General features: G+C 40.6%; 20 protein-coding genes and 1 long non-coding RNA gene across 26 annotated transcripts; 11 read left to right on the top strand and 10 right to left on the bottom strand.

Annotated features, from left to right (window-relative positions):
- The first annotated feature begins 7,806 nt into the window (after positions 1-7,806).
- On the top strand, positions 7,807-23,462 carry rabggta (Rab geranylgeranyltransferase alpha subunit). Of its 2 annotated transcripts, XM_023340037.1 has the most exons (18): positions 7,807-7,915; positions 8,233-8,277; positions 9,550-9,660; positions 11,394-11,518; positions 11,645-11,832; positions 12,738-13,001; positions 13,083-13,166; positions 14,910-14,992; positions 16,673-16,768; positions 19,693-19,798; positions 19,897-19,948; positions 20,034-20,122; positions 21,141-21,229; positions 21,324-21,440; positions 21,554-21,667; positions 21,823-21,910; positions 22,731-22,928; positions 23,012-23,462. In XM_023340037.1, exons 2-17 carry the CDS (start codon positions 8,275-8,277, stop codon positions 22,877-22,879), a joined length of 1,758 nt encoding a protein of 585 aa, XP_023195805.1. In that variant the 5' UTR covers positions 7,807-7,915; positions 8,233-8,274; the 3' UTR covers positions 22,880-22,928; positions 23,012-23,462. The 2 variants fall into 2 exon arrangements, with proteins under 2 accessions (XP_023195805.1, XP_023195804.1); XM_023340036.1 differs by having other exon boundaries at positions 22,731-23,462.
- Positions 23,463-28,317: 4,855 nt separating this feature from the next.
- Positions 28,318-57,392, top strand: LOC102216696 (protein-glutamine gamma-glutamyltransferase K-like). Its single transcript, XM_014473546.2, has 14 exons — positions 28,318-28,455; positions 40,938-41,233; positions 41,348-41,539; positions 49,732-49,983; positions 51,631-51,749; positions 52,031-52,138; positions 54,083-54,260; positions 54,342-54,480; positions 54,588-54,780; positions 54,884-55,037; positions 55,161-55,445; positions 56,193-56,353; positions 56,465-56,601; positions 56,716-57,392. Exons 2-14 carry the CDS (start codon positions 40,939-40,941, stop codon positions 56,873-56,875), a joined length of 2,373 nt encoding a protein of 790 aa, XP_014329032.1. The 5' UTR covers positions 28,318-28,455; position 40,938; the 3' UTR covers positions 56,876-57,392.
- A 30,342-nt stretch (positions 57,393-87,734) lies between these two features.
- LOC102218847 (histamine H3 receptor-like) lies at positions 87,735-98,662 on the bottom strand. Its single transcript, XM_014471240.2, has 3 exons — positions 97,944-98,662; positions 97,345-97,511; positions 87,735-94,835 (listed from the first exon to the last, which is right to left on the bottom strand). The coding sequence occupies exons 1-3, from the start codon at positions 98,179-98,181 to the stop codon at positions 93,975-93,977; spliced, it is 1,266 nt and encodes a 421-aa protein (XP_014326726.1). The 5' UTR covers positions 98,182-98,662; the 3' UTR covers positions 87,735-93,974.
- A 4,531-nt stretch (positions 98,663-103,193) lies between these two features.
- impact (impact RWD domain protein) lies at positions 103,194-130,013 on the bottom strand. The gene is made up of 11 exons (XM_005795539.3): positions 129,815-130,013; positions 126,829-126,957; positions 126,680-126,732; positions 126,485-126,547; positions 126,242-126,327; positions 121,863-121,988; positions 121,687-121,781; positions 117,738-117,811; positions 113,644-113,734; positions 108,521-108,655; positions 103,194-104,351 (listed from the first exon to the last, which is right to left on the bottom strand). The coding sequence occupies exons 1-11, from the start codon at positions 129,860-129,862 to the stop codon at positions 104,292-104,294; spliced, it is 960 nt and encodes a 319-aa protein (XP_005795596.1). The 5' UTR covers positions 129,863-130,013; the 3' UTR covers positions 103,194-104,291.
- Positions 130,014-130,189: 176 nt separating this feature from the next.
- Positions 130,190-165,507, top strand: LOC102219110 (oxysterol-binding protein-related protein 1-like). Of its 2 annotated transcripts, XM_023339129.1 has the most exons (29): positions 130,190-130,475; positions 133,594-133,723; positions 133,806-133,891; positions 133,979-134,053; positions 134,211-134,322; positions 134,472-134,557; positions 137,324-137,468; positions 138,027-138,094; positions 138,187-138,231; positions 142,276-142,349; positions 142,523-142,586; positions 142,692-142,793; positions 145,897-146,025; positions 146,176-146,257; positions 146,981-147,087; positions 151,939-152,101; positions 153,443-153,632; positions 154,327-154,402; positions 157,613-157,747; positions 157,897-157,994; positions 159,093-159,275; positions 159,350-159,457; positions 160,775-160,864; positions 162,272-162,398; positions 163,353-163,466; positions 163,564-163,687; positions 163,781-163,871; positions 164,115-164,135; positions 164,569-165,507. In XM_023339129.1, the coding sequence occupies exons 2-29, from the start codon at positions 133,600-133,602 to the stop codon at positions 164,669-164,671; spliced, it is 2,922 nt and encodes a 973-aa protein (XP_023194897.1). In that variant the 5' UTR covers positions 130,190-130,475; positions 133,594-133,599; the 3' UTR covers positions 164,672-165,507. The 2 variants fall into 2 exon arrangements, with proteins under 2 accessions (XP_023194897.1, XP_023194898.1); XM_023339130.1 differs by lacking the exon at positions 164,115-164,135.
- A 1,560-nt stretch (positions 165,508-167,067) lies between these two features.
- Positions 167,068-189,373, bottom strand: LOC111609763 (laminin subunit alpha-3-like). Its single transcript, XM_023340088.1, has 38 exons — positions 189,077-189,373; positions 188,493-188,603; positions 188,033-188,145; positions 186,518-186,601; positions 186,324-186,427; positions 185,117-185,161; positions 184,900-185,042; positions 184,660-184,770; positions 183,559-183,670; positions 183,295-183,465; positions 181,948-182,144; positions 181,738-181,854; positions 181,496-181,650; positions 180,446-180,545; positions 180,262-180,361; positions 180,047-180,163; positions 179,797-179,958; positions 179,548-179,699; positions 177,742-177,948; positions 177,492-177,640; positions 177,240-177,402; positions 176,106-176,233; positions 175,864-176,014; positions 174,985-175,089; positions 174,764-174,897; positions 174,572-174,689; positions 172,748-172,879; positions 172,525-172,667; positions 172,328-172,435; positions 172,155-172,236; positions 170,888-171,000; positions 170,593-170,773; positions 169,322-169,471; positions 168,988-169,147; positions 168,769-168,899; positions 168,581-168,674; positions 168,399-168,500; positions 167,068-168,324 (listed from the first exon to the last, which is right to left on the bottom strand). Exons 1-38 carry the CDS (start codon positions 189,266-189,268, stop codon positions 168,179-168,181), a joined length of 4,983 nt encoding a protein of 1,660 aa, XP_023195856.1. The 5' UTR covers positions 189,269-189,373; the 3' UTR covers positions 167,068-168,178.
- A 1,510-nt stretch (positions 189,374-190,883) lies between these two features.
- On the bottom strand, positions 190,884-195,738 carry LOC102230347 (cathepsin L1-like). The gene is made up of 8 exons (XM_005795540.2): positions 195,687-195,738; positions 194,798-194,943; positions 194,596-194,715; positions 194,028-194,192; positions 193,187-193,408; positions 192,941-193,109; positions 191,603-191,708; positions 190,884-191,198 (listed from the first exon to the last, which is right to left on the bottom strand). The coding sequence occupies exons 1-8, from the start codon at positions 195,715-195,717 to the stop codon at positions 191,099-191,101; spliced, it is 1,059 nt and encodes a 352-aa protein (XP_005795597.2). The 5' UTR covers positions 195,718-195,738; the 3' UTR covers positions 190,884-191,098.
- Positions 195,739-197,437: 1,699 nt separating this feature from the next.
- ankrd29 (ankyrin repeat domain 29) lies at positions 197,438-210,953 on the top strand. The gene is given in 11 exon segments (XM_023339771.1): positions 197,438-197,619; positions 197,622-197,638; positions 206,480-206,590; positions 207,575-207,673; positions 208,088-208,186; positions 208,324-208,422; positions 208,721-208,819; positions 209,203-209,301; positions 210,113-210,208; positions 210,314-210,412; positions 210,487-210,953. Coding segments are annotated over 11 exon segments (948 nt in total). The 5' UTR covers positions 197,438-197,573; the 3' UTR covers positions 210,571-210,953.
- Positions 210,954-212,527: 1,574 nt separating this feature from the next.
- LOC102227389 (vacuolar protein sorting-associated protein 4B-like) lies at positions 212,528-217,665 on the top strand. The gene is made up of 11 exons (XM_023340082.1): positions 212,528-212,732; positions 213,429-213,540; positions 213,631-213,775; positions 214,033-214,091; positions 214,171-214,290; positions 214,374-214,530; positions 214,634-214,782; positions 214,917-214,998; positions 215,120-215,339; positions 216,689-216,829; positions 216,920-217,665. Exons 1-11 carry the CDS (start codon positions 212,712-212,714, stop codon positions 217,019-217,021), a joined length of 1,308 nt encoding a protein of 435 aa, XP_023195850.1. The 5' UTR covers positions 212,528-212,711; the 3' UTR covers positions 217,022-217,665.
- plekhb2 (pleckstrin homology domain containing B2) lies at positions 217,663-221,732 on the bottom strand. The gene is made up of 8 exons (XM_005815594.3): positions 221,586-221,732; positions 220,916-220,966; positions 220,636-220,788; positions 220,420-220,522; positions 219,982-220,021; positions 219,416-219,499; positions 218,900-219,014; positions 217,663-218,803 (listed from the first exon to the last, which is right to left on the bottom strand). Exons 2-8 carry the CDS (start codon positions 220,950-220,952, stop codon positions 218,667-218,669), a joined length of 669 nt encoding a protein of 222 aa, XP_005815651.1. The 5' UTR covers positions 220,953-220,966; positions 221,586-221,732; the 3' UTR covers positions 217,663-218,666.
- A 931-nt stretch (positions 221,733-222,663) lies between these two features.
- ing5 (inhibitor of growth family member 5) lies at positions 222,664-226,551 on the top strand. Its single transcript, XM_005815595.3, has 8 exons — positions 222,664-222,766; positions 224,066-224,137; positions 224,275-224,441; positions 224,591-224,702; positions 224,811-224,907; positions 225,003-225,138; positions 225,245-225,306; positions 225,395-226,551. The coding sequence occupies exons 1-8, from the start codon at positions 222,730-222,732 to the stop codon at positions 225,432-225,434; spliced, it is 723 nt and encodes a 240-aa protein (XP_005815652.1). The 5' UTR covers positions 222,664-222,729; the 3' UTR covers positions 225,435-226,551.
- cep19 (centrosomal protein 19) lies at positions 226,503-227,883 on the bottom strand. Its single transcript, XM_005815596.3, has 2 exons — positions 227,593-227,883; positions 226,503-227,156 (listed from the first exon to the last, which is right to left on the bottom strand). The coding sequence occupies exons 1-2, from the start codon at positions 227,720-227,722 to the stop codon at positions 226,810-226,812; spliced, it is 477 nt and encodes a 158-aa protein (XP_005815653.1). The 5' UTR covers positions 227,723-227,883; the 3' UTR covers positions 226,503-226,809.
- Positions 227,884-228,131: 248 nt separating this feature from the next.
- pigx (phosphatidylinositol glycan anchor biosynthesis class X) lies at positions 228,132-232,220 on the top strand. The gene is made up of 6 exons (XM_005815600.3): positions 228,132-228,307; positions 228,596-228,680; positions 229,981-230,116; positions 230,210-230,423; positions 231,069-231,169; positions 231,281-232,220. Exons 1-6 carry the CDS (start codon positions 228,244-228,246, stop codon positions 231,416-231,418), a joined length of 738 nt encoding a protein of 245 aa, XP_005815657.1. The 5' UTR covers positions 228,132-228,243; the 3' UTR covers positions 231,419-232,220.
- On the top strand, positions 232,118-240,136 carry pak2 (p21 (RAC1) activated kinase 2). The gene is made up of 15 exons (XM_005815601.2): positions 232,118-232,341; positions 233,798-234,132; positions 234,243-234,346; positions 234,437-234,587; positions 234,835-234,866; positions 234,964-235,074; positions 235,197-235,329; positions 235,411-235,474; positions 237,004-237,052; positions 237,328-237,440; positions 237,535-237,652; positions 237,758-237,857; positions 237,950-238,146; positions 239,001-239,138; positions 239,224-240,136. The coding sequence occupies exons 2-15, from the start codon at positions 233,949-233,951 to the stop codon at positions 239,308-239,310; spliced, it is 1,581 nt and encodes a 526-aa protein (XP_005815658.1). The 5' UTR covers positions 232,118-232,341; positions 233,798-233,948; the 3' UTR covers positions 239,311-240,136.
- Positions 240,137-240,795: 659 nt separating this feature from the next.
- LOC102228671 (ribonuclease P protein subunit p21-like) lies at positions 240,796-242,770 on the top strand. Its single transcript, XM_005815598.3, has 5 exons — positions 240,796-240,943; positions 241,044-241,144; positions 241,971-242,053; positions 242,153-242,287; positions 242,415-242,770. Exons 1-5 carry the CDS (start codon positions 240,887-240,889, stop codon positions 242,510-242,512), a joined length of 474 nt encoding a protein of 157 aa, XP_005815655.1. The 5' UTR covers positions 240,796-240,886; the 3' UTR covers positions 242,513-242,770.
- Positions 242,686-244,985, bottom strand: LOC102228409 (aquaporin-12-like). Of its 2 annotated transcripts, XM_005815597.3 has the most exons (3): positions 243,648-244,981; positions 243,012-243,128; positions 242,686-242,921 (listed from the first exon to the last, which is right to left on the bottom strand). In XM_005815597.3, exons 1-3 carry the CDS (start codon positions 244,240-244,242, stop codon positions 242,794-242,796), a joined length of 840 nt encoding a protein of 279 aa, XP_005815654.1. In that variant the 5' UTR covers positions 244,243-244,981; the 3' UTR covers positions 242,686-242,793. The 2 variants fall into 2 exon arrangements, with proteins under 2 accessions (XP_005815654.1, XP_023194677.1); XM_023338909.1 differs by having other exon boundaries at positions 242,686-243,128; positions 243,648-244,985.
- Positions 244,986-246,089: 1,104 nt separating this feature from the next.
- On the top strand, positions 246,090-252,986 carry LOC102219713 (UDP-N-acetylglucosamine/UDP-glucose/GDP-mannose transporter). Its single transcript, XM_005817323.2, has 12 exons — positions 246,090-247,483; positions 247,756-247,789; positions 247,890-247,976; positions 248,098-248,165; positions 248,250-248,321; positions 248,459-248,527; positions 248,755-248,857; positions 249,419-249,511; positions 250,115-250,182; positions 250,361-250,439; positions 250,516-250,598; positions 250,818-252,986. The coding sequence occupies exons 1-12, from the start codon at positions 247,374-247,376 to the stop codon at positions 250,921-250,923; spliced, it is 972 nt and encodes a 323-aa protein (XP_005817380.2). The 5' UTR covers positions 246,090-247,373; the 3' UTR covers positions 250,924-252,986.
- On the bottom strand, positions 252,495-257,371 carry LOC102219372 (transmembrane protein 205-like). Its single transcript, XM_014471396.2, has 4 exons — positions 257,257-257,371; positions 256,431-256,561; positions 254,890-255,053; positions 252,495-254,734 (listed from the first exon to the last, which is right to left on the bottom strand). The coding sequence occupies exons 2-4, from the start codon at positions 256,528-256,530 to the stop codon at positions 254,432-254,434; spliced, it is 567 nt and encodes a 188-aa protein (XP_014326882.1). The 5' UTR covers positions 256,531-256,561; positions 257,257-257,371; the 3' UTR covers positions 252,495-254,431.
- Positions 257,372-257,826: 455 nt separating this feature from the next.
- Positions 257,827-269,056, bottom strand: dhcr24 (24-dehydrocholesterol reductase). The gene is made up of 9 exons (XM_005795541.2): positions 268,721-269,056; positions 267,535-267,690; positions 266,086-266,191; positions 265,446-265,564; positions 263,749-264,012; positions 263,528-263,671; positions 259,056-259,253; positions 258,744-258,925; positions 257,827-258,251 (listed from the first exon to the last, which is right to left on the bottom strand). Exons 1-9 carry the CDS (start codon positions 268,949-268,951, stop codon positions 258,098-258,100), a joined length of 1,554 nt encoding a protein of 517 aa, XP_005795598.1. The 5' UTR covers positions 268,952-269,056; the 3' UTR covers positions 257,827-258,097.
- LOC111609785 lies at positions 268,995-274,888 on the top strand. 2 transcript variants are annotated; one of them, XR_002753328.1, is made up of 2 exons: positions 268,995-269,070; positions 271,850-274,888. XR_002753328.1 is itself a non-coding variant. In XM_023340239.1 (2 exons), exons 1-2 carry the CDS (start codon positions 270,311-270,313, stop codon positions 272,085-272,087), a joined length of 621 nt encoding a protein of 206 aa, XP_023196007.1. In that variant the 5' UTR covers positions 270,026-270,310; the 3' UTR covers positions 272,088-274,888. The 2 variants fall into 2 exon arrangements, 1 of the variants encoding a protein (XP_023196007.1); XM_023340239.1 differs by lacking the exon at positions 268,995-269,070 and adding an exon at positions 270,026-270,693.
- A 1,901-nt stretch (positions 274,889-276,789) lies between these two features.
- On the bottom strand, positions 276,790-281,141 carry LOC111609776. Of its 2 annotated transcripts, XR_002753321.1 has the most exons (3): positions 280,238-281,141; positions 277,427-279,298; positions 276,790-277,345 (listed from the first exon to the last, which is right to left on the bottom strand). It is a non-coding gene; the product is annotated as an uncharacterized LOC111609776 (long non-coding RNA). The 2 variants fall into 2 exon arrangements; XR_002753320.1 differs by having other exon boundaries at positions 277,427-281,141.
- Between the last annotated feature and the right edge of the window lie 2,081 nt (positions 281,142-283,222).

Genomic DNA, 283,222 nt, shown 5'->3' with positions numbered 1-283,222 from the left:
ACTGACTGAACGTATCTTGTGGTCAACTAAAATTCCAGATTGCAGTTTTGTGATGTAATGCAGAAAAGCGTGATGTCACAAATTGATGTCACGGCGTCAGCAGAACAAATGGCAAACTCATCAATTTGAATGAAAACAATTTGTGTGTGCTTTTTTTTTTTTTTTTACTTTATTTCAAACGAATAACATGAGCATACTGTTAAGAAAAAGGATTAATTTTAGTGCTTAATACAGTTAATCTACGACATGTGTAACAGTTATATACAATACTCTTATTTGGAACAGGTCTCGTCTGAGATGCGGTAAGCAGACAAAGCAGGGCCCTTTTTTCCTTCCCCGCTGACAGACACAGCAATAAAATTTACATTCCGATAGGGGGGAAGAGACTCTTTGGCGCCTCTCCCCGTACCAGACAGAGATGAACACGAAGTGGTCCGCCCTTTTACTTAGACAAAAACCAGACACCTTTGCCATAATGAGGGGATTTTCCAAGTTTTTCTGAGTCCTTACGGAGTTTCTAATAGGGTAAAGAACGGAACGCCTTGACTGCATATATTAAATTCAAGAAACACCTACTCAGTATAAAAATTCCAGGTCAGCCCAGAGAGAGAGAGAGCGGCCGCTATTTTTGCCTTTTTTGTCTTTTTTGTCTTTGTTTTATGTTTGTCTGTCTTCCCCTTGTGTGTTTTTTATTTTTATGAGAAAATGCATATCTCTGTTCCTCTGCAGCTTTGTTGTCGATTGCTTTGTATGAGATTAAACTCTGTGATCTGTGACGTCAACACGCTTTGTTGTTGTTTCGTTTTAGCAGCACGCCGTCGCTGCACGTCGCCCACGGAGAACGTCACTCGCCGAGGACTCGGAAGATTAAAGAGGAAAGAGCCAAAACTTTTTGTCCAAAGCTAGCATTAAATGATCCTCTTTTTTAATAATACATACAGATGTTAACTCAAAGTCAAATATTAAAATATAATAAAAACAAATAAATAATAATTACAGATATTGAGGGTGTTGAGGTTAAAGTCTAAAAAGACAAAAGTTAAATCAACATATAAACATTGGTAAAATAAAATGATGTGTACTTTTTCAGTTAGGTTTTCATAACAAAATGTCAAAAATATATTCAAATACATATGAAGATTGTATATTATAGCAAAAAGAACAATAAGGGCAAAAAAAGAAAAAGAAACACTATGAGAAGTCAATTCTAGATTGAGTTGAAAAGCTTTTGTTACTCCAGGTGAATTGTATGTCAGTAGGATGACGATGTCTCCAAATATCTAATAAATAATAATAATAAATAAATATCTAATAAATTTAGCCGGTTAGAGAAGTCCAAAAGATGGTTCTGTTCATTTGTAAATCTAGAGGGTGTCCATCCAGTTGAGTGGAAAAGACCACATTAAAATCTCCCCCTAAAATAACCTTTGCTGATGGAAACGTGGTACCAAGAAGAAACATGGTGTCCCCCAGCTCTTTTAAGAAAATATTATTTAAAGAATCAGAATTATAACCATGAATATTGCCCAGCAAAAAGATGTAAGAAGGAAATTCAACCACTATTTGTGTTTTCGTTTTCAAATTGTGAAACCAGGAAAAACTGATATAATCAGAAAACATTTCTACCAGTTATCAATGAAAATATGAACTGCTTTTGAGCCAGTGGTATTTTCTGAATATTATACAAGTGACAGGTTCGCCAATTCATCCTGTCATAAACACTGCTGCGTTTATCACACAGACTCCAACAATTTAGATGGTGTTTACTGGAAATTGGTGGTCAATGTAGAAACAGTGCAATTAGCTCCTCTGCTGGTCTATAAATCACACAGCAGAGCGCCGGACAGACTGCAGCAGCAGCACCTGCTGTCTGTCCAGCTGGGGGACACCATGTTTTTTCTTGGTACTAAGTTTCCATCAGCAAAGGTTATTTTAGGGGGAGATTTTAAGGTGGTCTTTTCCACTCAACTGGATAGACACCCTCTAGATTTACAAATGAACAGAACCATCTTTTGGACTTCTCTAACCGGCTACATTTATTAGATATTTGGAGACATCGTCATCCCACTGACATACAATTCACCTGGAGTAACAAAAGCTTTTCAACTCAATCTAGAATTGACTTCTCATAGTGTTTCTTTTTCTTTTTTTGCCCTTATTGTTCTTTTTGCTATAATATACAATCTTCATATGTATTTGAATATATTTTTGACACGTTGTTATGAAAACCTAACTGAAAAAGTACACATCATTTTATTTTACCAATGTTTATATGTTGATTTAACTTTTGTCTTTCTAGACTTTAAACTCAACACCCTCAATATCTGTAATTATTATTTATTTGTTTTTATTATATTTTAATATTTGACTTTGAGTTAACATTTCTATGTATGCTCATGTTATTCGTTTGAAATAAAGTAAAAAAAAAAAAAAAGCACACACAAATTGTTTTCATTCAAATTGATGAGTTTGCCATTTGTTCTGCTGACGCCGTGACATCAATTTGTGACATCACGCTTCTCTGTATTACATCACAAAACTGCAATCTGGAATTTTAGTTGATCACAAGATACGTTCAGTCAGTGAAGAAGAGTTCAGTAAGTCAGACTACTGTTAAAAACGTACGGAGTACTACAAAAATGGTTCAAAACACTGAGTCATTTCCAGAGCTGGTGAGTTGCTCACATGAAAGTATGGATAAATTAAGATTAGTTTCTCAAGAAATTGATCCAAAACTAAAACAGGGCAGGAAACCCCATGACAATTTAATTAAAAAAATTGGAGTACTTAAGAAACAACTTGAATCTGCCAATATAAGTATAAAATCAAGACTTAGTGTAGTAATGGACACAGTGCAAGAACTGGAACAGATGGACAACAAGATGGAAGATTTAAAAACGGATTTGATGGAACTTAAGAAAGAGGCAGAAATGGAGGAACCACAGACTGAGAAACCAAAGGAGAGAAATTTCTTAAAATATATTGCAACATACTTTGCAACAGACTTTGCAAAAGGCGTAGGGTTAGGTCTGATGGTTGTGGGGGCAGCACATCTATGGCAAACTTATGCTTAATGGACCTTAATGGAGCCACCAGCTGAAGTGCATTATCCTGCACTATATCTGACCCAGAGAAAAGGCATTTTTAAACCCTGCCTTAACACCAACCAGGTGAGTTTGACTGTTCTTGTTTCCTAGCTATCAGTGGAAGCAGTGGTATGGATGTTGGTTCTCCAGAACCAGGGGGTCCAGCCAAGCTCCATGTGGGCTTTGGGTGCACTAAACCTGGCAGGTTTAGGGTAAGAGTTAGGTGGCAGAAGGTAAGTCGGTGGTCCCTGGACGAGATCCGCGATCTGGGAACCGTGTACCCAGAACGAAGGTCACTGGGGGTTGGCCAGCTGCAAGGGAGCCAGGCGTCTGGCACCGGGTTGGGCGTTTCCAGGGGATTCCCTGGTACGGGGCCCAACCCTGGGAGCCGTCACCTGGAGCCCCACGGCCGAGATCAGGTACCTCTGTACCCTGAGGTTGGTCAATGGGGCTCTGCACTGGTTGGTCCCAGCCCTGGTATGGGTCTGGTTCCAGAGATGGACCAACCCTGGTTCTGGGTCTGGTCCCAGTCGTGGTTCCAGCCCTGGGTCTGGTTCTGGTTCCAGCCCTGGTTCTGGGTCTGGTTCCAGAGATGGACCCAGCTCTGGTTTTGGGTCTGGTTCCAGCCCTGGTTCTGGGTCTGGTTCCAGAGATGGACCCAGCTCTGGTTTTGGGTCTGGTTCCAGCCATGGTTCTGGGTCTGGTCCCAGTCCTGGTTCCAGCCGTGGGTCTGGTTCTGGTTCCAGCCCTGGTTCTGGTTCTGGTCACAAGGCTTTGTGTCCGGGGCAGCGCAACACTCAGACAACCGGTTGGATAAGCTCAGCCTCTCATGTCTTTGTTTGGGATAAGGCAGCAGAGGGACTATATGTTCTTAAAGGCGCTGCGCCCTAAATGGATTTCTTCAACCCGTCAGGTTCTGGTTTCCCGCTGTGTAACGTGTCCTGTGTCGCCGGTAGGTTCCTGCTGTAAGGGACGGACGTGAAGTATGAGGAATCTGTGTTGTTGTTGGGCTCTCTCAACCTCCCGCCTCCTTCTTTCCTCCTCCAGGTTGCCAGAGCTGCTCCTTTGGAGAGCATCTTCCCTGCTTGGTGATAGATGTGAAAAATCACTTTTTTATTTTGTTTGTTTTTAGGTTTCTGGAGAACTTAGGGTCCAAACATAATCTTCTTAATTACAGGTTTGGTCACTCTAGTTTTATGGAACTTTTGCAACAATGAAGGAATGAAATATTAAGGCTTTTATTTGGAAGAGTATTTCTACGCCTTATTTTAAGAGAATTTGGACGACCTAATGCAGACATCCGCAGCATGGAGCTCTGGAGCCACAAGTGTCTCTTTAGTCTTTCCAAGGTTCAATAATAACAATAACTGTGACTAAAAATGTTACAGAACCAAATGATTTTTTTAAAAATTAATATGGAATAAATCCAGGTTTGAGAAGTTGATGTATATGTATGGAAATAATTGCTTTGTGTTTTTACAATAGAATGACATTAAAATAGTTTTTTTTCAGATATTCCCCAAATATCAAATCCCATGAAAGAAAAATGGATCAATCCTCATGTTTTCCGAAGTTTTTATGTATTTTAAAACCCAAATATAAATTAAACTGGGGTTCTTTAACATTTATTATTATTTAAATAGTTGATGTAAGATTTGCGTCTCTGAAGTTTTATTTAGATGGAGTGAGGGCTGAAATGGCTCTTTGGATGGTAAAGGTTGCCAACTCCTGATATGACTTGTAAGACCCTACCCCCTTTTTTAATTACGGTATCTGTAAGCTTTATTTTGAAAGGCCAGATTGGTCCAGTGTGAATCACTAATTTAGCCGCAGCAACAAATTGAAAGCCATTCTAGTAATAATCTAATATGTAATCAAAGTCTCCTATTTCGGGAACCTTACACAAATCACACAAAGTGCAAAGGGTCAAGCAAAATGGCCGCTGTTCAAATAGGTGGATTTGGAAAAAAAAAACTTCTCAAAGAGGAACAATAAAATAATTTTTTTGTCTGTTTTTCAGGGCAGGGCAGCCATGCATATCTTAAAGAATGGTTGTGGTGGGCTGGTTTACTATCAAGTAAGTGATAAGCTTTGTGTTTTTGTAATGTTATTGATCAATCTATATATACAGTATATATATATATATATATATATATATATATATATATATATATATACTGTATATATATATATATATATATATATATATATATATATATATATATATACTGTATATATATATACTGTATATATATATATATATATATATATATATATATATATATATATATATATATATATATATATATATATATATATATATATATATATATATATATATATATATATAGTTACAGATTTGGAAATGCGATCAAAAACATTACAAGAACACAAAGCTCAGCTCATCACTTACTTGATAGTAAACCAGCCCACCACAACTAAATATATAGATATACTGTATATACAGTACAGACCAAAGGCTTGGACACACTTTCTCATTGAATTCAATGAGAAGGGGTGTCCAAACTTTTGGTCTGTACTGTATCTATATCTATATATATATATAGATATACGGGATGGATGCTCTGTGAGGCTTAAGCTCAGAAGCTTGGAAGATGCAGCTTCGAGGAGGAGCTTCATCTTGAAAGCGGCGCTAGGTCCGACCAGGCGATTTGCACAGTTGAATGGTTGCCATGGAAAATTCAGACATGGTTGAAAGAATCAAAGCAACATCAGGTTTGCTTTTGATGCGAGAATAACATTACAACCTGATGTAAAGCTCAAAAAAGGCAGTTTTACAAAATACTGACCCTTTAATTAAACAAATGTGCAAAGTTTTTGGAATCTCAACACACAGCATCCAATCCTAAGCTGAATAACATTGATCTCTATGGCAAACTCATCACTCTAAAGCAAAATTTCAAACCAGAGTTAGTCAGGTTGGTGAACTCCAGTCACAGATGTTTCTCTGCTCCCTCAGAGCCCACAGCGTCCTTCAGATTCAGAAATCCACCTCACAGTCTGTCCTTCTGCAGAGTCCAACTCCCCTAGTTGTTGGAGCAGGTTTGGGGGGAACACACACTCACACTGCTCCAATCTCTGACCCCAGACACCTGGTCTTTGGTGACAGCCACTCCGTCGTGGCAGTAGCGACAGAGGATACATGCAGCTACCGGAGCAAAGCAGAGCAGAGGTGCTTCAGGTCACACTGAATGTGTAAGCCGAGCAGCAGCAGATATCAAACCTGCAGTGTGGCATCGGGTATCTCCTACTATCTCGACACAGAAAAACTGTATAGTACCAGCCTCCCCTCTCTGACCTTCCTCTATCATGACCCTGCTGGCTCCCAGAAGTAGGACGGCGATCCCGAGAGAACATTTCACTTTCCAATGCATCTTACTGTCTCCTCTTGTGTGAATTTTGAGGATTTTCACATTTCTCTTGTGAGTCTAAAGCAGATATGCCGCTGACCACTAGGTGGAGCTGCTGTTGCATATGAAAATGAGGGTTTGTGAAGGAGCTGAGGGACAGAGGAGTTTGGCTAATATTAGCAACTATGTTAAAGGGTCTGGGACAAATGTGAACATTTAGTGGAGCTGTGTTTTGTCTGGTAACTAACAGGAAAACGCTGCAATGTGATAAAAGAATATCTCACTGTCTTCAAACATGTATTTCAGGAAGAAAAGCAAGATCCAATTTATTCTCTAAAACAATATGATCCTCAAACACAAAGGATAAAAAGGTCAAACAACAGCATCATACCTCTAACATGCAGACAAGAAACCCAGTTTTTGGTTTAGTATTTCTGCAAAACTGAGTCGAAGACCATCTTGATTGAATTCCAACATCAACAGAAATTACAAAAAAATCATTAAACCTAACAAGCTAACAGATAACTTACACTTAATTCACTTATTAGACTGAGAAAATTAAACACAGCTTGCTCAGCTTACCTAGTGGTTTTAAAACCTGTGACTTCAAGGCTTTTAAACCCTCAATTGTATCATGTTGTTCCCTGCAGACATCCAGGAAAGAAGAGCAGCCAGAGATCTTATTATTTTGCTAATCAAAACTTCTGCAGTAGTAAAACAATTCCAGCCAAAAATAAAATAAAAATAAAAACATAATATAGTAGTAGTTGTAGTTTTACTTTGAACATTCACAAGTTAAACAAAAACACAAATAAATAATTGATTAATTATGTAAATCTGTCAAATTTAAATTCTGAAAAAAATGTACATTATTTCACAATTTCACTTAATTTGATTTTACTTGCTAGTAAGCTTTTCATTCAAGCAGCTGGCAACAAGATTTCTTGTTGCGGAAATTCTGAAATTGATTTGTAAAGACGCTCAAATCCCATCTTCAAATTAATGTACTCTAAAAGGGAAAGTTGGAAATCGTCCACCAACCTTGACTTCAGTATCCATATTGCTACTTGCACAAACAACGCAGTGGAGGTTGCTGATGTAAATGATAAGCTCTTTTGCTACCTTGTTATGGAGTCAAATTCAGGCCCAAACTCTCCTCTCCTGGTCAAACTTATGAACTGTGAAATTGTGGCTAGCCTTAATTGAATCTCAATACAAATATAATACATAATTATATATAATATAATAATTTATACTTAATAGAATATAAATATAATACACAAAACCAAATATCAAAATCTTGCCATTTGCTGTTCTCCACCAGAGGGCAACAAAGCGTCTCGAGTGACGTCATTTTCATGAGCCGGAAGTGGGGAAATTGTAGTCGTTCAGAAACCCTGACATGACAAATCAAATCGCACGGTGATTCAACATCTCATTCGCTTACAAAGCAAGCAGGTGAGTGTTTTTGTCGGATTAATACCGCGCTGTTCGTGGTGCGGTGTTGGAACTATATTCTCCTCCGCTCCGTTCCGCCAAAACGTGCTGTTTTCATTGAACAGTGAAGGAGCCCTGCCCCGTGGCGTTCACTGACATCTGGGCTCATTTACAACACGGGTCCAGTCTGCTCTGCACGTCTACAAATCTAACCAATCATACTGAAACTTTATAGCATGCCTGCTCGTTACTTCCTTGTTAGCTCGTCATACTCTCTGTGCTTCTTTTTTTGCTCATTGCTCAGGCCTTATCCTGTTTCTCTCTTCACATGTAAACAGATTTCTGGACGAGTTTCTTCCTACGTATCAGCAGCAGCAGCCATGGTAGGAAACGTTTTCGCTCTTTGTTTATTTCAAACTCTATAAATGCACACATTTGAGTGCATCAACTAATTTGAGATCTTTAGTTTTTTACTGTATCAGAAGGTCTGACTAGATATTTTGAGTCTGTTATCATTCTGTCCTCTTGGCTAAATGCCATCCATCTATTTCTGCTGTCATGTAACTGAGAACTTGGTAAATGCGTTGTAATCCTGCGTACAAGTCGCATTGAAACAGATTTGAATGTCATGTTATGAAAATGTGAATAACAAGTGGTTGAATTGAGCCTCTCACAATAAACAATAAATAAATGAATCACACGATAAATTAAAAGAAACTGAATATTTTTCATCTTCTTGATTTATCGTTTGTCTCTTTTCTTTCTCCTTTTACCAAAAACTGAATGATTAAAGTCATCACTTTGGCGCTTTGGTCTCAACTATCCCTGTTTTTGAAAGATAGTTTTGTTCACGGAGACTTCATAATTAATTTTATTTGTTGTTTCTGTTGTTTTCTTTCTTTATTTTGGACATTTAAAATGTCTTTCAGGTCCAGTGTTTAAATGTTATTATAACTTAAAGATTATTGATCCTTGAGAATGTGTTCTTTCATTATTATGCCATTATTACTATTATATTACTTGAAAATGGTCTCAAAACAACAATATTATCGCAGTAGGTTCTGGGACAATTTATCGTCCAGCAAGATTTGTTATCGTGACAGGCCCAGTCTGAATTATTGCAAATAAAGTGAAATAAATTCAGCTACCCAATACAATTTTACCATCAACAATGTGGAATGGTTGGTCCTCAAACTTAAACATCCTGGAAAAACAGGATATTCTTAGGTTCAGGTCAATTCATTCATAAAGCAGAATTTGCAACAAATTCCGTCCTAAAGCACTTTAGCAGATAAACCTTATGTGATTATAGAGAACCAGAATAGCTGGAGTTAAGCAACACCATCAGCCGGTTCTCGTTCTAGATGATCTGCTCACATCCAGATGTAGATATATTTCAACCGTACGGATGTTATAAATTAATAGGGTCACTTTTACGCTTAAATCTCTGAGAAAAGTCATTAAAAGTAATGTATAGGAAGAGTTCAGCGATGATTTACCCACTTTGGTGGTTTATGTTTTGTTATTGCAGGAATGTAAGCATTTAATGAGCTGAGCACAGGTGTACTTTGAGGTGCTTCTGAACAGGTTCTGGCTACGAAAGCAGCCCGGTCTTGTAAGGTAAATTTCATCGACTGTGTCTCGTCCTGCTTCAGCACGGCCGTGTGAAGGTCAAAACCACAGCCCAGCAGGAGGAGGAGAAAAAGAAAGAGCGGGAGAAGAAGCTGAAGGTCTACGTGGCTGCTCGGGACGCCTGCTTTTCCAAGGTGATGTCAGCAACACTTTTTTTTTTTAAATTATGCGTTTTTGCAACTTCATAACTCCGTAATAACTTAATTTGAAAAATTGGTGCTGCACTAACTGGAGAGAGATGGAGGTTTTCTCACTTTAACCATCTCCGTTGAGGCAACGTTTGGCTAAAACAGAACTTATTGGATGTGGGATCTTACCCTGGTTTGCAAACGTATTTAAGGTTCTTGAAATTTTTCTGCAGTGCACCTTTTGTAAGTGACAGGGGGATGCACAGTCTGATTTTTTTTTTTTTCATAATCAAAAATCTGAAAAGTGTGCAACCAGTTGCTCTCTGAAGTCTTCTAGGTTTTAATCAACCAGTGGTTGTATTAATTTCTGTGCAGCTAAAGCTTTTATGTGACGGCCACAAGTGTTTGTCAGAGAACATTAGTCAACAAACTGCACTAGCAGCGAGCAATATGGGTTTTTATCGCAATATTCCAACATTACTTCTCTTTTAGGTAACTGTACAGGATCTAGTGCCACAAGACACAAATATCCTTCTTGAAAATCGTTCCCACATTTTTGAACGCCTGGATTGAATCTGTGGATGATTAACGGCCTTCTGCAGTTCTTGATGGCTGCAGAAGAGATCGTGTGCCTCTCTGGAATAGAGGCGCATCTAAGCATATCAGTAAGCACATCATAATAAAAAAAAAGAAAAACAAGTGATTTAAAATTATTCAAAGCCCACCGGCAGCAGTCAGCCTTACACTTCCGTGTGCGCCACATGCTCTCCCGGACCAAACAACAGGCCCCGCCCGATTTTTAAAAACTCAGATCCCACAAAATCTCGCAGGATGTCATACTTAGGCCTAGAGTGGTGGGCAGGATAAAAAAAAATAAAAATACAAAAGGAGACATGGCCTCAATTATTAAAAAAGATCTAGTTTCCCCTAAAATAACCAAGATCACTATAGGCACGAAACAATGCAGTTATTTTTCAATAAACACATTTGAGATCAGAGTAATATTGCCAAACTTACCATAAAAGTGCTCAGAGCAGAATTGCTGTTTGGTTTCTCCCAACCAAACAGCCACTTTGCTGTTTGGTTGGGAGAAACCACTAGTGTAAAAAGGGGGAGGCGGACCATTCCACTCCTTGTAGTGACTTGTAGATGTTTTTGTGTCAAAATATTATGCACAGTCAGTAAAGCTAGCCTACTAAGCTAACCTGCATGTTTTCCATTCAGCAAAACCCTGTCAACCGGCCATCAATTAAAATCATGTGTGCTGAATTAGGAAATTATCTAAAACTTGCAGGGCAGTGTGCTTGGAGGACCAGTGTTGGGATAAACACTGGATTATACATTACATCAATATACATCAATAGAGTTCGACCAGAAAACAACATTGATTCAGTGACATATTTTCAACATTAGCTAATTGGCTAGAATTGGACGATTGTTTGAAGGTTTATCCACCATCAGTCATCAACCTTCGCCATAAATTCAACTTTTGGGATCATAATTCAACGTTGAATTACCATTGTCTGCTATCTGGGAAGTTTGTAGTTCTGTAGAAAGCAGTCGCTTTGGATAAGCTATGTAAGTGCAGTGTCGAAATAAGCAGCAGAATCCTGGTGCTGTGTGTGTTTTTGTTTGGAAATGTTTTGTTTTATTTTCGTTTTGGTATAAATTTATTTACAATGTAATAAATCCATGCTTGTACTCCTGTTTCTCCTCCTTCCCCGTCTCCACTGTGTCAGAGGAAGGATGGCGTTTTGGACGATGAAGCCCTGCAGCTGACTCAGCAGCTCCTCTCTGCAAACCCTGACTTTGCAACCCTCTGGAACTACCGACGAGAGATCCTGACGCACCTGGAAACCGTCAAGTTAGCAATTTTGTTTCTTTTTTTTTCTTCTTCCTGTTGTTGTTGTTGTGTCTGAAGGGGTAAACAAGCCAGCAGGAGAGACGCTGGAGCTAGAAGGATGACTCTGTTTCTCTGTGTCCGCCTCAGAGACGAGGATGAAGCGCAGAAGATTTACGAGGCCGAGTTGTCGTTTCTGGAATCTTGCCTGAAAGTGAATCCAAAGTCCTACGGCAGCTGGCACCACAGAGGGTGGGTCTCGGCCCGTCTGCCTCGACCCGACTGGGCCAGAGAGCTGAGCCTGTGTGATCGCTGCTTAAGCCTCGACGACCGCAACTGTGAGTCACGAGTGGAAGTTGAATGTTTTTCTAATTTTCACATAGAATTTTTTTTTTTCTTTTTCAAATGGAAAATTGTAAAATTAGGGCAGTATTTAGGGCTACAGCGATTAATCGGATTAAAACGATTAATCGGATTAAAACGATTAATCGGATTAAAACAATTATTCAGATTAAAACAATTATTCAGATTAAAGCGATTAATCAGACTAAACAATTAATTGGATTAAAATTATTGGTCGGTTTTAAACGATTAAAACTCAGATTAATCATTGTAAACCGATCATTGAAATAATTGTCAACTAATTTAGCAGTCGATTAATTGTTAACTGGACTATGCAAACAAAAAAAAAAGAAGATATTTTCTGAAAGAACCTCACCCTCATAGCAGCAGTTAAGCCAAAAAATATATATACATGTTACATTCAAGTAAAAAAAAACATATTTTTTTCCTGTTAAACACCTTTTAAAATAAGTTTATTGATCTGATAATCCAAAAATAATCACCAGATCATCTCTACATAGCAGAAAGGCCTGAGCTTTTCACATGATGTTGATAGAAGTGTCTTTGTAGCTGCAGATGCATCATTTGCTGTAAATGATCAAGCGTACCCTAAAGGAAAGCTGTGTTGTTGCACTTTAGGCAATAAAATGTTTATTTTCTTATTGTGAAAATAAATTGAGTTATTTGTTTATTTGCATCTTTGCATATATTTCAAATACTGCGTAAAAAAAAATCTTCAGTGAAAAATCTGCCAATTTTTTTTATCCGATTAATCGTCAGATAGATTAATCGATAACTAAAATAATCATTAGTTGCAGACCTAAACGTAGCTCTCGTCTACAGTACATCGGCGCCGCACCGTTCCCGTTCCCCTGACTTCATTTTCTCCCATCTCTCCCAGTCCACTGCTGGGATTACCGCCGGATGGTGGTGAAAATGTCCGGCGTGCCGGTGAAGCAGGAGCTGGAGTTCACCGACCGCCTCATAGGCTCCAACTTCTCCAACTACTCCAGCTGGCACTACCGCAGCACCCTGCTGCCGCTGCTCCACCCGGGCTCCCCGGAGCCGCCGCCCTCGCGCTGCGGCGGTGACCCTCCTCACTCCTGCTCGCCGCCCTCCCCTCAGGCCCACTTCCACCGAGTGTGTGAAGAGCAGCTGCTCAAAGGTAAGGCCGCAGCCGGCGATGCAGCGTGGCGGCAGACAGGGGGCAGCCTCGTCCTGACTGAAACGGCTCTTCACGTTTCAGAGTATGAGCTGGTTCAGAACGCTTTCTTCACCGACCCAAACGACCAGAGTGCTTGGTTCTATTACCGTTGGCTGCTCGGCAGAGGTATGAGTCTGTACCTTTAAATCTTTTTTTTTTTTTTTTTTTAAATAAAGGTGTTGGAGTTCCTCACTGTTAGTGCTGCTGGTGAGGCGAAGATTTAACTGATGTAACAAATATGAAACCTTTTTTTTTTTTTTTTTAAAGTTTAGAGACTTTCTTTACAAAATAAAAAAGAGGCTCTTTCTGTATTTTCTGCATGTGCAAAATACACATTTCAGTTTATTTTGTCAGGATTTTACGCTCTAAACCAAGAGGAATTTAGAGCATAATTATGACGTGGAAAGAAAAGAATGCATGGTTTAAAAAATTGTTTCATCAATAACAGTAAAATAGTTTTATACGTGCATAAAGTCCTTTGGAAGCTGTTTCCTTCTTACAGTTTTCTTCTGTTTTTCAAAACATTATTGTTGGTCCTTTAATCGTAGAAGAAAACTTCTAAGTCATAAACACAAAAATATAAGTACACATCACTATGTAGAAGACAGTTTTTTATTGTCTTGACCTAAAAATCGATGCATTTCTTAGAAAACGTTTTTTTGTCCTGCCGATTTTGAACCAGCCCTGTTCTTCTTGTTTTATTTCTGCCTTTTAAAATGATCAAAGGCTGAAAAACGGCTAAATATTTAACCGCGCAGCTTTTGAAACTTTGCTTGTCTCGTTTGGCTCAGGGCAGAATTCAGTCCTGGTGAAAATTTTAAGACATGACGAGTCTTCACGTTTTGTGACGGTGGATCATAACCAGGTTGCAAGTAGAATTTTGAAATACATAAAAAATAAAAGTTCCTCCAAAGGCCACGTCTCCTTCCCACTGAGAGGTTTGCATTAAAAAGCAGACTAATTTTTTCTTCAGTCATTTGTTGATTTCAATTTTTTGTTAGCTGATGAGTTTTACCAACTAATTAACGGCTTATTTGAGTTTGAATGCAGTTTTCAATAATTTGCCCACTCTGCATGGTTCTCTTGCCTTTGTTTTGTATTTTGGAGCTCGTCTTAAATTTGATGTAAAATCAACTTTTTTGAGATTTACATCATGTTATAATGTTAATCCCTCATCAAAAACACACCTGGAGTGTTGCTTTGATTCTTTCATGCATGTTTGATAAAGCCGTTAGTCTCCCGTGGCAACCGTTCAGCTGTGCACAACGCCTGGGTGGAGCTAGCTCCGCCTTTGGCTGCAGTTTCCAAGCCTCTGGACTTCAGCCTCACAGAGCATCCCTCCTCCTCTGCTACTCCCCCACTCAGCTCCTTCAGACTAGCCAGCAGCAATTAGCAAACACCTGCAGAGCTCATAATACGAGCTACTTCTCGGCGAAACGCTGGTGAAAACGTTGCTAAAGGGTTAATATAGGAGCCGTGTTGTGCTGACTTCCTGAAGGCGGAGTTTCAGACAGAGCAGGAGTTTCTTAAAGAGACAGAGGCCCAATTTCAAAGTCAAATTTATTTTTAAGTCATATTTGATATATGTATAGTACGTTTATAACAACTGAAGTTAACATAGTTACTTGATTGTGCTACAAAATGGAAAAACGCATAATGCTGCCCCTTTAATATGGCGGCCGGATTTAGGAATACTCGGAACTGTTTTTGTGATCTTCAGATTTTGATCAGGAGTGGATGGACTTTTGAGTCCGACTTGCATGCCAGTGTACATTCCGGTTCGTCTGGGCACGCAAGCAACGCTCGTTGGCATTTAGCGAGTTTGACTCATGTGTTTATTTATTATCATTTCTTTTGTCTTCCCCCCAGCGGAGCGTGAGGAGGTGATAAGCTGTGCGTACGTCAGTCGGGAGCAGGAGAGAGTCGCCGTCGCCTTCTCCAGGCCTGTCAATGTCGGTAGATTTCTCCTTCACAGTTCCTGTGTTTTTTTTTCAGTCGTTTTCTGCATCTGTTCTGCACGTCTCTGCTCTCAAACAAGTCTTGCTTATTTCGTCACAATCCTTAGTTTGAAGATTTAGATTATTATTATTTTTTTTCAGAATCTGGGGATGATATGTCCTCGTTAAAAAAATACCTCACGTTTGTTTGGAAACGACTGTCTTGAGGTTTTTGAGAGCCTGCTGTGAGATTTGATGAGTAGCAGCTACGTTTTAGGTGCCTGTCTGATAACGATAAATACAGTCTGAAGTGAAATAAGACCAAATATCTCTCGATTTTAGGTGGGTTAGAATGACCAAAATGATGTCTGTGCCTCAATAAGGAGAAATTACTCCAGTTATGCCAGAGATTTATTTATTAATGTCTTCAAAATCACAAGTCTAAACACTTTTCCTCAGTGTTTGGTAGGGTTGCCTTTGAACTGGGTCAAACCTTTTGGAATCGGTTCGTCCTGACAGAACCGGTAGAACAGAGTCATGTTCGCAGCTCGCTTTGCTCACAAGAGAGCTCTGTGATGATCACACTTTGTGTTGTTCTTTGTCCACTTTATAAAAACTTTGGCTGCATTCTTAGGGTGATTGTTCATTTCAAAACCTGTTTGAGCTCGAGCTTTTACTTCCTGGCTCATTTCTTTAGATGTTGCTTCATTAATTCCAGTATGTTGTTTCCTCATGATGCCATCTATTGTTTAAAGTGTGCCAGTTTCTCCTGAAGCAAAACCGCCCCACAACATGATGCTGCCACCACCATGTGTGACAGTTGGGAGGCTGTTTCCCCCTTTTTTTTTCTCCAAACGTAACAATGATCGTTATGGGGAAACGGTTCCACTTTAGTTTCATCAGGCCACGTGGCTCGTCTACAGAAATGAAGATCTTTGCATTTGAAAACTGCAGTCTGGCTTTTTTTAATGTTTCTTTTGAAGTAAAGGCTTCTTCCTTGCCAAGTGGCGTTTCAGCTCATGTCTGTACCGGAAATGTTTCACAGTGAATAATGACACTGCCTTACCATTTTCAGCATCTTTGCTAAGTTTTTATCTTTTATTCCGGGTCTGATTTACACGTTTTGGACCCAAATACGTTCATCTCTGGGACACAGAGCCCGTTTCCTTCTTGAGCGGTTTGATGGTCGGACATTCCCATCATGTCTGCACCTGCATATAATTGTTTGAACAGATGAACGCGGCATCTTCAAGCTTCGGTAAATTGTTCCCGAGGATCAACCGGACTTGTGTCTCTCTCTCTCTATCTCTCTTCCTGATTGGCTGATTTCTTTTGACCTTCCCGTCATGTCAAACAATACAGCGGTGTGTTCCAGGTTGTGGCCGTAACACTCACCCGCACAGACATGTTAAAATGAACTTGAACGTGACCGACGACCTGTCATTAGTCTCCAAAGCTGTGACATCATCACCATCATCCAGGCTTCGTCTCATTATTTAAAGAGACGGTAAACGTTCCGTGTGTAAACTTCTGAGACAAGAAAGAAATGATTATGTAATTCTAGCTGACAGTTGGTTTGAATTAACGTCAGACAGTGAGGATTATTTTTCTTTTTTAAAATCTGGTGAATGTGTGTATGTTTACTACGCCTTCATTTTGCCCCCGGTGTTTATTGGCCTTCTCCTCCCCACGCAGGCGCAGTCCGGCGGTCTGCTGCTGGTCCTCGACGGTCAGCCTCAGAGAGCGGAGTGGCGGAGCGTCCACCCACACTTCAAACACAGTCCAGTCTGGGTATCCTTTCACTTACAAACACTTCACTTTAGACGCTGCTTTAAAGTAAAATAAAAATAATAAACAAACACTTTTCACATTCCTCTTCATCTACGGCACAATATTCAGTTGCTGCACGTCTGTCGAGAAGAAGGGAAATGTTTAACATTTGTTGGCTGTCTTAACCCTAAACTACAAACACTCACTGCTTGTTTTATCCATTTACAATTCTTTACTTGAACAAAGCAGAAAATGGTTTTATGGTGATTTATTTAAATCAGGAAGTAAAAAAAAAAAAATCAAAAATACTTTTGTTCTTTGGCCGACCTGCACCTGCCGCCAAAATGAGACTTTTAAATCTTAAAAAAAAAAATGAGCTGAGAACAAACCTCACTGGACATTTAAAAAAAAAAAAAAGTTCTCAATTTATTCATGGGAAACTGTGCCGGCTCCGAGGTTCACTATGCAGCCCGGCCTCTCCGGATCCCCTTTTCAATTCTGTCAATAGTGTTTTTTTTTTTTTTTACAATTTTCCTCAGGCTACAATAAGACTGAGAGGCTCTCCCATTTCCACTCATTCATCGCAGGGATCATTTCTGTTGCGTCGCAGCGCTCCATCTCCGCTTCAGCACATTCCAAATCCTGAAGCTGAATTCGGTTGATCACAGGTCGGCACGTCCCGTCTCATCTCATCGATCATCGCTGGAACTCGTACGCCTGTGAAGTTTGCATAGCTTGAAGGGGGTTTTAGAAGCACCTTAAGGAGCTGCGTGAGAATGAATAATAATGCGCGAATTGGATTTAATGTCTTATTGAATATGGTAACCGGGCCATTATTTGTGTGTAAAGAATCCCCCTGAGCCGTGCATTTCATTGGCACCGATGGGGGAAAACATCCGAAATGACATTTTCAACAAATTTATATTTTGTTGCTTTTTCACACTGGGGGGGGAAAAAAAAGTAGAAAAGTCCAAACCTTAATTTTGAAAGTTATGGGGGATCACAGCGGGAACAAAGTTTATAACAAAATCTCCTGTAGAACAATTATTCATAACAATCTTTTTAAAGCAAATGTATAACTAAGGTGTGTTTTTTTTTTCTTTCTTTCTTTTAAATGTTTTCAGGAACTCCTAATTCGTAATCTAACTTTTTGTTTTATTGGGGTGTAAATTCGCTGTAACTCTTGAGCCCATTTTCTTCAGACTTTTGGCCAAAAGTCTGGTTGAAGACTCAGATTCATCTCGCCGCCACACGCAGAGAGGAGAACGGTGAAGGAGGCAATAAAAAACAAAAATAAAATCGCTAAAGCTCACTGTTTGAGACCAGCAGCGAAGAGCCACGTCTCCATGACAACCTTTAAGACGCCAGGATTGCCAATCGATTGTTTAAGGGTGATGATGTAACAAAAAAAAAAAAAAAAAAAAAGGACGTTTCTGTCCAGCTCCTCTGATCTTCACAACTGGACTTTGTGTGTTTTGCTCATAAAAGAACAAAGATGGAGCTTTCACTACAGCAACATGTTACGGGGGCATAAAACTGAAGAGGAATACCCGTAAAGATCTGTGATGCTGCGGGCCTTTTTGTTTTCCAAAAGCCATGTTGGAGTTCATGGCTTCGTGAACGATCTGAACTAACAGGATCCTTAAAATAAACAAAATAAACAATGGTAGGATTCGCCAGAAAACTGAAAAAGTAGCAGATTATTGATCTAAATTATCACAGAAATCTAGAAGCTCCTAACTCCTGTAGAAAAAAGGTGGAATGAGCTGAAGAAGAGAAAGCAGAGCCTTCTCTCTCTCTATGACCCGAACAATGTGAAATGTTACGGAAAACTAAGCATTGTTCCATTGGCAAAACGTGGTTATACGAGGTTTTGACAGCGGGGGGGGGGGGCGCCACTAAATGTTGCACCAGGGAATCGGATGGAATAGCTTCTTGGAATTCAATAAAATTAAAAAATGTGTTATTGTTCCCAAAGGGAATTTTAAATGTAGCTCATATTAATTCAAGGTTCTTCAAGAGTTCCTGTAGAGGCTGGTGGCCGTGGGCAGGATGGGTCTCCTGCAGCAGTGTGTGTTACAGCGAGTTGGAAGAAGCCTCTGGGTTTCCATTAGAAATGTGCGTGAAACTTTGCCGATATTCGTCAAAAAAACCTCAATTTTGTAATTGCGGTGTTTCCATTAAATAAGAAAGTGCAATTAAAATGTGAAGAAGTTTGTCGACGCAGTAAATCAGTGGAAAACATGCAGCGCCATCATCCTCCTACCACTTCCTGTCGTCGCCTTCGTCTTTTGCACCAGTACCAGTAGTAACATCCTGTTGTTGATCACAAATGGAAAAAAGCGTTTCTGTGGCATCATAGTTTCGATTCAGCTGAAAAATCCCATCATTCTAGTGCAAAAATGTTTTTTTTTTAAAACAAAAAAACATAAAAAGCTAATTTATTGTTGCAATTCCAGCTCCAGTCTCATAAAGAGTTGTCCATAGTTTTCTTGATTTATTTTTTTTTTTTTTTGTGAAATCCCTCTTTGCAGCATCATCTCCAGAGGCTCCACAGTCGATCCCAGAGCAGAACCAGCCTTCTTTATTGGGTTGTTTAGTGTCTTTAATGCTCAAAATCCAATTATTTTCCCCACAGTTTTCCAGTCATCACAAACATCATACTACTGCCACAACAAATGGATTACTTTGAGGCTTTCAGCAAGTCAAGAGTACCACTAGCTACAGCCAGTTGCAGGTTTTTTCTTTCACCGGGCCCTGCTCCTCTCCTGTTCACCTCTGGAAACGCGCCATCATTTGATTATGCTCTCTCACATTTTGATTCTAGACAGTTCAGAAATGACACATTTTCATCCAAATCAAATCTTTTTTTTTTTTTCTTTGTGTTCCCTTTGTGAATTGAATAATTCATGCTTCGACCTTACGTGACCTTAGCCCCTGCTCAGATCTGCGACCTCCCTCCAGGAACGATAAGCGACGTCGCCAACGAACACAACCTGACCGTTCACTGGACTGAAAAACACACCCACCGGGACTGCGCCCTCTACACAGGTGACGCATATCCTACAGTCTGGACTTTTTCCACGTTGTACGTTTATGTACATTTCCCGTCAAGCTTTTTTTCTCTTTTTTTTTTTTTACCTCCAAAGGCCGGAGCGAGAGCTGGTGTCGGGACACCGCTACAGACCTCGAGCTGTTCAGGTACGGCTTTTGCATATTTGCAGCAAGTTTCAGACGCGTTTTTTTTGCAAGATGGAAGAACAGATGGCGGTGTCTTGCTCTGTAGGAGTGAACTCTCGGTGGAGAAGACCTCGGTGTTGCAGTCGGAGCTGCAGTCCGTCAACCAGCTACAAGAACTGGAGCCTCTGAATAAATGTAGGTGGAGACGGCAAATTTACACCGCAGAGAGCCGCAACCATCTTGAAAATCAAGTTTATTTTGGGCTTTTGGTGATGCTTCTAAAGTTTTTTTCTCCCTGGGTTTAGCTGCGATGCAATGTGCAACTTTAAGTTAATTATTTTTTAAACAAATTAGCTGCATGATTTTAAATTTGATGCAGATTTTCTGTTAGCAGTTATGCTTTTCTTCAAGGTGTCAAAAGGTACAAAAAGTAGTGAAATATATATATATATACAGTATATCTGTATAAATACAGTACAGACCAAAAGTTTGGACACACCTTCTAATTAAAATGGGTTTTCTTTATTTTCATGACTATTTATAAGGCAAGAAATCCCACTTATTAACCTGACAGGGCAGGTTGACCTATGAAGTGAAAACCATTTCAGGTGACGACCTCTTGAAGCTCATCAAGAAAATGCAGAGTGTGTGCAAAGCAGTAATCACAGCAAAAGGTTGCTACTTTGAAGAAACTAGAATATAAGGGGTATTTTCAGTTGTTTTACACTTTTTTGTTTAGTGCATATTTCCACATGTGTTATTCATAGTTTTGATGCCTTCAGTGTGAATCTACAATGTCAATAGTCATGAAAATAAAGGAAACTCATTGGATTAAAAGGTGTGTCCAAACTTTTGGTCTGTACTGTATATATATATATATATATTATGGGCACAAATCTTTCAGTTTATCCCCACAGAAAACCAACCAGTTCAAAACAACAAATTGTTTGTCGTCTTTTCAACATGCTAAAAGAGATTCATGTATATTTTAGAGACAGTATTTGAGCCAGTGTGTATATTTTTAAGTAGGTGTGTTTTTCATTTCAAACTTGTGTACCCTGAAAAAAAAAAAACATTTCCAGTGCATCACTTAAAGTCCTACAGACTGCAGCTTTCCTCCCAGTAAGAAACTCTGACTGAGCTGTTAAAGTTTTCTGCTGCTGGCTTAGCGACCATCCTAGTAACCAGCTAACTAACCTTCCTGTCTCTGAAGGGTGCTTGCTGACCATTATCCTCCTGATGAGGGCACTAGACCCTCTTGGGTATGAGAAGGAGACCCTCGCTCACTTTCAGACACTCAAAGTGAGTACCACACACACACACACGCACACCATATGCTCACTAAGCGTATTTGCTCAGATGACTGACTGAGCGCTCTCCCCCGTCTCTCCTCCAGGAAGTGGACTCCGTGCGCTCCGCATATTACAGCGACCTGTGCAGCAAGTTCATGATTGAGAACACCATCCTGAAAATGGAGTACGCCGAAGTGCGAGTCTTCAGTATCTCTGACAGGGTCGGTCCTGAATTCCTGATGAGCAACATAAGGGAAAAAAAAAAAAAGGAAAAAAACAAACAAACACTTTCTGCCGAAAAGAGATGCTGAAAAGCAATTTGTGTGTCTTGCAGAACCTGACCACATTATGCCACCTGGACCAGCTGTTATTAGTGACTCACATCAATCTGTCGTCCAATCAGCTGCGGCGGCTGCCTCCTCAGTTTGCGATGTTGCAGTGCTTGGAGGTGAGAACGCCGCCAATTCCACTCTTAATTGCCTCTTCCTGCAGTGTCACTGTTTTGTTTTGTTTTTTTCCCCGGTGAGGGAGGGGACGGTAGGGGGAAACGCAATGTCGGCTTGCCCGTTTACTGCAATTAAACCACCTGGTCTCAACTCGCAGGTTGTGGAGGCCGATAACAACTCTATAGAGAACCTGGAGGGAGTTTATCACCTTCCCAAACTGGAGGAAGTCTCCTTGAAGAACAACAGTATCCTTAAACCTGCGGTTTAACATTCGGCGCCGTGCTCGCCGGAGACACGATCCGGCCGCCCATCTTTGTCTGCAGCCGAGCCGCGGGGATCGGATTTGTCCGCGCGCGCACGCCTCGTCTTCCTCCCATCCGAGCGGTTGTGGTGGCTCGAGAGGCGGGCGTGAATCAGCTCTGAGTGGCCTCAGCGCTACAAAGAAAAAAAAAAAAGTAAAATCTGGTCAGAGAGCGCGAGGTGCTGATGCGGGGTGACGCAGACGGAGAAGGAGTTCTGCTCGCAGCGGCCGGTGTTGACGGTGTTTGCCAAAAATAAAATAAAAACGCACTCGTGATTATTCTCCTCAGCTCGGCGCATGCATAATTTATGTCACGTGAAACTCCAAGTAATTAAATGCTGCGGGGGGTGTGTGTGTGTGTGTGTGTGTGAGGTGTGGTGAAAGGGGGGCAGACTGCTTCACATTAGGAAGAGAAGAGACACTTAGCGACACATTACTGCCACAAGGCCCATCCTCTCTCCGCGCTTCGCTTCCTTTTACACACAAGAGAGGAATTAATGAGGTTTGCAGGTCATGACACCCAAGCCGTTTAAAAAAAATTTTTTTTATTATTATTATTCTTTGCAGTGACAGCTCAGCTGTAGAGGGGAAAAGTTTATCCAACACCACAGCGTTGCATTTGACATGCAGATCTTGCTTTAACACCATTGTTGTCGCATCTCTTCTCACTCGCCATTCCTCACCAGCACAGGGCGAGCGGCGCTCCCTTTTTCTTTTTTTTCTGTGTGTGTTTTTTTTATTTTTCATTAACCCAAAACTCACAGAGATCTCCACGCTGGCAGACCTTCAGCCTCTGGCCTCCTGCCCCAAGCTGAGGCGCCTCGATCTCCGCGGCAACCCCGTCACTCAGACGGCCAACGTGGAGTCGGAGTTGGCCGAGCTGCTGCCCTCCGTCGCTGACCTCCTGCTCTGATCGCCGCGTCCCGTCGTTCACTCGTCTCTCCGTCTTCAGCTGTGTTTCGGTAGCAGGCAACCCGTGTCTCGTCTCTCTCTCTCCCGTCTCTGATTATTTTGTTTTGAAGTGTGTCGTGCCTCTTGTTTGTAGACGGACTGCCAGTCACAGCCAACCCTGAAGCTCTGACAGCCTGATGGTTCAGAGCGTACATCACCCACCTGTCCACCACTTGAACACAAAGTCTGCATTTACATGTGTGGGGGCGTGTGTGTGTGTGTGTGTGTGTGTGTGTGTGTGTACAGAGGTGAATGCACGATAAAACACGTCGCATTTCTTTGTTTGTGTGGATGGATGTCCGGTCCCCCTAATGCATGCAGAAACATGGAGGAAGGAAACAAAAAAGGTGTAAAGTGGATATGGATTGGCGTGCAGCAATGCTGGTTTATTGCTTCTCTGAGCTTTGTGCTCATACAGGTTGATAGCAGCATCTTGTAGTAATCATTATTTTTAAAAAGGTTATCTTAAGACATTAAATGACAATATACTGTTGCACAGTAGATTCAATAAAAACAGCACACATTGTGTCACTGCCTTCCAGCCAGCCTTTGTTTGTGTCCTTTCTATATTTGAATTATTTCTTTCTTTTTTTTTCTAGCCCAAAGACTAACAATATTTCTCAGAGACAGAATGTCTTGGGTAAATATTTACACTCCTTGACCTTTTTTATAGTATTTCACACTAAAAACAAAAATGTGATTGTGTTTTGCTGGGATTTTGCATGATTGACGAAGACAAGTAGGCGTGTAGCTGTGAAGTGGAGGACATTAGAGGTGTGTGATACCTCGTATTTTGGTATCTGTCCGATACTAAGTAAATACCGGGCTGGACTGATTGATACCGATACTTTTTATTCACGTTTGCTGCATCAACAAACCACCTGTGACTCAGGTGTTTTTGAACTTTTTCCTTAGTTCAAACTTAGGACAACATTTGGATACGGTCCATTTGTTGATACTTTAATAACACATTTGCATTTCCTGAATAAATAAAGTACCAAAACGTTACCATTTGAGAGGAAATTGAGTTAAGATACAATGCAAAAAGAAAACAATATTTCAAGAAGTAATCTGAAACTTTAGCCCAGCTGACGGATCAAACGATGCTCGGGGAGATGCTTCAGGTTCTGCTGTTTGTTCAGTAATGTTCCCTAAAAACCCTCTGAGTTCTTAAAGGAACAGTCAAAAAAAATAAAAATGTCAACCCTATACGCTCCTTCCACACTGTCGAAGTGTTTCCAGTTTACTCCTAAGATGATTTTGGAATAATTTCAAGCAGACGGTGTAATATTGGAAAAGGAACTTCAATGCATTCGCCATCAGATAAAACAGGCGCGCCTCAAGAGGGGTGTTTAGCGGTGTGTCATATAAGCCACCAATGATGCCAGAAATCTGTCATTGTTCCTTTATTTACCTTTTCACTGGCAGGGATTCAACATTGCAACACATCGAATCTCCTCTCTCTTTTTTTTACGGTCATGTCATAGCATTTTTTGGCAGTGGAGCTTTAGAGGAAAAACTCCTGTTTGGGAGCGTCCCATTCAAAACAACACGGCACACCTGTTGACTCAACGTAAAGTACATCGTTTTCTGACTGCAGACGGTGGAACAGGTTGGAAAATATTGCATCAACTTCAGGTTAAACAAGGATCATTCGTTTTTTATGTTGCTACTCATCTTTCGGATACTTTGATATGATTTCTAGGGACTGGGTTGGGTCTGTTCTCCTGTGATACGGTTTTCTGCGAAAACGTGAATGTCTTCTTATGAGATCAAATCATCCCACAAATCACAGACTAACCCTATTTCTAAGGATTTGGGACGCAAACAAACTGCAGCGAGAGCCGCAGAAACCTCGGAGCCGATACCAATGGCTGACCTAACATGATTGCTCCAAGGCGGCTTCAACGGGTCGTCCAGTAAGTCACAAAAAAGTCACGAAAAGGCTTTAGTAAAATATTCTGTGGACTGACGAGACAAAGTTGGGACTAATTGGTAAAAAACCTGTTGTTAAACCTAACAGCAGATTTCTTCCAGATAATCACGCTGCCAATCAAGCATGGTGGTGGTGGTGTGATCTTTGCTTCTTCAGCACCACCACGACTTGCATGAATTCTGCTGCCAACTATAAAGTTTTGTTGGAGAAGGTCTGGCCATCATTTTCAGGCTGTGCAGAAAGACGGTGATACAAAGCACAACAGCAACAAAAACAAAAAATAACACACATTTTAAAGACTCATCACCAGTAAACTGCTTGATGGGAGTTGTCACCAAGGCTTAAGTAAAACCAGAAATAATCCATAAGGGTGGCAATTTTTGTTCAGGCTTTTGTGATTGATGCCTCAGAACCTCTACAGATGAGAGATCCTCTGCGGCAATTGGCCAAAAGCTATTTATCATCCGTAGCTTTTTGATATTTACTTTTCTGCTTCTTTTTAAATTTCCAACTTGTTTAGCACCACTCAATTGGCTTTTCATTTGTTGTAGAGTGATTAAAAAAAACTCCTGGGAATCTTTCAAGTGTCTCCTGAGGCTAAGCAGCGACATTGGGCGAAAGTCCAAACATTGAATGTTTGTAATAAACCAAACCCTACAGAGCCTTTGATGGTGTGCTTTTGTTTTTAATCTAGATCATCTAGGGCTGTGGTGATATGTAGGCTATTCAGTAGCAATGTGAATAACCTCAACTCTTCACTACAGCACCAGGTTTACAATCCAGATTGATAAATTCAGACATAAACTCAGACTGACCTCTTATCTCCAGAGTTTCTCCTGAACATCTTGACTTGCCTTTCTTCCAGAGTTAGCTATGTAAGCATGTTGTGTTTTCCCTAGAGAAATAGATAAACTCACAGGTTTTCATATGACCAATACATTTCTCTTTATTTAACTCACAGTTTTAAATTACAGACATATTAGCAGCAGTTTGCATACGATGACTTTTAGGCCACGGCTAACTCCGCTAAGCTAGCATGCTGCTATTGAAGCTCCAAGCTAATACCCGCCATCAAACAGAAACAACAATAAATCTTTTAGTAAATATGTAAATGTGAGGGGGTTTTTTTCAACAAAAAAATAACACACTGAAAGCATGCTGTGTCTCTGTGTTATTAGAAAGACAATACAGCGTTGTAATTATGGCTTCTCAATTAGTTTGTTTTCAAATGATGTGACAGAATTAGTCTCTTAATTGCATTGTGCGTGTTAAAAAATTAATCTGCTAAGCCGTGAAGAAAAAATGTACTCGGTCAGTCACTGAGACACCATCCGGGTATTTCTTATCAAACTGAGAGGAAGACCGCTCCCTTTCAGAATTTGTCTGGAATTCTTGCGGACCCAGTTGGTTGTGTGTGACTAATGCGTGGGCTTTCTGCCACAGGTCTGAGTTTGGGTGTCACAGCAGGAGGGCGGTGATGAGAACAATTACCTTCGCAATGATTTCATTCCATTCAGCAGCTTCATCACTGTCAACTTTAATGTTACCTTAGCCCAGCAAAGGCCTGTTTATTAAATCCCTTTTTTTTTTTAAATAAAAGAACATGCTATTTCCCTCGTGAATGTATTAATAAATGAAAAATTACATCACGTACAATTACAGACGTTTGATTATAATCGTTTACAGAATCTGCCGTAGCTACGGGTCGGCGCACAGAAGCCAGGAGATTGTTTTGTGTTTTCATTGACTCACTAGGAGAAATGACAGCTGCTAGCAGACGTCTTCAGACACTTAACAAAAAAATGTAACTACTTTGGGTTTTTATTGGAGTCATTACACGAGGTGCGGCTTAAGGTCACTTTGAAAACAGGAAATGGGTCAACGTGTTTTATTTATTTACACCTTCCGATGACAGGTGAATAAATATATGTCAGCTTGATGCGTAAGTCCTGGACAGATATCGGACCATTCAGCCTGGCAGGATTGGTGGAGTTAATTTAGTTAGTTAGTTAGTTAGTTAATGTGGTCACTTTCACTTGTCTAAACATATTTGTGATTGTGACCGGAAACCTAAACCTTTGACTCATTTCTCTTGAGTAAATTTTTCTCGTCACACTTCATGGAGCAGGGTCTTCCTTCCTGATCGTCACATTCTCAGTCCTTTCTTCACGGTGGACAAGTGAAGAAACTGTTCCTACGGATCACAGTTTACAGAAAGCCTGAGTTTTGTTAGTTCTCAGGTTGCTTTTGAGCCTCTTGACTAATGGTCTGACAGCATTTCCAGGGGAAATGTGTGCAAAACTTCAATATTCTGCTAATGTTGGAAAAAAACACAAATTCACAATTGTGGCGTTTCCATTAAGAAACACAATTACAATCACACACGAGTAAGTTTGCTCACGCGATAAGTCACTAATAAAACATCCTCCTCCAACTACTTCCTGTTGTCTTCTTTGTGGTTTTCGCCAGTGGGAGCATTTGGTTGTTGATCATATGGCATTTTTTGATGGGACAAAAGCGTTTTCCATTGCAGTTTCACAAAATAAACTGCAATGGACATGGCCAATTTTTTTTAATTGGCGGGTTTTCCATTTAGCGAATTTATTCTTGAAATGCCAAAATGTGCAATTATATGGTCAAAGGAAATGCAGCTATAGTTCAGGCTTGTACAGGGTTGTGTGTTCGCATAGAACAATGATCCCAAACACACATCCAGACTGTCTTTGCTGACCTCAGTCTTATAGAAAACGTTTGGACTGTGTGAGAAACCCAATGAATCTTAAGTTTGCATGTCTGATCATAAAGGTGGTAGAAACACGACCGGAGCTATTTGACAGCTGGCAAACATGTGACTGAGGTGTCATCTGATAAAGTATTCAGACCAAGTATTAGTGGAGTGCTGTGTTTAGGCCTGTTCAGGGTGTTCACCTGCTAGACTGGCCTTTGATTAGGACAACATGAAGGAACCACATTCCTTGGTTTAAACCAGAAGAAGAAAAACTCGTTCAGAAAGAACGTGACTGTGGCTGCAAGGATAATACACAGTCATGACAGAGAACAGACATTTAACGTGGATACATTCAAAGTGAAAATATACACACATATATATACTGTATATATTTATAGATATACTGTATATATGTTTTTCAGTATAGATATTGAAAAGCATAACTTTATGGTGATAATTCAACATAAGTCGCAGAAAAACCTCAAACACTACGCTCCATTCTTTAAAACAAGACGTTTAAAGGAAACTTGACCTCTTCACAAATCTGCACAAGTGAACCAATGTTTTCTGCAAGTTAACACAGAATCGCGCTGATGTTCTTCTTTTACTGAAGATACCGACTGGCCTCCTGCTCTGTCATCAAAGAAAACCCGGAAACAAACAGGTTTCCTAAAAACAACAGCACTGTGTTTCTGTTCATGTGAACTGTGTAAGGGGCTCCTTGCAGCCGGTCCTGAGTGAAGGAGGGTGTGTATATATGGGTGTGTCCTCGCAGTGCAGCCAAGTATTTAAAGGAGTGAAAGGTTGGCTCGCTGCAAACAGCTTGTTTCTCCCTCCAGTCTGCATTGTTGCGTTTCTGCTCCGAATGAACTGAGTGAGTTTCTCCGTCTTTGTTCAGCCTCGCTGCTGAACTTTTAACACGCATTGTATTTGATCAGATATCTAATCTAGAGTTGGCTCAGACTTACTTACAGGCACTTTTGTGCTGAAAAGTGAATTTCATGGCCAACATGACTTTATTATTGCCTTTTTTTTTTAATGTAATGATGTATTGCTATAACTATGCATTACTTTGTTTGTACGCTGGTGTTTGCGCTTTTACGTCGCCGTTTGTGTTTGATTTGATGTGATTTCCTGAAATGAATTCCCATCCTTTATTCACATTTGTGCAAAGCGGCCACAGAGGATATTTAAAGTGAACTTTGCTTCACAGAGAAAGAAGTCTCAGCAGGCCCTGTCTAAATGCTCTTTATTCAGCAGGGGTCGCTACGTGGTTGGCATCAATGCTCCTCAAGGCAAACGGGTCACGAGTGCACGATGTTTGTGGGCAAATAATCTGACTTTTGTTAACAGCAGCACAGCAGCACATCTGCTGATGGTGGTGAGAGAACAAAAAAAAAAAAAATCTTTTTTTTAATTTTTTATCTCAGGATCAGTTCAAGATCACTTCATTTACTTCATTCATTTACAGTTTGAAGTTTTTTTTGAAAGAAAAGGAACAGAAGGACAGAAAAAATGAAATGCGATCTAACCCTTCACTTAAAAAGCCAATTTACTAAAATATAAGCAACTAGACGTCAATTAACCAAACATGGAGACGTCTATAAACAATTTAGTGACTTGTTAAGAGTCCCACTAACATCAGGTAGCTGCTGTTATGTGTTTTATCGTGAGGGTGATGGGATCAGGGGGACACGCGGGGCTCAGATGGGTTTATGAACATCTTGCTGCTTGTTCATAAAATCAAACAAGTTATTTTTGGATTGTCAGCCTCTCAGTTTTGGTGGACAGCCTAAGCGTTCAAGCTGCCAGGTTTGAGGCTATCTTGGTCTTCTAACGAAGAGGTGTGAAAAGTTTGACAGGATTATTGATGCTTTATAAACTAACTCCTGCTTTAAGCTTCTGCACCGCTTCCTCTCTGACCTGTGTGCTGTGTTGGTCTCAAGCAAACCTCCGATGCCTTCACAGAAATAATATTTGGAAAAAAAAGAAGAAAAGAAAAAAGCAAATATAAAAACATTCTTTTGACTTTTATGTCCTGTTTTGTGTGGGTCTGTCAAATAAAATCTCTCAATGGGTTAAAGCTTGTGATGTGACCAAATGCGAATGCTTAAAAAAAAAGAGTGGGTGAATGATTTTGCAAGGCAACGCTACATTTATTTACACGGTGGTGTCTGCGTAGCCTGGTAAAATCAAATAGTTTTTTCTACGCTGTCTTTCGGACCGATGGTCTGGACCTTTGCTATTCAGATACGTGAAATCTGTTTAAAGTTTTAAATTTTACCCAGGCGTTGCCAACGCTGACATGAACGACTTAATCCTCTTCTCCCGCTGCTATCGCTGAAACTACCAGCAGGATACAAACCTAAAACAGAGCAAAAGCTCAACATCGTCCTCCTGTTCCTGTTGAAATTCAGCTTGCGAAATCGATTTCAATGGGAGAAATCAGATGGAGCACTGAACGGAGATGAGAATCCAGCTGAAAAGGAAGGCAGTGTTTGAATTCCTTTTTTTATCTTCTAATATCGATTCAAGGATCCTTCAGAAACAATGTCAACATGAAACGTGGCGTTCATGGAGATCAGCGTTTTTCCCTGGACCTTCCCTGCAGCTGGGTCATTTATGTTATTTGGGACTTTCCATCAATCTGTCTTTTTAGAAAGTTTAGTGAATGCAGCTTGATTAGACTGAGAGCAGGTGACTCATTCGCTGCAGAAAGGTACATTTTACTTTCTTTCTTTATTATCCTTATTATTATTTCAGCTTAAAAACGGTGCCGCTGTCCTTGTGCTGCAAGGTCCACTCACTGGCTGCCTTTGACTAGATTTCAAAGCATACCATCACCTCTTACATCGAGCATTCAGCCAGCTGCTCCGGTACGCTGTCAAACCATCAGCGGACAGACCGGGGCGGGGTTATTCTGAGCCGTATGCACCACTGCCGTCAAGCTGGCCTTCATATGGTCTTGATTAAGGTTTTTTCCCCTTTAGTTTACGGTCCAGCTTGTATTTTCTGTCCAACACTAACTGTCCTTATGAAAATCTAATGCCTCCTCATGATTGTGATTTTTTACACACAGATCCACAACCTCCACTCCGACAGATGCACGAATGATTTGTATGACAATTCCTGCAAAAACTTAAAAAAAAAATCTGTTTTCTATAAAGGAAGGAGGAGTGAGTGAGAATATGCTCAGGCAACTCATACGCACAATCTTTAATCGATTTAAGCTTGGTGTGGTTCAGTAGAAGCAGGGAGGGGGGAAAAGTTGGAAAGTGTAACTTTTCTTGATTACGTATCTGTTAAATAATTTCTGGATGCTACAAATATCTGTACCAGTAGGGTGCAGGAATAGAAGCTCGGGGGGCTTTTGGAGCACCTTGAAAGGGAGTTTATTAAGGGAACAAGTGTTTGGAGATTATTTTGTTTTTCTGGCACCAGATGATAGTTGTCTCTTGCGTCACTCTGAGCACAGAAAGCCCTCCTCAGACCGATGTATCACGCTCCGTCGATACATCTGTCTGTCTCTGTTGATCGTCTCCACGCGAGGCATTAGGACCTAATAGACAGGCTGCGTGCTGCAGATAAGGCAGAGGATGCTGTTATTTGTTGCTCACCCCGATGTCGCCTCTTTGCCTTGCAATACAAGTTAAGCAAATTTTAAAATCCACACGGCGACACAAACAACTGATTGCATCCGGTGCAGTTTTCATTCATGCCTCAGTCGTCAATAGGCACAAAAGGTAAGGATGGATAGGCAATGAGGAATGTCTCGCTAACGCCAGGTTGAACACCATTTTTCCTTCACAGCCGCTTTTGAGAACATGGATTCAACAAGGTTTAACTAGGTTTTTGGGCCATAATACCAAATGGAATCATCTATTGCGCCGTATCCCAAATGTCCGCTATTGGTTTGACTGTGGAGGACATTGGAGTTGAGTAACATCGTTTCCACGTCCAAGAACCAATCTGAGATCGTTTAAACTGGAGGCAGCCATCAGAGGACGGGTCCATCCAACCTCCACACTGAACAGGATGAATCTACGTTTTCATGTTGGTCACACCAGACTCTGAGCAGCAGCATCTTAGTGTTGAAGCTGAACTAAGTGCTTTTCTGATCTGTTTTTGTCCATTCTAATGAGCCTTTAAGAAGCGTAACCCATTTCAAGCTCTTGAATAACAACGGTACCACCGGTTCCTCTGCTGCTGCAGCCCGTCTGCTCACAGTTTTACTTTACTGCGCTCAGAGTATCTATGACAACCTCACAGCTGTCATCATGTGCTCATAGCTCTATATCAGAGGAGTAGAGATGATTTTCCACTGGATGACATCATCAGTCATCTTACAAGGACTGCTGATCAACCTCTTTTGCTTTTGCCACTGCGCTTTAAATTTCTGTCTGGCTGTAAGTTTAGAAAAACACTGACGTCGGGAATGTGATGGACTTTCAAAGCAGCCTTTTGCATCGAAAGTCTCAACTTTGCATTAAAGTGTCATTATTTACAAAGTAACACAAAGTTGGCACTTTTAATTGACTTTAAAGTCAATTTTGCATTAAAAGTGTCATTATTTACCAAATGATACTTCATAACAACAGTAATAAACATTCATAAAGACTCCTTCATGTTCATGACAGGTGTTATGTCATGTCTATGACAGTGACATGTCAGTCTTATGCACGCCCGTCAAATAAAGAATTACCAAAAAAACAAAAATGCACCTTGTTGCCACGGTTCTGTATCGTCTCAACTGTTTGAAAGTAAAAAGTGAGCAGAAACTCTTCCAGCTGCATAACATCCCAAACCGGAGGGATTGATAATATTGTCTGTAAGTCCAAAGACAGTTGTGCAAAAGAGATCAGTAGATATATTTAGACCAGCCCTGTCTGGTACCAGCAGCCATGCCAAGTTCAAAGTGTCTTCAATCCTCTTACTTCCACATTGTGATGCTCAATGCGAACGTCAGTAAGTCGTCCTCAGCACGCCTGGACGCACCGAGTTGCAGCCATGTGGCCGTCTGGTTCGCCGTTTACGTTAACAACCAGTTGAACAGATGTACCTCATAACAGAGCGACTGGAACATACTGTATATATGAGATGAATAGTGATGAGCAGTGTTGGCGAACAAACAAAACCAAGAGAGAATGAATATTCTGAAAGGAACGGTAGCATAAAGTTTCACAAGGGAACTTTCAAAGTGTTTAGTGTTTTATTTAAAAATGTTCACGCTTCAGAAACTAAGTTAAAGTGATCCCCTGAATGAAATGATTCAACACTTGTATTTCAGTGTGTATTAATGTGAAGTTGTTGTGGGATTTTCTTTTTTCTACATTTTACAGCCACTGGGTTGACATGTTATCTTAGAGTAAAACATATTCTGTATTACAGCTCTTAAGTGGTGCAGTAGTTTTACCAACACGGCAGGCCGCAGGGTTATTTTGACATGCAATTTGCATTTAAAGCAGAACAAGGTCGAAGTTGTTTTGTTTTTTAATTATGTTTTCTTTCAGTGTAAGACAGGTGAAAGGTGTGAGATTAGGTGAAATGAACCCACCTTGTTGTCAATGAAACAGAGCTGAATAGATTTGAGGAGCCGTGGATGTTTAAAGCTCGAGACTCATGAACACAAAACTCCAGGTTATCTCAGGGAGTGTTGTGTCCACAAGTGTTTCTACTTCACTTAAAGACCAAAGGTACCAAAGCAGATACATTTAAATTCCTCTCATTCATTGTGGAGCATCTTAATTTCACATTCAGTCAAAATGTGCCTCTTCTTTCCTATTGTCAGTGAAGGTGCACAACATCATTGTCATACGGACCGTGTGTGTTCCAGTAAAATGGTGTTTAAATAGAAAAGCCCCACAAATTCACTGTTCAAAATGCCACTGGATTTCAGGCTTATTTAATGCTGGTATGAACATGTTCATGATAACATATTGAGCTCGAGGCTTAACCTGACCAAAATCTGGAAATGTGAGCTTGGTTTGTGAAGTTAGAGGCGTGAAGCTGCGCAGGGTCTGCCTGCTTAACTAATGAAGAAGCGACGAACCAATTCGCCTCGCACATGTCAGTGAAGGGTATGTTATAAAACTATCAATCTATTGTTTTCCACTTGACATCGTATTCCCATCAAACAATTCAGCCTAACTGTTCCAACCACTTCAGCTGTATAGAAACCAGTGCAGAACTCAACGTGAGCCCAAAGCACAAACAGAATCTTGTTTAACCCTTTACTGAATATGCCATGATGTAGATTTTTTTTTTTTTTTTACCAATAAATTTGGCATGGCAAGCAGCTGCTCAGTGATACAGATACAGGCTCGTGCGCCGCATTCCCCTGGGAGCCATAGAAACGGTGCCCTACTTAGTTGGCCTGTAAACACAGCAGATGACAGACTCTCATCTCCGGTCACACACACCGTATCGGGCAAACAGTCCAGCATTCACCGGTCAGATTATTCGAGGTGCAGTTGAGGAGTTTTGTTTTTGTTTTAGATATAAGGTGCCCAGTGAGCAGACTAATCGCAGCCTGTGGATACAGCTTCATTCCACGCTGAATTTCTCATCAAACTCACACGCCTGGCACCGAGGCGAGCGCTGCGCAGAGGATCCACCCCGCCGACTTCATTTAACTCTAAAGGCCAGGCGATGTTTAGTCAAACAATTTTTCAGCATGGACAGCTCTCCGTACGGCAAACACGGTCAACTGATAAGAAAAAACGTTCTAACAAATGCTGCACAGATGGAGGAAAGAAATCATAGGAATAAGTCAGCTGTTATCTTTAAAAGCTGTGCCTCAGATCACAGAGGCGGAAAAACAAAAAGAGCTCTCATTTTATACTTAACCGTTCTGTATGCTTTCAGAGTCCAACGGGAAGAGATAAACATTCAATAGGGGATCAATCTTTGCCCCGACGACTGAACGTCTTCTCTCAAAAAGCAGCCTTTCTTGTAGAACAAGCTCTCAGGACGAGCGCACGGCTAAAATAAATCCTTCGTCAGGTCGAGAGAAGCGGTAGTTGATCATTTTGATAAAAGAAAAAGGGAGATTCCTTACGGTTAATAACGTGTCGTCCATAAACCTCCACATCAGTGCCGCGGGAATCAGGCAGAGAAGCCATCAGAGAAATACTAATCACACTTGAAGATAAATGGCTTAGAGACAGAAAATGAGTCAGATCACAGAATCAAAGAGCCATCAGACGGGTGCGGCGTGAGATCCGACCATCAAACAGTGTCTGGATCCAGAACCGGTAAACAGCAGCTTTAAGAAATCCCTCGTGAAAACAAACAAACAAAAACAAGACATGTTTCATCAGGATTATAAAGCTAAAAAAAATAGCTGGCAAATTGTAGAGCAAAAATAGAGTAAATACTACCAACAGTATTAGGAAAACCTAGCTGATGAGAAAATCCTGGAGTAGGTCCAAGATAAGTTTCTAGCAAATTTCTTGAGTTTTGTATGAATACATGAATATAATTTATGTAATAAATGACTAAAACACTAAAACATATTTTGTCACATTATGTGATTACAATTATATTGATATTTAACAAAAAACCAGGTCATTCGATTCAGAAATGTTAAAATATGTCAACAATTAGGTGCATATTTAAATACATATAAACATTGTACAGTTATCTCTGCATGTAATTAACTATTTATCTCTGTGTTGTGTACACTAAACCAACTTAAACTAATTCCACATCTGCATTAAAAAAAATACCCTGACATCTGATGGGCTAACTTGGCCCCGACAAGCCAACAAAAGAACAATTATACTGACTAAATAGACTAAGTGTTAACTGCATTTAGTTTTCAAACTGTGGCTGTTTCTTAAAATCCCCATTAAATAATAAAACAATCTAGCAAACCGACAAAAATGACGACAGAGACTCCAGCACCAAAGAATTAGAAAATGTAAACCCAGTTTTTGTTCAGCCACCTGTAACAGATCATCACACCTGGTCTGTGTAGAAACAGCCCCATCTAGGTTAACTGCACATTTCAACTTAAACTTTTATCTGAATTAGGCTTTAGGAAGCCGATCTGTTGGATAACAGTGCTGTGGATCGTATTTAAATCCATTTTCCCGTCTGGATCAATTCACTCTCCACACATGCGCTCACATGACCGATGCAGAGTATCGGTGCCCCGCTTTCTCCAATGTTATCTGAACATTTCATAGAACCTTTTGCAGATCGATAAATAATCACTGCACTCTTCCATTCAACTAATCCCACGGCTTTCGGGATTTATAAGTCAGGCCACTGAGACTGTCTTTGAAGGAGGGCTGATGTTTTGATCAGTGAACCCAGACGAGCTTCTCTATCCATCTTTTTCTGTCACAGTTTTAGCTGTTTTAAAGGCTATTATGTATTTTCCAGGCACAGAGTTCCATTTTATAGCACAATCAAGCATCTATGTTACTTTCAGTTGTTATAAAAATGCTGTATTAAACGTTACCTAAAGGAAATTTGAAGTCCTAATTCGACGCCCTGAAATTGGGCATCTGTCTCTTTAAGAAGCTCCTGCTCTTTCAGACACCCTGCCTTTAACACCAACGTGTTACGTTGCTTAGAACCGTTCTTAGGAACATTGGACTGACAAAACGTTCATATAATGAGCCCAGCAGATGCGCAGCTCGACCAGGTGTTTGCTGACTCCTGCTGCCGCTAGTCTGGAGGAGCTGAGTGGAGGAGGCACATAGGGAGGCCTGCTCTGTGGAGCGGAAATCAGCTTGGAGACCGCAGCTCCAAGGAGGAGCTTTGGGTAAATGGGCGGAGCTTTGTGGGAGCAAGCGTTTAGTCATGCCTGAATGGAGATTCAAGGATCCCTCAAACATTTGTGAAAATTTAAGCGTATTTTTGTTCAGAGAATAACATTAGAACACTCCTTTAAACCTTTGATTATTGCACTTACTATATTGTTGTTTTTATTAGGAGTTATATTTCATTGCAGCAATTTCCTGACTTATTTCAATATGTTCTCTTGTCTTGGCTAAATTAGCCTCTACTTAAAAAAAATAGATATGCACCTTATTTCTAGTCTTGTGACAGATAGAGTGAAACCTGTGAGCAACTACCAGTCCTACATGTTTACATGCAAACAGCGTCTGACCAACACATGCAAGTGGCCTCAGTTTTTGCATCTTTAAAACTGAGGCCACTCCGTAGTTGGTTTCCAACCCGAAACCAGCCACTCCGGTGCCGCTGCTGGAAGTCGACGACGTCCTGCAGTACAAGCAGGAATAAGGTGGATAGTGTGAGACGAGTGTGACTGCAGTGAAAGGAAAAAAATCATTTAGAGCTTTTTTACACACCTTCACCAGGGGTGTCAACATATCTGCAGGGCATTGTGAGTAAACCAAGCAGTGCACTAAATCAAATTCAATAGAGCTACTGTTCACGGCAGCTAAAACCAGCTTTAAGATGTTGGGGGACAAGATTCTCCTTTTAAACACTTTGCTGCCTCTTCACTGACTTGGCTGTGTCAAAACCAAACAGGAACTAAGAGCTTTAACTGGCGACTGGGTACCAGATGAGCAAATTGGAGCCTATTTTACATTTTCAGCGTATAGGATTACTTTTCATTTATGACTCCTGAAGGAAAAACAACACTTTAATCAACAGTGTCAGTCCTGTTCACTCTCGTCTGCTTCATAAGCCGCCTGACGTTGTCGGGTTGGAAGATCGCTGTTTAGTCAGGTTCGTTCTCGGCTCGTCTGTCAGCAGAACGCCACAATCCTGAGCTGGGAGGGAGGACTTCCTCCTCCTCCCAGCTGCACGACCGCTGATCCTCCCGCCTGCCACGGGTTTGTTGGTATGTGAATAAGCCGTGGACTCACCGTCACTTCGTCTCAACCTGGTTGGCTGTCACATTCCCCGAGAGGAACGTTCTCCCCGCGTGCGGGAAACGCTTTCGGTCGGTTCGAGGCTCGGTCAAGACACGGGAAGACAAAATGCTTTGGTGCTCATGTAAAGGCAGCTTGTGTTTAACTTCCCCTCTGTACGGGTCAGTCCCCAGAAAGAATTAGGCCTACTATTACTTTTGACTTTTAGTAGTATTACTAAAATGCTGCATGGTTTTGTTGTGTTTGATGTCAACCATCTATGTTATCCGAAGCCCTTTGACATACAAATGTCATATGGAGTAAATGACACTGCTCTGTTTGTTGTCCCATATTGCTATCTTTGGTGAACGATGTTTTGGAGATGGTTAAACTGACACTGTTACAGTAATTATGTCACTGGATCATAAAGTTGAATAAATGTTGTCACTGTGAACTTAAGACTTTGTGATTATTGTGATTGGTAGATTTTATAAAAGCCATATATTGCTAAAATTTAGCATTATATGGTATATGTGTAAAAGAAAACTGGAGAAAGGAAAAAAAAAACACAATAAAGTGTATATTTTTAAGTAAATTTAGTGTAAAATTAACTCCATAAAAATAACATTATTACTCTGAAGAGTGTAAACAAACAATAGTGTTAAATAATTTGACTCATTGACTTGTTGATTTTGACACTAAAATGAGTAAAATTAACTCTGAAAATTTGAGTACATTTTACACTATTTTCGAGTGGGACCAAATATTATCTGAAACAGAGTTAAATTCAAATGACACTTCGTTTTTTACTGTTGCACTCTTCCACCTCCAGCTACGGTTGGACGCCACAGATGCTTTCGCAGCCCGACGTGTTGCACAAGTTTGTGACGCTTCAACTTCATGCGCCGGCTGCGATTTTATCGCTTTTCCTCTACAGACGGGACAAAAGTCATGCATTTATTTAATCACATATTCTTCAAAGAATGTTTTACTTCCCCTCTGAAGAGGAAGATATTAAAGAACAAATGACTGAGTAAAAAATATGAAATAACATAAATATTATTGGCAAACTCATGTAAAAACAGGGCAACGCCCCCCCTGGACCACAGCTGCTCATTCAGCTCCACTGCCTTCTTTCTGTTGCAGTGAAATTGGTTCATGAGTGTCTCACTGAAGCTTACCCACGATGCATACGCGACATTCTCAGTAAAATAAATTGTGTTTTTATGCATCATATCTAAATATCTCTAAAGATAATGACAAATATGAACACTTCTATGTTTTTATTCTTTTCAATTTATTCTCTAAAGTTATTTATTCAGACCCTGTTGGTAATCACACAAACTTGCTTGCTTACATAGGAACTTAAAAATTGTGGATTTGTGTGAGCATGGAAACCATTTCATTCGCATTTCCAAATAGCACACTTTGGAAAAACAAATGATTCTGAAGATGTTTTAAAGGTTTGACCCCCACAGTTCATAAGATTTGCAAGGTGGAATCAATGAGAAGTAAATTACATGAAAAGTCTTAGTACAGCCCCGGATTTACACGCTGGTGTAATAAATTAGCCTTTATAGTATATAGTATAGCCTTCAGAATCGAGCCCAATTAATTCAATGTTATCTTGCATTTCTTTTTGATATCCAAGCATTTAGAGGCGTTTATCTACACCAAACACTTAAAATGTTCAGCTCCTTGATATTTTAAATAGTTAAAGATTTTTATCCAATCGACTGTGCAGTGATTACATTTGTATTCTGTGGAATAGGATTTTATTTAGTTCAATTTAATACTACACTGGCTTTCAGTCTCATGAAATTGCAGTAGGTACGGTTTATAAATATATGTACGCTACATATATTTATTTCTTAAAACTTTCTCTGTGTCCCGACAGCATAATATGAGACAGATGATCTCTGAAAATAAAATCAAACTCCTCTTTCTCCTCGCCGTGGTCCTACTGCCATCTGCAGAAAAACGCCGCTCGGTCGGAAACAATCAGTCAGAACCGGGAAGATGGTCTCACCAATGTCACAAGGCCGCATTTCCATTACAAATGTGTGCAAGACTGTTTTCGATATTACCGTAATGTCAGAAAAACACAATTTCGCAACTGCGGTGTCTCCACTAAATAAGAAATGAAAATAAAATCACTCTTGAAAGCGTCTGTGCGGGTAAAAAGTCATTAAAAATGATGGCGGCGACGGATTTAAACACACATATTTATATTTCAGGCTAGCGCTCGTCGTCAGCCACTGGATGAAAAGTTGCCTTTCTGCCTCATTTACGGGCAGGTCTACATGATTTCTGCATGCGCTAACAGAAATGCTGAGCACGGTAAAAAAGTAAAAGTAGGGCACTATAACACAACCCTGTCTCCCACTACATGCTAAACTGCTGCTCCATCTGCACTGATGAAGATTAACTCGCCTCAGCATGCTAATTTCCTAAAGTGGGCCCAACAAGAGGGCAGACTGATCTGTTTTCTGCTTTACATGGCTCATTTTTAATATATATATATATATATATATATAATTATATAATTATTTTTACCACTTATATTAGAGCTAAGACTCTTTATAAACTTTAGTCCCAGAAAATGTAGGTGAGAATTTGGACAAGTGTGTCTCAGTGGGTAGAACAATCATCCTGCAGAGGGAAAAAAAGCTGTTTGTTTTTACACTCTGCATCCCGAATCACACACAACATTCAGGACAGGCACAGATCAGAACCGAGGCTCCAGAGATGCGGCAGGAGTCGATCTCCCACAAATTCTCCACTTTCGGACGTGTGGCAAGGTAAACGAAAACGAAACAAAAGGAAACCGTGTGACAGCAGCTCAGGAAAGAGGCGAAAGTGGACCACATCGTTCGTCCACACAGAGGACGAAAACAAGCTCTGGACAAACAGAGGACAAGAAGTCGATAGGAGAATCTGAGGCTTTCTGTGAAAAAGCGATTGGAGAGACGGTCAGGGCTTGTTTTCAGAGCCTACGACGTTCCCTTCCCCACTTTCAAATAAACTGATGCTTCACATGGATTTAAAAAAAATGACTGGCCAAGACACACAAAGCATAACCAGGCAGAATTTAAATAAGAAGTGGCTATTTTGTTTATTCATATTTCACTTTTAGTTTATGTGTAGCTACAGGTGACAGAGATTAAACAAACAAAAAAAAACAAACACAATTGCATCTAATCAGAATTTCTTCCGTTCAGAGAAAACATTTTGCGTGGGAGTCTTCTGTAATGAAGCTGTCAGTCCACATCAGAGGATAATGTGTCGATTCAAAGAATTAAAAATGAAGCGAAGGAAAGCCAATTTCCTCTCTGCAGAAATTAATTGGGCAACAAATTAGAATAGTTAGCTGCTGCAGTTTAATTAGATGTGATGATTTTTTTATTTTATTTTATTTGAGCATCAGCTGTGGCTGGAACCGCAAGGAGAAATATGCTGTGCAGTATCCATTCAGAAAAATGTAACTGTTCAGAGTTTTTCTTCTTCTTCTTCTTCTTCTCAGGATGCCACCAGTGATTCACTCAGTCAGAGACAGCTCTGCCGTCGGTCGGTTCCCAACTGTCACTTTGCCGTTTGTGGAGGACGTGGAGGCGGACAAAGAGGAACCGGCAGAGAATGACGTTAACGAGGAGAGCGCCTGCCGACGGTGGCTGCGCAAGGCGTGTCCGTGCTGTTATAAACGGCCAGGCGGCGACGACGACGACGTTGCGGAGACCGTGGTCACCGGGGTGGATGATCCAGATAAAGAGGAGGGGGCAAATGGAGAGAAGCCAACCGCTGAGGAAGGCAATCTAAATGGTAATACGAGAACACACGTCTCAAGTTAAAATAATAAAAAATCATATATATATTCATATATATACACAGCCACAAGTTTAACTTTCAAAGTTTTTTTTTTTGTGCTTTTCACAGAACTTCTTCTGAACGTCCGATCGATAGATCTGATGAAAAGCAAAACGGGAGAGAACCTGGTGGAGCATCACACCAACCTCTACCAGAGCGACAAGTTCGTCATCCGCAGAGGGCAGAGCTTCCAGATGTGGATAACCTTATCTCGACCTTTTGACCCCCACACAGACAAGCTTCATCTGGAGCTGAAAACAGGTGAGTGAAGTAAATCCAAACCCTAAATTCAAAACCACGTCACGGATCCCGAAGGGAACGTGGAATTTTGCAGCGACTAGTCTAAAGTATTTACGTCACTCTGGGCTTTTTCTAAAAGATGTTCTTGGCACTATTGGCCCTTATTAAACGGTAAAGTGACAAGAAAGAGGGCAGGGAGGAGGGGAGAGACGTGCAGCAAATGGCTTGAGACCGGGAGTCAAACCAAGGACAACCGTGTCCAACTCTCTGCACCTGGTGCCTGCATTCCACCAACTGAGCCACTTGGGCTTTTTTTTGTTTGTTTACGACATTGTAGCAGCAAAGCTGTAGCAGACTGAATTTTATGTGCTAATGTTCAACCCTTCTTTACTCTGACACTCCGAAGTTAAATCTAATACAACCAATTGCTTCACCTATTTAGTAAGTAATGCACGATTGCATGATGGAAGAAAAAGGAAAATATGGTTTTGAATTTTCCACCAATAAAAATCTGAGAAGTGTGTCGCTCATATCCTGAGACAGAACTTTCCAAAGCTCCTTTTCGTGTCTCCAAAAACTATAGAATGAAATTATTTCCCCTTTTTTTTGACAAAATAATTTGGCGCAACTGGAAGTTGAACCGTTTTGCTAGTCTATGTTCAACCGTATATATGTGTTTTTATTTTTTATTTTTATTATTATGTAGATTTCTACTGTCTAGATAGACTCCGTTCTCCAGTTTGGTAACTTCTGCAAAGGATTTGATTGGACAAGATGGGTTCTCTAAAAGGAGTTGCTTAAAAAAAAAAAAAAAAACAATGCACCACACACTTTTCATATATCAATTTGTAAGGAAAACATCTAAACCCATACATCCTAATATCCTCACCTTCCACTTATTTGTTAGTCTTTCTGCTTGTCAATCGCATGAAATACATTTGAAGAGAAACAACTCAAGGTTCATAAATACTCTCCATATGTGATCATACCAGCAAAACGATTTCGCAAAAGGAAAACTGTCTACAAAATGGCATCCCAGTTAGAAACATCCCCCCCCTCGCTAATTAGCCACGTTCTCCACCCTTAAACTTGATTCCTCAAAAGCCATATGTGAAACTTGGCTGGAGCCGCACAGCAACACACGACTGCTGAGGTTTCTGCTGACAGCAGGCAGGGGAAGGTCAGATTAGAAAGAAGCTCAAGTATCATTTGCAAAAAAAAAAAAGTCAGGCTTTTAAAGCGGAGATATTTACATAAATGGAAGAATCTCATGACTGCTTAATAACCTGGGTGGCGTGAAAGCAGGCCGCAGCACGTAAAAGTGTTTTCACTATTCGAATAAAGAGGATTCTGTCAAACTTTTCATGTGGACGGGTCCTCCGGGTTGGATGCTACTTCTCAACGCGACGACTGCTGGAACAAAGCTGAGCCTGCATCAGGTTTTATCAGAGGACAAAGTAAAGTATGGAGCAAAAGCAATTTCTATATTGGTCAAATTAAATGTTGACAAGATTCGGTGATTGTGTAAGAAATGCCATCTCTCCAACGTGAATCGGAAAAATGTTCTTGTCATCCCAATAAAAAACATGAAAGATGTTTGCCTGATCGCTCTCTCAGCGGCAGGAAGTGAATTAATTTGCAGGGGAAGCGCAAATGCACTTGAGCGCTTTGTGTTTTATCCGAGACAAAGAGAAACATGAAACATTAACAGATTTTTTTTTTTTTTTTTTTTTTTTTACAAAGACAGGCTAATAATTGGATGGATGTATCTGTCTTTACATTCCAGCCACGTTTCAGACTTAAGTGCTTAACGTTAATTAGTATCACAGGCACCGTCGAGCTTTCCGTCAGTCATTCAGGACATTTAAAAGGAACAAGCGTCCTGCTGGGTCATCTGGCATCGTGGCGCGCGTCGCACTGAACACGAACCAGAGCAAAGGCAGACGAGAGCTGCTTAAGGAGCTCAGAAGGGAGATTACGGATCGTTATCTCGGACAGATAAATGCGGAACGGTTGGTTACAAAGGGTTCATTTCAACCCCGGGTTAATTAAACAAACCCCATCCTTTGGAGGAGAAGAAGGAAACAATCCAAATCCTTTAACGCCGAGCGCCACGTTTAAGGGACGCCGGTAATGATCCGATCATCGGCCTCATTTTGAGCCGTGTAGGTTGCAGGGATGAAAAGCCAAAACGCCTTCAGAGGGCCGGCTACCGTCCACCCAAACGGATGTCGACAAGTCCAAACGTTTCTGGGAAAATCCGAGACGAGATCTTAATCTGACAGAACGACGTCGAAAAGCGTTCAATACCGCCGCAGCCTGACCTGTGTGATCAGGCAGATTTAGATACTTCAGAGATTTATGGCAGGATATGGCTCCCATATAAAGTAAAATAAGCGTTTTGTTTCTGACGAGGTCGTAAATAAACCATCAAAGGAAAAGTTTGATTTGTGTTAAATATGGAATAAGGAACAACTTTAAAAAATGGCGGCAAATAAGTATTATTTTATTTGCAGTTATATTTATCGATAACGACTAACTGGTAAATCTGCATATTTGTCATTAATCCATTTTTTTAATACAATTTTAGGAATGCATTAAAAGAGGCAAATAAACAAATAATTCCACTCCTTTTAAGGAAAAAACTAAACTATTGCCTAAAACAGCACAGCAGCATCCTTTAGCTTGGTCGTTTACAGCAGAGCATGAATCTGCAGCTAAAAACAAAACATGCAACATCAACATGTGAAAAGTTCAGCACTTTCTGCTCGACTTAGCATCAACACAGTCCAATACAATCCAAAAAATGTTGACTATTTTTTGGATTAATGTATTTATGATTGGATACCAGAAAATAGATTTTTATTTTATTTTTTTTTTTACTGTAATTTGAACCAGATGAAGCTCAGACTGCCACCAGACGAGTTCTGGTTATAACATATTTATAGACAAAGGGATTTTTTTAAAAATGATCTTAAATGCAAAATTTATATATTTTGTACAGTTTTGGCTTAATTACAAATCAGTCATGTTGTTTTTGGCCTTTCTTGAGCCTCTGTGTACTCCTGTTAACGATTAGTCTATTCCTATGTCAGCAGACGATCATGTCAATAATCGATCCACGACGATTAATCGTCCCAAACCACAAAGTTTTAATCAACTTGCTTGCAGTTGTGACGTTACCAACAAACATGGCTGCGTAACACACGCCGCATCACGACTTACAAGGCTTTTCCCAGACCGGCGCGAGAATTAAACGCTTGTCGCCGCGATTCCCTGCGGCACATCGAACGTTTTCAGCACAAAGGGAGACAGACCTACACTCTGCCACATACAGTAGATGTACATAAAAGGGGAAGAGGCAGAGGAAGGAAGGGGGACTTTTGGTTACCATTGGTAACGGCTCTGTTGCTATGCTCCTGCGTTTTAAAGATACAGTTGTTCGGTGTGTTGCAGACCCAAGAGTCCCCCTTTTCCCAGCATGTGTGCTGGAAATGCTCCCAGTAGCAGGTGTTGCGGACTGAGCTGCTCGTGTTTTTTTTTTTTTTTACCCCCTCTCTGCCTTATGTTGACAGCTGGAGGAGGCAGACAGATATAGAGCCCTCAATTACAGCCAGGACGCTGGACGGGAGTAATTACACCATGTCTTCTACCGTAAGGAAGGATCGGTCCAAAGACTGCAACATTCTCTGCTTTGTTTAGTTTTTCATTAAAAAAAAAGAAGAAATGTATTGAAATTATTCAGTTAAATTTTTAATTTGCCCTTTTATACATAAATGATGACAATGTCACTCAGAAAGTGTCTTCTTTCCTGGTCAGGCAGAAAGAAGAAGAAAAAAAAAAGTACCTTTATATTTAGATTTGTAAACATCATTTTGACAAACTAATGTAAAGACTAATAATAACTAAATAAATAACGCGGCCACAAATTTTCCTGTTTGCCACTTTTGCTTTGCATACAAAAATAAAAACAAAAAGTCCTTGTCGGTGAGTTCCCAGTCTCGCCCGTCCCTCATTCAGCTCTGCGTTGCTCATTCCTCGGATGCCTCCTGCTTCCCCCGTTGAATTCTTTATTTATAGGAAATGACATTTTTGTTTGTGGATTTTGCACTGGAGGAAAAAATGTCAATGAATCCGCGGATAAACAAACCTCTGGTAAAAACTGCTGATAAAGCTATTTTTTGTGCATTACTTTGAAAAATGAATCCCCCCCCAAAAGCACCTCACACAATTAGCTGATCTGTACAGACAGTCAGATTCAGTTTAGTGAAGTTGTTTCTTCCTGCATGTTGTCTATCTAGTCCTCTGCCTCTCACTTCTTTTTCCCGTCTGGAGCTTTCCTCTTCCTCTTCCTCTCTCTCTCTCATCTTCCCCTCCTTCAGATTCCATCTATTTTTGTTCCCATCCGGTGAACTCACCTACGACCAATTTTATGGCGCTTATGCTTTTTTTTTTTTACCTGTATAATGTGTTTTAAAAATTAAGCTCCTACGTATTTGGGAAGCCGGGTTTAACCAGTTGACTCATGCGAGTGTGTGTGTGGCCATCACTTGCTTTGAAAAGGCTAAAATAAAACATTATCCTAATTTCTGCGTCTGGAGCCGACATGCCTGTTCTGCTCATCTCTGTGGGTTGAGTTTCAACAAACAAGCGACGCTGGTTTTGTTCTCAATCCCGACCGGCGTTCGGGTATTCGTGGAAAACTTCTTTCTTGGTGTGTAAGCAAAACTACGAGACAAAGAAAACATGAGTAAATACAAAGAGATGTTTTTAAATGATGGATTATCAAGAAGAAGAAGTGAAATGAGCTAAATAAAGTTGTCCACACCCAACAGAGTGTCATAAGGTTCTGCAGAGTTCTGGAAACAAGCCATTCGTCCCTTCTGGTGTGCATGACTGTAAGTAATTACGAAGTTTATCATAGTAAACTAAAAGTCTCGCTTGTCAAGTTTTAAAGTATCTGAAAATATTAAAAAAGTATTTGAGAGTGACAACTTTTAACCAGGAGTCAGACATACTTTACTCATCAAGCCCACATTTCTGTTTTTAGAAATTGGTTTGATGTAATATTCTAATTTAAATTGTAACGTTTTTATTGCAGAAAATCATCATAATTAACAGGAACAAAGGCCTTCAAACATTCATCAGCGTGTAATCAATCTACATAATGTGATAGACTTCCTGACTTTCCCATAACATTTTAATTCATTGACTGGGTTTGTGTTTATTACTGCAGAAACAGCTGTGCTGTTCAATTTAGTGGACAGATCACGCATCGCATTTTGCCCTCCGACATGATTACACAATTATTTTAGCCCTTAGTTCTTATTTACCATCACCAATGTTTCTTTAAACAACGGGCTGCTATTTTTATTAAAGCATCATACTGTATGATGATGCTTCATATGAAGTGTGAGATAACAGAAAAAAGCTAAACACTAAGGTTTAAAACAATATATATACTAAGTCGATCTGAAAATGGTTCCTACAGTACAACTTTAGAAAAGTATTGGATATATGTGTGTGCGTGTGCGTGTGCGTGTGTGTGTGTGGTAGATTTTTTAAAGTGTGCGTTGGAAATATATTTTTAAAAAGCTATTCCTTCAACCAGATTTTTGTTTAACCAGAACTCTGCTCCCTGCTGTAACCCGCTGCTCTGGACCGGATTCACTCCAAGCACTTTCTGCTCTGAAAAACAAGCCGCCCTGCAGGAAAGCAGACCGCAGGCCGAGTCGAAAACAAACAGTGATTTGTAAAAACCCAGGTGAAAGCCACTGACAGCTCAATGTTCTGCCTGGTTCTGTGCTGCTTTCAGAGGCCCGAAAGCGCCCCACTAACAGCTCAGAGTGGCTCTAAATTTCACTTAATATCTGACGTGGTTTAAGCGAGAGAGAGAGACAGAGAGAGAGAGAGAGAGAGAGAGAGAGAGAGATAGAGAGCGCGCTGCGATTGCACCCTTACAGAGTCTTAAACAAATTGCCATGGACAAAATGGGCCAGCCAGCCCTGGGGAAGAAAAACGCAGCTCTGAATCTTTCGATGGTGGCGTCAGTGGATTATGAGACGGGAAGAGAAGATATGAGGTATAGCTGTATGCAAAGCTGGCATTTGGGCTTTAGAGATGTGTGTGTGTGTGTGTGTGGGTGTGTGTGTGTGTGAAGAAAGCTTACTGGCTGTAGTTTATTTACAGTTTGGCTAGGTAGATGGGATAAGTAATCGTCTGCAGCCTTCAGCTGCCATCGAGGAAGCACTGCTGAATGTCAGGAGGAATGGTCCGACTCCACATCTCCCGTCAACACTTTGAGGATTTAACATGCAGCACCCGGTTTACAGAGAAGCCACTGTGGTATTTTAACCCTCTGTTTTTAAATTTGAACAATTAAAACCTGTACAAATATATATAAACGCATTGGAGAAAAAAACATTAGTGACAAAAATTTCCAGCAACATATTTTGTAAAACAAAACCAAAGGCGATCGAAGAGGCTTCTCAACTACAAATTCAACACATACATAATAACACATAAATGCACATCTACATATACATATATCTATGTAAACGTACATCAATGTACCAACAGATCTGCTGTATCATCTACAGATCAGAGCTTAACGTTGCAGTAACTTTTATGAAAATATTTCTTTACATTTTTGTCGAAACTCTCACTATGTCGTGACAGTATAATGTGAGACAGGTAAGTTGTTAAAAATGTGAACACCTCTGCCTTCTCTCAGTGCCAGCTAGAAACAAACAATCGGGGCCAAGAGGAGGGTCTTAGCGCTGTCAATCAACACCCACCCTGCCTCCCTCTCATTCATTTTTACACACATTTGTATACTTGTTATATTTTTTCTTTAAATGGGCAATATTCTTACTTTCCATTCATTTCATCATCTAAACCATTCCACAAAGTCATTCCACAAACTGATGTGCACAGACTTTAAATCACATTTTCCTCTCACCTTCGAAAAATTTAGAATTTTTTTTTTTACACGCACACTTTTTCTGGCCTTAAACAACACCTTGTACATTTTTAACCGTCTTGACATTTTTATTTTTTTGCAAATAAAATCGAATCAACCCATGATAACATATAAAAATAAATAAATAGAGATGACACGTGTTTGTCAATAACTTATCATAACACATAATTATTGTGAAGCAGAAGAAAATAGCTTTCTTTCTACTTTTTTTGTGTGTGTGTGTGTGTTTTTTTTTTTACCAAGAAAAATTTTAATTCAAATACAGACAGGGAAATATTTTGTGCGGTTCAGATGTCATGCAAAAGTTTAAGGGGTGTGCAATTTTTTTATTTTTTTTACTGGGGCCCTGAATGCATTTGGATTTCAGAGCCCTGTTCAGATGCTGCAGGGAAACTCTGACCTTTTCCCCCCGTGCGTACTCAGACCACGCTGACTGAGCTGTCGCATCGACCTGCTTGCTTCTCTACAGTATCCGCCGTCCCGTTTTAAAGATTTTCCCACCAGAAAGCCCATCGGTGCACAGCCAGCTGCCGCTTCGATGCGAGTCGGCAACTCGATGTGTTTTCAGACACAGTGGATGCTCCCTTTGTTTTGTTTTTTTTATTCGTGTTACTGCGAGCAATTTCCCGATTTCTTAAGTCCGACGTCTCACGACCGGAGCCGAGGAAACGCAGCGTTTCCTGACCGGACCGGCAAACCGGCTCGGTTTTGGCATTTGAGAACAGCAAATTAAGACAAGGCCACACCGCTCAGAGGGGAAACAGGAGGGAAATCACAGAAAGCTGCAGCTTTTTCACACCCTGCAGCAGCAACCTGTGAGGGGGTTTGTTAGAGAAAACGTAGAAACGCTACGTTTCTATCAGCTGTCAATGCAGCGTTACAGAATTTAATGTCAGAGAAGGAGAAGAGGAATAAGCTTTAACAGATCAATAATATCCAATGACACTAACGTGGAGAAAACTAATGTCTTCTGTGCAAACACTTTAGCAGAGCAGTTCTGAGGTAAAACTTTCTTATTAGGTGTGTGTGTGTGTGTGTGTATCTATTCCAGATTGTGCCTTCAGTTTCCTGCCTGTTTGGTTTCTGTTTATTCAAACCCAGCAGGCATTCAGGCGTGGCTTCAAAAGCAAAAGCAGCCTTCCTGAGCCAAACGAAAGCTCAAATTCTGTTCCAACATGTCACTCGGCCCCTCATGCCTGTTCACATACGTGTGCATGCGTTTTCCGCTCAGGTCCCCTCCCTGCGTTGTCGAACGGAACCCATGTCATCGTCCCTCTGGTGGAGGACCTGGAGGACGGTCGCTGGGAGGCCGCGGTCGTCAAGCGGGACGACAGGAGGTTAAAGCTGTCTGTGAATTCGCCTCCCACGGCTGTCATAGGCAGGTACCAGCTCACCGTGGAAACAAGCTGCGCCAACGGCCAGGCCACCTCCAGACACGACCCTGCCGATGACATCTACATGCTGTTCAACCCCTGGTGTGAAGGTAATCTAAGACAGACAGGCTCGGTGGATGAAGCGACCCCAAGCCTCCATGTTCAGTCCATGCATCACTGATTTCTGGAGACTCTTCGTAATAAACCAACTATATCAGCTTTCAGAACATTTTACAAACATATTTTGAAAACTCTTTTGTAAACATTCTCCTTAACTGCGACCGTTGTAAATGAAATCTAGTGGATCTGACTGCTTCAGGGAGTCGCCTAGAAGTCGTGGTGTCAGCATGGCAGCATCATGCTTACTTTAGTTCAGCATAAACAAGGACATCAATGGATTAAAACATTTAATCTGACTAATCACACTCCAGGGCTGTGGATTAATCACAATTAATCGCTGTGCAGTAACTTTTTAAGCTTTTTGCTTAAAATGTAAACATGCACATTTTCAAAAAATGGTCAAGAAAACATTCCATAGTCAAGACTTTCATATTAAAGAAGTTTTTAAAAGAAGTCATTTTGTTTTAAACGTCAATTTTGAAATGTCGGCCATAAACTGTGCTTTCTTTCAGGATAATTCATAATTGCAATGCGAGGCTACATGCTACCTGGGTTTTATGCAAATTTCCACCGCTGTGTTTTTTTAAAGTGAAATTTGCTGCTCGGCTCACCAGTTTGACTCTCATCCGTTCACTCGTGGGTTTGACCGCAGCACAAGGCCGTGACTGTGACCTAGGCAACCCTCAGCAGGAGAGAGGCTTTTAGCTCAAGATATGTAATGCGATTAATCTTTGAAATGTCACATTAATGCGTTAAATGCGTTGTTGAAAAAGCAGCTGTTCTTTGACTTATCCGGTAGTTAGTCACTGTTCAGCATTATGCCAAAAACTACTGTAGAGAAAAATTCAGGACTGTGGCTTAACATGAACACAATATGAAACATGGTGGTGGCAGCATCAGGCAGCCGGGAGGCTTTTCTTCCTACGAAAATAATCAACGTAGATGAAAACAGAAAAAATTGAGTTAAATACATGCTGACATTTGAGAGAACATTTTAGCTCACCTTCCAGCTGGACGAAAAACCTTTAACATTTAGCCAGAGGTAAAATCAAATGGATAAGATTAATACACATCTGTGTGTTTTGAGTGGCCCAGTCAAAGTCTAGACCTAAATCCACTTGAGAACCATGAATCCTCTTCCTTCCCCTTTACAAGTTCAAAGAACTTATTGTTGGTCTACTACATAAAATCCCAATAAAACTCATTTGTTGGTCAGAAATGTACAACATTTCTCAGTAAATAAAAAAACGTAGGCAAGAATAACATCCGTTTTGTGCCTGGCGTCTCAAAAGCTTTTCATGTCGTCTCAGCCACAGCTCCACATCCTGAACAAACATGTAGGAGGCGATGTTGTTTTATTTATTTATTTATTTATTTTTTAATGTATGTATGATTAGGACATCTGCTCGGCAATAATGCAAACAAAAGCTCCCAGCCGAACTGGAGCGTAAAATGCGGCGCAATTCAGATTGAACACGAAAAACCTTTTAATCTGCCCGGACTCAAGGCAACGTGGTTGAAAGGAGTTATTGCCATATTTCCTACTTCCTGGCCAAAGAAAACCTAAAATGGCTTCTTGGTCATTTTTGTTTAATGTCGTCTCTTTTTGAACGACCGTCCTCACTTGCTCCTCCCAGGCGACTCTGTTTTCCTGGACTCCGAGGAGGAGCGGCAGGAGTTCGTCCTCAATGATGTTGGTCGGATCTACTACGGCACACACCTCCAGATCGGAGACAGGACGTGGGACTACGGCCAGGTGAGGAAGAGGATGCAGCGTCCGTGTTTAAGATAAGATAAGAAAAGATAAATCTTTATTGCCATTGTCACAAGGACAACGAAATTTAAAAGGTGCCATCAGTCAGTGCATATGCTTGAAAACAAGAAATAACTGTCTCACAATTCACACACAATGTAAGAATTAACAAATAACTGGTAAAAAAAAACAAACAAAAAAACAACAACTAATAAATAAGAACAGCCACATTCTCACATTCTCAGGATCCATCAACACTAACGTCTACTTTGTGCTTCTCCCAGTTTAACAACGGGACCCTCGCCGCTTGCCTCTTCGTGTTGGATCGGAGTCAAACCCCAAACTCCGGTTGGGGCGACCCAGTCAATGTGACGCGGATCATCTCAGCCATGGTGAGGAAGGAGCTAATCACCTGCACCCTCCTTTATCTTCCAACCAAACCAACAACTATTACTATTTTATGCAAAAATAAATCTGCCGCTTTAAAGTGGAAGATTCTTTCTAAATATGCATTTACTTGCTTTGGTTCATTGTGTCAAGACCCAAACTGAAGAATTGGGTGAAGAATTACAAAATCTTCCCTTCACTGCACAGAGAGGAGGCCGTTCAACATCAGAACGTCTTCCGACATGAATCAAAAACCATATAGAAACAGTGTATATGTGAGGGGTGTTGTGTTTTGAGCCAGTTTTTGTTCTTTGCAGGGCAGAGATTTAACATGCGGTAGAAAATAACAGTGAGATCTACTCCCCCGGGTTTCTAGAAGCGTTTCTGAGCCTGAGGAGTGATTTCCACTTCAGAATCCTGTCTCCTTTTAAAGCGACGTTGCCCGAGGGCTAGAAGATCCAAGCCTGGAATAGTTTTTTTTTTTTTCCCTTGCAGCCTTGTCTCCCGTGTAGAGACGTTTCTCCCGATGATCTGAATACTTTAATGTTAAATGTGCTACTTTACACTTCTCTGCAATTTAGCTTTTGACTATAGGATGATAAAAGTCCCTCTTCAGCCCCTCCACAAGGGACTGATATGCTCAGTTTCTGTGCATTTTCTTAATTTGCTATGCTTCAGATTTACGTTTCAGGGTTTAAAATAACGTTGTTGTTCCAGTTTGAACTAAGTTTTACGCCAAGTCCACGTTTCAACTTTTTTAAAACACATTTTCATGTGAAAACTCTTACTTTTATGAAATACATATTAATTTTCAGAATGCTTACTTCCATCAACAAGCTCAGCCTGTTAGTGTGCAACATCATATTCATGTAAAAAGTGTAGACAGGTGCCAAACGTCCTCCTGTTAGCTTGTGAACAAGTTTGCACATCAAAGCGCCGCTTCCAGCAGTTCATATTGATTAAGCAGGCGACGGCAAACAATCATGTAATTCTGGTAAATAAGCTTTTACCCTTCATGTGCATCATAGCTATTTTAATAATGAATTACAACATTGCCTTTTGGGTGTTTCTGAATCTCAAATAATTGATTTTTTTTTTTTTGACAGTAAACAACGTTGCTACTGTTCTTCATGCTAACAATCAAAACTTTTTTTTCTTCATTCACTCTGACAGCAAAACATGACATTAGTTACAGTAATTGTGTCGCTGCGCTGCTTTGTTTAGATATCAACACTTACATTGTATGCAGTTGAGTTTTCTTCATTTTGTTCTTCTTTAACATTTCTGGAAAATGTCACCATAGTCTCCGTACTTCCACTTTCTGCTCATTGCGCCAACTCTGCGTTTGTGCTGGTCAGCAGTCTTAAATTGCTGACAACATCCGAGCCGTTATTTTAGTTGCTAAGCTAATGTTTCGTTCAGACTGCAGAGTCGTCTGAACGAAACATTAGAAGTGAACAAATGCATTTAGTTGCAGCTTTATCAATCTGCCTCTTTGTTGGAGTAGAAAAATCACCTAAAAACAACAAAAGTCTCCATTCAATCTTTTGGTTTTGAGTACCTGAAACTGGGATTTCAGTTTATATTACATTTAAAGCAAATTACATATCACATTCATGTTTACAGGCATTATCAATAATGGATCCCCACAAAGACTTCCTTTGTGTACGTAAAAGTGAAACAGCAGTCAGCCAGTTCTCACCTTTATTTTTTTCCATCAAATAATATCAAAGGTTTACTTCTGAAAAAAAAAACCTTGTGTACATCTTTCTTTCACTCCCAAAATGGCGCGCTTTTAAAGACAACAATAGGGAGCTGCACTCACTTCAGGTTTCTCCTGTAAAGAAAAACGGCACCGTTTAGATAAAGTTCTCAAAGGAGCATTCATCATCGTTTGTGCGCAACCCACAGCGCATCATAATAAATTGTAATTATGTCTTGATTTCTAGATAAACTCTCCCGACGACCTCGGTGTTTTGGAAGGAAACTGGTCAGGAGACTATTCACGGGGAACTCCCCCCACCGTGTGGAGTGGAAGTGTGGAAATCCTGCAGCAATACTACGAAAGCAGGGGAACGCCCGTTAGGTACGGCCAGTGCTGGGTCTTTGCTGGCGTCTTCACTACAGGTCAGCTGATGCATCTTTGGTTTGATGTACCAACAAGACCGTCTTGAATACATGCTAACCACTGGTGATGCGCTGTTTCAGTGTTGCGTTGTCTAGGCATTCCTGCTCGAACGGTGACCAACTTTAGCTCGGCGCACGATACCGACGTTTCCTTGACGACTGACATCTACCTGGACGAGGAAATGGAGCCGATAGAATACCTTAATGCAGACTCTATCTGGTGCGTCACAGTACCAGAGTTCATGACATACACGGGTTCCGCAAAACAACAACAAAAACCTCTAAGTTTTAACCATTTCCCATTTCTTTGTTTTTCTTTTTCGGTAGGAACTTCCACGTGTGGACCGACTGCTGGATGTCTCGTCCAGACTTGCCTCCTGGCAACGGAGGCTGGCAAACCGTCGACGCCACGCCGCAGGAAACCAGTCAGGGCATGTTTCGCTGTGGCCCGGCTTCCCTCAGCGCGATCCGTAATGGTCAGGTCTACCTCAAACACGACTGCGCCTTTGTGTTTGCCGAGGTTTGTCGGATTCTCAGTCAGCAGAGGAGTTTTGTCTCGTAATACTTTAGGAATGACTGAAAGGCGTTTATCAAAAACTGACCTGGTCCCACGCCTCTTCCAGGTGAATAGTGATAAAATATACTGGCAGAAGAACAAAGATGGCACCTTCAGTCAGTTCTGCAGTGAGAAGAACACTGTGGGTCTCTCCATCAGCACCAAGGCCGTGGGCTCAGACGAACGGGAGGATATCACACACCTTTACAAACACCCAGAAGGCAAAACCAAAAAATTATGACACAATCTTATGCAATAACTCATGCAACTTCCGAAGCCGTCATGGCATATAATCAGTTTATTTTGAATTTGCTCAAAATGGTTGTGTTTCATTTTTTCATCAGGCTCAGAGGAGGAACGTATTGCCGTGGAAACTGCCTGTAGCTACGGCTCCAAAGCGGCCGCCTACTCGTCTCCGACGGCGGAAGACGTCTCTTTGGAAGTGATCATGGAGGGCGACGGTCCCAGAATGGGGGAGGATGCAGAGCTGACCATCAGGCTGAGGAACGTCAGCTCGGAGCCGCGCACCATTACGTTGCACAGCCAGTTAGCCGTCATGTACTACACCGGAGTCCACAAAGACACGGTGAAAAAGGACAAAGTAGACGAGGAAATTCTGCCCAACGAGGGTGAGCAGCTGGGCCTCCTCACAAACGGCCTTACAAAAGTATACTTTGAACTTTTCCATATTTTTGCTCATTGCAACCAAAAATTTTAATTTATTTAATTTCATTTGTTTATATATATATATATACATATATATATATAATATCCCAACACAAGTAGAAATGGAAGAAAGGCCAAAATATGTTATATCGTAAAATAAGAATCTGAAAAGTGTAATCAGCATTTGTATTCGGCATCCTGATATCCTCTAAATAGAATTCAAAGTAAAAAATTGTCTTCATAAATCTACCATTGCAATTTAATCAAAGTACACAACCGAGTGTAAAAAACATAATTTTTTATTTAAAAAAATATACTACAGCTCTAAGACAAACGTGGAATTGAAGCAAAAGCGTTTCTGCATACTATGAGTCAAAGAGGCTGAATATGCACTCCACACTTTCCCAATTATTTTTTATAAAATATATGTAAAAAAACAAAACCAAACAAGAACTCTAGTTAGTGTTGGTTTACAATGAGATATGATGCAAAAAATGTTTAAGATGTTTGAATATCTCTGCAAGGTAGCGAAAAGTTTAAACCTCTGTCTGTCGTCTCGCTTGCTCTGCACAAACAGGATTGATGGAATAAATCGTTGAAACTTCCTCGTCCAACAACAACTAATTCCACCATCTTGAGACGCCTAAGCCTGCCAACCTAAACATTCTCTAATATCTGCCCTATTTTTATTTTTATTTTTTTGCTTACAGTGAACGATTTGACTTGGGAATTGAAGTACGACATGTACAAGAACCAGCTGATAGATCATTCAGCCCTGATGCTAACGCTTTCCGCCAGGGTCAGAGAAACGCAGCAAGTCCTGGCGACCCAGTTCAGCTTCCGACTCAGGACGCCAGACCTCGTTATAAAGGTAAAAAACAGCAACAACAAAAACACAGAAAGCCAGGAAATCGTAACAAGGCAGTGGGAGATCGAGTCCCAGCTCTGATTTTGTCGCCTTTTCCATTTTACCGTCACACAGCCGGTGGGGAAGGCTGTGGTGGGGCAGAAGATGAAAGTGGAGATTTCTTTCACAAACCCTCTACCGCTGGTGCTGAAAGCAGTGATATTTCACCTGGAAGGAACAGGCCTCCTACCTGGGAAAAAGATCCACTATGGGTGAGTCAGGAGAAACATAAACTTAATATCGGTCCTGAGGTTTTTTTTTTAAAATGACCTGGCGTCTCTTCCCCCTTTTGTGACTGCTACTGTCATTTCCTGTTCTCCCTGCAGAGATATCGGCGGACATGCCTCCGTCTCCTTCGTGGAGGACTTCGTCCCCACCCTTCCCGGACCGAGGAAATTACTGGCTTCTCTGGACTGCAGGCAGCTCACACAGGTCCACGGCGTGAGCGACATCGCCGTGGAGGACAAAAGCAGCGTGGCTTCGTAGGGACCCGCCACGTTTTGACAGTCAATTACCCGGCGTACCGTGGGCTGATTCTTATCGCGGACCCGTGAACTCCTTTCTCCGTCTTATTTATATACGAAGCCAGTATTCAGATCTCGCAATGTGTCCCACTTCGGCGCTGATTAAATTTGCACAAGAATTGCAAACCGGTGGCAAATTTAAGGATTTCTGGCGGAAATCTGATACGTGTCCACAAAGAGCGGACGCTTTTAATATCAGACGAAGCCCACCGTGCAGCTTGCACCACTCCTTAGATGGGCGACGCAACCGTGTGCAGAAACATAATAAATGCAGATCAAGTGAGCAGCGGAGGTTGGACCGGTTAAGTAACTTTAATGAAGGAAATGTGCTTTAGCTAAAACAGGATTTGTATTTATGTCTTGTTTTATGATTCATTTATGCAATCTATTTATTTAGTTCATTTACCATCCCTTAAAAACATCATCTACAGCACTCCCTGTTTCAGATTTGTTTGTATCAATAAAAGAGCAACAGCTTACAGACTTGCTTTTGGAGCTTTAACTATAGATTTTCGTGTCTTTGAAGGCAACTATGAGCAAAAACGTTCTGTACCTTCATCCACGAAGGGACTTGGGTCACAAGATGTCCTACATGCAAAGACTTGCTTAACTCAAAGACTAAAATGCCCGCCCCCCCCCCATGGAGTTGTCAGTGTTACCCCCTTTTACTGAAATAACTTCAGTGAGAAGCTACATGTAGCCATCTGTCGGCCTCTGACAGCAGTCTGAAGAAAGCTCGCCCCACTCTGAGGGGATTTACAGCCTGTTTCAAGTCACCCGTTAGCATCTCAGTGGCACCAGGACCTGAAGCTCATTTCTTTGATTACATTTGCTTAGAGAACCAGATCCAGGCAGTTGTTCTGAACATTTTCCACCTGTAGAAAATCTTCCATACATCTGATATACACATTTGGGTCTCCGCATGGTGTCGACTCTCTTCAACAGTCAGGAGCATCAGATTAAATGTCTCAGGTTGAAAGGCAGCAATCACGTCACTTCCTGGACGTCTGCACTCCATTTGTTGTTGTTTTTCTGAATAGTTTCTACTGTATTAAAATGATTTAACACAGTAAATGTGTAAAGGATCACAAATATTGTGTTAAATAATATTAATACAAAAACTAATGAACTTTTAGCACAGTAAATTCGTGCCCTCCTTACATGGACACGTTATTGCTGGGTTTCAGATGACGTAGCACCGACGTCACCCAATGCAAATGGAAGGCAAGATGTAAATCCAGCTTTAAAAAAAAAGAAGTAAATCCAGCTTCAAAATGCCTAAGGTCTGTGTCCTGTACTGTTGTTCCAACCATTATAAAAGAGAGAAAGATAAACGTTATTTTGGGGCATTAGCTACTCGTCGTGCTCCATTTTGCTCTGTTCTGGGAAATCCACTTCCGGACCCCCATCTGAATTTCGCGCCACATTCAGCAATTGTGTTGGTTTTTGACACAACTGTTGATATCAACGAATGTTTTAAGACTGTACAGTACAAGTGATTATTTCTGTAAAAAAAACAACCATATTGTAAACATTCAAAATCAAAAGGGTTTAAAAAAAAAAAAAGCACTTATTATGTCACGTCTCTATAAATACTAACTGGAATGCTCAAAATGTGAGGGGAGGCTAGTTTTATGTAGGTTAAAAATGATTTCACCTCGCAGCTGAAGCAATTTCCCAACCTTCAATAAAACCCTTTGCTCCTACATAAAGCACGCGACACTTTCTCTTCCTGTGTGATTTCTTTATGACAGCCCACGGCTTCCGCCTTCGCCTCATTGACAGAAAGAGGCCAAGTCTTCAGCAAAAGCTTCGTGTCGCCTTGTCTTTCAAATGTCGACTCAGACGCTCTGGCACAACCGCGAAGCGACGGATCGTTATTTCAAAGCGTTGGATGTTGGTTTAAGACTTCCTGATCTGTAAAACCTGATACCCCCTTGTCAGTGGCGGCTGATGGTGATATTTGGGCTATTCTAGCTATCTATCGATCGATCGATATACAGTACAGACCAAAAGTTTGGACACACCTTTTAATTCAATGAGTTTCCTTTATTTTCATGACTATTGACATTGTAGATTCACACTGAAGGCATCAAAACTATGAATAACATGTGGAAATATGCACTAAACAAAAAAGTGTAAAACAACTGAAAATGCCCCTTATATTCTAGTTTCTTCAAAGTAGCAACCTTTTGCTGTGATTACTGCTTTGCACACACTCTGCATTTTCTTGATGAGCTTCAAGAGGTCGTCACCTGAAATGGTTTTCACTTCATAGGTCAACCTGCCCTGTCAGGTTAATAAGTGGGATTTCTTGCCTTATAAATAGTCATGAAAATAAAGAAAACCCATTTTAATTAGAAGGTGTGTCCAAACTTTTGGTCTGTACTGTATTTATACAGATATACTGTATATATATATATATTTCACTACTTTTTGTACCTTTTGACACCTTGAAGAAAAGCATAACTGCTAACAGAAAATCTGCATCAAATTTAAAATCATGCAGCTAATTTGTTTAAAAAATAATTAACTTAAAGTTGCACATTGCATCGCAGCTAAACCCAGGGAGAAAAAAACTTTAGAAGCATCACCAAAAGCCAAAAATAAACTTGATTTTCAAGATGGTTGCGGCTCTCTGCGGTGTAAATTTGCCGTCTCCACCTACATTTATTCAGAGGCTCCAGTTCTTGTAGCTGGTTGACGGACTGCAGCTCCGATTTCATTCCATTTTCTTGATGAGCTTCAAGAGGTCGTCACCTGAAATGGTTTTACATTCATAGGTCAACCTGCCCTGTCAGGTTAATAAGTGGGATTTCTTGCCTTATAAATAGTCATGAAAATAAAGAAAACCCATTTAATTAGAAAGGTGTGTCCAAACTTTTGGTCTGTACTGTAGATAGATATAGATGTTTGAGGATGTTGCAAACAAGATGCTCATCTATTCTCACGTTAAAGCACAAGTTAAGCTCCTTGTCACGTCGATTTAATAACATGAAAAGTTGTCTCCCTTGAGAGACAACATGTTTTAGGCTTACACCCTGATGGGACTTTTTTAATGAGTGACGCCACCTTGCCATGTCGAGAGAGCTCCTTGATCAAAAATTCATTACTGATGAACGGAGGTACGTCTGACAAAGTTACTCTTGTGGCCAATAGCGTGAGCGGCGACGCCTGTAAAAACAAGCCGTTGACAGAAATGACAGAAATGCCAAACTCCAGTAAGTGAGCAGTGGGTGACACCGGTGATCTCTGCCGCAGCGTTCATGGTCTTTGGTAAAAAAAAAAAAAATGCCGCTCGACACAACAGGCCATGCAAGCCTCAACATCATCATGGGTTTCTCAGGGAATAGTGTCAAGGTTCAGACTGTGGCGCTCCATCTCCATTGGAATTTTGCAGTGCTTTGCAAAAGGATTAACTTTTTTTTTTTTTTACATTATATCACCCTACAGTCACAAGATATAAGGGATTTTATTTATCAGACTGACCATAGCTAAACGTGTGTGTAGATAGTGCACAGTGACGTTGATAACAAAATCCACGGTTTTTATCACTTAAGATTTTAAAAGAAAAGTGCATTTCTATTTAGCCCTATTTTCTCTGATACCCCTAAATAAAATGAAGTAGGCTATAACAAATTGCCTTCACGTGTCATCTAATTGATACAGTTTAATCTGCGTCTAATTTAATCTGAGTACAAAAACAGCTGTTTCTTAAAGGTTGCAGAAGATTGTTGGAGGTGTCTAATTTGACTGAGAAAACACAATAAAATTTGGAAAAATTCACTATGTTTAGATACGTAAAGCCGACGGAGACCCCAAAACTTCCAGCTGTCATTTCCGCAAACTGCGGTTTTTACAAAGCGTAGCCCCGCAGCCGCTGAGTACAAATCCACAACGTATTTCAGAATTTTATTCGTGAGATTAAAAAGAAAATGGTGTTGGTTTATAACATTAAATTCCAAAGAAATACATTGAAATTTGCGGTTCTGACATGACAAAAAAAAAAAAAAAAAGCCAAAGTGGGATTGTGTCTGGAATTTAAATTCATTCTCCTCCTATTGGCGCAGAGGATGCTCCTCTAGAACCATGATCTGCTTGTCAGACAGCCTCTATTCAGGTCTCGACAAAGGTGACTGCTTCTCTACTCTAACCATAGTTGCAGGAATGGTACACAAAGTCAGAGGTTCAGTCAAATTGATGTTGTCCTGCATTCCTTTCCTTATATTAGAAGAACTTGTGCAGCAGCAGCAGCACCGGAGCCGAGCGGAGAGAAGGTAGGATTTGTCAGGATTTGTCCATCAGTTGAAAACAACACGTTTTGTGACTCTTTTTGAGATGATTCTTTCCAAAATGGCAAATTAAACAGTCAAGAGGAGGGATGAGTTGAACCAAGATACTTAAATATGTATACAATTGAGCAACCGGAGGAAATCCACATACACAAATAAAGCTCTTTTAGCAATCTGAGTATGGTGTTGTCTGTGGTAATAACTCCTTTTAGTGTCAACCGTGGGCTTTGTAATCCTGCGGGGTATTTGTATGCACTGTGGGCATAATACACCCAGATGGAAACAGAAACGTCTGCCAAAAGTCATTTCGCACTGGTCCACACTTGTATGCATGAAAAGGCTTGTATTTTTATTTTTTTTTATTTTTTTCCCCCCCATCATCGAAGTCTGCTACTACAACTCAACATGTGGGTGTGTTTGTTGCTCTACCTGCCAAAAGTGATGGGCAGAAAAAAATAACAGGTTCAAGCCTCTGTTAAGCTTCCATCTGCCTCTGACATTTTTTTATGTTTCTTTTCTTTTTTTTTTTTTTTTTCTTTTTTTTTTTACCCTCCCTCCTCTCCTTCACAGAGGGAGGAGGTCGTTGCAAAAACTCTGGCAGCAAATGGGTAAATATTTCCGTGACGTGAAGACATATTTACCCCAAATCGGAATCCGGTTGAAATTTTCTTTAAAAATAAAAAATGAAAAAACCTGTTCATGCTCTGAAACTCTGCGCTGTGGCTGAAATAAGGCGTCTCTGCACAGATTCTTCCACAGAGATGTAAAAAGACTCGTCGTCAGTTCTCACAAATCCGTAATTGCGGCTGTTTGAAGGGTGACAGAAGCAGCTATTAGGTTTAGAGGGAAATTACCTCGACACACAGGGCAGGGTTGGTTAGAGCAGCTTGTTTCCCCTAAGAACTGAGATCATTTTAAAGCCGCTTACTATGTTTTCTTACGTTATGTCTTTCTGGTGTAAAAATGTGTGTGATTATGTTCGTTATGTTTTTACGTCTCCCTCCTTCAGAACTGCTCTCATCTCTCTTTACATCATGTTTTGCATGCTGGGAGAAATGAGGCTGATGGCAGGTGTGGTCCGTCTTAAAAGACAAAACAGAAAACTGGGAAGGATAGATGTCGGCTTGGAAGAGAAGCACAACGAAACGACCTCCATAACGACGTCCTTGAGTTTTTAGCGGTGCAGAAAGTCGGCTGCTGCAAGAACAGAAGCCGATGTACAATTTGTGTACTGCTCAAGCAGCGCTGCGTTGGCTCGCGTTGCGTCACACGCCTGCTTCTTTGCGATATAAAATGAAGGACACGCTACAAAGTCCAATTCCTAGTGGGAAGCATGGCGTCACCTTCCAGCCAGGATGTTCCTTCAACTTGTCCCAACACAAAGAAAGTACAACAGAAATGAGGAAAGCATTTGTCTCATTTCCCTTTCATCTCCTCTCGCCTTGCGGTTTCTTATGGGTGAACTTTACAGCTAAATAACAGAGCAGATCAATTTTGCAAGAATGATAGTCTTGCCATGGAGGGTCACTCCATGTTTTCTTGTCATTTCTAGCAGAACATTTCGGGACCACCAACTGTCTGTGACACTGAGCTTGTGGGCCTAACCTGAAGAAAGGCTTTGATGCTGTTTGATCTGAGGCAAGACACATTCGTACAGAAAAAAAAAGGCAATCTTCACAACAAAAACAAAAGGAAACGTTGTTTTCATTGATTGGAGGAAAAGAGTGTCAAAAAATTTGAATGTGTATTTACTGCGGGAGGCATGACTGTTAGCCCATTATTGGCATGATTTATTGTCCGATCTGAATTTTGACATTGGGGAATAGAAAGGAATAGTCATTATCTGATTTGTTATTACCCAATTATTTTAGAATATAAGATGAATGTACAGGCTTGGAAAGGTGGTGACTTTAAAGTGCTCAGATGTACAGTCTGCAGGAGGTTGCAATATCCTCTACTGGTTTATATTGACAACAGAAAGTTTGCCACGTGTCTCTGTAGGTTATGTTATAATAAGTAACACATTGCTTACCATGTAATAAAAGAAATGTAACATGTTCTAACAACAGAACATTTTACCATAGATGCTTGCATATTGTACATAGTCCTGGTGTAGATGTCTGACTGATGTAAGAGTTGGCTGACAATCAGGAAATGAAATGTCAGTACTCAAAGACTTCTCCCAAATAACATCAAAAATGTTAGACAAATTAAAGTGATAGTAGATCAGATTCAGCCATTCCGCATGTTCAAGTGAGCGAACCTTCATTAGTACAGACAGAGAATCTGCATAGCATGGAATGAGGTCAAGCAATGTTAGTACTTAGACTTAGACTTAGACTGACTTTATTGTCATTTTGCATGCACAGGGTGTATACAGAACGAAATTTCTTTGCATACGGCTCAGGACAATGTTTTGAGGTTCCAATGTTGTGAGGTTACTCCAGAATAAAATAAAATACAGTATAAAATATGAATATAAATATGAATATAAAATATAAAGTGCAGGACTGACAGTAAAATAGAAGTTATTTAGCTCTGTACATGTGCAAGGTATGAAGTGGAGACCAGATTTTGAGTGCAGTCCAGTTAAGAGTTCAGCAGTCTGATGGCAAGTGGGAAAAAGCTGTTTCGGAACCTGGTGGACCTGCACCGGATGCTGCGGAACCTCTTTCCAGAGGGCAGCAGGGAGAACAGTCCATGGTGGGGGTGTGAGGGGTCACTGACGATGTTTTGGCCTCAGGACATGCAGCGCTGGGATGAAATGTCCTGAATGGAGGGAAGGGGGGCCCCGATGATCCTCTCTGCTGTCCGCACCACTCTCCTCACGTTCTTCCAGTCGGAGGCACTGCAGCCTCCACACCACACAGAGAGGCAGCTGGTCAGAATGCTTTCTATGGTGCTTCTGTAGAACGTCTTGAGGATGGGCGGGGGCAGGTGTGCTCTTCTCATCCTCCGCAGGAAGTACAAGCGTTTCTGTGCCCTCTTGGCCAGAGACGTGGTGTTCACAGTCCAGGTGAGGTCGTTATTGATGTGCACCCCCAGGAATTTGGTGCTGCTGACCACCTCCACAGCCGAGCTGTTGATGAGCAGTGGAGCGTGGCTGGGCCGGTTCTTCCTGAAGTCGACGATCATCTCCTTCGTCTTGTCAACGTTCAGGATCAGGCTGTTGTCTCTGCACCAGTCCACCAGGTGCTCCACCTCCTCTCTGTAGTCCAGGTCATTGTCGTCTCTGATGAGGCCCACCACCGTTGTGTCGTCCGCAAACTTCACGATGTGGTTGGTGGCGAACCCTGCGGACGCAGTCGTGTGTCATCAGAGTGAACAGCAGAGGGCTCAGGACGCAGCCCTGAGGGGAGCCTGTGCTGAGGGTGATGACATCGGAGGTGTGTTGTCCGATCCGGACTGACTGAGGTCTGTCAGTGAGGAAGTCTAGCAGCCAGTTGCGCAGGGGGGTGCTGAAGCCCAGGTGTCCCAGTTTTCCTGCCAGATGCTGTGGGATGATTGTGTTGAACCCAAAACGTAGTCCTGGGTCAGACCTGCAACATTCAAATCTCAGGGCTGTTAAAAAATACAGTTGCCACTGAATTATTTTCAGGGAAGAAAATTTGTGAAACTATGTCAAATTCAAAGGAAGGCAATGGTGTATTTTTATTTTTATATTTTTCTTAAGGTTCAACTTCTTCCTACTCCATTGAAACAACAGGTAAATAATACAATTACACAATGAGGGTATTAAGATATACTGGACACTCAGCATCTCATGCCTTGGGAAAAGGTTTAGGGTCACTGAAAAAAACCCAATAAAGAATCCTGACTTTTGATCTCAGAAGATTAAAGTAAAAACTAGAAAATTCCTGAAGAAATTTAACCGGGGCCTGCCAAAGTGTGCCTGTTGGTTTGGACCCAGCGTTCTGAGGCTAAAAATTAGCATCAATGCTAAGCTTAGCTCAAAAATTACAAAGTAGCATGTGGAGAATCACCAGAATGTTGACTAACATGGACTTGCAACATTCAGTATGTTAAAATTAATGCATAAGCTAAAATTAGCCAAAATGCTAATGTTAGCATGAATGCTGTGAGTAGCATGTGGGGCATCACTAGCATGTTGTCTTACATTCACTTCCTACATTCAGTATACTAAACATAGCTAATACATAAGAAATGGCTGAAATGCTTATTTTAGGGAAAAGGCTATTGCCTATGGCGGTGCACTAACCTGAGAGGAATATTGAGGCTTTTATTTTTAAATTTTCAGTAAGCTTCATTTTAAATGTCAAACTAATCCAATGTGTTACAGTCAATTATATAAGGCCCCAATTTGAGGAAAAAAAGTCAAAATTCTGAGAAGAAAGTCCAAATTCTTTGTTTGTTTTTCAGCGGTCTAATTAGCCCTAATCCTCTTCCGTACATGCTTTACCTGAAGTGCAGCTTAGATAAAACCACAACAGTTCCTCTAACATCAGTCAGATTCCTGAATGTTTCACTCATTCTCATTTGAATCCTTTGTCTGGTCGTAGGTAATCTCACTGAATTCACGTTATTCTTTTTCAGGCATAAAAGGTCACAGAGCTACATTGTTATAAAGGACAGATATTTGTGTCACAGTTTTCTGAATGAACATCCTCTAGAAGTTTTAAAAGCCCGTTGTGTTATCGTCTACATAAAATGGAGGCAACAGCCCGGACGATGTGCAGACACACTTATTAATCTTGACAGCAGCGGTGTTGTACGAATGAGATGGAGAGAGTTGAAGGCCTGGCTGTCAAGATGTATATCATCAGTAAGTAAAAAACAAACCTCTCTTTAAATTTGTCTGAAATCAAACTGGATTTATTAATGTGGGTCAGGAATATGCTGGCGCTGACAGCCAGACGGTCTGTGGGCAACACAACCTTACAAGCGCTTCAAAGAGAAAAGCAATCTGCATATCATCAGGCTAAAAGCATGGCTGCCGTCTGGAGGCTGCCGAGATTTAAAAGTGAGATGTTTAGAACATAGATGAGCGTAGAACAACTGCGTAAGAGCTATTAAGAACCAACAGTGCTGTGCCACCCACTGATCGGATGAATAAACATTGCAGGATTACTCAGAAAATAATCTGTCTGAATGAGTCTTAATTAATGTGGCGGCGGCTGAATGCGTCCGTATTGTTTGCCGTGTAACCGGGCTATAATTTGGACGTTGCAGAAATGAGAAACCGTTTTAGTGAGTTCAGATGTAAATCAAATTTGGTTTAAAAAAAAAAAGAAGGGGTGTGCTGTGGTGGCGCAGGGGTTAAGCTCAACCCATATATGGAGGCCTTAGTCCTTGATGCTGCCGTTGCAGGTTCGATTCCTGGCCTGGCGACCTTTCCCGCATGTCTTTTCCTTCTCTCATTACCCACTTTCCTGTCAATTAACTATCAAATAAAGGCCACTAGAGCCAACAAAACCTAAAAAAAAAAAAAAAAAAGAAGAAAAGTTAACTCCCAGTGCTTTAAGATAACACATGGGGGCGCTATCAACGCCACAGTCTGTGAGCTTTGACTCTGGCCTTTTCTCTAATCGTCCTGAAGTGTCAGTGAAGTCTGAGGAGGAGCTCTTGAGTCGGGCTTTTCATCCTGAGCTCTCCGGCCTGACATACAAACAGCCGTCCCGCGTGTCTGTGCTGATGGGCCGTGCGCTGATTATTTGTGAGTGGCTTTTCCTGCGGTGATGTGCGATCCAGTTTGGCGTTTAACATAATGAAGCACGATTTTTAGAACTTTGCTACTGACATTTAATGCAGCCTACATTTTGGCCTGCTGACAAGAGTCGTCTCATTTTGTTGCTCTCGTAATTAGGCTTCACGTTGCGTTTCACATCAAATCCCCGGCTTTCTTCAAAAGCAGTGAAATAAAAATACTTAAAAACTTTTAAAAGCTGTTTTTTTTTACTGTCTTTGGGGCTTTGTGTTCATAATGGTGTCTTGGCTTGTAGCTGATGAGCATTATACCTACATCCATGCCAAGCTAATAAAAAAATGTTAAAAAAAATAATCAAAGTTTGCATTAGGGCAGGTGGGAATGCAAAGTTTGCAAAAGAGTGAAACGATAAACTTGGACATCAGTGCATAACGCAATGATCAAGACAAGAATGGTGATAGCAAAGTCCACAGGTTGAATGTGAGCACAAGAGAGTTGGACAAATGTGATACGAGAAGCTATAAATTGGAGACCTTTCTATCCGGCACTGGGTTCAGGAATTTTAAAGCTCGCTCTAATTAAACTGACTTGCCTTTAAATCATAATTCATTCTGTGATGCACACAACCATCAACAATCCACGTAAAGTTTCTGGTTAATGAAGGTGAATGGAAGCAGCTGAAAATCTCTTTAGTCCAAGATTTACTTGTGTTTGGTGTTAGAACGGGATTTAGAGGAAATGTTTTTCCATCTGTTCTCTTATGTGTTATTTTTGCCTTAGAGAGTCATTTTGATCTAATAGGAAGTCAATAAATGGATATGATGATATCTAATCTGCTTTTTGATTGGCCTCTGATACGACAAGTAGTTGATGGAGCTAATTATCATGGGTTTCTGTATGGGGGAGATATTTGGAGAGCGTGCCTGGAGTCCGGTGTGTAGAGCAGTTGTCTTGCAAACACAAAGTTAAAAAAAATTGATTCCAGCTGATTTAGGTGAAATCTGTCCGCTTTACGATCACAAATCTTACCTATTTTTCTTCCACTCATCTTCTGAAACATTAAATGTAGTCACTGTGATCTTTTCTGTGCTGCCATTAAGAAGCTACTCTTGAAAATCTCATTGTTTTCTGTTTACAGAAAAAAGGTCGTAACCCTCTGCTATTTATCCACCCATATATAGTGGGGCCTTTTAGAGACGTGTGGCTTTAGGGGCTCCTTTAGTGTCAGAAAAGCGGTTGATTGTCCGCTTCGTAAAACAACGGAAAGGCGGATGTTGAGTTTTAAATTCTCGAGCTCATGATGATATTTCTACAATTTTACATGTTTTTAGATGATAAATAATTCACATAACGAATTCCTCGATGCGTTTCGGGTGCAGCGGTTCACGAAGACGACTCCGGTTCCGTCGTTGCGTCACAAGGCAAATAAACCACCTTTTTTTTTTTTTTCTTCCAAGTGTTGCTGGATCTTAATTGCTCCTGCACTCCTTTCAGGCAGTAATCTTCCAGGACAAGTTGTCAAAAGCAAGAGCTAATAAGGGTAAGAATAATGTCACAACACTGACGGTGAGTCAAGCTGGGATAAATTGATTCTGCCACTCCCCTCGTAGGGAAACGTTCCCTGATTCTGTGTTTGCTCAGCAGGGTGTCACGACTGTTTTAAGTCGACTTTGTGCGTTACAAATCGTTGCCTGCGATAACGGGAGCGCTCGTCCGCTGTGAAAATGATCTGAGCCTTTTCCTCCCAAGGTTTTTGTTTTTGTAATATCTCACTGTGTCCAGATGAGCATACTCTGGAAGAATCCCTCACGACACACAGGCATGATTTGGACCTTTGCTTGGTCTTGGCTGCAGCCTGCTGATGTATTAATCTGTTTGTGTGCTGAAAGCTTGCGTGTTGATCTGATGGGAGAGGTTGTCGACTGCAGACTGCAGCCAGATATGAAGAGAGAGATGATTGCACTTTGATCAAGGCTTTTACTTATATAATTTTACACAACAAAGCAAATCTTTATGTCTGACGTTTCTCTGCTGTAATAAACCAATTACATTTTGACATACTTGTTTGTTTTTCTGGAACAGAGTCACTTTTGCACATCTACTTTATCATGATTTGGGAGGATTTGGGTTTTCATATTGGCACTGACAGTCCTGACCTTTTTTATTATTATTATTATCTGTGTTGCTTACCAAACCAGTTGTAGATAAAAGATTGTCTTGGAGCTTTTGCAGAACCAGTGGGGTGCTGTTAATGAGCTGCCGGCTGGTTCTCTCTCTCTGTGGCTACACATGCAGCCTCCCCGGAAAGGTCAGCTTGTTTGTATTTCTGTGATTTAAACCGAGCCATGCTATTTCAGAGTTAGTCGTTCAACTTTTCCTGCACAGACAGATGGTGTATTTGGTTCTTGGTGCTTATTGGAAATGGCTAAAATGTTTGGACGTGTTACACGGCGACATCAACTCGTGGAAGAACATCTAAGCCAAAGGGGGGAAAAAACGGCTGCAGTTTTGGAATAAAATCTCAGTAATGTATAAGTTTATCCTTGTTTAACTTCTCTCAGAGTCACTACCAATGCTCTACATGTGGATTTATGCCGGGTTTTCCACAGCTTTTATTCTTGTAACCTGCTTACTACCTGATTCACAAAGCAAATAGCAAAAATCTCACTGTGGTGTACAACCACGCAGCTGTGCTTCTCTCATTTTGCATCTGGCTAAGATCCAGAATCAGAGCATCTAAACAGGAAGTTCAGAATCTAAACAGGAAGTTCAGAATCTAAACAGGAAGTTCAGAATTTAACCCTTTATGTCCTAAATTTAAAATCTCCGCCTGGACATTATTGCTTATTTTAATTGTACGCAGTTCTTTAAATGTCCTGTGAGTAAATATATTTGCCCATTTATTTATAACAACTGGAACTTTCAATATCTAGCAAGTTATTTTCGCAATTTACAGCCTATTAAAAGAGTGGCCTCTCAGATTAATTTCACTTCTTGCTACAGCGGGATAATAACCCGATATTGGCTGGAAAGAGCAGCCTTTCAGAAACCGCTGGAATCTTTCAGACGGTGCAAAGTGTGGTGGAATTACGGTACAGCAAATTTGGCTGGATCGCCGACGCTAAGAAAGTCAAACGGGATTGAGCCGTCAACCTGGCAGCTGCAGATTTTTACAGTTCAGAATCTAAACAGGAACATTTGCCACAAATGGTAGAGAAAGAGATACATGTAGATCATCTTCCCTTTCAATTTTATGCAGATGATCTTCAGATCTACCTGTCTCAAACACCTGCTAATAGTAACATTGAACACTTCCTTTCTGTAGCTGTATGGTGGAACAGTACAGATGCAACCAATTTGTCTTGTATCTGATTAAACAAAAGACTAGGCACATCTTGTTTGGTGAGGATGCCACCATCGACATCAGTTCTCAAATCAAGCTGTTGTTACATTTGTCTTTCAGGTAAGGTTAAGCCTTTTTTACGATACACACACTTTCACCAGCTATAGAACTGATTACTGCATCGCTCTCTATGTTGGTGGTAGTTTTATCCTCCCTCCACTGGCTGCCAAGACTGAGAACTGAACTGAAGTTCTGCTAATCTTGTCTGGATAAATAATTTTCTGCCATGTGAGGCTATTCTGATGCAAATCAGTGATGGCAGAACACTATTATTCTTCTGAAAGCAATCGCTGCTGACACAAGACACCGATTTGAGGCGAAACCTCCGTTCATCTAGCATCCATAGCCTGCTAATTAGATTTATAGCTTTTATGGTCTGCCAATTAGGCTAACAGTCTGATTTCAATTGAACTCTGTCAGGCATTTACAGATGCTGATGATATAAATATCCCGAGGTGAAGATTGCGTACAACTCAGTGTCGGGGCGAAAAGACGGTGGATCTATTTTTTCAAAGAAAAAGAAACATAAAAAAATTAAGCAAGCATAAATGTTTTCGCAATTAGTTTGTAAACATCTAATCACGCCGCATATTAATGTGACGACGACTGAAAATGTCAAAACTGAAGATTAAGCCACAATATTTGTGTCTGTGCCAAAACGTTTTGGTCATGACTTTCGTAATCACTTCCCTTCAGTTTCTCTGAAGCGCCGGCGGAGGATTCAGCCGTCAGCCTGGCAGCTGCGGATTCTTCCAGATTGTTACGTTCAATGAAATTGCTGTCGAATCTTGTTAAATTTAAAAGCCACAACTGTGAACAATATAACGGTAGCAATTACCAAAGCCGTCATTAGTTATTCCAGCAGGTTGTTCACTCCTCCACGTCCTCGACTCGGATCAAGCAGCCGCCTCGTTTTACATAGGGAGGCCCTCCTGCTGGCACAAACAAACCTGAAGTAGAAGAAAAGCTACGAGTTTGAAAAATACATTCAAATGGTCCAGGAGGAACGTTTTCTTTAAGCTAGCCTTCTTCCTTTTTATAGGCTTTTTCTTTTCTTTTTTTTTTTTTACAAACATTTTGTTTATGCTACTTTTTTTTTCAGCTCAGAATGATAAAGATCTCTGGGTATATAACTTACAGTGTTCTGCTAGGGGATGCCTCTGGCTAATGCATGCTGCTTTTAAAGCTTTATTTGGCAGCTTGGCAGACTGAAAAGGGGGCAGAAAAAGAAATGGATGATATGCACTAATGGCCCAGGCAGAGAGTCAAATCCAGGTGAGCTGCATTGAGAAATATCACTCTGTGTTCATCGGAGGGACTGCCGTACCCACAATGCACCCTGAAATCTGAAACAGAACAGCAAATGTAAATGTTAATGGAAGAAAATCAAGTCCAAATGTAGAAACTTTACCACTTCGTCTAGTCACGTATATCGGCATAAGACATTTCAGCAACGAGGCAGTCCAATGTGCTCTATACCATAAAAAACATTATACAGCAATAAACATCACATTTTGTCAAATGTCATCAGCAAAATCATCAACCAAATTTACAGATCAATGTTTCAGTTGCTAGAAATGAAAAGCAACTCCAAACAGATGGGATTTTATTCTTAGCTTAAAGGAACTCAGTGTTTCGGCGGTTTTGGGGTTTTCTGGAAGTTTCCCTGGAGGGTTGCCATGTGGGCTGGGCGTCATGTCAGTGCCCAGCTTATAACCTGAAAACCCTGCAATTAAAACCTTCTCACAAAAAGGTTTTTAGAAGTAAAACTAACAAAAAGGTCACAAAACAAAACAGACGTCTGATTTGCAGATCGTGGTTCTGTCGATTTTTACAGACAATAAACATCCATCCTGTGCTGTATTGATATAATGTTTTCACAGCCAAACAGCATCATTCGTGTTTCAACAAGTTCAACAATCGATACAGAGATGCTAGCTCTCCTCTCCACAGCTCTATGAATGCTCGCTTTCTATTCCACCTTTCCTTTTCTCCCCCTCAGGATTACCTGTATCATGAGCTCCACTCTCTACCTCGAGACGGATGTTTTTAATCGACAAAAAAAAGCTCCACATCTTTCAGCCGATTGCCTCGTCTCGGGGAAACATCCTCTTCGAACGCAGTGTGCTTGCTCCATCAGTTCACGACAAGAAACAAAAGGTGACTCGACGGGAGGGTTTGTATTCAAGATGCCGCACACCTTCCTGACCCCCGGGCGGTTTTCCTGCAGAGGTTCTCCTGCAAGCACACAGGGATTTGTTTGATCAGCTCAGCGAACACAGTTGGAGCAGAGAGCAGCCAAGAGCCACTTGTTGTGGTGCCTTACTGAATTCTTATCAGACAGGAGGCCCACAGTTGACGTCGTCTTCGGTGTGTTCAGACTTGTGGGGAAGCGCAGGAGGAGCTGGCGCAAACAGCGCTGGAATGTCGAACAAGATGGCGGGCAGCCTGAGTGGGGAAGGAGTGGAGTAAGTAGAGGAACGACCTGCTTGAGAAAGTAAGGTCAGGAGGAGAGTCGGTGATGTCCTTTAAATTCGTTCTTAAGTTATATGCTGATTGAAGACTGAGTGGCCAGCTGCTCTGTCTGTCTGTCTGTCTGTGCGGCACTTTTATCCACTTGCCCTTCTTTCCACAAGTAGAAAAGTCGTCCCAGATATCGACTAGACTTTTAAAGCCTCAAAGCGGCAGAGAGGACGCCTTTTTAGTTCCAACTCGTTTCCGAAAGAAGCGGAGGAACTTTATAGAGGAATTGCAAATGTGGGTCAGCTTAACCTGTCTTTGCTGCATAGCTAAGAATAATGAGAGAATCGCGAATCACTTTGAAAATAAGAACTTAGAGGGCAGTATTATGTATAAAGTGCCTTTTTACAGCTTCATATTCCAGAATCAAATGCTTTGATTCCTTCCTCCAAGTTTGACAAATCATAATTAACCTGTTGTGAACTGTTATGATGACTTGCTAAAGGTGGAGTGTTGGAAAGAGTAGGAGCTTCTTAAAGAGACAGAGGCCAATTTCATGGAGTCTAATTGGGAAATCATATTTCTTTCAAGTCATGTTTGATATATACAGCAACTTAAGGCAGCATAGTTACATGATTGTGTTATAAAATGGCCCCATGTGCCTGGTGAATTCATAATGCCGTCACTTTAAATGTTAAAACTGACGAAAAAGTTAAATTGCCACCATAAAACAGCATTCATACTGAAAACAGAGCTATTTTCTTGCAGAACTCCTTCCCATTCTTCATTATTATCTGGTTGTGTGAGATCGAGCCAAAGATCAGCTGCAGGAGTGAAACCCCACACTGTTCTGGGGTCTGGTAGAAAAACCCCCTGAAAGGCAGAGATCCAGAAACATCTCAGCTTGTTCCTTTCAACAGTGAGACTGAAGCATCCACACGCACACACACACATACCCCCACCCCCGCCACACAAGCACACACACCAAACTCTGGGTTAGATGAGATCTAGCAATCAGACAGGAAACAGTCAGGAGAGAGTATAGGGGAAGACATGGAGCAAAAGGTCCCAAGGTTAGGAATCAGACTGCGGATGGTCGCAGCGGGAACCAGCAGCCTCTGCACACAGGGTAGCAGCGCCATGCGAGGCCCCCTGTTGAAGTTATGACAAAAACAAAAGAAAAAGTCACTGTTTTATTTAAAGTTGTTTTTAAAAGGGAATGAAGCTTCTCTGAGAAGATAATAAAACACGTCAAATTGGGAATTTAGTATGAAAAGACAGAATTATTTGTTTCTATTTCCATAGCGTTTTGCACATCCCAATATCCAATTAAAAAACGGTTTGCATTGCAGCCATCAAACCCGCCCAGTAACTGCAGAGCAGAAAGTTTTGCCATGTTTTCTCCCATTTTTACAGGTTTTTTTTTTGGTCATATTTCCATCCCTCTGAGGCTGGAAGGACTCCTTACCATCACCCTAATCTTTTGCTCCTTTCACAGATTGACATGTTGAAGTTGGAAATTTCACTTCTAATACCACTTTTGCTCCAATGAAACATGTTAGCAGAAATAAAAGATAACTTTAAACCTAAATCTTCCAGTCAGCACTAATGTGCCGTTTTTTGGTTTATTTATGAGTCTGAAATGCATTTTGTTTATCTCTCGTTCCCACTTTTGGACGGATCAAACGTGATTGTGCACCAAGCAACAATTTGTCAAAACAGAGTTTGGGATTTAAGAAACCCTCATGCTTTCTGTTTATATTAGATAAGCATAAATATCAGAGTCTATATGGACTTGTCAGACCTGAACTCAAACTGTAGAGATGAGAGAAACTGGATTTATTCAAACCTCACTCTCTTTGTGAAAACAAAAACTGTGGACTTTTATTTGTCTTTTCCTGTCTCCTTCTCTGTCAGGTACTGAATTTTTCTGTTTAAATCTTTTTTTAAAACTGACACAGTATAAGGGTGCCCTTCAAAACACTTCTAAGGAGACATTAAAACATTTCACGGCCCAGATGAGTTGGGAATCCGTCATTGTTACTTGTAAGACGGTCTGTATCTTTCCATTTTCAGTAAGGACCCTCAGCCTGACCCCGGCGGTGTTTGTGGAAAGATTGTGTTTATTAGTGGCAGACGCTCGTCACACAGCAGTCAATAAGACCAAAGCCCAGTTTCTCAGCTTGTAATGATTCAGAAGCCTTCAGACAGGAAGCCTCAGTTGGCTGTAGGATGTATCATACAACACGTTCGCGATGTGAATATGCTGACTCCCTCCGCTTTCAGTCCTTCCAGTTTTTACGGGGCTTTGGCTCCCAAATTTGATTGATTGATTCACTCGCTGCTCGCTACACGGTAGCCTTCCTGAATCCCCCCCTCCACCCGCTCACCCTGATCGATTTGCACATGAACTAACATCCACCTCTTCTTCAGCTGAAGGAAAGTTATCGGTTTATTCTCGCCACAAAGGCTCGGCGGGACCGAGATGAGCTGTGGGAAGGCGAGCTGTCAGAGGAATCAATCGCTCTAACAGCAGCAACTGAGGCCATCATTGTTGATATCAGATAGAAATCAATTTTATTTTTTCCAGATTTTGAATTTTTGAACCAGTGCAACACGACTGTCGCTGTTTGAAATCGGCTAACTTTGGTTGACAGCAGCAGTCGTGTTTTGGGTATTGTGCGACGCTTGCTGCTTTGAGAAACGTTAAAGCCAGTCCAGTTGCTTCACAACATCAGCACACCGACACACTGAAACTGCACATTTGGTAGAAAAGAGTCAGAATAGATGATGAGGATACATATAGAAAAGCAGACGCAATATAGAGTAGAAGTCATTTTTTAATCTGTTTACGTTGTTTGACAGCAGTCTATTATTTATCCTTCTGGCTTCATGGCGATTTATGAGCTGAACATTCACACTGCCTGCCTGGGTCACTAGTGAACGTAAAGCTGGGTGAGCAATCAAGAATAGCAGGCGGCTAATTGGTCACACATATTACAAAAGAAAATTACAGGTTGTCAACCCACTGTGACATACTGCAGGAATAAAAAAAAAAACCCCTGAAAATCGATCACATGGAGATTGTTTCGAGGTTTGAATGAAGAAATGTACATAAGGGGGAAAATTTGAGCTCACACAATATTCTTGTATTCATATCCCAGTGGTTCTGAGACGCTTCAAAGCGTCACGTCTGAGCACTGGCTTCACCGGCTCTCGTTTCAAATTACCTACTTGAAATTGTCCGGTGGCTGAGAAAAATCTATTCCAGCGAAGTGAAAAATTCTCGTTGCTGCAACCCGGAGGAAAATGGTGCGGGTGGGAAAGGTTGATTTCATTGGACCCGAGCGGTAATAAAACACTAAATGTTAGAATCTGATGACTTGAGGTGGAATGTATTACAGTGTAGGGCCTTTTATTGCCCTACACTTGTTTGTTTTGCTATGTCCTTCATTGCTCTGATTGTATTCTGCTTCAGGTTCTATTAGAGTCCCTAAGGTGATCTTTTCTGGTCACATTCTTCGGCTTTTCATTGCCACTCACCATTCATTTGGCACTGAAAGCATGAAGTTCAATAGCACATCTAATAAAGTGACTTTTAACTCTGTGTGAAACCATCCTTCCATCTGTTGGTCTGGTCTGGCTAGTAGCTATACATTTAGTTCAGGACTAAAAAAAAACAAACTAGTCATTTAGATCAACATTACCAATCATAAAAACAAACAACAAAAGATCAAAACAACAGAAGATGTAGGTATAACTCCAACGCTGGCGTTCTTTGAACTACAAGACACTGCACACGTATGGGATAAACACAGGCAACTTCTTTCTAAAATACAAGAGTTTAACTTTAAAAAACAATCGTACTTTATTCAATAAACTTACTCAGCCATAAAAGGTCATCATGGGTGAAGCGGACTGTTCAGAGTTCTTTATCCACGCATATCGACACAAAATTGAGTGGAAGGAAGAAAGAAGTGTGGTAGGACAAGGTTCACCAGCAACAAGGAGAACCTGCAGCCTTGACAGGATTGTCAATCCCAGAAGAACACAGATGAATACTAAATGTCGCATTTGTGAACCGGAGACACAATGCGCGATGGTCCAGAGTCGTCTTTTCAGGCTCTGACGTTTGACATCTGTGTCCACGAGAGTCGCTAACTGAAAGACACGTTCTGTCTGAGCGTCTACACAGAGAATAAAGAGTCAGGATTTATGGGACTATTTTCTAACAAAGTGGCTAAGCTTCAGCTCACTGATAAACTGATTGTAGGTCGCCATCTTTGTTGTAGCCAGCTGAGCGTAACGCTGACCAACCAGTAGATAGAAGTTGGTATACTTCTATCTAGACGCCGCCCCTCCTCATTTGCAAAATAGCCGGAAATGCATATGGTGAAGTAAAAAGAGTAGATAAGAAAATGGAAAAACAACAATGCAATTATAAGGAAAAGGAAAAACAAAATACATACACTTCTTGATGGCAACGCATGTAGAACGAAAACAAAAAGTACACATTTTTGGATGAAAGCGCATGAATAAGAAAAAGGAAAAACAAAATATACATATTTCTGCTTTTATTTCTAATTATGTCGGTTTTGAACCTCCATAGAAAACACAAACGAACAATCCAGAGTCCTGACATAGTGTAGAGTTACTCCCTCATTCACAAAAGGCATTACTGTTGTTGGACAAGCATTGATTTGGTTTAGGGGTTTCAATTTTTTGACCTTGTAATTGTTTTTTCTTTCAACTTTTTCCTCACTATTTCAAACCGCTTTTCTCTTTCCAAAACCTGAAAACAAGAAGTTTATGATTTCTCTCATCTACACCGTATTTTTCTTAGAGAACAAATGCCATGACGCAAGACGTTGCAAATATTTGAAAGTAATGACTTATTCCCTTAGAATCAGCCAGGTGCATCGGCTCCCGTTAAAAAAAGAAAAAAACACAACCCATCATTTTGAGCAACGCAGATGTTGTTCTGGATACCCAACACAGAAAGAGGAGCGACACTTTTAAAATAAAAAGTGCCAAGTAAACACAACCTTTCACCGCATTGCATCGTTTGACGTATGTAATGTGCTTAAGCGACATGCTGTTAGCATCCTTTTCTGACAGACTGATAGGTGAATAAAGTGCACGAACACTAAAAGCGCATCCATCTGACTGTGTAATCTAAATGTCATGGCGTGCGTTTTAGCTATTGCTGTCTCTTTTGGAGAGCTGAGCTGTGGAAATTCTTGAGAAATGCATCTCTGATGGTGGGCGGAGGGCGCAGGAGGTTTTGTCAAAGTGGTGTGGAGAGGCACCGTCGAACACAGCAACAGCTTCCTCCGTAGATACAGGACGCACAGGTGTGCTTTCGTGATACTCATTGTTTCGTGATGATGGTATACTTTGGTAGGAAAGCTGCTGATTTGTGGTAATGAGCTGGTATATTTATTGGAAAAAAAAAAAAAACAACAACCTGGAAATGTAACAAAATATTTACTTTGCCTTTCAAAAGTATTCACATCCTGTTTTTCCACAATTCCATCAAATTTTAGCCAGAATCTTTAGTGAACTTCCTATTAATTTTACAGCATAAACGTACTTGCACAATTTTAAAAGGGAAGGAAAATTATCTGTATCGATGCTCATAAATGAAACCCAATGAGAACAACTGCCTAATTGGTGGAGTCCATCTGTGTGTAATTGAATAAATACGGCTGTCCTGTGAAGGGTTTCGAGGTTTCTTAAAGAACGTTAATGAACAGATTTTCTAGCGGGCCAATCAGCAAGCAGAAGGAGAAGTTGTGAAGGATGATGTGGATTTTCTGCAGAAAAGTTTGGAACCGAAAAAAAAAAATCTAATCTGAAAAGTGGCTTAAATATCTTTTTTTACAGTTTCAAATCTTCCTTCTCAGTTTTTTTTTTGTTTCAAATCCTTTCTTTTTTCCAATTAATTTTTTTTTCTCTTGAACAAAGTTTATGGGCCCAGTTTAGCTGCATATTAATCCTGCACTCCACAAATCTGGTCTTCATAAACAGAAAGCCATTTTTTAAAAGAAAGTAAAAAGAAGTACTATCTCCGTTTGCCATAAGCAATGTAGCAGCAGACATAACGATGAAGTCGCTTTTCTTAGTGAAACACAATAGTGCAATATCATTTTTTGAGAATGGCAGCATGTTAACGTGGATTTGTGTTAGAAACTGCTAAAGACTGGACAACAACCCTAAACACATAGGAAAATCCAGAACGGCGCGGTTCAGATCAAAGTATTCTGAAGTGTTGGAACGGTCCAGTCAAAGTCCAGAGATTAATCCAACTGAAAATCTATGACAGAGCTTGAAAACCAACGGTCACAGATGCTCTCCATCCAATCTGACTGGATTTGAGCGAACGCAAAGAAAAACAAAAGAAAAGAAAACCACACACATTTCAGTTTCTAGATCTACAAAACATAAAAAGACACAACCCACTGTAGAGCTTGAACTCTAATTGCAGCAAAGCAGACTGCTACTAAAACATATTTTCTCAAAGGGACTGGATCCAGTGGTTTTAGCATGAAAAAAAGTCCGGAAGTTCAAAAGGTTTTGATATTTATGAAACGCAGCTTTTCAGACAGAACAGTTGTATTCATTTTCGTCTTTTTAATTCACCAAAACAGATGGTGGTGGTGTTTCGATGCATGTGTGCAAAAAAGAAGCTGCATTTCAAGTCAACTGTTGTTCTTAAAATAATTTAAAAACTTTTCTTTTTTTTTACACCAGGTATAAGACAATCCACCCAGTCTATTGTGACTTAGCAACTTTTGCCCTGTAATTATTTAGGAGGAGATAATGATCCGGATTTCTCTCTTATCTAAAATTCTGTTTTGCTCCGCTGCATCATGCACCAGCTCGGTATGAATAAAACTGAACTGAAGTGAATATATTAAGGCAAGGTAGATAAAAAATAAATCAAGCCCCAGGTTTGGGTTTTTTATAATATTGGACTGCAGCAAAGCCAAGAGGAAGGTGAGAGAGGGTCACTCGAAGCCCATCATCCGACTCGCAGCTCGATCGCTGGCAACAGACCTTCCAGAGCGCCAAACAGAAACACCAGGCTTAAGAGCTGCAGGAGCACAAAATGTCACTGTGAGCCATTAGTGACTGAGGATAATCATGCTGTATTCCATAATTAATTTGACAAAAAGAAGAAAAAAAAAAGCAAAGAAAAGATAATAGACGAGCAGCAGTAATGGCAGGGCAGTCGGTTCAGGGATGAACTGTGATGTAATCTGCTGCAGACGGAGAACAAAATGTGAGACAGCCCGAGGAAATTTGTTCATGCGTCTCGTATTTAAAGAATAAACATTGATTTTGACCTTGGCGGCTTATCGCTGGTATTCGGAGATTTCATTCAAAAGTCCTGATAGGGACGGCGGAGTGGGGAGGGGGGCTGAGTTGGTAGAGCAGGGGGCACCGTGTGTTGAGGCTGCAGTCCTCAATGAGGTTGTCCTGGTTGGTCCTCTTTCCTGTCTTTACTGTCAATAAGGGCCACCAGGACAGGAACTGCTGAAAATAATCCGGTACAGCTGGGGGGTCTCATCTAGTTCCCACAGGTCTATCCATCAAGACTCTGGGTTTTGTGTTCTTCTGTGTTTTGCCAGTTCCCCTTTTTATTTATCAGCTGTTTTTTAGTTCACTTTTTGTTTTAATCTTCTTGATTATTTGTTGTTGCTGGATTTTTGTCAGATCTTTTTCATTCTTGTGTTTCTAGTTGTCTTTTCTATTTTTTTTTTACTCCTGGTTTATTTATTCTTTTATGTCTGAATCTACATCTGTTCTTGTGATTCTAGTAATGTTTATTGTTTCTAGTTATTTTCTGTTCTAGTTCATCATGTTTCTTTCTTCAGGTTCTTAGTATTATTTCTGTATTCTCTCCTGTGTCACTTTCTCTTCCCTCCTCATCAGCCTGGCTCCAGCTCCAACTACTCACACATGAAATTAGTTAGCTCATTAGTCCAGGTTCATTGTTTCCATGCTCTCCCAGTATTTAAGCTCCTCTTTCTCACACCTTGTCAGTTTGTCTTCTTACTCTTGCCACTTCTCCTCGTTACGTTCCTCGTCTCTACCTAGTTTCCTTATGATCTCCCCGTGTCTCCAGCTTGACTTTGTTTTTGGGATTTCTCTCTTCCCCTGGACTTTCACATTTTGTAAGTTTTTGTTCTTCATTTTTAGCATTAAATTTTCAACACCATCTGGAGTCCTAACCCTGCTGCATGTGGATCCACCATCCAACCACACAGCGTGACACTATCTGCATTTCTTTCCTGCCTTGACAGCTGGCTGAGAATGGAGTTGAGCTCAAAAGTGGTTAAAAAATTCTAATTTATATTTTGTATTTCTAAACTTTCTCTTTCTGACTTCTTTTTCTTTTTTTGACTATTTGTGCTGCAGTTTGATCTGTAATTCAAATTCATGTAGAAAAGAGAAAACATTCATTGTTTGGTTTCCACCGACTATGTAATTGTGCAAATTGGAACTATGAAAATAAATTTGCTGAATAGCGAAACATCAATTTTGGGGGGAAAAAAACCCTCAAGTCTTTTGATAACTTTTTGCGCTAGCATGAGGTGGTTTTCCGGCTGTCTCAAGATTAGTGTATTTTGGAAAACTGCTATGGAAAAACGTGAGGTGTTTTTTGCATCAAGCAAGTCACATGATCAACTACTGGATGTTACTACTTTAGGAAACGACAAAGAAAACAGGAAGTGGAGGGAGGATGATGACGCGGCATGCTTTTTAATGACATACAGCATAGACAAACTTCTTTGCGTGTGATTTTCTTTGCGTTTCCTATTTTATGGAAATTGCAAAATTTTGTTTTTTCAACATTAGCGGAACATTGAAAAATGAATTAATGAGCTGCCTCAACCAGCTTCTGAGGCATTGTGACGGAAGCTGGTTGGAGGTTGGAAAAGAGTTCACAGATGAATTTGCTCAATTTTAAAAGAACACACACACACACACAAAGAAAATCAGCCTCTATACAGTATGTGAACCTGGCATGATGGACCTGCAACCCCAAAAGACTTGGAGCTGATTGCAGCAAAAGGTGGTTTTAAATCAATGACTCAGCAGGTGCGTGCAAATACGATTGCAAGCTGCCCTTCGGCCCGCGTTTTGGTGTGTCGCATGAAATCCCAGTAAAATACGTTGCGGTGTGTCGGTGCATCACTGCAAATATATTGATTTAAAAAAGAGTAATGGACGTGAATACTTTTGAAACATAGAGGTTCTAATGAGAACTGACTGGGTAAACTCTGTGGGATGTCGACACAAGTCAGACCTTTTTCCCAGTGTAGTCTGGCAGATTTTGACAACACAGGAACTTAACTGGTTCTGGTTCGGTACGAGAACCAGATGAAACCACGTCATGAACAAGAAACTGTGGCTTTAAAATCTTACCAGCTCTGGAAAAAAAAAAAAAATTCACTGAAGAACCACGTGACGTCTCTAACTGTTGATTCGTGTGGAGTTGCAAAGGGGGGTTTCAGAAACTATCGCGTTTCCACTGGGAGGAAGCCGGAGCACCCAGAGAAACAAGTAGGATCAATTGAAGTTATATAAGACTGAATCAAAGTTATTTTTTAGGAAAGCGCATTGAGACGACATTTGTTGTGAAGTGACTTAACTGAATTGAATAGAGAACCCAATCATTCATAGGAAGTACATGTAAACTCCATGGAGACTCACCGTGACCAGTCCTACCAGTTGGGTTAAGTTGCAACCCAACTTCACAACCAGAGCCCAGGGGTTCATAAGGTCAGAGGGCATTTTGTAGCATATTGTGCTTTATTTTGCTTTTGATCCTGGCAGGTTGCATGTGCATCATTTTGTGCCACTCCAGTGTTTTCTATTTTCATTTCTGTTCTTTCAACAGATCTCTTCTGTGGGATGGAAGGGTTTGGTTTTGTTTTATGTACAAATAAATAATAAACCAACATTGATTAGGGAGCCAATTTTCATATAATGCAACCACAAAGGCTACTGACAACTAAATATAGGAACATAAAAGTTTGATTTATCCTGAAAACATCAGAGCAGGAAATAAAATCAATCAGTCCACAAAAAAGTCGACTCTTATTTATTTATTTTTTTGCCATTAACTGGCTCTGACTCGATCTGAAAGCAACATTGATACAAGTAATAAAAACACATAGCTGAAACTATGCAAAAATGATAACTTTATTTGCAACAGCGGATTGGTTGAAGGTTTAGAAAATGGTTTAATAACGGGTTGTTGATGTGGAAATAAGTCAAATATGATTGGCCTCTTACGGTGAGGGTACTCTGGAGTTTCTATTTTTCCCCTCCAACTAAATTAACTCGAGGACAGCGTGAGAGTTAATTTAGGGTCTTCGTCAGGATGATCAGGTTGGGTCTTTTTTTTTCTACACCGAGTCGGAGCTCTCGCTTTTATCTCCACCCACACCGCATTAATAGTTATCCCGAATGAGTCCCGGAGAGGTTCACAGCGTTCATCAGCAGCCGCAGCTTTAAATGGAAAACTCTCTTCCTTACAGACCTATTGTTCAATCAGCCTCCTGTCCATTCACGGAATATGTACTCCCAGTCTAGGTCTCCAGAATAGGAGCTTGTATTGTCCACAGAGGAACAGTGGTTGGGACATAATGCTGCAAAAATGAAACATGTCCTCTCCCTTAGTATTCTCCAAATGACTTGCTTGTACATGCAGCTCATCATCTTGGAAACACGTGCGGTTCTGTCTGCTGAGAGGCAGCTACAGTTTGGGCTCCCTGAGTGAACATCCCTCTCATGCAATCATGTTCTCAAAAAATCAAAAAATGTAAAAATGGTAGAGAAAAAGCAGCCAGAGGTCTCTGTGTTCACTTTGCAGCCTTCAAGGCTGTTAATGTTCTGGGTCTGCTGCTGGATCTTTTGTTTTATTAACAAATCTAAATCACAGAACTATCAAAAGTACCAGGCGCAAGGATCCCGAACTGTTTTCTAATTTTCCTGTTTTGGTTTTTGAAAGCCTGTGAATATTGGGTCCCACTGCTCGCGGGAACAATGTCAACACTTTTTGCTGAGCAATTTGTTTTCTATTTGCAAGTCCACCTGTGTCTCTGCGCGGGCCGCCGGCGCCTCGTCCTCCGCTGACTTTTGACGGAAACGTCCTAACCGACTTTGTCACTGGTGTTTCTGTCTGGCTCGGCTCGGCTCGGCTCCAGGCTCCTCTCCTGGTCGATTTCCTCCCCGCCACGTTGATAAATTTTCCAAAGGAAACGCCGACGGCCCCGTCTCCAGTGTCCACCGGCTTTTTTGGGAGGCTTTGAGTCGCGAAAGCATTTTTCACTTTTCAGCTGAGGATTTTTTTTTTCACGAGCCCAGAATTGTGAATCCAGGCACTGCGAGCCTCTGCATTCAAATTACTGTTATTAAATGGGGTCAGCGGGAGAACAGCACCGCCACCATCTACTTATCCTCGAGAGCTGTTGTCACAGAGGACAGCTAGAACTGTTTTTTAAAAACCTCTGCATCCTGGTGTGTATAAAGGAAAAAAACTAAACAGAATTCAACAAAACAGCATTTTGGGCTTTTTTAATCATTAATTAATTTAAAGATGAGAGTTTGAAGATGGAATCTATTCCATAGGTAAACACAGGCAGCGATTTTCAACTTGACAAATAACACTCAGTTGTAGTACACACTTGCAATCTAAACAATTTACCCACACTGCATTTCTCGCTGTATATACAGTGCTGTGAAAAGAGTTTTTCTGCCTTACAGATTTCATCGGTGTCTTGCTCTCTTCAGGCAAATGTCAGTTTCAGAAAACAAAGATCCCCACTAACTTCATGAATTGTCTAACCTGATTGCTGTGGAGGAATCTTTGCTCAAGGAAATGGACAAAGATTTGTAACATTTGTAATGGAAACACAACTGCGTTTGTGTTGATCTAGACATTTTTAAATCAACACGACATGAATAAAAAGGATCCCATTCAACATGCAAACGTCATGGTGGGACGGCCTGTAATGGAGTAAGTCATTCCTAAAGTAAACCAATTAAATCTTTTTTTCTATAAAATCTTGATGGATAATGTCCTGCCATCAGATCATCACTTTAATCTCAAACCAGGACAGCGACTCACTTCTGAATGGCTGGGAGAAAAAAAACCAAAAACTAAGTCAAATGTGGCATGACCTTGAAAAGCCATTCATGATCACAAACCCACCAGCGTGGCTGAATCAGGATAATAATGAAACAGAGAGAGGGTCGAAATCTCGCCGCTGCTTGAACGCATTCGTTTCCTCAAAAGGTGGCACAGTCAGGGTTTTCACCTAGTGCCAGACAGTTTCGGATATCTGTGATTCCCTTGCTTCATAAAATTACCATTTGAACACTACCTTTAGTGTTTACCAAGTTTTTGATAGTAAAATTTGTTTGATGATATAAAACATTCAGATGTGGCATAAAGCAGAGAGAAGGGATCCGGAAGGAGGACAAATACCAACCCACACCACTCGCACTACAGCTGACGTTCAAAACATTATGTTGAACTTATGTTGGACAGGAAAACACATCAGGCAGCAACAAAATCTTTCTTTCCTCCCACCCCCAACACCGTGTGCTGTACCTGTCCCAGGGCTCAACAATCCCTCAAGATTTTTTCCTCGCCAGGGAAATATCCCACTTACTTCCCACAGGGACGATGACACCTGATCCCCCCCCCCAGTGATTTCAAGTCTGGCTTTCGTTAGCTATCTCGATTCTGCCACTCTGTGCTGGAAATCTGTAATAAAGGTCAAAGCCCCAAGAGTTCTGTCACGTCGGAGATCTCTCGGTAGTGATATCAGATGAAAGTTTCACAGCATGCTTCGGAACAAAAAAATAAAACTTCTCTGAGTTGGGGCTTGTGAGGATGTGCTTTCTCTGGAACATTTTTGTCGTTGTTGCTTTTTATGAAATTTCCTTTTGAGGCGAAGGCCTGCCTGCTGGATAGGTTTTTGTTTTCTATTGTTGCAGGAACAGGACGGTCTGTAAACCTGTGAGCAGAGGGATTAGGGGATGTGTTTTCTCTTGCTCAGAATGAAATGAAAGGACGGCTGAAAATGTGCTTTTAATTACCGAGCCGCCAGTTGAATTAGTTCGACATTGTGAGAAACAATGAGTGAAGCAGGCGAGCTGTTCATTATAAAAAGTATGTTAGCAAGACACACACTCATTTACTACAAGTCGGAAAAATATTGTTTACAACAGATCCTGATTTTTCCTTTAAATGTGAAATAATAAAGTACTCCTCTTGTAAAATAATCAAACTTTATTTATATAGCATTTTACAAGAGTGGCCGCTGAACCATGTTTTTCATTAGAGCAGCGATAAAAATAGAGAATAGAATGAAAAGTAAGCAAGCAAAGTGGCAACATTGGTAGAAACATAAAAGTGTCGCAGTGCTACAATGTGCTAAAGGCAGTTAGCTTAGCTGTAAACAAAACTATGGACCGGCCAGAGCAAATGCACGAACACGCCGGCTGTTTGGAGAGAATCCTACAAATCTGATAAATCATGAACTGAAGTGAAGTGTCAGTCAATAGAGATGCTTTAAAGGCAAAAACAAAACAAAAAATCATCCAGTTTTATGTGGATTTTTGTGTCATACACACAGACGCATGTGCAGGTTGGCGTGATCGTGTCTTTCCTACCTCCTTTCATTGCCGACAGGTGTGTCCTCCAACTGGAGCTCATCAAGGCCAATCAGGAGGAGCTTGAGGTTTGCTGACTCTCACCTCCGCCGTTTCTCCTCCACACAAACTTCCACTATTGTTCCCGTCAATAACTCACTTGTCCTTCCCCACTCCGACCTGGAAATAGGGCTCAGAGACAATCACCAACTCCTGACAATCTTCACTAATATGTATTTTTTTTCCCCCATCTAATTCCAAAATCAATCTGAATCATCTCAGATCTCAGACGCCTTTACCTCTCCCTCCTAATGCTGTCCTGCGCTGCAGCCGTCGACCTGTAAGAATCATCTCACTGCATTTACCAATTAACCTGTCAAGCTGTCTCTTGGTGTCCATGATTGTTGCCTGTGCTGGAGTCTCACTGTGTCGCAATCATGACAGCCTGAAGATTTGAGTCTCCATGTTTGATGTAATGTGGTTTCACTTTCTTCAAAAGGGAGGGGAAGCATTATGTAAAGAAAAGTTTTACATATCATGTTCTGATGTTGTTCCCTCGTCAAAAACCTGAAGAGTCGGTTTGATGCTTTCACGCACGTCTAAGGAATCCTTGAGTCTCCATTCAGCTGCAGAAAACGCTTGCTCCCACTGAGCGCCACCCATTTCCACAGAGCTCCTCCTTGGAGCGTCCGCCTCACAGAGCTCCCACCGCCCCCCCCATTCAGCTCCTCCAGACTAGCGGCAGCAGCAATTAGCAAACACCTGGAGGACCTGCGCCTCTGCTGAGCTACTCGCATAAACTACTTGTCAGTCCAACGCTCCTACAAATGGTTGTTGACAGCTTAATGAGAAGAACTGTTGTGATGGCGTGATGAAGGTGGAGCCTCGGAAAGCGTAGGAGCTTCTTAAAGAGACAGAAGCCAAATTCAAAGGGTCAAATTTCCCTTAAATTATTTTTGATATACACACAATTTATATAACAACTTAAGGTAACATAGTTACTTGATTGTGCTATTAAATGACACTATGAGCCTGGACAATACATGATAACACCCCTTTAATCTGCAGACCCAAACAAACTAACTAAAGACAGATATGAAGTAAGGTTTAGATACGCTGTAAAGCAGGGGTGCCCAAAGTTGGTCCTCGAGGGCCGGCATCCTGCATGTTTTAGTTCTCTCCCTGCTGGTAGTAACAACCTTCTCAGCATGTCAATGTTCTTCTTGGGCCTCTAATAAGCCATCATTTGATCCAGGTGCTTTAACCAGGGAGAGAACTTAAACACGCAGGATGCCGGCCCTCGAGGACCGACTTTGGGCACCCCTGCTGTAAAGTCTTTACATTTTTCTTTCTCGGCATGTTTCGGCAGCAGTGAAGATGCAACACAAATATTTGCCTTTCACCGATTTGTCTTTGAGTAAGATAAGGCGAGTAAATCTACGTCTTATCTAATCTTTCTATTTTTTTTTTTTTATTTTCGTCTACATGAACAAATTATATTCACCCTCTTTTTGTTTGTCCTTTTCAAGTAACCGAGCTCTCTCTGTTGTTTTGTAGAGAAAGTAACCAAGGCAGCATGAATATTCATGCTTCGTGACAACCCATGCTGAGTTTCCTGGCGTTTTAAGTGCCCTCCTGACATCGTTATATCCGATTTTGTAATCTGTCTCAATATTTCAAGAGCATTTCAAAATACTTCCTTCACCGCACGCTGGGCTCCAAATCTAGCCAGTATCAGTGCAAATGTTTGGTTTTTTTTCCAGCCTATCTCTACAGATGCAACTCCTAAATCCAAATTCAGATCAGTATTTTTTTGGTGCTACAAACACGGAGAAACTTGGATGCCTTTCTGGCCACGCACATAATATTTAGTTGCTCTCCCATAAACAGTCGAGACTCGTTAAGGTATGGACAGAAAACATGCGGGGCGTCCTGGAGTGTCTGGCACTGCAACATGAACGTTATTTCCTCTGGTCTCTGGGGGTTTTAGGTCAGGGATTTTTTTTTTGTTGTTTTGGGAACTGGGCCTTCATCACACGACTGGCATCTGACCCCATCGAGATCCTATCTGTGGGGTTTAGGTGCCGAATGTTCCTTCAGCCACTTCTCACCAATTTGTGTGATTTTTCACTGCTGTCCTGCTGGGTGGTTGGGAGTCGCCGCTGTCACGTCGCCGTGTGGGGATGTGCTTGCCCCTCAAATATTTTTAGGAAATAAATGTGAAAGCGAAAAATGTGTTGCTTTTTTTAAATGCCATGGAAAACATTGAGCTCTATGAAGATCAGCAGCATGACGTTTTGACTGGTTTGGTGTGTGTGTGTCAGATGTGGATGTGTGTATCTCTGCCAAATGTGGGTAGAAATTTCTTTCTTAAAGTGACAGGCTGTCAAAGAAATGCATTTCAAAAATAGGAAATCAGAATGAGAAAATAAAATGGACGTCATATTGCATGAGAGACGACTTTATTCGCTGGAACTCGTTTGACTTGTTTATCTTCTTGTTAGAGAACCAAATTTACTTCTGAACTTGAGCATCATACCTAAACGAAATTAAAATTAAAATTCAGCTTTAAAGATCCAGCGCAGCTTTTGAACAAAAATATAAAACATGTGGCTTCAAATCTTTCCTGTAAACTGGTTCTTTTAACATTTCGGCTTGACTGAGTTGGTATGGATATGAAGAATTTCAACCCCGACATTGTTGCATAATAAATAAAAAGTCCAGAGAAGAGAAGCAACTCAATCGGCAGGTCCGATAAAGGCCGAAGACAGACAGTACGTTTTAAATACAAGTTATCTAAAATATGAAGCCTTTTGAACAAATGGTGGTGCATCAAATTTGAGCCAGATGGTCTTTAGTGAATTGGACATTCAGGGTCAAAATTCTCCATTCACTCCTCTATAATATGAATGTTTCACATTAATTTTGCTCTCTCAAGGATGCATAAAGCATTTTCATTTCCAGAATGAAATGATTACCCACCAAACAGCTTCGGTGATATTTATAAACAGGAACAGACATGGCACATGGTGAAGACTAAAATCTCTACGCTGTCATAAACTGAGAAAAACTGTATAAATACAGGTTTAATTATTTAACTTAAGCACAAAGGGTGAGGGAATTTTAATTTGGTTGATTATTTCTCTATTGAAACAACACAGATTTGGGAATAGAGCTTGAAAATCGGAAATGGTGTTACAGATTTGTAAGAGAATGCCTTTTTATGTTGAGCAGCAGAGTCGATTGTGTCCAAATCCTCTCTTCCGAAGCCAAACAGCTGCTGGTGGAGGCAGCGGTGCGACGGTGTGGGTGAAAAACAAGGTTTGTTATCACTGGAGGAAATCGCAGTCAAAACCGCATCGAGATGAGACTCAGGAACTATTGGCAGACATCGTCTTACCAACGGAGCAAACGCTGTCTTCTAAAATAGTGTTAGTAACAGAATAATCTGTTTGGCATAAGCAGACAGGATTGGATTGTTCTTTCACTCAGCCCACAAATGCATTTTCATTGAAGCGTGCCACCATCCAAATAAAAAAAAAAAAAAAAGACTTTCTAACAGGATAGCATTTGTTCCCAATAGGTATTACCACAGCAAAGAACAATCAATAAATAGCATATTTTCTTAAGTTTCTTGCAAAATTTAGCATGGAAATAATCTGGATTAGTAGTCAATTTCAACTGGTTGTTTTTACAATAGAGTATGTGATATTAAAAAGGCCCATTCAAAAGCTAAATGTCAGCCCACTTTAACTGTTGTAAAACCCGATTGTTTGTTTGGGATTATCGGTATGTTGGAAGACCTAAATGTGATCAGGTTTTAACAAATATTGTACAAAATGTCACCGTCAGATAAAATAAATGGTAAAAAAATAAAATAATAAAATAAATTATCCAGAAAATGGGGAGCACCACAAAAGCTCAAGTTTGTCATAATCTGCAAACAGAGGAAAGGCAGCAGAAGTGTAACAACCTTTATGTTGCCATGGAGTGAGAGAATATGCTGACCAGACAATAAACCCCTGCTCCAAAGAGGGTTGATAGAACTGAGCTTCTAGAGAAAAGTTTTATGACTAGACAAAGACTGAGGATGAGCTACTAGGCCTCCAGGGAGAGGGGGAAAGTGAATATCTGCAAAACTCAATGCAATTCTTTCAAATTGAAGAATACGGTACCGTCATGCACAATGCCGGCCTCATGCTGTGGGACTGTTTTGCCCACAGTGGTTACAGAAAGTGGCTGGACTAAGGAGAAAGACAAAAAAGATTTCATCTTTATCTTTAAATCCTGTTTGACATCAAGACGAGACAGTAGAAACGTTGACTCAGTCTGGTTGTTTTAGTAGGACAATGATCCCAAACCTACGTCAAAATGAGTTTAGGAATGGCTAAAACAGGAAACATCAAGCCCTGACCTCAGCTTTGTTAGAAATCTGAAGGAAATAAAAGCCAGGCATGGCAAAACTTGTAAAAACTCTATTAATACTGCTTGAAACGGCACTCAAATATCCAGCTAGAGCCATAAACAGTTTGTCGATGGAAACCAAAAGGCATGTGGATGCTAAGGGATATTTGATCAAATAGTACCAAGAGTGAATGTGAATACCCTTGGACATGCTCGATAAAAAATATATATATTTTTTTTCATTCAAGATGTCTGTTATGGGGAATGACAGACATTTCTAAAAACACAAAACGATATTAGAAAATCCAATTTTATTGCGTAATTTAAAAATGTGATGTGAAAATTTTAGTTGACAGCTGCCGGGCAGCTTTACGGATGTTTCTGTTGGTAATTTGACCATTTATCTTTGGTGATGAGCTGCAAGTCTCTGAGGTTGAAAGACCTCCTTGCCATCACCCTAATCTGTAGCGTCGTCTACAGATTCTCTAGTTGATTCGAGTTGGGACTCTGCCCATACATTGACATGAAGGAGTGCCCTAATGGCCTGCAGGATGCTTCAAAACCTTGGTACTGCTTCAAATGAAACATGTTGGCATTTTTATAAAGATTACCTAGACCCTCAATCTGGCTGGAGTCAAAACAAACACAGACTCATCTGTGTGGATTAAATACCACTTGTTCTCAAGAAATGTTTGAAGTTGTGTCTTCATTCCAACCTTAAAGCAAAAACTGTTCATATCAATCACTAAAACCTCAAAACGAAGATGATATTTACAACCATGATGATTGTCTGTTAACTTCTGACCAGATTTAGAGAAAAACCAACAGATCACACACAAAGGATTCCTTATTATTCAGCAAAACAGACAAAACTTCAAGATGAGTCACCGTCTATTGGGTCCAGAGAGCCACACGCTCTATATCAGAGCAAAACATCCCACAGTCCCCAGACACGAGTCTCCACGATATTAGCAGTATCTGACATTTAGGTCTCACTCTATGCGACGAGGCAAAGGTTTGTCTCGAACAGGTCTGAGTGAACAAAGGGTTTAATCTTGTTTTTCCATTTCATTGTGACATTGTTGACATCAACAACAGCTTCATTTAAATATAAACGTAGTGTAGGCAACGCAAGACGAGCGATAGAAAAGACGGCCAGCAGTCGGTTCCTCTTGTGCTTTGATGTTTGAGGACTTGAGCATTAGTAATTCTATTGCTGCACGATGAAAAGCTTGAATTGGCTTTTTGAAGGCATATGCTAGAGATTTCTCGTCTATGGATTCGAGAAGGTAAAGGAAAAAGGACGGCGTGTGCAGCCAGAGTTGTAAATCATTAAAAAACCCTTATGTCCTTATTTCTTATTAGCCTGACACAAATGACAGGTTTTCCGTCTTAAAAGAAAAAAAAAAGACGACGTCTACGTCTTTCTGGTTGCTTCTATTCAGACAGACACCAATTTATCATTTTTATGTGCTGTACAGGAGGCCTAATGTAATAACCTGGACTAAATGATGGTAATCACCGACTACCTGGCTACATAAATCATCACCTCACAGCTTTTTAGCACATTTTAGCCCAAACCACATTAATCCATCTCGATCTGGTTACACTGAAGGTTTACATACATTTTGAAACCAACGTTTTGCAGCACTTAAATAAAAGATGTGACACTGGCTCTGGAGGGCACTCTCATCAAGAGAAATTATACCTACTGATGCAGATTCAGTGGGACTCCACTCCACTACTCCGGCGTTATCAACATGTTCCAGACTGTTCTGCATCGTCGTATTGCTGTCAAATGTGTCCTGGCAATTCTCGCTTAAAGGGATAGCTTGGGTGCCTTGAAATGCAGCGAGGTTGTTGTTCACAGCAGTTTCTTTCCCTATTAAACAAAGATTTATCATAAAAAGTTTGAGGCAGTTCGGGAAGGAAAGACAAAAATAATAGCAATAAAGCAGTCGTGCTTTACTAACTAATAACCTTCCTTTGCGATGAAGAATCCGGTTCTCGACCAAGTTGTTGCAATTTGACATTTTTCTATCACAGGAAAGGAAACTGTTACAAATAACAACACGGCTCAGTTGGTTCTGGATGAGTTAAAAGAGCTCAAACTAAAATCAACTCTTGTCCGTGGGATACAGTACAGTACTAGCCGATATCAACCTTAGGTTCGGTGCTGTTTTCCTACCTATAGGCAATGTTGTTGTTACTCCGGACACTTATATAAATTTGAAACTGTTGTGATATACAGTAGTTGCACAAAACAGCCAGACAGATAATCCAAAACGTTACTTTCCCCTCGACAGAGAAAAAAGCAAACGGACAGTAGCCTACGCGGCTGGTGAGAAGGGAAACAACCAGCAGTTTATGCTAACGTAGCTTTAGCATAATTACACAGAAGATGTTCAGCTAATTAAACAGCAACCAACGGTCTCCTGAAAAAATATACACATGCAATATCCACTAATCTCATGCTGTATCCTGTAGAAATGTTATTTTTGGTTTGAGTTGTTTTAAATTGGTAACTACGGCTGAAATAACAAGCGGGTCAGATTAGCTGTTAGCTGTTCATTACTTTTAGGATTTCTTCACAATATGACAAGAGGTGTGCATCTAGCGCATCGTTTGTCTTTCACCGTGATAAATTATTTATAAGCATTTTGATTTGTCGTCGTGACAAATTCCAATTAATGATGCTTAAGAAAAAAACCCAAGCTGTCTCTATTGTCAGATTGTTAATTTCACTATTTTCTATACTGTTTGTCTGATGAGAGAGTGTCAATAAATGTGAAAAAATTAAGCAGTTGTGTGAAGTTTAGCGACTGGTATCCTAAAGAAGAGCATTAAATATGGTTTTTCAAAAGCAGCGTTTGCATTGTGGAAATAAAATTGATGTGTCATGCAGTCACAGCTACGCAGTGCCCTGTAATACCTTGCATCATTATCGCAATAGTATCACAAAATATCGTGATAAAATTTTAAGTCCATGTCACCCGCCAGTAGATCCGACACCTGCCTATTCAAGGGTAAGAGCCAAACTATCCCTTTAAATGCAGTTTGAAACCTTTTTTTCGTGGAAGAATATTGTATGAGTTTTTACAGCGTATGACCATCAAACACTAACTGCATTCTTCAAATATGGCTGTGCAGCTGAGTTCATCTAGCAAGATTGAACCTCGATTTGAGGCTGCACCGACTGCCTCTTAGGGCACAGTATCTTTGAGAAAGCTCTTCGGAAGCTGCTGTGGCACAAAGGGTACAGGAACGGATTGATGGCCGAGTTCAGCCACAGGAGCCAGAATGTGATCTCATACCAGTAGTGTGCCACACATTCGCCGCCACAGGCGGCGCGGATGATCATGAGCAGAGTGTACGGAGCCCAGCATATCCCAAAAATACAGACGATGATAGCCAGCGACTTGGCGATCTTTTTGTCTCGGGAAAGGCGGGATCCAGGAGCTCTCCGGCCCGGCGCCATGCAGGAAGCCGTGTGCTGAAACAGCCTGGAGTTTTTCCGGTGAGGAGAGAACTTCTCCCTCTGCACAAAAATCTGACTGGTGTCAGGGCAGCCGCTGGAGGAGGGCGACAGAATGTCATCGTCCTCTATGACCGCCGAGATAGCAGCAGGCTCGCTGGAGGTCACCTTCCGAGTCTTGACGAAAAACACGGACCAGGCCCCCGCGCCGTCTCTGTGCTTCTTGGGCTTCCTCTGCGGCTTGGCCTCGTCCTCGGCACCGCCGTTCCCGCTCTTGTTCCTCCGGTGGATGTTAAGGTAGATGCTGAGGTTGAAGAAGGCCACCGACACGAACGGTGTGAAGAACTCGAAGGTCGAAGCGCTGAGCAGGAAGTACCAAGTGAAATAAAACTCTGCGTAGCACTCGTGGGCCGGGACTACGCTCTGGCCCACGATGGCCTCCCAGAAGATGATCGCGGGGCCGTATAGGAGGAACGCCAGCAGCCAGACCGCCACCATCTTCAGCACCGCCTGGCGGGTGATGTTCCTCTGCGCTCTGTATTTAACCTGCACGGAGAGGAGAGGCACAGAGTGTGATTTACCAGTGATGCCCTCACAACACAAACTCTGCTCCATAATACATGTGTTTCTGTGACTAACAATCAGGCACAGCTGCTTCGGCGGCAACAGCGACAAAACAACAAAAAACGCTGGTTTCTTCTTCAGGATGAAGCCCTTAATGTTGCTCCGGTAGCGCAAAGGAGAGATGCTGTAAATAAAACCCACTCATGACGCACTTACTCCACGGTGTGTCACTGAAGCCAAACAGAGCAGGGGAATGTTGGGCTGAGAGCCACATTCATTGATGCAACATGGCTGTGAAAGAGACATCTGGTTTCCCCTCGCTCTTCCTCTCTCATTTAGCTTCACCTCCTCACCATCATTCAGAAGGGTTCCTCTATTCACTATTCTTCAAGTCTTTTTGTTCTCCTGTTCTTTCTTTCTTTATTATTTGTTTCAAATCAGACTGCTTCAGTACATTGCAACAGCTGGGGATGTTGCTGCTGCTGTTGACGTGGCTCAAGACCAAGTTGAGGAGAAAAGAAAAACTGATAACGACATGGCGCCTCTTCGAGATCGGCCCCTAATTGGAGCTGGCCTGGATCTTGAGCTGTTCACTACAAAAGCAGAGACACTTTAGCGGTAAATGAAGAGAGACAACGCTCCCCGCGGATTCGAAGTGAACACTGAGGAGATGAGATTTCATCACGGCCTTTTGAGAGCCGCCAGTCAACACGAGATCGAAACGGCTAACACGAGACGCTGCGTCGCGAAATTAAATGATTTGTCTGCGAGCACAGTGGATAGTTTGGTCGAACGGAAAAGAAAAGATTGTGAGACAGTAAATTTATTATAGTAGCTCCAAATACATGGGGAAAAAAATCAAAAAGACCTCTCAGTTCATTGATAGCAATTCAACTGACCTTACCAAGACTCAGGGTTTTTTGGTTTTTTTTGGAGGAAATTGCTAAAAATTGCTAAGCAGGAAGAACAAGCCCTCAATGTGGGTTTTCATGGTTTTATTCCCAGATGAATCGTGTTTCCACCATCCATGAAACTGACTTCCACAAGCCCTCCCTGCTGCTTCCTCTCCAACCTGATTCTACACCCACTGTACGATCACCGAAATACTTCCTGACTCCTTCATTACATAACTGTGACATCACCTCAGGAACCAAACTCTGCCCGTGATCCACCAGCAGCGAACCAGCGGCTCTGAAATCACAGCGACGTCTCAGAAACGTGAGCCGTGTCGTTTCATAGTCAGCAGGTTTCAATACATCGACAGCTGCCTGAGTTTAACCCCAGAGTCGAGGCTCCAGGAAAGGGAATTTAGCTTTCTGTGGTTTTTGTTTTTCACTTTGCCTCTTTGATCAGTTACTAGAGCTTTAAAAAATTATTTACCACTTAAAGGGGCTGATTTAAGAGATTTATATATATATATATATATATATATATATATATATATATATATATATATATATATATATATATATATATATATATATATATATATATATAGGCTGTCTGTTAAATTATTGAGGAGCATTTAATAATCCCACCCTGGATGAATAACTCTCTTGGTGTCTTATAATGTGAATTGTCTTTAAATAACTCTAATATATATATATAGAAATCAGAGTGGTTTAAGCAAACTTGATTTAGATGAGCCTTTAAGCCCTTATCATCTTTGCATTGGCTGATTATTTAAAGGGAAATTGATGATAGTTTACACATGCAGCAGAGGCTGGAGGCGGTGTGTCACTAATGACCTTCCTGGTTAAACTCGTACTGAGAGCAGAAGGTTCCTGGTTTTATTAGATTAAAAAATGAAAAGCAGAGCAAAAAGCTACAAATATTAAGTCTTTTAAACCAGCAGATCTTTGTGGAATCTTACATGCTTTAGTTTCTATTCAGCTGTTATTCTGACCGGAAACAACATTTTCCATTTTCAGGATGTGTTTCCCACAGGAAGATCATTAATGGCCCACATTATCCTATTATAATTCATAACTTTGGGCTTCGCTGAGCTGCAGTCGATACAAATGTGATGATGGTTTAATTGCCAAAATCCATGTGGTCATGCTTGTTTTCTATTCAAAAAGACATTGAATCTAGTAACTGGAATCATGGGAAATATTGCAGTTTTGAAACTACAGTACAACCGTCTTCACTGCAGGCAGAAATGACTTTGTTGCTAAAACTCAACTGGAAGCCAAATGATTTGCTGGAGTAATCATTGATCGGAATAATCAAAAGACAGATACATTTTTTAATTACAGAGCCAACGTGTGGAGACATGAACTCATATAGGAAATAAAGAATATAAAAAACTTTGAGGGAAACCGGAGAAGTCAGTGACATCTTGCACCAAAATCTGCCTTTGGGAGGGAAATGACACCTTCTTTGAACTGAATGTGACTCTGATGTGTGTGTGTGTGTGTGCGTGTGCGTGCGTGTGTGTGTGCGGGCGTGCAAGTGTGTAGTAATGAGCATCTTCACAGGCTGTACTTACTGCCCTGGTGACTGACAGGAAGCGGTCATAACTAATGAGGACAATGTTGAAGACAGAGGCGGAGCAGAGCAGGTAGTCCATGACCAGCCAGACTTTGCAGAGCCCCTTCCCCAGCATCCACCTGCCAGTCAGGTTGTAGGGGATGTACACTGGGATGCAGAAAGCACCTGGAAAACACACACACACACACACACACATACAAAAGATATACCGCATGATGATTCAACGCCTCCAAATCATTAACATTCCCACCTCTGCACAGTCTGGATGCCAGCTGTTTTTACATGTGGCAGTTTAAAAAGATTAGGTGTAGATTTCGGACAGTTTCTCCCCAGCAAATTTGTTAATGACCCTCAGCTGAAGTAGTGACCTATAGAAAGGAACGTGAGCGACCAACTACTGTAATAAAAAAAATAATACAATTATGCTCCTCGGTGCGTAAAAATGCCCGTGAATAATGACAAAGGACACATTTAGAAGAGAAAACACTCCAATTTATGTGTAAGAGTACGTGTCGGATCGTGCGTAATAAGCACTCGCGAGGAGAAAATATGAGCACATTAGAAAATAGCGACAGGCTCCCAAGAGTGCCAACTTACCCACGAGAAAATCGGAGATGGCGAGGTTCAGAAAGAAGTAGTTGCTCTGATTCCTCAGGGTTTTATCCACGATAAAAGCCATGATGACCAGCGCGTTCCCGGCCACCACCACGATCACCAGAGTCACCATGAGGACCGAGAAGATCACCACCAGGTAGCCCGGCAGCACGATCCCAGCCTCGGACACCGCGGGCGTCAGGTTGGCGCTGGAGTTGGACTCCAGGATGTGCGCGCCCATAGTTAGAGCCGCGCTGCTATCATTGTGGGGTTGATGCTTCGCGGAGCGCGCCGAGGCGCAGCAGAGGTCCGGCAGCGCGCCCGAGAGTTCCGCTCCACTTTAATGTGGAGATGACTGGAGACCGGAGACTGGATGAATTCCCCAAATGTCCCATTTTTCCCCCCTCTGTGGAATACAAAACTCCCCCTTTCCCCTGGAAGATTTTCTTCTTTTTCCTTTTCCAGTTGCGTTATGATTATAACGCCTTGGTGTTCTCTCTCCCTCGTCGACTCCCAGTTATCAACGGGATGTGCTGCTGGATGTGCGGGTACCACGGCGCGCACAGCTGATTTTGTCACGAGTGTCAAGTCCATCGTCTAGTGAAACCAGTATCCGCTCATAGCGTCTGAATAAAGCTCTCACTGTACTACCAGTGTTAAACAGACGTCCAAAGATACCATATTCAAGTGGAAAGCTTTTTAATTTCCCTCACACAGGACTATTGTTTTATTTTATTTATTTAAAAAAAAAAACAAAAAAAAACGACCGAGATACTTTCATTTGGATAGAAATGGTGTGAGAAATGTCGCGCTTTTATTTTGAAGACGAAGCAATTTCCGGTGTTTTTCACCTTACCTTAATGAACAGCTCTCCAAGCAATTAAAGTACACTTGTTCTTTCAGGTTTCCCTGAACCACATCAAATAAACATTCAAGCATTCTGATACAATTGGTAATTCATAGACAAATAAACTGTATGGTTTTTAAAGATAATCAATTTTAAACTTTTTAACTGCAGAATCCTTTATTAAAATCTTAACTCACTGTAGATAAGTCAGCCTTTAATATCTCTGTATTTAGTTACTGAACTGAAAAATCCTTAACAAAACTATTTAGTAGCTCAAATTTATATCACTCTTTTTAGAAATCAAAGGGAGTTCAGCTCAGGGTGAAGGTTTATTCTCCCAGAGGTAAAACAACATGAAGCATAAAGCCAGAGATGCAGTCGAATGGATCAGATCAAGGCACATGCATGTGTCAGAATGGCCTAGCTAAACTCCAGGTCTTAATCTCAGAATCTATGGAAAGTCTTTGAACGTCGGTGTCTTCTGGTTCTTTTAATCAGCCCCGACTGGTTCCTGCTAACGTTAGTCGAGACGTACTTGAAAAGACTTGCCGCCGTGTGCGGTTCTGCACAGCACTAGCGTCAAAAGCACGCCGCACTTTTCAGATTCTGATTAAAACGTTTCACCAAACAAACGCGACATCGTCACGGTTGTGCGCAGCTTTGTTTTTATTGTCGCATAAAACCAGCTCAAGGGTCACGGACACTTACGCGAAACAGGAAGTACATCTGTAGACGTGGATCACAAAATACAAAACCTGGATATGTAATCTATGTGATGAAACGAAACACCCACAGGAGGTTCGCAAACTTTATGGAGCTGCAGCAACCGTCAACTTTGGATTGGATTCTCTCTAAAAAGGCGCGAAACATTTATTTAGCTAAAGGCATTCGAAGAAAAATAATTATTAAAAGGCCGTCCACACGCAACCAGAGGAATGTTTTATGTGCTCCCAAACGCCACAGGTGGATCCAGGCATCCCATGTTATCTGAACTCTGTGTTACATCGTGCAGAAAGCAATCTGTGAATGAAGAAAATCACAAATTTACCAATTACTCACAAGGAGGCAAAGACGACAAAAAGAGAAGAAAAAAAACCAACCACCTCCCCTCAGAATGTCAGACAGCAGAAGCATTGTGGCTCAGCGATGACAAAGTGGCTGTGTCTGACGCAAAGTGCTCGACAGGCAGGTGGCAACTGTCACAGCACATGACAAAGTGAAATGAAAGGGAGCGAGAAGATCCTCCAGAGGAAAACACTCCAAATGGTCAAACGTTGACAGAAAGTTTGTTTTTCGTAAACTGTGTTAGACTTATTTATTTATCTTTCTTCTGTGGTTACTGGAGCTCAGTAATATATGTTTTAGAAATAATAATAATAATTTGAAAAAATCCCCTATTTACAAAGTGACATCGAGTTCGTGTGAAGCATTAATATTCACATTTTGGACTTTAGTAGTTAGCCTTGGTACATCATGTTGATATCAGCTTCTGGGCCAAATTCTGACGGATGGAGATTGTTGAGTCAACGCTTTGATGAAATCACGATGATTGGATTGTTAATCTGACAGCTTTCTTTTCAGAGGGGCAGTATCGTGTTTTCCATGCACAATCAAGTAACTATGTTACCTTCAGATGTTACAAAAATGCTACATGTTATCAAATATGACTTACAATAAATTTTACTTTATAATTTAATGCCTCTCTATAAAAACTCCTGCGCTTTCTCAAACTCCGCCTTCAGGAAGTCACCACAGCATGGCTCCTATATAAACCTTCTACCAATGTTTTTACCAGCGTTGCACTGAGAAGCAGCTCATGTAATGAGCTCAGCAGCTCCATCAGGCGCTTCCTAATTGCTGCTGCCGCTAGTCTGAAGGAGCTGAGTAAAGGAACTCGCAGGGGAAGAGCTGCTCTGTGAGGCAGAAGCACAGAAGCTCGGAAAGTCGAAGGCGGGGCTAGGCCCACCCAGGCGTTTTGCACAGCTGGAAGGTTGCCATGGGAGATTTAAGGGTTTCTCTAATATCCAAGTATGTTTTTGATGAGGGAATAACATTATAACGCGATGCAAACATCAAAACAGTCAATTTTCCTTAATGCTGCCCCACCGGTTCTCAGTAGAATCAGGTTGTGGGGAGTTCACCAGGAATGTTAGTGTTGTAATCCTTACTGGCTCGCTTTGTGTCCCATCATGTTCATCTCTAAACGACTCCTCAATCAACAGACAAAGTTGCTGAGGATTTACAATTACAAGGTTTTTACAGCGTTTTTAGGCAGCAACCCAAAGCAAACCCACACGAATGGTCTCTGAATTCTTCTCCGTTGCCATAACAGTGGAATCAGCGTAGCATCCGGTCTGGTTTTGTTTTGTTTTTTTCTGGACTAATCCCTGTACTTCCTGCCAAATGGCAGCCTATCCATTTATGCTTTTCTTGGAAATGTGTGGCTTGTTTGCCACTTCTTCACATCAGGTGGAGGTCCGAAAGGTTTCAAGTCTAAGCAAACTTTGTTCTGGTGTCTGGACCTGCAATCAAACGTCTATCAGGTGGAAATCTTTGAACTTTCTAGTGTTTCTTTCTTTCTTTCTTTTTCTTGATTGCATCATCTTCACCTGTCAAACCCAATTAGAGTAAAGAAGTGATGACTGCAGGCGTTTTCTCTTCTGATTCAAACGGAAGAACAGAGTGAAATCCGCTGCCCTGTCATCTGTAACGCTCTGACCTAATCATAAGATCATGGAACTAATGCGGCATGTTCATTTTCATACTGATTGAGTACAAACCTCTACGTCCTGAGCCACCATGGCCCAGGCTGTATATATTTACATGCCACCAAAATCATGACACGTCGTCTCAAGACACTCTACAAGAAAAAGTCAACTCAGCCCAGTCATGAAGACAATCCTATCCTAGTGAAGCAATGCAGAAAAACTGTAACGGGAAGAAAGAAGGAGGGTCAGTACATCACATGACCTTCTTCCATCGCTCCAGATGGATTAAAAATGTCTATTCTTTATACCCTTCATATTCCACATCCACATTCATGTGGAAATACTCTCACTTTCTCTATTAAAACACAGCCACTGTTGTTTAACTTCGATTTTACTTCACGACATGTTTCAAGTCGTCGCCAGCCAAGACCAATCGCGATTTTGCTCTGATCGCGTTTCCTCCCTTGCAGATGGTGATATTCTCCTCTTTCCTTGTAGTTTTTAATGAGTCGGTCAGTTCTTAGCTCAGTTTTAGTACTTTCTCCTTAGACGTTTCCCCTGCCTGATGGGAGCCGAAGATTTGACCCTTCGTTAAAAACCAAATCATTAAAACCATTCATTTTGCTTAGTTGAATCCAGGTGGTGACTTTGTTGTTGTTTTTTTGTGGACCAGGCAGTGCATTTATTGGTTTTTCCAACACTTTTGTAAACATTGGGTGCTTTGAGCTTCCATACTTGTGATTTCTTTTAACTGGAAACATGCGTGTATTGTACATATCTACAGTACATACACATTAGAGCACAAAAAAAAATCTCCAATCTGTCTTCCAAGATGTCACAGTTCTTCCAATAAGCGTCACCTCAATCAGCAGCAGGAAGTGTACGGGTGAAATGTGTAACCCTAAGACAGCTAATTATTCTCCTCAGCCTTCAATATGAATATGAGATCACTACAAGTTCCCCCCCCAAAAAAGAACAAAATGATTATGGGTTGAGATGATTGGGTTCAGCGTGATGACAGCTTGTCAGAGATATAGAAATCTCCGCTAAGTGAATTAGTTGTGATTACTCCTAATCGCTGAAATGTGCAGAAATCCAGCATGTCTCGTGTGTGTCTGTGTGTTATCATTTAAATGAAATGTCAGTCTGCAACGCGTGCCTCTTTTATCTCCCCGGGTTTCAGAACTTATATCATACAACGGCGAATGTTTCCGTGGCGACAGCTGACGGGGAGCCTATCCGCCGAACTCCTGAGGTGACTTCGGGAGAAGTCGCCTTAACATGCAAGGCGGTGACCTGGAGTGTCACCAACATGGAGAGCTGAGGAGGCTGAGGAGAAACCCCCAGAGGAGTCGGAGCGAAGTAAACGCTCCGAGAGGACGGGGAGCTGGGAAAAGTTGAATATTTAACAGGCTTCATGCGGATGTCAGATGCGGATGGGGAAATTGGGCATATGAATAATGTGAGTGTGTGTGTGAGTGAGAGAGAGTGAGGGAGTGAGAGGGCATCTGTGGGGGTGATGCTTCATTTTGTTGAGCACTGATGTGTATCGGCACATTTCTGTGAAATTCTGGACAAACTGCGCGTGAAATTTTAGTTCGGCTTCCGATTTGGATGGAAGACGAACTCTGAAGTTGAACTTTTGGAGAAAAGGTCTTTCTTCTTTTTTTTTCTCTCAACAAAAAAAAACGCAGTCTGTTGATGTCATGGTTTCTTTTTAATTAAATAAGTCCAGCTGTAAACACCTCATCGAAGACTTCTTATAGGTCAACAAACGCATATTTCAGACTCGGAGGATTCAGCAACGTAGAGAAGTGGGATTTGTTTTTGTCACATGTTAAAACCAGAAACTTCAGGGTTCTTTTTTTTTGTAGGGGCATTGAAAAAACCAAAATGAAGTAGTGCATAACTGTCATGTGTGGGGTTGAAAATCTGAAAAGTGTGGAGTGAGTTTGTATTAATCATCTTTTACCCCAAAGCCCTTAAATAATGTGTAAAATTACCGAATTTAGTCTCAGCAAAAATCAGAACCATATAAAGAACCAACATAAGCTTGTTCTTGATAGAATATGTTTCCTTTGAGGTTTCCAAAAAATATCAGTATAAATACATACGGTACAGTAAGACAGAACTTAAGAAGAGTCTCCTCTGGTGAAAATATAAAAGAACCTTTTGTTGCCCGATATGCACTGGCCTGAGTTGGTACAGGACAAAGCAAAATCAAGAAGGTGGCAGAAAATACCCTAGGTCCCTCTTAACAACCGGTGAAACACGGTGTTGGCAGTATCATGCTGTTTGGATGCTTTTCTGCTAAAAGCAGACGAGAGGCGCTAAGGGGACCATGCACCACATTGTGTCGGACTGAAATATAAATCTCCAGTCAAAATCACTGAAGTTTGTGGTTTTAATGGGAACAATTCGGACGTATTTAAAGTGTAACTTTTCCCCGCCGTGAAAGCACAACCGTGGCAAGTTATGACAAAATTCCACAAAAGTGGGCGGAGCCAATAGAAACGGCCAGATCTGGAGAAGGAGGAGGAAGTAAGTGGGCAAAGAAACAAGAAGATGGAACCCTAAATTGCAAATTTAGACACTTCCTCAGCAAAAATAAAAGTTAATCTGGAGGTTGGTTACGCTTTAAATATTTTTCGCTAAGCACTTTTAGTAAATTATTTAGAAAGAAGAAATGACAGTTAAAGAGATAAGTAACCGAATTCAACTTCCTGACAAAGTCACCCAAACGGGAGGCTTCTCGTTTATTTAAGAAGCAAAGCGAATCCGTGTTTCCTCTGAATTTCACTTCGTCTTCTTGCTTTTCGGTCTCTTGGTCTTTGCTCCCGACTTGCAGGCCTCATCCTGTGAAACAAAGAGGACGGAATTAGAGAACGAGCCGACTAATGATTATTTTTGCCTTGGTGCTCCATTTAATTGTGCCAGAGCTTTTTCCTCTCGCAAAATATTTGAGTGCCGCTTTGTGGCTCGTGACAGACTCTCTAGCCCAAACTCCCGCTGCGTGTGCAAATGTGCAAATTACAATGAGGTGATTGACGTGCACCACACTGCTCTAATGTATTCTAATAATTGCATCAAACTAAACATTGCATTCCTAAGTACTCTTATCAAACATCCCCCGCCTTGCCCGCGACGCCTCCCAGGTCGTAGGCCGCCACGGCTCCGTCGCATGCGGCAGGGAGACGAATGTTTCCCAAAAAATGTCAAATTCCTGAACAGTCATGCATACAAAGGTGATTTGGCGATTTAACGCAGGTTTTCCTCTGAGTTTTGTCTAACCGTTTATAAAGTGACTCATATCCTGCAACATAACTGGCAGAAATCTTTTGCTCTTCAGGTGTAAAAATGGCCGTCCAGCTTGTTTTCTCTAAGGATTTATTTTTTTTATTTTTTTTTACTTCCTAGTTCCCAGTTCAGGTGCCAGGAGATTTCATCCAATTTCGGCATCAACTTTGGCAGAGCTCTTCGACAAGAGGGGGAGTAAAAAAAGATGCTGTTAATAAGGTTTCAATCAGTAGCATCGCCTTGGAAATGAAAACGGCTGCAGCGTCAGGGTTAATTATGTGTTCTGTTTCTTTTCTTGAATAAAGTCATTGCCAAGATTCTTGGCTAGCCAATTTCTTAAATAATTTTTATCAGTTTCACCCTGTTCCTAATTGGATCTCTGCGACAACGCTGGCCCACAGTGAAAAATCCCCTCACTCTGGGGACGTCGGGCTCGCCATTGGGTCAAAAACAAACAAAAAGAAAACAACACATGTTTGTATTCTGACAGGAGCATTAGCTGCCTTGTGTTTCGCTATTTCACGCCTCCTCTTTGTGTGGGCAAGCCGTTTGAATCGCAAGCGTATCAAAAATGTCCGCAGATTAAAAATAACACGAATTATCCCCAGAGAAGAGGCTTCGCCGTCGCAATCTGCGCAGCCATTAGGAAGGGGAGCCGCGGCTCTCCACACCGACCGAAAACACTGGAATGAAACTCGTTCGAGACAATCACATTTCCCTCATGATAATTTGCGACCACTTAAATAATCAAGAGAACATTTCCCCCCCTTTTGCCACCGTCGAATTGTGATGCGTCGTTAATTAATGACCAGGCGCGCGAAAAGTGAGCAAAATACATCCAAACGGACCTCAAGCTGGATACCACGATGTCGCGCCTTTGTCATTATAGTGAGATTCATCATCTCGGCAATAAAAATATCACATTTTCCCCCCTTTTTGTCAACGTACAGCCACATGAAGCAGCTCAGAATGGAATTAAAACCCTTCATCGTTTGTAAAAAATGCATTGCAAATAAAACCTTGAAAGGTGTTTTGTGCTTGGTATCCCTCGCAACAATTGTTTCCAGAAGGTACGTAATCAGCTATTATTTAACTGTGTGTAATTTAGTCTCTGCATAAATCCAGCTGTTTTACAAAGGCCTCAGAGGTTTGTTACAGAACAAACGACCTTATAAAGCCGAGGAACATATTTTTGATTACTAGTTAGTCGGCCATTTTATGAATGAAAACATTCACCAGAAAAGATCTACTCAGCGAAGCATCAGGCAGGGAAGTTGTAACTAGTGCTGGAGCTATTATTAATCTGTTGTAGCTCGCGTTGTGTTCTGAAATGTTAACAGCGAAAAGAGAGAAAAAAGTCTCCGTCTCATTGGGCCCTCATTAACTCTGCCATTGTTACACAGCTGAAGCTGTCTTTTGTCGAGATATGCACCAGGATAGTTGAGCTGCCCCTCTGACCTCCTCAAAATCTTCAGACTTTTGATGGGCCGGTAGGAGTTTCACTTAGGAAGAACAATTAGTTTAAATCTCCTGTGAGTTTAAATCTCCCTGCAGAGCCAGCCAGCGTGAAAAATTGTCACAGAGTCTGGGCCCGAAGTCCGACGGGGACGAAACGTTTGGCTGAAACCAAGCACTCGTTTGTAAAAGGAGCTAATGAGGTTCTCGAGAAAGAGGATTTCAGAGCAGCTGTGTGGAACTTGCTATGGTCCGACTCGCAGCTGCCGCTCAACCCTGTAATGTTGAGGTAAAATGGCGTAAGAAGCAGAGAGAAAACTCAACACTGCTTTTGAACAAATTGACATGATTTGATAGCATCTGACTAGTTGCCCTCTACTGTTCACACCAGCCCAGTTTGGCCCTGTTCGTTTGGGGAGCTGTGAACGCGCAATCAAACTCTGATGCGGAACAAAAAAAGCAAACTCTGGTCCACTTCAGTTCGACTGAAGTGGACTTAAAATCTAGAATCCTTAAATTTGAAGATCTGGTGGAATTTAAAATTGCTCAAGTTAAATAAACTGTTACCTGAGCTCATACAGAGCATGTTTTTAGAAAAGGAGGATATAATATGGGTGAGAGTTAGCACTAATGCGTACATGTAAATTGAGTCTAATACATATGAGTGTGTGGGTATGGATGTATGGATGTATAGATTTAGACATATGTAAACCCAGATAAAATGGAAAATTAATTAAACTATGTTTATTATTATTATGATTATTTGATTTAATAACGAGGGTCCATCTGAAAACATTGTATTAGTTTATGGGGTTGGAGTTCATAAGTTTCTCACTTCTTCCTACTCTTTTTTTCAGCATGTTAGGATTATTGTGGTACAAAAAATGTGTCTTTTGAAATTCCTTGTTCATTTGTGTGTTATTTTATACTTCTATCATTCAAAATTCAAAATAAAAAAAAAAAAAAGTAAACTCTGGTGCGGTTCGAATGCAGAGAACGCTCCAACAGCAGGAAGTGAACTAAAGCGCAGGGCATTGTGGGTAAATACAACCAAAACAAACATGTGAGTCTCAGACCAGAGGGAGAAATGGCTTTTGGTCTTTAACCAAAGACAAAAGAGAAATCTTACAACCACTAAAATGTGTCCACATTGCAATTCTTTTGAAAACGTGTAATAATTAATTTATGTATTTTATTCAAAAGGGGAAGAGTAACCTAGCAACTATTAGCCACTTCCTGACTTATGAAGATCATCAAACTTCTTCCCTTTGTTGAAGGGCTTTTTCTCATTTGTTTAAGGTCATTCTATATGCTGTGGAATTGGAAAGTGTAAAAAATATATTTACCTATTTATGAAAATAAGAATCCCTTATAAAGCTATATAAAGTACAAATTACTCAATAAGTTCTTAGATGTGGCAATAAATTATATTTATATATATAGATATATCTATATATATAGAAATCTATATAGATATAGATATCTATATATATATATAGATATATCTATATATATAGAAATCTATATAGATATAGATATCTATAGATATAGATATAGATATCTATATATATATAGATATCTATATAGATATCTATATATATAGATATCTATATAGATATCTATATATATAGATATCTATATAGATATTCATAAATATCTATATAGATATCTATGTATATAGATATCTATATAGATATCTATATCTATAGATATCTATAGATATCTATATCTATATATAGATATCTATATCTATAGATTTCTATATCTATAGATATCTATATATATATATAAGCACTTAAAGATTAGATTTGAATCAAATATTCAATGTGTCATGATGGGTAACACTTTATTTGAAGCGGTGTGTATAACACTGACGTGACACTGTCAAAGCATGACCTAACACCTGTTATGAACATGAAAGAGTATTTATGAATGTTTATGACTGATGTCATGAAGTGTTATTCGGTAAATAATGACACTTTCATTTCAAAGCTGTACAAAAACTTGCATTAAAAGCCCATTAAAATGGCCAACTTTGAATTTTTCGGCAAATAACGACACTTTCAATGCAACGCTGCACTAAAACGTTCTTTTAAAGTTCACTAAAAGTGTCAACTTTGCATTAAAAGTGTCATTATTTACCGAATAACACTTCACGACAACAATCATCAACATTCATGAAGACTCCTGCATGTTCATTACGGTTGTTGTAAATTAAATCCAACAAAATTAGCAATAAAGACGCTGACAAAAATCCCCCTCCAGTGTCTCACCGCGGAGGCGACATATCCCTCGTCCATCAGGATGTTTCTGGCGCAGTTGTTGATGTGCTTGAAGCGGTCGGGCCCTAACAGGATGCCTCCGTACCACCGAGACACGACCACCACGACATCCCGCACGTCCAGAATCTGCAGCGAGACAAACACAAGAGGCGAAGTGACTGCAAATTCCAGATAAACCGTCATGTCACCTCTCCCTGGCAGCTGAATATTTCACACCAGATGTGTTATAGTGGATAGATTGGAATGAAATGTTTCAGTCGCAGCTGCCAATCTAAAGCTGGGGGTCTGACAGTCAGGACTGACGGGATTGAAAATGTTAAATATTGTCATGATTCTGAGTTCTGCTTAAGGTCCGAGGAGAACTGATCACCGAGTCAGAATTATGGAAACCAAAAATGTTACCAACCTCACCGGGGGGCATCAAAATGGTTGGGAATCAGAACTCAAGTTGGTGTCTGGCTTATGTAATTATTAATAATTTTAACCAATAATTCATTGTCAACTAAATTATTAATACAACGGTTGGAGAAACAGAGGAAAGTACCCGTCTTGTCGAGCAATGAAGAGACAGGAAGTCTCTGTAGACGCATCAGGAGACTTCTCGCGTCTCCATGGGAACGCAGAAACTCAGCGTACGCAAAACGCTTTTCTAGACGTTCTCCAGTGAACACTTTGACAGTTTTGAAATAAATCTTTTTCCTGTCCAGCAAGTTAGAAGGAAATTGCTCAGAGCAGAAGCAATTTCTGCTCAGAGCAGAAATTCGCCTTTTGTCGTTGGACTTTATAGCTGTGGGATTCGGGTCTTGCTCTGGTAGTGGAGAGCAGTTCTTTTCTCATCAGCTCTGAGTTTAATTGTGGCACAAGGAACGTCTGGCGATGCAGTTCAGGTAATCCTTGAGCAAAAATTAAATACAACAATAGCTGGTTTGAAACGAAAAGCTCACAGTTTTCATTGTATTCTTCCTGTTGCTCTTGTAGTTGATCTGATCCGCCGTTATCTTCAGCAACCAATTGACTCAGAACATCTTGTTTTTTAATCAGTACCACGTTTTATACCACTGTAAGACGATGCCGCCATCAGGGAACACTGCGGACAAAATGGTTCGCAACCATTTCTCTTCTCAGGGACAAAAAGGTAAATTTTCCAAAACAGAAAAATGGGGGGAACATTTCTCTCTGAGCTGCAACGCAAACAAAAAGTACAATCTGCGACTCGAGGGGGATCCATTCACATCTGGCTGCAAGCACGCCCGCCTGAATCAGATCCATCTTTATTCATCGCCGAACACGTCCACATTCACTTGGCACGAATCTAAAGGAGGAAACGGGTGGCGGCGCTCGAAGGGGAGCGATGAGGTTGGAGAAAACAAGCCCGAAAGAAGAGAGCTCTTCCAGTAAATGCCTCAGCACCTCGAGAGTGCCACAAGTAGAACATTACCCAGCGTGTCGTGAAAGACGGGCTGGAAGACCTGATACTATCAGGCCGTTACAGCAGAAAGGTCAGACGCTGATATGGATGAGATAAGTCCCTGTTATTTCCTGGTTTTATTTGTGCTAGTGTTAGAAGAAAAAAAGCTGTGGAGTGTAAAGAAATGATAAAAAAAAAAGAAAAAAGAAGAGCAGATATGTCAGGCACTGATTTGGAAGTGGCTGTTTTGTAATGAATTAATTCCCCTAGCGGTAGCTTTTCTCCCTTTTATTCACCAAGGAACCAGAAACGACCACATTTGGGCAAAAAAGCCAATCTTTGTAATGTTGCAACAATAACTGCACATTGAGCGCAAAAGTGATCAGCATATTAATCACTGAGACTCTAAAGACAAATGAGGAGAATGAAATGAATTTACATTTTAATGACAGAAAAGATGCTGCTTGAACGCACGTCCATTTTGTTGATAGTTAACGTATGCTTCTGAATATTTACATTTCTCTCTTAAAGGGGCGGTATTATATATTTTCCATTTTATAGCGCAATCAGTGGTTATAAAAACACTCTATATACCAAATGAGACTTGGTCAGAAATTTGACTTTGCAATTTGACGCCTTGAAATTGGGCTTCTGTCTCTTTAAGAAGCTCCTGCTCTATCAGACACTTTGTCTCTCGTACGTCATCACATCGATGTTCGCCCAATAAGCCGTTCCCAACGATTCTCAGATGTGTTGGACTGGGAAGTGGTTCAGAAAATGAGCTCAGCCGACGCGTAGCTCCACCATGAAGGCGTTTGCTAATTGCTGCCGCTAGTCTGGAGGAACTGAGTGGAGGAGTCTCTCATTTAAGCCATTAGAGACTGAGCTTCTACACTTTGTATAGTTATGTATTCATTTATTTTTAGCTGATTTAAATGCATGTCTCTTTTTGGGTGTATCACTTTGGAAATATCACAACAGAATAATAAAACTTCCCGTACCCTGATATGACTTCAGGTTTTGGTTTCTCAACCCAATATGTGTCAGTGGCCACCACCAGGCCACCGCTTTAAAACTTTATGAAGACAGATTTTGCGATTCTGAAAAAGCAAAACATGAAGTCTAACATGAAGCGTACACCATGAACTCCCTCCCAAACATCCGCATTCCTCTCTGGCCTAATGCCTTCATTTTGCTCGGCCTCCTCTCCCTGCCGACCTCTAATTTCTGCTCTTTAGCTGCGAAAATGCTCCACCGTGTTTATCGCCTAACCGCTAACTCTACCTGTCGTTTATTGAGTTTTTGGCAGGAGACAGAGTACAGCTGGTTTTCAGAGCTCATGTATGATAATGAGGCACATGAGAGAGCAGCGAACGTGAGCTGAAAGGGCGCGCGAAGAATAAAAAAAATAAAAACGGCCGCGCTGCTGCTCCTCCGCCAACCTGCAGACTTTGATCATTCATTCCCTGCGTTTTCCAGGATTACGTACGAGCTGCGGAGGAAGACAATGAGAACGGATCGTGCAAACAAGAGTGACATCACGTTCAGTTCATCCTTTCATGACAGTTCTCCGAGCTCACTTCAGAGTGCTGGATCTGCTCTAAAACGTGTCTCGGTGTTTGGGAGGCGAACAGCTTGACTCATCTGAATTCAGTGCAGCAAATTGCAGACTTTGCAACGAGACGCCGACCCATTCATTCACAGGGATTTCTATCTGCAGCAGGATGCAGCCCCCCCCCCCGCCCCCCCCGTCACCTCCCGAATGAGTCTGAACTCTGACGAGAGTCACGGGCCTCATCTGGAAGAGCTCTGACACCACGCAGCACCTGCTGGTAATGAGAATGACAGAACCCATTCCGAGTCACGGCTGAGCCTTCATTACGGCGAAAACTTCTTTTTCTTTTTTTTCTTGTTTTGTCACAAACCTCACACTGGCTTTCATTCAGCTTTACAGGGAAACAAAAAGTGTGAGGACAATTGGACGTTTTTAGTGCGATGTGGGAGTGCGTGTTTGTGTGCGCGTGTGAATCACGGTGCCATCTGACAGCACAGCCAAGGGACAAACGCCGGTTTGATATCAGAAATAAAGAGATTAATAACGGAGACCAAACTGGAGCGAACAAAGTTCCTAGCCAGAGAAATTTTGCGTAATGCCTCTGTGTTGGTGTTTGAATTTGCATTCATTCAATTTCTCTGGAAGGACGAGCACAAAAGCTGACCTGAGGGCAAAATCACTTGTAATTTGCAACAAACAAAAAAAAGTCTGCGACTGTCCCTTGCTAATAGGAAAGACGTTTAATGTTACATTTATGAGATATTATAAAAACATGAGTGTTTGACTTTATTGGGCTTCACTTGACTTCTGAATGTAGAAGCAGGGTTTCTATTCTCACACATCTCCTGAATCCACCTCGTCAAACATGCTCCTGTCGCTCTTTGTATATTAAAACTTCCTTTGGACATAAGCAATAATAAATGTAAACATAAATGCAACAGCGGGACTAAATCCCCCAACGTGGAAATCAATAAAACCGGACAGTCTTAAGCAACATGCGGGACTTATCAAATTTCAAAACTTGAACTTGTACCCACTTTTCCTTCTCCTCTCAAAGTTTTCAGCCCTATTTCACAAACCCTGGGATGGAGGGAGCAACGACACCAGACAAGGTGAGAAAAGCCACGCCTGGTGAAACTTGTCAAAAATAATAAGATATTATGGCAACACAGACTTTAGGGTGAACTTCAAGGTGTTGATGGGGAGAAAAGAACATGTCAGTGAGGCTGAGTTTTTCAGAAGTGAGGACAAGGAGGGATTCTTTGCTCTGTCAACGCTGCACAGGCAGGGAGAAGTTCAATAGATCCAGGGCAATATTTGATCATATCTTTAAAAAAAGAGCTTAGTACTTATAGTAGAAACTATAAACAACCGATATGATAAACTCTAGGAGTGTTCAGTTTTTTCCCCCTTCTTCTCCCCCTCCCCCTCATAAGGCCAAGACATGTTCCACTTGGAGTGCAACTGGAAGTAGTGCTGCTAAATAATGAAAAACTAAATCTAATTCTGTCATTACAATTATTATTCCCACTGTACCTTTCCAGCTGTAGCAGTAATAAATGGGCCTACCGTACTTTTGTTAGAATTAATTTATGTTGGAAGTAGCTGTCCTTTCACTAGGATAGATAAGATTCTCGTACCAGAGTACAATAAGAAGAAAAAAAGTCCAGTCGCTGTGTTAAAATCCATACCCATCCTTAACTGTTTAAGATCTCATTCATGCTTCATTCATCAATGTTTCTTGAGAGGCCCATAACCCAAGATGAATTAAACAACCAGAAGAGCTCAGCTTTATGTTGCAGCGCTCTCTGGAGAGCTGCTTACCGATAACAAACCCTGAGTAAAAGTCGCAGCAGACGCCAAATTATGCAGGCTGTGAAAATTACCAGGCCAGCTCAGAACAGACACCAATTAAACATGCAAAAGCCACAAGAAGCTGAAAGCGGCCGGCAGATTTAACAATGGGAATGTGATATCAATACCGAGCGACGAGAAAAAAACGTAAAAAGAAAAAAAAGAGTAAATACAAAAGCTTTGTGTGTCCTGCACTGGAAATAATTTCGGCGACTCTTTTGGGAGCCTCGCAGCACACAATGGCGGCCGCCTGGCGTGTGGCTGAACGACAGGCGCGGACCGGACGAGAGTGATAACCTGCAGCAAGTGAAGCAATCTCCCCCCCGCGGCGGTCTCGCCGTCATCCTCGCAGTCCTGCAGGAAGCTGTGCTTGTCCTCGCAGTAAATCCTGCAACAGAGAGCAAGAGAGAGAGAGAGAAAGATACCAACGGCTTAGCATTAGGTTGGCGGACGCTCAGGTCAGAGGGTGACGCCGTGACAACCGACGGCAACCTCTTCACAGGAGAAACTTCGTTTAGCAGTCTAAATGTCAACATCTCTTTTTCCCAGTGAGTAATGGCCGCCCAGGCAGTCCGACGCTGACCTCATTAGGCCGTGTTACCAACAAAAAAAAAAAAGAGAGAGCGCACGGACACATGCGTCAGGAGACACAAACACACACAGCGTGCAGCAGCCACAGTTTGGCAGGATGTGTGAAGGGGGGCCTCTCATTTGCTCCAGAACTGTTTGACGTTTTAATGCAGTAGCGGTCCCTTCTGAGGAGTAGATTATCACCTTTTCCTCTTCTCCACTAATAACTGTAACACTAACTCCAGGATGAAGGGCAAATTTAAATATTAAGCTCACCAAAAATGTTCTGCGCAGAGTACACTTCGGTTCAGGAGTTAATTTGGATCTCCTCGCGTGAGGACGAGGCTCTGTGGATTCAGCGTTGCCATGGGGAGGGATGTCTGCATGCAAAAAGCTGCAGCAGCACAAAAAACCCTAAACTTAAATAAATTATGATTGATAACATCAGACAGACTGTACACAAACTATAACGAGCCCTGACGCGAGCTGACAGGTCTGTGCACCGAGTTTTGGCGTCGTGGCACACAATCAAAAGCCTCTCTGTCAGCGGCTCGGGCGCCGCCGTTACAGAAGTTACTTTTATGAAGGATGAACACGAACAGAACAGTGAAAATGGTTTTCGCCCCTTCATAGATTTGGTTTCTTTTTGCTTTTTTGTGACGATATGTCTTTTTTAACATAAAAAACTTTACACGAACGCAATTTTCATATTTATAAAAGCTGCAATATGAAAGTTTTTTTTTTTTTAATTATGTGTTTTTTTAATATATTTGTTAAAACTATCACCATGTCGTGACGGCATAATATGACTGTTAATGTGTGAAAAAATGTAAAGGTGGAAAGGAGAGGCTCTTCTCCTTTCCACCTATGATCCTGCTGCCATCTGAACAAATAGACAGCTCTGTCAGAAACAACCAATCCGTTTTAGCGCTGTCAATAACCCTCATGTATGTGTCGCTCACATCCTCCCCCGACAGCTAGCCATGAATTCTCAGACTAGTTAGTATAGCTACAGATGGTGAAGATGATGATGATGACAGCTTTCCTGTAGCGGTAAGTTGTTTCTGTGCTATTGAGCGCATTTAGAAGCACATACACGAGGATGACCGACAGCATTAAAGCCTCCTCTTGGCTCTGATTGGCTGATTTTGACAGGGAGCGGTGCTTTTCTTCAAGCAAAAGTGACTCAGGAAGGAGGTGGAGGACCTGAATTTTTTCAAACATTATTTGTCTCAAGTTATAGCGTCATGACAGTTTTAACAAATATGTAAAAAAAAAAATAATAAAAATAATAATTAATTTAAAAAAACACATTTTTGTAAAAGTTACAAAGTTACAGTTACTGCAGCTTTAAAGAAGGTCCCAATATTATGAGCTCACTGGCAATTGAAGGGTTTTGGGGCATCAATGGCTTTTAAGGTTTAAGTCCAGACTATTTGCTTTTTTTTTTCTCCCAAACCTTTAAGAGGTAGACTTGCTTTTTATCCTGCTGCACAAACCAAGTAATAACAAACTAATAACAAGACATTTTCCTTCACGATTTTCTGCTGCAGACCAGAACTCTTAACTCCGTCGACAAAGGCAAGTCTTCTGGGAACAAAAGAAACTAAAGAGTGCGACACTTGCAGTCTAAATACTTTCGAGGCCTCCTCGATGAATTGTCTAAGTACAAACCCTCACTGAGGTTTGCCAGCTTCCAAAAGTCTTGAGACTTTTTCTTTTTTGCAATCTACTCTGTTTCTTGAGATGGGGGCATGATGTTTTGCCTTTTAGCTTGCTTCATGTCAGATTCAATTTAAGTGACCTATCGATTGTGCAGGTGCAGCAAAAAGGCCCGGCTGCTGCTGGTGAGATTGAGCCGAAGAACGCTGCGGTCACACTGGAATTTCAACACAGCCTGCAAACAATCATTTGAGATAAAAAAAAAAAAGGTGTGAAATATATTTCTGCAGAGGGTCAGATCGGCTTAGAACGCTTCGTCGTTTACTAAATGAGGTGCATTTTGTGTTGACTCAGCTTACATTCGCCTTTGTCTGATATTAAAATTTGCTTGACGATGTGAACGACTTGCATGTGGAAAAAGCAAACAGGAGTAATCTGTGGGCAAACAAGCAGTAATATTTTACTGCACTGTTTTGTTAAACAGGATATCAGGAGAGTGAATCATAAAGCTGCTTGGATGCTGCAGCCTTCCATCTATGTTGGCGCGTCTAAAACTGCGAAGAGATCAGCGTGTTGCTCGTGACAAGGCCAATTTTGTGCATATTTGGATAAAAGCGCAACATTTTACAGAAAGCTGTGGTGTCCGGATGTCAATTTTAGCTTCATTGAACTGAATGATTTTTTTCTTTGTTTGTTTGTTTCTTCCATATTTGATGACCAAACAACCGGCAGCTTCCCATGAAGCTTTAAGACCCAACTGTAGTGGAGAGGTTCAACTACTGTAGTCACAATAAACAATAAATAAATGAATCACAAGATAAATGAAAAGAAACTCAATAATTTTTATTTGCTTGATTCATCGGTTTTCTCTTTTCTCTCACTTTTTACCAAAAGCTGAATGATAAAAGTCATCAGTCTGGCGTTTTGGTCTCAACTATCCCTTTTTTTGAAAGATAATTTTGTTTACACAGAGTTCATAATTCATTTTATTTGTTGTTTCTGTTGTTTTCTTTATTTATTTTGGATATTTAAAATGTCTTCCAGTTCCAGTGTTCAAATGTGCATTGTAATTTAATGTTTATTGATCCTTAAGAATGTGTTCTTGCATTTTTATGCCATTATTACTATTATGTTACTTGAAAATGGTCTCAAAACAGCAATATTATAATTTATCGCAATAAGTTCTGGGACAATTTATTGTCTCGCAAAATTTTTTCGGAATAACGCATCTTCACATATCTGCATAGCTCAAACCATAGATGGATTAAAAGTATGTTTAAAAACTCTTACTTTCTTCAACTAATTATTCACTGGGTTTTTTAATTTTGTCAGATTTTCAGCATTATTTCGTTTATTAGTCATATGATCATATTTTTGGTTTAACTGACCATTTTAGGAGGAAAGTTCAGCGTTCTAAACACATGAGAGCAACTAAGTGAATAAATAGTTCAAGGCTGAAGTCTTCAATCATCATATCTTATCAGCCACCTTAAGCATTCAGAATGCTGAGGTCAGTGACTCCACATCAGTGCAGACAGAGCCTCTGCATAGCGCAGCATGAGCTAAATCATGTTATTATTGATTAATTCCCATAACATTTGAGTAGCACTCAGGCAGATTTTGTAATTAATCAACAAATCTTTAGCAGCCTGGCTTAGCATCATGTATGCATAGAAGAGCAGCGATGCTGGCGCGTCATACACCTGAAGCCGTGTATGTACACCATAAAAATGTAAGGCAGAAAAGTGCTAGGGTAGGTGCAAACGTAATATTTACCTTTATGACACAACATTTACTGCCAGTACATTTTAATCGGCGTCATGCAAAACACACAAATTGGCCTACAGAGTAGCTTTATGCAAACAAGCCCACATTATCAAGTAAAAACCATAAATCAATAAACTTTAGGGACGTTTGGTATTGGTATGAAATGGACCAACTGGAAGGTTTCAATGCTTTACTGAGTCTAGCTCAGACACTGTGTTTTACGATGCAGCTTTCTTCGTTCACTCATAAACCAGGTTGCTATGTATTGCAAATTTTTGCTCCGGTCCCTCTTGAAAATGAGATCTAGATCTCAACGGGGGTTTACCTGACTAAATAAAGGAATATGAAAATAAAATTGTGTTTTCCACCAGGTTTGTGTAGACACTACCAACCTGTAGGCATAAATATTATGAGTGGCACTGGCAATCTTCTTGTTTTCATAAAGTTTCTCCAGGACCATCTTCACCTGAAACACATGAGGGAAGAAAAACAAAACACAGTCATGAGCGACGGCTGCTGGCATTCGGCTTTGTCCTCTGTTAGCTCATTGTTGAGTTTATAAAGCGCTGTGCTAAAGCCAGGAGTGTTGGAGGAGTTCTACCTGCAACACTTTGCGTTATGAATAACCCATAAGTTCAGTCTGCCGCTGCTGACTGATGCAGATTAGTCAGCTATTTGCCAGGCGCTGAACTTTTGGGTAAAAGCTAGTAAAACAAAACCTGTTGCCCATTTTTAATGCCGTCTAATGGTTACACAGCATCACATGTTCTGAATGAATCTACAAAAAAAATAACACAACGCTGAGCAAGCATTTCCTGAAATTACATCACTACAGTCATGTGAGTTTTCAAGAACTACAATGATCAGCTATAAATACAGTAAATAAAAAAGACACGTTGTGAATTGAAATGTTTCATTATTCCTCTTTCTTTTGCTAATCTGGGTGATTTATTTACTTCTATGTTTTTATTCCAGACTCTTTCCTGTAGCTGCAGTGTCAACCGGCACTTCAACATGCGCCTCCTTTTGTACATTTCAACCTGAAATAAAATGAAGCGGAACATCTCTTTAAGCCCAGACCAACTAGAACGTTTTAAAAATCAGTAAAATTACTAGCAAAAAGGCTGAGTTATCCGTGGAAAGAAAAACATGAAAACTCAAAGACAGAACAAGAGGGCCAAGGATTGTCGCCATATCATGCATATTTTCAGTACAGAACAAAACGGACGCTGGGAGGAAAGTTTGCAGAAAATCTGGACTGCTTGGACAGAAGGGAACAGATGGGGAGAATAATCTTGACACACCTCTGTGTAGAGCGGCTTCACTCGTATTTTAGCTGAAGGGCAGAGACTAGAACTGAGCTTCCACAAAGGGGTCGTGTGTCACCGCCTCCAAAAATATACAACAGCTAAGAGTCCAGAAAGACAACCAAAATGACATTTTTGAAAAGACTATTCCTTTTTTTTTCTTAAAGAAAGAGCCATTTCCATTTGGACATGAGGGGAGGGAAAAAAAGTCCATTTGCACGATATCTGTGGACATGGTGTCAGAGTTTGAGATACTTTCAGCAGCTTCTGCCTGAAAAAAAACCAAAAATATACTGCAGCTCCAAGTGTGGTGCTGACAGATGCTACAATGTTTGGAAATACAAAATACTGCAAAATCTAATCATGTTTGAAACATGTCATGCAAATGAGAACCGGTTGAGCAACTTTTACTCGCAATATAATTTAGGGTTTGTAGTTTCCCAAGTGACAAAGAAGTCCCAAGTCAAGTCCAAGTCCTAAACTTTTTATTTTGAGTAAAAAGGCTAAAAACTAATGAATAATTCTTAGCTCTGATACAATCAAGTATGTTCTCCTTATAAACTTCAGAAAGTTGGTGCTTTCTACAGTACATAAGTAAAAACAAATTAGAAAAAAGCAAGGAGACGTTTCCTCGCAGATTGTAAACTGAGTAAATAATTAGTTTAGTTTATTTAACAAGGATAATGTTGAATAAACTGCAAAAAACATTAACAAGGGATGCTTTGCACCAGATTTAGCTTAAGATGGTTTCCATTTACAGTCCCTGAGCAGGAGAGAAAATAATAGTCTAGAATCATAAAACATAATATTGAAAAGCCATAATATTGCTCAATACACAATCACTGTGCAAAAATAAAACACAAACAGCATTAAATGCCAAACTTTTGTTCTGTGATCACTAATGGCAAGAATGCAGATTTTATTTTTCATTGATGAAGAGAAAACAGTAACATAGTAACATAGAATAGAATAGAATAGAATAGAATAGAATATCCATGTTAATCAACTGCAAGAGTGCAAACCTGCTTTCACATAATATCGGATCATTAAAAAGAACAAATGGAAATATTCATTCAACTGTATAAAAACTTTGTGATCAAGTGGATGTTTTTTGGACAGAGTCATGCTGCTTTTATCTGCTTTTATGTCAAAGCACTGCCATATTTTTTGGCATTTTCGCCTTTTTGGATTTACAAAACAAACTTAGTTGCAAGGATAAAATTAACCAACCCTACAACCTCCCATTTATCAGTTTGTGAGAGTTTGAACGTCAAAAAGAAGTTAAGATTATTTCGCTTTTCTACTGTAGTTTCCAGCACATAAGTTTCACATACACACATTTATCAATATTAAACATGACTTGCAGGGAGCTCTCCATCTTACAGCATTTTGTGTTGGATGGTTCACGCAACACAGTGCCCAAACATTTGTGGCAGCTCTGGCATCCCGTACATCGTGTTGTATACAGCTTTACCGCCTCCAGGCTTGCAATCGACGATCAGTCCTGAGGTACGTTCTTCTGTCTGCATTTAAAATATTACTGAAAGAGCCTAAATGCTGCTGAGGCCCAGGATGACGCCATGCACTCCTCCCTGACGGCGCCGGGTGACAGAATAAATCATAAACCGTCGGTGTGAAAGTCCCAACTCATGCCCTAAGACTTCTGTTATTAACTAACATCACAATCACCCATCAGAGACTTTAAGCCAGAGCTGCACCAACAGCTCAGCTATTCTGCAGAGCTCATAAGCACCAAATCTAACAGAGAAATTTACAGCAATCTTGGGGCATCTGTTCAGCAGGAAGCTAAGACAAACAACAGCGTTTGTGTAGCTAAGCCGTCTCCCTGTACAAAAAAACTCTGAGTAAATGGGAGGAGTGGGATCAAACATTGATTTGGTGAGACGTTTGTGCAATCTGTGCAAAACAAAACTGATTCTTGTGTCACCAGCCGCGGTGACGCGCAGCTGCTGTCCCTCTGGTGAAGCTTTGAACGGAAGTCAAAATCTGTCTATTTAATTGGGACTGGTAAGCCGGCCCCAAGAAAAATCAGAAAAAGAAAAAACATGCGAGTAGAGATTTTAATGTAATATTAAATCTTCAGAAAAGTAATTCATAATGCAGAGTTTTGCCAGTTACATGAATACACATGTATTAAATACACAGACATGCAATAATTAAGTAACAAACTGGTTTTCTGACAAGTAAGAAATGGGAGAAGGAAGGCGCAAAATCAGGGTACAAATTAGCTACAGGATGAATTGAGGCAGAGCTGCCAGTAGCATGCAGCATTTCTTTTACAGTACGTGACTTTTTACAGAATTAATAATGTAATAATATTTTTAAATGCATAATGTTTTGGTTATATTTTGTTCTTTTTGCAACCAAGTCAGATTTCACTCAAAAGTGTGTTTAAAACAAATGAAGGCTCCTAAAATCCTTGTGTGTGAACAAACTTTGTTCCAGCAGAACCGTTGGCTGGAAGAAAAACTTGGCTGAAACTGAAGCCCATTGGCTCCATTTACTGTTTACAGCATATAAACACCTTACTGCTTTAATTAAGGAAGGTGACATATATATATGGCACCCATATATATACATATATATATGTTGTTGTTTTTTTTCCTTTCAAAATTACTTTAGCAGTAGTAGCACTTAGCGCTTCAAGAACATTACGGGCCTCCATCATCTCGGTTCGTGGCGTCCCGGCAGGACAGCTGCATCTGCTAATATTTTTGACCAATTAGCACTTTGCAGCAGGTGGGAGCTTTTAAGACGAGCCAAAGAGTAAGATTAATATGCAGGAAGTGGAAAACAGATCTTTTTTACTTCAGTCAGCGGCATAAATCAGAAGATTTAGACAAACCCAATCTACAGAAAGTTCATAAGTTCCCTCTAGGCGTCATATACCGTTCTGGCTAGCTTTTATCCACTTTAACTAAACAACAGTTTTTTTTTGTTTAGTTTTTTTTTTGTCTAAATTACGACATTTTTTTCTTGATTGTCATAAACGTTATGTGTGCATGTGTTGTACCTGTCCTGGCGTGACCACAGGTGCCAAATGGGGCTGGAAGGTGCTGCGTCGGTCCGTGATGAGGCTTCCATGTTTAATCGGCGGTATCTCTTCATCTGTAAGTGGGCAGCGTCGCACGTGATTATAAAATCTTTTTTATCGGAAATGGAGCAGGTGCCGATTTAAGTGAGCTATACCGTTTGCCTGATCCAGGAAGAAGTGGGTTTTCCCTGCGTTTTCCCCGAGAACGCGCAAATCAGGTACGTCTTCATCGTCTTCCACGTCCTCCTCGGCAGTTACGTTCACTTTTTCTTCTTGAATGACTGAAGAGGGATAAAATAAACGCGACGTATTAATATGAGCAAGAAAGGGGGGGGGAGGGGAGAAATCACATTATAATTATCATAGTGATTGCTAATGCTAAGGCAATGAAAATAAATAAATGTGTGGTTAAAGTCAGCTGACAACCTATTCCAGGATTATTTATGCAAAAACATAGTGCGATCCAAAAGTATTCACACCGCTAAAACAAATTAGTTTGTCACGATCCGGCTGGACACTTTAAAGTGTTCTGTTTGCGTTTGGTGTGATATACCGACGCAAGGTAGACCTCAACTGAGGTGGAGAGAGATCCATTGTTTAGTTTCATGCAATTAAAATTTGAAAATATTTGGCATGTTTTTAAAATTTTATTTTACCTGCAACACTCTGATAAAAACGTACAAAACACTGCACTCAGGCGCTGTCAATCACGCTCGTCTAAGCGCTGCAGCTGTGCCAATGGCGGAGAAACACTACAGGAAAAGTGTCATCGTTGGCCATGCTAACTAGCATTAGCATCCACACCAGGCTCTGGTGTGGCAAAGAAACTGCAGCATAGCAGAGGGAAAAGGGGAGGGTCTGAGCAGAGTGTACACGGGCTTGATTGACGGTGCTAAAAAAAAAAACCCACTCCTACTGGCTCCGATTGGTTGTTTCTGACCAAGTGGTGCATTTCCCCAGATGGCCGTAGTCTGGTTGTTTTCACAGATCATCTCTCTCGTGTTATACCGTGAACTTGCATGCAGGCCGCACTTTTCAGATCTGTATTTATAACATACCGCCGTACTTTGCGTAGCTTCATGCTGCAAGGATGAAGCAGTACTTCTGCCGGCGGCCTTGTGCAGTTCGGATCTAACCGCACAACCACAAAGACTTCAGCAACGCAAGCATGAACAGCGTGATTCTCCAAAGCTGCTGACAGCTAATATCACACTGATTATCCTCATTGTCTCCGTGGGGTTTTCACAACGAAACGTCGAGATGTTGGAAAATAAGTCCATTTATGAGATATGTGTTAGTTATTCTCAACATACCCCATGAAAACATGAAAAGTGAATTAGCCCGACCTCCTGCTGCTCTTCCCCCGCCCCAAACTTATTTGAAGCTTTAGGCCGCAGATGTGCTTCTCGTTTCTGAAGGTGTAAATGGCACACTGCGATCAAGTAATGCTACTTGAAAAAAGCAACTACCTGGCACTGATTTAAAGTGTGGATTAACACACATTTGCAGCGCAGTGCGAACGTGTGACTCGCCAACATGCTATTGACACGTTTTTGGAAGACAGTCAAGGGCGCAGGAGGGGAGATGCAAACGAAACATTATCATAAAAAAACATGTAGCTTTCAGGAGGAGAAAAACCTCCCAAAACAGAGGTCAGAAAAACAAGGCTGCACGCGGCCTGGCATGCATAATAGGATGCATTAAAGCACGACTATTAGAACTCAAGGATTAAGAACACGCAGACATGAGCATTAATGTCATTCATCGGCCCCTTTTAAAGTAAACGCTGTTAAAACTTACACGGCCGCCAGGAAAACAGGAAAAGACAAATGTGCACTGCAGATCTTCCCATGTTTACTCTCATAATGAAAAGCTCAGTATTTCTTACAGTGTATTCAACACACACACACACACACACACACCAGACAGGGAGAGAGGGAGAGCTCAACAGAAACACACACACAGCCAAAATCCATTAAAGGTAAGTGGGTTTCATGTACAGTTGAACAAATATTTGTTCTCCAATGTGTTTTTTTTTTCTTCCTTCTCCTGCTCATTGTTTTTGCTTCAGTGTGGTCTGATTCATCCAAAACTTCATCATCAAAGCCTTTCTATCCCTCCTCACTTTTCATGTGCCCTGTCATCCCTTCTGCTTTTTTTCATTTCCTTTATTTTTCTGTCAAGTGTGCAGCTTCGGCCTTATCGCCTCTCTCTCTCCCACCATGTGGCTGTCATTTGAATGAATAAGCCGACGGTCCCACTCCTGGGCTGAGGGGCTGCGACCAGTTACACTTATTACCACATGAATCACCGAAAAGACGACTTGGGACACGCCACAACGGGGAGGCGGGTTCGTGTTTTCTTTTTTTTTTTTTGTCTGGCTTGTTGCTAAAAAGGTATAATGTTCGGTAGGAGCACGGTGTCAGATAAGTGAGACAGAGGGAGGAGAGACTGACACCCAGAAACGCACCTCGTTTAGAACTGAGGAGCATTTTGGCGTTTTACGCCAGGGGAACGGCTCCACCGAAGCAACAGGGTGCATTATGAAGATACGGATCTTAATTCAGTGAAGTCACTCAAAGCGTGGAGCCTTTTTTTTTTTTTTTTTTTTTTTACGAGGGCTTTGTGTTCACCTTATCGCACTTTTAGATCCTCACCGGAAAGATACGCCGGTAAGGAAGGGAGCCGAACGAAGGAGGGAGGAGAATCTAGATGAGGCTTCACCTGCTGGTCGGAGATTTTGGCTGGATCGAAAGTGATTATTTAACGTGTAACGTGTTTCAAATGTGCGTTTTATGTGGCTAAACGGTGAAACCAGGAGTTTAAAGTGACATAAAGATTTCTCATCGTGTGACATGAACTCAGATTGAACTTTTAGGTCACTTGGACCATTGAAATGATGCATTTCTTTGTAAAATGGTGAGAATATTTTTAGGTTTTCTTCAAATTGAAAGGTTTGCACAAACTATGATGGCTGTGATTCTTATCGGGTTTGGGAGAGTTCAACTGATGATGTCATCGCTTTGTAAGGTTCTGATAGGTGAATGTCTGACATTTAAGTTAAATGGAGGCACACCTCAAACGATCACAACATGTTGCGAAGGAGTTTTTGTTAAGTTTCTAATGAGAATTTCTTCGTACACTTGAAATAAAACAAAACTAATTTAGAAGCAACTTTTTAGCGAGATATAGGAGTCTGTCTTAAGTCAGTAATTATTGAATACTTACAATATATGAAGTCTTTGTTTAAATGGCAGATGTTTCATGCATGATGTAACATTTTTCCCATCTTAAATGTTTTTTAAAAACCTGCCAACAGAACTGGTGCTTTTTTTGTTTTTTTTTTATCACTATTTGGGTATTATTGACTTAAAACAAACTATTGTATATTGCTAAGAAGTTACTTGTAAGTTAGTGATGTCTTTATTTCAGCTGTACCGAGATATTTGCACTGGACATTAGTCAAAAATATGTGGTAAGATTTTGTGCAACATGACAGAAATCAAATCAAAACAAATTAGCCGAGACATCATGAGGAGAAATGTGGACTTTGTCCAGTAAGTGGTTGAACTTCCTGTCATTTGTAGAACAAAAACACAGAGAAAAGCAAACTTTATTCGTCAACTCCACCTTTATGAACTACCAATTGTTGTGCACAATATGACATAAACTCCCATCAAAACACACTAAAGTCTGTGGTTATTATGTAGGTATATGACCTGAGAGAAGTTGCCCCCCCACCTTCTTCAAATCAGACAAAATTGGTGTCAAGCCAATTTTTTATCTGTGCCGCTTTGGCTTTGAAGATATTAATAAAAGGTTAAAGGTCAAAAGATCAACCAACCACGCCACTTTTACAGGGGGTAGGAAGGATGGCTGCAACAAATTTTTTGCTGCACAAACGCCACAAACGCAGCACAAACAACATTTGACAGCAATTTTATTTGATTTCATAAAAGTGGGGGGAGGCTGGTGGACCTTTTGACCTTTAACCTTTCATTAATATCGTCAAAGCCAAAGCAGCACAAACAAACAAACAAAAATTTTGCAGCACAAACGGAGTCGAGTTGATTGATACCCATTTCGTCTGATTTGAAGAAGGTTGCGGGGCTGGTTGACCTTTCGTGACCTCTAGGATCATTTCTTCATATTTTTAAAATGATAGCGGCACAAATATTTTTGCTGCACAAACCTGCACGTTTGACAGCAATTTTGTCTGATTTGATGAAGGTGGGGCGGTGGGGGGGGAGCAACTTCACTCAGGTGACAAAATGTGAAAAAGTTTTATATATACTGAATCTGTTCACTGTAAGTTGCAATTTTCCGGCATCCTTCCGTTCAAGAACCCTCCATGTTTTCCAACTGTCGGCTCAGCAAACAGTCAGCTGGCTGCTACTAACAGATGAAGCCACCAGGTGAGCGCTCAGAGTAGCATGAAGCTACGCAGGTGGACATCAAGCCACTCGGGGTCGTTCTAAAGCGCTCACCGACCTGCGGGGCTCACAGCACGGAACTCATTTCTCACACTCCTCACCTGGTCCAAAGCTGTGGGATCTCTCCACTAGGAAGTCCCTGATTCTTTCCACCCACAGGTAGAGGATGCTCTCCCCCGCATGCTCCCTGTTGAAAATTAAATAGTCGCATGTGAGGGCGGAAGCTCGAAATCACACACAGAGACGGGCGCCCTGCGAGAAAGGATAATGAAAGCTTTTGTTGTGACTAATATCGCCGCGCAGCATCTCCTTGTGAAGTCAGAAATTACGAGAAAAGCACTCACACGTAGATGTCTTCCAGGCTGTTTGCCAATTTGGCCCTCTCGGAGCCTCGCAACCACGCGGCACTAGAAAAGCCGAGAACAAACACAGGGTTATTGAGTGGGACGCGGAGTGGGCTTTTGAGTGGGACGTTGTTCTTTCAAATCAGCAGCATCTCCTTCATATTAAATGAAAAAGAAAAAGGCAAATGGACTTACTTGATCTGATAGATGGGTGGGGCTGCGCTCGGATAATCGGGTGGAAGGATTATCTGATCACAGTGAGACGAAAATAATAGTTTTAGAACAAGCTGAAATGCTTGAGATTTATATGCAGGGATTTTTTTCTTTCTCCTCCCGTTTTCCACCTGCAAGCATGCCGTCAGTTTCTGCTCCTCGGCGTCGCTGGATATTTTGATGCAGAATATCCTGGACGCTTCATCTATCACACACCACTCGTCTCCGTAAATAGAAGACAAAGCTTCGACCTCTTCGATCTGAATGAGAAAAATCCAATTAGAAAGCAAAATAAATTTTTTAAAAACCCAACTAGTCTAAGAGTCTTCAAAGTTTAATCCCTGGTTAATCCACACTGTGATTACAGAATTTCAACAAGTGGAGGGCTTTAAAATTCTCACAGTACAGCTGATGGCGCTGTAGAGATCTGTATAGATCTGTGGGTTATATATATATATATACTGTATATATATATATATATATATATACAGTATATACACTGCTCAAAAAAATAAAGGGAACACTTAAACAGGTGTTTCACACTTTAAGTGTTCCCTTTATTTTTTTGAGCAGTATATATACAGTACAGACCAAAAGTTTGGACACACCTTTCTAATTCAATGGGTTTTCTTTATTTTCATGACTATTTATAAGGCAATAAATCCCACTTATTAACCTGACAGGGCAGGTTGACCTATGAAGTGAAAACCATTTCAGGTGACGACCTCTTGAAGCTCATCAAGAAAATGCAGAGTGTGTGCAAAGCAGTAATCACAGCAAAAGGTTGCTACTTTGAAGAAACTAGAATATAAGGGGTATTTTCAGTTGTTTTACACTTTTTTGTTTAGTGCATATTTCCACATGTGTTATTCATAGTTTTGATGCCTTCAGTGTGAATCTACAATGTCAATAGTCATGAAAATAAAGGAAACTCGTTGAATTAAAAGGTGTGTCCAAACTTTTGGTCTGTACTGTATATATATATATATGGTTTTGCAATAATTAGGGCAAAACCAAGAATCAGACTAAGTCCTTAAAGAAACAGACGCTAAAACAAACTGTTTCTAGCAAAAGGGCTAAAAAGGAGTGATGCCCAATTCCTCACAATGCAGAGCTGGACAGAATCACAAGAGAAACAGGTAACTTTCAGACTGAGCCATTTTATTCCTATCTACTTTAAATTTATATTTGTAAAACAAAAACATTTAAGGCCGAAACATTTTATCAGATTAATCGTGATTAATTTATTGTTGAACTATTCAACTAATGTAGGAATCGATTACTCGTTAACTCGAGGACACAGATTCAAAAAAAAACGGCTATTTGCTAAAAGAGCGACATCCTCAGAGCAATACTTAAGCCAAAACTGTACAAAAATAAAAAACAGATTTTTCACTTTAGATGAAAAAAAAAACATTAATCAAGTGGCAGAGATCAGTTTTAGCTTCACTTGATTCAAATTCTGTAAAAAAACAACAACAGAAGCAATGCTTAAGAACCTTGTCCTATTCAATTATTAATCAAATAGTAGAAAAAATAAAAGGATTGCCTCTACACTTTATTGATCTTAAGTCAAACAGAGAGAGCTGAGCTTTTCACATGTTGATATTAAAAGTATTTTTTGCTGCAGATGCATCCTAAAAGTGTTCACTAAATAAATGCTATGCTGTTGCATTTTAGGCAATAAAATGCTTATCTTTTTATTTAAAAAGGGATTGAATTATGTATTTACATCTTGTAATGCATTTCCAAAACTACAAGAAAGGCTTTTAAAAAATCAACAGGATGTGCCAATTATCTTATCTGATTAATTGATTCATTGTCAGAATAATCAACAGGTTAATCGATAATTAAGATAATTGCTTTCATTACAAACACACATCCCTAAACCGTGACATACCAGTTAATAGGAATCACTAAGAGTTCCCCAATAACTCAGAGTTATTAGGGAACTAAGACTCACTCCTCAGTGAGGGAGTGGTGGAAGCTCACAGCTAGTCAGACATTTGTTGCATCAATCCACGTCATCAGCTGACTGGGCAGATCAGCAGATTGTGAGTCCGCTGGGATAACATTCAGACAACCACAAGACCAGGAGAGCACAGTGAGGTGTGCCATTTGTACAACTGACCAAAAAAAAAATTTAAAAATGGAAAGCTTCACCCCGTTCCTGGTAGAGTCACACCAAACCGAGGATTGCAGCTTATCAGGAGGATTCATACAGTGACGTGAAAAAGTGTTTGTCCCCTTCCTGATTTCCTTTTTTTTCCCTTTTGCATCTTTGTCACACCCTGGTGTTTCAGAACATCAAATCAACTTAATACAACACAAAATGCAGTTTTTAAATGGTGGAGTTCATTATTAAGGGGGAAAAATAAACCTGAAACCTGCGTAGGCCTGTGTGGAAAAAGTGACTGATCGGCTGCAGAACCCAGGTTGGTTTCAGTTGGAGGTCAGAAGTGTGATCAGTCTAGTAAATCATTTCTACGAGAACGCAAATTGAATAAATTCAATTTGCAATAGTATGCATACTTGTAAACATACAGGTATACATACTTGCATGAATATGAGTATGTACAATTATAAGCATACAAAGATGAATCTTATGAAAAGCCTGGTAAAGTGGAAGAAAAACAAGCAAAATACAACAGCTGATCGGTCACCTTGTGTGATGTCACCACAGGTATCTGGAAGCTTTTTTTTTTTTTTGAGAAGGTATGCTTTTATTTTGTTGATTAAATTGTCATATTTACAACAAACAAATAGCAACCTGTACGTCAAGTTGACCGTGATATTTTGTACTGTATAAGTGATGAACTTTCAGTAAATGAGTTTAATAGATTTTACAGATAATCTGGTTTGGGGCTTTAAATGTTCCTGGCATGATTTCAAGAAAAAGTTGCACTGAGTCGCTCTGCCTCTTTTATCAATATGATTATCACTTCCACCCTCTTTTATCAATATGATTATCACTTCCACCCTCTTTTATCAATATGATGATCACTTCCACCCTCTTTTATCAATATGATTATCACTTCCACGCTCCATGCAGCCAATCTACAACAGTTACTGTAAAACTCTGTTTTCTTCACTCTGTCCTGCAGGATTTAATCTTACTTGAGCCTGCAGATCTTCCTCATTCTCTGGATTTATAATATCCGCCATGACACCATCGTAATAAACCTCGCCCGCTGGGGAAACGCAAGGCACATGACAACACGAAGAATCCCCACTCTGAATGAGATTAGAAGAACTGCTTCCAGGGTAAAGTGGCTCCACAGGCTGCTGGCATTCTCACTTCCGGTCTCTACTATCACCTTGTGGGTATAAAGAAAACAATAAAATGAGGCACAATATACTAAAAGTTTGTCTTCTATTATGTCGCCCAAAAAAAATATTCCCATTTCTCACCGTAAATGATGTTTTGTTACGGGCTTCCCTTTTATTTTGAAAGGCCCGGTCGGCTGACTTCCGATCAGCTGATCAGCGGATCAGCTGATCTCAGTGTCAACAGTCAGCAGTGACAGAGGTTTGTGTGTACAGGAAGCGTCACAGTGATACACATTTTGTCGGCGTGCTCCGTCGGGGCTGCCAGAGGACCATAAATGAGAAGTTGGTGTCTGACAGCGGGATGTGCTGGAGGCTCTCCGCCGCGTTGTGTGCGCTGAAGTAGGGCGGCAGGAAGCTCACCGGAGGGGCTCTAAACATCACATGCAGCTCCACGGTGGGCCCCTGTTGGAGAAAGCAGCTGGATTTTAACTCACGGGACGTGGAAACTGTAAGTCTGACTTTTTCTGTGCACTTAGTTGGATCACAAATGCGTGTTTGAATCACATTGACGCTAAAACTATCGCTGCTTGTGGTAAGCTGTAGTGCATTTAAATAGATTTTTATGTCCTTTAAATTCCTCTTGAAAGTAAATTGTTTGAAGTTTTAGCACCTAAGTGTCCTGTTTTTTTTTTTCTTCTTCTTCTTTTGTTTATTATTGAATAAACACAGTAGGTATGTTTTTTTTTTTTTTTTTTTTTTTACTGCTTTAAGACTGGGCACTTCTTGAAGATTCGCAATAATTTAACTTGAGCTTTTCTGGTTTCATTCCAGATTCTATTGTCTTACAGCACAACATGATGATAAATGTCATCTTGAGGCATTTCACAAGTGTAATTTACATCCAGTTTACAAACGCATAATTAAATCAATCCAATAATGTATAGCCAGATTCAAATTCAGCAACATACTTATAATCCTAAGTTGTAAAGCAATGTAATCAAATTCAGTTTAAAATGTAAATAGGTGAAACTTTCTTAATATGCCGAACGCCACTGTCTTTGCAGCAATCCATCCTCCACTCCAGCAAGCATGACACGACAGCAGCCAGGAACAACTCAGTCTTAACCAGGAAAACAATAATAATAAAAAAATAAACTCCATCTGAGCCTGGAACTGAGAGAGCAGAGCAGAAAACACAATGCAGATTTTTGTTGAAAATAAAGTCTACAGAACACAAGGTGTGTTGAAGACACTGGAACAAATTTCTGTTGCGTTGTCTTTTTAATGAGATGGAAGAGAGAGTGGCCGAGTGATTTTTGGCGTTGAGTTTTTACTATATGTGTTAACACGCTGACACCGTGTTATTGTTTTTACTCAGGTTGTCGTGTTGTGAGAATGTCACACCGGTCCATGTCCGCTTCAAATATTTCCAGCATGAATGTCCATCACCATTTAAAATGTCTTATTCATTTTGGCAATAAAGGTCTCAGTACCAAGATACTTGTTTATTCACAGTCCCATATTTCAGAGCCGGTGGTCCTAAAAGAGAAACGGTAAACACTTTCAACATTTTCAGCTGGCATCGTTTTTGAAGTGCCATTGAGTAAGAGTGAGGAGGAACATTAACCTTAAATCCTACAAAAACCTCGAGAAAATGTGTTTTCTTTCTTACTGTACCCAGGTGCATTTAGGTGCCTTTTGAATTATTCATAAGTTTACCATTTTGAGGCAAAATGAAGCCTTCTTCTTCTGAGAACACAGACTAACACTAAGAATATAAAGTATGGTAACATATTGGTAATCAAGTAGATTGTTTTTTAATCGATTTACTAATAGAACATTTTATTAATTAGCAGAATAAAGGCTGGGGGGACAATTTAATTATTGCTATTTATTAAGTAGTATAAATAAAAATGCATTTTTTTTATACAGCACACCTTTTCTTTTGTAAATCCATTAATAGCAGGGGATTTTACAGGGTTTTTACTTACATTGATACACTTTAAAGATAGAGAGTCAGACAATCATCTAGTCACCTGCTTTTCAAGCCCAGCTAAACCTGTTTCTGAGCCGCACGTCGGTTTCCTGCAGAAGTCAAGCTGCAGCATCTTAGTAGTCTTTTGTTGACTACGTGATTTATTGATCCGTCCGCAGAGCCACATGACATACCGTGACATCGCCTTGTGAGCACTTTCCATTTTTCTTTAGTCTTTCAACAGCAATCATTTGATGCCAGCTATAGGGGTGTCATGTGCACATGTTTCTTTAATAAAGTCTGGATATGGAGGAAAGGAAAGATCTGCCTCTTTCCTGTAAGGCTTGGCTAGAGAGACGGCCTCCTTTTGAAAAAAAAAAAAAATCCACGTTCACTTCTCCTTGCTTTCTTCATTTCCTAGAAAACAAAAGCCCTTGTGACTTGTTGTCACATGACCCCACACCGACTGACTGGCTAAGTAATGTAAACAATAAGGGAGGCTGTGCAGCAATTTAAAATGCCCAGTCTGATGGTTGTAAAGCATACATTTCACTTTATTTCTGTGAAAATGTGTTGCAAATTGTGCCTCATAAAGTCACTTGATGATCTGCGGGGATATTTGTATGGAGAGAAAATAGTCTCAGGATACCTGTACTATTTTCTATCTATTTATTTCATTTTCTGCTAGAGAGGCAAAAATCAATCGACCAGATATGAGCAAGTCAAATACTGCTAAACTCTTTCATACTCATTGAATCTATCGCAACTACGAATCCCCACCACTTCAGTCAATCAATGCGTCAACCAGCGATTGCTTCTTTAAAGCACTTTCATACACTTTTTAGTGTAAGTAGAAGCAATTTGAACAAATGGTGATATCTTTCTAGAACATTCAGCACATTTCTTTTCTGCTTTTATGCTTTAGAAAAACCACTAGAATAAGTTACAAATCTCAAGTATCAGAAACTGAACGTTCGTATTGGGCAGGAAATGTGAGGATTGGTGCACCTTTAGTTTTGTTTCATTTTGTTTAAGGGGCTTCCGCGCCCTTCAAACACACACAGGCTGTTGGAAGGCATCCATGTTTACCTGCATATTTGAACACACAACATGACCACTTTATTCCCTTTGCCAGGCACGGTAGTTGTGGTTTGGCTTTGTTTTTGACATTACTCAACCTGTATCCATTGAGAATTACCATTGTGCTTCAAAGTCTAGCATTTTTTATAGCAGCTAAAGCCTTTCCAAAATTGGGTCATGTAACATGACTTTGATCCTCAAGCGCAACAGCTGAACAAGGTAGGTGGCAACGTGTAGCGGTCTTAGATTAAAGCCAGGCTGGCTGAAATGCTGGGGCAGCATGTTTAAAGAGCAGAACAGAAACAAACCCCAGCAGATTTGAGCAAACTATGACTACTTTTTTGATAAAGAGTGATTAAGATCCACCTCAAAAAGACGTGACGGACTGATACGTTTGTGCAGATACTGTCAAATCATGGCGTCGGACAGTTTCCACTTCTCTTTTGTTGTTGTTAAATAGCTTTACATGCTCCATTACGGTCAGAGCCAGAGAGTCTTTTAAAATCTCCCACTCAGTCCTATTTATCATGTAGCTACAGCTAATTCCCATCCTTTCTGTTTTTCCCCGCAGGGCTCCATGGAGGATCTGGAGCCAGAGGAGCAGTTCCTGCAGTGCGCCCGGAACGGCGATCTGCCTGGGGTTCAGGAACTCCTCAGGTCCAACGCAGCGGCGGAGAGGCGGATTAATGTCAACTGTAAAGGTGTGTGACTAACACATGGGTGTAGTTTCAGTTACAGTGTGCTGTTGAACTCAATTCAAGTACGTCCTGTTTTTCATTTCAGGTCAAAGCAAGTCTAACTTGGGATGGACGCCTCTTCACTTGGCTTGTTACTTTGGTCACAAAGATGTAGTGGAGGAGCTCCTCAAGGTGGCATTTCTCTCTTTTTTTATTATTTTAAAGATGAAATGTTAAACGACTGCGCAGATAACACGTATTTTCGCTCACATCCTGCAGGCGGGAGCAAATGTCAACCTGCCCAACAACATCGGAGACACAGCCCTGCACAAAGCTGCGTTCACGGGGAGAAAGGTGCGTTGTAAAAATATTCCACCTCTATAGATTTTTTTTTTTTCAAAATTAAAATCTCTCTGCACCACTTTGTTAAATGTAAGATTGTTTTTTTTTTCTGCATGCGTTCGTTCGTTCATTCATTTCCTATCAAATCAATCCATCGCATAATGATCAGGAGGTTGTCATGCTGCTGCTGCACTATGATGCATGTGCTGCTGTCATCAACGGCTCGGCTCAAATTCCCAAAGACGTCACTCAAAACGCAGAGATCCGAAGCATGCTGGAAGGTGAGAGATGCATCTTGTCAGTTACCATGGAGACTTGCCTTCAGTCTTTTTTTTTCCTTTTTTTTTCCACGCCGGCTTGTTTATCGTCCATTCACACAATCTGTGCCGCTTATATCCTGCATTTTCTCCCGTCACGTGGCGGATGCCAGCTGCCGCAAGAACAGAAGAGAGGAAACTGGAGGAGAAACTTCTGGAGGCTGCGAGGGAAGGAGACCTATCGACTCTCAGTCAGCTGGTTGGTAAAAGTTGAGGCCCGAGTCCTGCATGTTTTCGTACGACTTTAAGGCGACATTAAAGCTGCTGCACTGTTAGAGGTGCGGATGAACACAGAAAGCGTCTGATTAGTCATCTGAGAACAGCAGGAAATCAATCAACACAATTTAGTATTTTATTTTGAAGGAAAAGAAAATGTTCTCTAATCTGAAAAAAACAAACATCTTTTGTTCTTATTATAATCTGGGGCACGTGTCCAACTCAAGGTCCACGGGCCTAATCCGGCCCGCCACAAGTTTGTACATGGCACCGCTAGACTCTAGAAATAGAAACTTTGAGTTAAAGGTGTGCTTAAATATTATTTTATCAATACTAGTGGTTTTATCTGGAAAGTACCAAATTACACCAAGTGTGTTTAATATTATTTAATTTGAAGAGGTTCTCAGAGGTGGCTATTTATTCTCATTTTAATCGTTTTCTTTTTATTTTTATCATTGGTTTCTGCCACAACTGGCCATTCGGACATTCCTGATCTTGCTGTGGCTCAAAATGAAAATGAGTTTGACAGCCCTGACTTAGGATGTGAAGTTATTTTACTTTATGTCTGATGGAATGCTAAAACATCTTCACGTCTTTTAACATGTATGTTTAGGTGCTGTATGTTTGATTAAGTAGTTGGAAATGTCAGCTTTTGACACTCCAAGTACTTGTGTTTAATTATTGCAGCCTGTGATGTCGTTATGTATTATAGCATGTATAGTTATTTAATAAAATTATTAAATTAGCTCTCACTGCATCCAGACTGAAACACCACCCTACACAGGAATTGGCTCCCCTTGTAAAAACGTGTTAAAATAAGTCAAACTTTCATAGTGGCATAATCTCGATTTGAAAATTTTAGGAGAAACCCAACCTTCAGTTTGAGTACATCAAAGCCGTGGGGGAAGAAAATGAGATAAGAGATGTATTTTTACACTAAACCAAAATTATGCGATTGTGCCAACAGGACATGACTTCGTTTTCTCATATTCAATTTTACAAGCTCTGCATACAGAGAGAGGGATCTTTAATCATTCCTCTTTGCATAATCTCTCTATGCCATCCAGAGTCCTGAGCTCTCCTCTCTTCAGCTCACCCTATGGGTCCTTTAGAGGATTTAGATCTGTGAACTGAGATTTCCTTGGGAGAAAAAAGAAGAGACAGATTTTGCGTCTGGTGGGCTTTTTCTGTATTGATTTGTCCTTTTGAATTGGGTCACTATCTTGCTGAAAGGCTCAAAATTACCCATTTTCTGTTTTCTGGTGGAGACACACAGATTTATATCTAAAACATCCTGGAATTTCAAAGAATTTGAGACGCTACGCGCTACAAGAAGGTCGCCAGGGCTTTTGAAACAGAAACAGACCCACAGCATCACAGGTCTTCTGCCAGAGCTTTTTCTTTCCTCAAATTCTTCTTGGAGAGTTTGTTGCTGAAAAGTGCAATTTTAATATTTTGTGGATAAAGATCTCAGTTAAAGTCCTAGTAGAGCTCAGCAAACTCCACGTTTGGATCTGTGTTCGTTGGATCTCCTACTAAACAGCTTCCTTTCATGTAGGTATTGTCTGATACCTGCTGTGGAAACGGAGCCAGACTCAGGAGCCACTTTTTGCCAACAAACATTGGAAATCTCTTTCCTTTCTCCACGGCCAACTTTGGATCCTCATGAGACTCTTCATCAGTGGCGGCGCTTCGGTTGGCCATAAAATCATGCAAATTGTTATTGCGAAAAAAACTTTGCTTAATGGGAAGCCCGGCAATTTCGTACAAACCCTCGTTTGTTTTGATAAAAAATTTTCTGCTCTAGGATTAAGTGGTTTTTTTCGGCCGTGTCGAAATTACAGCATTTCGCAAAACTGCAATGGAAACACTTTTTTTTTTTTTCGCATCGCTCGAGTCATGTGATCAGCAAACCGGATGTTCCTACAGGCAGAAAAGACGACGCAAAGAACAGGAAGCAGTGGGAGGAGGATGCTGTGGCACGTTTTTTAATGGCTTACTGCGCGAACAAATTCATTCAGATGTGATTTTTATGGTGTGTCTTATTTAGTGGAAAAGCCGCTATTGCAAAATTTTGTTTTTCCAATATTAGCAGAACATTGACAAAGTTTTGCGCACGTTTATAATGTGCTTACGATCCTGACTGCAGAAATGAGCACTTGCTTGTCGCTTATGAAGATCAACCCACATCTACCTCACCTACATATTTAATATCCCTTTGTGATTAGTAAAGTATTTTTGAATTTGAACAGTATGTTCTCCTGTCTTTCCCTCATTGAAGAGTCACTAAATGAAATGCCTCTATGTCACACTGTATGCATATGCCAGTGAGACGGAAAATTATCTCGTTATTTGTTAGCATTTTTAAAAAATGTACTCAGATTTAAGGGTGAATCTGCCTGAATTATTTTGTTAATATATTTTCAGGTTTTTACACATCTGGACCGGAGTGCCACGGATTACGCAGCCGGTCGATTTGAAACATCTCACACATTTCCATGTATCACTTTTCACAATGCAGACAAGTTGACAACAACTTTTAGACACAATAGTTCACCCACACACACACACACGCACACACACACAGAAACACCTTTTAAGGCGAAAGCTTCTTAAAAGCATAAATCTGCCTTTGGAGTTTGTGCCAAAGAGTCTGCAGACTGAAAAGCAGCAGAAAGACGCATGGCAGTTCTGAGTCGGTGTGTGACAAATGACAGAGTTTGTTCCTGTCCTGCGTGTTTTGCTGCAGCTCAGCAGGAAGAAGCCTCCAGATATCAACTGCACAGATCTGCTGGGCAACACTCCTCTGCACTGTGCCGCCTATCGAGGCCAGAGGCTGTGCGCCCTGAAGCTGCTGAGGAGCGGCGCCGACGCCAGTGCGCAGAACAAAAACGGTGAAGTGCAAAAGCCAGAGAGCTGGCAGCAATGAAAGACTGCTGATTTTTCTTTTGTTTTTCACTTAGAAGAAGGACATGAAAAGGATCAAAACCAGCAATAAACCAAAGCTTTTATGTGCCTTTTATGAAATGTTACTCCTTTGAAATGACTTGGAAATAAAAGAAAAGCTAGTCTTTATTTATTTTCTTTGTCGAGCTTTGATGCTGCTGTCTTTTTTTTTTTTAACTTTTGAAAATATTTCCTGAGGTGCTTGGTTTCACCAGCCCCTCTCTCTATTTTTACACCCAGAGAAAAGTAGCATCCATGCTGGCACGGAGTTAGCAAGTCTTCATTTTCCGTCCCGAAATTTGGTCTGTTTTCATCTCCCCAAAAATAATCGTCAGGGAAACAACAAACATAACAGCTGAGGGTGTACGAGTGTCGGATAATACCTTGACATTTATGACTGCTGGCAGCGCCATTTAACCGCTGTTCAGGCTGACGGTATTTTTTTTCCTCCCCTCTCTCTACTCGTGTTCTGTTTTGATAAAACTCTTCAATTCCCTAACTCGCAGGGCAGACGGTGTTTGACCTGGCCAGCGATGCGGCAATGAAGCAGTGTCTTGAAGGCAGCGTTCATCGAGTGAGTGCTCATGCGGACGGTCGGCTTCCTAACGTCTCGGTTGATTTGCTCTGAGATTTGTTTCCTGCTCTTTTTATGTTTCTCATCCGCAGGGTTTGACCCGTCATGTCAAAAAGTACGAAGGACTCCTCTGGAAGGTAAAGTCTGGAAATTACGTTTTTGGTTGTTTTTTGTTTTTTTTCTTCTAGTGAGTTAGAGAGGCCGCTCATTTTACAGGTTACTTACTGTCTGTAGGCATGTTGCTAATGTGCAAACACTGCATTATGTTTCTTTATTTGTTCTTTTTTAAGGCTGCAGTTCCAACTGATAACATGCTGCATTAGAGGTGACTCATTATGCTTCCTTGAACAGGCGAGGATAGGAACTTGTTCATTACATTTTTCGCACAAAATCATTGATTCTCACTGATTGGTTTTATTCTGCTCAGTTCTGCCTATTGTGAGCTCCCTTCAGAATGAGCTGTTTTAGGGCCTCTTGTCACCTTAGATCACAATAAGCTGTCAATGCTTATACTTGCACGTGAAAAAGGCTGCAAACAGATGCGTAATTATACCTTATACTTCTTTGAAAAGCAGAAGTAGAGCGTCCTGCACAATCACGGATGGTAAGTCAACAACAAAACTTACCACTGCAGCCATTTGGCAGCAGTAAAACCAGCTGATCAAACATCCTGGAGCTACTGCAACTCAGCCATCGGGATGTGTTTGAAATGGCTAGTCTTCCAGACACCAAAAAACGTAAAATTACTGTCAGAGATGGCTGGATGTTTTGGGGGTTTTTTATAAGCGCGTAGATTGTTTTTAGAAGCAGTTAAGACTTTTGCACAATACCGTGCAAAATGTTCATTTGAAAACAAAGAAAAGTAAAATATCTTTGTTTTTCCTGTGAGCCTGTGCTTGACTCCCTGCTTGCTGAATGAGAGCTCTTACACAAGAAACAATTGCAGAAACATCTGAACATGCTTGGAAGCATAACAGAAGATAACAGTATAATATATGTTACATGTTATTTTATTAACTAATTGTTGCACCTCAGTACAGTGGCTAGCATGGTGACCTCACAGCCAGAAGATTCAAATCCTGGCCAGATCCTTTTTTTTCTTTTTAAATGTCAATGTTCAGGGTTTGGTCTATAAAAACACATGTTTTTTTAATTGGGCACTCTAAATCCCTCAGTGTGTGCATGCATAGTCATCAGCCCTGTGTGTTTCTGAGATGGACCCGGTCTAGAGTCTTGCCCACTGACCTTTTCTACAATATGCTGCTCGAAACAAAAACAGTCTAGCTTCTCCTGCTGTAAATATGAACCGTTCTTGACTGCTGTCTGTATATAGTTCCTGGTTAATTAACCTGCCACTCCAGTGCTAATGTCAGTATTTATTGTAGAGCTCTAACAGCAGCAATTTGAAACAAGAAGAAAAAAAAAAAACCCACTCATCTCTAAATTTTAATCCAGTGAACAACAGGACCCGTAAATTACAGCAAGTCATATTGTTAAAGTGTGAAAATGCAATATTCAGACCGAGTCCATTCGGGCTTTTTTTTTTTCTTCTATTTTTATTTTTATCCACTGCTGCTTTATTGTATTTGGGCCTGTTCGCACACCTGCAGGATTCTGATCAGTTCATTCAATAATCCGAGCAACTCTGTGTTGCCAGGTAAACTGGAGATGTTTGCGAGACTAGGACAGTTTCAAACAAGAAGCCGCTTTGATTCACAGCCCAGCTATTTTCAGCCCATTTAGGATGCGCCTCATCATTAGTCGAGCTAAAGCAAGACCGGCCGACAGAACCTGACGGGTTGAGCCGCGATGTACTCCGTCGGTTTCAGACACCGCTGTCTCTCCGGGCCCGACTTGACTCCAGGGTTAAAGTTGTAAAGATGGATAGGAAAAGGTTATTTTGCAGGTGTTGCTGACAGGTGAGCTACCCGCCTCGCCTCCGCTGTGGTTGTGAGAAGGATCTCTGAGTCACATGTGCGGTGCATGATGAAAGCTGCGGCAGTAATACGGTCAGAATGAGGACAAATTGCCCTGCGCTGCTCCTGGCGGCTCCAAGCAGACAATCAAATTGCATAAAGGACTTTTTGAGCTGCCGACTTCTGCTTTGAAAGCCACCTTTTTCTTTTTTTTTTTTATCTCTGTTTCCAGTGTCGGGTTCAGACATTTACACACAAACTCATCGTGGATATAAATGTCAGAATAATTTAGGAAATTATTTGATGAATTAAGTTCTCACATTTGAATTTATTGTTTACGCTCTTAAATCAGGGTCCAGATTATTCATACTGGTTCAGATATATGCGTTCATCCTCACTTTATTAGCCATTGAAGAGGTCGGCGCACAGTCATTGTAAGTGTTGGATGACCCCGTCCGTACGTGACTAGGTAACCAAAGAGTGAGTGAGTTAGTTGATGCCACCGACATTTCTTAGCTAGCCATAAGAGGTGAAGCAGCTCAAGTCTTTCCTCTGCCTACATCTCCCAGAATGCTGTGTGGTTCTGGGTCGGAGTTCAGTGAAATTATCAAAATTCTATCGAGCATATTTTTTATTGACACTGATCACATGTCTATTGTGATAGATATTGTTATTGTTTTATCTCTCATCCAGCTGCACTAACCAGCTTCCTCTCATCTTAGGGTGACATTCTGATCAAACTTTGTACCATTTGGATGTTCCAGAAGGCCAGTAATCCCACAAATACATCTAAACCGGTTTTGGATTGGACATTAAATTTCTAAGCCCTGATAAAAAAAATAAAAAACCTTAGGGCTATGCAAAGGAAAAGCAGCCATTTTTGATTTGAAGAATGGTCAGATCATCATTTTCATTGGCAATAAAAAACAAATGGAATCTCTGCAACTTGGTATGAGATATTTGCCAAAATATTCATAGAGGTGCATGTACAGCTCTGGAAAAAAAGAGTCCCCTTAAAATGATCCGTTTCTCTGATTTAACTTTTTATAGGTATATGTTTGAGTAAAATTAACATTGTTCTTTTGTTCTATGAACGACTGACAACATGTCTCTGAAATTCCAAGCAAAAATTTAGTATTTATTTCCAGAAAATGAGAAATAGTCAAAATAACAAAAAATAGATGCAGTGCTTTCAGACCTCAAATAATGCAAAGAAAACAATTTGATATTCATTTAGAAGCAGCAATACTAATGTTTTAACTCAGGAACAGTTCAGAAGTCAGTATTTGGTGGGATCACCAGGAGGTTTTCAATGGGGTCCAGTGAAGTCGTCTCTTCATTTTTTCCAGAGCGAAGTACGTATATGTTTCGGTTTGTATGTGTAATTACGACACAATAAGAAATAGAGAAAAGTCCCAATAAATTCAAACTTGTAGCTCTTGAAATTCACCAACGTTTTTGGTCGTCCCTGGTAAAAAGAAGTATTTAAATCCATCAATAAAAGGCCAGAATTAATAGAACAATGATTCCAAATATCCAAACCATGTATCCACTGTGGTAAGCTATGTCCAAGGTTACATTACCACCAGATGCCTTCAACATAGTTTTCTGCAAAAACAAACAAAGACAAACTAAAATGAAGGATCAGACTGACATCTTTTGATATCCGATAAACAAACCCAGTGGAGCTGCAGCTGTCAGGTGACCCTACAGTCAGCCTCCCTGCACACACACACACACACACACACACACACACACACACACACACACACACACACACACACACACACACACACACACACACACAGGTACTCGTAGCATCCAGAAATAAAAATAATTATAGCACTTTAAGAGATCAACAGGAAATGTATTCTGCTAACAAGATAAAAGCCAAAAATGAGCAGGCGACATCCGACCCATGTTGCTTCGCTGGATGACATGCCTTCATTACTGTCAACACAGGCCTGTTGTTTTCTTTCAGTCATTCCCATGTATGCATACCAGATGTCAGCTAAAAATAAGCCCAGTTTTAATTACCTCTTAGATGTTCATGCGAGGGGCTTTTTAGCATTCAGAAACCAACAGACTTCTGTTACCGCGGTATTGGAAACCCTCTGAAATGACTTTATCCTCATTATACCTTCTGAGTTAATTAGTCAGGAAAGCTAAGTGTTTCCCAAGTGCTTCAATATGTTTTTTTTTTTTTTTTTAAATAACTACCGAAAATACGAAATGCTTGATCTGTTCTCATTTTTCAACCCACAGAGCTCCCGGTTTTTTGGCTGGCGCTCCTACTGGGTCGTTGTGCTGGACGGGGTTATATCCTGGTACCCAAAACAGTAAGTTCGGCTCTAACCTCGGCTGTGAAAAGGAAATGGAAAAAACAAACCTTTCTTCAGATAAATGTGTGAAAATCCTACCTGCCTGGCTTCTCCAATAAAATAGAAGAGTAAAACCGTATTTTTTCCCGTCGGGATTTCTGAGACTTCACTTCTCCCTCTGTCGAACGTAGGTCCGATGCGGCCGCAAATGTCAGAAGGCAGGGCTGCAAGTCACTCACAAACGCTCACTGCTTGGTAAGCCAGCTTTAAAGTATTTGGCTTTCATTTTTGACCTTTTGTTCAATCTGCATTTGCGCTGCTTTCGGTTAAAGCAAATATTTATGCTCCTGCCCTCTCCAGATACGAGCCAAAGATAACTGCTTTTTTACCCTCAAGTGCTTCGATGACAGCGTGCATCACTTCAAGGTTTGCCCGAAAAGTGAACCAGAGGCGACTAGAAAAGTAAGTTTATATCGCCTCCGCTTTCTGTGGTCGGGAATAGAAAAACATAATTAATCACAGACGGAAAGAAAGGTAAATTATGCGACGTTTCTAAAGGTCCCTGTGAAGGGAGGAAAGTGTTTGACAGAGAATCACTTCCAGGAATCGCATGGATTCTTCGAAGTGAACCAGTCGTTGGCCCTTGATAGCTTTTGTAGCCTTGATGTTGGAAAAATTATCATATACTTTAAAAATAAATTCTTCTTAACACTAATCAAGAATCACGTTTTTTCTGCTGCACAAGGTCATCAGTATTAACAGAGCTCTTATCTTGCCCCTACAAACCTTCATAGTCTCATTCTGTCAGTCTACATATAATGGTTAGATCAGTTGATAGATTTTTGGAGTTATGCAGGAATCATGTTTCTGTCTTCCAGCCAGAGGATGAATCCGACCTGCCTTGAATTTGTTGCGTTATGTTCTAGCACATTAGCTCAATTTAGCTGCTGATGTTTGTTTTCTTTCTAGTTACAAAAAGTTACTTTCAGGAGGAGGAATCTGAATTATTTAGATTCATTTCACAAAATCAACCTAATTCTTCATACAATTTGCAAGTATAAGAAGAAGACAGTTTGCCATCAACCATCTGCCGCCATTACAGCTGGGGCTTGTTCCAGTGGCTTGTCTCATCGTCTCCTAGCCTTCTTTCCAGCAATTATTTAACTTTCTTTTTTTCTTTTTTCTTTTTTTTTTCGCATTTTGTTGCCGTTTAGCTACAAACTTCCATGTATTTTATTGAGATTTCATGTGAGGCACCAACACAAATCAAATCAAATCAAATATATTTACGTAGTGCAGTTAAGAACCGCTGTTGGCCAAAGTGCTGCACACAAAAACAAAACAACAAATAACAGTAATTCCAGCACAAAAGAAATTACAAACATAATATAAGAGAGAAAGAAAAACGTAAAAATGTCCAACAAATGAACCTCTCACCCTGCATTAAAAGCCAGTGAGTACAAATCTGTTTTTTTAAAAAAACAGCCTGCCTTAATATGAAGGGGCGCAGAGTACTAGATTGTTGTGAAGTGAAAGAAATTTTGTTCATATTAACAAAAGTAAAACTATATCGGAGCAGCTCGGGCTTTTACTGCTCTGAATATTTAGCTTCTGCTAGTTGATCTGTAAAACTAAAACCATGTCACTGACCCCTGACCCTCTGAGTCTTCACATCAGAATGAAATGAGCTGCTAAGGTGCAGAAAGAAGAGAATATGAATATTTTTATATATTTTTTTACCATGACGGATGTGAAACAAAAACAGAAATTTGGCAATGAGCACAGAAATGCTCTTTCTGTCATGTTTGAGCTTATGTAACATCCCTTCTCAGTTCTGATTGTTATCTCTGGCTGTCAGAAGATAACAACTTCCTGTGCGTTGTCGCAGCGACCAAAACTTTATCCTTTTATGCGTGTCTGAAACTCTGCAACCCAACTCGTCCAACTTTGACAATAAATAAATAAACCTGTTAGAGGTGATAAATTGCTACAATTAATTTAGCATCAACACGGCAAAGAGGTGAAGGTTTTTCTGCTTGCATGATTTATTTTTCCCCAGATGAATAAAATGTGCCTGTTTTTGATCTTTTTATACATTTTTAATCTTTCAGAACGAGGTGAGACGCCACCGCCAGCTATTCGTCATTGTGCAAGCTGTACTTCCCTGCGAATTGATTTTTAACTCCTGAATATTTTCATGATTTATTCCATTATAACCACAAACCTTCGTGTTATTTATTGGGCCAAGAAGGGAAGGCAACATACAAATGTACGGCCAGTAAACGTCTGAGTCCTTCCTGGATTTGCTGTCAGGTGACCTCAAAAGACAACTATTTGTCCTAGATCTTTTTTATTTTTATCAGGTTGGAGGAGGTCTGTGGTTAAGTGCAAATACATGACACACAGTTAGTTTTTTTTATTTTTAAAACAAATTGAATGCCTCTTTAATCAGGTTCTACTATGTGTGATTGGATCCCAGTGGAGTGCTTTAAAGTTTGAGGCAGGAAAGTGAGAAAAAGGACGTTTAAGGAGTGCTAGTAACTCTTTCATAATGGTTTTCATCCGCAGCATTTTTTTTATCCCCCTCATTCAAATGAATGCAAACAACAACTATGATTATAAATGTCTAAAGTTTACATCGATGAATAAAAAGGCGAGAAAAATGTTGGAGCCACTCAGTTTATTAGTTGTGTTGCATAAATCTACATTTTTATATAAGTACGTGTACGTTTGTGTATTAAAAGATCTACGTTTACCTTCATCACATCTCTGGACTAACGTTTCATGTGCAGATAAGACTAAAATTATTTATTGCTTAATAACATTTCCTGTCATTACAACCACCTGATGGTAGTTTATACCACCATGAGTGAAAAGCTAAGGGGGGGGAAAAAAGGAAGAAAGAAGAATGAGAAAATGTGTTTCATCTGACTTGACATATTAATATGGTGGAGTGACCCAATTACAGTTTACATTTCCTGTAGCAAAACAATTTGAAATAATATCATTTCAATTATATTATTATTAATTATTATGAATATTTATTTTCAGCTTAAATGTAGATGTAAAAAAATATTTTTTCTTTGAAATTAATATATTAATGCCTTAAATCAGTTTATGATTTGAGGCATTAATATCTGCCTTCAGTCAGATAATCATACCTTAATATCTGACTATGACTATTGCCTTAAGTCAATTTATGGACCAAAGAAAAGGAAAACAAAAATTTTTAGTAAATCTGGCAGTAAGTCTGATTTGAAATTAGACTAAAGGTGAAAAATACAACAAGATGATTAAATCCTGACTAAAACTAAATTATAATCAAAGGACGGACTAAAAATCAATTAATATTTGCTACTAAAAGTAACTTTGGCATACCTTTAGGTACATTTACGTAGCGCTGTAACAACCCATTTCCCTTCCTTCCATTTTCTCCGACTTTCATGTAAAAATGTCTCTAATTTTAGTTTAAGCCTTTGCATTTCCACTTTTCGTAGCTAAATCGGCCGCTTGTCACAACGGTTGAAAGAAGACAAAAAAATCTCTGTTTTTATTTTCCCTCCAGGCATGGCTGGATGCGCTGGAGGAGCACTCCGCCTACAGCACACACTACTGCTCCCAGGAGCAGGGCAGCGAGGAGGAGGAGGAGGAAGAGCAAGGCATGTCGCTAGGGGAACTGACGGACTCGCTACAGGTGGTTGTAAACAAAGACGTACATAACGAGCGTGTTGGCACAGCGGTCCGGAGCGTTTTCTGTGAACGAGGCGCGCCGCGCCGCTTCATCCCGACACGCGCCGCCTCCCTCACTCATCTGCATCTTTCTCACGTCTCTCTGACTCACCAGGCGGCGGAGGTCAGCCAGAAGAAGCTGGAACAGGAGGTGGCGGCGTTCCTGTCCATGCTGAAAAATGACGGGCTGTCAGAACGTAAAAATCTATTATTTCACCATCACTCCTGTTTCGTTTAGTTGTTTTTTTTCCTCCCAACCCCTTTGCTGTGTCATCAGCACATAGGTGGCAAATTAAAGAAAAACCAATGCAGTGAGAGAGAACCGCTTTACAGTCACTTTGCTTATCTCTGAAGCTCTTCTATTGCAATTATGTTTTCATTTATCTTTAGTAGTGATACATTTTTTTATGTCTTATTGGCCCAGAGCCATAAGAAATGGGTTAAAAGAGTTGACTTCAAAAGCAGAAGGATATAATTTGCATCCTCTCCGGTAAACCGTTCATTGATGGGGTCAATCGATGGTGATGCATCTTTGCTTGCATCACGAAACTGCGTGCATCTCCGTCAAAAGCGACGCCGTGTTTCTCTGTTCATTTCTTCTGCTTTGTTCCTCAATTTAGCACCCATCCACGTGTAAGAAGAAAGAAAGTTCAAGAGCTTTCAATAGTTTAAGAGCAGAAATGAAAGGCTCATGATTAAAACTGAAAGCATCATCAAACAGATTATATGGCGCGATTAAAAAAACGTCTGAATTGCTGCTAATTAAGAAGATGACGTCTGTTTTGGTTGTTAGGGATTTCAGCCATTTGCTTGCTTTTTGAAGTTCTTTTGAAAGTTTCCAAAAGAAGCTTTAAGGCATTTTTATTTATTTATTTTTAAATTTTTTTTTAATTATCTGGTTTTCTGTTTCATCCTGGCAGGATTTCCTTCGGCTGCGCTGCAAAAGATGCAGGAGATCTGCGACTTGTCCAGCAAGACGGCCTCCAGTCTCAGTGCCTGCCTCAGCCTCTTCTCCAGACAGGAGGGGGTGAGTGTCCGAGAATTTAGACAACTAAATCTCCTCCCGCTAAACTCTTTGAGGGTTTTCAGAAAATTGTTTAGCAAAAATCAGTAGTGGATTTCCTAAGGTACTGTGGAAAAAAAGTAGTTGCCCTCTTTCCTTTTTTTTTTTTTACGTTCCTTTTGTTTTGCCACATTTAGTGCAAAATTCATATCACAAATTTTAATGTCAGGCATAAATAATGAGAGTGACAACAAAAAGACCATCTTCGTTCTCATTTTATTTATCAAAGTGGAGCTTATTTAGGATTTTTGGGGCCCGAGCCTAAACCGTGCAGGCTCAGGCCGGTCGAGTGTTTCTTTGTTTTTTGTGCGAATCTTCTCTATAAACCCTCTGAATGCTGCAATCAGCAGGATTCTTCTAGTTCCTGACCCTCGGTTCTCGGTTCTGCTTTGGTATTTTCCTTCCGATTAAAATTTCAAAATCAAGATGTGCTTTGTGAGAACTTCCTGTGGAATTAGCTAGTCGGGAGTGATGTGATTATAAACGGAGGGACAAGTTTTTCCTCTAAGGATTCTGCAGGCTTTGACATATCATATCCTACTTGCATGTGGTTCGCAACTGCTGCCACTGCAGCATTGCTTGTTTTTTGAACAATAAGAATATTTGTAGTTGTATAAAATTAGATTTAAAGCATAGCGATGGTGATGATTTACATAAGTCAGTTTTGTGGTAGCCTTTTTGTGCTGCGTGCAATAAGTGTGTTTTCATAGCTTCTGCACATCTTGCTGCATTTTATGCTAAGCTAAAGGCTTTTTGTTGTGAGCCTTCAGAGCACTGACACGTGTATTTTTGAGGCGCCTGAATATGGACACTCCGGATTATAATGCTGGGTTTATTGTGTCTTGCAAAAGGTCTTCAAACTCCATCGCATCACAGCCACAAAGAGATTTTTAGCCAAAACAGAAATAGTTAATACATGTAAAATGGGAGGAAAATAAATAACGCGTGGCTTTATAATTGTCTAAGCAATAAACATCTGGAAGGTGTGACATTAAATGTACATTTCTTGTGTCTAAGCAGATACGCAGTATTTCAAAAGATCTTGTTTTATAAGCAATAATTAATTTGGTGTTGGACGTTTATTTTCTGGTAACAAACTGCCACAAAGTATAAATCAGATTTTTACTTTTGGGTTGACAGTCTGTTTTATAATATATTTACCATTAATGACACACACACAAAAAAAACATTTTCACTTTTCTGCCAAGTTCTCCAACTGCACAATTCTTGCTAAGTAGTATAAAATAAGTATTATTTCAAAAGAGCAGAAGAAATCTTATGTTTTTGAACATTAACAATATTAGTTGTTGTTAGCTGTTGGTAAGAGATGAGCGGGTTTCCTGGTAACCAAGTGCCACGAAGTAAACATCTGATTTTTACTTTTGCAAAATTTACTAACTGCAAATTTCTTGTATTTAAGCAGATAAGCATGATTTCAAAAGAGCTTCTGTTTCATAAATAATAATATTATTTGTTGTTAATTTGGTGTTAAGAGATGAGCGTTTTTTTTCTGGTAACAAACTGCCTCAAAGTATAAATCAGATTTTTTACTTTTGTGTTGAAATTCAACACCAATGACAAAAAAAAACAAAAAAACATTTTCACTTTTCTGAAAAATTCACCAACTGCACAATTCTTTTTAAAAAGAGCTCTTTTGTTATTAAAGAGTTTATGTTTTATACACAATAATTAATTTGGTGTTAAGAGATGAGCGCGTTTTCTGGTAACCAAGTGCCACGAAGTAAATATCTGATTTTTACTTTTACAAAAGTGCCTTAACATTAGCACAAACATTGCTAATGTGGCTATGGCCCACATTAGCAGTAGCCTTTTGCCTAAAATAAGCTTTTTAGCTTCTTTTTTTTTTATTTATTAGCCATGTTTAGCACACTGAATGGAGGAAGTCAATGTAGTTAGCATTTTGGCTAATTTTAGCTTATACACTAATTTTAACATACTGAATGGAGTAGATCCATGTTACTCAACATGCTTGTGACCAGGGGCGCTGCCAGGAATCTTGGGCCCCATGACAAAACATTTAATTGGGCCCCCCCCTTCCCAGCTGCTGTTATAATTTTTTGAGTCTATCTGACCCATCAAAAGCATCACAATTTTAAAGGCTTGCAGCGGCCTTGCTTTCTTTGGTCCAATACTGATAACTAGCACAATATTTACTGCTCATGAATTTTACATGCAACAGTTCACATACAGTGTGCAAGTAGGTTGCTTACATTTTCTCTACTGGTTTTAGATTACTGAATATTCTTTGTTTTCATCATCAAGCCTGGTAATGAAGAGACTGCGCTGGCAAGACTGGATTCAGTTGCCGTTTGTGCAGAGAGATTATTGGCTAAGGACTGAAATATGTTTGTTGGGGCTGAGGCAAAATGAATAGACAGAATAATTAAAAGAAACAAAGACTGTCTACTCTCTCTTTATTATAACTTAAGGGTTCATTAGTTCTGTAATGGTGGCTGTAACGTTTTAATTAGTAGATTTATGACTTTCTTTTTGTAGTTGCTGACAGTTTCTTATCCTGAACCCGATTTAAATCTGAACGTGACGCTAGAATGAGAATTAGTCACCGCTGGCACAGCTCTGCTTATTAAAACCGGTGCGTTGTGTAGTCGTGCCGCCGGTTTCGATGGACTGCTGAGTAAAGGCACTCATGAACTGCTGGGTATGTAAATCCAGGCGAGTTCGCCTTTACATGATAATGCACAGATTCAGTTCCGTTTTGCATAATTCTTTTTTTTTTTTTAAAGGGAAAACGGACAAAGGCACGAACAAAGTGACAGAATACAAAAGCCTAAATTATGAGCAACACTAGAAGTGAGGAAGGAAAAAATAAATAAATAACCATCAGTGGTTGTGTGAGTGAAGGGTTTTACTCTTTCTCATTCAACAGAGGCAGAATTCCCGAGAGATCTTTAGTGTAGACGGCGCTGCTGCCAGAAAGTGGTTAACTCTTCCTGCTTCAGAAACCGGGCGGCCGCAGAGTTCAATGTTTACACCGACACTAGGCCTTGATCGCTCAGCTGTGCCGTCTTTTGAGCTGCGGCCTCCAGCTGCAGAGCGCTCAATGACGGGCTGATACAATCCTAGAGCTCGCCTTTCAATAGACCTGCACTGAATGGCACAGTTTGCACATGACATGTTCGAAGTGTGAATGACCCGGCAAGACTCGCACACGATGGAAAAGCTGAATCACTTCCAGCTCCCACAGTCCTGCAAAAGTAGCGCCACTGGAGAGGTTGACTGCCAGAATCTCCCTGAAGTTCGGGTCATTGTACTGTATACAGCATTGCAGCTTGTTTTCTTTTGTTGTATGTAGTCAGATATTTTTTTTGTCTCTGTGCCTGTGGAGTCAGTGATCTCCAACTGGATTAATAAAATGCCAGCCCATCACTGGCGGCAGTAAAAATGGATTTCCGTAAAGGTGCAGCTGAAATTTAATGCCTTCTTTTTGTCAACACGTATCACATCGTACATGTCTAATAATATAATAATAACGGCCCTAAATAAAAGCCACAGGTCACTTAATTTGCAACGCTTATGTCATTTAAGCATTTTGCACGTTTTTGTACTTCCATTTGGGTCTCTACTGCCTCTAAAACCACCCAGGTGTTTAAAAAAAACACACCCAGCTGTTTTCTGGCAGTAAGTTTTTGTTTTCTGGTATCTGGAAAATGAGCCGTTTCAAAAAACCTCCCAATTGTTAAATCACAATCAACGGACACTGCATTGTTACCTAGCAACCACAGCAAAGCCCAGCCTGTCACCCAGTAACCCAAACTGAGCTGCAGCACGTTTGATCAGCTGGTTTTACCGCTGCATGCACTGTACAATGGCTGCTGGAAAGGACAAGTGTTTCGTTGTTGACTGACCATCCAAAAACCAACTGCTGCATTCCTGTTGATTGTGCAGGAGGTTCTACTTTTGCTTTTCCAAGATGTACGGTTGTATAATTGTTAAAATGTTAATGTTAAAATGGTCCAGTCAAAGTCCAAACCCAAATCCAATTGCGAGCCTGACGACACCTAAAATTGCTGTTCTCACTCACTCTCCATGCGATTTGAAGTTTGATCTATTCTCCAAAGACTGGACAACCCCTCCAATGCAACAGACTTGCATCTTTAATTGCAACGCAAAAATGATTCCACACAATCATATTTTTCAAGGTTTTATGTGTTTGAAAATTATGCACCATTTTCCCTCCACTTCTCTCACTTCATCGCTACTCTCCGTCGGCCTGTCGCAAACAATCCCATGGAAATACGCTGAAGTTTTGTAGTTGTGCGTTGACAGAATTGTGGAACAAAATCAGGGGATACGAATACTTCTGCACTTTGTGTTAAGGTAGAGTTTTAACTAATGGTTTATTCAGCATCCAGCAGCTGTCATTTGATCGGTCTCGCCTGCACAGGAATCATGTTCTCCAGCTGGCCATTTGAGACGGCGACATCAAGGCAGCCGTCCTCTGTTACAGAGAAGCTCTGTCTTTCTGTGGCTCTGATAAAAGAGAGGATGATCAATCCGTTGACATGCTGATTATTGCGAGACCAACTGCCATCACAGCCTGTCTGGAGACCTTGAGTGTTTGCCTCCTGTTTTCCTTGAGAATTGACTTTTGGTCGCCATGAGAGAAGCAGACTGTCAATCAGTAGTTGCTAAAAGTGCAAAACTGAATCCCCCTCCACCCTTTTCTTTTTTTAATTTTTGTCTTTCAGTCAGTGATTAATCTGTCCTTCTTTTGTCTGCGTGTGTGTGTGTGTGTTTTGGCTATGGGTGTGTGTGTGTGCGTGGCGAGCTCAGGTGCGCAGTGTGAAATTGGAGCAGGAGGTGGAGAAGAACAAAATCCTCTCCGAGGCGCTGCAGACTCTCGCCACGGAGCATCACGAACTTGAGCAATCCGTCGTCAAGGGATCGTCACCGCGCAGCGCCCTCAGCGAGGATGAGTTCCACGACGCCGTGTCTGGTGAGTTGACAAGTTATCGAGCGCTCTCGGGACTCGGAGGGGGATTCTGTGACAGGCCGGCGTTCCCGTTCACGCTCGCTGCACTCTCGTTCACCTGCAGGACACCGGGATACTTTTTTTTTGTTGTTGTTGTTGCTGCTGCCGGTGAATTCCTTCGGTATGTGTGAGACTCAAGTTTGCCGGGTTTTTATTGCTTTTATGTCTGACTGATGTTTGATGACTTTTGGTCAACTTGTAGTCGTCATTAAAGCATTTTAAGCATTTTATCTTATTGTGTGTAGTTATGATACCTACTGTAGATAGTCATGTCACAGCTGAGTGATCAGTAGTGGACATTTTCATTTAATTACAGGAATTTTTGGTATATTCTAACAATGTTGAAGCTTTGGCGAAAATTAAGTTAATCTTGCCTTCTTGATTTAGGCTTTTCCATGATTAGCCTAATATTACAACAACAAAAATAGCTTGATTGTCATTATTCAATAAACTATTCCTGCTGTGCACGTATGAAAAAGCAGGATGAAATTCAAATATTCCCCCGTTTATGATGCTGGTTTTTGGTTTGCACCATTTCTGATGTTTTCGTCATAATCACTCCGGCCTGTTTCTGACCTTCAGGTTTTGATTTTTGAATTTTGATTTTGATTTTAAAGCAGAGCACAAAGTACAGCTCAGGTGTAGGTACTTTTAACTTTAGGTCAAACAAACACAGAGTCCTGTAAATTAAACAGGTTTATCACTGGACAAAACTCTGGACATTTCGTGAAGTGTTTACCAGCATGATTTTCTTTTCTTTTTCTTTTTTTTTTTTTTTAAACAAACACATGAGAATAACAACAGCAGTATGTTATATTAACATTAACAGTAATGTTTTCTTAGCTACCCTTTATGTAACTGGACACAATAGAAAACATATTTTGGTGGAACTGACAGATCTCTTTTTCTTTTTTTGAAGTACTTTTGCCTAGACGAACATCTTTGGGGACATGATATGGTTTAAATAATCAACAACTGAATAACTAATGAAAGGCGTGAGGAATTACTTGTTATTATCTGTAAATTTGCCATAAATACGCTCTTTTAAAAAACGAGCATAGTGTTGCAGTCATTGCCTGCAACATGAAAACAGTTTCTAAAAGTTTTCCCATTTATAAGCCTCTCTGTTTGCACTTACTAGTCAATCAGATTTAAAGAAGCATCTCCCCCACCCCTCCACATCTATTAATTAAAGAAGCTTTATACTCTTCAGCAGCCCGTGTTATCAGCCTTTGTACCCCCCCCCCCCCCCCCCCCCCAACTCTCCTCTGAGCACTCATCACCATGTCTCCTCGTCTCCATCAGAGTCGGGCTCTGAGCTCTCCCTGAGCGGCTTTGAGACGGTGGCCAGCAATTCCTTTGAAGAGGACGAGGAGGAGGACGAAGGCTCTGTCATGCTAAGCAGCCCGTGCAGCAGCCCCGCCACCAGCATGTTGCAGGAGGATCACCATGGAGACAGGGACGAGACTCAGTCCAACGGGATAACAAAGCACAGGTCAGAAGTGCAATATGCCCCCACGGTTTACCAAATTGGCCACACTCCCCCTGCGCCTTTCATCTCTGGCTTAAAGATGAACAAACTCAGCAAAGGGGCCATTTTTCTCTTTTAAGTCTCTTATTGTTGCAGATACTCTTACCTGCTCTGAGAGGTTGGCTGGTTCTTTCCCCCCTGGTCTTTTTTTTTTCTCCTCTCCTCTTCTTTATCCTCCCTCGGGTCTTTCCACTTCGTAGTGTGAATAATTTAGAGCGAGATTCTGTCTGGTAAAGCCACGGGAAAGGGTTGTATTGAGCGGGCCTAGCTCCGTGTCACTTTGTTAAATATTGATAAGGTCAATCCGGTAGGAGTGTGATCCCGTGTTTGCTGATCCCTCGGTGTCTCACACGATTCGGGCGTCCTTCAAATCGCCGCCATTTCACCTGCGAACCGAAGAAACCCGGACGATTCCAACGCGTCTCGTTGATCATTTGTGTGTCTCGTCTGGAGTTTCCTTCTTAACTGCGCACTTTTATAGCACCTACTTTCCTCTACTTTGAATTCATCTTCTTGAATTGACGCCTGCAACTGTTATTCGTCTCGATGCCTCGGCTCTCTTAAAGCGATGCCAGCTTCTGTACCGCTACTTGCTCAACGCAAATAAATCACACATGAATTATGGAGGACATGTAATTATGCGTGCACATTTTTTCAGGGCCAGCTTACCTGCGCCGATGTTCTCGAGAAATGACTTCAGCATCTGGAGCATTCTGAGGAACTGCATTGGAATGGTGAGCACGACGTTCAGGTGTTGGTTCGATTGACGCCAGGCATACAGGTGGCAGCTACACTGCTGCTCGGGTGCAAATTTTAAGTTTTTTATTTTATTTTGTTTTAATTTTTGTGGTTGTAAACGGACCAACAGGATTAAGCTTATCATTACTGTGACTCTGTTACTTACCTTGCATAGAAGAGAAGAAAATAGAGTAGAGTACTTTCTGTCAGACTGAAGTGCTTTTCTCCACAGTAAGACATAAAATCACAAAGAGGCTGTAAAATACAGAAATAAATAGCTTCCAGTAAAATGAGAATCTATTTACACTAAAAGAAAGACGGCATCCACATATTTTGACAACTACCTTTTGCACAACGTCTGCAAGATAAATAAATAAATGAGAGAGAGGTCATACGACAGTTATTTAGTGCAACAACTCCCTTTTGGTAAAACCTGTATTTAAACTTGTTAAGTCGTCTGAAACAGATCATGTGATATATCAAGTCCTAAGTTTTCTATTAAGTAGCTATGTAGTGTGTATTGTGATAAAGAATGTTGCGTTTTCTGTGTGCTACGACATCACTAAGCTTCTTTCAATGTGGGGCTTTTTTTTCCGACATATTTAATGATCGCCTGACCATCTTGGGATGGAGCTCATTTTTTTTGTGTGGTCTTTTATGTCCTTGGGGGGCTCCCAAGTGGTTGCACAATTACAATCTTATTTAAAAAGTAGGCCAGGCTGACCTGCCGTTGGACCCGCTAGAAGAAACTCTGGGGGCCGTAGAGAGAACCAGGAAGTACAAATCAGGTCTAACACGTGTGTAAATGTAACAAAAGAGGATAAAATACACCTCTTACATGTCATTACATTTTTTTTTTTTGCGAAAGGTAGCACGTTATTTCTGCTGCTACAGCAACATGTCTTCATGACCAATTGAAACAAGCGAATAGGACTTCCAGCTAGCAAAGAGCCAAATATTGCTTTCTGCAGAGTTGTGGAAAGGAAAGAAGAAGAAGAAAAAAAAAGGGAACAGAAAACGTTGGAGCCTAAGCATCACACACAAAGACAGAAAAGTTATTCTCTCTCCCAGGACTGTAGGACCTAAATGGCATCAGTCTGTACAAGTGCTTGCACCTTGTTCTTGATGCGAATTCTGGCTGAAAAACTTTTTTCTCGTGTGATGTCTGAGGAATATGTAGTGGGAGAGACCTGTGAATATTGCCTGGGAGATCTGGGCTATAGTTCTTGTGAAATATAAAATGGCCTTGCCAGCAAGAACTTTGTTTTTTATTTTTTTATTTTTATTTATTTTTATTTTTTTAGCCTCAAGTAAAGTAACTTATCTCTCTCTTCTTGCTGTGTGTGTGCACTCGGATCTGTAAAGTTGCCTCTTGTACGATGTTCATGATGTAACAACATCAAACGCATGCTAACAACTCTGATGCAGCCTCAACACTTTGAAAATAAATTATGATGCTAAATGTCAGCTCTGGGTTCATTAATTAAATCTTATTCCTAAGGTAAATTTAAATGTGGATAAAAAGCTGCTTAGCTTGTTGGCGTTTTTATATGCTAACCATGCTAGAATTGTCCTTAAGCTTAGCCTATTAGTTAGCATTAGTTAAAACTTTTTTGTTTAAATTTTACACGGTGAAAACAAACTGCTATCTCATAGATTGTGTTGTAATAAATTACAAATATAGAAAGTGGGGGAAAAAACTAGTAAACACTCAATTTTTTTAGTTTGTCTTTGAAGTTTTTTACACATCTAGAAAACACACTAGACATTGTTCAAAAACATTTCAGCCTTCATCCAGACAATATCACTGTTTGTAAATGTAACCAGGAACTATGGCAATTAACACACCAAGAAGAAAGTCACACGATCTCGTGCAGCTGCATGACTACTCTGAGTTGTTGTTTTCACCAGGGGAGGTCGGCTCCAGCTGCTTGTGGTGGCAGTTTAGCTCTAAAGCTACAAGGAGACGTCTTCTAGATAAAAGATATTGCCAGAAAAATGTACAGGAGACAAAGAGCATCTGACAAATCATGTATATTAACAAGAAATAAAAGTGGTCTTAGTATGTATCCCTGAAGGACTCCGCATCCTGTAGCCTCTTTCCTCTAGTATCCACCTGAAAATTTGGCTATGATCTTCTGGAGAATATTTTTTAAAAGCGTCGGAAGGGCAAAGGTAGGACGCTCCTATGGTATATTTACAATCTACAGATTTACAAAATTAGATTTCTTGGAGCTGTTTTAAGATCATCAGACAGTTGTGTCTTAGAAAATCTAAAAATCATCAAAGTACCAAATCTTCTATTTAAACGTAACCACCACTATTTATTTTACCACACTGACCAGCAAGAAAAACGTTAAATTATGAAAGATATCATTAATATCTTTCACCGAGTTGCAGTGAGGAGGTTAGCAGACACAGAAAATTAGAAATAATCTGCAGAGTCTAAACTTTGTAATAGTGATTGTAAAAAAAAAAAAAAAAAAGAAAAATGAAAATGACTTAAAGCACAATAGCAATATCAGTCGGTTCTGAGTGTTCTCCAGTTTCATCATAAAACTTTGGTGGAAAAGTATCTCCTCCTCTTTTCCTGAAGCTGCTTAATAACCTTCCAATAAGTTTTCATATCATCTTTAAAGATATTGGTAAAGTGCTGCATTTTGCCAGTGTAATGAGATAATTATATCTGGGGAAATGGAATCATGAAAGATTTCTCTTGCAGAGTTATGAAAAATCAGGATTAAAGAAGAATTTTTAAAACTGTTACTTGAATTTATTCTAATTGAGGTAAAATATGATTTGTTTATCATAATTACATACGTGCCCATAAAGTGTGGGAATCTACCTTGTTGACATGGCAACAGATTCCTGTTTATTAGCATTTTTATTTATGTTTATAGCTATAATTCCATATTAAATACAATTGTCTCAATTGAGGCATGGGATATTAAAAAAATCCCATAATTCCTGCTAATCTCTAGCTTCAAGGTTGGGCTTTCTGAAGCCTAGTCTTTGTGTCCCGCAATGTGACATTGTTGTTGAACTTTCTTTATCCATAACAGCATGCTTATTACTGCCATGTTTTGCTCAGATACGTCTCAAGTCTTTAGAAAAAGAAAAAATTCATTCCCAGAGGATCGGCGTGTGAAGGAACTCTGAGTTCCTCTCTGTGATGAAACCTTGTCTCTCCTCCCCGTCTCTTTCAGGAGCTTTCCAAGATCACAATGCCGGTCATTTTCAACGAGCCGCTCAGCTTCTTGCAGCGTCTAACGGAGTACATGGAGCACACGTACCTCATCCATCAGGCCAATTCGTCTTCCGAATCTATCGAGAGGATGAAGGTGGAGCAATTTTCTTTAACACCCTCGAGTTGGAGTGAGCAAGCTGCTTTCCGCTCCGTCATTATGTTCCCTTTAGACGAGCCAAAGTTTTCTTACGTCGTAGGTTAATGTGTTTGATCCGGAGTGTTTTGTGCGTTTGTCCGCCGCAGTGCGTGGCGGCGTTCGCCGTGTCCGCTGTGGCCTCCCAGTGGGAGCGGACAGGTAAACCCTTCAACCCCCTGCTGGGAGAAACCTACGAGCTGGTCAGGTGGGTGGAGCAGCAGGAGAGCGTTCAGACTTTAAAAGGTTTTTCAAAGACGTTTTTGTTTCCATGCTCCAAAAGCTAATGCCATAATCACAGTTCTGCTATTTATGGGATTTGAATGATGCGTTTGAACCGTTTTTGAATTGAATTCACTTCATTTAAAAACGTTTAAGCGATTTATGTACATCTTTTTTTAATCCACAGAAGTTCAAACTTATGCATTTTGAATATTTGGAAGTCCCCTTGAAGAAAAACCAGGTGGTTTTATTAGCCATCAGCGAGCTTCTGTCATATATCCAGCTACATGTTCAACTACTCCAGAAACGATAGTTAATTTACGTTTATTGATTTCAAAACCCGGTGACGCAGCTTTTACATATATTCAGGGGCCAATCCTTTTCATTCACTGATACTGGTGCATCATACAAAATGAACTAATGAGGATGAGGAAGACTACATCCCAAATCTAGTGACTGCAATATTTGCCCATTCTTCTATATTTTATTTGTAAAAAATTATTTGAATCTTGTATAATTCTCTTTCCACTTCACGGTTGCGTACCACTTTGTGTTGGTCGTTCACTTTCAATTCTAATGCAACATGTTTATGTTTATGGCTGCAATGTGACAAAATATGGAAAAGTTCACAAGAATTAATACTTTTGCAAGCCACAGCAAGTTTTCCAGAAGAGCAATGTTCCCAAACACATCAAACCTGGTTCATAAAACTAATGAAGTGTCTGGAATGATCGCATGAATGCTGAAGATCTGGTAACTGTGCCTCAAAAAGGTGGTCTGCGTGAGGAAAGCAACGCATTTAACTTCTATTGGTTTAAAAAAAGTGGTCTTAAATCAAAGTTTTTCCGTCTTTTACCCAGAATCGTAATAAGATGCAGATGGATAAATTTGAGCCTGTATGTATAATTTTGAACTTGCATGGATTAAAAAAAAAGAGAAAAAGGAAATGAAAGACATTTATATCGATGATGAATGCATTCAAATGCCTTTCCTATCACCTCGCTTCTCAGTACTTGTGTGGTTTTGAGCGAAATGCGACGTGCAGCTCGACCTTTGTGACCTTTTCGTACCGTACGTTCCCCAGAGACGACCTGGGCTTCAGGCTCATATCGGAGCAGGTGAGCCACCACCCTCCCGTCAGCGCCTTCCACGCCGAAGGTCTGAAGCAGGACTTTGTGTTTCATGGATCCATCTACCCCAAGCTGAAGTTCTGGGGCAAGAGTGTGGAGGCCGAGCCGAAAGGCATCATCACGCTGGAGCTGCCCAAGTAAGAACAAAGCAAAACCTGTACAGCCATGTTTTTTTTTTTAAGTTTGAGACATTTTTTTTTCTTTCTTTCAGGCACAGTGAAGCCTACACATGGACAAACCCCACCTGTTGTGTTCACAACATCATCGTAGGCCAGCTGTGGATTGAGCAGTATGGGAATGTGGAGGTGATCAACCACAGGTCAGATTCAGATCCATTGTGAAAATGTGTTAAATGTTATAAAATGCTCCCCGCGTTTTATTATACCCAGATCAGCCATAATATAACGACTACAAAATCCCGTAGCATCATCTTATTTCTGGAAACGCGTTCCTCTTGGCATTTCCGTGGAGTTTGCTTTGACTCTTGCTTCCCAACGGAGAATTTTCGCTTGCAAGTGGAGGACTTTCTTTTGAAAAGCAGCTGCAGGAATACAGGCGTGTTCAGTGAAACCCCTTGGAAAAGCGTCTGAGGAGTTTATCCTGCTTCCAAACTCCAACAAATGTCCATCCGATGTGGCCTGATATGAGGAGACGAGCCCCCTGCTGGCTCCTCCTCCTGGTTGGAGTTTGTTTTTGGGAACAAAAGAGACACCGACTCAATATTAGTCATTATGGCTGATTGGTGGATATGTATTCGCAGCGCCACAGCTAAATGGAAAAACAGCTTCTTTCTCTTAAGAACTAAATTGTTTCTTATTGTGCTACATCACTTTGAAATTTAAATGCCAAACAACAAAGCGAGGAGGTGTGCTGCATACATCACCACACACACACACACACACACACACACACACACACACACACACACACACACACACACACACACACACACACACACAGGGTTTCCAACAATAATGACGAATCTCAGTGAGTCTTTTTCAAAGGAAGTCGCACAAGGACTTTGTCTTTTCAGGGTTAAATCCCTAATTGGTTTTTGAAGTTTAAAATAGTTTCCAGATTCTGCTGGGAGTTTTGCATGAAACAACTTGTGAAGTGGTTGATTTTCTTTTTCTTTTTTTTTTTTTTTACAGCACTGGTTCACAACTAATGTCATGAAAAGGCAATTCACAATACAAGCGGTTCCAAGTCATACTGCAATTACACAGAATCCAATTTGAATCAATTTGCTTTATTCCAGTGCAATCCAATTATTTATTAATTAAAAAGATTAAAAAGAACCCCATTCACCTCAGATTATAGAGCAATACAGTCAAAATCAGCTGATCATGTGGCGTGCTTTCTGCAGGAACGAAAAAATGTTGAGTAGGAAGCTATCAAAGAGAGAGAGCTCAGAAAGAAAACCCACCAGAACAGAAGAGCTTTATATTTAAGGCAAATACAAAGAGAGTTCATGTACTGTAGAAAGGGTCGGCAACATTTCTGTCATTCGGTTAACTCGATTTGACTTTGATAAAAAATGTCTTGTGTGATTCAGCAGTGAGTGAAAATAATTGCGAAGCATTGCTGTTGTAATTGTTGGTGACTACGACACTTTATTCCTTTGTTTTCTCCCCAGGACTGGTGAAAAGTGCTGTCTCAATTTCAAACCATGTGGACTTTTTGGGAAGGAGCTGCACAAAGTTGAAGGTTACATTCTTGATAAAAGGTACAGTGAGCACAGCAATCAGAGGAAGTTTTAAATTGGCTTCCTTAAAGCTGTGGTCTGTCATTTTTCTAAAAATTTTTTTTTTTTTTCACGTATTTGTTAAAACTGTCACCATGTTGTGACAGTTTAACATGAGACAGATGGTCTGTGAAAATGTGTTGCTCCTTTGTCTCCTCCCTACTGTCCCATTGCCATCTGAAGAAATGCACCGCTTCCGGTCAGAAACAACCAATCAGAGCCAGGAGGAGGGTCTTGCTGCTGTCAATCAAGCTTGTGTGTGAGCCGCGGCAGTGCTAATGGTGAAGAAACAAAATAATGTTACAGGAACACTACTGATCCACTCTCATTGGTATAGAAGCTAACTAGCATGACAGGGTGATTGACAGCACTAAGGCCCTCCTCCTGGCTCTGATTGGTTGTTTCCGATCAAGTGATTTCTTTCTGCAGACGGCAGTAGAGACACTGGAAGGAGGCAGAGGAGCTTGATTTTATTATGAATTTTTTTCACAGGTTATCTGTCTCATGTTCTTCTGTTACAACATTGTGACAGTTTCAACAAATATGTAAAAAAAAAAAAACATATTTGTTTATCAAAATTACTTACTGCAGCTTTAAACATTATTTTAGTTTAAAATTAGTCTTTTATTCCTTAAAAAAAAAATCAACGTGGAAATCACAACATACTCTGAACGCTTGGTTTTAATTCCAGCTTACTCTTGAGCGTTTGGAAAATCTTTGTTTCTCTCTCTATTATAAGAACTGTATTGATTTTTTTTTCCATTGCTACCTGATAGTTTACATTCCTCCATTTGGCAAAATATTGCAGCGCAGATCAGATTTATTCGGACGCGTAGAGTAACCGTCAGCTCTGCTTTCCCATCAGGCACCAAATATCACTTAGAGCTCAAATGAGGTCTAATGTAATGAGTCTCAAATTCAAACATGCGACACAGATTGTACTCTTACCCGTTCGCCACCGTTTCATAAAATCCCTAGTAGTTTTGTTTGTTTGTTTAGCTTATTGAACAGGCACCATATAAGGAAGCATTAATCCCAAAGGTAATACGCTTTACAGAGCTGATGTTCAAAACGAAAACTGCTGTTTACACACTGATCAGTGCTCAGAATACCCACAGCTGGAGCGCTTTGACCTGTAACGATTTTAGTCATTTTGACAAAAAAAAAACTTAACAGATGTGGCAGAAAAGCAACACAAAAGTCCAAACTTTTAGCTGAAATTTCCTGGAAACTCTCGGCTCACGAAGGCGCCTGTATTGGATTTTTGGAGCATCGTCTCCCTGGAGGTTTTTTTCCTCCTTTGCCGCTCGACACCGACTGAAGTCATCGGCGGTGCGCTTGTGCCTGAGGACGTGTGCATGTCTGCCTGTGTATCTGTGTGGTTCACAGCAAAAAGAAGCTGTGCGCGCTGTACGGGAAGTGGACCGAGTGCCTCTACGTCGTCGACCCGGCCGCCTTTGAAGCTCACAAGAAAAACGACAAAAAAGGAGCCGAGGAGAAGAAAGCCGGCAAAGCGGTATGAATTACTCAGCGGGGGTCGGCAACAACATGAAGTTAATTGCAAAGTTGAAAACAACAAAAAAAAAAGTGAACCTGTTGCTTCTATCCTTTCGGGGGGGGGGGAAGGAAAATGAGCCATTGTTCCGAGTTTCGACTGAGATGAAAACGGTCGATGTGGGCAACTCTGCTCATGGCTTCGTGCGTAACTCGTCTGCAGATCTAAACCGCTAAGTGAGCGAGGCGTTTCAGCACACAGTCGAGAAAAGCCGTCTGAACTCTTTTCATTGGTCGTCACTTCAAACACTCAAATATATACTGCTGAAATATACGCTGCTTTGATGGTAGAACCTTAGAGAGATGTAGGCGACTGCTTGGACCGGCTTGAACTCCTAAACCTTTCATATTTCGTTACATCACAACCAAAAGCTTCAATGTGTTGAAGTTTTTTTGTTTTGTTTTATAAGACAGACCAGCACAACGTGTCGCTTAATTGTGAAGTTGAAGAAAAGTGATGAATAGCTTTAAACATATTTTAAGTATTTTTTTTTTTTAAATCTGATTTTGTTTTCACCCGTGCAGCCTGACGCCCCAAAATAAAATCCAGTGCAACTTGGGGTGCATTCACACCAGCCTTGTGTAGTCGGCTTTTTACCGAACTCTAGTTTGTTTGTCGAGAAAGTAGCAATGTAACAAATGTAGCAGTTTTTCATCCCAATCTACGGAAGAGGATCAGGGCCGCTGAAAAAAAAACAAAACTTTTATCTCAGAAGATTAAAGACGGCATTTGTAAACATGCAGCTAGACCTACATTGGAATAGCTTAGATCAACGCATATTTATCTCTTATCTCTTAAAAAGATTTGTGTTTACACTGCTTTGGTGTTGTTCTCTCACTTGAAATCACACTTAAGGGCATTGCAGTTCACCCTCCATGTCACACTGAGAGCTGCTGTGTGTTTCTGTTCTACCAGGGTAAGAGTGGGGATCAGGAGGGCGTACCCTCGCCTGCTTCAGACACTGTGGAGGTGATTCCTGGCAGCCAGCTGCTGTGGAGGATTGCCCCCAGACCAGCAAACTCTACCCAGGTCTCACCGACTCCTGCATTACCTACCATACCATCTTCAAAAAAGTATGATGCTTAAACTTGAAATTATGATTTTTTTATTTTTTTTTTTAAAACAGATGTACAGCTTCACGTCCTTCGCGATGCAGCTGAACGAGCTGCACAAGGACATGCAGGGGGTCATCCCGCAGACCGACTGCCGGCTCAGACCGGACATAAGGGCCATGGAGAACGGCGACATCGGTAACGCCTTTTTGTTTGTTTTTTTTTTTTAAAAGAAAATAAACTTTTAGCCCAATCCTCTTCGCCGTAACCTAAGAACTCGACTTCAAACAGACCTGGCGAGCGAGGAAAAGAAGAGGCTGGAGGAGAAGCAGAGAGCCGCCCGTAAAAACCGCACTAAATCTGACGAGGAGTCCAAGCCCAGGTCGGGGTTATTCTCTTTTTATTTATTCTGTCATTAAATCTCTCACCAGGCTGTTTATCCACAAAGGAACCAGATGATTTTAAATGCACATCAAAATCATCTGATCTTTCCTTTTTCTCCCCCCCCCCAACCAGAAACATCTTTGTGTTGTGTTCCTCTGAATTGCTCCAGATTAACTCTGTTTTGTTTTTTTTATCTCCGTTTTTCACATTTGGTCGGCTGCGTCTTGGCTTTGATGCCAAGGAGTCCTCCCCTCGGCCCGAGGTTAGAGCGGCTCGCCGTTTGACTGACGCGCTCTGACGTCTTCTGTGTGCTCATGTGACCCTCTGTGTTTTCCCAAAAAAAACCATCCTAATCTCTGAGTGAATGTTATCTGAACGACAGAGAGACTCGCAGTGTGAAGATATTTAATCCCCTCCTCTTCTTCCCTTCGCTAAAGCTTCACTCACCGCCACTAGAAGCAGTTACTCAAACACTACAGGCATCCTCCCTCCATATCCCTTATTAAAAAAAAACAAAACAAACAAAACTAGAGTTGATGTTGGCTGAAACCAAACAGCCTGATCTCCTCACATCTAAATAATGAATAATGAAATTCGAAGATAAAGCACGCCTGCTCTTCGTTCCTCTCCTCTCTATGATTTGCTCGAGTGTGGCTTGGCGCGGCGCTTCCTAAACGCCTTCTCTCTCGTCTCAGGTGGTTTCAGCAGGGGCCGAACCCCCACACCCGCTCCCAGGACTGGCTGTTCTCCGGCGGATACTGGGACAGGAGCTACAGCCAGCTGCCGGATATATATTAATCCCATTTTGTGCTCGGAAGAAAGAAAAATAAAAAAGAAAGAAATCGCACTTATTCGTTAAATATCACTAATAACCGTTTAATTCTCTTTCATTTCTTTTTTTATTAATAACTACACTAATTAAAGGCACTTTGGGAAGTTTGCACCTGAGCATTGTGGCCTTACTCTAAGTTATTATGGGAGGGACAAAAAGTCACTAATTAAATGTAGTTTGATGATGCTTTGAGACGCATTATTTGTATTTACCGTACACTGAAATGGTTTTTTTTTTTCTTGACTTTTAGCACAGTGGACTGGGAGTCTATAGGTTTTGTTTGTTTTTTTTAGCATTTATTTTCTTTTAAATGTTCATAGTTGTAAATCTGTGTATATACTCTCCACATCTCCAGCCATCATTAGACCTCGGCGTTATATTCTCCATCTCTCTGGACCTTTGTCTGTTTTGCCTTGTACAGTTACAGGATTCTTTTAAACCCGTCTTACATTTGACGCTGTGTGTTCCCTCTCTCATTAACTCCCACTTTAAGCATAAGCATAGCCGAATTTTTAAAGAACAATCATCCTGTCTTTGTGCTCTGTTTTTATTGAAGCGCGCGTAAAAATTGAGCGCTGTGAAGAGCTGAAGTTGGATCTGATTTCTGCTGTAAATTTGAACGTTGTACAAACTGAGCGATTTTTGCTGGAAATCATTTGTACAAAATGGAGAAAAACTATGATTTGAGTCCTCATAAGAATTTAATTTCACCATTTCAAGTACTTTTTTTTTTTCCTCCCTGCTTTCATATTGAGCTTTGAAATTGTACATTTCTTATCTAAATAAAACATTTCAGTCCATTCCTGTGTGTTGTCACTGTTGCTGTTAATAACTTGACATCAAGCAACGCTGAGGCAACAATGTCTCAAAAGTAGGAAACAGCGCCACCTTCAGGTGGGGGAAAACAGCCACATAAACCTGGGAGGTTTTTGACCATTTCTTTTGGAGAATTTGCAATAAACTCACAAATTCGCATTAGCGCATGGTTCTGTTGAGTTTCCGTGAATTTCTGCAGTGAAACCGACTACAAATATATATAAAAAATCTCAAATCAAACTGTTCTCAACTAGCAAGACACACTCAATGAAGGAGTGGTTTTGCAGGTGAGGACCACAGACCACTTCTCAGTTTCTATGCTTTCTGTCTGATGTTTTGGTCACTTTTGAATATTGGTGGCGCTTTCACACTCGTGGTAGCCTGAGACGGACCCTACAACCCACACAAGTGGCTCAGCTCGTGCAGCTCATCCAGGATGGCACAACAATGTCAATTCAACAATTGTGTGTGAATTGTGAGACAGTTATTTTTTGTTTTCAAGCATATGCACTGACTGATGGCCCTTTTTAAATTTCGTTGTTCTTGTGACAATGACAATAAAGATTTATCTTATCTTATCAGCTGTGGCAAGAAGGTTTGCTGTGTCTGTCAGCGTAGTGTCCAGAGGCTGGAGGCACTACCAGGAGACCTGGAGGAGGCCGTAGCAGGGCAACAACCCAGCAGCAGGACCGCTACCTCTGCCTTTGTGCAAGGAGGACCAGGAGGAGCACTGCCAGAGTCTGCTCGCCAAAGCCAGCATGACTGACCTTAAGTACCGAGATGAGATCCTCAGACCCCTTGTGAGCGGTTGGCCCTGGGTTCCTCCTAATGCACAACAATGCTAGACCTCATGTGGCTGGAGTGTGTCAGGAGTTCCTGCAAGATGAAGCCGTTGAAGCTATGCACTGGCCCTCCCGTTCCCCAACTGAGCATCTGGGACATCATGTGTGGTCGCACCAGACTGACTACTTTTATCATTCAGTTTTTGGTTTTAAAGAAAAGAGAAAAACACTAAATCAAGAAATTTTTTTACATTTATTTACTACCTATTGTGACAGGCCTAGATTGAGCTATCCATAGAGACCCTGATTTTAAAGTTACGGCTACTTACTATTTATTTAATCTGTCAGCCATCCACTGCTTTTATACATACTGCATTTTACCACTCCTTTAAATGAATCTATTTTCATTAATAAAGACACACAAATACTAAATTTCACCCGTCTTTCCCATTTTGCATTTCTAACGGCAGCTCCAGAGCAGACAGCTGGGACTCCAGATGAGCCTTAAAGGCTAAATCTGGTGTTATTGTCATTATGGACCCAAAATTTGTTGTGAGCCTCCTGCTCTCATGTTGAGATCAGACGGAGGCGAACTGGCCGCGGTCTGTAAAGTGAAGCACTCCATCTGATGGCCAAATGTAGAGCAGCAGGCTGAAACGAGACGAGCCGATCTGGCTTCTGTCAACTGGCTGCGAACCAGAGCTCTACAGGCGAGTTTGTAGATGTTTTGCATTCATAGCACAAAACAGAACCACTCGTATGGCTGGTTTAAAAAAAAAAATTAACTGTTTATTTAAGTTTTACCAAAAGAAGGCAAGAGTCACTTCACCATGATCTTCACCATGCCGTATTAAAGCTCTAAAATTAGTTTTGAATACATTAGCAGGGGACTGAATTTAATAAACATTCATTTTCCTAACAGGCTGTGCTTGGGTAGCTCATGCAGCCTTTTCAGCAGGTTTCTCTTGGTGCAGTTTTGGCTCTTCATTGTTTGTTCTGCATAACTGTCATGTTAAAGTCAGTCTCTGCATAAAGCTTGAGGAGCTTACAAGTGTGTGATAGTTTTGTTCATGAGTGGTGGCAGGATGGACGGACGGGAGTGTTGGAGCGTCGTCTGCAGGGGAGCCGAGAAAAAAGAAAAAAAAACAAGGCTCTCACTTTACTAGTTCGTCTAGTGCAGAATAGGACTTTAGCCCTTTACTGTACATGTTTTTTAATTTTCCTCGGTACGTGAACACATGAGTTTTCCTTTGAGAAAACTTCACAAAGAACCTAAATTGAGTAAAATAATAAAGTGAAAATGGGTGACCGTACACGCCGACGTTTATGGACTATAGAACTGAAATGTAAATATCGGTCAATTTTATGGTTTCTTGTACCGAAGGACACTCACTGGCAAGAAACGATGCTGGTTATAGGGGTTTATTGTATCATTTATTGTTTATCGTGATAAATTTGTTCTGATAAGAATTTTGTTTATTGTTGTAAACCGCCTGTATTGTCCAGATTGTTAGTTTTACTATTTTCCCCACTGTTTGTTGGAGAAAGAAAGTATTTATTGAGACGGTGAGAGTATTAATACCAATAAATTTAAAAATATGACTGAATGCAGTTATTGTGTGCAGCTTAGTGACACCAGTCACACGTCTTTGTGTGACTGGTGTCCTAAAGAAGCATATTAATAACTAATGTTTTTCAAAAGCTGGATTTGTGTTTGTGGGGTAATGTTTTCCGCGTCATGCAGTCACTGTAATCCTTATCACAATAGTACCACAAAATGTTGTGACTTTAAGTCCATATCACCCCCTCATAGTTGGTAAGACTCGTTGGGACTTGGTTCTGCTGACTTTCAGACAGCTGTGTGTGTAGACGCCATCAGTCTGCTGGGCATCTGTTCATGCTCACAACCCCAACCACCTCAGATTCAGTCTCAAGTCCAAGAGGCTTCCCGTTGACTTTCAGGAGTCGCAAGCAGCCCACAAACGGGGACGACACCGGGACGCCGTGTCGATGTGTTGTGCCTGGCACAAGAGGAGAAAAATACCTTTAGTAAAGGTCATTTAGCTAAAGCTCATTTTGTTTTCGAGAGACGCACCTCCGATGTAGAGCGTTGCGTACGGGCCGGACGTGGAAGAGTGCGTTTTCTGCTTGGACTCGGAGTCCACCACTAGTTCGATGACAGACCGCTGTTTGGACACTGAGAGAAAACGACTGAGGAATGAACAACATCTGGCCAGTTTGTGTGTGGATTTTAACGCAACACAACGGTAGGCCTACCTGTAACCGCATGAAACTTTCCGTCACAGAGGCTTTCACGAGGCGCCACCGTCACACTGACGGGACCTGTAGCGTCATTCAGCCCAACACCCACCTGGTTCGACATTACGTGTTCATCATCTTGTAACAGTGTTTCTTTATGAGCAATTACATATGCAAATTAGCCAACGAGAGCAAGAAATTATTACCCCATTTTCCATTAAGTACACATTAAGGCTGCTTGTGCTGTCGCTTCGAAAATGGAAGAGGAGACCTGTACGGTGCTGAGGGCGCATCTCAAAGGACAGCACAAACTGAGAACCATCAGTGAAGAAGTTATCTAGAGAGAGAAAAAAAAGATGTGTGTGAGAATAAGTTGCTATGGAAGCAAAGCAGCAGAACGGGACCAGTAAAATACGAGGACAGACCTAGGAGGACGTGACCGCCGCCAAAGAAGGTCCCCGTTTCTGTGAGGCCGCCCAGGCAGGGCAGGATTTCACGGCTGGAATCAGGCGCGGGAGCAGCAACGTTATTCATTTTGAAATCCCGTAAACAGCCGATGACGCTGTCTGCGGGAATGTCGTGTCCCTGAGGAGCCAAAGAGAAAAGGCCGAGGTCATCTTTTTATACGCTCTCGGAAACATTTGACCTTTCATATAAACATGCTTGGTTTTTTTTTTTTTTTTGTAGTTTTGTTGCAGTGGTCAGTAGGAAAATAGAAATCAATAGAGAATGGTAGCTTTGGTCAAGTTTGATATGAACTTTAGTTGTCTTCTTTTTCGGATGCCCTCCCAGGTACACAGGGTTGCGCAGCCGTAAGGACGATCCCTCGTTGCCGGGCAGCTGTCCGTCGGGGACGCGCACTCCGTCGACCAGCAGGTGAAAAGTGCTGTTCTCCACGCTGAACTCAACCTGCGCACACACAAACGGTCTGAATAAGGTCACATCTTTGCATGGACTTTGACTAGGACAGTCCAAGATACACCAAAAACCCTTCATTTTGGTGTACCACTCACATTTGGAAGCACACGAAGACAATACCCATCAGAATTTTCAGGTGAAAAGGAGAATCACCACCATCATGTTTTAGTATGTTGTTTATATTTTTCTTTTAAAGACTGTAGTAGTTTTACAGAAGATGTAACATCAAACTTGTGTCTCGTCGGTGAGCAGAATGTCTCCCCAGAGGTTCAGGGGATCATCAAGACCGATTTTGAAACGCTGCGTTGTGGTACTTTAGAAATTGCTCTGTGTGTGTTTTCCTTGATAAGCTGTTGTTTCGCCTTTGGAGTAATTTAATAGTAGGGGGCCAAGTCCTGGGAAGGTCCCCTGTTCTTTCAGTTTATAGATAATGTCTGCAGTCTCAAAGCCTACAGAAAGGCTTCCTAACTTTCCTTGATCCCCATCTGTTCCTAAAATGTCTTTAGATCACTTCATGATATGTTATTTTTTCTATTTAAGTGATTTTAGTCATTTTGCTTGAAGTAACAGTGTTAGTTAATCACAGCTAGCTCATGTTCAGACAGATAGATAGAGAAGACAGCAAACCAGTGACACATTAAAAAGCACTCTATGGCAAAAAGGGCAGAGGTGGACTACACTTGGCACGTTGGACTTTCTCGTCTTGCTCAGCTTGATCCTGCACTCAAACGAGTCGTCACCTGGATTCATGAATTAGGTTTGCTTCGATTGCTCCTTAATGCCCTTTGACACCGACTCGTTTCCTCTCTGGAACAGAAGGACTCGGTTGTTCACCTCACCGTTCACACGAGTTTAACCGCAGCTGCATTAAAGCCATTTTGAAGAAGGTGTCTCCATCTTGGCCTGCTCTCTTGCTCTCTTACCCTTTGCTTTTTCATGGAGGTGAAGAGCTTTTTTTTTTTTTAAAGGTTTTAATGCTGACTTTTACACGAAATTTGTCATCTCAGCTCCCTTTGTCACGTTGATGTCGCATCGATTACACTGTAATTAATTAGTCATGCCAGTACACTTTCCATCTCTTTTGTAGTCAGGCTTTAGCCTCTCATCATTACCATGTGCCAGCCCCCGTCGTTGCTCTTCTTCTTGTGCTGGATGACTCTGTTTTGTCCGAGCGACAGCCTGATCTTTCCGTTAGCCATGTAGAGAGCCAGGCGGGGGACGACCCCTCTTCCTGCTACATGAAGGATCAGCCCTTTAGATGAATTAGTTTTTATGTGAAGAGAGAAGTGAGGCCTGAGATACACAAAGACGATGCATTAGTGGGATCCCTTCGTGTCTGTGTAGATGGATGAATCGGGGTATAGACGGTTGGCTGTTATACATACAAAACGATGCGTTGCATTATACCTGTAGTTAAGTTCTTCTTCAGGGAATGTGTAGCTGAGCCAGCTAGCTTCAGAGAACTGGTGTTCATACTGAGCTTGTTGACGTCTGCAGTGGGCGCCAGCCAAACTCTGAAACTAACACAGAAGACAAGCAGAAGATGTAATAAAATGGCTAAAATTAAAGTATCAAGAGATGCAGAGAAAAGAAGTTGACGTGTATCTCAATTAGCTCTAAAATCCAAACATGTGATACAGGAACTCCGACTTGCATCATTTATGTAAAGGGGACATGATGTAAAATGGCCCACTTGTTAGTTTTATATCACATCATAATGTTATTCCCTCATTAAAAACATAACTAAAGTGTTCCCGTGATTTGCTCATCGACGTTTGAGAAATTCCTGAATCTCCCATGACAACCGTTCAGGGGTGCCTAAACGCTTGCTCCCACAGAGCTCCGCCTTGGAGCTGCAGTCTCCGCCTGAGCTTCCTCACTATGTAGCAGCCCTCCCCCGCAACTCAACCACTCAGCTCCTCCAGACTAGCGGCAGCAGCAACTAGCAAACAGCTGGTGGTACTGCACATCTACTGAGCTCATTATACGAACTACTTCGCAACCCAACTCTCCTAAACCAGTAAACAGAATCATGAAGTAGCATTGATTGAAATTACATGCTGAAGGCGGAGTCTCGGAAAGAGCTTATTAAAGAGACAGAACCCCAATTTCAAGGTGTCACATCACAAAGTCAAATTTATTTTATGTCATGCTTGATATGTTAAGCAGCTTTATAGCAAATTAAGGTAACATACTTGATTGTGCTATAAAATGACACAATTTGCCTGGAAAATACTTAATACCACTCTATTAAAGGTGCATTATATAAGTTTAATTTAAAAATATTTTTTTACATATTTATTGAAACAGTCTATCTTGTGACAGTATAGTATGAGGTTGATAGTCTGTGAAAAACAAATCAAGCTCCTTTTCCTTCTCCAAGTTCTCCCATGTGCTAATACTAGAAACAACCAATCAGAGCCAGGAGGAGGGTCTTAGTGCTGTCAATCATGCCTGTGTGCACACAGTTTCACCACCCTCGCGTGTGTAATCAGGGTAACCTTAGAAAAAAAAAAAGTGCAACCTCCCTAACAGGCTTATGTCTGGGGCAGATGATTTTTTAAAAATCTCTAGTTTGGCTTTATTTACTGGAGTTGAAACAATGGAGGGGTGGAGGAACGGGCATTTTAAAAAGCTCTGTTTATTCTTTAAGATTTCTGCAACCAAAACACACCTTTAAACTGCACCAACCAGGGAAAACGTCTTCTGCGTGCGACAGTGAACTGAGATCAGCGGGGATAAATTTAGAGTCATTCCTGCAAAATATTACACAACCTTTAAATACCATTATGAGTCTTTTGCATAAAGCATGTCGAATAAATCACTTTATTTATGACATTTTCCAACCTTCTTGTATAAAGGTTAGCAACACAGCCTTTAAATTTCTCTTCTTGCCGTGTGATAGGAGGCGCTTGTTTCTGAATCACATTCACATTATCAATGGTGAGACCCAGCCTAAGAAAAAATAAAATAAATAAATAAAGTGTAAAAGTAACATTTCATTTGCACTAAGCCTAACATAATAAGAGGATGACATCGCCTACCCTGTTGGCCTCCCCTCTGCAGAAAGGTAATGCCAGGCTCCATCATTGTACCTTTTCCCAGATGTTAAGGTGTAATTATACCCCCTGAATATTATAAAGCCATCAGCGAGGGAGAGCTGGAGGTCACGACCGGAGGTGAAGCTCTGCGGAGAGAATATTACAAACATCCTGATTTTTTTTTTATCCTTTTTGTCGTGGTTGAAAAGATGAGCGGGGTGTTTACCTGTGAGCCGCAATTAAGCAGAACAGCATGCCTGGATGTGCTGCTGAAGCCCAGAGACACTCTGGACCGTCCGCTGCAGACAAACAAGGAATCGGCAGGAAGAGCCGAATACACTGTGGCCGCACGAACGCCCTGCACAAGCCAGACACAAGCTGATGCTAGAGTCCGGGGCGACAGGTTCCCCGTCTGCCCACAAACAAATTAGGTGATGTGGAAAGGGAAATAAAAAAGACAAAGCCAATTTTAAGCTTTAAAAATTGAGGCTAGGATGAATGGCAGGGTTGTTGATGAATCTGTCAAATCACAAATTTCATGTCTCTGATGAAGTAAAGTCATAGCGGAGGGTCTTTTGAAAGTTGATAGGTGGCGCTGTTGAGCTGGGGCTTTTTGTGCAATTTTTGCGACAACCTTAAAAATTTCACACAGGCTGTATGCATCCGCCACGTTTGGTGAGTTTTTGAATATAATAAAGCCCACAAAAAGCCATGGGCTGATAAGGCGCACCTAAAAACCTTCAATTTTCTCAAAAGGTGACAGTGCGCCTTATATATGGACCAATATTGAGCCACAACAGGTCTCGCAACTACGCAATGTTCTTATACCTCAACGAGTCTTTGTATACTGTTTGTTTAATAAATAATAATAATTTTAAAAAAAAGGTCTCGCAACTACGGTAAGCAGCCTCCGACTTCATTTTCCCCCGTAGAAGAAGAAGCGCGCGGTGCACGCTGGGTTTTGTGTAAAGACCCCAAAATGGCTCCTATTAAGAGACACGCTTACGACGCAGAGTTTAAGCTCAAGGCGATCAGTCACGCAGTAGAACATGGGAATAGAGCAGCAGCCAGAGAATTTAACATGAACCAATCAATGGTGCGGAAGTGAAGGAAGCAACAGCTGTTTATTCATTTTGGGAATGAACGGAGTTGTCAGAACGCTGGTTTGTAATCTATTAATAGTTTGACTGACCTATCTGACTATTTTGTTGACATTCCCTTTAGTGCAGGTCCATCTAATGGATGCATAATGTAACCCCAGCCTCTACGGTAGCGTCTATTCTATGCGCCTTATAATGCGGTGCGCCTTATATATGAAAAAAGTTTTAAAATAGGCCATTCATTGAAGGTGCGCCTTATAGTGCGGAAAATACGGTAATGAAAACAATAGGCCTTCGCAGCGCGTTGCTGCTCGGGCCTAAACAAATATTTACGATAAAGCTTTCAGTTGATCATCATTAGCTGAAACTTATCGAGACGACAGTAAATGTCAATTATGCACAATAAATGCCCAACCCTATTTGAACTGAGTTGAACTGTGTCTACGTGGCACACTATCACTACCTTTAAAACAATAATAATTTCTCAGGTTAATGAGGGGCTTTTTTGCTTGATTTAAACCAAGACGTGTAGAAAAAAATCTGAACATTCCCATCATGTTATCATATGTCTGCCTTGCATTGATGTCTGAAAATACGATATGTGATGTAAATACTGCTCCAGTATCACCATGGTACGAATCAGAAATTTTCTCAGATCTTATCATGATAATGTCGCTGGTGTTGTTACGTTGAACTTTTATAACTGAGACAAAAATACATGTTACATGTAACTGTTTCATGTAAAATAGGTTTTTAGAAATGCTAACACATGCGGCAAGATAAACACAGTGACAGCAACTTAAGTTCCAGGTTTTGGCTGTGCTAATGCACCCAGGAGGAAACTGTCGATCTTAAAAATTTATTTCAGAAAACCCGTGTTGCTCTTGGAATTACTGCACAATGAAATGCTGTTGACCACACCGGTCGCTGTTTAAGCACGTTTGGTTTACCAGTAAGGAAACCGGGCATCCACAACCGACACCAACTGTCTTGTTGTACTCGACGAACTCTGCGTCTGCCGTCACGTGATCCACACATCCTCTCAGTGGGGCTGCTGTGATGTTGTGTCTGATGATAAGAGGAACAAAACCAGCTGAGGAAGCCAGACTAACGAGACGATGCTGTGATATCTGCTGCCTTACCTCCGTCTGAGCCAGGCTGGCAAGCCTCCCATGTACCACCACGTGTAATTAGTCTGAAAATGATCTGTGTGGATCTGCTCTGATCCGTAGCGCACGACAAATCTGTCGGCAATCATGACCGCAAACGTCTGCTCCTAAGATCGACGAGGAATACAAAATGAGGCACAGCGTGCGATGTTGTTGCGTTTCGGATCCACAATCCAAATCTAAAAAAATCTTACAAACAGAGAAACTTGAGCTGAACTCTGGTTTCTGAGCTGCCGGCCGCCTTGTTGACCTTCAAGCACCAGGAAGCCTCTTTCTACACAGACACAGAAAAAGGACTCCTGGAAATAAAACAAAAAAAAACCAAATGTGTAACTTGCAGAAGTATTCATTTCCCTTGGACTTTTTCCACATTTTTCATCTTTAAACCACAAACCTTAAAGTCTTTTATAAAGATTTTATGTAATAGACCAACACAATGTGACACATTAACATGAGGTGGAAGAAAGATGATCCGTCTATCCATCTATCCATCCATCCAGTGGCGACCCCAGAGGAAGGGTCAGAGGGGCCATGGGCCCACCATAGAAAATGCTGGCCACCCCATTGGCCTCCCAGAGAATATCCATACAAAGGCATACGGAGTCATCTTTAATCAAGACATAAATGTAACCCCCCCTCCAAAAAAACATATACAGTATGTAGCTATTTCTTTAGCTATGCCACCCCAAAATTTTCCATCTATCCATAATCTCCAGCAGTCATTGGGCAAAATTGTCACCAGTCCATCACAAGGCAACACAGACACACACCAGACAAACAACCATTCTGTATTTTTCAGATTTTAACAACATAATCAAGAGTCCTTGCATCCATTCACACCTCCACCAGTTCAAGCAACCATTAAACCCTACATGTGTATTTTTGGACGGTGGGTGGAAGCTGCAGACCCCTTGCAGTCATTAGGGGGACACGCAAACTCATTCAGACAGAGTTAAGTTTGTGGTATAAATACGACAATCTGTGCAAAATTAGTATGAAAACTTTTGCAAGGTACTACAGAGCTCTAACTAATCGATATTTGTCTTCAGTTTATGTTAGTAACAAACACATACTTCATTTCCGATGCAGAATAAAAGGGCGTTTGTCTCTCGGCTGCTCGTGTTGAATCTGAACAGCCGTCGTTTCTTCTTCTGCGGCTCCTTTAAGAAGGCCATGCGGTAACCTGTCCCGTCATAATAATCACATAACTCTGTCTGAGGGATTCTGAACAGATAAAAATAATATCTTAATCATTTTCTTTGTTTTTATTCTCCTTTTCTTCAGACAGCCACGGCTATTTATAAACCAGTCTTACTTTGCAGTGCTCTGCTTTGTCTGCATGTTGACAGCACGTCTGTAGTTGAAGAGGTTGACAGGAATGTCGTTGATGTAGGAAAGTTTCATCGCTCCTCTGAGCTTAGGGTACCGCAGCTCCTCTGGAGGCTGAAGAAGAGGGAGAATTTAGAAAAATGCCTTGAAACACCATAAACAGGCCTCAAATGATGGGGCTGAAGACTTGTCTGGCCTCTCCAACTCAAAATCGCTGTGCTCACAGGAATTTCTTTCCATTAACCTTTTAGCCCGAGGCATCTGAAACTACACTGCGCTCATTCCTGTCACGAGAAAACAACTGTCAGCCTATAATTGTTCCATTTCAGCCCAAAGCAATGACCGTCATAGTATGTCAGATAAATGCTCCCTGCCGGGGAGAAGGAATATAGCGATGGCAGAAGAGAGGAAATAATGGAAGACATAATGCAGAGAGTTAATCTTTAGTAATCTTAGTAAGCATACTTTAGGAGAAAGAGCTCTATATCAATTCAAATGCATTAGACTTTCTTTTCCTTGATGTAAATACCCTTAGGCTTTGGAAATTTTCCTTCCCAAATTAAAATCCTAAATAAAAAATTAGCAACTGATTAGGGCCCCCTGCTGGCCTGGAGACCTCAAGAGACCTTACATTCACACAGAACAAGCTACTTAGTGCACATCCTGTAAGACGCTTATGACCTACAGTATGTTAACTGACTCGTAATTTCAAGCAGTTTTTGCAAATTCCTGTAAATAGATTGTTTATGGAGCACAAAAATCTTCAACATGACACTGTTGTCATTTGGGCCGTAGTGTCAGATGCAAAGGGTGGAACTAATACAGGGGGGAAGCATTAAAAAATTATAACTGATCTATCGGATACAAACATGTTTTCACTTTCCCCTCTACAGGTTTGTTTCATTTTAGTTTCGTTACTAATACGTAGACACCGATCAGCATCAGATCTGATATTTTATGATCCTTTAAAGAGCCTAAAGTTATTATACTCTGCATCTTAACGTGAATCAGTACGTATGAAGGGCACGTTTTGTCTCATAGGAAGTCATTTCCTGTGAATACTGTTGTGAAAAGTAAAAATATTGAAAAACAGAATACGAAAATAAAAAAAACTTCTTACGTCGAACTCCTCGGGATGGCCTCCCACGTAGAAAACGGCACGCTGCGAGTCAAGGCTCATCATGCTGCTCGTCGTGTTGGGTAGATTCTGTTTGGGAGGGAGGCTGACGGGTTTCTGTGATGTGACGTTTTTTGTGATGCCAACTGTAGCATCTTGGTAAACTCTGGAAAATAAAACCAGCATGGCGGTTTCACCACCAATCGATCCACATTCGCTTTAAGTGTATAAGAAGCTTCTGTCTTGTGCATTTACCTTTGGAAGACGATCCTGTCAAAATAAGAGGAGTTTATTTTGCCCGTTGATATTTGACTGGTTTCTATCTCATGAACAACTCCGCCCAACTTATAAAGACAAATCAACGTTGTGTTTCTGATGACCATCGCAAAGTAGTCTCCAAAGGTCTGGACATCAACAGAAGCATAAATCAGTATGCATGTATTGATAACGTCTGCAGAACTTATTTGTTAGAGGATTTTTTTGTGCTGGAAGAGTGAGAGCTCACATCTCTGTTACCCAGATAGAGAACAAAGTGGCTGTTTTCATCTCTGTGTTTGTGCTGCCGCCGCCTTCGCCGCCTTACTGCGGTCGGCTCTCCGTGGTGGAGATTGAGCAGCAGATCAACGGCTGTAAATGCTTTTATGTCCTCCAGGTTTCTCGGAGGGTGGAGCTCAATGTGGCTCTTTCCATTAAAGGTGGTGGCAAGAGACAGCTGTGAAAAGATCCAAACAATGTTCCAAGTCTTGACTGAAAGCACTTCACACAGGGCTGTGCGACTACAATTCTCGAGTATAATCATCAAAATGAGGACTGGGTTCGGGAAACTAACCCTGCTTTGAGGATTTGTGAGGGGAAAAAAAGGTTAACGTTGAAATTAAAAGGAAAAAAATATATATTTTTGGCAACAGTTAACAAAACTTACATATTTTAAGCTTTAGTGTATCTATTAACTTTGGTATCTTTTCACTGGTTAATCTATTCCCCCTCATTTAGTCTAGATCCAGATTAGGTGATCCAGATTAAAACTTCTTCCGTCTTAAAACTACAGTATAAAAAATAAAAGCCTTGTGGTGGTTCTTGGAAAGGCAATTTCATGAACCTTTAAAATGTCATCACATTAGCTGTAGATGGTGTGGCGGGTAAGGAGGCAATCACCAGTGATCTTGTGTGAAATACTCAGAAGTAAACATCAGAAACGTAAGACTGCTGGTTTCTGATTGGAAATGCTTTAAATGTTTTGCTTTCATTCACAGAGGAAGAATATTAACGATGCACCGCCTCCAGTCTCCATATCATGTGTAAATAATTATGTGCTACTGAGTAAAAAAAGAATGTGCAGTTTAAAAGTTCAAAAAACAGAATTTGCACAAACTGCGACGCCATATTTGAGAAGTCGGTTCAGCCTCTGGAACCCACTAATCTGTATTTAAGACAAAATATTGATATCATGAGTTATGCTCTGCTGTTAAAAGCATTACCTCTTTATAACCTTTTAAAAGATTCCCACTTTAAAACTCCTGGATCATCTCCTTAAAGTCTTGGTTTAGACCGGTGTTTGTAATGATAAGGGACATTTGAAACCAATTAGAGATTGTTAGCACACCTAGCAAACCATGAGACTACCCTTTGTTTTATTGGAAGATATATATTTGTCAGTTCACTTAAATCTTATGTACATTAAATGATTACTTTCAAACTCTTTCAAATGTGCAAACATGTAGCTGCTTTTGCAATCTGCTCTCTTGGGTTAATCACCAGAGTGCTTGGGGGCCCCCTGCTGGCCTGGAGGCCATCGGCAGTGGCTGAATTTTCTGATTCCTTGTGCCAACATTGCTAATACAGGTTCTACTATGCATTTGATTTAAGGAGAAACTGACATTTGTCATTGTTAATTTTTGAGAAAGGCTATTACTGCAAGCTGTCATTGCTTTTTAGACATAGTGAATGAATTATGTTATAACTTTCCCAACTGGATGCCCCCTCTTTGAGTCCATGATAGTTGAATTTTCATGATGTGAAGATCAAAATATCTGAGTAGAAATTGGACAACAAAATGAAAAAATAAAACGTAATCAGGCTGTAATAAGCCAGTAAATAAAAATATGTAATTTGTTTTATCTTTCTGTATGAAATCTAAAATGAAATATAAGAGCGTAAAGTCTTCAGAGAAGCTTTTGAACATTTTTGATTCTCAGTAAGTCCCAATATAAACGTTTACCAAGAGTAACAACATTTCTATCACAAACATCTATTCTTTTCAGGAGCTTAAATAAAAGCCCTCCGATAAGAAAGAGAAAACAACAACACTTACCCTGTTAACAAAGCTTCTTGTCTCATCTATGATGTCCTTGATCCTCTGTATGCTCTCTGTTACGTTGGCAGACGGAGACGTGTTTTCACCCAGAGCCTTAATTTGTTCAAGCTTGTCTTCCAAACCAGGCAGTGCTCCGTTCAACCTTTTCACTAAAAAACAACAACATTTAAATCAAATTGTTGGACTACAAACATATTTATTCCAGCTATTAATCAAACATCTAAATTGTTGTCCTGTCATGCGTACCAGCCCGGTTTGCATCAGTCAGAAAGTTTCCACTAAAGCTATCTGAGGGGATTCGCCTCACTTCGAGGCTGATGTTACCGAGGCGCTCCTTTACTTTGCTGACTTTAGCGTTTACAGCAGAGGTTGTTATTTTCACAAACTCTAGAAGGCCATTGGTATCATCTGAAAGGAAGAAAAAAAAGAGACGGTGCTGTAATCCTATATAATCCATAAAATATATGTACTCTTACGTTTTGTAGGCTCCACAGACCTCTTTCAATCTGTTTGATGCTGCCACCAACGTCTAAGACGCTCGCTTTCAACACTTCTGCCTTTTTCTCCTGCTTTTTCACGCTGTCCCTCTGAGCGTTCAGCGCACGTGAAACCGCTGTGCAGAAGAAACGGAAGAGATTGGAGTATCTGCACATTCAAACAGAGACGATAAACTCCACATGCGGCGGATGAGGCTTTTTTTTTTCCAGAGACTTTTGAGGCGCCGCCGAGTGTCGTCGGCTTCTGCGTGTAAATCAGCTGAAACGTCCTCCATCTCCTCAGCGCTGATGAGCAGACCTCCCTCCTTCACGTCCTAATTTATCATTTCAGGATGGCATTAATGCTGCTGATGAACGTTCAGACACTCATCAAGGGTTACTGATGGTGCTTCGGTTACCCTTAAAGCCTGATTTGCCGCCTGCGAGAGCCGGGCGACGCTGTCGTGAGCTCCAAAAATCCTGAGCAGCTCTCTGCTCTTGGCCACATTTTGAAGCACTCTGCAAGAATATTAAAGATATAATGTTGTTCAGTGTATTCTAAAAGTATCCATAGCCCCCCTTTCCACACATCTTACCACCTTACAGCCATAAATTCAATGTATTTTAATGGGATTTTATGTAATAAACCAACAGAAAGTAGCGCATATTTGGGAAGTAGGGATGCACTGATACCGATATCGATATTTATATTGCTTTTATGGCCAATAACCAATATTGTGTACATATTATACAGCTCTGGGTAAAAAAATAGACCACTGCACTAAATCCCATTGAAAACCTCCTGGTTACTCCACCAAATATTGATTTCTGAACTCTTCCTGAGTTAAAACATTAGTGTTGTTGCTTCTAAATGAATATTAACCTGTTTCCTTTGCATTATTTGAGGTCTGAAAGTGCAGCATCTTTTTTGTTATTTTGACCATTTCTCATTTTCTGCAAATAAATACTAAATTTATGCTTGGAATTTCAGAGACATGTTGTCAGTAGTTCATAGAATAAAATAATAATGTTCATTTTACTCAAACATATAGCTATAAAGAGTAAAGTCAGAGAATGATCATTTTAAGTGGGCTCTTTTTTTTCTTCTTCCAGAGCTGCATATGCAAACATTTAAATGGCAACAAGATGGAAATAAATATTGACTGTTGACATCGGTCCAGTTTTTTCATCGGACCGATACCGATATGTTAGGAATGACTAATATCAGCCGATACCAATGTCAGTGCTGATATATTGTACGTCCCTACAGGAAAGTAAGTGAAAATAGAACTTTCCAAAACTCATTGCAACTAAAAGTCAAAAAACTGAGGTTTGAATCGTTAGGGAAACGGTTTCCCACTATTTCACTTTGTCACTTTCCCCCTTTCTGTTAAATACATTGTGTTAAAAACTCTCGGGTATCTTGACATTTAATTTGTGTCTTCCAATCCCACATGTTGCCCACATACTGCTGTAACTGAGATGCTGCAGCTCTCAGCTCCTCAGCGTGCTCCTCAGCCCGGGTCACGGCGTCCGTCTGGGTCACACACTTCCGGGTCGCATTTAGCTTTGCAAAAAGCTCCATTTTACCTCCGTCTACCTGAGCAGCAAGACTCTCCTCTTCCTGCGACGTGCACAACACGAGCTAAGTTTCACCGAAATCTGAAAATATGCGTTTTCAGTTGTGCCCCGTGAAAGGGAGTGTGCTTACATTTTTAATTTTCTGAGACATTAAAAGGGCGTCTTTAGTTTTCTTCATCGTATCGTAAAGCCGTTCCATCGCAGGAGGCGCCGTGGTTCGTTCTCTCCGCAGCTCAGCCAGAGCAGTCTGTAAAATAAGAGTGCAGAAAATTGCAACTCTTCAGACAGTAAATCTACAAGACTGCGTGTCAGGGGTATGCAACCCCTACCTGTCGATTACCTGCAGATTTTCGAGACCGGAGGCGCCTTTAAGGTTAAGCCTCTGTGTTTTCTCAACCGTCTCCTGAACAGATAACAGCTGCTCTGCCACTGCTGTCACAGAAACGTTTGAGGCCATCAGTACGTCTGCAGTCCGCTTCAGAACATCCTGGACGGTTTGTGAGAGGTCGCTCGTGTCGGCTCTGATGTTCTCCAGCACTGACAAGACGACAGAAAATATTACATCGACTTACTCTTACTTACTTTCAATGTAGCAACATATAACAGGTGGCTATAAACAAGCAGAGTTAGCAAAATATCCAATAAAACACCCTAATATTTAGAGTCAAAGTGAAGTCCGTCTGGCAAAGAGTCTTTCTGCTGCTGTCGGTATCACTTTAACCTGGCGACATGAGCGTGAGATTATGTAATATGAAGGTGTGTGTATGAAGCATAAACCTTGTATCTGTAATCACCATTATTTTTTAAGTGAGACAGGAAACAGTTATTAAGTTACTCTGTTGTTTTGACTTAGTCAAAAAAGATTTTTTTATTCGGTTGGAAAACAAAATTTTGCTACAAAATCATTTAAGAGGTAATCATCAGTTGTAAATGATTTATCTGGAAGCATTTTAGGTTAATGTGAAAAAGTAAAAGCTGTTAAATGCAAATAAGATACAAAGGATTAGTAAGCACGGTGAAAATAGCAGCTGCAAACGGCGCCAGGTGCTTCACAGCTACGACTGTTTGTTTCTTTAATTAATCTGGGTTGCACTCAATTTTCTTTAAAATATTTCAACTGATCAAACCTAAACTGGACAAATTTACCAACAGAGATTCTTTAAAACACTTTTTTAATCATTTACGATTTAACACAAACGGGACGACCCTCGATATTATTTTGGCTTTGGGATCAACAAACAGAGGAGCCATGTTGTACGCACTAGTCAAATGTGGACTGAATTATTCTACAATGTTTGTTATGCCATGCGTCGTCTCATCTTATAGGCTGGATGTGTTGTTTCACCCCTACCGACTGGACAGAGTTGGTAAATAACTAACTTTAGCTCTGACTTTTCTTCTGAATGCAGAAACCTCTTGAATATTTTTTTGCCAATTATTATTTACCACACACTTGCGTTACTGTTCAGCACAAGCCTTAGTTTGATTATAAGATTTTGCTTTCAACATTGGGAATGCTAATGGCTCCTGGGTAGATTGAATAATCTTGTTTGCATCCAGCCTGCACAGCAATAATCTGACGCGGCGCAGGGGCACGCGCACGGAGACCAGCGAAGACACAAACCGAGCTCCTGTCTTCCTGTCCCGGCCTGAAAAAGCAACCAATAAGCAGATAACGATCTCTCACACATGTGGGCCCCCTCCTGCTCGCCGTCTGCTCCAGCCCCCTGAATGGTGCACCGTCTGTCTTTAATTTCCGCCATGATTTGCTCAGCGTCCTCCATCATCTGACTTTTCTGACCGTCAGAAAGAGAACTAGAGACGTCAGGTTTCGGTGAAGTTTGCTGCTCTGCCAAACCTGCCAAAGTAAATATTGGGACAATGTTCACCTTGACTAAACTTGATTTTGTTTTGTTTTTTATCTTAATCAAACACTACAAGGAGTTTTAACCATTTGCTGCTTGGATGAGAGCCACTGCCTTGAAGAGAAGGTCTTGCACCTGGATTATGGTTCTGTTGACGTTCTTTAAGGCCTTCTCAAGATCCAAGATTATGTCAGGCATCTGCAACATTTTAGAAAAACAGTTTGAACAATACTGATCCCCCCCCCATTTCACACTAATGTAAAATGTTCAAAGGTTCTGATAAATCGCCTATGACATATGCAACAAGTGATCAGAGGCCAACAGTGTTTTTAATGACACCTTGCTGAAACACCTACTTTATTTAACATTAGAATCACGGATCAGGAAAGTGGGGATCAAATATTGCTGGCAAAGAAGATTTAGGGGAAAAAAAAGAAAATTGTTAAAATGTATTGATGACCTGGACCAAGTTTAGATGTTCAAAAATAAACTATTGGGTGTTGCTAGCAAATATTACAGAAGTGTTTCACTCTCTTGGAAATAAGCATTAGACGTTATGAAAGTATGCAACAAGTGACGAAGGTGTCACATGTTACCTTTGTTCTCCAAAAAACGCAAACTTTCACCAAATAATTTTGGCCTAGTCTCTCATACAAATATCGTAGTACGCTTTAACTTCTTTTCAACAAGATACAGCAGCTTGTTTTAAGTCAATAACTCTTTAATATTGATTTTTAAAAATTTGCAGTTCCATTGGTAGATACATTCACTTGTAATAAGACATTTTCCCATCTTAGAAGTGAAATAATGTGCCAGTGATACTAGAATTTTTTCCAGATTAAGGAGTTATTGACTTAAACTCCTATGTCTTTCTGAAATGTTACTTGTAAGTTAGTTTATCTTACTTCAAGCGTGCCATATTTTCACTAGAAACTAGGCCAAAATTACTTGGTAAGATTTTGTGTGTTTTGCAGGGTACAAATACAAATATATGCAAGTATTCCACTCTCCAGTACACATTAAACATATCTTTGCCAGCACAAGAGCATTAGCAAAACCCCCAACAATACCTGGTTGTATACTTTACGTCCTCCACTACGATAGACCTCGGGTGGGTTAATGTCAAATAAAATCCACTGCATTTGGAACATGTTCAGGTTCTGACTGCCGAATTTCTCCACTGGTACCTCGTTATTTTGGTAAGTCAGGTCATTTCCGACCAGAACGATGTCTGCCTCGAGCTGCTCCACGTTTGGTTCCAGCCACCTCACAGCACCGCTGCATCCATCGACCCGAAGCTGGTAATGATGGAGATGAAAGCGCCCAGTTTTCATGGAGAACATTGCAGCGCGATGGGGGGGAAAAATGGATGAGGTATAAACTCCTGTAGAAAATGTTTTCAAAGGGAGAACCGAATGAGCCCGTACCTTCGTTTGCGAGGTGTCAGCCTCCAGTAGGCTCAGCCGGCGGAGGCCATCGGTAATGTTCGGCACCAGCTGACGGAGCAGAGCCAGTCCGCCGTCCTCTTTCTGCAAGTCCACCAGCAGAGCGCGAGCACAGGCGTCACATTCTGTCACAAAACGAGGGCTTTAATATCGACTCGTCATGTCAAAACTGTAAAATGAACTTTCAGTGATAATTTACTGTGCCAGGGATCACCACCGCTGCTGTCAGCCCCAGTGGCGCACTCTGTGAGAGGGATGAGACGTTACAGTGGCTTGTACCACATCAGGGCAACTTAATCTGACACTAAAAGCACCACTGAGCCTGAAAGGACTGTTGAATAAAGTCCTTGGTGGCGCCGCAAACACCTGACGATGTAATCTCCATCGATAAAGTTAGAAATGGTTTATATGTAAAGTATTACAACAGCCCCATGTCATCTCTTTATTCATTTTATTAATCGATTTTTATTTAAATTCTCCCTGGTGTTTCAGCAGCGGTCATAAGGCCATGTTGTTAACACAGAGACACGCCTGAACCTGTCAGGACTCCGGCCCTTGAACACCAGTGAGTTAAGGTCTGTCCATGTCAGTTCATTCCTTTTTCACCCTCTCCTCTACGTTTAAGCTCCTGGATTTTCATTATTTGCTACTCACTCCTTCTGCTGCCTCGTTCTGTTTACGTCAATAGTCCGTCAGCCGCCTGTGTTCCTGTAAGTTGCTTATTTCTTTAATTTTTTTTACTAAATTGCTTGATTTCGACCTACGTCTGTGTCCTTTCCAGCTGCAATCATGACTCAAAACAGGGTTCAGAAGAAGGGGGCACGGTCCAAATAACCAGTTAGCTTGTAGATAGGTAGCATCCACTGGTTGCTATGGAGACTCGATGACGACAATATTTAACTTTTTGCTGTAGTTTTCCCAACAGTGATCCTCTGAGATTTCTTTTTACCTCCCTGTCTTTCTGGTGATCAGATAAATATGGCTCCTCATCCAGCCTTGTGGCCACAGCTGAAAGAGACGGGGCCTCTATATGTTGTGTCACACTTAGACAAAAAGAAATGAATGATGAACTGTGAATCGGACACTCTGAAGAACTTCAAAATGTTGAAGTTTAGATTTCAAGAATACCTTAGTTGCATTTCTGCGACAGAAATTGCCAATAATCGTAGCAATTTTGCAAAAACAATTGTCTCTTAAAAGTGTTTTCCACTCCCAACTAATGAAAAGTGCTCAAACTAAAATACTGACTTTTTATAGTGAAACAAAAAAAAAAAGTATTAAAGGGATGTTTACACAATTTTTCTAGGGGTGACAATGTGTAAAAGGTGCTGGCTCTGGTTACATCTTTAGATTTTACGTTGTTACATCAAATCTGATTTTCATAGCCAAAATTTTCCCCCACTCACCTCCAGTCAGAGAGTCACAGACGCTCAAGCTGCTGTCTGTGCAGCTGCAGGGTTTGCAGATGTCTCCATGCACCATGGGACTACCATAGTAGCCAGATGCACACCTTCAATGCGAGGATGTTTGCATGTAGTGTAAGATAATAAAGTTCAGACGATTATTGTTTATATGTAAATACTGAGTTTGAGTGCCTCACCGCTCGCAGCGAGCTCCACTGTAGCCTCTTTTACACAAACATTCAACAACTCCTGGGCTGATGTCGAGGCAGGCTACTGCAAAACTGCAGGGGAAAAAAAACCAAACATATTCAAAACATACGTACATGTTAAAAAAAATATGTAAAACTAGAACCTCTAACAGATCATTAGAAACTGTTGCCATTGGTACTGTGAGATAGATAATTTCCAATGCAACTACTCTTGTATTCACACTCTTAAAAAGCTTTTGATTCATTTTCAGGGTCTGTCGGCATCACACGGTTTGACCTGACAAACATTTTCCAGCGATTCCTTGGGAAAGTTGTCTGCATCTGTCAGATTCTGAGGGCATTCCTTCCTCAGAATGAATGCCCTCAGAATCTGTGGGGTCGCCCTCTTCAGGCCCACAGATTTTCTGTTAGACTGACATCTGAACCCCAGTCAGGGATTCATAAAACGTTCATTTTCCTTTCATGATATCTTTGTTTTGTTGATTTTTTTTTTTTTTTTACCCCTCCAGGGGGCCTTTTGTGGGCTCTAGTGTCCCTTATATGACAGTAGGCTGACAGGAAACGGGGAAGGAGAGGGGGGGAAGACATGCGGCAAATGTCGTCGGGTCCGGGAGTCGAACCCGCGACGGCCGCGTCGAGGACTCAAGGCCTCCAAATATGGGTCGCGCTAACCACTACGCCACCACGGCACGCCCTGTTTTGTTGATTTTTGAGAAATGTCTGGACAGAAAATCACCTTCAGCTTTCACAGCAGACACCTGACTTGTGCCTCTATCTTAAGTAAAGCAACCACAGAGAATGATGCTGCCACCACCCTGCTTCAGTGTGGTGGAGATCAGAGCTTTTTGTCGAAAATACCTTTGGAAAATGAACCGAAAATGTATATACAATTTCATTGGACATCTCAAAAGCTTTTGGGAGATTATCTTCAGTGTCCCCGCACCTTCCCTCTTGTATTCTCATTACACTAGAGATCAATTCATTTTTCATACTGTCATTGTTCTCCCATATGTCCTCTAGCTACCAAAGGATTTATATTAACACAAAGGAATATTTAGAAAAATTCTCCTAACTCTTGAATTCCACGATGAGATTATTGTTGATCCTTTGAGCTCTTGGCAAACCGTGACTTTACTTAAAAAAAAAAAAAATGCATCTGAGAAAATGGAGGAAAAATCCTACTATAACATCTGAACTTTATTTCATTTTGATCTGATTAACTATGAACGCTGAATCAAAAGTTGCCTTGTTAAGGGTGTCACTATAGCGTTTTGTTGTTGTTGCTTTGTCTGCCGTAGTTTTCTTTCTTACACATTTGTTTGAGTTGAATAACTCAGTAACGTCAACGGTGCAAAGTGTGCTTTGCGATTGTCTCATTTATCATGTCACAAACTTTAAATGTTAACAGGTGTGTCGGCGTGTGTGGGTGTGTGTGTGTGTGTGTGTGTGTGTGTTCACTTTGTAGAGCCACTGTAACTGTAACGTAGGTTATTAGATGCTGACTTGTTGTGTGTGGAGGGACAGGGACAGGCTCGGCAGGTCCTGTTGGCTGCGTGTCCGTAGAAGCCCTCCCTGCACCGCTCACATCGATCCCCCGCGGCGTTAAACCGGCAGTTCTGGAGGTCACAAAGACAAAACATACTTTTCCCACAAAAGTGGAAAAAAAAAAACAAAAAAAAAAACTTGGAAGCATTTTGCACCTTGCTTGTGAGCGTACGGTTGAAACCAGATATCTACGTACAACAGATAAAAACGACTCTTTTTTTTTTTTCTCACTGTCTTAAGCTACATCAGACCAAACGTTTTTTTGTTGTTGTTTAGTTGCTTAGTTAAAATTACATAAAATTACTTCCATTTGCTAAATTTAAGACATTTTTTTTTAGAGATATTATCATAGATAACAGTTTGGGGTTTTTTAACTGTATATATCTGGTTTCAGCTGGATGTGTGTTGAAGCACCAACCATGCAGTTCCCTGTTTGTGCATCACACAAATCAGAGAGTCCGTTGCAGCGGCACGGCACACACCGTCCCTTACTTGGTCCTGTCGGTTCTCTGTAGAAGCCAGGGGTGCACTTTCATGCAAAAGAAAACAAAGCTGCATGACCTGGTAAAGAAAGCTATAAGAAGTGCTCGATTTTTCCATTATTCTTAGGCGATTCTGACGTTACACCGTTCCATAAAATGTGAATAGACGGGTAATATATGGTTTGTTCTTGCGTTGTTTTGTCTTCCTTTGAGACATATCTGCCTTATGTCCTACCAGAGACAGTCTCTCAATTAAAAATAAACCATTTTAAATCTAAATATGCCATGGGTGGGGATTTTTTTTTTTTTTTTTTTTTTTTTTTTTGTGGTGTAACTGTATGTACTGAAGTATTGAAGCTACAGGATTGTGTTCATTTCACTGTCTGGCACAAAATATAGCTGCAGTCCCTAAAAATGCAACGCAAATCACGTCTTTTCATGTCAGATTACGAAACTAAAATCCCAATGACCTCAGCCAGCATCACGCTTCCAGACAAAACCTCCAAATTTGCCGATTTACCTCGGGGACAGCACCTGCTCTCTGGTCGCTGACGGAGGGATCACAGAACTTTTTCGTGCCACTTTTATTCCCAAGCCTCTGAGCGTCTCTGTCGTGCCAGCCTTTTGAATTGCTCTGAGCAGAAAGGCAAATTGGAGCAAAAGAGAAAAACAACCACACTGCAAGCCAAAGCAAAGGCGCTTTCTGCTTCATTATGCGTCTTCCAGCTTCGCCTCGTTAGGCGAGCTGTGGAGAAATCCTTCCTCTTAAGAGCAATGTGTCTCTGTACTGCAGGCTGCACGCTGCGGGAGGTGAACCTTGGAGCTATGCGGGGTGAAAATAAGCTTGGGTTCAAAGTTCACCGAGGTGTGGTCACACTTGCAGGCACGAATTTGTTCAAGAAAGCAGCGGATGATGAAGGAATTGTGTGAAGTGTGATGAAAGCAGGAGAGACGCTGAGATGAGAGCCGATTCTTTGGCAGACGGTCGGCAGGTGGGAAAATATTCAATATAAATTAGTTTAAAAAATAACCTGGAAACGTTTTTTAAAAAAAATAAAAAGCTACAGGTGTGAAGTTAAAACATTAAGCAATTTTAGCCTTTTATTTTATGTGCCAGTCTTGAACTGAGTTTTAGTCATTAAACGTGGTCATAATAAAATGGCGTTACCCCTCAAATTAGCCATGCTTGCGGACCAAAAATGAGTCAGATTTGTAAACATTGGCTAAGATATCTCTGTAAAATATCTTCTTCAACATGAAAAGACATTTATAAAAATGTATTATTTTTATTAAAGCAAATTTAAACCAAGCTGGAAAAGAAAACGTAGCCAGTGAGCTAACATGCTAATTTGAGTAAAGGTAGCTGTTTCTTGTTGTTGGAGAAAATGTTTTTACATGCTAAATATTTTGTACTTGCTCTGTTATCACAACACAAATGCCAGAAGGCAATTTGTCCCACTATTTTGGGTTGACTGGTTAGTTTAATTGTTTTTATCAAAGCAAATGTAATTCAAGCTGGGGGGGAAAAAGAACTTCTGTTGCTAGCGAACTAACATGCTAATTAAATTGCACACTAATATGTTGTTTGCATGCTAAATTTTTAGTACTTGCTCTGCCAGAATACTTTATTTTTTTGGATTGGCTAGTTGTTCTTCTTTAACCCAAAGCAATGTTTTTATTTGTACATTTTTAGCCCCAAGTAAACTACATGAAAGTCATTTGAGGAACAAAATTTGAATCACATGTAAACAAAACTTCAGTTTTCATCTTGACAGCTTTTTATCTTTTAGTCTCCATTCTCATCTTGTTCATTAAACAAACTGTCACCATTTCTATGTTTGAGCATTTTTTTTTCTTCTTATTTTTCATTTAATCTTAACTCCACCGCATTTTGATTAGTGGTTAGTTTGGATGTTCGTAAATGTTTCCAGGGCTTTATAGAAGTTAAAATTGACAACTATGTTCAATATCTATTACATCTCTGAAAAAGTTTGATGCTTTTTCAGGGATTCTTCAGATGTTAACGCTCATATTCAAACAGCTTGTGGATGAGGGAGAAGAGGATACTTTGTTGTTTAGGTTTAGAGAAACTACAGAGGAAAAACAAGCATCTGCTGGATTCATAGCTCACCTCAAAATGTGCCAAAAATCAGTTTGTCCACCAAGGTTGTCGCTGCATTCGTCAGACCCGATAATTAATGATGGTTGGACATTTTCCCGTTGAAAACAAGAGACAGATGTTAGGGGCTGATGTTTCCCCCATGTGCATAAAACGACTTTAATGAACATTCTCAAGTCTGTCCAAGGTTAAATGTCCAAATTTTATTTAAATTTTCAGTTTGAATTTTTTTTTAACAAGTTGTACAAACAGAAATGTCTGAATAGTTGAGAATCTACACTCTTCTACATCCCTGAGAGAGGTAATGTATTGCCTATGAGAGCCTGATGTCCGACAGGTTCACAAGCTATGCAGCTTAAGAATACAAAAAAATGAAACGTGTTCCTTATAGTTTAGAACGATCTGTTTCTAGGGTTCTTGTAATCATAAAATTGGGTACAAAGCATAGCTTGCGATGCCACAAGTGTTGCCGCCGTTCCGGGCCATCCGCATGTATCCGCCCTCACCCCAGCTGGTTCCCCAACTAGGAAAAAAAAAAGAAGAAAAATCAGTAATACATCAAGGCGTACCTTTTTTGTTTTAAAGTGACACCAACGTTTCCCCCAGAAAACTTGCTAAGCCCGGTGGTTGGGCACTAGGGTAGTCATTCATCCTGCGGCCTGTCTTATTTTTGAGTTAATTTTTAAAGTTGACAGGAAATTTGAAAATATCACTTGATAATAATGTGTTATTGAAAGATTGGAAGATTAATACCTGGACACCAACTATAAAGTCTTAAAAAATGCAAACATTTTAAAAAGGCTTAAATAAATAAGCGATGCTAAGCCTGGTGGGGGCACAAGTAAAGCCTGGTGACCCGCCAGGCTTATAATACACGAGGGGAAACCCTGGACACATTTTGATTTACATAGAAAGTGTCATAAATACCTGTTTTTGACGATCCAGTAGTCTTGTCCTTCCTCAGAGCCGTAGCCGACCAGCAGAACTGCGTGGCTCAGGTGGTTGGGGTTACAGCTGGGCTCGTTGTAAATTCCTGTAGAGAAATTCAAAGGTAGGACTTTATGTAAAAACTTCCTGCCTTCTCTGCTTTGCACTTAGAGTTTTGAATCATCATGAATGATTAGATTTACATCTTACAAAACACGTCATTAGTAGTAAATAGTAAAGGGATTACAATTGCAAAGTTATTTCATCACTAACATGTGGAGTTTTATCAAATAAGAATATCATCCAAACTTCAGTATTTCAGAAATTCTATTCCAAAAGTCAAATCCATACAGAACAATATATAGATTCATTACACACAGTAATATATTGCATGCATTTATCTCGGATCATTTTTATGAAGGCTTTCAGCTAAAATGAAACCAAACTTTTGTTCACACTTTTTCCTTCCACTTAACTTTCCATTAATATGCTGAAATACAGGACTTAGCTTTTTCTTAACAATGGCCTTTTTTATTCTTCCTCCTTATAACAGGTGTAAGTGACTGCCATAATGTTTCTACATCCCGGCGTATTTTGCTCTTGGTCTTAGGTTATGTTTTAATAGCTTGATAAACTGAATTTTAAATTTTCATAATCATAATTAACAGAAACAAACACAATATATTGCCCCGCGTGCTATCAATCCATACATGCTTTGGTTATTGCAACTGAATTACTGAAATAAAATTACTTTTGATGGTGTTCTAATTTATTTATAAATGTGTCTGTTCATTGTTCTCTCACAATTTCTAGCCTGGAATGTGACACTAGATTTTAGCAACCAAAACAAACCTGAATGTTTGCTATTTCTTAAAAACACTGCTCTCTAAATGCGCAAAGATTTTCATAAATAAACACAGCTTTACATGCAAACAAAAAAAAACAAAACTGGTAAAACAAACATTTACGTGTTGATTTTGGACTGAAATCTCTTCATTTCTAAATCAAGCTCAAATTGCTTGCAATCAGTTGCTTGTTTAAAAATCACACAAATAAGAAGCAGCACAAAAAAGTAATTTTGCTGTTTGAAATAAATCTTGCTCTTAACTGACAGAGGAGGAAAAATCTGTATTATATTCTGCTGCTGCTGGTGTGAGACAGGTGCAATGCCCATCGGGGCTTATAGAAGTTGGTCTATCTGGCAACTGCTGTAGCTGGAAACTGATGCAAGAAGGATAGTTATGCTGCTTAAAATTCCAGGACAAGACACGCGTTTGATCAAATCAAGTAACAAATTTCATAACGACTAATTCATATGTGAACAGAGCGGACAATAACCTGAGCTGTAGAAGAGGAAGCTTGCATGATCAGCATCCACAGCTACTGTAATTGGCCCGACGGTTGCCACGGCGTCAGCCAGCGCCTGCTCGTCTCCTTTGGGAATGAACCTGTAGTCTCTGATATGAGCCACTGCAAGCCTGCTGTCGTAGAAACAGGGCTGTGAGTCCTGTGGAGAGAAACGAATGGCCCTGGATGACGAACCGTTCTCCGTTTGAGCCTACAGATCTTCAGACTGGGCCTCACCACGGAGGTGTACGGATAGGTGTCTGTCGTCTGCAGACCGTTGCTGATCACGTAGTCGTAGGCGTTGGCCATCCAGGCGCCACTGCACCCGTAGGTGCCGAAAGATTTGGAGCAGTCCACCAGGTTCTGCTCGCTCAAAGACACCAGCTGACCCGATTTCTTGTACAGTTGTCCTTCTATCGCCCCTGTTGTGCTGAAAGCCCAGCACGAGCCGCAATAGCCCTGAGAAGACAAACCACAGATTGTGACTCTCGTCGTAAAAAACGTCAGACTATCAGATGTTTCCTCACCTGATAGTCCGGTAGACTCGGTTTGACTGGGGACCAAAATTTCAACATTTGTTACATTTTCAGCTGGTGTGGTTCACTTTCACACTGCACTGTGTCAAACAATGCAAACTATTTGAAAAACCTGTTCACCTCCTCGCCTGTGGGGGCGCTGCATCAAGAACTACTGAAGGAAACAACACAAAAACCTTTGCAAAGTGTAAATATAAATGGAGTACTATCAGATTTTAGTGGTCGTAGGATTTCTCTTTTGTCTTTGGTAAAAGACCACCAGCCATTTTTCCTGCTAGCACTTACCCAGAATGCCTTGCGCTTTAGCTCACTTCCTGCTCTTGGAGCGGTCCACATCCACATATGCATTTGAACCGCGCCAGAGTTCAATTGAACCAAGATCTAGGTTTTTAGGTGAACCAGAATTCGCTTTTTTGGTTCACATCAGAGTTCGATTGCGCATTCACGCCTCCCCAAATGAACTGGACTTTATAGACAAGGGTGTGAATGCACCCTTAGTCTGGATAGGACATGCTGAACTGACTGCACAAGTGTGGTCTTACCTGGTCTTTCACCTCAGTGACATAGCCCATGCTCCTGTAGTCAACAACCGCAGCTTCTAGTTTCTTAGCGTTGTAGCGCAGTCTTTGAGCTGAATCCTCCTTTCCTCTCGGCACAAACTGGGCGTTGATCTTGGCTCCCTGCAGATTTTGGTATTCCTGCCTTGTCTACAAGTTGAAAAAAAAGACACAATTCAGGTTCTGTCAAGTTATTTTCAGCAGTTAGCTCAGCTACCTGTAGCTAACAGATGTCATATTGCAGTGAGTTTGTCGACAAGTGAAGAAATTAAGTTTGGTTTCTCAGCTAAGCAAAGTTTGTGTACATGATGTTGCTTGATGCAGTTGTTTGGCTGAGAAAGCAGCAATAGACTTAACAGTGGGTGGTCTATTGCTGAACTGAAGATGTTTAAGGTCAGCTTAAAAAAGCATTTTATCTCCGTTAGATAAACTAAAGCAAGGTCAGTCTTGTGCGAGGAGACAGACTACAAACTTCTACATAGGGTTTTATTTTGTAGTTATTTCTTGGTGTTTCTGTCAAAAACAAACGTGAGAGTAAAGCAGCACTTCTTACAAGGTCTCCATATTTATTCATGGCCATAGCAAAGGACATCCTCCCCAGGAGAAAGCCTTGGTTGTGGTCTTCAATCTTGCGCTTGTTGTCCTCCCAGATGGCCCTCCGCTGCATGTCCTCCTGAATAACAAATCAAAGAATAAAAAAAAAAACTCGTACTCTTGATTGTGTCGATGTGTTTTAGCCGTCTGTTCGCTCTCACTGATTCGTCGTAGCTTATGCCATTGCTGCTTTTCCAGATCTCCCACTCGGTCAGGACCACCTCGTCCGATTCCGACAGCACCGTCTGCGGGCTGCACAGCAGGACGGAGAGCAGGGCCGCCCTCAGCAGAAGGCTCACCAGCCCAGCTGGAAGGAAAGACAACAACGAGTCACAACCTCTCGTTGAATTGGGACTTTACGCATCGTATTGTAAAGAAGGTGGCAGGAGTTCACCGACCCAAACACCAGGATCAAAACACTATGAACTATTCTGTCTCTTCTGCTGAGCCCTCATTTTCAGAATCACATTATTCTCCCTCTTCAGTTTTAAAAGCACACAGCATGGGTGGGGGACATGGACTTAAAATTTGATCACGATATTTTGTGGTAATATGATAAAAATAAAGGTGCCTATAACTATTTGCTGCTTTTTTAGGTACTGTATCGCTGTGACACAGCAAGCATAGCCCAACAAACACAAATAATGCTCTTGAAAAACATTCCCCTTTGTAGTACGCTCCTTTAGCAGACAACTCACAAAAAGAAATGTGATTTGCGTCACTAAACTGTGAATTTAACTATATGTTCAAATTAATTCATATTTATTGATACTGCCATTGAACAAACAGTGCAGAAAATAGTAAAACTAACAATCCCGACAACACGGAGTTTTGGAGAGTTTTAATACATCATTAATTGGAATTTATCACAGCGACTATAAATCACAAGTCTAATAAGAAGAAATTTATCACGATAAATGATAAACAATACAATAAATGCCCACCCCTATCACACCGGCGCTACATTCAAGGAAAATCATATTAATCACACCGATAGGAGCTCAGTTGGTTTCACGAATAAAATAAAACAAAGAATCCTGGGCTGCCTACCTGCACACAGGTGAGTCTGTTTTGTTCCCATGTTCCAACAGCAACTCCAACAGCGTATAGCCACTCCAGCTTCCAGCCTGCTATATAAAGCTTTCTGGTAAACTATATGTTCCTGCTCGATCCTTAAATTAACGCCTTCGCCAGCACCCTGCAGTGGCATTAGTCAACAAAAATATGTTGTCCTCCAAACCCTCTGCAGTTATCACCTAGAAACAGCTAAAGCTGCAGTATTGTTAATCCCTCAAATACATGTTTGTAGCCGAGCACAACTCCCTGCACCCGGCACAGGCGAAAAAGGGACAATGCGTCTAATCTGATTAAAGTTTGCACTGAAATGACATCAGCTGCAAACGGTTGCATTTGAATAAACACAGAGTTGATTCCGGTGCATTATGTGAGCAGTGTTTCACTGAGATCACAGTCTGGGCTTTACTTTTTGTAGACTTTATTATTTACGAAGCTCTTTAACATTGTCACCTGGAGCTGGGAAGAGTCACAAGGTCAATTTTAGGGGGAAACATCAAGGTTTCAACTGAAGAATTTTAATTCATTTTCAGTTTCAAAGCATTTTTTTTTTTTAAAGATTCATTTTCAATTAGATTTTTGAAGAATTTTAATGTGAAATGCTGAGCAAACAATATAAAAACAACTCGGCTCTCCTCCGAGGCATACAGCGTTCCCACTCGCTGGACTTTTCCCACAATTTATAGCCACAGTGGGTTTCAATGTGTTTTGGAGGGGATTTTATGTGACAGTGGAGCCTGACTCTGAAGTGGAAAGAAAATAACACATAGTGGCACACATTTGTATTCTGCCAGGCAGGGAGTGATTTAATCAGAGATGCAGCCCAAAATAACTCAGCTCAAGTAGAAGAAAATGTCAGGAAATAATAATAATAACTGATAGACTTGCAAGTCCCTAATGGAATTGAAGTGAACATGTGGAATAAGGTGTTCTGACCCGATAAGAACAAAATTGGCCAAACATTTGGTCCTACATGCAAACCACACTGCATGTCAATATGAATACACTATCCCCGTCATTAAACTTTCTGCTGTAGGACTTTCTTTTCTTTAACATGGACACAGAAACTTAAGTTTTGCAAAAGGACAACCCAAAACATGTAGCCAGAGCCACAACGGAATGGGTCAGGTCATATTCATGCTCAATAAAGGCCTAGTCAAGGTCCAGACTTAAATCCGACAGACTTAAATCCGACAGACTATCTGTGGCAGTTTCACTCAATACTATGCAAAGTAGAACGGGCATAAATCTCAGTTTCTAGATCTGCAAAGCTGGTATAGACGTAACCTTAGAAACGTATTGTTACAACTGAAGGTGCTTCTACAAAGTATTGGCAGACTCCCACAACACTTGTTTTTATTCATAAAGCAACTTTTTTAAACTCTATGTCAGATCACTGTTACAGATGATTTTGTATTTGTCCTGTAAAATTACAGTAAAGTACAGTAAAGGTTGTCCTTTTAATGTGAAAAGGGTTGTGTGAGCCATTGTACCCATTTTTAAGCTAATACTTTTTATTTGAGGAACTTTTGATTTATGACTTGACTTGTGCAATTCTGGAGGAAAATAACACAAACAAAGCACAAAATTATCCTACCGTTTAAACGTTCAAATACGTCTACCTTGAGTTTGATCGTAATAGTTGGGAGAAGAAGTGGATACTTGATTTTTTTTTTTTTTTTTTTTTCCCCACCGGTATTCTGCAGCGCCCTCTGCTGGCGGTGATTCCTCCTTGCGGGGTCCACTGCAGAGGCTGAGCTCATACAGCTGACTCGCTCCCGCTGTTATTATGATGTCCGCGACGGGGGCAACACCCAAACACGGTGCGGCAAAACAGGCAAATTACGCGCAGCATCGCGCCTAATGAGTGAGTGCGCATCAACGGAGCGCCATGAGTCACGACTGAGGTCTGCAGGATGTCTTTCAAGGTAAAACGCAGCTTTCTCCATCCATCTTTGCCCGGGCAGCCTGCCTGAAACGGCCCGCATCATCACCGGACACACGGCAGCAGCTGCTGCTGGTCAAAAGCAGACTGCTGTATAGTCAGGATTTGTTTAATGACGTGATGTGTTTAAGTGTAAAGGGAATAGATTGTTACATTAGACTGACTCAAACAGTGTAGCACATGTCCGGGGGCACAATAGCTGCATTAAATGGCTCACGAGTCTTTGACGAATACATCTTGGGTGTTTATGAACAATCCTGACTGTTCAGAATAACAACAGCAAACAACATTTTTAAGTTAGTCCTCGTTTTATTAATTATACTTTTGTTGGTTTCCTACGAGGCCGACGTTCTTAAACTAATCTCTTTAAGTGGTGGCAATCAATGGTTCGTAACTGAGCCGAACCGTGATGCATCTCCCAGGGTCTGCTCGATGTTTAGAGTTGTTCCCGTTTGTGAAGATATAGTACATCTCCTGTCATGTTTGCTGGTCCTCTTTTAGTTTTTTAACCCCAAAAAACACACTCTGTACAAATGTGTGTTACGGTCAAGGACAAAGACTGGACAGAAAATAACCAAAAAGCTGTCCATTTGTAACTGTTGAAGGACATTCGTGAACCTGACTAGCACTACTTCATAGTAAACCTAGTAAAAGTAAAAACTGTCCAAGAAATTACTCAAAGAATATCTGGTTAAAAGGCCAGTCAAGTGCTGAATAATGATCAGAATAGTTAAAAATGACGTAATCAGACAGGCAAAAATGCAAAGTTATGTCCAGTTTGTAATGAGTAAAATGAAAGAAATTAATACAAATAAAAGATTGAGCAGGTAGAAAATAACAGACAAACAAAACTTTAGACCAAACAAGAAGCTATGCTTTAGCGTAAGCTGCAGGTGTGTGTGCGTCTCATGAATCTTTTGATTTTCTTCTTCTAGTGAAGTTACTCACTTCCGGTAGAGTGAGCAGACGTTCTTCTGTAGAGTAGCAATACTTAAAAAAATATTACTCAAGGAAAAGTAAAAAAGACAGCCTAGTGAAACTACTTCTATGGGGTTCTATTTGTGCCAAAAATATGCTCATTTGCACAAATGGAACTCCATAAAAAAAGTCCACGTCCCCCCAAGAAAGTAAAAGTAACTGAATTTTAGGTTGAAGAGTTAGACTTACCCAAAAAATAAACGTTTTGGGTTGCCTAGAGACCACTGATCTGTCTTAATGGGTTACTGTTGGATAAATTGTATTATTAGTAATTATCAAATATTTGTTGTATCATGTAGCCTTGTAGTTACATTTAGATAATGTTTCTGTGTGTTAAATAACTTTGATTCTATCCTGAGACTGCCCTGGGAAATAGGGGTGACAGCTACTCTCAGCAGCTGTTGCCCTGCAGGACTTCCTACAAGACAGAGGTGTTAATTGCTCCCAGCAGAGTTTTACAGGCCTGACAATAAACTCTGCTCTGTGCTGCTTTGTGATACAAAGCCGTTGCTTTGAAGCTATGCAATGTGTCTTGTTTCACACCGGGCCTGGAGCAAGAAAGATTTAGAGTATAGATAACATGTGTCTAGAAGTGAATGTTATTTAGCGCTGCAACCATGTGATGAATGCTTTGACCCCACCCCATAGGGTTGCAGCGCCCCTTGTGGCAGGTTCCTAAAGATCAATAAAATAGAGGGAGCGGGAGATGTGTTTCCAGAGTAGGTGGAGATTTGTAACTGGAAACATCTCTCTGTCTGCTCTCCTCGCGAGTATAAAAGAATCTAACTCTCTTGTCTTTCCTGTATTTGTTTAATTGTCTCTAATAGGTATTTAGACCTGACATTATTTGGTCCTTCGCAGCCGGATGCCAAAATACCGGAAGGATTCCAGCGGGCATGGTGGACCCCAGTAAAGACCGTGCGCACGGCAAGTTTCCTAGTGGAAGCTTATCAGAACCTGTTCAAGGGCTGGCGCTCTGCCTGCCTGCTGGGATCTTACGGTTGACGGCTCTGACGGGAAGACAGGAGAGGGTGAGTAGATTCTTGTTTAAAAGTGTGGCGAATGACTGCGGGTCATTGCGCGAATAAGAAAACCCTGGACATTCTAGACTCTAACAGGTAAAAAATAAAACTGAATCCGTGAAGGGCGTCCGAAGTCCTTACGTAAAAATTTCGTGGAAAAGGCGCACGGAGCCTAGTATTAACCTGCAGTAAAATTTAATAAATTGGAAGATAAAAAATAAAAATAATAAAATTTAATCAATTAGCCGATAAAAAATTAAAATAATAAAATTTCCTCAATTCGATATATAATAATAAACTTTAATCAATAATAAAAATATTTAAATCAGGCATTAAAATTGTAATTGGAACGGATGGCGGAGTCCGGCTGAGCAGGAGCTTAAATTCCGCAGCAACAACACGTGTGATTGTGAGTGTGATTGGAGATATAAATACCGCTTGGTGTTTTATCTCATATAAAAACAGTAGGGTTGTAACCAGCAAACCTGTCTTGGATGCAGAGGTAAGAACCCCCCACTCGAAAGAGTTGAAGCGGGGGTTACCACTACAGGTATTTTTAATTGCTGGCCTACTGAAAAGATCTCCAGTTTATAGGATTCCCTATGAGTCGGACAAACTGGGCTAAATTGTAAAAAAAACAAAAAAAAATGGGGAAGAGTCTAAGTAAAATTAAGCCGACAGCCAGTTTAAAATCAAATGACTGGAAATATGTTGAAAATCAGGATCCGCATAAAATAAAACATTTAGATAAATGGATAACAAACTATAACTTTGACGGCCGTCTAAACTCACAGAAACTAACAGTACTGCAGGATGAAATAAAGCAAAAAACAAAGTCAAACCCAAAGAAAATGCGCAAAGAAGGGTATGAGGATGTAAAATTTTGGTTGGAATTAGCACAAAAAAGAGAAGAGGAGGAAGAATCGTTTGATGAATACAGCCTGAGAATACATCAACATTACGTAGGATTGAAAACTGGGATTTTAGATGGATGCATTAACCACGCTATACACGTAGAAAAGGTCTCAAAAGAACAGACAAAGGTTTCAGGAGCCTTTTTCCCAGATGAGGAGCAAATATTATATCACGACAGGAGAGGAAGAGGAAGATTTAGGGGTAGAGGTCAGAACCCCAGAGGACAGAGAGGGAGAATGGGAAGAGGGAACTACAGACAAAATAATTACAGACAAAATAATTTCAAACAAAATTATTTAGGATGTTGGTGTTGTGGGAAGGAAGGACACATAGCCAGACATTGCCCAGAAAAAAATACATAGATCAGTCAGCATGACTAGAATCAGAAAGTTTAGAGAGTGAAGAAGTCCAATTTAAATCTACAGGATTTATTATCTATGGACAGTGTAAGACCAGAAATAACACTTTTTATGCAGGGATGGCCTTATGTAGCTAGGATTAGTTTTGATTCCAACCACTGATGGGCACATAGCGGTTAACAGGCAGTCGAGCAGCAGGAGGGGGAGGGGAAGTAGCTGAAGTTACCAAATACCAAAATAACAAAACAGAAGGGGAGAAACAAATAATACGAAAAGCAAACTTTAAGTGGTCTAAGAACTGGGGAGAAACTTTGGTGCAGGGAATTGCAGCTCCCACTGGGCTTTTCTCCCTCCCCCATGTTGCCCTTCAGAAGAGGCAAATAGTCAGCCACACACGACTAATCTTTATCCTATGATACAGTTAGCAAATCCAAATGTAGGGGAAGATGGAGCAGCGTCCACGATTCTGGTATATAGAACGTGGACCTCCCCGCATGTAACTCTGTTTTAAATAAACTAAAAAAAAAAAAAAACCCCAAAACACAGATGATGTCTTTTCTAGGGTTAACTAACTATTGTTGAGACTGGGTGCCTAATTCTGCAGTAATAGTGGTTCCTTTAAGCAAACTAATATATGGAAAAAAAAAAATTTAAAAATGTCTTCCTCTTTGGAATGGACAGAGGCAGCAGAGACAGCACTAAGTGAAATAAAGCAGGCCCTAGTGTCAAGTGCTGCGCTCGCCTTACCAGACTATAAAAAACATTTTTTCCAGATGGTGGATTGCAAAGGTCAGTATATGACCTCGGTGCTAGTTCAGCAACATGGTGATAAAATGAGACCAATAGCATATTTTTCTTCCAAACTTGATAGTGTGGCGTGTGCCCAGCCTCCCTGTGTGAGAGCAGTGATTGCTGCTTCTATGGCAGTAGAAGTTAGTGCTCCTATTGTACTGTTTCATCCGTTAACATTAAAAGTACCACATGCAGTTTCAGCACTATTATTACAAACAAATATGATTTTTTATCGCCTGCGAGGCATCTCACTTGTATGAGCACATTATTATCGCAACCTCGTCTGACTATTGAAAGATGCACGATTTTAAGATCCTGCAACTTTGTTACCTCTTCCAGATGATGGTACAAAGCATGATTGTCAGGAAATGGCAGAACAAAATGCAAAGAGTAGAAATGATTTAAAAGATCTACCATTAGATCACGGTGAAATACTTTTTGTTGATGGTTCCTCAAAGAAAAATGTACAAGGGAAAACTCAAACCGGTTATGCAGTAGTGACTAAAAAAAAATAGTGTTAAAAGCTAAAAAACTTCCCTCACACTACTCGGCTCAGGCTGCAGCATTGATAGCGCTAACCACCGCTTGTAAACTAATGAAAGATAAAGCAGTGACGATTACACCGATAGTCAATATGCGTTTGCAACAGTACACACGTTTGCACAGTACTGGCAAAATAGGGGTATGATAACTTCTACAGGAAAACCAGTAACTCGTGCAGACCTATTAAAAGATTCTATTTATGGATTTATTTATTTTTTTTAAGAACTTTTAATGCATTACAAAAGGTCATTTCATTTCAAAAAAGTGCCTACAGAAAGAAGAGAGGGCTGCAAATGAAATAAGGAAATAAAGTTAATAAATAAATAGAAACAGGCTCTAACTGTAAGAGGCATTGCTCCGATAACAACAAACTGCAGTATGCAACCGATTCTAGATAGTTTCAAAATCAGTCTTTTTAAACTGACCAAAACTTTAGGATAGATAAAATATTATTAAATCTACAGGAATTATGGATGAATAAGACAGAATACAATAGAAGTAACTCACTTGTTAACTAGAAATTGATTGAATATAGAAAAAGTTTGCTACACTGTACAAATTTGTTGTTGAAGGATAATATTAAGTTAGAAATAACTTATGGGTTAATTAAAGAGGATCTGGTGGAATTTTTGTAGTGAATGATGTAGATCAGGAGACTTGCAGCCCCCCCCCTTGCAGCAGCTCCGCAGGGGGGCCACAGAGTTGGGCTGTAACTGCTACCCCACTAGATTCAACTAATTAACATGTGAAGCCTCCTTGCATACCACTAATTTTAAGTGCGAAGTAACCTCTGCTTACAGCAGTTCAGCAGAAAAGGACAAGCTGCTGTGAGGCACATCATTGTCTCTCCCATCTTTAAATTTGTTTTCATTAGTCTGACTTTTTATTTAAGCTATAAGTGTCAGTTCTTCTATATTTTGTTAAATATAACGAATTCATTTCTTTCTTTTGAGTTACCAGTTTCCTCTTGACCCGTTCAAAAAGGGGAGGGGAAATTTGGTTTTTATTTTAATTTCTTTCATTTGTAGATTTAGTGATATACTGACCAGTATTTGTTAGGGTTTTGTGTGTTTAATTGCCCCTTAGTGTGTGTTAATGGTCTGATCAGCCATTATCTAAGTTCCCCTCATGTCTTGTTAAGTCAGTTTGTGCTTGAGTTTGTTCTGTTACCGACTGCATTGTACTTTGTTATGTTGATTTTAGTTTGGGCCCAATTTATCATTTTTTGATTTTTTGTTGACTATATTTTGAATTTTCTTCACCGTCTCTCTGGCTGGTTAATGCGAAACCTTCACAGAGTCTAAATTGGTAAACACGCCTTGTCAAACACTAGTGAAAATTTTTGAGGAGTTTGTAAAATGAATTATTTGACAATCATAAGAGTTAAATGTGATAAGGAGCTTTAAAACTGTAATGTGAAGTGTTTTGGGAAAATAGTAATCTTGAAGATAAAGCATGATAACATAAATTGTTTTGTTTGTTTTGACGAGTTTTACCTTTTGGGAAAAAGGCAGCATTGAATTTGGTAGAATTTCTCAGGGAACATCATAAACCTGTTTTATCAACATCGTTATTTAAAGTAGTAGAAGTATGATGCATTAGCGAGTAATGCATCATCTGGGGGGAGAATATTGTTATAGGTTTATCTTTTATATTACTTGAATAATATTTTTTATTTTTGAAGAACGTTTGATCCGTGTTACACATAAAAAGTGAAAGGAAAGATATGGTCTGGTGAAATATATGTTTCTTTTGAATGGATTTGAGTCGTTCTCCATTGAAACATGTTCTGCAATGGGCTAAAGGATTTTGAAACAATAGATAACAAAATTATAGCGATTAATGAAGCATATTTTGGTAAATTAATTTAGGAAAACAATTATAGAAATTAAAAATATTATTGTGTTAGCCATTTTCAGAGCATTAATTTAATGGAGCAAAAAATGTTTAAAGAAATGTTTTGAAGAATCTGTTATTGATTAAAGTTATCACTAATCAGTAAAAGTACTCAGGTGGGATTATAATGATTTTTCTAAACTTGATTTTTGTTTTGATTTACATCCATTTAAAATGGTTCTGAATAGAACTTTAAATTCAACGACAAGCAAAAGACCTAGGTAAAATTGGTATATTCTGAAAATGCCTAGATTTGTTAAATTATACATTGACATTATAATTTCTCCAGGTCTAACTCTTTTGAATTTTTGTTTAAGGAAAGCATGTTGAATGTTTTAGACAAATAACTAGTAAGATCCAGTTTGTACTATAAAAGTAATTTAAATTGGACTGTCTAATTCACTTTGATATTCATTGTTTTGATGATAAATGTAAACTGTACAACTGCAACAAATTTGAAGTTTTTGTTTATTGTTTTGTTTGTTTAGTTCTATTTTATAAGATTGGTTTAAGAGAAAGATCTGCATATGTTTAACATTTTGGCAAAACATTACTTTAGAAACATGTCTTTTGAAGCTGGTGGTAACGGGGTTTTGTGCATTAGTTTTCTCTGTTATTGCCTGTATATGTCTGTCCTACATCTGCTGAAGATCTAATACTTTTTTTGTCTAGTGTTTTGTTTCAGAAGAGGCAACACTTACAGAAACGTGAAGTGACATGGAAAATACAGATACTGATCCGACATACATCGATGCCATCGGGGTCCCTCGTGGAGTGCCTGATGAATATAAATTAGTTGATCAGGGTGGGGTTGAATCTACAATTTGTTGGTGGTGCACGATTAACAAAAACGTAGACGGAATAAATTACATCCATTACAATGTACAAAAACTGGGAAACTGGACACAGGCTGGTTTCGAGGCAGTGTATGAACAGCTGCCTGCTACTTCACTGATGGCTTTTCAGAACCGCATAGCTCTTGACATGCTGCTGGCTGAGAAAGGAGGGGTGTGCATGATTTTTGGAGAAAAATGTTGCACATTTTTACCAAACAATACAGCAGCTGATGGAAGCTTAACGAAGGCCATTACAGGGCTTCGCACCCTTAATGGCAAAATGAAGGAACACTCTGGAGTGGATACTTCCATGTGGGATGCATGGATGGATGCTTTTGGGAAGTATAGAAACCTTGTGTCCTCTGTCTTAGTATCAATTGCAGTATTTGCTGCAATTTTGACTTTGTGTGGATGTTGTTTTGTTCCGTGCCTGCGTTCTTTGTTCAACCGTCTCATTACCACAGCGATTTCACCCATGGAGGACCAGATGGCACAGATGTATCCTTTATTAGAGAAAAAATCTGATGTTGACAAAGCCTACTCTGATGATGACTCTTCTTCTGACAGGTATCCAGATCCTAATTTTTGGACTGGGTATAACCCCTGAGTGTAAAAATGTTTGCTTTCAAAAAAATGAACTCCCAGCGGAAATCATTTGAAGTGACTGTTTTTGGAGGGATATTAGACGACACCAAATATTCGATAAACAGGAGGGAACTGTTGGATAAATTGTATTATTAGTAATTATCAAATATTTGTTGTATCATGTAGCCTTGTAGTTACATTTAGATAATGTTTCTGTGTGTTAAATAACTTTGATTCTATCCTGAGACTGCCCTGGGAAATAGGGGTGACAGCTACTCTCAGCAGCTGTTGCCCTGCAGGACTTCCTACAAGACAGAGGTGTTAATTGCTCCCAGCAGAGTTTTACAGGCCTGACAATAAACTCTGCTCTGTGCTGCTTTGTGATACAAAGCCGTTGCTTTGAAGCTATGCAATGTGTCTTGTTTCACACCGGGCCTGGAGCAAGAAAGATTTAGAGTATAGATAACATGTGTCTAGAAGTGAATGTTATTTAGCGCTGCAACCATGTGATGAATGCTTTGACCCCACCCCATAGGGTTGCAGCGCCCCTTGTGGCAGGTTCCTAAAGATCAATAAAATAGAGGGAGCGGGAGATGTGTTTCCAGAGTAGGTGGAGATTTGTAACTGGAAACATCTCTCTGTCTGCTCTCCTCGCGAGTATAAAAGAATCTAACTCTCTTGTCTTTCCTGTATTTGTTTAATTGTCTCTAATAGGTATTTAGACCTGACAGTTACTGACCTCTCAGCTGCACACAGACACAGCAACCTGTGCAGCATCTACTCTTAGTGGTGACACCTGGTCACACACCACGGTGGCCACTCTCTGCTGTCAGAGTGTGTAATGCTATAATGGTGGTTTCAGTGGGAGCGGTTGTTGTGTGCATTTACCCCCCTGCAGAAGGAAACACCCCTGGCTAACGCCGGGTTCTGGGCGGCCAGGAAGGGAAACCTGGCTCTGCTTCAGCTGCTGCTCAACAGCGGGCGAGTGGACGCCGACTGCAGAGACAGTGTACGGACGCTGCATGCCGCTCAGCCGCACGCTGTAACCGTAACCCGCCTGTGGCAGAGATACAGAGAGCGTCGAGCGTTACCTCTGTGGAGCATGTGTTTGTGTTTGTATGTGTATACTTTTTTTTTTTTTTCAGTTTGCATAATGTGAATTTATCCGCATCTCACTATTGCAGTTCTCTTATCACCAAGATTTTTTTTGTGGGGATTGTCTTCTTTATTTTGAATGCATGTTTCTTTTTTTTATTATGGCTTTTGTCTTTGTTTGTCTTCTCTTGTACATTCTCACTTATATAACACCTTTAAACACCAAGAGTTAAAAAATATTTTGCATACCAGACAAGCAGACAGTAAAAAACAAAAATGTGAAAAACAAATAATAAACAATTTGACAAAAAAAAAAAAATCTTACAGGTACTCCCAATACCTGAATATACAGTATTAAAAGACATATACACATCTTTTTTTTTCACTGTCTGACTTTTCTTGTGTTAGGTTAATTAAAAATACCAAGCTGCTTATTGCCACAAAATTAGAAGAACAAATATTTCAAAGATTTATTTATTCATGTCTTCAAAATCAAAAGTTTACATGCAGAATGATCTCTTCCTCTTTAAGCAATGAGGAAAAGCCCATTTGATGATCTCACGACTTGAAAACTTCTGATAGGCTAATCGACATATTTGAGTTAATTGGAGGCACACCTGTGGCCACGCCCAGAACACACCTGTATCTTATTTGGGGAAACAAGAAAAATTTGGTCGAATTTAACTTCAGACAATAAGAAGAAATGCGTAAACCAAAAATAAAAGCCAAAGCAGGAAATCCTGGGAACCTCACATGTGACAGGCGCTGAAGAAGGAGCAAAATCTGTTAACTGCAGCCATTTTTAATACCAGTGCCAGATTATGAATAAATGCAACATTCTAATGGGTTGACTAATTGTATGTTTGTTTGTTTTTTTGGGTTTTTTTTGTTATTGCAGTATGGAACGACAGCGCTGATGGTGGCGTCATACAACGGCCATTATGAGTGCGTCAAAGAGCTCATTATGCAAGGAGCAGACATTAATTACCAGAGAGAGGTAGATCTGCTCCAGGACACATTACTCACAATATTTGTTGAGGATAGAGGAATTTTCCTCAATAACTATTATCATCAGGAAACTATCGCTGCTGTTTTCGAAATTCTCCATTCACCTATTCGGCGCACAATCAAAGAAAACGACATCTAGAGTAACAGTGATTTTTGTTCCTTAAGGTTTTTGTTGTTTAGTCTTCAGATCTAACTCTAACTGTAACACATGTGTAGAATGAGCAGGTTCTTTGGAGAGCTATTTTGATGTGCTTCATGAGAAATATTAACTAATATCATTTGTGAAGCAAAAGGAAAAATGTCTTGTAGCGATCAACTTTCACTAATAAAACACCAAAGTCTAGAGTTGACTAATTGGATACCAGTCCTCCATGTAAACAGCTGTGTCTATTTTTATCCTCAGACAGGTTCGACAGCCTTGTTCTTCGCCTCGCAGCAGGGACACCATGACGTCGTGAAGCTGCTGTTTGAGTTCGGCGCCTCCACCGAACTACGGACAAAGGTTCGACGTAACCATGTGGGGGAAAAAGCCAGGCGACGGTTCAGCCAGTTACCAAGAATACATCCAGGTGGTTTTTGCGTTCTCCATTCTGAGATTACGCGTAACTTTCATGTTGTCTTTTCATGTTTCGCTAACAGGACGGTGGCACAGCCCTCACCGTTGCCTCGCAATACGGACACTCGACAGTGGTGGACGTCCTGTTGAAGAACGGAGCCAACGTTCACGAGAGGCTAAACGTGAGATCTGCATCTACAGGCCTGGTCTCTCCTCAGACTGTCACACCTGATCTGTTCTGTACTCTGTCTCCCTTTGTGTCAGAAACTTGATGGTTAGTTGATCTCAGTGCAGCAGGAATCCCGTCTCTCTGGTTTTCCCCAAACTGCTGAGTCAGTCATGAATCACCTTGAGCAGGATTAGCATGTACCAAAAACAGCAACAACCTTACTGTGCGAAAATTTATTTAATGAGCTAATCATTGGTGCATTTACAATGAGTTTTGCCTCTGCTAATTCTTTTTTTTTTTTTTTTTTTTAGGATGGAGCTACACCTTTATTCCTAGCTGCCCAGGGGGGTCATGTGACTGTGATTCGTCAGCTGCTGGCTTCTGGCGCCAAGGTGAACCAAGCCAGGGAGGTAATGCTCCACCCCCCCCCCCGCAGGCACAAATCCCTTCACATGCCTGCACTTGTCACCTGCTTTACCCTATAAATCTGTTTAGTTCTGTCTGTCATGCCACTGTTTGTCGCTCAGCGTTCACGTTTTGCGATAATGCTAATCTGAGCGCTTCATCTTCCACCGTGACCAGTTTCACCAAGGTAAACAGCAGTTTTCTAATCACGTCTGCCGAACATATCGGCACACGATGTAGCTGAAACGCAGGCGAACGAAAGCCTGACGTCTGCCGGTAGCTAGGAGATTATGACTTAAACAGACGACTCCTTCAACTCTGTGGTTCTGAATGTGGAAACGGAGTTTGTTTTTCTCCGCGACCTCCTAACCATCCATCTCTCTCCCAGGACGGCACGGCACCCTTGTGGATGGCAGCTCAGATGGGACACAGTGAGGCGGTGAAGGTCCTTCTGTTACGCGGAGCAGATCGGGATGCTGACAGATTAGTACATTAATCCTCGTATGAAAGTCACTTCAGATTGGATTGAAGAGTTGGATAAAGTTATCTTACCTTGAGAAAGTCTCCTTGACTGTGTTGAGAAAAGTCATGAGGTCAACGAAGCGGTATTTTATGTTATACGATCTTATTTTTTCATGATTGATGTCTCGCAAAATATTTTTTCCAAACAATATGCTCAAGTAGTGCATAATGCTGTCACTGAAAGCACACAGTCTTCTCTTTGTTTCAGAGTTTGTTTGCATTAACTGATTACCTAATTAGAAGAAGTAAAAAAAGAAAAGATAAAAAAAAAAAAGCATAGACCCGATTTGGAAGATCTGTCCACAAACAATTCCAAGGCATCAGTATTATTTTATACGTTTTATATGCTAAAGGAAATACAAAATGAGTAAGTGAAGGTCCTTTAATTAGTATTTATATAACTGAAACACATTTGAGTTGTTACCACCACAACACCTCAAATTTGCTTATCTCAATCAACCAAAACAAATTACAAAAAAGCTGTTATTTGTGGTTTCAGATAGACGATTTGATAAATCTAAAAACTGTGTTTAAACTGGATTAAATATGATTCATATTTCTGACAAACAATGAAATAGCATAGAGTTTAGTGCTGAATGGGCGCTAACTTAAATTCTTACAAACAAGTGAAATAAATAGCATTTCTGCTGACATTTCACAAATAATCTCACACAAAATTCAAAGTTGCAGTATTTTGGTGTCAAGTTTTATTTAATTTTTTTTGTAGTTGAAAGCAGCTGAAGCTGATTTGTACATTTGGTCTCTCAACTTTCAAGGATGGATCGACGGCGTTATTCAAAGCAGCGCTGAAAGGACACAACGGCGTCGTCGAGGAGCTGCTGAAATTTTCTCCTACGCTCGGCCTTCTCAAGGTTAGGAATCTTATAGCTCTAGCTGAAGGATAATCTTCAAGTTTCCTGCAATTTACAACTAAATGAAAGATAATAGAGCAGGTTCCCTCCTTGTCTTGTCTCCAGAATGGCTCCACTGCCCTTCACGCTGCCGTCGTGGGTGGGAATATTCGGACTGTACTCCTGCTGCTCGCAGCCAACGCCGATACCGCTTTACCCAACGAGGTAACTCTCCTAACTTTGACGAGAAACCGAGCGAAAAGGCACGCCTGGATCATCCTGTGCGTTCTGTTTCGCAGCATAACGAACTCCCCGCTGATCTCACAAAGAGCGATCGCATCCTGAGGGTTTTGCGCCAGAAAGTTGTGAACAGAGACAGTTGATGAAAGCCCGGACTCGCCTCCTCTCACACGACGACGCGTCGTGAGGGGGAAGAACGACGTCAACGGTGTCAAAACTGCTCAACTGCGACATGTACTGTACACGGTGCTTGGTTAATGATACTGGCTGAGACAAAGCTGTGAAAAGCTGAACAAACTTGAACTGAATGTAAGATAACAGACATCTATTGGCCTTCTCTATGCTGTTTTTTCCTTGGCACACGTTTATTTGTTTACCTCTAATGAGAGGAAGTATGGATATTTTGCACACTATTTATTTTCCTTTTCAATAAATGTTATAAATGCACTATCGGCCGCTGCCGTTTGGTTCTAAGATGGCAGGCCTTGTAACAGGACACAACAATAAACAATAATATGGCGTAATACATTGTGTAACCAGAATGTTTCATTTGTTATGAGGGAATTTTCAATTTAGTTTATTTATATATCATCATATATAATCTAGTTTTTAATCCAGTTATCTACTGATCATCCTGTGAATCTGTCACTTTACAACAATGCTAGAAGAACTGGGTGCTAGGCGTACTTTACATAGAAAAGAAGGGGGAGGGAAGATAGAGTTTAATGCTAGCAATAAAAAAGACTGTTCAGGAAAAGTGTGTGGCAAAACACAGAAGCGCTATACCAGGAGTTCTTTCTGTGAGAAAGGAAACTAAGGATGTGCTGTGGGATAAATGAATCTATTCAAACACAGTTAAAGGTGTAAAGGACTCCGTGAGGTTTATGTAGCATCTAAGTCGAGAACAAAAAGAGTGTCAGTTCTGACTTCTGAGTTCAAAACTTTTAATACCAAAGGAGGGAAGAAGTGCAAAAATATTTACAGAAAACTGTGGGAAACTGAAGTCTGTCCTTGCAGCTGCAAAGCAACATCTTTGGGAAATAAACTTCAGAGTGGAGACATAACATAACCTTAAGTTCAACGCTGTCATAAGACTTTAGCATGTAATTACATTTTCAGTCACGCTCTTGAAAATAAGACAAAGAAACACTGGACCAAGAGGGTTTTCTATGTGAAAAATGGAAAAAAGACATAGCAACAATGGCTCTGTCAAAGGTTTCATCCAGAAAAAAGAAATACAAAGTCATTAATATTAAATTATTTAAGCTAATTATTTTTTTATTTATTGGTATCATTTCGTTTATATATATATATATATACAGTACAGACCAAAAGTTTGGACACACCTTTCTAATTCAATGGGTTTTCTTTATTTTCATGACTATTTATAAGGCAAGAAATCCCACTTATTAACCTGACAGGGCAGGTTGACCTATGAAGTGAAAACCATTTCAGGTGACGACCTCTTGAAGCTCATCAAGAAAATGCAGAGTGTGTGCAAAGCAGTAATCACAGCAAAAGGTTGCTACTTTGAAGAAACTAGAATATAAGGGGTATTTTCAGTTGTTTTACACTTTTTTGTTTAGTGCATATTTCCACATGTGTTATTCATAGTTTTGATGCCTTCAGTGTGAATCTACAATGTCAATAGTCATGAAAATAAAGGAAACTCATTGAATTAAGAGGTGTGTCCAAACTTTTGGTCTGTACTGTATATATTTTATTATGTTGTCATTGTGATTTTTTTTTTTTTTTTTTATAATCTGAAATTAGCTTAAAAAAAAGATATCTACTCACTTAATTACTAGCACACATAGTAACTAGTATTAACAGGTTCATCACTAACTCCTCTGTCCAGTGGGGAAGAAACAAATCTAAGCACAGAAGGAGATGTGACTGCGTGTCTATTGGAAACAAGTCCAGATGATTAACAACTTTACAAAAGTCTAAAAGTTCACCTGGACCTTTTGGCTTTCTTTCAATATATTTATGAATGATGACATCGGCGTTTTCCTCCAGCAGCGACTCGGTTATATTCAGGAAACCAAACGGGGACGTTGGAAAAAAAAGAAACGTCAAGGATGACAGTTTGGTCACGTGAGCACCGCGGAAGCAGCAGTCAAAGTTCAGATGCGGAAGAGAGACAAACCTTTGGGATGTTTAGCGACTGAAAGTGGTCTGAATGTAACTTTTAAGTAACCGGACACGAGAGGAGAAAAGAGCCACAAGTTTTTAATATTTAATCTCAACGCACCCGGACAGGTCGCGGCGACAGAAGCGGCTAATGGCGGGCGGAAATTTACAGGTAAGTGACAGACTTTTAAAACATTGACGTGACTCACCTGGAAACCGGTACGACGCCTTGTTTAGCTCAGCTTTAATAAACAAACTAATAAACACGCTTTTATTTCATTTTAAGTGGAGCCGTTTTGTCCCAAAATGTTCGTAAGGGCGCACTTTTTACTCATTACTATAATTCAGTAATGTTTTTAATTATTTAGAGTGTGACGTCTGGGGAAGTTGGAACATTTTAAAGGGAAAACGTACTAGTCCTGTATTGCTAATGTCACTGTGATGTCAGTTTGTGGTTATGAACATTGCTGACTTTTATTCTGCTTAATAAAAAAAAAAACATTACATGCTGTGATATACTATTTCTCTGAAAAGTTCTAACGGAACAAATCAAAGGTAAATCCAATGATTACTTAATTTTATAAGCCCCTTATTAAATAGAGCATAATATTAGCATGATAACTCAAGAACTATATATAAATAGATTTTTATTTTATTTAAAAACTCTCCTTTTGAGATCAGCACTGGCATCATAGCTGAAAGGAAAGGAAAGGAAAGGAAAGGAAAGGAAAGGAAAGGAAAGGAAAGGACAGGAGCGTGTTTACCACCGAGTGACGTCACTTCTTTATTAGCAACCCTGATTATGTTGGCTTGCATTGAACGTTTCCAAACGTCTTTATCAATTTCCTGTGTTATTGTTTGCCTTTAGAAAGCTATCGACCTGGCCAGCAAGGCGGCACAGGAGGACAAAGCCAAGAACTACGAGGAGGCCCTCAGATGTTATGAGCATGCCATACAGTACTTCCTACATGTTATCAAATGTAAGGATTCGCCGTCCTTCCCCTCACTCAACTACACAGAACTAGATTTTTTACTTTTTGTCATTGTGATTCTCTGTGTTGTCGCTGCAGACGAGGCGCAGGGTGACCGAGCGAAGCAGAGTATCCGGGCGAAGTGTGCCGACTACCTGGACCGAGCCGAGCAGCTGAAGGTTTACCTGAAGCAGAAGGAGAAGAGTCCTCCGGCCAAACCTGTCAAAGAGTCCGGGGACAAAGGGTTAGAGCGGTCAACAAATCAGAAATAAACTGATATTCAGCTGTGTCTGTTGCTGGTGTGAATATTTTAACACTTCTTGTTGTTTGTTTTTACTAAGAAAGAAAGTAAACTACTTAGAAACTGCTGCAGTTGTCTGATTAATTAAGTATTTGTTTGTGTCCTGATGATTTATTGTTTCCTTAGCAATCAAAATTATATCAATAGCTTTGTAAGCTGGAATTGAATCTCGTTATTCCCTGATTTTTGCCATATTTTAGGAGTGAAAGCGATGAAGGGGAAGATCAGGAGAAAAAGAAATTCAAAAATCAGCTCTCAGGTGAATGAAATTACTGTTTGATTGAATTCTGAGAAATGCTTTAACTGGGTGCAGTGACTGAAATCATCTCCTTTTCCAGGTGCCATTGTAATGGAAAAACCAAATGTGAAGTGGAACGATGTTGCGGGACTGGAAGGAGCCAAGGAAGCCTTGAAAGAAGCTGTCATCCTCCCAATCAAATTCCCTCATCTGTTCACAGGTATTGGCACAAAAAAATAAACAGAAAAAAGAGCTGCAAACGTATGGCCTGTTTCTAGCTCCATGCTGCGTGTGTTTTTCTAGGCAAGCGGACTCCATGGCGGGGAATCCTCCTGTTTGGTCCTCCGGGAACAGGGAAGTCCTACCTGGCCAAGGCGGTAGCGACAGAAGCCAACAACTCCACCTTCTTCTCCGTCTCCTCCTCTGACCTGGTGTCCAAGTGGCTGGGGGAAAGTGAAAAGTGAGGTTCTGGTTTTCAGGATGACGGTGACGACAAATTGAATGTGTAGAGGGGAGGGGGGACAAAAGAAAACTGTCCCACTGTTGTCATTTCCTGCTGCTAGACTGGTGAAGAACCTGTTCGCTCTAGCGCGGGAACACAAACCGTCGATCATTTTCATCGACGAGATCGACTCCCTCTGCGGCTCGAGGAGCGAAAACGAGAGCGAGGCCGCTCGCAGAATCAAGACGGAGTTCCTCGTTCAGATGCAAGGTGACCAAGAGGACGCTTGAGTGCAGTTAGTCAGAGCTAACTAAAGAAATGTTTTGTTTTTCTGTTAGTAATTCTTATTTCCTTCGTCTTTAATTGCTTATTTTGTCATCGTTGCCGCATTTTTCTCCCGCCAGGCGTTGGAAATGACAACGATGGAATCCTGGTGCTGGGAGCCACAAATATTCCTTGGACGCTAGACTCGGCCATCAGGAGAAGGTTAGCTCAGCGCGAATCCTCCCTGTCACCTCTGAGGGTTTATTGGAGCTGGCTGTCGTCCACATCGTCCAGACGCCGAAGGTCTCGTAATGGTTTACTGAAGCTTTTGTTCCGGTGCCAGGTTTGAGAAGCGGATCTACATTCCTCTGCCAGAGGAGCACGCCCGCTCCTTCATGTTCAAGCTGCACCTGGGCTCCACCCCCAACGGGCTGACGGACGACAACTTCGTCACTCTGGGCAAGAAGACAGACGGCTACTCCGGGGCAGACATCAGCATAATTGTCAGGGACGCCCTCATGCAGCCCGTAAGGAGGGTTCAGTCAGCGACTCACTTCAAAAAGGTAAAAAAAAAACAACATCTTCCAGTTTGTTTTTTTTTATCAGCTGGAAAAACTTCTTTTGGAATCAGTTTTTTCCTGAAATTAGAAATGTGCCCGAGTTTGAAAGAGGTTTTCATATCAATAAACGAAGTGAAAAATAAGTCGGGAAAATATTTAAAGTTAGCTTCAGGCACAGAAAACGATTGAATGTCAGCATAATAAACAGTTTTCAAAGCAATTTCCAAGTAAATATTCCAGATCGTAGCAGGGAGTTAAAGTTGTGTCACATATTTTGATGTGTTTGGGTTTGATTACTCCACTCAGCTGCCTCTTTTAATAAACCTCATAAACCCACTATAGTCTAAAAATAACCAAAAGTTACACACAGTTGATTTCTATCTAGGGAACATAGTCTGAAGGTTGTCCCAAATTATTAACTAGTTCACTAATCTCTAATATAAGGTTCTGGCTCTTTTTATTGGCAGCTCTGCCAAAGATGTGTAAAAGGCCTTTGAAAGTTCATCTTTATTTGCGTTGGCATAATCTCACACTGAGCGATTTAGAAAACCTGTCATTTGAGTACATTCGTTCAGTTTTGGGGATGACTATGTTGTGAAAAAATAAAATTATTGTCTGTGCTCAGTGAACCATTTTTGTGTTATTTTGGTCTGTTGTCTTGCTGAAAACATTTACATTTGGTAGTAAATAGAACTTTAAAAGTTCTTGGAGGCTTTGAAAGAGCAACAGAACCTCAGCATCACAGATCCTCCACCGTACTTAACAGTAGGGATGAGGCGCTTTCCTAAATACTGCTAGTTTCCTGCGTGTCAAACTTACCTGGTGTTGTTGTTGGTGAAAAGCTCAACGTGTTGCGAAGATTACAGGAGTCTAAAGATTTGACCAACTAATAAAAACAGCAAAGGAATTGTGTTTTGGTTAAATTTATTTAAGAGATTGGCACTTTCACCAATAATTGTGCTGGTTTAAAACATCTTTTAAACCATGTTGTTTTTTTGTCCTCACTGAATAAATGCAATCATAGAAATAGTTTACATTTTTTCTAAAGTATTCAGTATTACATAATGCTACTTCAATATAATAACGCGCTAAATTAATACACATCTTTACCAGTGGTGTACTTTGCGTCAATACATACAAGCACTATGTCGGGAAATAAAAAAAATAAGGAACTATATTTTCCCAGGTTAGCTTAGCATGAATTTGTTGTAATTTGCAGACAGTCTCCACACCCAACTGTGCTTCCCTTCTGCTTCCGTATAGAGCTGTAACCCTAAGAGAGGCAGGTTTTCTTTTTTATCTTCTGTCCATCCAAACTTTGATAACACTTTTGTCCGATCCCACATTTTAAGGTTCGCGGATCTCCGTTTAGCAACCCCGACGTTGTGGTTGACGACCTGCTGACGCCGTGCTCACCTGGAGATCCCGACGCCGTAGAGATGACGTGGATGGAGGTTCCTGGGGAAAAGCTGTTGGAGCCTGTGGTGTCCATGGTAAGAAACCAAATCAGTGCTTTTAATTTACAATATAGATGATCAGATTGATCTGAACCTGCCATGACCTGCTCGGTGGTCTCTGTGCAGGCCGACATGCTCCGGTCTCTGAGCAACACCAAGCCCACAGTCAACGAGCAAGACCTGGACAAGCTGAAGAAGTTTACGGAAGATTTTGGTCAAGAAGGCTAATCTGCTAAAGATGGGAGTTTGGTAATTTTTTCCTTAATCAATTATACTTAGTGTGCCAATCTTTTGGTCTGTTAAATCTTAGAAATGGACAATTCGCTAGGTTCCTAGAATGTACCTTAGAGTTGACCGTTTCATCTGTTGTTCCACTGAAGCTAGTGTTTACGAATATACCGACACGTCTTTGCACCTTTTCAACACTACAAACATCACCACGTATAAGGTGGATTTATTTTGTACCAAATAAACTTTGCTTTAAAGTTTACTTTTAGGACTAGAGGACGGTTTAAATTTACAGATGTTGCCTCCTTTATGAACACAAAATCACTTGTTTTCTTTTCTTTCATTTGATTCTTCTCAGGCTTTTGGGTTTTGTTGCTTCTAAAATGAATTACGGTCTATTCAAAGAAGCTTTTTCAGCAGTTTCCGTGTTATGTTTGTATGTGTACATCCGATTTCTTCATTATGATGTTATTGTAGATATACTGTAGTTGGTCATGTTTTGATCAGTGTGTTTAGGCGGTGACTTTTGGGGGTCAAAATGTTTGGAGTTTATCGACGTATTGTTAAAATCTGAGGTCATTTTATGCATCTTCTTGTGTTCTGTGAACAAGACTCAGGGCTAAATAAACACAATGCAAAAGTAATGTGAATATATTTATTTGTTAAAATAACATCTTGATTTAATCAGTACATCCGAGTCCGATTAAGTCACATCTTTAAACATGCTTAAGAATTGCTAAACAAAGTAACTTTACTGTTAAGCTATTAGAGAAAATGAGTTCTCTTTAACATTTCTTAGGCTCAATAAAATGTTATGGAAGAGGCTGTTTGTGGAGGTGAAATCACATACCTTTAGGTTCTTTAAACAGAAATAAACTTTAACTGAATGTTTGTGCACCAAACATGAACACATCAATATGAACAAATCAAAACAGGAGGTAAGTTTCAGCAGCTGCCAATGAGTCAACAACAACAAAACAAGAAAATTAGACAACAAAAAAAGAAAAATAGACCAAGCGATAAATTGAAATAGAGGACTGCAGAAATTTTGTGTCCCTTTAAACTTCAGGATAATGCTACTGCGCCTTCGTAGTTGGTGTCCTTTTTCAACAAACAAAACAATGCAAACCAACATTTCTCCAGATGACTTTAAAGATGCTACAGGGAAAGTATGTATTGATTTAGTGCATCCAGTGCTTAAATCCCAGTCTGACTCAAACACACAAAGCCAGGGGCACACTGCGGATCTGTGACTAAAGCAAATGGAAAGTAAACAAAGGTTACAGTACGAAAAAAAGGTTCATTCATTTTGCAAATATGAAAGGCCAACTGTGTGTGAATCTGAAGGAAACTGAGGAAAGCGACTTGCGTGTGATAAATGATCTAATAAATAACAGGCCGGAGAGAATAATCGTTATGGTTTTGGTTAAAGATATTTCAACGCACATATCACGAAAGGAGCAAAAACACTGCCTGGGAGTATTGGAAAGTGCTAAAAAGTATTTACTAGGTCATCCACTCTGTCACAGTCATGTCTCATTGATGTAGTCCAACAGAGGACACGCTTCATTTGAAATCATGTGACTGCACTGACAAGAGCGCACGCTGTAAGCTGTAAATAAACGCTTTAGCGAAGCGGGACCAATTAGAAAACGGAGAAGAGCGAGCTGATTGCCAGACCGGTGGCTGCTCCGGCGAGCATGCCCAGAGCCACGTCCCCCGCGTCGCCGCGCGGCCGCTCCTGGATAATCACGTGGTTCACTTCGGGGGCCACATATCCACCTGAGCAACATGACAAATTCATGAATTAATCCTCCACGTCGCAGCCAAAAACCTAATACTGCTGCAGTCATGCTGAGCGGGGTGGAGTTTATTTACCTTGATATTGATATGGATAAGCAACAGCGTAGTGTCGCCCTTCGCCAGAGTATATAATCTGTGTGGGATGAGCAGGCGGAGCGGTGTAGTCTCCGTATGGGCCTGGAGCATAAACCTGGGAAAAATCCCACATGAGGCTTACAGATACAGATGAACACTTCCACAACGTCTGCACTAGATGGCGACAAAACGTAGCTTTGAGCAAATTAGCTGCTCTTAAAGGGTCTCTATTATGAGTTATTAAGGATACATATTGCTGATTTACAGCAAAATCAAATAACTACATTAACTTCAGTTGTCATAAAAATAACAGAACGCTCAAACAAGTCGATTTTACATAATACCGCCCCTTTAAATAGTAACTTTAAGTTTACGCTGGGGTTTGTTCATTTTCATTGTAAAGGAGTCTGAATGAATTAAGCTAAACAAAAAAATAAAACAATATAAAATGCAGCGTCAGAATATGGATAACGCTTTCTATTTTCCAGTCGCGTTAATGTCGGATACTCCTTTTACCTGTGGCTGGGCGTACTCTGAGTAAGGGGGAGGAGCAGATGCCACGACTTCCTGCGCAAAGCCAATCTGAGGAGCAGCTACCACCTGTGAAACATCAAACAACCAAAAAAATTAGACTTAATTAGTTTACCAGCAATACTGAGCTACTTGCTAAGACAAATGCAACAAATGCGCACTCATTGAAGGTTTTGGAACCGAGAAACTGGTGAGAGGTTATGGGAAATCAATGAGCTTAATGTGTATGATTGGCAGAATTCCCTTTCTGTTTTCATTTATTATTAGATTAGTTGAAAACAGCATTAAAATAATAGCATTATAATTTCTTGTAATAATTTTTGGCACAATTTAGAACTTTGTGTTCATCACAAAAGTAAAGAATAAAATACAATGAACTTTATGCTGCGACAAAACAGAACGCAATTCAAGACGTGTAATAGTTCAATAAGGCGGTGTAGAGAAGGAAAATATGAGAACTGTCTCACATTGCACAAAAAAAGGGAAAACTACAAACGTAAATATGAGACCTTGCACACAAAAGAGTTCCTTTAAATGTACGAAACATTCACCGTGTTTATCCTGGCATCCTGCAGTGCCATGGTCCATGCTCTGCAACCAGGAAGAGAAACCACATTAATGTCAGATGACCCAAATTCTACACACCTAAACATAAAATTAAACCCAAATTTATTAACCTTCCTGACAAATTTAAATATAAAATTATTTTCAATCAAGAGGTTTGTTCCTGATAGGAAATGATAGGCATCTCTTAAAAAATATTCATACTGGCATGTTGAAAATCATTGCCATGACCCTAATCTTCAGCTTTCTCCAAAGATTTTCTGTCAGAATATCTTTGGAGAAAGTCACTCAAAAATGATTAATTATACTTACAGTCAGAATAAAAGTTTACTTTAGACCTAAATATGCCTGGGATATGGATCATTTGGGGCTGAGTGTCAATTAATAACTGACATAAAGACTGGAGAGTATATCTGTCGGCTTACAAGGCATCATCTGCACTGTCCGCACACAAGCTGATGACCCGCCCGTCTCTGCACACGATCTGGAACAATGTGTCGCGCGCTTTCCCATCCGGTGGGTTCAGCTCTGGAAGGAAGTACAAAAACACAAAGGTGGCGCATTTGAAACAATATCAAAACTGTCAGTAACAACACCTCTCATCCATTTTAATGATCCAAAACCAAACAATGTGACAATACCCTGACAAGCAGCAGAGCCGCGGATGTTAATGCAGTGGACTCTCATGTGGATGTCATCCTCCATGTCACGCCGCTGCTGGTCATTGTAGAACACCAGGCGTCCGTCGGCCCACAGGTCAAACCAGTTTCTTTTCCACCGCCGTAGGATGGTGCCTTCAAAATAAACATTACAATTGTTTTTATTATTATTATTTATCAGGTCGTGTTTCTACAGACATATATTTTTTTATGTGCTACTTAACTGCTGATTTGCAAATAGAAAGTTTTAAAGTTTGCTCACTTTGTCTGTGGAGCCAGCCACTTTTTACCACAGCCATCTCAGAGGAAACTCCTAGAGAGAAAAAAAAAAAAGTAAATATTATTACAGTGTCTTGCTCACAACTCCAGAGGCTGGTAACAGGGTGGGGCATGTCTAAGAAGAACCTCGTGAGTGGTAAAACAATTACCAAGTTCACAACGATGTCTATTGAAATCTACAGCATTAAAAAAAAAACAAATACCTATGTTTTTTTGATGGATAAATGTAAAGATTTAGCACTTATTTTTGCATATAGCTTATAAACTAATATAATTAAGCTAACCATGGTTGAGGCTATTGGTGTAAAGATATTGTTGACTTTGTATTACATCAAGAATTTATTCCAAGTTAAGTTGAATAGCAACCTTTTATTTTTTACTTTGACTCTCAGGGTTCCTCAGCTTTACACATTAAAGGAATAGAAAGCAAGAAATTGGTAACATGATACTGGTAAGAAGAATATGAGGTTAAAAAACGGACACAGGACTAAATGTAAGAAATAGATGAAATATTCTTCGCTAGTTGCTTCCTGTAAATAGCTAGAAAGGAGCAGACATGTTAGCGCGAGTTTAAACTGTTTATAGGAAAGTAAAAACTCCGACTATACGCTCTTATATGACGTTAAAATGTGTTTTTTGGTCTAAATACTTACTTGAGTCCTTAAATGTTTTGGACGAGACAACCTTTCTTGAGGATACCGAGAATGCGGAAGTGATATGCACAATAACACGATGTGTTGCTCGGAGCAAGAAATGTCTGACCGCTCAGCAAAGTGGACACATCGCAAATATCCGTTACGTCTTCGGTCTGTGGTTCGCGTTAAATCCCGCCCAGAGAGCATCTTCGCGAATCAACAGTCTCTGTGGAGAGGGCGGTGTTTGTTTTCAATGACGTCATCCATCAGCTGACCACGGTGGAAAATGCCAGCAAAAGAAGTGAAGGTGCGTTTGGTTATTATTAACCTCCTGTTCCAGGTGCACACAAGTCTAGTGCGAGCAGTGAAAATTTAAATTTTTTTTGTTTTAGATGTCTCAAGATCATTGTTTAACCAACCAAACAACCAATATGTTTTCAGGAATAAGAACAAAGATTCACAATTCATGGTAGCAACACTTTGTCAATTTTTTTCTTTACATTATTATCTCTAAATCTGAAGGTTTTTCCAAAATGTTTTTTGTTTTTTTTCCCTTGGGCCATCTCTGTCATAAAAAAGCAAAAAAGTAAATGTTGATATATGATTTTCAGGCAGGTTTAAATTACTGTTGAAATTTTAACAGTTATTCTTCATTCTTTTTGAGCCTGACTTTACAAATTGATATTTATCCCTGCATCCAAGGTTGATGCAGGGATAAATTATAAAAAATAAATTATTTTAAAAGTCATAAATTGTAACTCCATAACGTGTTTTACTGCACACAGTTCTTTTTTTTTCTAATAACCTGTGGAAAAATAAAATATTTTTAAAAATTTTAATGACAGACCATTGTTTTTATTTATTTATTGAAAAAAAATGCGTTAAGACATTGTCTTAGCGGCCTAAAGCTGAGTAGTACTCAACTTTATGTATTTTATATATTTATTTAGATTTGTATCATACGAATAAGTTTTGCGAACAAAAAAAAAATAGTACGGTAAAGAAAACTCGCATATATTTGTTTGGTTTACAACCGAACTCTGAAACTCGCATCGCCACGCCACCTACCGACGGCAAACCCTGCAGTCCAAAACAAACGCTCCCTGTGACTAACTGTTAGCGTGCTAACGAGAGTACGCAGAAGCAAAATAGATATCCCAAAATGGCAACGGCAATTTACTTGGAGCATTATCTTGACAGTGAGTATCGGGGAAACGACATGTACCGTGATTAACATTGTCACGTTAAAGTTTGTTTGAGGTTTAGTTCTGTTTATTTATTTATTTATTTATTTCTCTATCGAAGGACACGCTCGAGCGACTAGAGGTAGATTGTAGCGCAGGCACGTTAGCAAATAGCTCGCTTGCTAACAGTAGCGTTGCTCCGATGGAAATAAAGCAGAATAAATTGTCACTTTATAGTTTCTCAGTCTGCTGATGTAAAGAAACGGAATTAAATTGGCCGTATTAAATGGTACACAACGTAACTACTTTATAACACGGATTATTTTTTGCGTTTGTAAAATAAACAGCAGGACGTATTTAAAGATTGAAATTGGAAAATAATTTCTAATTTTATTTTTTTTCGTCAACATATATTTTTGTCGTCTTATTCGGGTTTTTACTGTTAATTATTGCACCGTGTATGTGCAACCTGTTGGAGATCGCGTTTCCCGTAACTGTTTAGGCGCCGGGGGGGGGGGCGGGGTGTTTGAAGCAGCGCCCAAACTGAGGCAGTCCGGAGCTGCACACAGTTCCTTCAGCGCCCCGAAACCAACGGAGTCGCTGTGTAAAGATCGAACATCGTGGTAATGCAAACTACTACGCCATAACTGCATGTTGGTTCATGACGTATGCGTAGTGGACAAAAAGGTTTTCCCTCAGTAAATTCATCAAATCATATTTACCATGTTTGAAAAGGCAAGAAAATAGCAGCTAACATAGCACTCAAAAATCCTTCTCCGAACTATTCTTCTTTTCCCCCTGATGCGGGTGAATCTGTACATTTTTCAGCTTACAGATACGTATTTGTGGTGTGGATCCATAGTTTTAAATGTGCTCACACTCTAAATGTCGACGGTGCTGAAATATTAAGAAATTCTGCAATTTGCATTATTGGAGTCATACTCAAACTGTCATGCAAAACATAAATATATTAGGCAGTAAACTCTAGTAAATGAATAAATTGGCTCATTTTTGTCGCTGAGGATTTTTAACACCTATTTGAATTGTTCATTGATGTAAAGATTATAAGAAAATAGACTGTATGTTGGCCTGAAATTATGGTAAAGTTCTAAAAGAATATTGTTCAAATTTCCTGACCAAAATTTCACTTGTTTTGATCATTTTAATTGTTGATTTCAATTAAAGTAGCCCACTAATTTCAGTCTTTCAAGCCAAAACTGTTACTTTTGCCTGTCGATTGATATCGGTTTATTTATTTATATATTTTTTAATATCAAAATACATGTTAATATTATTCACTAATTCTCTGTCTAGGTATAGAAAATCTACCATGTGAGTTACAGAGGAACTTCACCTTGATGCGGGACCTGGACAACAGAACCGAGGGTCATTATTTTACCATTTTATTTTTCGGTGCCATTTTAAATCGGTTGCTTTTGAATTTGCATAACGAGCTTTTGGAGCTGTGGTGGCATCGGTGGAGTTTCTCTGTCTCTCCAAACAATCCCCTGTCGTTTTCGCAGAAAAGAAAGGCGAGATCGACAAGCTGGCGGAGGAGTACATAGCGAATGTGAAGAACCTCGCCTCGGCGCAGAGAGTGGAACACCTGCAGAAGATCCAGAACGCCTACAGCAAGTGCAAAGAGTTCAGTGATGACAAAGTCCAGCTTGCCATGCAGACGTATGAAATGGTCAGTCTGAACACACATCTCCAGAATTCACCTAACTTCTTCCTTTCGATATTTATTTATCAGTTGTTCTGGTAGATGTTTAAATATTTTTTTTATCGTTTGCCTTCATTTGTACGGAATTAAACATTCAGACCATTTCTTTCCCGCAGGTGGATAAACATATCCGCAGACTGGATGCAGACCTGGCTCGGTTTGAGAACGAGCTGAAGGAGAAACTAGAACAGAGCGGCTATGAAAGTGCAGATGGAAGAGCGCTGAAAAGTAAGTCGGGTAACCAGAAGACTTTTTCCTGTGAGTCTGCATGACGAGTTTTGTTATTATGAGCAATGTTTAATTCTCCCCCCCTTTTCTTCTTCTTCTTCCCCCCAGAGAGCGAGATGCGGAGCCAGAGAGAGAAGCGTGGGTCCAGGGGTCGAGGAAGGAAGGGCTCCGACGAAGATTCTCCCAGAAAGAAGAAGAAGGCCAGGTAACTCGGCCTGTCGGCTCAGGATTTGCCACATCTCAAAGGGTTTCTGTTTGTGTTTATGAGTCGTGGTGCATGAGTTGCGTTGATGCTTTCAGTCCGGTCCTGAGCGACGCCCTCCTGCCGATGCAACCGTCAGACGTTTTGGACATGCCGGTGGACCCCAATGAGCCGACGTACTGCCTGTGCCACCAGGTTTCCTACGGAGAGATGATCGGATGTGATAATCCTGATGTAGGTTTTCGACCTTTTTTTAAAAAATATTATTATTTATCCTTATCTCCCTTCTAAATTCATCTGAAACCATCTGCAGGCTGACGTGATTTTCCTGTCGTTTCAGTGTCCCATTGAGTGGTTCCACTTTGCCTGTGTTGACCTCGCCACCAAACCAAAAGGAAAATGGTGAGACCTGAACTCCCTGGAAGATATCAGGCATTGGTCCAGTAACTCTCTGAACATTTGTCCTTCCTCTTTCCCCTTCATCTGACAGGTTCTGTCCGAGGTGCACTCAAGACAGGAAGAAAAAATGAAATTTTCCTTTCAGAAATGGCAACCTACGTTTGTGTTATTGGTGTCACTAAGTAGTCTAGTTTGTATTTTGTTTCAGCAATACTCCGTTTTAAAAAGACGGTTTGTACAACTTTCCTTGAAAACCTTATCCAGATTTGGTGTAAAGCTACTTTTGTGACATATTTCCTCACCAGCTTCCCCCATGTTCCCTTCCCCCTTTAAATTTTAGCACATCCGTCTTTGTCTTGTAGCTTTAAATCAAATTGTCATACAATACATTTACTGTGTTGTCCGGGTCTTGTCAGAAAGTTTCTCCTTTTCGAGTAAAAAAGATGTAAATACTATCTTGACTAACGAAGTCGCAAGTCCAAGATTGTTGCTTTAGCATACTTGAAATGTCAGTTTTATAAACAACTATTTTTTTTTAAGAAACAAATTAACGAGCCTGCTGAGAATTACATATAAAACACCTGTATGTCCTTACGGAAACAACGGTGGTTAAAAGAAAAAAAAGAAAAAGGAAGTCAGATTTAGTTTGTCGTTACTACCTCTTTAGGGTTTTACACTAGAACCGCATAAATGACTGCAAGTGACCGAGTGATACAACAATCACCTTAAACCAAACTGGCAAAGAAGAAATGTAAACTCAAAATTTCAACACAAGCCTATGACATTTTTGAATGTATTGTGGTACTAATGGTCAGTCGTTGTCTTCTGTCACCTGAATGAGGTATTCAAGCACTTTGAATGAAACCGTTGCCCCTGAAGACGTTTGATCCTGCGGGCGTTTTAAGACGTAGTTTCTCATAGCCAACTTTGCTATTGAATGTCTGCTGTTTTCCTGGCTTGTACAACTGTAGGGAAAACGCCGGTTCTCCACATCGAACCGTACATGGACAAATATATAATGTATTTTTTTGTATTGAAAAGATATTTTGTAGACAAATTATTCCAAAGAGATATGTGTGTTGCGTTTAAATCCCGGTGACTCAAGATGTAATTTATTAGAACTTTAGCAGCTTCTTTTATATTTGACTGTGAATATCCTTCATTTATGTGCAAACCACAATAAATAAAACCAAAGTATGTATTTTGTAAAAGTCTTGTATTTTATAACAAATAAATTTCAATTATTAATCCTACGTTGTTTTGTTGTAGCTTGACACGTATGTTTTCTAAAACACAGGGCTGTTTAGTTTGATATTATCAATCGTATCTGAGCTTATGCTGAAATGTCTGCCAGAGTGTTTGTTGTTTATCTCCACTAATTGCAGCGGACATAACTGGAAGTGGGACCCAAATTAAATTCCACTCGAGCCCTCCTCCTCTTGGGCCAGTCCTGTGTCCAGGAGAAAGATGGCTTTATTTCTACTAGGTGTTAACGCGGTCAGAGTTTCAAATGTCCTCATCTGATTCTTCATCCCAGCTGCACTTCTCTTCCTTGGATTTGTCAAACTCCACCTCCAGGTCGTACACAAAGTCCGGGTCATCTTTCCGCTTGCGGTTCCTCTCGAACAGTGTGTCCATCTGTCCCTTTTTGCGGGCCAGTTCCTCGTCCTCCAGTTTGTTCAGATCCTCGTCGGGGTCCAGCTGGAACGAAGCGAGGCTGTTCTCCAGACTCAGGCCCTGCATGTGGTCGCGCAGGACGATGTGGAGTTTCTCCAGCTGGTGTAGGGGCACTTGATCCAGATAGCCCCTGTGCCTTGGGTGGTTTTTCAATCTTTCAGCAGCCGTGCTGCAGTCTGGAAGTCAGAGATCATATCAAGATTTTAATTCAGTGGAGGCAAACGCACAGCAACAGCTGTTTTTATTTACATTTTAAAACTGGTAGAGACAGTCCAAACCACAGCTGCGACGGCAGTGAAAAGCACTTAAGTTTTTTTGTTGTTTTTTTTAAACATATTTGTGAAAAGGTTCCTGGGGTATGAATACTTTTGCATTGCGCTATTATCATAAGGATTGGATAACTGTTTCATTTGCTAATTATTACATTTATTTTTGGACCCAGGAACCTTTTTATTTATTTATTTAAATTCATAACGTAAAGCGATTGCAACATGACTCATTTTGATCTTTTTGTTCAATCAGGAAACTGTCAAAGTAAGTGTATTCATTGCTCTGCTCCTGAAACTGTAATTCCAATACTAACTATATAATTGCTGAAAAATATTCTCTTACCAGAATGTTTGAAGAAATTTCGTATGGGTATGATTCTTTTGCGTATCTTATTGGTGTCGGTGTGGATATAAACCAGAACTATAGAAGGAGGATTGAACTGCACTCCGCACCGCTTTGCTTGAAATCCCATCGCCTTCCGTTTTCGATAAAGATGGTTAAATATGTCCTTTTCTGAGGTTTAGAGTTTGAAAGTAAATGATTTAATCCATAATAGCTGTAATATTGTTCACTAAATTGAAAACGAAGAGAAATGCTTATAGGATTAATTGCAGGACCTTTCATGGGAAGCGTTACCAAGGAGCCTTACGTTAGGCAAAGATTTTAGTAAAGCCTGTCCAAAAATATTTTTAAAAAAGGTTATATGAGCCACTGTCCCGTAGTTGTAAAATTGAATTAATTAACTTTAATTAAACCTGATTATTTCATTTTAAAGTATATTATAACAGCTTGGCAGCGACGTTAAACACTCGAGGGACTGGATTTATAGTCAGGCAGGATGCTGGCTTCCATAAAACTACAAAATGGTCCTACGATGTTGTCTTCCGTAAACATTTGAATTAGGAAATGTGGAAAAAGCCTCGCACATTTTCAAAGTATTTGTGTTTTCAAATACTTTGAAAATACATGTAAAAATTTACTTTAGCGATTGTGATGTACTTTGAATTGTTTTTTGTGTTGGCTTGCTTATCTAAATGCTATTGTTTGAACAAAGCGGGTAAGTAATATAGTTAGACGTCTTCTTTCTTGGCAAGAAAACTGATCTAATGATTAATGTCTTGGAAACAAAAGAGATTAAGATTTTCCCTAAATGTAAAAACATGTCCTCATGTGAAGCACGTCTCCGAAAATACAATTGACCAAAATATCTTTGACCAAGACATTATACTATGGACAGTTTAAGCCAAGAGTTCCTATATTTAAAAAAAACTACTAAATTGCAGTAAAATACTATCTACAAACTCTTTATAAAATGTTTATCTGTATAATACTCCCATTTTCGCAGACGAGCAGGAGCACTGCGATCAGCTCAAACAGTGGCTAGAATCATCCTCTGTGTCCCTGGAGCTTAGCAAGAAGGGCTTCCACAGGTATCTGGTTATACACCTGTCATAACATTATGACCACTGGCAGGTGAAGTGAATATGTCTTCATCTTGACACATTACGTTGTAGATGATAGCAGGTGGACAGTTTGTCCTCAAAGTAGATGTGACAGAACCAGATAAAGTTGGCGATCATAATGATTTAAGTTGACAAGGCAAAATTGAGATGCCTTTTCAAGAAAATGCTTGAGATTGTGAAGATAATGTTGGTTTTCATAGAAAGTAGGGATGCACCGATGGCAGTTTACTGGCTGATCGCCAATTTCAATCTTTAAAAAGTCTGACCTGCTGATTCAGATTGTGTCCAATACCAGATAAGTTCGGGGTATGAGATCGACTTTACATGTATGTGTCGACCGATCACCAATCTCCCAAAATTAAGGAGATTGGTGCCAATAAATCAGTGCATCCCTAATAGAAGGGTATCCAAACTGCAGTTTGCTGGATATTTAGCTGCAAAGCTGTCAAGAATGGATAGCAAATTCCTTTATGAAAAAAAAAAACACTATTCCTATACTACAGAAACATTTTGAGAGCTCAACAAAAAGTTTGCTGTGTTACCCTAACTTTTAAATTCCCAACATCTCAATCCAATTGGGGATCTGGGATGACAAATGAGACAGATGACAGATTTGAAGCGCCACCTTTAAAATCTGCCGCTAACATCTTGGCGGTAAAAGCACAGCATAACTTCAAATGTGTAGTTGTTGTCTTGACTCATCGGGGCAGGGCTATTTGGGCAAGAAAAGATTAAATTGATAAGAATGGTTGACTCCAAAATTCGCTGCAGACTGTGCACATAGAAAATGGTGGGTGAGAGTAGGATGCTTAAGAATAGTCGTTCACCACACACAAGACAAGCAATGAAGAACCCTCTCAAATGGACTGCTACAACTCTTCTAGTGTAGCAACCAGTATAGAAACTCTTGTGCAACAATCAGCTGTGAATGTAATACTAACACCTTTTCCACACAACTAATACCTTCATCCCATCATATAGTAATCTAATCTCTTAAAAAAAGAAACAAATGTCATTTGAGTACTATTTTATATTTTTGAGCATAATAGTCTTTGAAATTCTTTATTGATATTATTTATGCTTCACTGTACTTTACTGCTAAGGTTTTGAAAAAGTTGTTATGATTTTAAATCTGCTGCTGTGATAAACCAGTCTGGGATAAATACAGTTTGTCTATTTAGCAGGTGGCCATAATGTCATTTCTAATTCATATACATGTCATAAAGAGACAAAAAGGCTTCAGGAACTCATTTCTGTTGTGTTTTAGGGAGGTGACAACCACTGTTGAGCTCAGACCAAGCGCACTCAGTGGTGCCAGCGTTTTGCTGCTTTACAGATGGCCGAATGGCGTCTTTGTAGATCCATATCAACTGGCATCCCTAAGTGATCAAAGCAACTTTGAGGTAACACCATGACAACCATGGCGCAGTATATTGTTTTAAAAAGTCCATATTTGGATATATTTTTTTAATTATCTTTGTCTTCATTTCTTTAAGATATTGCTAGATTCAGCCATTGACCTCGAAGTGCCTGCTCACAAGACTTCTGGATTTCTAACCTATGTGTTTCCCTCCCATACTGGATCAGCTCCCAGTTTCCTAAAATTAACAATTCCAGTACACGGGCGCTATCACGAGCCCTCTTTTGCTGGGGAAGCATTCGCATCTGTTCCCATTGAACCTCCTGACCTGCTGCTGCGCACTGAAAAATGTAAACAGTTAATGTTTCTTTTCCTTTCTCAAATTGTACAGATGCACCAATCAGATGTTTTTGTTTGGCTATCTTTTCCTCGAGTTTTCCCACCGATTCCAGTTTTGACAGATTAGGGGATTTTTTTTTTTTTCCCCCATCCAAAAATTATAATGCAGAGAAATGTGCTGCACTTTTTTTGATAGCTGTATAAGTTTTGAATCTGACAGAGAAGACATTGTTTACAAAATGATCCTCATTTATGCATCACAGTATAAATCCTTCACTGTATTAGATTTTTATACAGTTTAAAAAGAGGATCATAGTTTAATGGTGCAATTATAGATTGAAAAGTGTGGACATTTTTAGTGTTTTTAATAATTTATTTAGTAAAAAAAAAAATTCATGAGTCAGTATTTGACCTACCAATAAGAGCTAATCAAGGAAATATTGTTTGATTTCAATCTTTGGGTGATTGCTTGGTGCATCTCTAATAAACATACAATTTATTATCTGATCTAAATCGACAATGTTTGTGTTGAAGATGTCTTGATTATGCCCTTGTTTTCCCTCTATAGAAGAAACTCAAAGGGAGGATTTGTTTTCCATATTGAACAGACAGCGCAACTTTTAATCAAACCGATTTTGTAATTTCCTCCATTCCAGGCTCAGATCTTCGCAGATTTGAGTCTCATTCTGTAGTGGACGCTCCATGCACTGTCAGCAATTCCAGCACATGCTCATGGGTGAAACAACCTCTGCAGCAGGTGCGTTTTTTTCTCTAAATCTTTACAAATCATTTTAACAAAAAAGAAAGACACAACCCTACTGTTCAAATCGCCCTCTTTCTCATTCAAAATATATCTTGCTTCCTTTAGGAGTCCAGCACCGTCAGTGTCATGTTACCGGTTGGTGACGGGTCAGCGACGATGCTCGTCTGCGGTGGGACTCTTCTTGCCACTATGGGCTGCTGTGTGGCGTTGTCTAAATACATGTTGAAACATCGAATCGTTTAAGCTGCAACAGTCAACAGGACTTGTTCTAAACGGGGTTATAATGTGGAGCAGTCGTGTCTGGGGCCAGGATCATCCTAGCTGCTTGCTGTAAATGCAAAACAGATCTGTATCTGTTGTGAAAGAATCCCAGGTATCCACATCTCAAACTCTCCCAGAGGAGCGTAATGCGACTCAATGTTTTTACAGATTTTTTTCAAATTCATTTTTTGATATGAAATTGAAGTTTCGCTCAGACATTATCAAAAGCTAACTTGTTGTTGTTTAAGCAGTTGGGAAACAGAATTAAAGAATGTTTAGAGCTACAAAGGATGTTTTAGATAAATAAAATATGTAAATCTTATATTTGCTTGTACATGTCAGAATAATTGCTAACGTTGATGACATAAACATGTGAAACATAAAGGTGTGGAATAGTATAATTTCAACTCAAACCCCTTAGAAGAGATCTCCAGTTGTGATGAAATATATTTAATTATGTAAAACTTCAGTTTCAGCTTCAGTATTTTTTTTTCCTAAGTGTTTTTTTGTTGTTGTTTTTTGGGGGAAATTCAGTGTTTGAAGTGCTGAGTATCTTTGTGTTGAACGGATGATCTAATGCCTGGAGACCCCCCCTGATGGCTAACTTTCCCCCTCACTCCATTCATTGGAAGCGTTGCCTCACTGCAGGGGCCAGGGCTGGGTCGGTAGTTCCGCTTCCCCCCTGCGCCATAGCGGAGTTATCCCAGGGCCGAAAAGACTGATGAAAAGTTGGAACTGTAAATAGTTGGACTCAGATTTTTTTTTTTACCAAGGTGTTTGCGCACACGGTGTAGCAGCCAGAACCCAAATGTTTCGTCGGGAGGATTTTTAGTGGATTTTGTCCTCGTTTTCCCAAACCGTCGGGGATTGTCCGGGAGTCAAGTTGAAGCGGTGTGGAAACTCCGGTGAGCTCCGCCGCTTCTGCGTTAGCCCGCTAGTTGGGAATGTTTGCAGGAGCCACTTTGGCCTTTCCCATATCCTGTGTTGGGTTGTTAAAACTCCAAATTTAATGACGGGAAAGTTTCGAGCTGTACTTTGGTTAATCATTTAGCGTCAGCTTGACAGCTTTTAACCACGTTAGGTTTAAAAGAGCTGCTGTAGCATGTCATGCTAAGCACAACTCTTAGCTAGCACACTTGTTGGTCAAGCGGTGAATGCTAACGTTAGCCTGCTAACGCCCCTGTTGGTGCTCAATTAAATAGCATTTAGAGACAATTAAAATGGTGGAAACACGCATATTACTGGAGAGTCTGCCAAGGCGGAGACGAAATATCAAATAAGGAGCTGCTAGGTGTCAGCTTTACAGAGCAGGACATAAAGAAGGAGTAGCTTGCAATGTTTTCATACTAATCAGGACGTCTATTTTGCATTAGACGCATTAACTTTGCATTAATTTGTAGTTTCTCCCAATGAAACTGTAGAAACTATGTTGCTCTTTTCAACATACAGTAATTGTTTAAGTTTCAGGTTAAAATTAGAGAACGTTTGACTATATAAAGAGGAGGCCACACCGATTGCACATGCCTTTAAGTTTTTACACTTACTCATGTAACATTGGGCTTTATTAAAACCTCAAGAGATGGAGCAACGCGACAGATAGATGGTATCGCACACCCGTAGTCCAAATCATCTAAAAGAACAATGAATAATAAAAAAAGGAATAAGGAAAGGAAGGCAATGCAGCAGACAAAAGACAAATCCAATTCTTAAAAGTATGACGATCATTAGTATTCAGCCGCATTTGTTCAAATACAGATCCAGTGGAACAATTAACTTCACAAATGGAGTTCACTGTGAGTAATTTAATGGTAGTGGCAGCATCAAGCTGTGGGAAAGTTTGGGTTATTTTTGTTTTTTGTCAGCAGGAACAGTGAATTGAAAATCTGTGGCAAGTCTTGACATCTCGGAGATTTCCCAAAATCGCTCTATGAAATCTGTCACAACTTGAGGGATATTTTGCGAAGAGGAATGAGCTAAACCTTCAGGCTGCAGATGTCCAAAACAGATAGAAATCGTAATTTGAGCTGTATTTGCAACAAAAGGTAGTTATGTTGATACTAACAGGGCAGTATATAAATGCATACCACACTTGTAAAACTCTTATTTTGTAGAAGGTTTTTGAAATACATGCATCTTCTTCTTTTCCTCTTCACAATTATGCACTACTTTGTTAAATTTGTGGTTTCAGCTTGGCAGGAGCTGTGGATGCTTAAGTTTATACTTTCATGGCTTAAGTGACAACATAAATGGGAATGTTTTCCAAGAAAAAGTGACTCTGGTGCAGTTTATAGATATCCTGTGCTGTATTTAGAACTTTTAATAGTCATTTTCTGTTCTAACAATAATTAAACTTCTTCCCAGGTGCCTCTCGGTGCTTCGTCTCCTATTCATGTGAACACTAACGCCCCTTCTGATGTGAGTCTTGCCTCCCTTGCTCGCTCATCTCAATCCTGAACCACTTCTTGTTTGGCTGCCTGCTCTGCCCCGCGCGGCACGCGTCCACCTCTCTACAATGTGCGATAACGGAGACCCCGAGGACAAACCCCCCGCCCCTCCGGTGCGGTCAGGAAGCACCATTTTCGGTACCGGTGCCGGCAAAGACTCGTTCTCGGCCAACCACAAACCGCTGCCGTCTGTGCCCGAAGAAAGGAAACAGCGGAAAGGCATCATGTCCATCCTGTCGGGGGCCGAAAAAGGTGAAGTCCAGGGTTTGAAACTTGATGAGAAGCTTAATCCAAAGATGCGGTTGTGGTAAAACGTGTGGTTTCAATTCATTAAAGATTTGGTTTCTTTTCATTTTACGTAGGTAGGAAAAAAGATAGAGACAAAGAGCGACCGGAGATCTCGCCGCCCTCTGATTTCGAGCACACCATACACGTCGGGTTTGACGCCGTTACGGGGGAGTTCACAGTGAGTTTTCACTGTTTGGTCAGTCTTGTTGAAACTCACTGTCTGCATCGTGTGTGAACTTCTGTTATGTTTTGTTTGACTCATGCGTAGGGCATGCCAGAGCAATGGGCTCGACTGCTGCAGACCTCAAACATCACCAAGTCGGAGCAGAAGAAAAACCCACAGGCTGTTCTTGACGCCCTTAAGTTTTACGACTCTACGGGCAACGGCCGCCAGAAGTACCTCAGCTTCTCGTCCTCTGGTGAGAAATTAAATATTCATTTATTTTGGTCACTTTTAACCTTTCCACGCGCAAGTCAAAGAAAGACGAAACACACAATGCGTCAGATCCAACAACAATACAGTCCAGTTGAGTCCTGCTCAGAATAAAAATGAAACTCAGCTGATCATAAAATACCAATTGGGGGGGGAAAGCAGCACTGAGCTTGGAGTACTTTCTGTGGCGATGAAAAAAAACCCCTCTAATTTTTGTGGTTTTCTTTACACAGAAAAAGAGGCCTTCCCTGCAGGACCTCAGTCTGTAAGTAATTCAGACTTGTTTTTAACGCTCGTCTCCAGCTTTAGTGCTGCTCTCTGTGTTTTGAAGCTGAATAAACATTGCTTTTATTTCGAATAAGCCTGTGAAAAAAAGCTCCGAACCCTCATCTCCGAACATCAAAGACATTGACGACGACGACGATGAAACTCCGCCCCCTATCGTGGCTCCAAGACCAGAACACACAAAGAGTGTAAGTCACCACCCATGGGTCTGTGGAAAGAAAATCGGCCACCTTTGGTGTTTTATTCTTGATCTCGTTTAACTTTTCAGCTACAAAGGTTTATTTCATTATGTATTTGGTCAACCTTCCAGATGTACACCCGCTCTGTAATTGACCCCATTCCTGCTCCAAGTACGTGTCCAGATGGGGATGCTGCCTCTAAGTCTGCAGACAGACCGAAAAGGAAGACCAAGATGACGGACGAGGAGATCATGGACAAACTGAGTGAGTTATTACCAAACTACACACTTCTCCTACCTACAGGTCTCTTCATCTTTCTCATGATGTTTGTGATGTGGCTCACAGGAACCATAGTAAGCATCGGAGATCCCAAGAAGAAGTACACAAGATATGAAAAAATTGGCCAGGGGTAAGTTCCGAGGTGTCGCGCAAAATCTTTCATCCCACGGTTCTACCATGCGATGAAGGAATTTGTCTGCCCTACAAGTATGACGAGTTTTTACGTCTTTTGCTGTATTGGCGTAACTGTAGCTGTGGATTCTAATGAGGTTAACATTAGCTGCTACGTTTGTAAATAGTGATGCTTTCGAGTTTTACTTGAAAGTCAAAATTTCAAAATTGAAGAAAACTCAAACAGAACACCAAATGAATAAATAAGGGTACCTATACTTCCCTACGTTCATTATCCAATATGGCTTCTGTCAAGGTTGCTCAAATTAACTATGTGTACGTATAATGGTTTGTACCTCATTAAGCTAGTTACACAGATAGCATATTGCTACCGCTGTTTGTGAATATATTCCGTTGGTGTTTGAATCAATAGAATAACTTGGTAGTGGTCATTGACACGGCATTAAGCAAGTCCATCTAGTTTTGCGAGTTCCAACATGAACGCCCTCAACCTCAGTTTGTTGTTTAGAGCCTGTTGTTAATGCTCAGGCTAGTTAGCATAGCCTCCGATGAGGGTGGATAAACAAATTTCCTGTGACGGTAAGTTGTTTTTCAGCCATTAGCACATAGAGCAGTGCGTACACAAGCATGTTTGACAACACCAAGACCCTCCTCCTGGTTCTGATTTGTTGTTTCTGACTGGGAGCTGTGCATTTCTGCAGATGGCAGTAGGACCACAGGGAGGGTGCAGAGAAGCTTGATTTTTTTTTTTTTTTCACATATTACCTATTTTATGTTGTAATGTCACAATATGATGACAGTTTTATTAAACATGTAAAAAAAAACATTTATAAAAGGTTATATATACAGAAGCTTTAATGGACATACAAAGTTTGATGTTAAAAATAACGACTTAGTTTTTTCTCAAACTGCTCATAAAACAATGGGCTGTTCATTATAAAAAGTATGCAAGATCTTCATTGCCTTGTCTTTGAAATAATTTACAAAACTGTACATTATATTTACATTACAAATTATAAAAATACAGAATAATTCCCACAAATGTCATACAAATGTAGACAGTAATTATAATATAAACATAAAAAACTACTTGTAGCTCACTCAGCTCTTCTGCTCTCCGCCTGATTTCAGTTCCTTTTTGTTTTGTTTTAATTCATATATATTAAATTAGTTTCTCAGCCATGTCACTTTAATGCAGGCACATTTCGCTTGATAATATTGGCCACACTTATTATAGGTCAGAATTTCTCACATAGAGAAGTGGGTCACTTCTTTCGGCAGCCATTTGCTTTCACAAGTGGTTCAAGTGGCTTTTGAATCATAGTGTGGGTTAACGTTTTCACACACAGCTTCTGCATTGTGGCTTTCATTTGTTAAAATAAATGTGTATTTTTCTTATTTTGGAACCTGGTAATCTAAATTGAGCATTTTACTTCAGTTTTTTGTTGTTTTATTTGACTGAATTTCAAATATGAGTGGATTGTTGCCTAAAATGTGTCTAAAGCGGTCCATTTACACTTTTTGCAGGGCATCAGGAACAGTATTCACCGCCATTGATGTCGCAACAGGACAGGAGGTAATAAAATCTCAAAAAAATGAAATGTGTAATTTTTTTCTATTATTAACCAAACTGAAGGATGACTCAGTAAAAAGGTTTACTTGCAACGGTAATTTCAGGAAGCCAAATTAGTAAGGAAATCACCTTTTATGTTTCAGAAATCTTATTGGTAGTGAATCTATAGAGAATTTTTTTTTTCTTTGTGCACTTTCCAATGACAGGCGTTTGGTTTACATTGAACCCAATCTCACCATGAACTTCCACATTAAAGCTGTGGTTGCTCATTTTGTCAGGTGGCCATCAAACAGATCAATCTACAGAAGCAACCCAAAAAGGAGCTAATCATCAACGAGATTTTGGTGATGAAGGAGCTGAAGAACCCCAATATTGTCAACTTCCTGGACAGGTGAAATTAAACTTTAACATACCTTGGGTGTTTAATAAAGTGCCACTTGGGGGGGTGGGGAATCCTTTTAAACCCCAAATGTTGTTATTTTCAGCTTCCTGATGGGGGAGGAGCTGTTTGTGGTGATGGAGTATCTGGCTGGCGGGTCGCTGACGGACGTCGTCACAGAAACCTGCATGGACGAGCCTCAGATAGCTGCCGTCTGCAGAGAGGTGCTCCTCACTCGTCCCGCTTCCGGCAAATTTAAAGAAAGTCCTACGCCGCGCAGAAGGTTAACCCGTCTTAACAATCTTTTCCCACCCTCTTCTCGATTCCAGTGTTTACAAGCTTTGGATTTCCTACACGCTAACCAAGTCATTCATAGAGATATCAAAAGTGATAACGTGTTGCTGGGGATGGATGGTTCTGTAAAGCTGAGTAAGTACGACTTCCTTACAAGCAGCTTCGTTCTTTAGCCTGGAAAGGGAAAAAAAAAAGAAACAAACATGTCCTCCTTCTTTCGCCGGCAGCCGATTTCGGCTTCTGTGCCCAGATCACTCCTGAGCAGAGCAAGCGCAGCACTATGGTGGGCACGCCCTACTGGATGGCTCCCGAAGTGGTGACCCGAAAGGCTTATGGGCCAAAAGTAGACATTTGGTCACTTGGTATCATGGCCATTGAGATGGTTGAAGGCGAGCCCCCCTACCTGAACGAGAACCCACTACGAGTGAGTACAAAGAAATGCTGGTGACGTAGGGTGGAGTATTAAAAGTTGATTTGTGTTTTAACATGGTCTTTGATCAGCTGCAGCTTTATGACTTGAATCAATCAACATTATAGCACAAGAAACTTTGTTCTCTATATTCAGGGTAACTATTGCCTTCAAAATAAAAAAAACTTTTATCACATCTTATGTGATCAAAACATCACATAAGATGATTTGATTCATCTTATGTTTTTTCGGTACAACTGGAACTCTTGTGTAGTGGAAGTGTAGCGGAAGAAAAGCGACCTGTGACTTAATCAAGAATTTTGAATTGGTTTTAGATTATTTAATTGGTTTGGAATTGGAAAATAAAACAGGTTTCGACATCATCACAAATCAGAAATCTAAAATGTGTGGCGTACATTTGTTTTCAGCCACAACCTTCAATTCTTTGTGAGGACACCTTTCACTGCAGTTCGAGCTGCAAATGAGAAATGGCTCAAGCTCAGTCACATTGCATGGTTAGCATCTGTGAACAACAAATATTCTCAGTTAAATTTAACTGGACTTTGACTGGGCCATTTTAACACACGGATATGCTAACATTTTTACCTTAAGAATCACCTTTATTGAGCAAGTTTGTGTGCATGAACAAGGAATTTGACTGTCTTTTGAAGGCAGTTGGGTTACACTAGATTTTATTGAAGGGCATCTGAATAATGCACACCACGCTTTTCAGATGTTTGATGGTAAAATAATTGCGAAACCATCTTCCCTGCACTTCACAACTACGCTTTCCATCACATGAAGTCTCAATAAAAACCTTAAACTGACATAACAGTAAGGCTTTTCTCTCATCTCAAACACTTTGCCAGGCATTATATCTGATTGCCACAAACGGCACACCCGAGCTCCAGAATCCAGAGAAGCTGTCTCCGGTTTTCAGAGACTTCCTGAACCGCTGTCTGGAAATGGATGTAGAGAAGAGAGGCGGAGGCAAAGAGCTCCTACAGGTAAAAACAGTCATTATTTTATGTGTTGTTTTTTTTTATGGTATTTTTTCTGATCTTGCTGTCAATTTGTGTCGTTGCCGCTCAGCATCCGTTCCTGAAGCTGGCGAAGCCGCTCTCCAGTCTCACGCCTCTCATCCTGGCAGCCAAGGACGCCATGAAGGGCACTCGTTAACGGACGAAGCCCAGCCGACCCCCTCCTGCCTTACTTATGCTGTGCACAGATAATGTGCCAACCGTTTAGATTTCGTGCCAGACAATAGGCTGAGAGTGACTTGCCAGCCTTGATGCACCAGCCTTGTAAGCCCTGACGAACCTCACTGTGAAGACCAAAAACCGGGAGCACAACCCCCCCCCCACCGCTGTCAGCACGAACTCTTACCGTCAAATGACAAGTCAAACTAAAGTGCTTAGTTACAGAGTCAGGCGTAGTTCATTTTTGTACATCAAAACTGGTGACATGTTAAAACTAGGCTTGTATTTAACTTGGAATGAAGAAGGCGCCTAGTTTAGTTTGTTTTTTTTGTTGTTGTTTTTTTTAATCAACTGCCTTAAACAAATGCAAAATGTTGCCTAATGTATTGTTGATTGTGTCTGTCTTGTGTTTCCCATGATTTTTACTACCTTTATAATTGACATTTTCAGCCTGTCAGTATCGTAGTTATTTTGATACTTGAATTTCATGTTCGTCCCCCGCCGGTCCACTCCCGTCTCCTGGTCCATATCGTCTCATTCAGTGGACGTTCTGTTTCCCAGTAGACCCATGTCGTGTGGAGATTTCTCGTCTCGGTTTTATAGGAAACGTTTCAGTGCATTATTCATCATGACCATGTGCTGTGATTGTGATGTTCTTTAGCTGACAGAGCTACTGTACCAGTTCCTCCCCCCTGCATCTGTAGTGTCCTGATGCCAGAGGCACACCTTGCAGGCATTTAAATGTTAGATTGACAGGGTTTATACTTTATTCTCTGTTGCTATTAAAATGAGTATCGTATGTTGAACTCTGTCCTTTGTGTTCTTCCAGACTAAACAAGTGGACTTTTCTCACACAAGGGTTGTGTATTTTTTGTGTAGCTTGAGAACCAGTTACCAAATGCTAATTAGATTTTTTTTTTTTTTAAACTGCAGACACTAAACTATTTGTTTAGTCTTTGTCAACACACAAATAAATACAACTGGTTTTAATATGAATTGGTGGTGAGATTATTTGTGTGAAAACTAAAGAGATTATTAATATTTAAATTCTGCTTACAACAATCTGATCAGATGATGGAATCAGCTCTGTAAATACGTGGCGTGCACTAACCAAAAATTATAGATTATATAAATCAAAAGCGTTATTTCCTTAATAAAGTGTTATTCCTGTGGTGGTAATAAGTAGCCATCCACAAAATACAAATTGTGATATTTTGCTAAATTGAGTAACTGATCCAAAAATGTAACGTCGTATCCGAATTCTTGTGCCTGAAAAAATAAAAACAAGGTAATTTTACAAAATGTTTCAGGGGGCGCCACATATATGTGTGTGTTTGTGTAAAAAGTCCCCATCTGTGCCGAGCCCACACGGCAAGCTTGAGTTCGGCAACCTTCGGTTCGTGTTCAGCTAGGACACGCCTCTTATGTTATTCAGGAACTGTGGCGCTTTTATTCTGAAGGGCACAGTCGGAAATCCATCGTCGGAGTAAGAAGCTCCAAACTCGGATGCTACGAAGTTGAGCGCCGGTAATGTCCGTTTGACACCTGAATTAGTAATGGCGGTCCATCTGAAAGACAGAGAAGCCTACGAAAGACTGAACTACCTGTACCAGGTGGGGGAAAGTTTTGACGAACCGCCGCTAGCAGTCACATGTTAGCTACTTTGCTCATTGGGTGTAAACGACGGCGTCTCCGGTTTTTGTGTCTCCTCAGGCTGCGCACTGTGTCTTATCTCAAAACCCAAACAACGTGGAGTTGGCTCGGTTCTACTGCTTCACGCAGAAAACGATAGCAAGACGGCTGGTTCTCAGGCAGTAGGTAGACACGTAGCTTTAGCAATATGGTTTTATTTTGAAGGAATGGGTGAAGGTCGTCACTTCCTTGCGATGTAGCAACTTTTTAAATGTTGAAATTTGTAATTTATTCTTTACTTTATCAATACTTTTGATAAAGTGTTTATGTTTAAATGGTTACTTACGTTTGAAAGAGCGTAAAATAATTTTTCAACTGACATCAAGATAATGTCTGTTGTTTAAATGTTAAAGGGGTTTTTCTAGCATTTTAAAGTCGCACCAATTTTGTATCTATTTAAAAAAAAACATGCAGTAATGTGTTAAATCAATTGACTTTTTGCATGTATAGATATATTCTGGCAAAAAAAAACAACTAATAGACCTTTGAGTTGATTAAAAACATGTTTGTTTTTAATTGTATCATTTTTAAGTTTGTGCACAGCAGCTCTAAATAATAGCATTGAGCAAATATTATATTGCCTCTCTTCATAAATGGGCATAATCTCCCGAGTGAGATTACATTATAAGTTGTATAACTTGATGCCTACCTAAAAGCCTAACTTTCTGAATGGCATTTGACAAAGGAAAGAAAGCACTGTACGTGTAGAAACTTAATTGGACAGTCATTCTTCTTAGAAAAACTGTAAATGGTATAGTTTTTCATTTGTCAGATTTACTCAAAACAAACAAACAAAAAATCAAGTACCTAAAAACAATTGGACAGGCTATAAAAATAAAATAATCCTAGAAATGCCTGCAGGCATAAACTCCCCGGCAGGCAGGAGAGCAGCATCCAGAGAGAATTTTAAATTGTGACTTTATTTCATTTGAACTCATTTTCCTGCAGAGACCCATCAGTGAAGAGAACTGTGTGTAAGAAATGCTGGTCACTGCTCATCCCCGGTGTTACTGCCACGACCAGACAGCGGAGTAAGGCAGATAGTCATTTCAGTGACGTTGTTGACTTTTATTTTTAATCTTTGTTCAGTAGTTTTTAGTAATAAATTCCTGTTTTCTCACTTTGATTAGGAAAAAACAAAAAGAATCGCTTTACTGTAGTGAGGTGTCTCGGCTGCGGCCAGACCAAGAATCTACTGAATAATCCAGATCATTGTTTGTGGGCGGACCGACCCGAGGCGCAGCTGGAGCAGCGGAAACAATCTGGTGAATAGGCAAACTTTTTGTTTTTCTTCTTCTTTAAAAAAAGAATTCACACTTTTATTGGTAAGATTTTATTTTTAGAATTTTATTACTAAAATAATTTTTGGAACGTTTGCACCCTTTCTTGCAGATCCAGGCCCTTCAGCTAAAAATCAGCCCAAATGCCCAAAAGCTGATGGGTCCCAGTCTTCGAAAACGCATGATGCTCAGAGTTCTACCAGCACATAGGTTGTTTTGTTTTTTTTAAGTAGAAAGCATACCTTGGATAAATACAGTGGCTAATATATTTTTTTCATTTAATTTATTTCACTGAATACATGCTGCAAATTGCGCATTTTTTCCACAAGTTTTTTTTTGTCTAAATATAAACAAAGTTGAAGCTACATTAATTTTTTTTTACATTTTTTCCAAATATTTCACATAATGCATCCTTTGCTGCTCAGTTAAAGTAAACCTCTTATTAGCATTGACCATTTCTTGTAATAGTCTTTTTTTTCTATTACCATCTGTCACTTTTTCTTCTTTTCCGGTTTGTCTCCTTTCGGCACTCTGAAGCGTGTCTTCTGGAAATACAGAAGGTTCTTGGCAAAAAGCTTGGGAATGTGACCCATGTAAAGGAGAAGAGCCAACATCATCCCTGGGAAACAAGCAATTTTTAAAGAAACTGTTAACAGACTGCGACACACACACACGAACGCACCGTTTGGTGTTGAGTAATGTGACATACCTGTGAGAGAGCTCAGCCAGTAGACCAATGCATACTCTTTGAAGGTAAATCCAGGACAGTGGAAGGTGAGTCCATAAGCCAGAGATGGGTTCATGAAAGCAGAGGTGTAGCTCCTGGCTGGGAAATAGAACGGATAAGTCAGGACATTAGCTGTTTAGCCTTTTTTGAATGTGAAAGACTTAAAACGTTTGAATAAAACCAGATTTGATGCTTCGTAGTAGGGGTGTCCCGATGCAACTTTTTCCAGTTCCGATGCAATACCAATATTGCAAGTTTGAGCAATGGCTGGTACTGATAATTGATCAGCTACAACGTCGGCATGAATCGTACATACTTTCATTACTTATTTTGTAGTGTAGAATGTTAGAAAAGACTTGATCAAGTGATGTTACACATGAGAACAGTGGTCTACAACAATAGGTATGAGAACAACTGAACTGACCCTTTTGTTATTAAGCAGTGGGTCTTCGTTTGAGATACAAGCGCTGGATAAAAATGACGGAGCAGAATGCTTTTATCGGAGATGCAAGTCGATTTATTCCAATGCTCATATCCCAATCCGATATTAATATCGGATCGGGACACTCCTAGTTCCCATCCCTTCCAATAAGCATAAAGAAGTTTGAACAGACTCACCGACATGAGAGAAGAAAGTGAGTAGAACTGCGATCAGGGGTACCCGGATCAGAGCCGATCTGCGTCTCAGATTTAACTGGATGAGATGAAAGAGGAGCGCGCAGGCACACTCTGTAAAAAAGCCTTGAACCACGGAGACCAGCAGGGACGTGCTGCATTCTCTCGACATGAGGTTTTTGATCATGTGCATGTCGGTCAACTCCAGGCTCCAGTAGTACCTGGCTGCCAGCAGGCCCAGGTGAGCCCCGGCGAACTGGGCCATGACAGCGAGCGCCGTGGGCAGAGCGCCGGCCTCCAGCTGCAGGAACTTCTGCACGACCAGGCTGGGATTCCCCGACGTTCCGGCGCAGAGCACGCCGTGAGTTAGCAGCAACACAAACAGCATGGTCACGGTCACGTCCTGGCCCAGGCCCCCGGCCCACTGGCCCACCTCCACGATGGTCTGTATCTCCAGCCAGCACGCCACCAGCATGAAGGAGGCGGCGAACTCGGACACAAAGCTAAACCGAGGCCATTTTCTGAACAGCGTTTGGACCAAGACCGCGAAAATCACCACCGACAGAAAGTACCCAAGTGATGCGTTAAGTCCAGACATGGCTGACCTCGGGTGTCGTCCTCCGTCTCTTGGAAAAGAGGAATGAATGAAGGGTTGATCCAGCAGCAGGGCTTCTTTTTGACAACGTGGCGCACGCACAGACCCATTTCTTATCAGAGACACGTCAGGTTTTTTATCCCAAAACCACCTGCCAAAATACACACAGGCCTTTATGTCAGGTCAGGCAGCTGGCTGTCTTTCAGTGACTGTTTGATGTTGGTTTCCATTCAGTGTTAGCCTAATGATTCCTGCACCAACGGCACTGTTGGTAATAGGAAATGTACTGCCGTATGGACCGTCAGATAAGAGTTTTAAAACAGGTGAGGTACAGTGCATCCAGAAAGGATTCGCAGTTATCCACGCTTTTTGTTACAGCCTTTATTTTTTATTTTATTTTTTTTATAAGTTAATAAATTTTTTAAGAAATGTGTTAACTTGTTTCGCTTTTTTTGTTCCTCAAAATTCGACAAACATAGGAGAAGCACCATAAACCTGGAACAAACGTTCAGTAAACCACAAAGACGCTGGAACACTGAGTTCCTTTAAATCCAGGCTTAAAACCCACCTGTTTACTCTGCCTCTGATTAGTAGTAAGTGGAACATTGATCAATTTATTTGATGTATATTTTCTTGAAGATGGCTTTTGGCAAGATGTAACACTTATTGCTTGTTTCATAATTGGTTATTGTATGTTCTAATGTGTAAAGCACTTTGAACTGCCTTGTTTCTGGAACCTACTGTGCAAATAAACTTGACTTACAATACTGAAAAAAGTTTCACAGGTTTATTAAAAGTAGAAAACCAAATGTTAGGTCTAAATGACCTAAACACAGACACAAAGAAGAGACAAGAGTCAGAATTTAGTTTCACCTGCAGGGGGAGCACAGTTGAAACCCAGTTACAGATTTCTGCCTATGCTCTGAAGCTTCAGCTGAGTCTTGCCCTGCTTTTATTAGAATTAGGAACTCCCTAGTTACATGACAGTGTGCAGCCCTGAAGGGAGGGGGAGCAGAAAACAGCTGCACACTCACATGAACACAACTCATTCATACAATCTTCAAAAGCATATTTCATAAGATAAGACTATAGGTTTGCAGTTCCTCTAGGCCAGTGGTTCTCAAACTTTTTTCAGTGATGTACCCCCTTAAAAATATATTTTTAGTCAAGTACCCCCTGACACGGGCAAAACATTTTTGGAATAAAACAGAGGTACAGTGCTGTAAATACCCTGTAAATACTGAATATAAAATTCAGTGCATGAACACACATTTATATTTTATTGAACTTTTTACAAAATAATTTTTCCGAAGACTTATTATGAGGAGCCTACTGATTTTTTTAAAGATATTTTGAAAAGCTTCACGTACCCCCTGCAGTACCTCCATGTACCCCCAGGGGTACGCGTACCCCCATTTGAGAACCACTGCTCTAGGCCAGTGGTTCTCAAACTTTTTTCAGTGATGTACCCCCTTAAAAATATATTTTTAGTCAAGTACCCCCTGACACGGGCAAAACATTTTTGGAATTAAAAAGGGGTACAGTGCTGTAAAACCACTGTCTGATTTATTAAAGCCAAACAACTTATATCAGTGAACCTGACAAATACATCCATATTGCAAACATTGCATGGTTAAACAAAAAAGAAAACAGAAGACGGTGACCACCAGGAAGGTATAAAACCAGTCAAACCGTTTTATTTTAAAGGATATTGAAACTAAATACTGAATATAAAATTCAGTGCATGAACACACATTTATATTTTATCGAACTTTTCACAAAATAATTTTTCCCAAGACTTATTATGAGGAGCCTACTGATTTTTTTAAAGCCATTTTGAAAAGCTTCACGTACCCCCTGCAGTACCTCCACGTACCCCCAGGGGTACACGTACCCCCATTTGAGAACCACTGCTCTAGGCAATCAACGCCGGAATGCCTCGTTCATGGTATCCTCCTTTTTCACTCCTCAGCAGGCCGCTTCCAGAGTTTCAGCAAACACTTCAAAACACTCAAAGCACTTCAAGACACTCAAAGCACATTATTAAAAGGTAAATGCAAAGGTCTCTTTAAATACCTTTAAAATAATAATAATAAATGGATGATATTGTAAAATAAAGGTAAAGCAAATAAATAACTATAAAATCCTTCCACACCAAAAAAAAACACATTTATTTCAAATAAATTAACTATCCCTCTCGTACACATCCCCAAACCATCTCAACTTCCGTTTTCATTTTTCTTAGTGTTCGCAGCTCTGCCTCCTGTTTTTTTTTTTTTTTTTTTTGCAAGTGCCATTGTTTCTAATCTCAGGTCATACCAGATCTCTGCCCAACTGTAAAACTTTCCATTCATTAATCATTTTCAGTCACAGCATACTAATAGGATAGGATAACAACTAATAGCACATGTAGTTTATCCATCCACAATGTCTTTGGCTAACTTGAGAAAAACACCAGTAGAAGAATCCCACAGCAGTGTCTGACCATACTGATAGCATCCATGGCTGTTGTTGTGTATAGTATTTCTGTACAGTAGGTACCAGTTAAATGATAAATATCCAATTTATCTTTCAGCCAGTTCAATAAATCCACATCTCAACAGTGGGTCTTGTTCACAAATGTACAACTATTTAAAGGGAAATAGGTTTTCCAGGTCTATTACCAAGAAGCATTGTTACAACAAAGAACTAATCACCCAAACACAAATTTCTTGATCAACACACAAATTGTTCATTGTACCACTGCATATATTCACTGGTGAAAACATTTCCCTGTGCTCTAACTAACTATAATAAACCATGTTATTGAAAAAAAAAACGTGAACGTTCACGGCTGAATGTCCACATTTCAGCTCAGAACTGCGGATGTGTGGAAACGGCTCCCGTTTCACCCTGCAACTCCTGGATATCAACACCACAAGGACACAATTCAATGTAACCCTAAAATAACTTCACGGCTCCGCGTGGGAGAGTTACAGACTCGCGGCGGAAGTTGTAAAACGTCAGCTAACGTTCCGGCGTGGTGCGCGCGCGCGCTGCGCGCATCTGCGAGGGAGCGAGCGAGCCGCTGAAGCGATGATGGCAGCAGGGGGAGCGCAGAGGCTCACAGAGAGCTGAGTGAGAAGTCGCCGGTGATGGCGGATAAACCCTCCACGCTGTTCGTGAAGCTGTTTGCCGCCGGGTTTTACGGTTTCAGCTCGTTCCTCATCGTCGTGGTGAACAAAAGCGTCCTCACTAACTACAGGTAACTGTTTCTCCAGCGCCAGCGCGGCTGTGTATGGGGGCGGGGGGAGGCTGCCGAGCTAGCTGTAGTGTAGCGGCTGGGAAGTTGCGGTGGCTGGGGCAGCGCAGGCAGCCAGCCGAGCCCGTTAGCTCCGCTGTCCGCTAGCCAGGTTCTTCACTGCCGCAGAGAGACTTTACTTCTTTTTCCTGGTCGTATTTCTAAGTCGTTTCTTGCTTTTTCTTGTTTTGTACACGTTGGCTCATGTTGAGGTGCTTTTTCATCTGTCCCTCCAGGTTTCCCTCGTCAATATGTGTGGGAATAGGACAAGTAAGTTGGGGTTTCTCATGGCTCTTTGTATGCGGGTCAGTGGTGACTAAACCAGGCAGATAGAGCTGAACTTATTTCCTCTGGCGTGTCTTTGGTGCAGATGTTGGCCACAGTGGTTGTGCTGTGGGTGGGCAAGGCTGCGAGGGTGATCACCTTCCCAGATTTGGATGAGAGCATACCTCACAAGGTAAGACTCACAAATACTCAAGTTCATAAAAGATGCACAATTTGATGGTCTTTTTTTTTTTTTTTCCTTTGTCTTCTTTTCATGCGATTGTAAACTTGATGTTAAATCCTTGCCTTTCCAGACATTTCCTCTACCTCTCCTGTATGTGGGAAATCAAATCACTGGTCTTTTTGGTACCAAAAGGCTCAAGTAAGTACTCATCTATGCACTGATCTCACAGAATAACGTGACTCGGTGGCTCAACCTCTTCCACTTTGTGTCCTCTGCCACCAGTTTGCCGATGTTTACAGTCCTCAGGAGATTCTCCATCCTTTTCACGATGCTGGCTGAGGGATTTCTGCTGAAGTAAGACTAGCCATGACAAGATAACCCACTTTCTTTCTCCTTCAGACGTTGAATGTGACACAAAACGTAATGCCGGTTATTATTTTGCGCCTCAAAGCGGTCGGATTGAGTTTCATTGTGTTTGACCCCCGTGGCAGGAAGAAGTTCTCCAGGCCCGTCCAGCTGACAGTGTTTACAATGATCCTTGGGGCGTTCATAGCCGCAAGGTGAGCTTCTACTGTTTCCAGGTATCCTGGCTTTTACCCGCACCGGGATTACCTTCTCTACAAAGTGCGCCGTTATCTTGATATATGCTCACAAAAGAGTTGTTGTGACCTTTAGGAGCACCGCCGCTCATCTACAGTAAAAGAAGCCAAGCTGAAATACGACATGGCAAAAGAAAAAAAGACAGTTTGATTTATATGCCCTTTTTTTGCCTGCTTTATGTTTAAAGTGCCGACTTGTCCTTTGACCTGCAAGGCTACGTCTTCATCCTGATGAATGACGTCCTGACCGCAGCCAATGGAGCCTACGTGAAGCAAAAATTAGATGCAAAGGTATGTGGTGGGACCATCTTGATGAATGGTGGCCATTGTTGGGATGGATTCCTGATGCGATTGAGTTCCTGTTAACTCTAGAGAATCAAATCCCTCCTTTAGAGATTTATGGGTCGCAGTTGTTTCTTAAGTCAAGTTATTTTCCTAGCAAAGTAAATTCTTCAACTTTGAAATGTGTTTTTTTCCCTCTCAGAAACTACCTTCAAACTGCACTCGTATCCCTTTTCTTGCATGTCATGGGGGGAAAAAGTTGGATCAATAATGCTTTGTCAAAGCAGGAGCGAGTTTTAGCTTGTTTTATTTCAACGTTTTACGTCACAAGAGCAGATTGCTCAACTCTCACATTACAGCAGGATCCAGATTTAGCCCGCGATGTCTAAAGTGTACCATCTGCTTGTGCAGAGGAGGACTGTCGTCCTGGTAAAACGAGGGAGTTAAAGATGGGAGACGGAGCTGGACGAATGCGTAGAAGCGGTTCAGCGTCTTGGCAACGCAAGACGTCAGTACTCTGTCTGGAAATGTAGTGAATAACTCCCCCTTTCTCCTGTTTTTGTGTCACAGGAGTTAGGGAAATATGGACTATTATACTATAATGCATTATTTATGATCGTGCCCACTCTGCTATTGGCTGAAGTGACAGGAGATATGCAAAAGGTGAGTGAGTTGACTCTTCTTTTTGTTGTTTTTTTTTTTTTTTTGGTCCTTTTAATTAAAATAAAACATTGGATTTATCCTTGGTGATTCCATGTTCTCTTTTAGACAAACGTATCACTTCCATTGTGTCCATCAGTTCAATTTCTTAAACTGAATGCCGTAAACATGAGCTGTTCCTTGTGTGTGTTATTTTTTTATTTTTTATTTTTTTTGGTAAGTCTTGGCAGGGGCCTTGTGGTCTGCCCAGCTGGGCCTCAGCAGCCCGAGAAGCACAAAGACGGCATTATTCACCTAGCCGAGTTGTTCTAGCTGTTCCAGCAGCAAGTCTGGACCGAATCACTACAGTAGAGATACAGTTAACGGCGTTTCTAAAGCCTATGGGATATCAGCGCTGGCTCTTAAAGAGGGGAACGGTGCCAGGAAATTTAAAAACCTTTTCAGCGATTCCACTGAACGGCGTTCTGTTTCCATCTGCTGAAACCTGACGTTGCCACACCCAAAATTAGTGACTCAGTGATTCCTAATTGCAAGGCACCTTCCCCCTATTTATGAATTTGCACTTTTTATTTCATGCTGATTCCGGCGCTTTGTTTCCGACTGCAGGCAGCAGAGTTTGACGGCTGGTCTGATGCGTTCTTCCTCTCCCAGTTCGTCCTCTCTTGTGTCATGGGGTAAGATCTTTGAACGCATTCGTGTTCATGTAGCCGCATCTGGAATCGCACTGAATGAATGTGGTTTTTATGGGTGATGAAATCTGGATGCCGCTCATGCTTGACATTAAATCACTACTAACTTCTTGGAACAAACATCAACTTCTAAACGTTTCTCCTTCCCAACCCCCGTTTCTAGGTTTATTCTCATGTATTCCACTGTACTATGCACACAGTACAACTCTGCGTTAACCACCACCATCGTGGGGTGCATTAAGGTGAGCCGCGCTGTTTCGCTAAAGCTGCAGCCGAATGCAACCGGACGCCAAACGCATTGCTTTATTGATGTTGCAGAATGTCCTGGTGACCTACATTGGGATGGTGTTTAGCGGAGACTACATTTTCTCTTGGACGAACTTCATAGGTTTGAATATAAGGTATGAAAAGGCACTTTGTCATTGAATGTGCTCGGTTGTTGTGTTTTTAAGTTGTTTTCAGCGACAAAATGATGAGTACGCCTGTTACTCCTAATTAATATTGTCATAAAATACCAGGTGTATATGTTTTGGTGAACATTAAGAAAGGCCTGTGATCACTTAGAAACTTTTGAAGACATGTTGCGTGCTAACTCGTTTAGCTGTGTGTGTCGTTTGCAGTATTGCGGGCAGCTTGGTGTACTCGTACATCACCCTCACCGAGGAGCAGTCCAACAAACCGAGCGACAGCACCAAGAATGAGATCAAGGGGAAGGTTGTCGTGTGACAGACACTGGATTTGACGCCGGTTAGCGAGAAAACTCTATTTTTAGTACGACTTTTATTTATGGGGCGCTCTAGCAGCAAATTGATGGAAACGCCGGGAGTGGTTCTCCATTTCCGCTGCGCGTCTTTAATGGAAAAGGAGCCGCACCGTCACGCTGCTGCTATGGCTACCAAATCCCCCAGAGGGATTTTGTTGCAGAACTTTTTAGATAATGTTTTCACATGTCTTATAATAATACTGTACATGGGAATGTTAAGAACAAGGGAACAATAATATTTATATTCAGATGTTTTTAGTTTGTTTTTTTTAAAGATGGAAACTGTATATTTCAGGGTTTGAACATTTCAGAGTTCAATCTTGGGATTATGTATTGTCATCAGCTGTTGTAAGCATGAGCGTGTTGACGCATCACTGGGATAAGAGTCATGGTCATTTAAAAGGAACCGTTCTTTTTAAAGCCTTTTCTGTTTTTTGCTGTTTACACTTTGGTACCCTCTGAGAACGACAAAATGCACTGTCCCCGTCTTTAGCCTTTAATGTTTTGCAGTTTCCTGGCAGATGCTGTTGTAAATCTGTTACAGACGGTACGGCAGTGATGTGGAGAGACGATACGAAAAGATTATTTGGATCTTCCTCCTTCAGTATTACAGAGTTTTCTGTCGTTCGGGTTATTTTCTTGGATTCTTAAACCTGTAATCGGTTGTGTCGATTGAAGAATTTGGCAAGCAAAGCCTCGTGGGGTTTTAGTTTGCGTTGTACTTTTTTTGAAACTTTTTTTTTTACATGATTGTCTCGCACTTGTAACAGAGGTAGCTCTCACAAAGCAGAACAAACTAAATGTCACCTGCTGTTATATTTGACTGGTGAAACTTGGAGATTATCGTCTGATCCAGGAATTCAAGTTTCTGGCATTTTAAAGTATTACAAGGGGATTTGTTTTATATTTATTCTGTTTTGTTATTCCTTTTCTCTCTGTAAGATGAGTAATTATTGATGCTGATAAAAATTATTTGTAGCTGGGAAAAATGTATTTTTACATTGAAAAATTACCATTAGCATTTTTGTTTTTTTATTTTTCTCTTTCAATAAATGTTTTTTATATAAGGCTTATTGTTGATGGATATAAATTGTTTTGAAATGGTTTTTACTGTTTCTCATTAAGCACAAATTAGGATACATTTGCATTAAATGAGTTCAGTTTGTTTAGCGGTTGTTTTAAGTGCCGAGTCACGCAGCAGTTGGACTAGCGGCTAACTCACCAATCACACTCGGGTTTGGGTTTCCTCCATTATGAATCAGCCTCAGTAAACTTCAACCACACTGTGGGTCACTTCTTCGACTTCATTCAAAGTTCATAATGAACAAATAAGTGTGAGCTCTGTTTATTTTGTTTTGTTCTATTACTGCACATTGTAGCTTAAGGGGTTGGAGGGATTATAAAAATTATTTGGTTAGATATGAACCCACAAACAGCAGCAAAATGTGCTTATTGTCAAACACTGTTTGCACAGTGTAAAATAAGCTGATTCTACTTGTTCTTACCCCTGATAAATATGAAACATGGCAGATTATGAAACAAACTTAAAAAATATTTTAATGAACAAAAGTAATGTTTAGACAACGTGTTTAAAAATCCCACAGATGTGAACAGAAGACAAAACACCGTAACCCTACAACCTTCATCTCACCTATACAGCAGATATAAATATTGACACATCATACATTTCTTCATACATTTACATGTTTACGCAAGAAAATACAATTTAAAACTGCTACCAGATAACCTTGCATTGCTTTTGCCATTACTGTGCGTATTAAAAATTTTTTAAAAACACCTTCACCAGTCCAGGCCAAACTTCAGAGTCTACTCAGCTCCAAATATCTCAGGACAGAGTTTCTGGTTGTGGTACTTTCCCTCAGTTCAGATACAGTACATGTGCATCCAAGAGCAGCACAAACCAGAGCAGATTTAAAAAAAACGAAAACTCAGAGCAACAGATGAGAATTTACCAATATATTATTTTTGAAAATACTTGAAGAGGAACTGAAAAAAAAAAAAACAGTTGAGTACATATCTTCTTTCACGATATAAAGCAAAAATAAAACAGTACAAACGTGTTATGTTGGAAAACATAACAGATCACACCCACTATGACAACATTTTAGTTTCTGTTGATGTCCATTTCTCCCTTTACCAGATAATTTAACATAAATATAGTGACGTACAAATAATCTGTTAAATAAACCAAACTAAAATCCTTCACCTCTATGTACAAAAGATGACTCTTTAAAAAAATATTATGCATTTAAAAACTTTAGGTGGCATTATGTGAAGGGAAGTAGATGGCTGTAATGCACCACACCAACCAGGAACGATAGCGCCTAGCAAGACGACATTATAAAGTAACATTTAGCAAATCGTTGACAGTTATTTATGAGCGCATCTGTAGTGATTGGCTCTTTGTGTTTTCTTCATAAAACACATCTTTATTGGGATGCATGCTGCTGTAAGCAACCTGTCCGTTTTATTACTAATTAACACAGGCACGGGGAAAACAAAAGCTTGATACTACATAATGCTACCACAGATAATTCATCAAAATAAACCTGAACTGAGATTCTAATCATGTAAAAAAAAACAAACTTCCAAATAACTTCTGCATCAGTGCAATCACTAAATTCTTCAGTTAGGAATGTTGCTCAGCTGAACTGATGCCATTCGCAGCAGCCAAAAGACATAGAAGGTCCAGTCAACCAATCAGATGACAGGACCAACCCGCTGCCTTAAAGCTCACTGAGTGAACTGCCTCCATGACAAACATAACTTTTGTAACGGTGCAAGTCTACCCTGGAGCTTGCTGTACGGCTGTCTAAGTGTTCATACCCGTCGTTTTCATACCACATACCAGCCAGGAGAGCTAAAGATAGCACACCCTTCCACTCTGAAATGTGAAAGGTGGGAAGGAAAGCCAGACAAACCAGCAAAACTGCAGAAACTCCGCCCTATACAGGGAGAGCAGGAGTGAGCTGTGCAGAAGCACTTCCTTCAGTGAAGGTTCTGGTGTGTGGGTATTTAAAAAGAAACGGTGCAATCCACATTAAGCCAACTATTCCTACATGACCTCATTTTTTTTTAAATAGCAAAAACATTCAATTGACGTCAGTTAAAAGTAGGATACCTTATTATATCTGTAAAGGTAAATAAAAAGAAATTTGAAGACAACTTCGGCTGTCAGCCAATCTAAGTGGAAGATGAGGCACTGCAGCCACTGATTCATCTCTAAAAATCCTCAGGCGAGACAAGATGGACGACTGCCACCAACCGACGCCCGTTCCTTTCATTACTTCTGAAAATTCAGGGAAAACGAGGATCGCCCGACGTTTCGCCTCAGATTAAACAAAGCTTTAGGATTTAAATATGTCCACCGCTGCCAAATATCAAAGATTTCTTTCGTTTTTTCGGTAGCGTCGCAGTAAGAGATTGGAGTACAGCTGAAGGGTGTCGGCTTTACAGATGTGAGAGGTTCTCAGCCATGTAAGAGAGGCTGTAAAAGTTGCAGCCAATGCAGCAGAGATTACAGAGAGACGACAGCAGCCGGTACACCCACAGGCGCCTGCAGAGGTGCTTGTATTTCACATCTGACTCGCACAGCTTGGCGTAAGCCTCGCGGTTAGACGAAAGTCCAATATCCTGACCCAGGCCGCACGCCTGCTCGATAAGATGCATGTCGGCCATTATCTCTGATGTCATTTGGCCAAACCACTGAGCGTTGACCGCCGCGACAGTCACCGACACAAAGAAGATGAAGATCTGGAGACGAAACATCGGGTTTATGAGGAAAAGAAAGGACATCAAGGAAGACAAGAAATCCATTGCAGTTTGTGGTTGTAACGTGACAAAGGAGTAGAATGACTATTTTTTGTAAAGTATTACATAAACTCGTATAGGAAAAACCCCCAACATACCTGAAACGATTCCCTGTCATCCAGTATGTCTCTGGGATGATACACAGCGTAGATGGAGAGGTTAAAGAAGGCACACGCTGAACCCAGGTGGAGGTAGAACGGAACAAGACGACTCTGAATAAACCCGTACGTGTGTCTGTTCAGGTTGTTGTCCATTACAAAGCCTAGAGAAATCACAGTTTTTCTCTTAATAGTTAATACTTAAACTAGAACATCATTAATAAGATCATTCTCAACATTAACGGTTGTTGGCATTGACGGTGATTGTCAAGTGTTAATTTGTTCACCATCATGACTGGTAGTATTTCTAGAGTACTTTTAAGAAGCTGCTGTTTTGTGGCCTACAAGAGGTTCCTTCATTGTTTTCAAACTTCACAACTTAACTTTAACATCTTTCTCTTTCGTCGGTTATTTTCTACTTTCTTTACAACAAATCAATTAGGATGACAGCTCTATTTAAATGTTCAGAATGTGGCATGTCAAGATAATGAAAAGGCCCATTTATTTCAGAGTTAATTACAAGGCATTATCCTTACAGATGTTATCAGAAATGTCCTACATAAGCTCATATTACAAGAACAGAGCTTCTTTCTTCCTCTGGTTCTTGTGGAGCTGGATCAGATTCTCTTACTTTTATCACACATTCAGTGTTTTGTTGTTATTAAGGTGTACAGTTGGCATAACAGGCTCTTTATACCAACTGTACCAAAAATTTATTATTTTCTGGAAGAAAGAATTAATTTTTGATATATATATATATATGTCCTAAAAAACTAACAAAAAAACAAGACTCAATCTGACACCAAATTTTGTCTTCCAAAGATATGCCGTAAACTCTGAATTTTCATCCAAGAGCTTCTTCCACGACGGCTTTTGAAAGTGCCTACTTTGAAAAACAACCTGAATTGTCAGAGCAATAATACTGTGGTGCCATTTTGTTTTCTCTACGAGAGCATCTCCAGTGCTGCAGACGTTTCTTCTCACACACTTGCGGATCACACAGCGGTGACAGAGAAAGAGTCACAAGGTGGATGGACACAAGATAAAGTTTTCACCGGCTGCCTTTTGCAGAAACAAACAGAACCTCACAAGTAATCAAGTACATTATAACCTCAGCTGATCACAACTCACAACTATTTTTACACTACAAGCGTGCTCGCTAAATTCAGCTACTTCTAGTTTTTATTGTAAACTATACTTTTTTTTTTTTTAGCTATTTTGTAATTTGACACTTTATAAACAAACATTAGCTGAATCAGATTTACTGTCCAAACTACGCTGTAAATGCTGCGGGGTTCTGGTCCCATCGAAAACTGACAAAACCATTAACATCCTGCGTGTCATGCCTGAACACTTCCTTACTGTGTGCCAACATCAGATCTACACAAATCGCCATACAATGAATAAGTTTAATTATCCATACATGCGCTGCTCACAACAAGTTATGATAAAGTCTGCTCGAATAAAAAGAACTTTAGATCTTTTGCTGTTAACATTTGTCTCCTGGTGACTTAAATATCCTGTTTGTGTGTGGCACCTACTTGAAATAAAGGTGACCCAAATTTGCATCCCCCAGTAGGTGGAGAGAAGCAGCAGCTGCAGCAGCTTCACGGTGTAGGTCGGCTCCTGGTCAGTCGCCATGATGTTCTCCACAACTTCTCACCTCTCTGGTCTGTTTTCAGAAAAATGAAACAAACAAAAAAAAACCGCTCCAGGTTATACAGGTAATTCCTCAACTCCAACCTTACTCCTTTTGTCATGAGGGTACTTGACCTTTACAAAGACCTTTTGAATAATGTCCCTCTAAAGGTAGGACGACAGCTTCCAAGTGAGGAAAAAAAGACTGTAGATTCAATATGTCACTATGAATAAATAGAAGGTGCAGTCTGTCTAGCTTTCTTATGTTTGAGAGACATTTCTGTCAATTTTCACATTAATCCATTTGAAACTTCCGCCCTGTTGTCAAGGTAACAGGCTAGCAGGGTTTGACCTCACCTAACGTGTTAGACTCTACAAGCTAGGCAAGACCTTTTTTTTTCACACGTCGAAATATGCTTGTTCAAAACAAATAGTTTTGAACACGCTACAAAGAATAAATATAGAAAGAAAGCAGTAAATACTTTGATAGTAAAGTAGTAAAATGTCTCCAAATTCTACCTCTTCATCGTCGAGGCAAATTAGTGAAGAAGCTAGATGTCGAGCAGAGTAATAAACTCCACTAACCAGCAGCTAACAGCTAGTTAGTTGAATAACCCACGACTTAAGTTTAACTTAAAACAATTCACGATAAGCGAGGTCGTAATGAATTCAACTGAGAACGCGTGAATTAATAGTTACGTTGCAACATTAAAGTACAGCTCGGTTTACCTGTTTTGTAAAAGGTTTCAGGAGAAATGTCTCCGGTCAGAAACAGAACTCTCTTTACTAGCTGACAGCCTCGTTTGCTCCTTCGGCTCACTGCCGTCACACCGGTTCAGGGAGCGGAGCCTCTTCTTCTTCGTCTCTAGGGTTTATAGCAGTTTTTAATCCAATCATGTTGCATTACCGCCCCCTGTCGTGTCATCCGGTTACTGTCTTTTTTTTCTAGTAGTCGAAATGAACCGACCACCAGCCATTAAAGCTTCTCAAATGGACTTGTTCTTAGTCTGTCATAATTTTTATTATAAAACAGACTAATTCAAATGTACAAAAAAGAAAATGAGGAAATATGATTATGATGTCACCATAGGAGGAGAATTAACTTTATTATAAAATATATTTTTATTTGTGATTTCGACAATCAATTACCAGGAGCTGTTAGGAGTTTAAAACATATAAGGAAATATTGCCAAACATTAAATTTTAAGATAAAAATGAGATTTAAAAATAATCATAATAATCTTTATTATTATTATTATAGAAACCATGTAATGAAATTTATTTAATTATGTATCCAAATAGGCTCTGCAAAGAAAGGATTTTAATGACAAAAACTCATCAAAAATAGTCATGCCTTTTTTTCATGTTGTACAAGAAGTTTGTCACTGTACCAAAATAAGAACTAAGGTGTAAAAGATAGTAGTTCAACAATGAAAGGTGTATTCTCATGTGCAGGAAGTTTGTTTTGGTTGAAGCATTCTAAGAAGAGTAGCTGGTTTCAGTGGTGCACAGCACCGCGGTGTACCGCTGGCGTGGGATATCAGACCGGAGAGCAGAACAGAACTCGGGCTCAGTGCCGGGCAGATTTACAGATTTTATCGTAAACTTCAGGGAAAGCTTCCTTACAGCCCAGCTCGGCTCTTAGTTTGTGGTACAGCTGTCCATCGAACATCTCCCAAAACTCCTCTCGATCCATGTACACATCCGCATACAGCATCTGGAACCTGGAGAGGAGCATTTGAAATGCAACAACAGAATGTCACAAGGTGTTGCATGTAACTACCGATTATTTTAGATTATTTAGACGATGAATCGATTAATCGCATGAGGAAAATTGGCACACTAAAGATTTTTCATGTAATTACTTTAGGATTTTTTAGACAATATTATAAATTGATAAATTTTTGCATCCAATTATCCATTCAATAATTGGATAGAAAACGGTGCATAACAGGAGAACCCTAAGCTAAAACAGCCACTTGAGGAGTTCTGAATAAGAAAGATTTTTTTTTCTTTTTATCTTCAATGCAAATGTACAATTTCTTTTTTTATGTATGTTGTCCTTTCAGCAAATGGTATTAACGTTTAATCCAGTTAACAATTAATTGATTACTAAATTAGTTGACGATTACTTCAATAATCACGATTAATCCGATTAATCGTTTCAGCCCTGGTCGCGTGCGTTTCAAGTTTTGGTTTTCAGACAGGAGGCTTACCCATGCACTTCTCTGACAAACTTCTCCAGCTGACGCGTCGACGCCTTGGCTTCGAAATGTTTGACCTTCGGCTCGCCGTACGCGCCGATGTCCACGTACAGCTCCTCCTCCTGCTGGGCCTTGGGGTGGACCATCCCTCTGCCGGGCGGCAGCAGGAACGGGCACAGCCACAGCGGGTAAACCTGGGGAGGAAGAAAAAGAACAAGAAAAGAAAAAAAGAAAAAGCACAAGTCACTCTCATGATTCAAGCGAGACGCAGTTCATCATGAACAGAGTGCAACGTGACACGCCGATCAATAATTTGAGTCTCACATTGATTTCCTGGTGAAAGCGAGTGATGGCCGCCTGCAGATGCTTCATGGGTACCAGCATGTCCTGGACCACGTGGTGCTGCTCGTACAGCCGTCTAATGGTTTCTCCCTGGGTGAGTTTCAGCAGAGAGATCTTAGGAGGAACCATCCATCCAAAAAGCCAGCGGAACACGGGGTTGTTGCCAAATGGGATGATGTCCTGTAAAAGAGGCACAGACAACAATAGCTTTGAGCTGTGTTATTGGATATTTTTTATCTAAAGGTTTAGCTGCCAAAGGTTTATTTAGGCTTTTAGGGGCTACGATCAGAAGCTGGAAGGTAACAATCATTAGCTTCTAACGATGTGTTTTTTTTTTCCCAATGGGTGAAATAAATACAAGACAATTGACTTCAGTCGTTATCGTGAATTACCTTCCAATCCACACAGGGTCATAATTATACAAACCACCTCGAAACTACACATACAACCTCACGAAAATGTTGTCCTTCTGCAAGCTGCACCTTGACTTTAATATTTCTTGTAATCGTCTACAAGCTTCTGGGATAATTCTGGTCGGATATCCGATCACCCTTCTTGGCAGAAATGGCGGTAGTTCATTTCGATGGGTTGGGTTTTCAGAAGGGATCTGGCTTTTAAGCGCAGCCCATAAATTTCAGCGTGTTTCAGCTGGAAAACTGTTAGATGTTACAACGACTCCAAACTCGCTACAAAGCTGGTTTTGAAATTGGTTTTAAAAAATAAAAATAATTTAAAAAAACAAGTTCATATTAACTTTTGAGTCAAATCAGAGCCGGGAAGCTCATATGTCAGTGTTAGCATCTCAGATAAGAGAAGCAGTCAGCGTCCACTTGAAGATTTCCTCTAAAGGTAAAGCTAATTCTTGGTTTTACATGAGTGTAAAACCACACACTCATGTTCATATGTTTCGTTATACCTGAACCACTCCCTTGTAAAGCAGACTACTGGAGATTTATTTGATTCATTCATACACACGCCCACAACAAACTCTTAAAGTGGTGAGTCTATGGGTTTTTCTGTCCTACGCAATCTTCTTCAGTTTTCCTAAATTTCCACCAGAGGGCAGCGCAAAAACAACAACAACAACAACAACGACAACTTCTGTCTGAGGCTATCAAATTCAACACCTGGATGATTTCCATCACAGACTGCCCTATTTCTGTCTGCATTCCAAGTGAAATGTAAACAGAGACAAGCGCCTTAAAAAAAAAGGTAAATAAATAAAAATAAAAAGGTAGCAGACTAAAGCTCAGAGGACTCTACCTTAGGCATCTGTCAAACCAGAACTATGCATAATTTATCAGGCCATTTACTGTTACTGAAAACACCACTGTCAGGCTATTCTCACTAATGGCTAATGGGGTGTGTGCACGGTGTGTGTTTGTGACTGTGTGACTGGTGGAGCATTAGAGCTTTAGGAAACTAGGGGGAAGTGAGCAGGGGAGTTGTTAAAATAGTCTAAGCTCCTGGAAACAGGGATTCTGTGTGACTGGGTGGACCTGTACATCAGTTGATGGTTAATAAGAGTCTCATTATTGTCTTTGTGAGGCCCTAAACGTCTGGATTCTATAAGCTGGACGGATGACCCTCCAAAATAGGCTGACAAAATTATCCATTAATAGTAACTGTTTAAATTACAAAGAGACAAAGAGATTTGAAGGCTTTAAGGGATAGATTCAGGATATTAAGTTATGTTAACAGTAAATAAGTAGTATATGAGTTGGGCTGGAACAATTGATCAGATTAATCGATTATTGAGATAATTGTGAATTAATTTAGTAATCGATTAATCTTTGGTTGTGACATACAGACATAAAAAAAAGGCCATTTAGTGAAACAACAACATGCCCACAGCAGTAAATAGTGAAAACTGTACAAAAGATATATGCATTTTACATTTAAGATTAAATTAAAAAATCCTTTGTCTGTAAATACGCTGTACCCAGAACTCCTCAAGTGGCAAAGCTTTTAGCTTCACCCAGTTAAAGGCGTGTAGGGGGGAAAAAAAATTCCCATTTAGAAACTTTTTCTAAAGAAAAAATAAATAAACAAATCAACAGATTAGTACTACTCTACAATGATGCCAAGTCAAGCAGGAAGATCAGCTTTTCACATGTTAATGATGTCAGAAGTGTTTTTTGCTGCAGGTGCATCCTTTGCTACAAATGATCAAGCGAACCCTAAAGAAATGTTGTTATTGCATTTTAGGCAATAAAATGTTTGCTTTCTTATTTTTTTTAAAAAGGCACTGAATAGTTTATTGGTGTATTTTAATGCATTTAATGCACTTCAATTGTATGAAAAGGCCTAAATGAAAATTCTGCAGAATGTGCTAATATTTTATCCGATTAATGAATTAATCATCAGAATAATCAATTGATGAAATATTAATTGATTACTAAAATAACCATTGGTTGCCGCTCTGTATTATTAAACAGTAGCTGGCTCTCTTGGTGTCTTCATTCGGTGCAGATCCCAGAGGGTGAAGCTCACGGCTGGTTCAAGAGGAGCCAAGACCGAATTGTGGTCCTATCATCTCAAAACAGCTTCACTCTCAAATACAGCACAGAGGTTAATGCCACAGCTTTTTTATGAACCTATAAATGACGTCACATTTGCACTGACCGGTTATCTACACCAAAATTGGAATATTTACATGGGAAAAGTAGGTTGGAGGCGGTGCGTCACCAATAACCTTCCTACGTGAAACGTTCACACAGCTGGGTATGTAAAGTAGAAAATAACCATCTTAAGTACAAGCGTTGCAAAAAGCAAAAAATATGGGTGTGCTGACACAGGCACAACTCAGAGGTAGACACACATACAGACACAAAGTCTCTCTGTTATCGGTAATATATGCCTCTCCCCTCACTTTAAACTTTACTACCACGCATTCATCTACTATTTAAGGGGAACAATAAAGACTCATGTCCTAAGTATAAAAACTAAAAGGATAAAGTCATTGTTTTTGAGGCCTCCAGGTGAGTTTTTTCAGCAGCAGCCGAGACTTTTTCCAGTAAGATGCTTCTCGGTGCATTTTGCTGCTTCTGTTTCCTCAGGTAAGTACACCTGGAATAACAGCACTCATAGTTTTCTACATGTGAGTTAATTTTTTTTTTCCAGCAGACAGGATTTCAAAAAGGCAGACATTGATTTATTAAGGAGGTATACCAACCATATAGTGGTTTAGAAAACCACTAATGGAGTGGTAATGGACTCCTTCAAATGCTTAGATTCATTTTGCTTTCTGGTGATGAAAACATTTTTAATATTTGAAATGGGGTTGCTTTGGAAATTTGCTACATTTGCAGTGAAGGTCAGGTTGCAAGTACTGAGAAATTACAAAATCAATAGGCTAATTGGCGAACGACATCATAATAATCTAAATAAAACTTCATTTCAAACAAAACTATGAGCTTAGCTCAGGATGTTTGGGCGGTGAATTATTAATAGTAAATAGTCAACTCAGTGACACCAGGACAGACAGGGATTTCTCACTTCGACTCAAAAATCCTGAAATTTCCCTTTAAGAAACAGAGAAGCAGTTTGAACTCTGTCCCTGTGGGAAAAGTGTCATGTGGTCCACTTTTTATTTTATTTTCCAACAAAACTGCTTTAGCCTTACGACATGAAAATAGTAAATGAGCAGCTTTACAGTCAATATTATTTACTTTGATTACAAGCTGATAGTGGGAGGATGTGTTGGATTTAAACCGGAGGATCAGGCAGCAGAGAACGATGTTCTCACCGGTGGCTGACTCACCCGGATTTTCAGATCCTGTTGAAAATCACTGGGATGTGACGAAAACGTTGAACAGCGATTAAGAACAAGATTCTGGCAGAAAAGTTAAGACGATTCCGTGTGAAAATTTCGGCTGTGAGGTCTTCAGTAGGGCGGCAACTAACGGTTATTTTACTAATTTATTATTCTATCTGTTACTCTGATGATTAATCAAATCATTGGAATAAAAAGTGACACACAGTACAGATTTTTCACTGATCAGCTTAAGCCTGTTTTATGCAATCTTAGAAATACATAAAAAGATCAAATAAACAAATAACTCAATTCAAATTACATTTTTTTGGCCTAAAATGCAATAATATAGCATTCCTTTAGTTAAATTGAACCGGGTGGAGCTAAACCTATGCCACTTGAGGAGCTTTGCAAATGTACTATATATACTATATATAGTATATAAAAGCAACAATTACTGTTGCTTACATGGTGTTCTTCAGCAAGTGACCTTATTTAGAGTCTGAATAATCTAGTTAACAATTGATCGATTACTAAATTACTTGACGATTATTTATTTGTCACGATTAATCTGATTAATTGTGTGAGCCCTCGTCTTATCCATTATCGATTTGAGGCGATGAAGCTAAAGGTGGAGCTACGATGTTAACGTTAGCAGCCCAATGCTAAAAAGTGACAGGCGATGTGCATGTGTGTGTACCTGAAGCTCCCAGAAGATGCTGCGCGTGTGTCGGTGATAGTACTGCCTCAGAGGGACGAACTCCACTCCGCTGTGGCCTCCTCTCAGGTAGCTCTCCACGTGCTTAAAGAACCAGGGTTTGAAGTGCAGGCCGATTCTGTTGATCTGTTGTCCAGGAGGAAGATCCGACATCAGACGCGGTCAAAGACGGGACGGCGGACCTGCCAACGCCGGCGCCTCACCTTGTCCGGCTCCGCGTGGTCGGTCATGGTTCCCGTCATGACGACGGCCGAGTCCAGGCTGTACTGGATGCCCTCGACGAACGTGTTCCGCTTGTCGGCCGACGCCTCGGCGAAGCGTCGGCAGATGTTCTCCAGGCCTCTGACGGGTTCGTAGCGCAGCTTCACCCAGGACCTCGCCGGGACTATTTTAATCTCCGCTGCGACCAGGAATCCCAGAGTGCCACAGGACCAGGGCACGGCGTGGAACAGGTCAGAGTTCTCCTCCTGTTTGGGGAAAAGCAAAAACCCACGTTGTCTTGGGAAAGAATGCGCACTCCTTTTACCACTTCACATGTTGTCACATTACAACCACGCTGTTTATTTGCGCACATCAGCAGCATAGCTGTTTATGTGTGTTTAAATGGCCTAGTCAAAGAACAGACTCAAATCTAATCAAGAATCCGTGGCAAGATTTGATGTTTGCAAACCTTCTCCCTCCAGTCTGACTCAGCCTGAGACATGTTGCCAAGAGAAACGGGCTTCCATTGAATACAAACACATGCCGCACTTTTCAGATATTTTTAATTAGAAAAAATATTATTGTACATCAAACTTGTGCGTCATTTGGTGTGATGTGAAGGTCCATCATGTAAAATCTCAACGGGATAAATTGGTCACACCCCAACAAAATGTTGTGAAGGATACACAGATCTGCTTTGCTTATTATTTTTATCTTTTAAATGTCTAATGTTCAACCACACCGGTGTTATTTTTAGGGCTGAAACGATTAATAGGATCAATCACGATGAAATGATTATTGAAATAATCGTCAACATGCAGTAATCAAGTATACAGATTTTTAAAAAAGACCACTTCCTGGAAGAAAAACATTCATAAGCTCAGAGCATCACAAAAATACACACATTTTTAATTTAAGATAAAGAAGAAAAAAACATCTCTGTGTGTAAATGTGCTTTATTCTCGAGTGGCATACTTTTAGCTTCACCTGCTTCAAATTCGGTAAATAAGCATCTGCCGTTAGGCACCTTTTCCTATCAAATTATTAATTGGTTCATCCAAAAAAAATAAATATATAAATTAGCCCTACACTGTATTGACATTAAGTCAATAAGCACAAAGGGCTGAACCTTTCTTTGATGTTAGACGTGTTTTGAAGATACAAATAATCACACATTCACTAAAAGCAATGCTGCTTTATTCAATTTTAGGCAATAAAATTCAACAAACCGTACCTTGTCCCTAACCCTAAGAAGACAAATATTTTCTTATTTATTTGCATCTTTAACGTAATTCTAATATTGTATTAAAAAAAGACTTTAACAAAAACAATTGGGAGATTGTGTAAATTTTTAAAATCAGATTAATCATCAGAATAATCGATCGATTAATCAATCAATCCTGAACGTAATTGTTAATTGCAGCCCTAGTTTTTATTATTATTATTGCTCTCAGACTGCCACAGGATGCTCTGTCAGCTTTCTAAAAAAAAAAAAAGAAAAGAAAAAAAAATGTCTGATATAAGACATACAGTACATAATTGGCTATAATTTTGACCTCAAATGGGGGTTTTTGTGACCAAAGCTCATAAATGTGTGATGCAATAACAAAAACATTGTCTAAGCCAAATGTTTTCCCTCTGAACGCCTGGTCTGCTGTAGGATTTAGGGCCCTTGGACTCGAACCGGTGCAGTACTTGCCTCTGTGCAGCGCACCAAGCTGCCGTCAGCAAGGACCAGCTCGTACGCGACACATATGTGTTGAAAAAGCCCATAAATGTGGGAGGAAGACTCGATGCCTGTTCCCATCACCAGCCCACCTGAGAAAGGAAAAAAAAAACAAAACAAAATGCTCTACGGTAATTGAATTTCTGCCCGGGTGAGAGCAACAGGGGGGCCAAACAGACGAGCAGATAACAGCATTCGCCTGCTGCGAGCGCGTTGGTCTGTGGACAGCGGGATAAATGAATGTAGCACGGCCTGATGGGAAAACATTAGATCGCTGATGCGTAGATTATGGCATCAGGAAATCCATTATGAAACTCTATCCAGGGGTGCTTCCACGCTGCTGCGGCCATTTCCTCCGGGTTTCATCTTCCGAGCTGCAACGCCAGAACCCTTCCCCCTCTCCTCCTTCTAACGCAATTAGAGGAGCAGCCGTGGCTCTGAACAGGACGCACTGATTGATGGAGGGTTTGCAGATCTCCATCTCGTGCACAAGCTGTGGAAATCACAGCGCGATGACGGATGGGTTTTCTACTTTTAGGAAAGCGGGGAGAGAGAAATGAAGCAACACTGAGATGATGAACCCTAAAAATAATCTGACGTGCGCTCGCCTCACCCACTGTGAGATCGTCCAGCTCCGGCAGCACCGGCAGCGTCCAGCCGATGGAGTTCAGGAGAGCGGTCACTTGACCCATGTTGGCCAGAGGCTCCACTCGCACCACCTGTACATGAGACACTCATGAGTAAAAAACTAACTCTTTGAAGTTATTGTCAAAAAAACTTCTTTTTTTTTTGACAAAATATGTCCTTTTCTTCTCACTGTTTGACATTAAATCAGATTAACATTTCTTTGTTTCAGGTCAAAAGCATCTAAAAGTACCTATTAGCACTATGCTATTTTATTACTTTGCCTACTATGCCTTTAAGGATTATTTTTAATAAGGTCATAATTTTGGTAATGTTAATTCAGAACATCAGAGAAAACTTTAGTAATCTGCCAATGTTATCTACGGCAACACCTCAAACACAACATTGAATTCTGTGACATAAAGGGGAAGAAAAAAAATCTATTGAAACAAGTGTAAAGAAAAATGATTATTTAATGCTAAAAACACACTTAATCTTACGACATGTGTAAAGGGATAGCCAACACTTTATTTGGAACAGTTTTCTGTTGAACATTTGGGAATTCAGCTGAAGAAGCAGGCCAAAGCAGGGCCTTTTTTCCTCCCCCGCTGACAGACACAAAGCTATAAAATTTACACTCTGATAGGAGTTACAGACTCTTTGGCGCCTCTCCCCGTACCTGGCGCGGCCCAGGACGAAGTCGTCCGCCCTTTCACTTAGATAAAAGCCAGACATCGGAGCTGAGATAGGGGGAGTCCCAGGATCTCTGGGTGTTGAGGGAGTTTCTGATTGGTCAAAGAACGGAACGCCTTTTTTGCATATATTAAATAGGGAAACACCCTTTTGGTTTATAGTTTCAAGTCAACACCGGAGAAGAGAGAGTTTTTTCCATCTTTTTACTCCACGTTGGGCGCCTTTGTCTGTCTTATGTGTTTTGTGTTTGTGTGTCTTCCCCTTTGTGTGTTTTTATTTTCATGAGAAAATGCATATCTCTGTATCTCTGCAACTTTGTTGTCGATTGCTTTGTATGAGATTAAAACTCCGTGATCTGTGACGTCAACACGTTTTGTTGTTGTTTCGTTTTAGCAGCACGCGGTTGCAGGACGCTCACGGAGAACCCCGCTCGACCCGGCTAACAGGAGGAAAAGGAGAGCCATGCTTTTCCAAAATTTAAGCTAACATAATAACTTTTCTCCTTAACACAAGGTATGATATCTGGACGAATCAAATTGACCTTAACAATTTCTAAATGCTTAGAGGTATGTCTGCTCAAAGAATTACACCTAAGAATAAAGAAAATGTTCAGGAAAGACGAGTTGTGTAATGAGTCAACATGGTGATTACAGGGAGCTTCAGGAGTTTAGTTAATCTGAGCGCATGGAGGGAAAAATAATAATCTCCTGCGACGTCCAGCTTCTTGTCTCCTGGTTTCTCCTACCTGCCTCTTTGTGTCCACCTCCAGAATGTCCATCATATTGATCATAATGTTCTTGTGGGTCTTCTTGTATTTTCCCACTCTGAGGGACACGGTGAGCCAGCCGGGTCGACCGGTACACATGTAGGTCCCACCGCCGTTCTTCCTCCACTCACGTACCTGTGTTTGACACAGAATAAGAGTACTTTAGCAGTACATTATATAGTGTACTATATAGGGAAATCTACTTATATACTGTTAATCTTAGGCATTAAATTTAAAGGATATAAATGTTCCAAGTCACGCAAAGCTGGGGAATGTGCAGGAATTGCAGCTGCTTAGTGCCCCCTGCTGGTATGGAGGCTTTAGAGCAATTTAATTTGCATTAATGGTGTATTTAGGACAAATAAAAACCGTCATAAAGTTGGCGTAACCATAACAGCGCTAATTCAATAATAAAATTGGATTCACAATCAGTTGATCAGCAATTTAAAGCAAGAGTGGGTTAATATTTTACCAATCGTTGCTTGTAAACACAACATAACATTTTGAAACTCCCAATGAATCTCCTTTAACCGAGTTGTATTTTCACTGGCAAGTCAAATATTGTACTTGGAAATAAAACAAGGATCCCCTCTAAAATCCGGACTCTGATTAGGAAAGAAGGAAATCACCAGTCAGACTCAAGCTTAGAATCCAATATGGCTGCAGCACACACAAAACATAATGAAAGCTGCAAGTATAAACACTTCTGATACGTCTCATTAAGTCTGTAACATACATAGCGTTCTATCATCACTATACGTGTGCATGTTGCTTTGATTTAACGAGAAGTGCATGCATTTATTTATTTTTGGCATGTATTGCTAATGGAGGTGGCACCAAAACAAACAGCAACTTTGACCAGTTTTCCAACTTGCAACTAGAAAGGAACATAAGTCCCACAGCCAAGCTAAGTCAAATCAAATCAAAGCTTAGCCGGAAGTGCCCCCCCCCCCCCCCCCCCCCCCCCCAAATTACATTCTACTCAGGGCCCCATTGAGTCTTGATTCGCCCCTGGTTCAAACCCCCGTACAAGCTTTTTCTGATTCAAAACGCATATTATATACACGGTGATGGCTACTGCAGTTCAGATCAGGAGACTATAAATCCAGCAGTATGTTGTGCCGGAATGTTGTGATGACGAGATGATGACGTAGCCCTCACTCACCTGTAGCTGGATGTCCCGCACGCGCTGGTCGTGCAGTTTAGGTGCAGAGCACATCTTAAAAATGAGCCACGCTCTCGCATAATAATACACATCGAATATAACCGAGAGGGGCAGTAAGAACAAGCACACGAATATCCAGCGCTGGTGGACGATCACGTAATCCAGACCTTTGACTCTGATCCAGAGCAGGAAGAAAACCAGCAGAGCTCCTAAATACAATAGCGGACTCATCGCGTCAGCTCGGGTCAGAAGCCGGTCTGATGGACGCTGCAGCCAAAACCCGAGCTTAAACTTAAAAAAATAAAAATAAAAAATTCAGCTGGGGTAAAAGATTCCCGACTCCTGATCAGGTAGGTGTACTGCAAACTCCGCCTTTATTCAAGGCTGATTGGTCGATATTCCGAAAAGGGCGGGGCTTGATCTCTCAGTTTGTATCCTATTGGTTAACCGTGGGGCCGTAGGGCGTGGCAGAGAGAGATCGTGTCTGCTGATTGGCCAATCATAAAGCAGACGGACTCTCACACCACGCCATCTGCCCACATGCGAGCGGGGCGAATTTACAGGCAAAGTGCAACAGAGAGTCAAGGCTGTTTTCAAAAAAGTTTGACAATCTGCAGCATCACTAACTGAAGCAATGCATTGTTGCTTCAGCTATATCCTTTTCCCACCATTTTCTCCTCATTTTTTAGTCGTATACAATTTGGGAATCGGTGAAGAAAAAGATTAAAGTCTTAAAAGTTTCATTTTATTCCTTTGGAGTTTTTGTGACTATAATGTGTCCAGCTGTGCAAAGCCACGTCCAGAAGACCTGCCATAGTGACTGCGGTGAAAGGTGGTTCAACACAACACAGCACAGCCTCGTGTTGGTTTGCTTATCAAATAAATTCCTGGCAAAACGAAGCTGAAGTCGGTGGTAGTAGCATGACAAATGTAAAACTTCTTGGAGTGTAAATGCTCTCGCAAGGCATTGTGGGACTTATTTTCTCTTTATTTAAGACAGGATGCACTTTGTAAATTTCTCAAACTAAATTAGGGTTCAGAGTCATGACGCTTCATGACACACATCGCTGAAGAATACAGCCAGTTGTTCTCTACATTGCGTCCATTTGTGCTCAGAAAAATAGCTTCGACCTGCACTCTTCCACCCTCTGTCCCTCTTCCTGTCTCTCATCCCCTCTTGCAGACACACACGCAGGCTAAAGTGGTACCCTTCGGACACATTAGAGGGAGGGTGGGGCGCCAGTAAAGATTTCTTAATGGGCTCTGCCGTCCTCTTGTCCATCTGGCTTGATGATAAACACACAGCTGCTCAACATTAGCCATCAGAGCTTTCAACATTTTCATTCTTCTTTTATACTTCCCCTCAAGTTTTGCAACAAACCAACAATTTGGAACAGAAGAGAGAGAATAAACACATGGACTAAAAATGATCGGCAGTGTTTCAGCACTAATGGAGATGGAAGTGATGGAGACCAAACAGTGAGATTTAGAAGGACTCGTCTCGTCGGGGTTTCTTGTAAATCGCTTGGATCTCTGGTCTTTGTCAGAGTGCACAGGGGGACCGCGCTCTGTGCTACTGTTTACATGTGAATGACACCGTCCAGCCGGCCCCAGCCCAGCAGAGAGCTCAGAGACAGGTTGCAGTCCTGGGGGGAGATGCCTTCCCTGCACCACGGAGCAATCTTCGTCGGAGCCTTCCTCATTGTGACCGGGGGCTCCACAGCCTTCCTGGCCTCCTACCAGAGCCGCCTGCAGGCTTTCTCGCTGTGCTGCGTGGTGCTGGGGGTGGTCATGCTCATCCTGGGACTCTTCTGGGCCATGAACAGCAAAAACGTAGCGACCTACAACCAGCGGGATTTCGACCCGGACTGTCCCCATTACCCTTACAACGACTACTCCAACTACTCCAGCCATGCTCTCTTCTCTCCTCAGCTGACTCGGTTCCCAGAGTCCCAGTCCGTGTTTCTGCCCAGGTGGGTGAACGAAGAAGAAGGGGAAAAAAAATGCTGTCATTGTAAATATGGGTTGTTGTTTTATGACTACTGATTTTATTATCTAGCTTACTTACTATGCCTTTTGGTTGAATCCAACGAGTAAAAAAAAAAAAAAAAAAAGGCATCGCTGTTTAAACGTCTTGGCATGTTTGTTGCTGCCCTTTCAATAAGGGTTCAGATTTCAGTTTGCCAAGGTAATGAAATTTGCCGCCTGGCTGTTCACTCCCTAATACCACTTCGTTCACTCTACAAAACACAAACATCGTGCTGAGAAATGTTGCAAATATTGGATCGTTTCAAGCATCCTATCTGTGTGTGTGTGTGTGTGTGTGTTCTTGTTGAGCCTGTGGCTGTGTTGCCTCTGAATATTGCTGTTTTTGGTATCTTAAAACATTATTTGATGCTTCCGAAAGAGTGAATAACTAATTAAAACATTCTTACCTATACTACTTCAACTCATCCAAGGGTTTATGTATTCGTGATCTATGACTTCCTGTTTCCCTGGGCTATAAATAGGACCAGATGCAGAGGCGCATTTCTCGTAGTCACTCTCTAAAATGGGACACATAAGTGAACATGCTGTTTTAAGCAAAGCAGATGCATGTTGATCTTCATAAGTCAGGGGGTGGTTATGTCACATCAGTTGGAGCTAAAACTGCGACTTTTAACTCGATTGGTTTGATTTGGTCGGGTAACTCTTCGGATTTTCGGTGGGAACCAAAGGATGAATACGTGGAAGAGTACCATGTTCCCACTGTCGAAAGTACACTGGAGGATCAGTGATCCAAAGACCCTGGGAACCTGGTTGGAGTGGATAGCATCACACACTCTTTTGAGACACAAGAAATGTTCATTTTATAAATCTAGTGGGTTTTGCCAGAAAACTAAAACTGGACCATAATAGGGGCATTTCACCAAACAGAAAAATCAATTGTTTTTAATGCCTAAGTCTTAGAGGACAGTTTTGGGGTGCACTGGAGAGAGGAGAACCTAAGAAAAGTTATAGGAGAAGACTCGTACAAGTCCTGTCTTGTTGGCAATGTCAACAAGTTTGACGTGTATCTCAAAAAAGCACCTTTACTGTTTATGTTTGCTTTCACACGATTGTTCTCAAAACTACTTTTTCTGGCTGTAGGACGATGGAGAGCCAGAGGAACGCTACTCGTGGTGAAGATTTCGACTACCCACCCATGGACTGTGGCGGGTTAAGTCCAGCACCTCGCCCTCCACCGTGGCTGGAACCCCCGCCTCCATATGAGGTCGCCATCAAGACCACCTGTAGCTCTACGCACCTGCGGCGTGCATATTCAGACACACACCTGGCAACAGAGCCCTTATTTGGACAGTCGAGAGAGATTAGCTTTGAGGTGTGACACGTCCTCTTCTAAACTGGGCACAAATTTGATGCTAGCTCCTACCTTCGTGATTCATCTGAAGCCTACTTCTCCCTAGTTCACTGCATGTTTTTTTTTTCTACATTAAATACGTCAAACATGATAAAGCTAGTTCGAGGTAATTTGGGCAAAATAAAGCAATGTAAGCCAACATTTCAACAATTTGCTAACAAATCCTGAGCTAGCTTAAATATCATTCTTACATTCCAAACTGAGTGTTACATTGTTTTTTTAGGGATCATTCTAGGATGATTTGTATCATAAAACATGTATTGGAGATAATATTAATACAAAATAAGTACGAACTGAGAAGCAGCTACAGCATGTTAGCCTAGCTTAGCAAAACACAGCGATGAGGTGAGTTTTAATGATGGCTGGGTAACAAAAGGTAACCCATTTAATAGTGACATACCTACCAAATTTCTTTCTTTTTTTAAAAACCTTTTTCACCAAATATTAATTCTGAAGCCAGAAGCTTTAATGAACCAAGACCGTTCACCTCTATTTGCATGAGGCTAAATCATTTAAAGGGGGCAAAGCCTCAATCATACATACCACTGAGTTTTGATGCAGCTTAAATGATTAAAGTAAGAAGTTACAGACCTTAACTTTTCTGACTGACGCTATGTTACTGTTTTTTTTAAGCTTAATCTATGGTTCTAAAACCACAACGGGTAGGGAAGAACGGAGATTGATTCACTTTTGGAGCTAGGTTTAAGGGGACATTTTGAGGTAATACTTTTTATTTGATCCCTCTCCCAGTCTAATAATGGATCTCAAAAGGCACTACAAGATTTTGTAGTGTATAATGTAATGTCCGGTGTTTTCCCAGATACAATGTCATACATAGCCATCACAATTGAACTGAAAAAGTAACAGATTTCCTCGAAGTGGGTGGAAAACGATAAAAGATGCAATATTCTGGCTGCATAAGTGTAACCAAGCCTTTTAAAGTAATTATTTGAAGCTTGTTTTGACTCAGTTTCAGCATTTAGTCTTTTGCATAAGTCTGTCGGCGTCCAACATTTTGACTTGCCAATATTTTCCCACTCTACCTTCTCATCCTGCTAACATTTTCAGAGTCTCTCAGATTGTCCACGGCCGCCTTGAGGCGACCCAACTCACTTCCTGTCAAGTTCACTTCTAGGTTTTGGCTTACCCATTCCAAATCTTTAATCTTCATCTCATAAAACATTCGTATGTGGATTTGGCTATATATATTTTTTGCGTAAAAGGGGGATATACAGCCAAGCTGAAACTGACCACACTTATCGCTTACACTTTAAATCAGTAACTATGCAGTTTGAGGACTTCCAGAAGCACATAGATCAAATGTTTAATAATGAATGTAAAGAAAACCAAAGATATTGATTAATGCCAATCAAAGAAACTTGCCTTTTTTTTTTAAATCTCTCTTTAAATCAAATTGAAACAATTTCAAGATGCAAAGAATTTAGCATCTGGCTCAGTTGCAGAGGGTTTGACGCATGTGACAGTAGATTGTTGTTTTTTATCTGATTTGCAGCTTTTCAACAGCAAATCAACAAGGTCGTTGGTCACACTTTGACTGAAAAGAGTTGGCAGTGATGGAGACCTCGTCACAAAATACCAACATTCACAGGAGTTCAGAGAAACAAGTGTGACCAACGGTTGTTTTCTAGGTAAATACCATCCTTGAAGTTGTTGCAAACCTTTACGTGCCGAGCTTTGACAATCACTTTGGGCTTGATGGGGAAAACATCAGCAGCTGAAATGATGTTGACCTCCATCAGTTGCCTTAAAGCAGCAGAGGCAAGCAGAAGGTACAAAAACCTGGTTTAATTCAACAAATACTTGTGCACACTTGCTTTCTGGGATTTCCCAGCTGACTAATTGTATTTTTTTAAATTATTTTTTAACCTGCAAAGTTGCACGTTTCTTTTTATTTTGTGTGTGAAAAAAAGAAAAATCTTGAACAAATGCCTGCCTCGTTTTTTTTTTCCATTTATGTGCTAAGCTTATTCTCCTCCTCATTGTGCTGGAAGCCTGGGAACACTGACTCATCTGACCATATGTGCTTCCATGTGCTCAACAGACCACTGCCCTTCTTTGGCGTAGCATCCTCTGCTTTTAAATATTGCAACCGGTAATATTTGCTGTTGCACAATTGCGGTCGCATGTTTTTTTTGTTTCCATTTTAAAGAATGACACCAGAGTGGTTGAATTTGAATCAGTTTTCCAGGTGCGACCTTCTTTCAGAGGCTTTTATCTCCAACGTTGCGACGTGGGAATTGACTTCCAGCTGCACTGAACTCGTTTCTCCGTTGTCTTGGGGGCATTCAACTACATCTTGAACGGCTTCCACATGTATCCACTTTAACTTGTACGTGTCATGTTTATCGTTTGCTTGTTTATATGAATGTGTGCTTCGTTTCTGCACAAATGCTAAAAACATCAACTGGAAACCATTATCCTAGGTCATAAGACAAACGATTCAGACGGAGTTACAATTGTGAAAAAAAAAAAAAAAAAAAGGTTTGTCGAAGCAGGCAAAAAAACCCCAAAACTGTAGGATGTTTTCTGGATGACTGACACTGAGTGCATAATACTGCCATCACCCTACGTTGCACTATTCATTGTGAAGAAAGAAGCTGCACTGCCCTCCTCTGATCTCTGACTGAACAAGCACAATAAATGCAGCCAGCAGGATTCACAAAAGTAGAGACAAAATTGCTGCGTGTGCATGTCTAATGTGTCTGATTATTATTACTATTGAGGAAGTGAACATATATGTCAGACCATGTGAGTGTATTAATTTTTCTTAAATAAAACACATGGATGGAAGAGGCAGCCCTGATGTTTTTTTATTTATTTATTTATTTATTTTTTAGATGTAATACACAGATAGTTTTCATGGCTTTTATTTTTATTTACAAGTTTAGAAAAGTTTACAACTACGACCAGTTAACCGTTTCATCAAAAAAAAAAAAAAAAAAAAGCCTTGGTGGGGCCCGGGGTGGGCGGACCCTATTGGTGCGACCGCCTCTGCTCAGGCAACAAGTTTATTAAGGCGGAGGGATGAGAACCCAAATAAAGAGATATAGCGCTTGATTTGCGGCCTGCTTCAGGTCGGGCTGGCCGATCGGCTCCATCTCCAGCTGGAACTGCTCATCTTTAACTGCGGCTATAACTCTCCGTGCAGCAAACAGCCTGTCCAAACAGCGGCCAAGTGACAATGTTCAGACCGTGTGTGTGTGTGTGTGTGTGTGTGTGTGGACGGCCTGCCCTCAATTCCTCGTCAGTGAAAAAAAAAAAAAGCCTTCCTCATTAAAAATAAAAGCACTTCCTCCACCGCAGCTGCCCGCTTCTTCTTCTTCTTCTTCTTCCTCCTCTGCTGCTGCTGTGACCAGATGAAACCCACTCCGCGACAACATCAACTCTGATCGAAGAGGGTTTTTTTCGACGCTGCTGGCTCTGGAGAAACACCAAGCGGGCGACATGAGCGTTCAGCGGGGGAAGAGGCGGTAGAGCCGCCGGGGTATGAGAGAGAGAGAAAGGGAGAGGGAGAGGCGCGGCGGGGTTCGCTGGAAATTCGGACTGGCCTGGATAAATCGGCTCTCCACGGATTTTTCTTCTTCCTCTTCTTCTTCAGGGATTTGGAGTCAGAGTTGATCACTTGTGAAGGAGTAATGGTCAAGCTTTCCCAGCGCGGTTTCCCTGCAGGTTATTATTTACATGTTGCTCACATTCCATCTGCTTTCTGTTTGCTGGTTCTTGTTGTTGCCTCCCCTGTTATGCCTCTGTCTAACTCCCACTCCCACCCAACACACGCACGCACACGCACGCACCCACACACACCCACCCACACAAAGCACAATCTCGGATCTTTATCCGTCTCCTCTCTTCTGCGGGAACAGGAAGAAACCAAGCCGCGGAGGGCAGGAGCCCCTGAGATGTCGATCCATCACGGCACGCTGCTCTGTCTGGGCATCCTGCTGATGACCTCCGGAGGAATCATGATCTTTAGCTCTGGGACGGCGTACCACGCCACGGTCCCACTGATGGTACTTGGGATTTTTCTGGGTATGGGGGGTCTGAGCGTGATGGTGGCAGGAGTTTGCATGGCTAAGAAGAATTTACAGGTGGGAGTGCCTGGACACTTCCTCCTGCACCCCCCCACTGGCACACGCTTCAGCCCACAGCAGGCCCTGGCCATACAAAGGTAAACACTCTTTGAAAGTGACAGCAGCGGGGGTATTTTTTGGGTTTCGGGGTGAAGTGGTGGTTCCCAACATGGGGGAGTTGAGGGATAAAACAAAAGGAAAGCTCAGAAATAAGTAAAAAATACATTCTTATTATTATTTTTAAATCCTACTTTATAAAAACCTCCATGCTGTTCTTGATTTGAAGACTTTTGACAATTGGGCCCAGAGACAGACTTGTAAAAATGTGAAGGAATTGTGTGAATTCATTCACATGAGCACAGTATCCCAGCTCCCCAACATGCTCACCTTGCTTATCGTCAGCAGTTATGTGGCGCATGTTCTCCCTCTTAAGTTACAGCGTTATGTAACCCACATTGCGTTCAAGGATTAACAAGATTTTAAATAATCCGAATTAAAATTTATCCAAACAGTTCTTAAAGTCTAGCTAGGTTCGGCTACTGGAGGAGATGGCAATTTGTAAAGCACAGAGACAGTAAGATGGTGCAAATTGGTGAGTTGTATTTAGTATTTACAATATATATACAATATATATACACATTAGTCCATAGTGTAAAGGAAAAACAAGTTAAAGTTCCTTATACCAAGGACGTCCACCAGTCTTTGTTGATGATGGAAAAAAACCAAAATAATCCACTTCCTTCAATGGGGACTTGAGCTGATCCTCCAATTAGGTCGGAAGAATATTCCCAGATGATAAGTCTTGTGTTTCGGTATCCTGCTTATTTTAGCTCGCCAGTCTGGTCGGTGAAACCAGACAATCCTTGCTATTGTCAAGATCCCTCCAGCCACTCCTTGCGCGAGGGATCTGCAACGCACCTGGCCTGTATAAACAGACCTAATTAATCAGTTACATGTGGAGACGTTTCATAAGTAAATATAACTTATGCAACCAATATTGTTACGCAACAAATCAATATACAATCACAACAGGCTGGAAGACTAGTGCTAGCATACTAGCTCCCTACCAAACACTCACCAGTTCCCTCTTGACTAATCGTGATTCTTGCAACGTTTGGTTGAGTAATCACCCGGCTGCAAGTTAACAGACATACACGATTGAAAAACAGACAATAGAGATCTGAAAACCTCGTCGGGAACAGACCAGAAGCCTACCTGCACATCAGAGTCCCGCAGCGTTTCCTGCCTAAGCTGCGATTTGCAGCCATATAAACTGTGCTGTCAATTTAGGACGCTGATGTGCAGCTGTCACATGACGTCAGAGCCACGCGAGAACACTATTGTTCTCGCCTGGTTGGTGTTAAATAAATTAAGGGGAAGAGGAAAAAATGTTTAAGTAACCCTTTAAAAAATAAATCTAACAAAATGGAAAATAAAATAAATAAACTAAATCTAATATAGAAAATGATCCTGGTTACAGTTAGCATGCGTTCATTGGCCGGTCAACGAAACAACCCGCTACACTGGTGGGGAAGGGAGTAATGGCAACCTTGCTGATTTAAAAAAAAAACAACATAAGAAGCTCCCCCCCCCCCCATCACTTGTGTGTTTTAGTATCAGACAAAAGTCACCCATTGACTACAAAATACTGTTTGTTTTTTTGTTTTGTTTGAAAGAACAAAAAGCGACGCAAACCAACATGGCTGTGAAAAATGCATTTTGTGATGAGCCACTTGTAGAGTCAAGAAATCACTTAAGTAGAACTTGTACAAAGTACGCGTAAACAATAAAAGCTTAAGATTTGATTTAAAAAGCACAAACAAACACAAAAAAATAAAGTTTTTGACATCTGTCGGTCTGGAAAGGGTTACAAACCCATATCGATTGCTTTAGGATTTCAGTAAACAGCAGTGAGAGTCATTATCCCTCAATTAAAGAGAAGAAAAAAACAGTCTGGAAGGAAATGGGGCAATTTCAGGAAGAAGCCAGTGATTACTAAAGAGAACACTAATAGCTGCCTATTATTAGCCAAGAAAAACCCGATGATCCCCAAGGATTTTGAAAAATATTCCATAGACAAATGAGACAAAATTGACATTTTTGGAGGGTGAGCATCTCAGCATTTCATGAATATCACTCACTGTCAAACACAGTGGGGTCAGTATGATGATCTAGGCTTTCTCTGCTGCTTCTGGACCTGAGCCACTGGCTCAAAGTGATGAACCCATGAATCCTGTTCTCGAGTAGAAAAGTTCAACGTCAGCCAAACGTGGGTCATGCAGCAGAACGATGATCCTCTAAGAGGCTCCAAAAACATCCACTCAAAAATCATGCATTTTGAGTGGCCTAGTCAAAGTTTAAATCTTGCATGATCTACAACTGAATGAAAACAACCTAATAGACTTATTGCCGGTTATCGCAAAGACTGACGTCGTTGGGTAGCAGATTTGCTCCCAAGTGTGGCAGAAGCAGTACTTAAGAGGTAGTAACTTTTAAATAAATGTTAAGTTTTGTTCCCCCTCAACAAATAAGATCAACATTTAAATAACACACATTTTGTATTTACTGATGTAAAAAAAAACAAAAAAAAAAACATAAGTCTGGAACATGTAAGAATGACAAAAAGCAAAACAGAAGAAGTTGGCATATACTGTTTGCACAGCACGATAAGGCTCTGCGTCCTCTGAATCAAAATGCAACATGTAGGGATGAACAAAATGGATAGAATTCGCCCAGAGACGATTTTACTTTTTGGAAGTTCACTGGAAAAGTTGCCTTGAGACCAAAGCCGACCGGACGGCAGCAGCTGCGACGTCTCGCTCTTCTCTGAAATAACGAGCTGAGCGACAGACAGGAAACCACCGGCACAGAGAACAATAGACTCCGCAGACGAACAAACTGGGCTGCGTTTCAATATTCCTTTTACTTGTTTGAGTAAAATCAGGAAAATATTGCAAAGTCCCAGCTTATTGGCTAAGACACGTAGTATGGCAAAGATTAGGAAAACTGATGGTGGGAAACAACAGACAGGCTACCTTTCTGGGACATGGAGTGGTAGTTCTTGGAGATGGTCATATCGTCTGCGTCCTAAATAATAATAATAATAAATAAATAATGTCAGAATAAACTTGATGATGATGAACTGTTCAGGAGTCTGTAGAGTCCACTGGAGCTGACATCCCGTGCTAGCAACTCTGTAGCGACACTGGAGCAACACTGTAGCATTCTGGCTAAAATGAACACAACTGGAAACCTTGTATTCTTTATTGGACGGCTTCACCTGATAGTCACACACACAATTTTTCTACTACTAAAACCCTTTTCTACGAATACCTTCACATATCTGACAGCATGACCAAACTATTCATGTTAAAACTCCAAAAAGTGTAGGCTAGCTGATTGGTTTAATTTGCATTTTCTTTGATGGCACCTTGTTTAGAATTAATATTATATATAATATTAATATTATATATATATATAATAAACCGCTCTATTGTCTTTATCTTAGTGCAGAATAAACATCACAGTGTAGTTTTACTGCAGGCTGCTAAAACCTGCTGAAGTGAAGTCGTAGCGTAGAGCGATAAGGCCAAAGCAACAGCGAGTATTAAAAAAACATATTTATATCAGTCTAATATACCAAAACGTAATCTGAAGAATAAAAAATTTTGTCAGAATTATATATACATATATACAGCATGTATATGTATATATAATTTTTTTTTTAGCACTACTGGCCTTTATTGACGGCCACCAGACAGGAAATGGGCAGAGACAGCGTCTGTGTGCTCCAGATCACAATGTTGGCACTCATATTGAAAATTGAATGACTGTATTGGATCCGGTCACAAATTGAATCCAAAAATGTTCTAACTAATCCCATTAATTAAAACATTTCAATGATAAATTACGCAAATAAGCAAAACTTACACTTTTTGAAAACTAAATGAAATCTGATGACCAGATGAAGGATTTAGCTTTAAATGTACGTTCACTACTCCAGGATTTTGTCTGCATTTGGCTCACCTGCCCACAGGAGGATCTTTGAGGTCCAACAGGTCCAGAGCGCTCAGAAAACGGATGACGCCTCACTGTTGGAGTCTTGTTGGGTCGCCGCTTAATAAGGGTCACGACCTGCGGTTCTGAATGTCGCCTTCCAAAAATAAAACAAAACGGCAAACAGAAGCAAAGCTGGACTTTGATCTCAGTGGATCCGACTCAGTCAGTCCATCGCTCTCTCTCTCTCTCTCTCCAGCTCTCGTTCTACCTCCATCTCAGCACCGAGAGCGGCCAGACATCAGCCTATCGTGATGTCATCAGACCTTTGGAAAATATAGATTCTATCGTTTCATAGAACATAGTTTGGTGACATCAGGTGTCTGGGTGTGGTGAGTGTGGATCCGTGTAAGCAGATGTTTGGAAAACGTCTGATTTCTTCCAAACACAAAACACCCGTAAGCCACTTGCCGTAAATACATAGACTAAATAGCTCTGTCTAAAATTTTTCCAGCCATGTGGGGTTTTTTTTTTTTTGGTTGTTGGTAAATTCATCTTTTTTCTTTTTTTTTTTACATTTTCAACAACATTTTGTTTGGAGGCATTGTTTGGAGGCATTGTTTGGAGGCTCTAAATGACTAAATGATTCCTCCATCAGTTGTGAGATGGGAGACGTTTAGAGCTGTTTTTATTTCATGTGACTCATTTAGTACGTGATCTGTGTTGTCTTTAATTGCATAAGTCGGCGGTGTCCCAACTATTCCCACTGCGTGCCAGACATCATCAAACTGAAAGCACTCACGAGCCACAAAAATCACAATCACAATATTTCAATAAAACAAGCAACATATCCTGTTTTGCTTTGGTCAAAAATCAAGAATCTATATAACATTATTGTAGATTTAAAGCACAAAAAGGATCTCAGACTTTTGACTTTCCCACTTTTTTTTTTTTTTTTTTTTAGTAAATTGCTTCCTATTTTCTTGTTTATTTTCCTGAATAAGAACAGGACATGCAGCTTTCTACAGTATTTTCTAAAATCAATATTTTATTGAAAAGGTGCGTCCCAAAACTTGTTGGTGGCCTTATTTACAATTCAAATCCTATGAAATGAAAACTCAGAAAAAAATTCAGTGTCCATCTGCATTAACAGGGAAACCAGATTTGTAGCGGGCGCTTGTACTGTACTTGCATGTTAGGCGTTCCGGAAGTATTCAGGAAGTTTCTGTTTCAGATTAAAACAGGAAGTCCTCACCGAGTCTCTGGCGTGTTCCCATCAGGAGGCTGGACCGAATCCGCCGGGAAATGTCGACGAACGCCGTCAGCACTTCGCCGGAGCCCGAACCGTCCCTGCCGTCCACCCCGCCGCCCTGGACCATGGAGCCGCCGCCGTCGTACGACACGGTGATGAAGAGCCAGCACATAAACCAGGAGGCGAACCAGGAGCCCGGCGAACAGCCGGACTACGAGCTCGACGATCGGCAACTTCCTGAACACACTGCATGTGCAAATCAAGATGGCAGCCAGCAAGTTTAAAACTGGGTTGGACTTCCTACACTCCTCCGGTGCCTACTGTTCTTCTAAGCGAAGAGCTTTGTCTGAACTCACAGCAGCAAACCTCCTCCGTGCCTTGAAGTCGACCAATCGAGACTCGACTTTTTAGCTCAGGCTTCCCGTGGACGGTTGGGCCGTCACAGAGACAGGAATGGAAGTTCAACTGTTGTCAGGAAATGCTGGTGTGAGATCTGTCGCCTTGTCTTTACGTTTAAACACGAGAAACTTCAGTTTCATATATCTGCAGCATACCTATGTTAAAGCACATATCTTGTTTTTAATTCACTAGAGCCTGCAACCCATATGCAGTGTTGTCTCAATCTGCCGCCATGTCGTTTATTTTATGCAGCTATCCATTTATTTGTTTTTTTCTTTTTTCTTCCCCTTGGCTGCTTCACTCTGGCCTGGTCTGAAAAGCGTCCAAACTCTTGATAAAATGCCAGGATTTTTGAGAAACGGGGGGGGGGGGGGAAAGAAAAGAAAGGATGATTAATACTTTCCAGAAGAATAGAATAGAAAAACTACCTTTGTTGTCAGGTGTAACAGCAGAATCAAGAGGTTCAAAGCGATATATGAAAAACTCATTTTAAGATATAAGGTATTTCCTGTATATTTCAGGCAAAAAAATCAAACAAAATCAGTGTAAGAAGGGAGCATAAAAAAGTGCAATAACCTTAAACTAATTCTGTGTTGGAAATAAAAGCCCTAGGCTGCCCTAGGTTGGTAGCACTGTTGCCTTGCAGCAAGAAGGTCCTGGGTTCGATTCCCGGCCCGGGGTCTTTCTGCATGGAGTTTGCATGTTCTCCCTTTGCATGCGTGGGTTCTCTCCGGGTTCTCTGGCTTCCTCCCACAGTCCAAAAACATGACTGTCAGGTTAATTGGTCTCTCTAAATTCTCCCTAGGTGTGAGTGTGTGTGTGTGTGTGTGTGCATGGTTGTGTGTCCTGTCTGTTTCTGTGTTGCCCTGCGACAGACTGGCGACCCGTCCAGGGTGACCCCGCCTCTCGCCCGGAACGTTAGCTGGAGATGGGCACCAGCACCTCCCGACCCCACTAAGGACAAAAGTGTAAGAAAATGGATGGATGGATGAAATAAAAGCCCTGGCCCATTTTAAAGGGGAAGTGTACAGGAAGTGGGTTGCATCTTGCCACTACATCAGAGGACTCCATTCTTAGCTCACCCATTAACCCGAAGGCCTGGACAGATTCTCCTGTGTGCAGCCTCCCAGCTAATGTAGGATTCACAAAAAAGAGCTAAATTTAGTTATTTTTATATAGAGATTTAAAAAAATAATCCACTTGTATTAAAAATGTTTTTAAACAACCTCTTTTAGGCTGAAAGATGAATGTATCACATGTATAAGGCATCATGCACTGAGAATGGGATGAAAATATGCTTTGTCATCAGATAAGGCAGTTTCTACATAAGAAAATAAAGGATGTCTTTGTAATACTTTCCAGGA

The sequence above is a fragment of the Xiphophorus maculatus genome, chromosome 9 (assembly GCF_002775205.1).
Source record: "Xiphophorus maculatus strain JP 163 A chromosome 9, X_maculatus-5.0-male, whole genome shotgun sequence".
Lineage (NCBI taxonomy): Eukaryota > Metazoa > Chordata > Actinopteri > Cyprinodontiformes > Poeciliidae > Xiphophorus > Xiphophorus maculatus.
This window is presented reverse-complemented; position numbering and strand designations above follow the sequence as displayed.

Coding starts and splice junctions, on each gene's coding strand:
- LOC102227389 (XM_023340082.1), top strand. CDS start 212,712: ATGGCGGGCGGAAATTTACAG. Junction 214,999..215,119: donor GACTCGGCCATCAGGAGAAG/GTTAGCTCAGCG, acceptor TTCCGGTGCCAG/GTTTGAGAAGCGGATCTACA. Junction 216,830..216,919: donor TGGAGCCTGTGGTGTCCATG/GTAAGAAACCAA, acceptor GTCTCTGTGCAG/GCCGACATGCTCCGGTCTCT.
- pak2 (XM_005815601.2), top strand. CDS start 233,949: ATGTGCGATAACGGAGACCCCGAGGACAAACCCCCCGCCCCTCCGGTG. Junction 234,347..234,436: donor CCGTTACGGGGGAGTTCACA/GTGAGTTTTCAC, acceptor ACTCATGCGTAG/GGCATGCCAGAGCAATGGGC. Junction 234,867..234,963: donor TCCCTGCAGGACCTCAGTCT/GTAAGTAATTCA, acceptor ATTTCGAATAAG/CCTGTGAAAAAAAGCTCCGA.
- dhcr24 (XM_005795541.2), bottom strand. CDS start 268,951: ATGAGTCCGCTATTGTATTTAGGAGCTCTGCTGGTTTTCTTCCTGCTC. Junction 266,192..267,534: donor AGGTGGACACAAAGAGGCAG/GTAGGAGAAACC, acceptor TCTCATGTACAG/GTGGTGCGAGTGGAGCCTCT. Junction 264,013..265,445: donor GCTTGGTGCGCTGCACAGAG/GCAAGTACTGCA, acceptor TTCCCCAAACAG/GAGGAGAACTCTGACCTGTT.
- plekhb2 (XM_005815594.3), bottom strand. CDS start 220,952: ATGGCTGTGGTAAAAAGTGGCTGGCTCCACAGACAAA. Junction 219,500..219,981: donor AGGATGCCAGGATAAACACG/GTGAATGTTTCG, acceptor GATGTTTCACAG/GTGGTAGCTGCTCCTCAGAT. Junction 218,804..218,899: donor TTATCCATATCAATATCAAG/GTAAATAAACTC, acceptor CATGTTGCTCAG/GTGGATATGTGGCCCCCGAA.
- LOC102228671 (XM_005815598.3), top strand. CDS start 240,887: ATGGCGGTCCATCTGAAAGACAGAGAAGCCTACGAAAGACTGAACTAC. Junction 240,944..241,043: donor GACTGAACTACCTGTACCAG/GTGGGGGAAAGT, acceptor GTGTCTCCTCAG/GCTGCGCACTGTGTCTTATC. Junction 242,054..242,152: donor TGCCACGACCAGACAGCGGA/GTAAGGCAGATA, acceptor CACTTTGATTAG/GAAAAAACAAAAAGAATCGC.
- impact (XM_005795539.3), bottom strand. CDS start 129,862: ATGGCGGATATTATAAATCCAGAGAATGAGGAAGATCTGCAGGCTCAA. Junction 126,548..126,679: donor CCACCCATCTATCAGATCAA/GTAAGTCCATTT, acceptor CGGCTTTTCTAG/TGCCGCGTGGTTGCGAGGCT. Junction 121,782..121,862: donor CTTCCTGGATCAGGCAAACG/GTATAGCTCACT, acceptor GCCCACTTACAG/ATGAAGAGATACCGCCGATT.
- LOC102230347 (XM_005795540.2), bottom strand. CDS start 195,717: ATGGGAACAAAACAGACTCACCTGTGTGCAG. Junction 194,716..194,797: donor GCATAAGCTACGACGAATCA/GTGAGAGCGAAC, acceptor TTTGTTATTCAG/GAGGACATGCAGCGGAGGGC. Junction 191,199..191,602: donor TACTGGATCGTCAAAAACAG/GTATTTATGACA, acceptor TTTTTTTCCTAG/TTGGGGAACCAGCTGGGGTG.
- LOC102228409 (XM_023338909.1), bottom strand. CDS start 244,242: ATGTCTGGACTTAACGCATCACTTGGGTACTTTCTGTCGGTGGTGATT. Junction 243,129..243,647: donor CACTTTCTTCTCTCATGTCG/GTGAGTCTGTTC, acceptor TCTATTTCCCAG/CCAGGAGCTACACCTCTGCT.
- LOC102219110 (XM_023339129.1), top strand. CDS start 133,600: ATGGAGGATCTGGAGCCAGAGGAGCAGTTCCTGCAGTGCGCCCGGAAC. Junction 157,748..157,896: donor AATCTATCGAGAGGATGAAG/GTGGAGCAATTT, acceptor TGTCCGCCGCAG/TGCGTGGCGGCGTTCGCCGT. Junction 157,995..159,092: donor GAAACCTACGAGCTGGTCAG/GTGGGTGGAGCA, acceptor TACGTTCCCCAG/AGACGACCTGGGCTTCAGGC.
- rabggta (XM_023340037.1), top strand. Junction 19,799..19,896: donor GGACTGCGCCCTCTACACAG/GTGACGCATATC, acceptor TTACCTCCAAAG/GCCGGAGCGAGAGCTGGTGT. Junction 21,668..21,822: donor CGATGTTGCAGTGCTTGGAG/GTGAGAACGCCG, acceptor CTCAACTCGCAG/GTTGTGGAGGCCGATAACAA.
- LOC111609785 (XM_023340239.1), top strand. CDS start 270,311: ATGACACCGTCCAGCCGGCCCCAGCCCAGCAGAGAGCTCAGAGACAGG. Junction 270,694..271,849: donor CAGTCCGTGTTTCTGCCCAG/GTGGGTGAACGA, acceptor TTCTGGCTGTAG/GACGATGGAGAGCCAGAGGA.
- LOC102219372 (XM_014471396.2), bottom strand. CDS start 256,530: ATGGCGACTGACCAGGAGCCGACCTACACCGTGAAGCTGCTGCAGCTG. Junction 255,054..256,430: donor TTGGGTCACCTTTATTTCAA/GTAGGTGCCACA, acceptor TGATTTCTCTAG/GCTTTGTAATGGACAACAAC. Junction 254,735..254,889: donor ATGACAGGGAATCGTTTCAG/GTATGTTGGGGG, acceptor TTTCGTCTCCAG/ATCTTCATCTTCTTTGTGTC.
- LOC111609763 (XM_023340088.1), bottom strand. CDS start 189,268: ATGAAGCAGAAAGCGCCTTTGCTTTGGCTTGCAGTGTGGTTGTTTTTC. Junction 183,466..183,558: donor TCTCATCCAAGCAGCAAATG/GTTAAAACTCCT, acceptor TTACTTTGGCAG/GTTTGGCAGAGCAGCAAACT. Junction 176,015..176,105: donor ACAAAGCAGAGCACTGCAAA/GTAAGACTGGTT, acceptor TTATCTGTTCAG/AATCCCTCAGACAGAGTTAT.
- LOC102218847 (XM_014471240.2), bottom strand. CDS start 98,181: ATGGGCGCGCACATCCTGGAGTCCAACTCCAGCGCCAACCTGACGCCC. Junction 97,512..97,943: donor CATCTCCGATTTTCTCGTGG/GTAAGTTGGCAC, acceptor TGTGTTTTCCAG/GTGCTTTCTGCATCCCAGTG. Junction 94,836..97,344: donor TCCTGTCAGTCACCAGGGCA/GTAAGTACAGCC, acceptor CTCTCCGTGCAG/GTTAAATACAGAGCGCAGAG.
- pigx (XM_005815600.3), top strand. CDS start 228,244: ATGTACTTTGAATTGTTTTTTGTGTTGGCTTGCTTATCTAAATGCTAT. Junction 230,117..230,209: donor GTGATCAAAGCAACTTTGAG/GTAACACCATGA, acceptor CATTTCTTTAAG/ATATTGCTAGATTCAGCCAT. Junction 231,170..231,280: donor TGAAACAACCTCTGCAGCAG/GTGCGTTTTTTT, acceptor TGCTTCCTTTAG/GAGTCCAGCACCGTCAGTGT.
- ing5 (XM_005815595.3), top strand. CDS start 222,730: ATGGCAACGGCAATTTACTTGGAGCATTATCTTGACA. Junction 224,442..224,590: donor CCATGCAGACGTATGAAATG/GTCAGTCTGAAC, acceptor TCTTTCCCGCAG/GTGGATAAACATATCCGCAG. Junction 224,908..225,002: donor AGAAAGAAGAAGAAGGCCAG/GTAACTCGGCCT, acceptor TGATGCTTTCAG/TCCGGTCCTGAGCGACGCCC.
- LOC102219713 (XM_005817323.2), top strand. CDS start 247,374: ATGGCGGATAAACCCTCCACGCTGTTCGTGAAGCTGTTTGCCGCCGGG. Junction 248,166..248,249: donor TTTGGTACCAAAAGGCTCAA/GTAAGTACTCAT, acceptor CTCTGCCACCAG/TTTGCCGATGTTTACAGTCC. Junction 249,512..250,114: donor TGACAGGAGATATGCAAAAG/GTGAGTGAGTTG, acceptor TTCCGACTGCAG/GCAGCAGAGTTTGACGGCTG.
- LOC102216696 (XM_014473546.2), top strand. CDS start 40,939: ATGCCACCAGTGATTCACTCAGTCAGAGACAGCTCTGCCGTCGGTCGG. Junction 41,540..49,731: donor TCATCTGGAGCTGAAAACAG/GTGAGTGAAGTA, acceptor TTTTCCGCTCAG/GTCCCCTCCCTGCGTTGTCG. Junction 56,602..56,715: donor GGGAAAAAGATCCACTATGG/GTGAGTCAGGAG, acceptor TTCTCCCTGCAG/AGATATCGGCGGACATGCCT.
- cep19 (XM_005815596.3), bottom strand. CDS start 227,722: ATGGGATTTCAAGCAAAGCGGTGCGGAGTGCAGTTCAATCCTCCTTCT. Junction 227,157..227,592: donor AAATTTCTTCAAACATTCTG/GTAAGAGAATAT, acceptor TCTGACTTCCAG/ACTGCAGCACGGCTGCTGAA.